General features: G+C 44.8%; 3 protein-coding genes and 1 long non-coding RNA gene across 24 annotated transcripts; 2 read left to right on the top strand and 2 right to left on the bottom strand.

The window, feature by feature from the left end:
• Positions 1-27,155: 27,155 nt before the first annotated feature.
• On the bottom strand, positions 27,156-43,914 carry RIOK1 (RIO kinase 1). 2 transcript variants are annotated; one of them, XM_030041868.2, is made up of 17 exons: positions 43,740-43,914; positions 42,484-42,694; positions 41,248-41,338; positions 40,055-40,124; positions 39,298-39,340; positions 38,500-38,592; positions 37,387-37,499; positions 37,192-37,272; positions 36,547-36,633; positions 35,860-35,997; positions 35,167-35,270; positions 33,548-33,654; positions 32,336-32,401; positions 30,465-30,584; positions 30,109-30,162; positions 28,906-29,049; positions 27,156-27,373 (listed from the first exon to the last, which is right to left on the bottom strand). In XM_030041868.2, exons 1-17 carry the CDS (start codon positions 43,808-43,810, stop codon positions 27,263-27,265), a joined length of 1,704 nt encoding a protein of 567 aa, XP_029897728.1. In that variant the 5' UTR covers positions 43,811-43,914; the 3' UTR covers positions 27,156-27,262. The 2 variants fall into 2 exon arrangements, with proteins under 2 accessions (XP_029897728.1, XP_029897730.1); XM_030041870.2 differs by lacking the exons at positions 40,055-40,124; positions 41,248-41,338 and having other exon boundaries at positions 43,740-43,872.
• Positions 43,915-59,717: 15,803 nt separating this feature from the next.
• On the top strand, positions 59,718-85,289 carry SSR1 (signal sequence receptor subunit 1). 6 transcript variants are annotated; one of them, XR_003927362.2, is made up of 11 exons: positions 59,718-59,931; positions 61,992-62,110; positions 63,563-63,650; positions 63,786-64,048; positions 64,845-64,921; positions 66,654-66,732; positions 67,735-67,828; positions 68,995-69,009; positions 71,042-71,105; positions 77,229-77,396; positions 83,826-85,289. XR_003927362.2 is itself a non-coding variant. In XM_030041871.2 (10 exons), exons 1-10 carry the CDS (start codon positions 59,847-59,849, stop codon positions 83,848-83,850), a joined length of 909 nt encoding a protein of 302 aa, XP_029897731.1. In that variant the 5' UTR covers positions 59,719-59,846; the 3' UTR covers positions 83,851-85,289. The 6 variants fall into 6 exon arrangements, 4 of the variants coding, with proteins under 4 accessions (XP_029897731.1, XP_029897732.1, XP_029897733.1 ...); XR_003927363.2 differs by lacking the exon at positions 68,995-69,009 and having other exon boundaries at positions 59,719-59,931; XM_030041871.2 differs by lacking the exon at positions 77,229-77,396 and having other exon boundaries at positions 59,719-59,931.
• A 2,238-nt stretch (positions 85,290-87,527) lies between these two features.
• RREB1 (ras responsive element binding protein 1) lies at positions 87,528-211,816 on the bottom strand. 9 transcript variants are annotated; one of them, XM_030041860.2, is made up of 12 exons: positions 211,545-211,628; positions 158,957-159,082; positions 154,231-154,350; positions 152,675-152,877; positions 147,980-148,069; positions 146,508-146,671; positions 127,197-127,341; positions 125,876-126,015; positions 111,478-111,667; positions 106,970-109,712; positions 91,451-92,197; positions 87,528-88,314 (listed from the first exon to the last, which is right to left on the bottom strand). In XM_030041860.2, the coding sequence occupies exons 4-12, from the start codon at positions 152,786-152,788 to the stop codon at positions 87,794-87,796; spliced, it is 4,854 nt and encodes a 1,617-aa protein (XP_029897720.1). In that variant the 5' UTR covers positions 152,789-152,877; positions 154,231-154,350; positions 158,957-159,082; positions 211,545-211,628; the 3' UTR covers positions 87,528-87,793. The 9 variants fall into 9 exon arrangements, with proteins under 9 accessions (XP_029897720.1, XP_029897718.1, XP_029897722.1 ...); XM_030041858.2 differs by lacking the exon at positions 211,545-211,628 and adding an exon at positions 210,769-211,513; XM_030041862.2 differs by lacking the exon at positions 211,545-211,628 and adding an exon at positions 177,272-177,289.
• Positions 211,817-240,556: 28,740 nt separating this feature from the next.
• On the top strand, positions 240,557-266,500 carry LOC115353176. 7 transcript variants are annotated; one of them, XR_005930826.1, is made up of 8 exons: positions 240,557-241,811; positions 242,199-242,313; positions 242,632-249,035; positions 260,323-260,437; positions 261,030-261,174; positions 261,248-261,439; positions 263,461-263,741; positions 264,416-266,500. It is a non-coding gene; the product is annotated as an uncharacterized LOC115353176 (long non-coding RNA). The 7 variants fall into 7 exon arrangements; XR_003927474.2 differs by having other exon boundaries at positions 240,557-241,866; XR_005930825.1 differs by having other exon boundaries at positions 240,557-242,313; positions 242,632-244,486; positions 246,623-249,035.
• Positions 266,501-288,358: the final 21,858 nt, after the last annotated feature.

Genomic DNA, 288,358 nt, shown 5'->3' with positions numbered 1-288,358 from the left:
TCTCCTTTCTAGTTTCACACATCCTCAAGAAGATCAGGTTTTGCCTGTCAAATTGGCTGATGGATGTGTTCTATATACACTACTACCTATTTCATGCATAATAAGAATAAAAACATCCTGCTCCAGAAGGGCAACTGAATTAATGAATTCATTCTTTGGTCTGCATTTCCTTCCCCTTTATCCCTTCTTTCTGCAGACTTTGACAAGTTTCCACAGCTAAAAAATCTGTACCCAATTTACACCAACAGACTGAAAAATCCACTGCTGTGTGCCCTTGTTTTTAATGGGAATAGCCCATCAGGGTGCTTGTTCTAACATGCGTGGTATGAATTTTGCACCAGCAAACAAATTTTTATCTGGCACGCAGAACTTATTCAAAAGGTATTACTTCTGCTGGGACTAGAGGCAGGAATGAGTCACATCTCTTTAATACTCATGAAGTGCCCTGCCCCAAGGAGTGCCTCTGTTTTCCTCCCCTCCCTGTCTCGCACGCTCTCTCTCAAGCCTTAATTGTCTTGAGTTATAAAGCTTTTGAGAAATCACTCTTAAAATTATGACTCCTGTTAAATTTAATTAGACGTGAACTCCAGCCAGGAGAGCAGGGGTAGTTTCATGCTTGTTATTCTGGCTGAAAACAGCAGGATTCCCTGACCACAGGAAGTTCAAAGGACCAGCAGCAAAAGGAGGAGAGAACCTTCGTTCCCAGGCAACACCGGCTTCACTCGGGATGCCAGCAGATTTATGACATGAGCTTTGCTCTACTTACCGTTTGGGGTGGGGCCTCTCACATTGATAAACAATCAGGTTTCTACAGGGCTGAAGTTTGCAACAGCACCACATATTTAGGCACAGGCATATGGCAACACGCATTCAGCGTATTTCAGAGTCCGTTGTCTCTGAAGCTGAATATTGCTCCTAAAAGAGGAGGTGTTGCCCCATGTCACCCATTTGGAAAAAAAATAAGCTTCAGTGAGGTCGCATTATTTTAACAAGAAAAATGTAGTAATATAGTAATATTTACAAATTTACAAACCCAGAAGTCATTCGGATCTGCAACACTTCAAAAAGCAAAGGAACTTTATTTAGGCAATATTTGATCTATATGAAAACAAAGACAAAGCAAACTAACAACCTAAACCTACAACAGGACAACCATAATTGTAAGACTGTACTCAATAACACCCTGTGGCAGAATTCCCATTGACTTTATTGACCAAATTCTCACCCCACAGATTTTTCTCAAGCTGGTTCCTTACCTAAAAGTAATTTCAAAGTCATTTCAAAGATGAATAATGGTCTTTTATTTATTGGGCATCAACAAGGTATTTAGCGATGTATAAACATGCACAGCAGAGCCTTTGCCCAAAGGTCACCACAGTCTAGTCAAAATACAGCTAGACCAGATTCAGAAGAGCATAATAGGTCGCTAATATAAACATTGATCATATAAGCAGACAGATACAAATATGGAGACTGATGGAGAAACATTTCAGATGCTGCTGTTTAAAGGGTTCATGCATATACAGAAGGTTTTGGAAAAAAGCGAGGAAGGTCATATGACTCACTGTCAGGATGAAAGCCAGTTTGTTAGAAGGCACCAAGCTGGGATCTGTAAACATGTATGGTCTGTGGTCAGGAGGGAATCTGGAGCAGCGTGAGAGCAAGATAAGGAAGGAATGTGTGAGCAGATACAGAGAGAGGGGGTCACGCAGGGCATCGCTTCTGAAGGCAAGAGGCTCCAAACTCAGTGCGGAGAGACAGGAAAACCTGGAGAGAGGGAGTGTGAGGGGGGTGGTGTGGCAGGAAGGGAGGCCGGCTTCAGCAATAGGTGCACTTGGGGTAACCCGTGATGGGAAGCAAGGACTTAGGAAGATACAATTTTTATTTTTCCTACAAGTTTTAAATAAGGATGATTTCTGTTAAAAGAATACGTTTTGTCCTTTTTTTAAAGGATTCAAGAAAAAATTTCCATGCGTGAATTACAGAACTTCCCTCCCCTGACCTATTGATGTTGTCTCTTTAATACCTGCGAGAAGAGGGCTGATCGCTGCTCGCAGAAAGGAGCAACACAACATATTTCTGCATGCAATGTTCATGCTTTTCTATGATTGTAACATTCATTTAGCAGAGGGCGCTTTGACCCTGTACTAAGGATTTAAACTTCAGTGGAGCTGAGGTACAGCGTGATCCTTGGCAGCAAAAACCAGTGCCTTGGAAGGCAACTCAGAAATTCAGGAGCGATGTAGGCATGGGTGGACGCAGGGCTGAAAGCAGACTTGATTGCTGCATGAAAGACAGCAGGTTAACAGAGAGCCAGGATTCCATGGTGGCTCCCACAGCCTGCAAACAGGCAGTTCGTGCCCCCAGTGCAAGGGAGCAGGGAGACCCATCCAGCTGGGGACTGCCAGCCCTGCAACCGCAGGAATCCCAGTTGGCACCAGGTAAAGAATATTTTTTTCCACGCCTTCCTCTCATCCGTGAAAGCCCTCAGACGCTGTCAGGAGGTCAGCAAACCACTGCCTTGCAGAAAAACAGCAAGCACAATGAACAGCTGGTTATGCCAGCACGAGTTGGCTGTAAGAGATGTAACAGAGAGCATTTTCTAAGTCATGCCCTATCCTACATACAGCCATAGCTGAAAAACAGCTGGCTACTTTTCACAGAGATGAACATTTTAAAGCCAGAAGGAACTGTTTTGTTAATGTAATTGGTCCCTGGCACAGGACAGACTATGTAATCTCACCTCGTAAATCTAATCTTGAATCAAACTTGTATTTTGTGGCTGAGTTAAAGTGTTAACTTTTGGAAACATAGGCAATCCCTATTTTACTTCAGATGACTCTATGACAGGGGTGCTTAAGAGCTTCAGGAGGAAAAGATCAACTTCAAAGGATCATTTTGGATCACAGATCTAAGCCGACAGTTTAACTTCCCGCTATCCCTCGATTAGCAAGCTGTATGAGACCATCTCAGTCCTGTCCAGCTATCAGAGAAGTGGGAGCTTATATGGGACCAGCTGGGAAAGCTTAGGTGGGAAAAAAAGAGACATGATAAAGGGATACTGAGGTGGAAAGCTTGTCTATCTTTCTGGCTGTATTACATGATCTGACTTTTAGTCTCTTAACAAACCTTGTTTCTCTTTTATCCTTAAATCATCCCAGCTACCACAGTTCTACCTCTGCATCTTGCATCTCACCTTGGAAAACAGTATACACAAAAAAATGTCTTTCAACAAAAGAGAAAGCCACAGCAAAACGCCAAAGCATATTACACCCCCACTGTGTGGCTCGCAGCCAGGTAGGACGGTCTCAAGATCTGTTAGGAAGCATTGCTTAAGTAACGAACAACTGATCTTATAGACATAAAATAATGCATTCAAACAGATAATGCATTCATATGCATGCTGTCCATCTCCTGACTCGCACGTGTAATGCTGGAATGTATTACTTTCATAAAATATGTCTTTTATCTTGCTGCAGCTAATAACAGATCTGTGGTTAAGAATTTTTCATGCATGCTCCATTCAAGTGGTGCTGCCTCAACAGAGAGCTGCTGTGCCTTTCCCCTCCCCTCACAACCCTGGCCAGCCGGCATGTCCTGAGGGAGGCCTGGCACACTGGAAAACTGGCTCTTGCCAAAATTACCTTCTGAAAAGAGGAGGGGTAAGATGGGGCACGGCCACAAACCAGAAATCCTCATGGTGCTCCTCCTGCAGCATGGTCCCTCTGCCTTTGGGATAAAAGAGCTCTGACCGAAACAAGCAGGATTTTTCTATTGCATTCGTCATCCCATCAGTGGGAAGCAAACTCCTGTCTCTCCTGAGCTCTGAAATGAGCTGGAAATAGCTCATTGCTGGTGCACAGTCAGCCTCTGGTGGGTCAAGGGTGGTGTGGAGAATGAACTATTTGACCTGGTGTCCTCTGCTTAGTACGAGAAAAGGAAATTATTTTCATCTTTCGTAGCCTGTGAAGTAGCACTCTGTGCTTATCGTACCTTGGAAGACATCAGAAGGTTAGGTACTGTCCGGCACCAGCTATGTATTCTTATATCTAAATCTCAACTTGGACTAACAAATGTAAATGTACATCTACTTTGCAGGCATAATTTTCAGTGCTTCCACTTCTGCACAGTTGCACCAAGGGCTCCTGAGATGCAAAAGGACTGGAGACTAATTTCGGTGACTGGCACATAAGCTCACTTTGTACAAACATGCGGACTGGAAAAACGTTTGATCTGTGGTGAAATAGGTTTGTTGCTTACACAGAAGAATTTGGCACAGAAATCCCTTTTTGGATTATAAGATTGCTATGTTTCTAAGCTGCAGTCTGCTCAAGACAATTTACCTTCTTTTTTGCAGCATGATCCATTTGTGGTCCCTTGCATTGTACATGCCATCCTCACACATGTATTGAAGAACTGGGAAATACAGGCAGGCCCCCAACCCCCAACATATGAAATGAAATGACCCCAGTCCTTAATAAGCTCATTTGAATTCTAGCTAATTAAAAGGCCTGAGAAGGGGGTAAGGATCTGGCCCTCTGCCCCCTCCCACATCACCTGGGAGAGCTGAGGTCCCTGCCCTACTCCCCAGGCACCCGCAGCCTGCTTGGGAGGTCCAAGGAGGATGGTGTCCGTCCGCAACCTGAATCCTGGATGCTAAAAGCCACAAGAGCAGATTAGATGAACTTTCAACTCCACCTGCTGAGCCAAACACATCTTGCATTTAAATCTGTTGATATCAGTGGCTGTGCACAAGGCATGGATTCGCTGCATTGCAGCTACCCACTGGATATCAGAGGTTGCTGTTTGCAAATATTGTGTGGTTTTATCTGCTTTATGTGTATATGTCTTCGCTATGCTGGCGTCAGCCCACCTCCCTTTTTTATGTGATTCCTGGAGCAACACTATTTAACATCAACCCCCTGTGAAACAGCGGGGCTAGGAAGGTACGTGAGTGTGGAAAGTAGAAAGCTGATGTGAGCAAATTCAATGTGGGAAGGAGCATAGAGACTCCAGAGTCGGCCCAGACTTGCTGTTCATCTAGCCTGAGCACTGTCCCTCCAGCAGTGATCTTCAGAAAGAAATGTTCCCCACAAAAAAAAAAGTTTGGATAATTCCCTGATGAATATGGTTGTAACGGTGCTAAGAATTGTGTGTGTTTCAAGAGAAGAGAAGGAATCATTTTCCTTTTCTCCTCTATACCAATGAGAAGTGATCTGAAACAAACAGTTAACGGCCTAGAATTCTATCTTTTGGTGGGAATCTTCCCGAGCCCCTGGTAGGTGACGTTTGAGGACCCACAGAGTAAACTTGCAAAGAAGAAACGAAAAGAAGGTGGCACATACAAGTTTCAATGTATTCCAAGACTTTACCTTGAAGCAGAGGCTGCCCACAGGTATTTCCTTCACACATTTAGGTGTGAGGGACTTTCAAGCCGACCCACCAGCAGTTTTTGTTCTGAGACCATAACCACCTTCGCAAGAAACCACATCAACATGCAAGCCAAACCCCCCCAGGACAAGCTATTTCCCATTTACTCTTTCCAAAGCTGCACTGGATCTGAGCTTTCCAAAGGGCATGCCCTTGTCCTGGGCTACGAGGGAAGAGTTTGCCTCTCACACCCCTGATGCAGCTCCCAGTTCCCACAGGGCTGTCCCAGCACGGAGCAATGGGTGTGGAAGGCAGGCGGCTTCCACCCTCCCATCCCCTTGCTATCAGTAAAACATAAATCATTCACGCTCGGTCACAGGTAGGAACATGCCATCTGGATGGCTGCCTGGGTTTGTTCTGCCACCGATGGCTGCAAGTAATTAGCAGTTAGCCCTGCAGAGAGCACGAGGTACTATTTTTATGGGTCTAGCAAGCTGCGATTATATAGAGACCACAATAAAGGCGGAAAATAACCCACACGGCCAATTGCCAATGGAGAGGGAGTGCTCTGCAGCGTGGATCCAGCCCGCTTTCCACTTTCTAAACTCGAGGAAATGCCTGCTTCCCTCGGCAGCTACGGGTCCGCCCCGCTGCGGCGTTGCACCAGAGAGCAAAAGCGCTTGACACTCTCTGTTTGCACACCCTCCAGCTCCTCCCCACTGTTCACTTGCCTTCCAGACCGAAAATGACTGCCCGGCTTGGCAATCGCATTGCCAACAACAAAAAGGAGAAAGAGAGAGAGGGCGGGGGGGGGGGGGGGGGGGAGAAAAAAAAAAAAAAGAAGAAAAAAAGGCTTGTGGTTGTATAAAACAGACCCCTGCAGCAATGGGGCTGGGTAGGAGCAATGCCTGCACTGCCAGCCAGTGTGGTGCTGGGAGCGGGTGGGATGGCGTGCAGTCGTCCGTGGGACTTGTGGAGATTGAGAAGATGTAACTTTTACGGGGGGATATAAAAAAGCACACGCACTGGGCAATCAGAAACTCTGAACCCTGTGCGCTGTGCGTATTGTAGGCATTACATTGGCTCCAGCAAACACAGGGCGGGCAAAGAGGAAAGCCGAGGAAAGCCGAGGGTAGGTGGGAACCATCAGCGGTGCCAGGGAGGAGAGGGTACGCTCCGGCCAAAGAGGTGCGGGAGGGTCGGACTGGGGAGCCGCTGGCCCTGGCTGCTGCAACCTGCTGCCTGTGTGGGCATTGGCAGGAGACCCAGCAGGCAGCAAGGCAAAGCGGCTCTGATTTTAGAGGCACTGAACGTGCCCCTGCCCACAGCAGAGGCTGAGAACGCCCAAAGAGTCAGAAACTTGGATGGTGCAGCACCTGGGGGTCTAATGAGGGCAGTATCTCTGAGGAGAGAACGACTGAAATAAATAATTTGGGGTTTTGCTATCTTTTACCCCACTTTCCCCCATTCTTGTACAATTGTCATTGAGATAAATGAATAATCTGTCACCTTAGTTCCTCCATCTTGTTATCAGTTTAAGAAGAGGCTTTTCAAAGATGCCTTAGTGAGCCGCATTTGTTTTCACTGGGATTTATAGTTACTCAGGCAGCTACTTTAGAAAACCTCTGCCTGGCACCAAGGGATATGGATCCAGCTGGGAGCCCAAAGAGCTTTTGTGAAAGACACCTGCTGAAGCCCAGTGGATAAAGTGCTGAACTTCCTTCCACTGGGATAAATTGTTCACTGAGGGTATCTTACCTCTCCCTTCTTTAAAGAACACCAAGGGGAGAAAACTCCCCTTATTTACATGACCCTGACACACATGTGTTTAAGCATAGACAGTCAAAGGCTTCTGTAAGTTTGACCCATGATTTCACCCAGGCCATACCAAACTGATTGCTTCTCCCTAACATGTTAGTATATGCAATGCGATAAGGCATGAGCATTATCAGACCATATTTCCTTTACAGAAACAGCCACTCAGCCAGTTGCCCAGGGATGCTCCAATTACGTCACTACTATACAAAATAATTTAACTTAATCAGAAATTACATAGATTGTTCCTGCTGAGGTTAGGCTGTGTTTAATGCAAGATAATTAAAAATTTTTCCGCATCCTGCATACCTATTAAAGTGCTCTAATTGTATCTGCTAGGAGAGCGCCTTTGCAGAGAGCTCATTCGGTATCAGCAAAGTTGTGAGACACCGAGGCCCTTTTCTGGCCGTCAGTGGGAGTAGCTGCAGTCCCAGTGATTAATGCAGCTATTAAGTTACAAGGAAAACTCTGCATTTGACTGTCCTCTGACTCAGCCATAAACAAACTTGCTTTATCTCTCATTCTCCAGCCTGGGCCCCCTCCCTCGCTCCTTTTCCACATCAACAAAGGAAAACATGGGACAAGATGAAAGAGCTGGGCTAGGGCTTTCATTAGCATACCATGCCAAGGAAAAATGGTAAGAAGCTCAGGGAAGGGCTCACTGCCCCATTCATACCTCTAACCAATGCTAAGGTGTGCAACCTGAAACAACACAATTGGCATGTAGCATTTAATGACATTAAGTGTTGATGCCTCCTGCCGATACCAAGTGTCATCCTCAAGCGTTGTTCTCGGACCCGCTCTGGTTTTAATCCTGCCTTATTTCTGACCATGCTCTCGCCCTCAAAAGGCGCATGATCGGTGCAGGAAGAGAGCGAAGCTCCCTGCTGCCTAGTTCAAGCGCTGCCTGTATAAACAAAACCTGTCTTTCACGGTAATGCCCTTTCCCGATGCTCTCCAGGACCTTGCCGCAGCAGCCCGAGCTGGCAGACATGGCTCTCGTCAATGGTTCAGCCCCAAATGGGCTGAGTGGTGGCTGCAGCCCCACAGCCGAGCAGCCCGGTTTGGAGACCCGCTCTGTAGGCTGCCCCGGGGACCTCTGGGGAAGAAGCCTGCAAGGGGTCATCATGTTCTTGCTGGGTTTTGTAGCACGGAGCTCATAAACCCATCCTGCTGAATACCTCTGTCGAAAGCTTTTTATTTCAAACCACTTTGTCAAATAGCCTGTCACTTGGTCTTAACTTTATTAATGTCTCTTCCTAAACCTGCTTAAACAGATCTTTTACTATGCCATGTAATAAGGCAGTACTTTATCAGGAGGTTTCAGTGCATACAGAATAATTTATAGCAGCTGAGGAGCAGGCCAAAATACATTTATAGTTCCACTATTTATTACTTTTCATTACTGTGTGTTTTTTAATGCACTATGTATTCAACCTGAAAAAACAATATAATCCAAGCAAACAATACTGATAATGAGCACCGAATAACAACTTTTATATCGCAGAAAGGTCAAAAACCAAGCTAGATGTCATCCCTTGCCTGTAGAGATTACAAGTGACAAAGCAGGTGAAAGGAGGGAAAACCCATGCCATCACTGCAATGCCCAGTAAGATTTTGCTTGTTAAGCCGCCCAGCTAAGTTTCTGTTACAAATTTTTTTTCACTAGTACATTAAATTTTTGTATGGATGAACATATCCTTTTATAACTAGTCCCAACCTGTTACACTCTTGGCTGGCGCAATAAAAGCAGCACTATCTTCCATCTCAGGAATGGACAGGGAAGGACGGCGTCTCCGGGTGACGTCAGGAGAGTCCAACCCTTTCTGCTACGAGGCCCAAGACTGCGACCCACTCCCACGGTTGTGTGTAAAACCAATCCTTCAGGATACCGCTTCCACGAGCCCGGTCCTACCTCGCCTCTTGCCTCCTTTTTCCCACTGAAGCAAAAAGGCAAGGAGCAGATGTTCGCGCCTGCTGAATTTCATTATTTATTTCATCCATTTTCTTATTTGAAAGCCTTCTTATCTGGGTGGGCAAGATGCTGAGCCATTCCTCCACAAGGCACCCTTTGCGCCCAGCTCCCACTCAGCCCCAGATGAACCACAATGCGATCTTGCATAGCAGCATGGGGTAATGATAATATTTCTTCCTTGTCCCCACCTTTTGCTACTAAGCTGCCACACTCTTCTGGGGAAAGGCTGCCTCTCATTAAGCTACTTTACAGCCAAAAGGGACCCCGAACTTGTTCAAAGTCCTTAAAGCTCACCACAACGCAAGAAACAGTACTACTATAATATTTATGAATGGAGGAGCAAGCCCTGCAATGCCTTGCTCTTCCTATCTGCTATGTTCTTATCATCAATATGGAGCAAGACAGGCTGCTGTGGTTACACAGAGCCTCGTGAAAGAGCACAGGCGGGAGTGAGCTACAGGAACGTGCTCCCCTCTCTCCTTACTGTCACCGGTGCCAGCGGTAGCCTCCCCCAGACGTCTACCTGCCCGGAGCCGGCACAGGATCCTCTCCAGTTGCGTGCTCCCCACCACACTGATGCACTCTTCAGAGAAAAAAGCTTAATAAAGTGAGAAGTTATAGATGCTTTTTTAACAACTCTTCTTTTCAAATCGTGTTCCCCACGCTGTCTGCTTCTGCCACAGACTGGTGTGACAGCGTCAAATGGATGACTTGTGTGGGCAGTGGCACATGACCCTACTATGCTCGGCACCCTCCAAAAACGAGAAATGATCCCATTGAGCTTTACAAAAGCAAGTCCTCTGCCATGTAAGTAAAAGGTGCCTACACTGTTTTTCCCATGTCCGTGTCTGCAAATAAGTTACATTACGGAGTTTGCAACCTAAACCATGTGGTCAAGAAGAATCACTGCAGGCAATGACCAAATTGCCTGTGGCAAAGCAGAAGGAATGGTGCTACACGGGGGCAGCTGCAAAGCACTAACGATGCTGTCAAAATGCTCATTAGCACCTGGACCATCCAATACCATATTGGTAAACCAGAAACCATCACAAATAAGGGGTACAGCACATTTTGTTCAGATCTCCTGAGGCTCCAAAGGCCATGGACAAACACAGCCTACGGTACAGTCCAAGCTGTGGGCATCAGTACTAACTGCTATGGAAGGGGATGCTTTAAGAGATTAGTTTTATATAATCTACTTCTCAGGTTGATCCCTTTCCTTATACCCTAGGCAGATGCAGTGCCATGAACAGAGAAGCTAAGCAACAGATGCTGTGAACAGGAACAAGCTTATCTAATGAGAAACACAAGGTTGGTCCATCAACCTCAGCATCCAGGCTCCATGGGGTAGTCAAGGGCACATACCTATAGAGCTGCATATGTGCAAGGCAAGTGCAAAGCAATACTTCCCCAGGTCTCAGGCATCCGCTGAGCCTTGAGTTAGATGCTGCACCAGAGGAGCGACTGTTTTAACTCAGATGCAGTAGATTCTCTTGCATGAATTTATTCAGTCCTTTTCCATGTAAACCTTAAGTATCTGATGCACCCTAGGCCATTGAAGAAATTCTCACAGAGTGGCTATTCTGTACTTCTCTTTATCCCAGACACATTTCTCTGTACTTTTTCCAGTTTTACAAATTTGTTTTTGAGACAAACCGGAGCCATAGATGTACACCGTGATGTGCTGTGGCTTCACTTCCGTTCACCACCTCCTTCCTAAAAATTATTTGACTTTCGTTTTAAATGAGGATCATGCAGATTTTCACAGCTCAGTTATAACCCCAGACCTCATCCTTGTGTGGCAACCACCAGCCTGGTACCCATTGCAATATACATAAGGTTGGGATTGTTTCCCCCCTCTTCATCGGGTGCACCACCTTGCACTTAACTGTACTGTATTTTATCTGCTATTTCCTCATCCAGTCAGTGTCACAAAGCCCTTCTGCAGCCCTTCATGATCAGCCCTCAACCTCCTCACCCTGATAGCTCAGAATCACCCACAGATATTCTCACCTCACTGCTCACCCACTCCCTGATCCTTTACAGAGATGTTGAACAGCACAGACTCAGGAGAAACACCGCTGATGACTTCCCTCCGCGGCCATGCTTCTGCATTCACTTTTCCTTCCCCGAGGGATGACATCTCTCTCAGCAATTGGTGAAGGCTTCTTGTTTTTCAGTAATTCTTTAATTACCATAGCACTAATCTTCCCTTTAACTGACTTTGCTCTTTCAGTAATTACACCATGCGGGTATTTATGGCTGCAATGGACATATGGAACAACAGATCCACCAGAGTACCTATAAAAATTGGGATTGACACTCCACCCAAACGCTGACTTCGGCGATAAACAGCAAACCTACATTCCCACGTGCACATCATCTCCCAGTTCAGTGCGGCTTTCCGCAGAAGTCCACACGCTGCTCCTGGGGGACTCATTCTCCCACCGGACCAGTGGTTTGAACGCCCAACACGTTTGCTGGTGCTGCATTTGCCAGCGGTGAGCACTTCTTCCCTGTCGCTGAAGTCTGGTCCAATCATTCATTGTCATTATTAACTGATTTCTGTAATTACAGCACCAGATCCCATCCCTTCCCCAGAGAGCAACCAACCAGCCAGCCGAGCAGAGGGGTAGCAGGCACGCTGCAGCAGGGTCTGTCTCTCCCAGGAGAGACCTGGCCTTTCTCAGTCCTGAAGGCATTCAACCTTCAGGCCAACTGGCTGTTCAACCCCTAACAGCGGCTGCAAAGGGGGAGCAGACACAGAACCGCAGATGAAATACGTTTCCACGCTTGCTTGAGGAACGCCTTTCTTCTCCAAGGATTAGGGCACTCGGCAGCGGCACAGTGTCTGCATGCGGGAGACGGGCTCTTCTGGCATGGAGAGTTCATCAGATCTAGGACAGGTCAGATACACAGTCATGCCCAAGAAACATGCAAGAGACATGCTGGTTCCACACAGCCCCCTCCCCGCTACTCAGAGTTCGCAGACACGCATCTCAGCATTAAGTGCATGCCTACACACAGTCATTAGCAGGTCAGAAATCTTATGGTGGGATAGCTTTTCATGCATTAACTTAGAACAGAAATAATTAAGAAAGATATCTATTATTTTCTTTCAAAAATGTTAAAACTCTCTACACTAAGTGCTACACATTTGCGTGCGTTTTTCTCTTTTAGGATACTTCTGTATTTGTGCCAAGGCTGTTGAATTTTGTAAATATGTTAATATTATTTGTATTATCTTCACTTTTCAGCCAGAGAAAATATCAAAAGTTACTTTTTTTTAATTGTCTAAATATTCATAGCTAGATATGCCCTACATACTAGACTCATGAGGTCTACATAAATAAATTGTGGTTGGAAGGAAAAGGACATTTATGGCACATTTTTACACAGAACCATTTTCACTGGAAGAGATGAAAAATAGCGGGGGTTTTTCTTACAGTGACTCAAGAGTTGGAAAAATACCATCTGTCTTCATTAAAATTAAGAAACATGATATTTTCTGACCTCGTTCTGCATTGACTTTTTTTCTGACGAACCTCTTTGATGGTAATTGTTTTTATACTTCATTGCAGAGCAGTGCAGACAAGGTCACTGCATCTCTCTGTAAAGAAAATATGTATTAATCCCTGCATTAATACCTACACTCATACATGACTGCCCATACCTTTCTGTGACACTGTGATACTTACTGTATCAAATAAGTATTGCTATCCAAGTACTAGTTAAGTAAGGCTTTTAGGTATCTTGGTAATATTCATGCCAAATGTTGTTTTCACATGTACCTACACAACACGCGCTCCACTACCGACAAATATGACAATGCATTAAACCTTTCTGATAGGTAGTCAGTGTATTTCAGGTAACTATGAGAAAGTAAGGGGAAAAGGAGATGTGATTCCTGCTGTTATATCACCGTTTCTCAGCTTGTCCCTGTGGCATTTCACCCATATGCAAGACCTTGAAGGACTGCTGCCTTCAAATAATTAAGATCAAATGCATCCTAATGATTTTCCCCTGTTAATCCAGGCCTGAGTGCTCACAAGAATGCTGTTTTGTATTTGTATTTTGAAATCCCTTGCGCAGGCTTTAGAAGAGGCAGCCCTCTGCCAGTCTTCATGTCATCTCCCAATAACTTACTACCAAAAGGAAACCACCAGGAAAGACTGGAGTTCAGATGTTCTGGAGAGTTAGTTTTCCATCTTTTATAAAAGAATTCATGGAAAAAACTACCAAGAAGGACCATAAAAAATAATCCCTTTTTTCAACTGGCTTTAATCTCTCCCTCACTTTCAGCGAGGACGGCTCCCAGTGGTGGTCCCAGATCAGATGCAGTACATGAAGCAGCTGCATTTCAGAGCACAGTAAATCACTTGCAGACATCCAAATTGGCCACAGATGCAGAGCCAGCTCATCCAACAACGTACAGGACAGTAACGCTCAAGAAGCAACTTTAGTTTCATCAACTAAGGTAGCTTGGGTGACGCCTTTGCCTGGAGCACCGCGCTGGCTTCTGCTGCAGCCAAAAAAAAGCTGCTGAGTGTGGACAAATCACGGAACAGATTAAGAAGTAGCTGAGCTGACGCATGTGCTTTGTATATCGTCTTCTTTCAATGTACGACTTGATCCAAACTCCTCAAGGCATCAAATGGTGGACTGGGGACATGATTTGTTTTCTCCTCCATTATAAAAAAGAAAAATCCACAATATATTTTTTGAAAGGATCAACTTGAAGTGATGCACGCACACCCATAAATACAGAAAGCACCACGTTCCAAATTGCATAAACATTCAAGATAATATTTTTTTTAAAGAAGTGTGCTTTCTGATATTGCTTCACAAATCACATATGCAGACAATGGCTTCATGTTATCTTACAACAGACAACCAAAGTTTTGCCAATACACCTGCACAGAGCTAATGGGAAATGTGCTTGGCTTTCCCCAATATCAAAGTATCCTGTGCGCCACTACTCTTATATTCCCCCGAACCTGGTAAGAGCATGTGTGCAGCACTTCAAAAATTAAAAGGTTTCTTTAATATCAAACTGCAGGGAATGGAGAATGGCATTTCACATCTTTCAAGAGTGTCTGCTCTGGCTGATCACAGTCATGCTACAACCTCCAAACCAGCAAGAAGACACAGTAATGATTTGCAAGGAGCCTGAAGTCTGTAACTAGTTTTTAAACTATTTAAATCCAGGGGGGAAATCAGACAGTTGTTTTTACTTACGGTGTTTTGCAAACACACCGAACACTTGCAAATCCCACCATAGTTCAGGGGCAGGGGAGCTGCTGGAAAGACCGGCAGTACCTTTCTGAACGGTCTGTGGCATCTGCCAGGGCACAGTAAGGAGATTTATGTTAAGAGGGGCTTTCAGTGTGCAACGAGTACAGGATTCAGTCTAACACCTCCCCGGAGCCTCCTGCAAACTGTGGGAGAAGCCCCTTCACTTCCACAGCTGATGGGTCTGTACCACAGAAAACCAAACCAAACCAACACGCAGAGAAGAAAGGAAACGGTAAAAGCATGCGGCTAAGAGCTGGAGTGCTCTCCCAGGGGTTGGAGCATCCAGCTTCTGGAGGAACAGCCACTGCTGGTACCAAGTGACAAGAGCCAGGGTGAGGCGAGGCACTTGCGACTCAGAGAGATGACTGTGCCAGAGGCAGAAATGGAAGCCAAGTAAAGCCTCCGCTCTCCCGACCTGAGCACGACAGCAGAGGAAGGAGTTGACACCAAGTAGGTTTCGCTTTACTAAAAAGATTTTTTGTTTTGTTTTGTTTTTAAATCGACTTGCCTGCACCTGTCAGGGAGAAACCATCAACTCAGTATAATCACAGAGATCTAGAGGGCAGCTCCTCCAGGATCATCCATCACACCCTGGTCCGGAGGAGTTGAAAAAGTTGTAATAAACACAATGCAAGCAAGCAAAGGCTAGAAGGCAAGATCAAAAGGTTTACCCGGCATGCCTAGCTATGGGAATGGGGAGTGCAGCTGCGTACATGAAAGGGTTACACCCAAAAAATGAATACGATTGCCAAGCAGGGTGGAAAGAAATTCTGTTTACAGTTGCAAACCCTCATTCTTCCATCATCAGGTGTTACAGAACAGGAATCATTCCCTGCAAAATTTTCCAATTACCTTCCTTGACTTTTTCTGTGCGTAATTTCCTTTCTTGTTATTTGTTTGGAAAGTTCTTTTCTCGAGTACTGTTCCCATGCAAACCAAGAATTAAAAAAACAAAACCCCAAACCCCAAAAACTCTGATATCATAGGATGAGCTGTATGCCAGTTCAGACAGGATCATAATGGAAAAAAAAACACCAAAACCCTCAACTATTTGCTCTGATTCAGGTTCAACTTTTCAGCTTTACCTATAACAAAAATAGTGATAACTTCCTGTGTCTTTATAGATGGTCCAATTCATGGAGTCATTTGAAGTTTTATTACCAAAAAAAAAAAGCATTTAAAAAGTAAAGCAAGCTGCCATTGCTTTCCTTTTTCCCAGAGCAAATGCAAGTTCTGAATACACCTTTATGCTTTTAAAGAGGTGGTCAACTTGAAAATAAAATTTAAAAAAGGAAAGAAAGAGGAACACAGAAGTACTTTGAAAAACAACCACCAGGACAACTGCTGACTTAGCAATGGCTGATATTTTGAGGTCTGAGAAGCTTAAGATCAAGGTCTTCCAGAAGAAAGCATTCAATACTGCAAAGAAGAGTTAAAAAGGAGAAAAAGAAAGGAACCAACACGAAGCCCTTTGAGGCCAGTACATCACTGAAGACAAGACAAGGACTTTGCTGATCCTGGAGGCCATTTGCTAGGAGGGAACTCAAACTCCTCCTGTTACAAGATAAGGTTAAGAAAATCATCAGCAAACATCTGCATTGAAATACTACCTACTAATAATACAGTACTCTGCTTTCCTGGGATGGTTTGAAAGCTTGCCGTATTTTTATTGGACTTTCCAATGATGTCAGTTTGAGGCAGGGCTTAGGCGAGTAATTGCTAAAGGGCGAGTCTAAAAAGGGTATAATTACTGCAGGGAGTGTCTGATGTGGGAAAGTGGCATTCCAGCTGAAGAGATAGACAGGCCGTCTCTCCTGGGTCCCAATGAACTTACCGCATGAGTGTTCCCGGCCCCGTGCAGTTAGTTACAACTGTGCAACGCCACTGACCTCAGTTATTCTTCAGCAATTACTCAGGCAAAAGCAATTTCATGTCCGGCATTATTCACTGTCAGTGCTGGGAATGCAAGCACATCTTAAACCTTTAAGATATGTAGCCCTCAAGTTATTGCATCAGGCGATGGTTGCAAAACAGACAATTGCTGACTTCAGTAAGGTTGCATGGGTGTAACTGAGAACAAAATTTGGCCTGTAGCATTTGGAAGGGTTTCACTGTAACTTGCGAGAGGGATGTGGAAGAATCCTCATTTTGAAATAGCAGAGGAAGCACTACCTCGCCTGCTGTCCAACTCCTGCCCGCAAAAGCCGCCCAGCCTCCTCTTACGAATGAGAGGAATTCCAGGTGTCATTCAAAAAAATCCATCCTCCTTTAAACTTCTTTAAATTCACCTCTCCCACAAACGCTGACGGCTACCAAACCGGGCCTGTAAGTAGTCTGTACGAAAACTCCCTCGCAGCCCTGAACCACGTAGCTGCTCCTACACGCACGCCCATCGAGCCATTTGCTTCGCTCAGCTTTCGGGTCTTGCCATTGACAAAGGCTGGAAGAGCTCTGCAGCTTTTTCTTTCAGACACGCCTGTATAGCATCGCGGCCCCTGACCAAACTGCCCAACTGCCAAAAATTGCATGAACGCGAGATGGCTGGGCAGCACAGCCTCATCCAGAGCACAAGCAGTTCAACCCCCTTGTCCTGTGCAGCCTTACGAACGCTGCCAGATGCAATAGCCTGGGCGCCACGCAGCGATGCGAGGCTACAGCTACCCTGGGAGTAAAACCGTTCTTAACAAGCTACGGTTTTGACATGCCTGCTGTTAAAGTCCTTCCCACACAAATCTTTGCATCTTTTGCCTGTACTGCCCCTTGCGTCCAAAGCAAACTCCCAGAAGGGATCACCCACTGGTGGCTTCTGCAAGAGCCGCTGCGTTGGTCTGGGAGCTTACATCTCTTCACGGTCCTGGCTAACGTAACTATGAGATAGCAAAAAGCATCAGCAAAGAGCTGGCTCAAGTCTGAAGGTGCTCTTATCGTGCACTGACACCCTAAAGGCACGCATGGCTGACAGCATAGCACACACTGACGGCTCTTTGCAATCCACGCCTTGTGTTGAAGGATTTCAGTTGCGTCACCTTATTTTTCTCCCTCACTTGTTCCCTTTCCTTTCGGTACAAAACTCATAGTTTCTCCTGGCTGCACTACCAACAACAGGCGCTTTCAAGACTTGATTAAAATGCACTTCATTTTCATTTAAGCCTTGCCACCAAACTAATTTCATTACTCTCAGCTCCCATTTCTAACACTTTCAGCATCCCAGTCAGTACAAAGCAAGAGAACATCGCACCACCCAGCCTCACCAGTTGTCAGGAAAAAGTACTCATTAAACATCTTTCAAAGCTATACACAGGGCAATGCAAACAGCACAGGTATTGTTAATCCCATACAAACGGTAATCCTTTAATTCAGCACAGTGCAACCCATAGGCAGCCACAGGGTACTTAGTGTAATTGATGGACTCCCCAGAAAAGGGCCTGGCTGGTCACAGAAAGCTGACATCTCATTTCTATTTAAGTGGAAATCATTTAGCAGTAGCGTCTGTGGGCATCGCTACTGGTTTCCCCAAATGAAAAAAGACACGAGAGAGTTCCTGGTTCATCTGTGGGAGGGGAAATAGTCCATAAAACATGTTTGACAGGGACTTGCCAGTATCTTGGGAAAGTTTTATGTTTGTTTAAGTACTTGGAAAGCAAACGCTGAAAGTAAGTTAAAATTGTTTTGTGACTCCTTTGAGCAATAACAAATTTTGAGTGAGTTTGGTTGTTTTTGGTTTTTTGTTTGTTTTTTTTTTTAAACAAACACTTCCATTGCAGGCTGGAGCTTGTTCAACTCTGAGGAAAGATCAGGACTGGCTTTTCTCTCCACTATCTATCATGTGTATAATGTTGAAGTACATCTTAACGCAAGCACTTTGAATGACTGAAAAAGGCCATTAAAAATATGGTATTTTCTTCTTTTGCAGTATTTTTCAGTGCTATAAGCAGTAATCATCAGAAGCTCAGGAAAAAGAAAAAACACGTGTAACTGACTCTTCTGAACTGTTCTTTTAAATCATTTAAAAACAACTTTGAAGGAACCACTTACTTTCTCCTGCTGCACCAATCCTAATGTGCCAGAACACCAAAAACGTGACACATTGAAGAAACGGTGCGCCTGCCTCCCCTACTCAGCTGCAAACCCTTCAGACCTGTTTTAAGCCAGCCTTAAAGCTCAACTGCCATCGGTTGCACCGGGAGTTGAGCCTTTAGCAGGACTGAGCCCTTGGTCTGGTCCCTACCCATCCGCAACAATGAATCGCACCCTGTGCTGCACTGATGCTCCTGATGGCAGGGAGGCAAGTCACTGCAAATCTGCCACCTCAGCCACATGCCCCTGCAGGGAGTGGCTTTTCAAACAAGTCAAAACTGCCCTGAAAAGAGTCGCCAGCTCTCCCTCCTGTTTCTTTGTTTTGCCCCATGTGTAGCTGGTGTGTAGTCTATGGTGAAGGTGAGGAGCTGAGGTCAGGTTGGACCAACAAGGGAGGGGAACTAGCAAGCGGTCAGAGCACGGCGGATAGATCGGTGTCAGCATCTAGAAGGAGCAATGGTGCAAAAGGGGTTGGAGAACCACAAAGCGACAACCCCTTCTCCTCCTCCTCAACTGCTCTTTCCCATCTAGCTTTGTCTATCCAGACCGTTGCTCCATCACTTGAGCTATCATCACCTCCAAAGAACAACCGTTTCCCACATTCACTACTATTAGAGCAAAGCAAGTTGTATAAACACCGTGTTTCACGCAGTGTGGTGTTACCTCCTTACGTTTCCTCGAGGGCCCAAATATTTGTCAGACCTGAGGTCTACCACGCATAGTGGTAGCTCTCAAGTCCGCAGAAAGGCCTGTTTGTAGCCCAAAGAGACACAACGCTCTGCAACACAGGCACACTTACGCTCCACAAGTTCATGCCTGTCCGAGGACCGCAGAACGAGAAACCTGACGAGGACAGAGGACAAGCAGTTCCTCAAGTTTCTTTTCTAACCAGAAGTATAAAAGCATGAAAAGCAACACCTTATCTCAAGCAAACAAATTAGAATCTTTCTTTTAAACAGCAACAACCAGCAAACCCTCCGCTCCCCATTTCTAGTCAGCATCAGCCTTCATCTAGTCCTGCCGACTCACAGGTCTCCAGGCTCTGTGCATCCCAAACGCAAACCCTTGTATGCAGACCAAAACTGGTCCTCTTACCACCTCAGAGCAAACCTTACCCCAAACAACTCTACGCACCTGACCCCACCTCAACACTCAATCCTTACTATATCTGGTGAGAAGGCTGCTTACCCAGCCCCACCTCTCCAAACCTTGTCTCCAACCTGCTTTGGCTATTTATAGGCTAACAGCAACATTACCAATATGACGACTTCAACTTATATACCTTACAAATACTAATCTGCACAGTGAAGAAGCCAGAAAGAAATTACACCTTTTCAGACTTGCTGTCCAGATCCCTAACCAAAGTGTTGGTAACGGACCTGCAACATCTCCTTGCTCAGAATTCAGCATCATTTCTGATGGTACGAACATTCACTCAGACTTTGCAGAGCTGCCCATGCTGAGTCCCATCCGTCTTTCAGGCAACACACAGCAGGGCTAAGGATAGAGGGGGATGAACAGGTAATTTCCTTTCTGGATCCTGTAAGTACCATGAAACTAGGCTGATTCTGGACAGTACCAGCTTGGCAAGCTGCTGGCTGTACCTGATCATAGGTTTAGACTAGGGAGCGAAGGGGCTGAAGAACCAGCTTCGTTTCTTGCTCATTTAGGTGCCAGAGGATCGGGATGACAGGTGCTGCTGATCATACAGTCCAGGATGATGCCTGGGGAATACAGGACTTTCCTGTTTCAGGGTAAGGCTAGAGTTGGAACTGGGGTTAGTGCTCAGGGCTGGAGGCACTGAAAAGCTAGATCTGCCCCGATGAGGTAGTGGCAGGGTTGCAGCCAGCTACAGAGAACCAGCCCTGGCTGAGTCTGGGAGGGGGGTTCATGCTAGGCTTCAAGGGTTAGGGCTCGGATTAGGTAAAGGAATGAAAAGCAAAGCTTAAGAGCAGGAATGCCAAGTAAATGCTCTGGATCCAGCATTTCTGTCCTCAGAACCAAGCTTTCTGTCCTCATACCCCCATCACTGGCCTTTCATATGCCAGCCCTTCGTCCCGCGCTAACGCCCGGAGGAGGGTCGCTGCCCAGCTTTCATCCTGCTCTGCAGCAACCCAGTATAGCCTGCTGTGAAAAGGGAAAGGGGAATAAAGGGAGGGGAATAAAGGCGGGGAGAAAGGACACACAAAAAACCCCCAAGCAATACCTGCCAACTGCAAGTCCTGCCCAACAATCCCAGCCCCATGGCCTTTGCAAACTCCAAAGCAGACATGAATCTCTGGGCTAGATTAGAGACAGAGTCTTAAATCTAGTGCTGTAGGCTAGGTCTAGCATTCACGTTGCTGCTTAGGAGAGCTTACAGTTCCACACAGGCTGCAGAGGTTGGAGGCAGGTTGTTGCACGTCAGGAAGAAGGGCCAAGTTTGTTCTTATGTCAAGCCTTTGAAAATAAACAACTGGGGGTGGGGGGAGCAGCTGTCAACGACGCAAACTGTGTTTAGGCTAGTGATTGTGGCAAAACAATTGCTAACTATGGCATTACACAAAAGATTGACATTTATGCCCATGAATTTGGCGAGTTGCACAACAGCATCCTTACCATTTTTTAGATTCTCACCGTAAGTCTTCATACATACGGGGGAAAATAAAGTCTCCTTGGGGTTTGTCATGTGCCATCTAGAACCTCATCCTAAACCCAGCAGTAATACCATAGCTGCAGCCCCTGCCTGGGCCAGAACAAATTCTGCTGCTATCACCTCTAAAAGTATAAAACTTTGCCCAAGAACTACAAATTCAGGAGAAGAAAAAAAAAAAAATCTAGGTGCCATGTACAAATCCACTGAAATTTATAGAAAGTTATGTAGAGAATTGAAACATCATTAGCATTTTTCATGTATTAAGGGAGCCTTAACGCTTTCCAACATAGTCTGAGCAAGAACTTACTTCTCCCTCTAGAGGATATGAAAATTAGCACAAGGAACATAAGATTGTGTCAAGACCAGGAAAGTAACAAGATGCTAAGGCAGAGGGTCAGCGTTTTTGCTTTGAAAATCTAGTAGCATTTTAGAAGGACCAAAATTACAACTGGAAAAACAGTGAGTTATAGTTATGTATTTATTTTTACAGCAATGTCCTAGAAAGTTCAAAGTAAATTCTCAGTTAGCTTCTTGCATTTAAGCAATCTGTAAAGCTGTTTACCATGGACTATTTTTAAAGTTCATTGAGAGCGACAAAACAGTTTCTTTAGGTCCTGCTTCACTCACTGAGTGTCCAAATCCTTTTGTTTCCTCAGCAGGGAGAGGTGAGGACAGGCAGGTCCCCATAACCAGACAGGAGACCCACACACACTTTCCCACCCCAGTGGTTCCCTATCATTCTGCAAGCGCACCCCAGGGGAGAAGCCCAGGGCGAAGGGCACACAGAGGCAAAGCACCTGCCATGTTCTGCACCTCTGCATCGTATTTACAGTATCATATTCAAACTGGCTGTACAATTTTGCAGGTACAAAAATATTTTGCATTGTACAAAATAGCAGGTAAAGTTTCAGCTGGAGAACCAGGTAAGCAATCCGGTATTCTGGAATCCATCTCTCACCTTTGCACCCCTTCATCATTAGCTTCTCCACCAGCTGTGACCAAAACCTGCAGGACACATCAGTCCTCAGAAAATGTTGGCCTCACTTCTTTTATATCTCAAAGGAGCACAGGTGTGACTCTTGCCTGAGCACACATGCCAAAAGCAAGCATGCAGCCTGCCACGGTTAGTTTTGCATTGTTTAATCAAAATATTTCAGCACGGAAATGAAAACCCTCTAAGGAGACATATCCTTACATGCAAAGCTAGCTTTACTGGCTTCATCACAGGGAAACCAAATCCACAAAACTCCACCTTCCAGTGCTTCTCTCGCTACATACAGTAAAATATATAGTGTGGGAGAAGCAACAAATTAATACCAGCCTGGCACAGATCTCGGAACCGAGACAAAGCCTGATGCCAACTGCTCAGAGTGCAAACCAGCCACATGGCACTGTAGGACTTCAGGGAGATGGGGGGGGAGTGAACCCCCCCAAAACTCCAACACCTCACTGATGAACTTTTTTAGAACTTAGCATATCTTAGCTAGGAATATCTCCCTCCCAGTCCTCACCCCTGTACCTCTCCCACTGAGTCACAGTGAATGACTGGGAAGATGGGACTACTTGGGAATGCCCAGGAAGATAGGATTAATCGCTTTTGTACATTTTTATCTTTGATAGCAGAGTTGTAAATATTCCCACTCTACATACTTAAGCATTCAAGTGTCACTAAATCTTTTGGCTGCAAATTCCCAGAAGTGCATTTTTCCAAGCAAGTGAATTTGATGTCTTTCATATGCTTAGCCTGTTCTAAAAAACAGTAATAATAATTAAAAAAAAACCAAAATCCCAGCATCTCAGATTAGACGGCTAATTTTCAGCCTGTGCTTACCTGCACTGGTGCAAACACCACAAGCAGCACTCTGCTGCAACACACCAACAGCCTGCCCTCTGTGTAAAGTGCCTTCTCCTGCCTGTTTTAAACCAATCCTCCACTAGTATAAGCTAGTTCCCCTTAGCTCCACTATTTGCAGGGTTTGGTGAAGAGCGCTTCTGCATTCACTTTCTCCGCCGTTTTCACCATTTCTTAAACCTCTCTCATCTCACTGCTTTGCTTTCTCCTCTCCAAATGGAGGAGTCTCACTCAGCCTTTTCAGTCTCTCCCTCCAGCCCCTCAGCCACGCTCTTCCCTGTGCCAACTCGGTGATGCAGAGACTGGAGCTGCAGGCAGCACATTAAGTTTTAAGATTTGGTCAAACCCGTTTTGTCTTCAGCTTGAAACCTATATGTTCCTTAAATTAAAATGTAACATCATTTTCCAATTGAAAATTTTACCTATAGGGGCTTTGATTTCACAACTGGTATTTTAGAAGCTTAGTGTTTCTAGTTTAGCCAGAAAGGAGTATTAAAGCAGTTGACAGTTAACTATGCTTTTGCAGCTGTAAAAATTCCTACTGATTGCCTGACCGAACTGTACTCCAATCCATTTTCAGAGAAGACATATAACAAAACATTTGTGCTGTGAAAAACATGTCAGACAATATAAAAAGCCTTGCTTGCAGAAACATTCTCAAAGCCACAGTGACAAAGCAATCGAGTTTATGCCATGACCTCAGTACAGATGTTCTCATTCAAAAGAGGGGAAAAAAAATAGGAATAATCTGGATGCTCCACTTTGACACTGGAACACCCAGTGAGCAGTGGAGCAGAGAAGGAACAAGTTTGCAGTTGACAGAAGGGAATTCTCAGTCTTAGGGGTAGGGATCACACCCCCACAATTCAGCCTCACCACTGCAGTAACCTCTCAGGGTCATCTCCAGGAGCCACAGCCCACCAGTTATCCCACAGCCCCCCTTCCAGGGCTGTGTGCCATCAGGGGAGCTCCACAACGGAGACACTTGCAATAGCCCACAAGAGACCCCAGAGCCCTACCAGTAAGTGCAGTCTTGGGGAGGGGAGGGAGGGAGGGGAAGAGTGGAAGACAAAGGGGAAGCATTATCTCAGGCTGTTTGTGTCCCAGTTCTTCTTATACAAGGTACTGGTATTCCTGCCCCAGCAATACTACCCTGTCTGCACAGATGCCAGCAGCAGGGCCCACGGTAAACATGCTGATACGGCCAAGTGAGTGGGCCTTTTCAGATCCTAATCTCTGGGGGGGGAAAAACCCCTATCTCATCAAACATTGATCTCAATAGAGCATAACTGAGTATCTGTGCTACTTTGAACTTTGCAGCTTTTTCTTTAGCACAGGATACAAAGTAATGCCATCCCACCCCCATCCTCTCCACCCCTTATCAGACCAGTGCCTTTCTGTAGTTATGTCTAACATTCCTTAACGGCCATTCTCTTGGTTCAGGGATCACCAGTAAGATGGCTTATCTCATGGTCCTGGCCCAAAGAGCTCCCGGTCCACCCTGTTCCCGTGGACTGCCTCACTTCTACACATCTCAAGTCTGCAACGGCCAGGACACGTGAACTGCGCTCACAGCCCACCCGACAAGCGCGTACCCAGCTGCAACAGCTATCCCCAGGCCATCTGCACTTGCACAACGTGGGCTTTTCTGGCATGCTCCACCGCAGGCGCTCTGCAAACACCCTGACTATGTAAACATGCCCTAGAGAAAACACCTGAGGTAGATCGCTCATGCTTTGCACAGCCTGCACACACATCCTGCTGCACATCACTGCGAGCAAGGCTCCAATCCCAAATGACTGATTGAGGACCACCTTCATGCTGCAGGGTGGCTAGAGCTAGGCAGACTTGATCAGGCTGCGGTGCACGGCCTGGAGGGAAGACAAGGTTATGTGGGCTGGGACATTTCCTCTTCCCTCAAGCACAGGAGATAGCAGCCTCCTTTCTCTGAAGCGTCTCCTCAGGTAAAGGAGGTAAACGCTCCCCAGCGGGACACACACTCTGGCTCTGGGGCTTCCAGGCTCTTTGCCAAGAACTAGCACTTATCCTTGTCGTCAGAGCACCCAGTCCCAATGGAAAGAAGGTTGTCTCTGGTGCCTGACAACCCCCAACTCACACCGATATGCCACGGACCAGTTTTCTGGTGGAGTCATCCACTGCGGAGCTACATGAAGTTAAAGCACACACAGCTTCTTAGAGATTCACTTACGCTTAGCCCGCTTCACCAAAAATGCTGAGGTCTGCCTAATGCACAACCTGTTGCTGGAAGAAGGCAACAGCTCAGACACAATCCCCCCCTGGTGCACACACCTTCGTGAGCCACAACTGCTATCGCAGATGCACACACCATAGCCTTGTCAGTCAGCAGGAAGAATCCCCCGATAAAATCGGATTTCAAGGGCAAAGCGCACCAAGCTGTTACTGTTTCAGTCACCTTTAGCACTGCACCTTTGAACACCTCTGGTTCAGGGCAGCCATCACCAAGACCACCTCTGCCTGATTATGTCAGAACACAAGCTCCCACAACAGCAAGGAAAAGCAGGAAATAATGTGTCCGTACATCTGCCAGCATCTCAGCCCTTGGTGTTAAGACAAATGTCCATCAACAGTAGTCACTCACCTCTGGACGTAGGTCTTGCACCTCCTCCTTCCTTCACTACCAGGTTAGAGGCTGCCCCCTTTCTTACACCTGATGTAATGCCATTTTCCAAAATGCAGGTATTTCATCTCAGTCTCCCAACAAACATCCCCACTTGCTGAGGAAATACCAGTCTTGCTTCCCAACATGCTCCAGCAATACTGTCTACACTTAAATGCATACTGTACATGAGAGTGCTGTCAATCCCTGTATGGGTAGGGAGAACGGGAGAACAGAGACAGAGATCTGGAAGCATTGACCAGTTCCTCTCTTACCAGATTTCTAGTCAAAGGCACCAAAGAGTTTGTGAAGGTCAAACTGAGGAGTGCAACCACATGTGCAATTGGCCAACATCATCTCGCTTTTGGGTGTGGGAGGTGAGGAGCAGAGAACGAAGCTTCACCCTGCCCCTGGCCAACCCACCATTGCTGGATATCCATTGATGGATAAAAGCTGTCCTCTGTCATCAGACGATGTATGTCCTGTAAGCATAAATCCCCAGGGCATCAACTTCATCCCTAGTGTAGAAGAATATATCAAAGACATTTACTGGAATCAGAACCTTTCTCTGTGCTGGCACAGGGAGTTCTGAAATGGCAGGCAGTGGGAAGAGACAGCTGATGTGCTGCAGCAGGAGGCGGACACCTCTCCCAAGACTTGTCAGCCTCAGTGGCCAAAGCAGCTGCCAAGAGAGAGGTTGGTCTGTCTTCAGTACGGTGCCTTTGCCCCAGCCCAAGTGGGTCACTTGTGAGCAGAGGTCTGTCAACTTCTCCCTAATAAAGAGCTGGGGCACCTTGGCACAACATAGATTGGTAATGCTGAGCCATACCACAGAGACATCCTGCCACAAGCCTTTACACAGTCTCGAATTCAAACACACATGATTAATCTTGATGGCAAATACTCATTCGACCAGCTTACAAAATCGCTGGTTCATAATACTCTTAAGACCAACACTGCCCTGTGTTGGGATCCAAGCAAAAATAAAAATTACAAAAAAAAAATCAGGCTTTGGTCTGTTTGGGTATGCCTGCCCGATTGCTTCAGAAGGGCACTGGGCAATAAGGACAGCTGCTTCCCAAATAAAAAACTCAGCTTTCAGTAAGAAAATATTAAAGGTGATGCAAGCACAGAAAGGCAGCAAAGGCACAATGCCTGCAGCGTTTTCCATGGGTAGACTGTGACAGTTTGCAGAGGACAGCTAGCTCAATTTGCTTCCATACTGTGAAGAAGGCATGGGCCTTTGAATCACCATTTCCCCTCCTCCAAGAATCTGTCTGAATCAAATCACTGCTCTGGAACAAACCAAACTAGCTTGTATGCAGTGTGAGGCAGGGGAGTAAGACCCCAGGAACAAATTAATGCAAATTTAACAACAGGTTAAACCTGCACAGGTAAAGGATTTTAACATGCACATTCTTTCCTATTGAGAAACCCATGGCATATACTCTGTTCAATTACACTATGTTATTAACAAAACCACCCGCACAGTTAATGGTGTATGTATATAAATAAAGGATTTTAATTTAAAAAAAAAAAAAGAAAAAAAGATGGTGACTAAATAACCCACAACAAACCATCCCTTTCCCCAAGCCAAAGCTGATTCTATTTGCCTTTCTTCATTTTTGCAGTCTTTTCTTTCCGCTTCTTCACATGCTTCGGGATTTTGGTTTTTCTCTTCTCTCTCTGGGCTTCTTTAACCATCTTTTTCCTTTCCTATAAAGAACCAAACACCATTCATTTAAAGCCAGAAGGAATGAGAGATTTTGAGCAGGTCAATCAATTGTTCCATTAACAAGTCAATTAATGCACCACATAAAAATAAAGTTATCAAGAGGAAGAAATAAAACAGAAAAAAAAACCATCAATAGGAATGGTGAGGGGAAAGGAAAAAGAAGTATAGGTTGGGGGTGGAGCTAAGAGCTGCACACTGGTAATGACAAGGCAAAATTCAGACTAGTTAAAACCTGAGTTTCATGCAACCTTTGAAGAAAGGGAACAAGAGGCACTCTTAACTCATGCTATTTACACCTAAGATTACAACAGGATACCTGATCTAGGTTTTCTGCTACCCTTGGGGCTACTATAGTATGCGTTTCTATATGTCATGCAAAAATACTGACCCAGTAACTGCTGGTAACTCAGAGCAAGCTGATCATCACCAGGATTGGCAAGAAAGGGTGCTATGCAATTGCAACACACTATAATTTGTGCCAGACAGTGAAAAGACTACATTCAAATGGAAAATGCAAAGTCAGCATAATGGGGTGGGGGGTGGAAGTAATTGCTGCTAATCAGTTATTCAACCTACAGCTGAACACATAGGTTACCAAAAATCTCATCTTATTCACACAAAAAGAAGTCCAAATGAAAACCTATCCATAAGGATGAGAAGTGACCAAGACTTCCCTGCTTCACACCTGAAAGGCAGCAGCTCTAGATCAGCAGGAAGTATCTAGTAGAGCACTACATTTTTATTTGACAGATAGGGAATGTATTATCTTACCTTTTCTAGGAAGAAAAGCCTAACAAGCAAACCCCCAAATCTTGAACTTCTTAAGCCCAGCAAGTTTCATCCTTCTTTTGCACAGCACCTAAAAGGCTGCCAAAAGGCTCTCGCCCATGGCTGATACTTTGCAGAAGAGCCTCACTAAAACAGAGCATACTTGTTCTGCAGTTTGGAAAATGAAACCTTAAAAAAAAAAAAACCAACAAACCAAACCCAAACCATAATCCCTTTGCATGACTGTGTTACATCTCTTGCCCACAGCAAAGCTAGCCAGTCTGTACTAATGGTACTGCAAAAGCCACTGTGGTACAAACATTGTCACCAAGTCTCCAGTTCTATAGATCAAGTGGTCTCAGTTCCCTGGGCACAAGGAGGTTAATCAGGGACCATGACCACAAACCTGAACACCAAAGCCTAGAAGAGTAGCCAGAGGCACTGAAGAGTTGCCCAGGCTTCACTGAATTCCTGCTTTGCATAGCCTTAGAATTCCCTGCAGAGATCCCTCTTCTAGCTTTGTCTAGGCTACAGAGAGCTATGTCACATGTTCCTCTACATAAAAACACAAGTCATAAAGCATCCATAATGAAATTCACTTTCTCTGCTCTCACTCTCCACAACAGGAAAAGTCCATAGCTTGTTTCAGACAAGAAGTAGCAAGAACCACTCAGAACTAAGTTCGGATTTTTTTCCTGTCACATAGGCAGAGGTGGGAAAAATAAACAATTCCTGGCCAGCTGACCTTTTTGTCCATGCTAACTTCAGCAGGTTTATCTTTGGGATGTACAGATTCTTTACAGCCCAAATCGGAGTCCCCTGAGCTGCCATCATCATCATCAGAGTCCGTTTCTGACTCATCTGCCTTCTTTTCAAGAAGTGCAGGAATCTGCAAGATATATCGAGAGAATTATATCAAACCAAAACAAAGAAGCCTAATGACAATACACACACACACACATATATATATAAAACAAAACAGAATCTATTGCGAAGAAAACCTTGAGCGAGCTTCTGCCATCTCCTTTACTACAGCCATCACTGAGTCTCAAGAAAAAGAATGAAAAGTAGGTTAATCCAAACTAAGAATGAGGAATCTAGAATGTACACCACAGAATCTTTTAGGTCAGGGCTCACAGCACAGCTGTATTGGCACTCCCAAACTAATTTCTGTAAGTTAAGCAGCAATTTGCTAATTTACGCGGAAGCCAATTTTTAATTATATTTGGATCGTACCTAACTCTACCTTGGGGGCACTGTATGTAGGCTTTATTGCAAATACAAATATCTACACTGGGAAACTCACTTATTCTTAAGCCTGAAGACTGTGCCACAGCCTGATCCCATCCATATTTATATTTACATTTTAAAACAGAGTCTACACCACTGCTAGATAACATTTACAAAGGAAGGAGGGGAAATCCACATAAGGCTTCCGCCTTGAATTGTATTGCTACAGACTGATCTGTATTCAACTTCTTATCCAACACCAACATACTTTACAGAAGTGTCACTGTCAAGTACTTCAAATATAGTAAGACATAATATCTTATGCTTTATACTGCAGTGTTGTTCTTTAAACAATAATTACAGCAAAGCTACTCTGAACATAACAAAACTTGTAGTCACGCTACAATTTAAATCAATTACATTTTCCATAATTGGAAAACATCTTCCCTCCTCTCCACCTAAATTTTAGAGATCATGGCCATAGCAAGGATCATCATTTCATTCTCAAGCAATCCAGCATCAGCCACCACGCAGGGAAGCAATTCATGTGGTGTGCAGACACACTGTCATGCCAGACCCATCCCAGACATAAATGGCCACTCTGCAGACAGGAAGCTTCTTTCATGGTGTCAGCGGCAAGACAAGGCATTTTCTGTACTCCTTACAAGAGCTTTTCTGAAAATGACTAAATTGAAGGATTTCAAAGAGACCCTCTCACCTTCTGAACACCAGACAAATCCTTCTTCAGTCCTGTCACAGTCTGGTAGAGAATCTACACCCAGGGAAAGAGAAAGAAAATTACATTATCAAAATATGAGTCTTAAATCTTCATGCCAGAAGAAAATTATTATCTTTAAAAAAAAAAAAAAAACAAACCAACAAAAACCCCCAACAAACAGGAAAAAACCCGCAACATTAGCATTAGTACTAACCAGACGATTTTAAAGTATGACGCTAGATTCAGTACTCCACGCCTTGGTAACAAGGCTTCTGGTTTTGTTTGTTGCTATCAGTTTCTAGCAAGAATTCATATTCCCTCCCTCTTTTTTGCAGTGCCTCAGCATGCCTACTCACATTATCTTGCTGAACATTCAATGCCATATCCTCCTCTTTCAATTTCATCATTATATCCACATCTCTCTCATAGTTTTTAACTTCAGTCAAAGTTCGAGGTATGTAAGCCTTCTTAAACACCTAGCAGAGTGAAAGGAAACAAAGATTTACTAATTTACATATAGTTTCATTATGTTCTTCCTTCCTAATTATGCATCCTTAAGAGAATAATCATAAAGGATTTCATGGCTCAGAGAAACTAAAAATGAACACAGCAGTCATCTGCTACCATTTGAACTGCAGCATATCCTTTTTTTTTGCAGGAGCAGAATTAACATGCAACCTACACATTATTGATAGATCATGACTAACAATGCTCCATCCTTAGCATGACTACCACCAGGCCACTTGTAAACTTCTCCAATCCTTCCAACTTCTTCTTGACCTATTTGAGTCCTAAGGTTTTATAATCTAAGGATTTTCTCTGATGTTTTTATTGTGATGTTTACAATGCCTTCAGGAGGCAACTCCGTTAAAATGTGCTGTTAGAACTTAATCTCTTTATATAATAATACCTGTTTCAACCTACAGTCCAACTCAAAAAAGGTTCCTGCAGCAGTATAGTACAGTAAACCTAACTGCAGTATCAACAACAACATACCTAAAATTTGTCATGCAGTCTTTTTGAAACAGTTCTCCAGCACACTTAAGTCACTACTAGATCAAAAAGAAGTATTCTGCTTCTCTTTTTCATGCTATCGGTTCAATCCCAGTACAAATTCAGTACACTTTATGATCATAACTGCTAGACTAAGTGCTGTGCAAAGAGCAGAGGCTCCCACCTCCACGGAGCTTGCCCTTAATCAGCACTACTCTTTTGTGAAGGAAGTGACACAAACTAGCTGTGGTCACATGAGAAGCCTAAGAGAAATAAACTGAACTTAGATGCTACTAAACCATCTCACTTACAGGTCAGTACCTTTATATAAGCAAAGGAATAATTGGTTTGCAAAAGATGGGCTTGCAAAGAAACACCAGCATCTGACGCTATAGTTCAGAAGTTGTATGCTGAGGATATCTTAGGTAACACCCCCCCCCCCCCAACCCCCCAAAAACATCTTTCCTTGGGCAAGCTTGAGCCAGAAGCAGTCAGTAAAACCTGCAGAGCTCCAAGAGAAAAAGAAAAGTCTTTAATAAATCAAGTAGTATTGACTCCAAAGATAAACACCATGTGAACCAGTACAAATAGGTTCTCACTGATACAAATTCTGCTCAACACAGAGTTGGTGTTTTGGTTTCGGGTTTTTTTCAGTTTTTGTTTGGTTTTCTTTTTTAAACTCTTCTGGAACCGATAGATAAGACTAAGATAGAAATTGTTTCATCTTTACATCAAGCCTTTCCAGAATGTTAGCAGTTTTCTGTAATGGACTTGAGATGGCTTCACTTAATGTAAAAGCAAGGGAGAGAAACAGTACATGGAAGAACTGAATTAGACTAGGACTGGAGCTAGACAGGCAATTTGGTTAATGCATGTATCCAAATATCCTACTTCTGTATCACTGGTTCAAAAACGCTGGCATAATCAGATCTCTCCACTCAGTTTTTTTGTTAACTGAACCTGAACTGGAAGATACATCAAGGGACCTAGCTACAAGCAAACATATTGGTTTAGGAAGTAGAATATTTGCCTTCTAACACCTTATCACTGTCAGCTTTTACACATGGTACCCCTTAATACTTCACATCTCAACTCGTTGAAGACATCTCATTATCACAAACAATGTTTTGCTTATCAACTGTACATTTTGCCAAATAAACCAGAACATTTTTCATTGTTTAGAAGAGGCAAGGTTAATATTAATTTCATAGCAGAAACAAAAATTCTCGCTTACTTCCTCATCCACTTTATCTTGACTGGATCTTTCCTCCTCTGTTCGTTTCGATGCTATTTCCATTGCCTAAAGAAATATAAAACAATACAAAGTTATCACTCTTCAGAATCATATCACTTAATCCAACTAACGATTCCCATCTGTGTTTCTCCCTGTACTCCACACTGTCACTCAAATACTCCTGCTTTCCCTATGGCAACGCCTTGAGCGACACCTAATGGTAACCAACATTTCTGCAAAGCATACTTACAACTGCAGATCTGCTTTATTAATAGAGGGAAAACATGCTTGCTGCTCCTCCCAGACCAAATTATGGCAGGCCCAGCATGAGTACAGGACATAACAGTGCAAGAAGAATACAGTGAGCAGTGCTCAGTCCTGGAACTTGGCTGTTCTCACGCACGTTGAGCAAGTCAGAGGAGCACAATTAAGGGGAAACATGTAGCAGCAGCTCTTGTCTCATTCAACCTCCAATATGACAGAAAGTACACAACATTTGGAAATCCCCATGCTGTACTTGTATTTGGACCACACTCACGTGGTCTTGACCAGGAATGACACATCAGATCTCCACTCTGGAGATCATGGCATATGCGGCCCCATTTCTCTTGCGTTAACTTAAAAAGCTTTTTTTTTCCTCCCCCTCCCTTTTCAAAGAAACATCTAACTAGGAGCAGAGGACTGGCAGCTAGAGATGAAATACACGGGTGCTGCTAGCAGCACTGAGTAAGTTTACCTCCTCCTAGAATCAATGTGTTCTGCCAGCCGCTATATTTGGCTAGCAAGACCACGTACCTTGGAGTAACACTGCCCTGAGTCATTCCCTTCCTCCCTTAGCCTACCCTGCCCAAATCTGCATGCTTAACCCCATTCTCTATATAAGCATGGTTATATTTCTGCAGAGCTTCTCCTTGCCAAAAAACACAGAACTATTTTAAAGGATCCTGCTTTTAGTAGCACCTGAAACAGACATTTGAGTTTTCATGATTAGACTTTTTAAGAAAAAATAGAACAAAAGTGTTGTCATCCTATAATGGTATAAATGGAAAAGACCTGTATGCACTTTTGAAGCACAACATAGCATAACATAATGTCAGGTACCAGCTTCCTTCAAAAGCAGGATGTAGAGTAAATGAGATGAAGGAGCTTGAACTAGATCTGATTTTATTGTTCAAGTCTTCCTACATAAGCAATAAGACCATGAGGTCTTACCTTAGACAGATAGTCATCAATGTTCTCACTTGTGATAGAAGGATCAGTAATAAACTCAAACAGCTCCCTCACAGTCATCACTGCAACATTGTGCTTCTGGAAAAAGTCTACCAGGAAACAAGGACAGAGACAAAAACCATAAGTAATTATGTCTAATATATGCAGCTGTGATGTTAAAGTGACAGTTACAGCAAGCCAATGGCCCTGATGACTTGGGAAAGTTTCAGCAGCACGTACTGCATCATATTGGGTTTAGTTATCAGATGACTCTTGGCCATCTGAAATAAAACTGCTCATATTCCAGATGCAACAGGTACTGAAAGGAGAATAAGTGGTTAAATATAAAAGCCAAATCAATTTCAGCAGGAGCCAGACTTAATGGAGTAGAGGCTAAGAACTACTAAGTACTACACTCAGAATTGGTTTCTTGAATCAAGTGTAACCAAATTCGGAGGCTACACTTCTGTACTGAAAAACAGCAGCAAAAGACATTGAGGACCGCTTAATAAGCGTTTCCTACTAAAGTTCTCAGAAGATCTCTCACCGTGAGAAATTAATCCTAGAAAGAACAAAAAGATTTCATTTGGAGGCAGCTCTCTGTGCCTGTGGAACCCCAAGCCTTGCAATGCTCACAGCTAGGGCTGTCTCTGTGGGAGGACTACACAGAGAAAGTTGCAGTGACAGGAAACAAACAAACAAAACACAACAAAACCACTGCAGCTCACTGAGGCACTAAAATATCTAGGGAGAGCAAGCCAAAAGACATGCAAAAAGAGCAAAGGTGCAAGTATCAGAGCTGGAAGGGAGTTATTAGAAAACCATGAATGGAAAAGGAATAAAGAAAAACTAGCATACTGGGCATCAACAAACACATAGCATCTAAATGCACACAGTTCTTCCACAGACTTTCAAGAGTCTCTGTAAAATTAGAAAAAAGCCAACCTGAAAAGAAAGGGGTGAGAAAAGCAGCCTGCAGTGACAGATTTCTTGTCCACAGAAACACAGCCTACCAGGAGGTGTGTGTCCGTTACACAACATGCATACTCACACACGAGGATGAAATTTTCAGAAGAAAAATACCATAAAGGTACCTTGTTTATCAAAGCACTACAACAAGTGATAACACCTCTAATAAATTACTCTATGCCTCAATCCTCTCAGCTGACCTGGACAAGTAAGTGCAGGGAACTTCATAACACATGGTAACTTCTTGCCAGCTGAGGAATTCCAGATGTGGATTCCACTTACAGAAGGAAACAGATCAGTATGCCCGCACAGTCCTTTAAGTAAGGGAAGTTAAGACTGCAGTGGGTGCTGCTGCAGACTGGGACTGCTCTTTAATCAAGCTGGGACTGATCTCAGATCTATCATAAATCTGAGATTCAGCCAGGTGACTCATTTCGACCAGATGATTTCTAGCAAAATACAGTACACTTTTCTGAACTCAGCACAGTACACTGCTCCCCAAGGAAGCCATCAGAACCCAGGAGAAGGAGCATTTTAACTGAAGTTTGACAGCTTCTACAGACAGTTATACCTGAAAGAACATAGGTTAACACAGTTCACCTTCCTAAATAAACCAGCTATCAGAACAAGAGTTGTAAGTGCAGCCCACTCACCATTAACGTTGGCACAATCCTTTCGCAGGAACTCCAGCGCATGTGGGTGGTCATGTTCCACTGCCTGAGACACATCAATGATGTATACATCCCCGCTGTGGTATCTGCAAAACCACCATACAGAGCTGCACTAACTCCACCACTGTTATATGGGAGATATTGAGGGGCAGGCAACAAAGCGTGCTTCAAACTTAAGAATCAGCAAACAATCTTAACATATTTCTGTACTGTACACCTCGCATATTAGGGCCAGAGTGGCTTTTCTGGGTCAATCCTTTCCCTCCTCTACACAAGCTGTATTATTAAACTTTAAAGAAATAGCCTTCTTGTGAACACAAAAAGCAGTGTTATGGGTGGGAGGAGAAAAAGAAAAAAAAATATACCTTACTAATTTTTTCTCTAGTTGAGGGGGTTTTTTTGTTTGTTCGTGAGGGGTTTTTGTTTGGGGTTTTATCGTGTTGTTTTTGTTTGTTTGGTTTTTACTTTGTTTGGTTTTGTTTTGTGGTTTTTTTTCTTTAAAACAGAGAAAGCTCAGATCTGGGTTAAAAGCTACATAATTAATTACATAAGTTACAAAACCCAGTCACGAAAAGGACCTCACCCTCCCTTAAAGGTACATTAGTACTCTCACACAGAGGTTGCCAATGCATACATTTTAGATGTCACAATTCAGAGCAAAGTTTAACAACATACAGCATATTAAATTCACTGAGATCTGCGTGAACAAGCCTGGCATCTTGATACATTCTTCTCATGTACTGGATGATTTGCAGGTACAGCTCCCGGACTTTGGAGTCAGATAACTGAGCATTCTTCAGCAAAGGAGCAGGCCTTGAAATCACAACACAAAAACCAGAAAGTGAATATTTTTGCCTTCTTCATACCAGCTGCAAATGTTTTAATCGCTGTACCTGATCCTTCTGCTCACTAAGTCTGTCAAGCAAGTCAGCATGAGCAGCTAAGTGCACAGAGCCAGCATGAAGGGCAGCAGAGCTTGGTATATGGTTGCCAAAGATACTGGAGCTTTGTTTCCAACGTGAGCTAACTTGGACCATGCTACATTAATGGTTGTACTACAAAACGATGAGCTATCTTCATGTATTATTAGCAAGCTTTTCCAGCCTTAATCTCTGGTTAAGCCACTTCACAAATTCATTTTGCACACAACTGAGGCTTCAGAATCATGCAGATTGTCTTCAGTAGTAGCTGGCAAGTGTCTGGGTATTCTACAGGTCACACACACATGTAAGAGTAACATATTAATTTTACAGGCCTAAAGCAATAGAAAGTAAATTCAGAGGGTTGGATTGTTTCTTTTAATAAACCTTTGTGGAAAGCTACTAATAAAAAAAAAATATTTGATTTTCTAAGGATACTTACCTATCACCTTTACCAATAAAGCCCATGACAAGCACATGACTTCTTAGCATAATTGGCTCTGGGCAAGGTATCTGGGCTGTATTCAACCTGTAACATAGCAACAAAGCCACAAAAAAATAAAACCAAACTCTACTATTTGCATTGCACTAGTGCCTATAGGAGCTCTGTTGCTTTAAACATAATACACAACAAGAGCTCCTCTATTCAGGAAACTCTCACTTGTGAAGAACAACTAGGAAATGAATACAAAAAGCCACAACCATTCTGGCTCTGACCCTTCTGTAAGCATTCCTGTGTCAGACAAAGAATCTTTACACAGTTCAGGTTAATCCTAGATTAACCTGTATAACACAGTGTGCTGTTACTCAGCAGCAGCTATTTCTAGCTTTTCCTCACTTTTCAGTCATGTCAGACAGAGAGTTCAGGCATCGAAGAGCTTAGAGCATGAGCAGCAAGACAAAAGAATATCTTTATTCCTCCCTCCCCTTTCTTTTTCCTCCCACAGGGAAGCTTAAGACACTGTCCTGAATTTTCCAGAGACCCTAAAAGGTAGTGATAGCCAGAGTCTAGCAATAGGAGAATACCTCCTATAAACTTAAAGTTTCAGTTACCTTTGCATGCTGAAATAAAAACTGGAAGAATCACCTTATTAAATTCCTCATTTCTTTTTCAGCCCATGTCTTCACCATTTTTCTTGGGTTGCCTTTGCAATATCCATGACGAAATCTTTAAATAAAGAAAGGGACTCTTAGCCAACCAATACAGTATTAGCACTGGTGATTTTACCACCTTTCAAACAACACCTCCTCCCCAGTAAAACCAGACAGAAGTCAAACTCACCTGAATTCACCACTCACATACTTATCCCGATCTTTAAACATCAGAATAGAGGTTTTGTAAATCTTTATTGCTCTGTTCTCTCCATTCGCAGTACTGGCATGATATACATTAGCCTATCGGATTATGAAGGGAAGAAATAATATTAAAGAAAAACTCTTTAAACCAACATAACCTTCTCTCTTCTTCACTTTCTGACATCCTGGAAAAGATCTGATAAGCTTTCTCACCCCAGCCCCTATGCGGTACCCAGCTGAGTGAGACTGCACACAAGGGCAATCTCTTTTTCTACCAGAGGCAGCTTACAGGAAGTACCTAAGACTGGGTAGGGGTGTGACAATGCATGTAGGACAAAAACAACAATGCACAAGAGAACTCTGCCTTATCCACATTTTGGAGACGAAAACAAGCCCTTGTGTGAAGGATTAATATGAGCCTGTGCACTATTTAGGCCTTAAAGCATGGCCCAAATACCTCACATTGACACCTCTACACAGGGCAGAAGTATGCCTTTAATCAGCATCCAAGGACTTGGAAGAAAAACAGATCAGCCAAGGGATTAGGCATTCTAAAACTGATTTATTAATTCATTCGGAAATCTGTGGTCTGGTTTTAATTATCTGCAATATTACTTGATAATAACAGCACACAAAGATGCTAGTTTTGTAAAAATAATGAAGGTTTAATAGTATTTTAAACAGAATTTTGTTACACCATTTAGATACTCCCATGTCTGCTGTCATGTAGAGCCAGTCTGATCTGCACGCAAGAGAGTCTTGCATGAAGAAAGAATTACCTGGGTTTGTATGTTTTTTCAGGCACTGTTTAATATTGTGTGTACACATACCCTTTCCAAAAATTTCAGTTGTAACATACAATTAACAAGATCCACAAATTTAAGGTAACATTTAAATATTCTGAGAAATCTTTCAAACTTGGGCAAACTTGTTTCCTTTAACATAAATTGCATTTTAAGATAACTTCCTACCAATCAAGCAACACACACACAAAAAAGTAGTACTAAAACCAGGTATTCCAATACATCTTCTGAGCACCATAAGCTTCCACCTAGGTTGCTGAGAAAAAGACTATTATGTCACTTGTAATAAAACTTACTTCTTTCCCTGTGCTGATGCAGCCATTGATTTCTGATATGACACCTCTAGTTAGCATCTTGAACAAAATCATTCGGGTCCTTGGATCCAACACCTCAAATTTAATACAGAAAAGTCACTAGAATTGCTGTCTCTGAAGAGGACAAAACCTAGTAATACAGTCCAGTCTTAGGACTGTATTAAGGGACCCACAGCATCAGACAATTCTTAAGGATCAAACAATAATCCAAACAGCAACCACTCAGAATTTTGCCATGATTCTAAAACAATATTTCACTTTTTCTTTCAACATGATTACTTTTTTTTTTTAAGCTAAGCATATGTCCTTGAGCTAGCTCTAGAAGAGACAAAAGAGAATGATTTCCCGCCCACTGTTGCATTAAATGTGTTAAAATAAGGTTTCTCTTGAGATACAGCTGTCATAACTGACATAGAGCAGCTATGTGGCATTGGGCCAGTAACAGTTCAGTCTTGCTAAAGAAAAAAAGTAAAAAGCAAACCCAGCACATTTTTGTTGTTTTTTGGAATTTCATAAAAACTTAAGATGGAATTCTGCATTGCATATATGATCAAACCACAATGCTAAGCACAAAAATAAGCTTCAGAATGTTTGTGGAAGCAAGTACAACCTTCATAACAGGAAAGAAACATAAAGAAACAACAGGTCTCTTCAGGATAACAAGGGAAACAGAATTCCAAGGCAAAACTCTGTTCCTACAGTATCCATTTTATCACTGATTCCAAAATTCTACATTATTTGTTCTGGTCAAAAGAGAAATTTGATGAATTAAGGACTTACCTGTTCTACTGTTGCTCTGTCTGACTTGTCTTTGACTCGGTACCTAGCAGAAGTGAAAATAAAATTATACAATCCCACATATGGACTCAGTACTTTGACAGAGTAAAACACGACATTCTGTATCAAATATAAGATGACAGCCTCAAGAAGTATGACTTTCAGTTCATACAAAAGCAAAGGTTTCCCCTGTAGGCAGGGTTAAAAAAAAAAGAAAAAAAGAAACCCATAAACATCAGCACCCTTCACTTTTATAGGTATCTTCTTGCCTCCACTGAATTATGCTTATGCAGGAGAAAACAGTATATGTCTTAACAACTTAAGGCTATAAGCTGCAGGCTTTAAAAAAATTTAATGAAGAAGTACTTTTCCCTCACCAAGTCATCAGGAGGAACCTTTAAAAGGCTTCCAATACCTTTTTAGCCCAACTGCTTAAGGACCTCTGTTTAGAAAAAAGAGTATCAGAGATAAAATAGTCTCTTCTAGTGGAATGACACCTATCACTTCTGTCTTACTACACCAATACAATCAGATGTGCTACCAGGAGCAGTGACAGAAGAATCAAAACTTTGGAATGATTTAGACAACTGATCTGGAAACCAAAAAGTTTAAGACCAAAAGGAAAATTGCATGCAGACTACCTACAAATTTTGGTTTTCTTAATAAATTTATTCAAAACTCAGGATCACACTAGAAAATAAGAACTACTCTTCTGGGTTCAAATTATTCAAATGAAAGTAGAACCACGAGTAATACTCACATGTCTGCTTCCTTCTGTCTAGACTTTTCTGTGACTCTGTTTATAACAGAGTCATCAAAATTTAACTTATCTGAAAAACACGTAAGAAGAAATAAAAAAAAACCAAAACTCCAAGAAGTTTCCTATGTTTGGAATTGCCCCTGCAATTCTGCCACCAGCCAATATGCCACAACACAATATTAAAACACAAGCGGAGCTCTCTGTAGCAAGCACAGAAGCTTAGCTACATACCAGAGTTAACCTAGCTCTCCCCTCTGTCTACTTTTCAAAGTGGTACTATAAGGTAAAAACACAGATGAGTGAGACAGTCCCACAGACTTGGAGATATAATGCCATCCAGAAGTAATGCCTTTTGGATAACATCTCACCATTAAATTTGTCCACCCTTCTCTTATCACAATCAAATGCCATTTTTCTGAACAGAATAAGCAACAGCCTCCAGGATTCTCTCCCCATGATGTATTTAAAATGGTGTTGATTAATTGCTAAATGTATAAAAGCTGCTGTATTTGGCTACATATACCAGCACCACTCTTTTAAACCTTCATTTTAGAACCACTTCATTATAAAGAAAAACACAACCTCTGTTTACTACTCTGTCAAAAGGCCCCAATCACAGCTACATCTAAGCCCTAACAGGCTGAGCTGAGCAGCCATTTCCATGACATGGTAAACATCAAAATACATCAGCGAGGACAGCAGCCTCTTTGCTTATCACAGAAACTCTACCCCTGTGAGATAACTGTTGCATGAGGTACCACCCTAATACTACAGGGGACTGCAATAGTCTAGAAAAATTAGCTGTGGTAGCAGCTTTGAGAATGACCAACATCATCACAACAGAGAGTTGATACCCTCCCTCCAGCCAAACAGCTTGCTCCTACAGATAAGCTAGGGAAGAAATACTTTAGCTTTATGTGGTCTGGAGAAGTCAAGGGGAAGGAAAAAAAACATAAACCAAAAAACCCAAACAAAACAGCCCTGTGGCTCTAAAGGGGGAGAGAAAGGGGTATGACAGTTGGTTAATGGAGACTAAAGGCAACTTCCAAGTACACAAATGCCATTTTTTAATCTGTCTGGAAATGGTTAACTGCCATTCCAGTGAGTTCTGGCTTAAAGTAAGCAGAATTAGTCCAAGAATGTCACAGAGTGGTATCTGTTTTCATAAAAGAAGACAATGCAATTATACTCACCTAAATTAATTTTATGTTCAAATTTCCTTAAAGCCTTGTCTGTAGGGGTAGACATTTTTGCTGAATAGCAACTAGGGGTCTGTCTATTTGCCTGAAACAAAGGATTTGTTAATATAAGTTGCCTTCTCTAAACAGCCCATTGGAAAAGTTAGCTCAAATGCCTATGCCTAGAACTATAAAAAGAAAACCAGAAAGGGTGAGGAAATGGATACGGATTAACATCAGATTTTACTTAATTCAATAAAAGAAAATACAGGTGACACATCAGTTAAAATTCCAAAAAGTGCCTCAATCCGGGGTTATTTTTAGTCTGGGAATTGAGCTGCAAGTCTCTGATATTAACACTTTTTCTATCTGTAAAAGAAAGGGACATAGCAGACAGAAACAAGGAGAAAAATGAGAAGGCTAATGAAAGGAGAAAACTTTCCAAGATGCTGTCTTTTCTTACAGGTAGTCTTCTCCAAACACATTTAGTATCTGAACATGATTTCACCAACACTGGACAGCATAAACCTCTAACTAAAGGCAAGAATAAATTACCCAGGACAAGTGCTGTGAGTCAGACATGATATGCCATGATCAGCACCACTCTAACCTCAACTATTCTGTTATGTTTGTATCAATAAGAAAAAGAGAAGTTTTGAACCTCCAGTGTACAAGCTGAAGGTAAGAAGGATGCTAGTTCTCACATCACATGTGCTTTTCATTCTGCACAATGCCAGTTTCTATGCCAACAGCATACACTCTAAATTAATCCATTTCTAGCACCTCCCTCCATCTCCTATGCTTGCTTTTGCCTCCTTCACCATTAGTCCAAAACATAACCTGTTTCACTCTGTGTGTGACAAGCAGGTATGGTCTTAAAATCAGATAGAAAGGATGGGGAAGATGCTCAAAAACACAGAGGACAAATACAAAAAAGTAAGCAACATCAGTAGAGATTGGGGTGGACAAAGAAAGAAAAGTTGAGAAAGGTAAGGAACAGAAAGAAAACTGCAGTGACAAAGAGAATCCAGTGATAAGGTTTGAGACAAGGAAATCAAGCAGAGCTGTGGCTACAACGTACATACACACATGGCATGGCAGAGGAACAGACTCAAAGGAAGGGGATTGTCTCAAGTAAAAATTTCCATTTGCATTTATGCTCAACATAATACTAATAAAGAACAAAGCCTTCAGGTTAGCCCCATTTGCTCTTGGACACTCTTGATGCCCACAAAATAGCCTTCAACATACCTGTGGATTGCATCCACCAGCAGCATTGTGGCGCTTCGTAAGTCTTCCCACCTCATCATCCCAGTCCCAGTCTTCATCTTCCCCTTCATCATCGTTGTCGTCATCATCATCATCATCTCCTTCCTCAGCGTTAACTTCTTCACACATGCATGACTGGCAGTTCTCAGTGACCTCGCCTTCTTTAGCTGTTTCTGTGTCTTCTGTAAATTCACTTCAAACAAATACAGATGTTTATATAACTACAAATGATTGTTGCAGTCATCAAAAACTTGATACGTTTATCTGAACAAATGATTTCACAAGGTTAGCTCTCCATGAGAGGTTTCGCACTTCACCTGTCTTTAAGCAAGCATATATGAGGGTGTCACTGCCTTTAAAGGATGGACTACATTTAAATTATCTTCTTCACCAGATCAGTGCTGCCTTCTAACTTGTTCTGCAGTTACACATCTTTGGATCCGTCTGACTCCACACCAGATAAACACACCATATCAGGCCAGCTGGCTCCTTCACCAGAGACGAACCACTCTGGTTGCTGCCACAGCAGATTTCCACCTGACAAGGTATCCCACAAAATCTCACTGAGGCAGACAGCCAACCTGCTGGTAACTCAGGGCACCAGCATGACCTATGTGAAAAAAGTCAGACCTAAGAAAGAGTTTGTAGAAGTGAATCCCCTTGACTTACTCATGTCTTACTGTCTGTAGTATCTGCCAGAACAAGTATGTCCCAAAGCAGATTGCCCGCCAGCATTTGACATTTAATTAAACGAATCACAAACTGGAAAGCGAATGGCCTGAACCCGTAACACAGGACCATTCCTTACTCTGTTGGCTTTCAGCCCAACAGAAAACGTGCTTTCATTCCAAAACGAATCAAAGCGATTCGCTGTCCCCAGCGGCTCACCGTGGTTTCTCCCGTTCGGACACGATCAGATGACGCCAAGGTGAAACTGCCTCCCCCACCCCGAGCCTGCAGGCGGGTCTGCCCTCCCCCGCAGTGTTCGGGGGGCACCCCCCAGCCGGGCCTGCTCCCCCGCTGCCGGGCGGTGCAGGACTGCTCCCCTCACCGCTCGCCGTTGTTTGCCGGCCGGCCCTGGCGACGGACGCACCCGAACCGCCGCTCGGCAACCGCCCCGGGCCCGGCCTCGCCTCACGCCGGCACAGGGCGCCGCGAGAGGCCTCGGCCCCGGCCCCGGCCCCGGCCCCGGCCCGGTCCGCCCCCCCCCCGGCCCCCGTCTCCTCGCCGCCTCCTACCCGTCGGAGCACTCCGCATCGTCAAACTGCCCGGGCACGGCCTGGCTCATCGCCACCGCCCGGTAATCCATGGCGGGGGCGGCGGGAGGCAGGGAGGCAGGCAGGCGGCCGGCCGGCACGCAGGGCCGCAGGCGCCGGCCTGCCCCCTACGGCGCCGGCAGAGGGACTAAAAGCATCGAGGGCGAGCGCGATCCGCCTTCGCCCCCGCCCGCTTCTCAGGTTCGGAGCGCGGGGATTGGCTGCCAAAGGCCTGACGTCAGTCCTCCCGCACCGGGCTTGGCCCAGCGGCGGGCGTGAGGGGCTGGAAATGGCGGGCGGGGGGAGGAGGGCCCGCCGAAGCCGGTGACACACCGCCCGGCGCTGACGGGCGCTGCGAGGGTAAGTCCGGCAGGCACGGCTTTCCCCTGGGGGCACTCACAGCAACCGCTGCGAAGTAAAGAAATGCTCATCGGTGCAACATCCGTGCGATACGGCATCATCCGGCCTTAAAAACGCTGCGTCTTCAAGCCCTCTTCTCTTTGCTGGAAATGACCGTTTATGCCTCAGATTCTCGGCTGCTTTCCCTAAAACATTAGTGATGATCTGTGTCATCTGTGATAGATGTTGATAGAGTTTTACTCAATATACTCTGAAATGCTGAATTCCAATCTTTATTAAAAAAAAGCTCCATCTGAAGCCAAATGAATTCCACATTTTCAAGCCTCGCTAGAAGCATCTGAGGTCACTGTAACACCCCTTACACTGAACAATGTGCTAATCTGTTTATATACCGATATCACGTAGGACTAAGTGAGTACTAGGCTTTTGCTATCCAGTACATAATGGTAAAATTTTAGAACGCAGTCTTTTCTGTAGACGTTTTCCCATTACCCAAGTGGTATGTGTAAAGGCCATCAAAAATCTGCAACTGTGCAGAAAACAGGGATGCTTGTACTGAGAAGCCTTTAAGAAAGAACGAATGGAATAGATGTTGTTCCCATTCGCAAGGCTTCTGTAAAGTCAACCCATTGAGAGTCTCTGAATGTGGAAAGCACCAAGCCAGCTTCTGACATTTCTTAAAGCTACAGCTTTACTTCAGACTGTCTTCAAGTTCTGCCACTGCAGCTTCTGACACTAGAGCAGCTGGAACCTAAATAACCCTTTCTCCTTCTTTTGTATAAAAGAGGGAATCTTCTGTCAAATATTCTCCCTCTGTAACAAAGTGCCAGCTGCTAAGGCAGAAAAGAATACAGTGTCAGTCTGAAGGAATAGTACAACAACTGCTTTCCAAAGATTCTTTACTGCAGACAAACCCACGAGGCCTAACTGCGTGAGAAGGTACTGCTGCTCCGCTTGGACACCGGTGGCTTCAGCCAGAGGAGAGAGGGCGCATTGCTGGAGAGCCCTCGTGCTGCTCAATTGCTACGACACCCAAGCCAATTCCCTGCCGTGTCATGGGGGAGGTCTGGAAAGGGAAAGGTCGATTCCATATGAAAATAAAACTGCCATTATTGCTTACTGTCTTGTATTACCTGGAAACTCCCATCATGCTTTGTTGTGCTACAGATTATACAAATGCTGAACAAAAATGGGAGCCTGTATGCTAAGGAACTCACTGCCAAGTGTCCTCTCTGAAAGTGGATGCAATGCTATGTATGGCATTCTTTATTTAGCTGTGAAATGAACGCAGCAACAGAAGTGCAGGGTTTGCTTGCAGATTGGGGACAGGCAGGACTTTAGCCAGTGGCCCTGTCACACACCAAGACATATAGTCATCTAGCTTAGTTCCAGTTGCTGCCCCACCAGCATGACTTGTCATCACCCAATCTGGGTAGCCGCCAGTTTTGGGAGGCAAGATCTGTCTTTGTGCAGGCATGCTCTGTGCTCTTTTTCCCAACATACAGCCGCCTGCAACAGGAACTGGATTAAGATCACCTGATTACCGATCTTTTTCCTAGAACCAGCTGTTGGAGGACTCTTAATCCATGTGGGTGAAGCTGCAGAGAGTGCGCTATCCTACAGGTTTATTTCACTGTCTAATAAATTATTCAGTGCTCTTAAGTAAAAATACCTGTTTATTGTAATGACAGGGAAGTGTTCAAAACATAACACTGCCAGAGGATTCCCACATTAATTTTTATTCCTTCTTTGCTCCAGGCTTCCACATAGATTCCGCTACAGCCATAGACTGCAGCATGCTTTGTTTTTTCCCAGGCTTTAAGCACTCATCTGGAAACAGGCACAAGCTGTTCTACAAATGATTCACCTTCAACGGGGTTAAGTCAAAGAGTTCACTAAGCAATGGTGATACTTTCAGAAGGAGAATCTCCTATGTTACGAAGAGCTAGGCTTGCTTTGAGCTCTTGGTCCAGCCTCTATCAAAGGCTGAACTGCAGTGTGGCCTTGGGTGAGTCCCTTCATACAAAGTCTCAGGGTTGCAGTTTCTCATTTCTGAAATGGAGATAGTAATATTTCTTGTGTTCACTCAACAAGACAGGAAGATAAAGGCATTAGTATTTAAAAGGCATTTAGAGAGGAGGGGAGGCTCATATAATTATGTAGATAGACTGCTTCAGACAAATACAATTAACTGATCGGAAGGATGGAGTCACGCAATCATAGCCCATAGTTATTCCACCTCAATTGGACACAAAGTAGGAGAATAGTGCCCTCCACCTTCAATCTCACAGAAGAGGTAATTATTTTTAGCATTCCCCTGCAGATTCACACTGAAGGAAAATAGGCACTTCAGGGTCTCCACTCCTTATGGACCACTGCGCAAGTTAGCAGGAGGGAAGGAGAGAAGCAGCATTACTGTTCCATGTGCCTTATGACAGGGCATGTGAGAAGAGGTGACAGAGGTTTACCAGTCAGCATCCCTAATCCCTGGGAGTATAGACCTCTATCAGCCTATGTACTCAGCTTGGAACACTGTAGCTCCATGTTCCTCCTCACAAAAGACTGTCCTTGGAAAATTGTTGCCTCTCTTACTCTGCCTGTCTACATTGTTATATTTCCTGAAAATTAAGAGTCACAGCGTTTGCTCATGCTTGGAGATGCACCAAGTCTGTATTTAATCCTGCATGTTATGTAAAACAGGGATATATTCTGGTTCACACTGAAGCTGGGAAACTGAGTACACAGACTGTACTCATAGGATCTCTGGCAGTCTTGCTTCTTCCTGGGAAAAGCAACTCGAGAGGACCACTAACAATTCCCTTTACATTTGCAGGACAAAATGTAGAACCCAAAAGGAAGAAAAGACACTGACTGCCAGCTTTGTGAAGGAACCTGTGTTTCTGAGCCTGTCTTGGAAAATTTGACATGCAGTATATTCCTGTTGGTAATGTTAAACGTGAGAGGGACTTCAACTGCCATGTGCTAGGGTGAGTTATAATGACATTTTTATCTGTCACACACCCCTCCCCTACCAAAATAGGCCAGGGCAGTACTTTGTAGTTCACAGACAGTGCTGTCTCACAGATCTTAAGCTAGTTCAAAGCCTGTTGAAATCAACAAACTTCATTAGATTTTTGAGGTCAGCTGCTTATACCTTACTGGCATGGCATGAGCGAAGGACAGAAACAATAGGAACTGTACAGAGCATGGAGAGACATAGGAGGGGGAAAGAGAAAGCATGTGGTCAAGGAACTGTTACAAGTTCCTTGATTCAGTCAACAAGTCAGATGATTCACATAAAAAGCTATCTGCAAATAGAAAACAGCATCTATGTCCTGAGCAGTGATCATACAGAGAAGAAATATAAGGTCAGCATTCAGTTCACTTACGTGTAGCTTTAGAAGTAAGGTGCTGCTGATACATTCCCCTTTTACTCGGCCAGTATAATGAAGAGTGAAGTACTTCCCTAGCAGCTGAGTTCTTCTACCTTCTTCCAAGCTGTGAGTCCCCCTTCCTTGCCCACGATCAGAGTAAGCTGTCACAATACAAAGAGCACAAATAGCTATGAAGAGCTACACGCACCCATCCACACAGATGGCCTTTTCTTGAGATATGGCCTCAGCTGGTTCAGCTGAACTCAGGCTCTCCAACTTCACTGCAAATACAATGACTTCTATCAAAGATTGATAGCAAGCAAGTTCATGTGACTGTCAGAAAAACCTGTTCATGCTGTCTTGGACATTAAGAGAAATCCTGCTTTGCTTTTTGCAGTCCCTTTACTTTGACTCTGTACAGCAGGAGGCCACGATCTCCTCTACCTCATGCAGTGTGCTTGATATTCCAATATTGCAGGTTATATTCTAATTTTATTTTGGTTAAATTATTACATTGGTTTAAATGGAAGAGGGACACATATATAGGAAAGAGAAATTGGGTAATATGGTACTTCAGTGCTGCTGTGAACATTCACGTAGTTGCATCGTGTTTTGGCTAGGTGGGTCCCGATCAAAAATTATACATGCTGAGGAAGCAAATGATTCATGTGTTGCATTAAGCAAACACAGGTGTTCCAAGCGAAGTAGCTCTTCTCCACAGCTATATTATTTCCACGAATGTTCTTTGAAACCGTTGTAAGAAACTTAATTCTTTTTTTGATTTTATATAAGTTTTCAAGATACCTCTCAGAAAACAATGGAGTCACTAAGTCATATAAAAGCTTGCCATAGAAGTGGCGCACCTTTCTGCATTGCCAACTGGAAGGAGTTTTCAGGTGTGGACACAACATTTTTCCCAGAGGAGGAATCCATAGTCAAAGAAGAACCAGCACATCAAAGGAGAATGCTGGGCTGGCAGGAAGAAAACATAGATGGAAAAGACACTATTAAAAAAGAATTGCAGGAATCTAGGAGATAAGAAAGAGGTTTCATTGCCGGAACAATTACCAGTTAAGCCCCTTGTAGTTCCTCACAAAGAGCCATTTGTAGAAATGGGGGAGTCACTAATGGATTGCATTATTAAAGAAACTCCCACAAAAGCTGTGTCTTTTCTCACTCAACCCCATGGCTCTCCATTCAAGATATATCCAGGTTTTGGTACTGAGAAACAGTTTTCTGGAGAAGATAATTTGAACTTGGCTAGCAAAACTCCCAGTCCAGAAGAAGTCGTGGTAAGATTTCATGCTGCTTGAATGGAGGCTTGAATGATGAAAATACCTTTCTCTGATAAAGCTAGTAGTAGTGCTTTAAATAACATGCATATTGCAATATTTTGTATGTGAGTGCTGGGCCTCCCAGATGTATAATATAAAAGAGAAGTGTTAAGAATATCAAATGCAGGTGCTGGAGTTGCGCCTTGAATTAACTGAGTAATCAATGTAGGGGGCAGTGCACTTTCACTGAAGTTCCCATTCAGATGACAAATGATTAAAATTTTAAATTTTAATTAATTTTTAATTCAATTATTTTCAATTGTAATTATTACAAATTACAAATGATTACAGGTTACAAATTACACTTTTTTGGTAGGCAGCCACTGGACAACAGATCGACCCTCCAAAAAACTGGAAAGAGAACAATAGCATATCATCTGATTCTTTGCAGAAGAACATAGCGTATATACCAGGTCTGATACAATCAAACAGAGAAGTGAAAAGAGGTATAAAGAACAGTGTAATACAGTACTACAAAAAGGGAAGTACTGAGAGAGAGTTTCCACCAGAATCTGTAAGATGCTTTTTCCTATTTATAGTTTTCTATCTTTCTCAGTTACAGAGAGTGTAAGAAAAAAAAAACCCAAGCTTTTAAAAATGGGGGATCAAACTCTGCTCCAGTTTATTATTATTTTTATTAGAGTATCTGGGAAATTCAGTAAGATGGTATGGCCTATTACATAAGGTATTGTAGGATATTCTGACTGTCGCACTCGTTAAACAGACTAATTCAGTAGCATTTCAAGCATATATTTTTGCCTTCTACCTCTGTTTTCAGTGAGTAGAGTCTCCCTTTTATCAGTCTTCTCAAAATTTAGTAAATAGAGCACTGCATGGAGCATTGGAAAACTTTTATTTCTTACTGCTTTAATGTAAACATTTCTTTTTCTCCATTTTCTACAATCAAGTTGTTTGGCCAAGTTTAATTTAGATTTCTTGTTTTTTTTAAATTCTTGCTTTAAGATCAAAGATTACTGTAAATTAGGCCCAAATCTGACAATGACATTCTTCAGACTTTTCACTCCACTGGAGCTTGATGCAGGTGCAAGGACTGTAGGCATTGTAGAAGGGTGGGCTCCTTCAGTTTCATCATTTCATAATGCTGGCCCACATTGACTTATCTTCACAGATGGAAAATTTCCACTGAAGTCAGTGAAAAAGTAGTTTGCATAAATTGAACAGAGGGTGTCACCTCTTGTTTTGCAATAGAAAAATGTACTATAGTACTGTAACAGCATGGGTGAAGTTTACTCAAATTTATCCTCAGTTGCCTTTCCACCTTCTCTGAATAGATTACTGTCAAGCCATGTGACCCCTCATTTTTCTAATTAGTTGATGACAGAATCTGGTTGTCCTCCTAGGAAATGCTGAAAGCTGATAAGGACTTTTTACTCCAGCATTCTGAGATATCACTTGCTCCCAAGGAAGAATGTAAGCAAGGAGATAGAAGCAATAAAGGGATTCTCTCCACTTACGGAACAGGGAGCCCCTGTCCACATCCCTATGAAGCATCCTCAGATATGTGTGGAACAAAATATTACAACTACCATTTGGAAAAAATTATCATTTTGGGAGATGGTTATGAACTTTAGAGGGGTCATCAAGGAGCTAGACCAGGCTCAGCAAGAACAAACCCAAATCACGGATTTTCAGTGTGATGATACGGTTTTGGAGAAGGTTAAAGATAGGGGAAAACTACTGCTTAACAAAGGGAATTTAGGTCTAGATGATGTGACTAGGAGGATGAAGTGGAATCAGAAGAAACAGCCAACACAGATTATTGATTCTTATTATGAAACCATTTCTCTGAAGACCAATTTTAAAGAGTCAAAACCAAAAACCATCCAGCAACAGCATTTGGGATGAAACTGTAAACAAGTTAAAGAAGGATACTGAAGATCAAAGTGAAACAAAAGGCAAATTCACAAAGGAGAAAAATGACACTAGCAGTTGACTGATATTCATGCAGTAAACTTTACTTAGTGCTATCAAATGTCTTGAGGATGCCAAGACTAAAAAAAAAGCCCTTCTGAAGCATGTGGAAGAACTTAAAGCGGTATATTATCTCCTTCAAATAAAGCATGAGGCAGAAGTGAAGACCAGGTTTAAGGAGACAGTGCTTGGAGATGGATCATACCACACGGAAGAAAAACAAAAAGATATGGGAACTGCAGCATCTCAGAAAAAGCAGAAACATGAGGCCAAGACTGTAACTTCAGCCCTGTATGTGCTAAGGAAGGAAAAGGAGAATACACAGAAATGGCTCCTATCCTTGCAAACAAAATTCCAGGGAGAAAAGGATGGGTGGCTGGCAGAAAGTCAACAGTTGCAATCCAAATATAACAAGCTGGCTGCTCAGCTTTGAATCCTGCAAGCAGAATTTGAAAATGAACAAGCTGAGATGAAGAGAATGCAACAGCAGATTTGTGAGTTCAGAAGAGAGAACCAAAACCTGCAGCAACAGATGGTGAAATACCAAGAACAAAACCGCATCCTGCAGCTTGAAACTGCCAGATGGAAAAAAAGATATGGTAAATCAGAGAATCACAGACAGGGAAGGTATAATTCAGACTGATACAAGTATCTGTAACGGACAGAGTTCCTAGTTGCCATATGCAGCAAGCAGTTCCTCTTCCCTGCTCAGGACAAACTTCCACTGACTCAAGCTGAGGGGTCTGACCAAGAAGTTGAAAACCAGGAAAGATATAAATTTGTGTTTCTCTTCAAGAACATTAAAGTTAAGATAGCACTCCTTAAGTCCTTTACTGGGCTTGAGTCCCAGTGTGGAATTCTGTCTTACACAGATATTTATGCAATCATCTAATTTCAAGTAGTGATCAAACACAATTTATTATTTGAAATAAATGAGGGAATAAAAAGTTATGATAATGGCCTTTTTTCACTTCTTCAAGGGGAAAAGGAATGGAAAGATCGCAATGTGAATGTTCTAAAGTTTGACACCTTATGTCTGTCTTCACATTTGCAGAAACTTTAGATACAGTTTTCACAGAATCACAGAATGGTTTGGGCTGGAAGGGACCTTTAAAGATCAACTAGTTTGGTCTGTATCTTCCTTGAGCTGGGGAGGCTCAAGACTGGACACAGTATTCTAGATGCACTCTTAACACCGATTAGACAGATAACAGTCACCCACCTTGATCTGCTGGCTGTGCTCCTCTCGATATAGCCCAGGGTACTCTTGGCCTTTCTTACTGCCAGGGTACACTGCTGGCTCATGGCAGCTTAGCGTCTACAAAGGCCCACCCAGGTCCTTCTCAGCAGGAGCTTCTCCCCGGCAGTCAGTCCCCAGCCTGTTCCGTTGATGGGGCTGTTCCTTGCCTGGTGCAGGACTCGAGTCTCTTTCGAGCTTTGAGGAACCTCAGGCTCCTGTGGCTCATTCCTGCAGCTTGCCTAGGTCCCTCTGGGTGGCAGCCCTGCACTCAAGCGTATCTGCTAGGCCCCTACCACCACCTGATTCGGCACCATCTGCAAACCTTGTAAGTGCTTTTGCCCCCTCCAAATCATTGATAAAATTACTAAACTGGACAGGTCCTGTGACAGACCGCTGCAGTATTCCCCTTGTTACTGGCATCCAGGTAGAACATGACGGTCCTGAGAGCCAGCAGATTACTGCTGAGCTGATAATGACTGTTGGCTAGACAATAGAGGTTAGCCACAGCTGATTAATAAATCCCCATACGCTAACCCATTCCCCACTAAAGAGTTTAGGGACCTGGGGGCAGGGGTCACTTAGGATGCAGAAGCCTGTAAGGCTGTGATCTGCTTTTGTAGCCTGGCTGCAGTCTTCAGTGAGGAACTGGAGATTTACCAGGAACTAGCAAGGAACCCTGGGGGCAAGGTCCTATGGTACTCGCTTCAGGGGTCAAGAAAGACCAAGCTAACTGTCAGGGAGCATGCAGCAGGAACAGGGCCGATCCACAAGGGAAAATGGGCCAGAAGCAGATGGTGACCCCAGCACAGACAGTGTCCTGCCAACCATGGCACAGAACCACAGTACCTGGGTGAGGTGGTGACAGGAACAGGTTCTGCCAGCAGTCCCAGTGACTCTGAAAGATCTCAGCCTCTGAAAAGTCAGCATCTCCTCCAGCTGATGATCCTTGTATCATTGTTTCATAATGTTTGATAACACTCCTGGTGCATCTGACAAAGGTTAGATACATTATTTTAACACTTCATTTATTAGATCTTTTATTGATTTGACATGCTAATTTTTTTATATAAATTGTGTGAAAAACAGAGCCATGACAAAATAAAAAGCAGCAGCATGGTTGGGCTTAGTTGCAAAACTGGATAGGTGTCCTGGTTTTGGCTGGGGTAGAGTTAATTTTCTTTCTAGTAGCTGGTGTAGTGTTATGTTTTGGGTTCAGTATGAGAAGAATGTTGATAACACACTGATGTTTTCAGTTGTTGCTAAGTAATGTTTAGACTAAGTCAAGGTTTTTTCAGCTTCTCATGCCCAGCCTGCAAGAAGGCTGGAGGGGCACAATAAGTTAGAGGGGACACAGCCAGGGCAGCTGACCCAAACTGGCCGAAGGGGTATTCCATACCATGTGATGTCATGCCCAGTATATAAACTGCGGGGAGTTGGCCTGGGGGGGATTGCTGTTCAGGAACTAACTGGGCATCGGTCAGCGAGTGGTGAGAAATTGCATTGTGCATCACTTGTTTTGTATATTCCAATTCTTTTATTATTACTATTGTAATTTTATTGTTATTATCATTATTAGTTTCTTCCTTTCTGTTCTATTAAACTGTTCTTACCTCAACCCACAAGTTTTACTTTTTTTTTTTTTTCACTTGATTCCCTCCCTCATCCCACTGGGTGGGGGGGGAAGTGAGTGAGCAGCTGCCTGGTGCTTAGTTGCTGGCTGGGGTTAAACCACAACAATAGGTAATAAAAAAAAGTGTTTGATTCTCATAGGTAAAAGAAACTTTCTTTCATTGTTGAAGAGCTTTGCTCCTTCTTCACTGAGCAGGGAAAGAAAACAGTATTCAGACCCAGAACATATGTTCAAATTTGAATGTACCAGTAATAGTACATAAAGCCATCCAACAAAGAAAACAGATCTGCTTTGTTCACTTCCCATAGCATAAAGTGTAATGTTTAGGAATTAATTGAATCTTCAGGTTTTTGGGGTTGGTTTTTTTTTTTTTCTTCTTTCTTTAACGTTGACAACTCTACCATAGCCTTGGATGTCTTTCTTATTTATTGATTACTCCATATGTAATTACATGTACATGTTCTCTTACTGGTTATACTTTATTCCCCTATTCTACAGAATTGAGGCTTAGAATACAATTTTGCTTTCATCATATATGACAAATGACACTGGCCTGTTCTTAGATTCTTTTCCCTTACTAACATTACTAAACACATCTTAATAGAGGTTTAGAGAGCCTCAAATACACACTATGTTAGGTTTCATAATATATTCTATATCTTAATACTCAAAAAGCAAATCTATGAAATAAATACAATCTTAATTACCTATCAGTAGCTTACGTGCTCAGGATCTTCCTCGTAATTCTCTTTGCCATTTGTTATAGCTGATCTTGATCAACACACCAGTTACCCTTCAGTTAACTCTAAGGAAGGTGTGCTAAATTTTGGTTCTCCATCTGTTCACACAGTTAGTTTTCCTCCACTGTTACACTCACTAGGACACAGATCATCCTTCTACCACGGAACATAACAGGAAGAATGAAAGTATTATTGAACTGCAAGAAAAAGTGAAGAACGTTACCCTTGAAAAGAAAACCTTGAAGAAAAAATTAGATCTTTTCTGAATGCTTGAGGAATGTACAAATGGATCTGTCCAGCTGGTTAAGAAAGTTTCTATAGTACAAGATAGAAATCTTAGTAATCTTTTTTACTGGACTGATTATGAAAGCTATTTGATTCACAGTGTTTTCATCACACTTTCCATGTGCCTCCCAGTAAAGGAAGTTTCCTCTTCAAATTATTACTTATTTGATTTTGATTATGTCCAGTATTACACATAATATCATATTAGTTTTCTATCATTATAATGCCTATTGAGATTTTATTATCAGATTTCTAGGTCACTTTGGAAATGACTCAGAAAAAAGCACCCTTCCCCTATGACACTAGGTGTTACGTTCTTCTATTAAATTGTCTCTCCTAAAACAAACCTGAAGGTTTCCATTACAGCATAAGCCAAAACCAGTCAAATTACTTGCACTATTTACTCAGTAACATACACTTAATTGGGAAGATCATCAAGAATGCAGTCAAGAAATGCATTCAGTGATTCTAATGAATGAGAAGCACACGCCTGAGGATGTACAGTACTCTATGTGCAGTGCCAGAGTGTATACCAATCCCTTAGGAGATACTTCCACCCGAAGAGGGAACAGAGAGTAATTATGTGAACTGAACCTACAGCTCCTTTACTCTGCAGGCTTTACCTTCTCCAGGCAAGCCCAGGAGCTGATGCTCCTTACCTCCCACAAAGGGAGGCAGCATCTAATAAAAAGGTTTAGTTGCTTTGTAACTTATTCTATAGGCTTGTCTCTCAGGCTAACTAGATAAAATTCAATGGAGAAAAGCCCAAGCCAGTTGAAGATAACAATGTACAGACTGAAGGGCACAATACAAAGATCTGAACAGCTGGTTATATTTGATAGCTGTGATTCTATAGCTAAAAGAATGTTTAAAAACACATACTAGAAAGAGGCTCTACCTAGAATGTATCAAGCACTATTTCCAGCTTGGGGTTTATCACTGACAGTCTGTTCTTAAAAATTGCTATTGCAATTGATATTTTCTAAAAGACAAGGTAAATATAAATTACAGTTGAATCTCCAACTTCAGTACCATGAACATTTAGTTACAAAGTACATGAAAAACATAGCAATCACAACACAGATAATTAGCAAAATGAAAACTTTCCAAGACCAAGTTACTGAGGCGAGTTCATTATTCACAATGATAAAAATCAGAAGTTGTCTGCATGTACTGAGCACTGCTAACAAATATTACTGTGGACTGCACCCCTTTCCCCTCTTGCTCCTTGTTATTCTGTGTTCATACGGAGTTTATACGGTAGAGTCTGGAAGCTGATTGGGGCCCTGCAGTGCATTAATGTCAAAGGAATAAATATATAATACAAGAGGTGCAGGCCTCCTCAGTTTGCTAGTTGAGTACTTGCTACTAGCTCCTGGCTAAACAGCTACTCGAGCTCCTTTGGGAAGGATGCACAAGTACACACAGTCAGCAAAATGTATGTATGTTGCCCTACACCTTATACAAACACAGCAGGAGGATAGGGTTGCACTGAAGTGCTACAGGACAGCTGAACACTGCTACCAGCACTTAGGATCTCATTAGCCTGGTAACTTCTCTAGTACAGAGATGTCTTCATTCCCTCTTCCTCATCCATTTCAAAGGCTTATGCCTCATCAACACCACACCTATTATTATTATTACTATTATATAGACCTTCTGGAGAAGACAAACTGTATAGACATGATGGTATTCAGAACTTGACTCATTTTCTTTGCAGCAACCAGACACCCCTGCTATCTTTCAGGATTGCAATGTAGTACAATCAAAAAAAGTAGAGTGTGCCTCAAAAAACTTGGAATGTTAGCAAAAAAAAAAAAAAAAAACCAGTGGACATTTGTCCCATTTTACTTCTGATGCAAGAAAAACATATGGGATCTCTTGCTGAACTGTGGGAAGGTGGTTTGCAGCCTTTCACCTCAGAGCTTGCCACTAGTGAACATCATCCATGTCTCTGCAAGCCCTGAGCCCCTCCAGAACAAATTGTCAGCAGTTCTGAACCACGCCAGTTAGCTATGCAGAACTACGCCATCAGATTCATTGCCACTCCTGAACTCTTCCACGCTACGAGTCCAAACTACATAAAAGGGAACGCTGGTACCTTAAGCCACTGTGCCACCTATGCTCTAATAGAACCAAACTCTCATACCTACCAATTTATTTGATTTGCATTCAGAAATGTGAATTTAATTTGCAATCTTGAAGTTGACCTCTCTGGCATTTCCAGCTAGGTTTCAACCAATATACAAGGATTAGTAGATAAACATAACTAAATGGACATGATGAATCTCTAGTGTTGTACCACCAAAACCACAAACTCACTTTGACCCTCAGGCTAAATTTTCTTGCAGAATTTAAAAATGTTGCACATACTATTTATTCTTTACATACAGTAATTTAACAGTTAACAGTTAATTAAACAGTTTATCTGTAACTCAAAAGATTTGATCTTTTACTTAAAGAAGGTAGAGACAGACTTAGGATAGTGTATTAGCTTCTCTCTTTACTAGTGTCTCACAACTAAAACACTTAGTACGCCATCCAAAACTGAGAAACAGGAAGCAGACAACAGGACTTATGTATGTACGACACTGCTCCTAACAGTGCTTTGCTGACTCCATCTCTCATACAAGCCACTGAGTAAATACTGAAGAGGCAGTCCAATAGATTCTTAAACACTTTGCCATGCCAAAAGCAAGTATTAATGCAGAAATAATAAGTCTCTCTATGTGCATAAACAATTATTTGCCTTTTGCCGATATGTTAGAAAAAGAAACACACATCTGAGAGAATCATTTAAGAAGTTTGAAATGGAAAACGGAAACATGAGGTAAACTTTATTTATCATTCACAGACTTTAAGAATGCTCACCCTTTTTGTAATACATGTTATGAAACTGAAGGCATTTTCCCTAATAACAGTTTGACCTGTAATTTCTAACTGAAAAGCTTTTTTAAATGCAAGGATACAATGCTTGCACATAACTGTGACCACATACAGAATCCTGTGGGCAACATGAACTCCTAGTGAATGCCAGTCTTCTCAGAATTAGCATCTGACATAAGAGAAGTCAAATCTAAAAGTTACAATAATGGCAGTTATTGTCAACACTTACTTTGTTATGTCTGTGAATACATGCACTGAGCAGTCTGTGCAAAAAAAAATAATCTCTGCAGCTTGCTTCAGTTATTCATAGTCTTTCAGATTATAAATTGTTTAATATGGGTACTCAGCACAGAAGAACTGCAGCCTAATAGGCTTTCAGGCACAGCTGTAATACTGCAGTCAGTCTGGGCTTCGTGTTTTGCTAAAGCTAGTCAAGGTATCTCAATTATTTTCACACTCACTTTTAATTAACACCTTTCTGTGCCCCCACCACATGCAAACTCAGTAAGAGCATCACACAGGTTAATGAATCAGCAACATCCGGATCCATTAACTCAGGTGGAAAAGATCCATATAAAGTACATAGTCACTGCTTAGAAGACACAGAATGTTTCAGATCCTACAGTGCTAAATAGAAAACCTCCCATAGCATGCTAGTATTTTCCTTTTTATTTCCCCCAAGGAAAAATATTTGGCCACTTTTCCAAAAAAAACCCAAACAACCAAACCATAACATGTTAAACATGTTTGGCCAAAGATTATTATGTTAAACAAGTTTAAAGACCTTTACAGAAAAAATAGTATTATACCATTGGGTGGACATTGCATGACTAGAAATACTTTTTTCAGTAGCAATGGATGTTCTTCAGTTTTCATAATAAAGCTTCATCTTCAGTCAATACTTAAGATTTCAGTAACATTTTCAGCATGTTAAAAATTATTAAGATAAAACTTGGCTAGAAAGGCAACTTTTGATAATTTTTTGTGTGTTTAATTTGCAGGTTCAAAATCAAATGAATGAACATAATACAGAAAGATGAAAGACTATTCACCACTGCCATGACAGCAAGCTGCATGTGCACAAATGACAAAGTTACCACAAAATATGGAATGTGACTTAACACTACTCGTATTTCATTGTACCCTGTATGCAAATTGAATTAACTGTGGCAGAAAAGAGAAAGCTTGGGGGCTGGTTTTGGCCTTAGTATATTCACTGAATGTTTTGACTGTGGGATTTGGGAAAGCTTTCAGTCTTAATATGTCTTATATTTCATTTAACAAAAGATCCACTCAGATAATGTATCACTTTCATATACATTGCCTATCACGCTCTGGGAAACTTTTATCAGTTAAACTATCAAATACGTGACTCAAACCCAGTGATCCTGAAGCAACACAGAATTGTGAGGTTTTGACAGCACCTCTGTTTCAGTAACACACTTTATCCTCGCTCCTTCCAGAGGTACGTTAGTCTACTCTGCAGGAAAAAAAAACAACAACCACCCACTAAACCAAAAACTCATCCGTTGGATTTTACTCCTCCCCTCACAGTACGTTAACAAACAGGACGGGCATTCCCTACGTTATAAGCAACCCAGGCTCAAGGCACAGCCTCTCACACCACCAGGTGCCGACGGGGCAGGCCGGCAGAGAACCGGCCCTGCCCTCCCACACCCACCCCGTCCACCTCTTGCGGCCACGACCGCCCCGACAGCCGCCCCACACTGACACAGGCAGCGCTTCCCCCAGGCAGACTGCAGCCGCCCGGACGCGTTCCTCACAGGCAGCGCGAGCCGCACCTCCGCTGCCCAGGGCGCTAAGGGAAACCACGCCATCCCTCCGGCGGGAACCCCCCCACCCCACCCCGACCTCCCGGGAGCCGAAGGACCGCTACCAGCCCTTCCCCGGCAGCCGCCGCGCCTCAGCCCGGGCCACTCGGCCGCGATTCACCTCAGGCAGGGCGCCCGCCCCCGCGGCGGGAAGAAGGAAGGCGGGAAGCCGCCGTGCACGCACGCGCCCCGCCTGGCGAAGTAGGCGGCTCCCTCCCCCGACCTGGGAAGGGAAGTGGCGGCGCATGCGCGCGGAGGGGGAGGGGCGTGTTGCGCTCACGTGACCGCCCTGGCCTCCTCCCCGGCGGAGCCACGTCCGCTGCGGCGGGGGAGGGCGGGGCGGCGGGGGGCGCGGCCGGGGCGGGAGCGGCCCCGGATGGAGGCCGCCGCCATTTAGACCAGCCCGCAGCGCCAGGCGCCGGGCCGGTGAGGTGCGTGTGTGCCGGGTGGTTGTTACCGCCGCCGTCGTCCTCATCATGAGGCGCCTGTCGCAGCTGCTGTTGGTGGCTCTGCTCGTCTTCCCCGCCGCCCTGCTGCTCGGGGGCGCCCGCGGAGGCCCAGGTGAGGCCGGTCGGTCGGTCGTCGCTGCCTGGGGGAGAGGGGAGCGGTAACGGCCGTTGGGGGAGCAGGCGGCGGGCTCCCGGGGAGAGGGGGAACCGTCCGCCGCCGGGCCTGGGGAGCCCTGCGCCGCCTTCGCCGTCCTGCCGTCGCGGGGAAGGAGGAGGCGGCGGGGGCGGGCGCCGCTCATTCATCGCCGCCGGGCGCGGGCCTCCCTGCGCACATGGGCCGCCGCCGGGGCTCCCCTCCTCGGCCCGGGACGGGGCCTCGGTGCCTGGTCCTGTTCCTGTGGAGTCCGGGCTGTGTCCCCGCCCCGAGGAGGCGGGAGGGGGGGTACCGGCGGCGGGAACCGCGCTTTGCGGTGCTGCTGCCCCGGGGGAGCCGTCTGGGGGGGCCCAGCGGTGAAACGGGCCACGGAAAGCCCCCCCGGGGGGGGCTGTCCCGCTCAAAACCCACTTGAGGCTGTGGCAACGGGTCTGGGTTTTCTTTTTTTTTTTTTTTCCTTTGCTCCCGCTCTCGGGCGGTGCTGGCTTCTGCCGTCAGTCGTTAGCAGAGGCGCTGGCTGCCCGCCCGCCTTCCCACCTCGCCTCCCTCCGACCCCCCACCCGAGCGTCCTTCAGACCGCTGATCTCTGTTTACACCGCGGCGTTATCTGATTCACCGGCTGAAAATTGCCCTCCCTGCTGCGAAGCCTGGGGAGAGGGAAGAAGGGCAGCCGTCTCGGCCAGCGCACGGGCTGGGCGGTAGCGGCTTCCCGCAGCCGGCAGCTCGCCGTTCCCGCTATTGCCACATCAGCAGCAGCCCTTCTGACATCCCTGGGAAAGACACTGAGTTTAGAGGTCTAGGAGAACGTGCTAGCGCAGTCGCTTCTGGAGAATGCCTGTAACCTACCCGTGGGCTGTTCAGATACAAAAGTTTTACTTCGAAAAAAAAAAATCTTTATTTGCAGACTTAAAGTTTAAAACTTAAACGAAATCACTGTTGTTAGTTTTAGGTTAAGTATTGCACGTGGCTGAGCGAAAGTCTTTGAGTGTACCCTCTAAAGGCACTGGGGGGAAGGTTGCATTTGCTTTTTCTAGCTATGACTGACAATCCTGAGGTCCTTGGATATACTTGTCCTGGTCAAGGATTCTTATTCCCTGTGAAAGGTTTTAAATATTTATTTTAAATGTGTACTAATGGCAATTAGATCTTTTTCAGGCTTGTGTAAATCAATCATTACTTCATTTCTGCTCCTTCATTTTTGGAAGACGTTAGGTTTTTTAAAAAAAAAAATCTGTAGTTCTGTGTACATGTTTTAAAAATTCTTAGCCTAGCCTGCATGTGCTCTAAGCTGCAAACAGACAGAACTTTGTCCTGTGGCCACTATTTGTATTAATCATATCTGCCCAGTGTTTGAATGTATGAGACTCGGCTCCATAAAAGCAAAGAGGCAAACTATCCGAGTGTTCTTGTCTTGGAGCCTTGCTCTGGAGCTGTGCTCTAGATCAGGTTTCTTTTCTGAATAGTGTTGTGGCTCTTTGAACATATGGGTGTAGTAGTATGTGATACTGAGGAGGTCATATTAAAAAAGACCTTTTTTTATATTTTAAAACTTGAATGAAAATAAGTGCAAAAATAGTAACTGTTTAACTACCTGTGAAAATGTAGTGTTCTGATACCAGCAGATGAAAAGGACATGCTAATCTTTTGTTAAACTTACTAGTCTTGGAAGAAACAGTACTCACTAAATTTATTTCCCGGCAATAGCAATGTCTTTTTATTTTCACATTTGTAATGACAAAACAAAATTAAAATATTTTAATATGATGACATGTTAAAAAAAAATAAACAATAGCTTTTAAGGCAAGTTGTTTGCTCTCTGTGAATTTAAGCATTGCTGTGTGAATGTTTGTTACCCAGCTGTAGACTTTTTGGTTTTGAACTTACTGGCACATAAATGAGTAGTTCAGAAAGTTAAAATTCTTCAAACATTAGTTTGAAAATTGTACTACAATGTCAGTTTTCTGTTGATTAACTAGACATTGAAAAGGCTTTCTTGTATTTGCGTTTTCTTTTGGTAGGTTCAGGTTTATTAGTTGCAGCTCAAGATGCTACAGAAGATGAGGAAGCTGTGGAAGATACTGTAGTTGAAGATGAAGATGATGAAGCTGAAGTTGAAGAAGATGAGCCAACAGACTTGGTAATTGTACACCAAATGAGAGAACCAGATTCTCATAGGAGCCCCTCGTTCTTTTCCAGCTTAAGCTGCGCCTTGGTAAACTGAGGAGGATACTGGGGTATAGGACTACTTCATGCTGGTTGCTTTGGTACCTATTTTCATGGGGCAACAGAATCTTAGTTAAGCTCAGTATTAATTCTGAAAACCTTGTTTTGCAGCCTGTTTTTGCTTACTAGTGGCTGTATTGCTGTTTGGGGGTCACTTGCTTCATCTTGACAAAGTGAAATACTTTATGTAGTTATGTGATCTGCTTGTAGCAGTAAAGTATTAGGCTTGCTAGATGCTTAGTGTACTTAAATTGGTACAAAGTTCTTGAATTTCTAGTGTAAAATAAGAAAGTTTGGGACACTATTAGGAGGAGAAGACATGCATAATAAAAATGGAGACCTGGTAAACTGTTCTTTGGTTCTGTTAGATTTTTATTGATGTTGGTACGTTTGTGAGCTTATGGTCAGCCAGCTTTGCTAAGTGGTAGAAGATATGCTAGGTATTCAGTATTGACAGAATATTATTAAATAACCTTTTGGATGTAATTTGCTTTTAATGAATAGTCTATGACTCAGGTACAAAACATTACAGTTTTTAGGCAGTTTCTTTTATTTATCACTGAAGTAGAAGATACAGTTTTGCACTAGGTGCTCAGCTCTGGTTCATGGCTTCCCTAGCTCATGGTGCATGTGCAACCAATCTAGTAGGCTACCACTGCTTCAAGTGGTTGTTTAAGCAGTGAAATCAAATGATCTAACTAACTCGCAAGCAGTTAGTTCAGACAGTTCAAAATGGGATCAGCCTTGTTTTTATTTGGTGGGGGAGGCGGTGATCCCATGATCCCCATGTGGAAAATAAGCCCTTAATGCCTTTGCCAAATTAAAAAGTGAATCATCAGAAAGGTGAGCTTGAACAAGTGAATCCACCAACCTATTTATTTCCAATAATCTAACGATTTCCAGGCATATGTAACACTTAACTAATGAACACTGAATAGAAAGCTTCTATAAATGCTCCCTCTGTAGTGAAAGTAACTCTCATTTGCCTTATGGTTGTCTGTAATTTTGGAAATGCTTGTTTTCTAAATAGAAATAGGTTAGATGTGAACACTTAATATTTAGATTTTATTATTGTCCTTTCAACCCCAGAGACCTTACTATTGCTTTCTGATAAGAAACCTTTCAATACAGCTAAATGCAATTGAGATTAGTCACTGTGTCAAATATGAGTAGAAGGATAAATGCTGAAAACTATGCTAGTCAAATCTAGAGGGAGAACAGACTAGGTGCTAATCCTGCAGCAGCAGGAATTGATACTATTGCATGCCATTGTTGCATGCTTTGACACATGGGATTCTCATGAAATGAGCATGGTCTTTGCTTTGCTGTTCGCTATAGGATTTTTCAAAAAAGTCTCTTGTCTTAGACAGAAGAAAAAGAGGAAGAAGACTTGTCAGGAGAACCTAAAGCCTCACCTAGTGCTGATACAACCATTTTATTTGTGAAAGGTGAAGGTAAGAGTCCTGTGCTAATCTACCATCTTCGTGATGCTCTAAAAAAACAGAACCTGTTCTAGACACTCTCTATTTAGAAATGGGCTAGGTGTGGTATATAAAGTTTCTAATGGTTGAATATTTTTTGTGTTTTAGACTTCCCAGCAAACAACATTGTAAAATTCCTGGTGGGTTTCACCAATAAGGGTACAGAGGATTTCATTGTCGAGTCTCTCGATGCTTCTTTCCGGTATCCTCAAGACTACCAGTTTTATATCCAGAACTTCACAGCTCTCCCTCTGAATACAGTAGTTCCACCACAGAGACAAGCCACATTCGAGTACTCTTTCATCCCTGCTGAGCCTATGGGTGGTCGTCCTTTTGGACTAGTTATCAATCTCAACTACAGAGATGTAAATGTAAGCCTGATGTTGTAATTCACTTTAATCTTTCTAGTTGATGTGGAAATGTAAGGAAGGAACTGCTTAGTCAATTTACTACCTCTTCAGAAAGTGAATGCCTTTGTGGTTTTTAAGCAAATCAGTAGATACATAAGCACAGTAAGAGACTGTCTACATGTTTCACAATAGCCCTCCATGTACACTTAGTTCTGTATATGTTAGGCTTAAAGTTATGTCATCAGTGTAAGCTAGAATGCCTTAGAACTGTAGTTATGGGCTGTAGTCATTTAAAAAAACAAACCCACAAAACCTAAAGCTTTCTTTAGGATAACTTAAATTTCATTGTGCCTTTCAGATTGGGCTTTGCTAACAAACCTAACTATCAACCTGAATCCCATCTGCAAACTTGACTTTGAGCAAATAAATGGCCAGTAGTTGCAATCTGGGGAGAGACTATCCAAAAGCATAAATGGGGATTAAAACAGGGGATTCTTTTCTCTTTTAGTGCAGGTCAAAGTTTAACAGGCTTCTTTCTGCACCTTTATGTTTTGATTGTTCTAATGAGAACCCTTCATATGTAATATCTCATTACAGGAAATAACATATTGAAGGCTAGATGTGACTGTTCTTTGTACTTGGACTAAAAAGTTTGCGCTTTTGTGTTGAGTCAAATTTGCACTGCTTATAAACTTCATCAGGTCTTGTGCAGGAGTTATTCCTTTCTAGAGTTTTTCCAAGAACGTGGAAAAAGATAAACACTTGTGTATGTGTTCAAGAAATGAGTTTAAAATGTTATGTGGAAACTTTGTTGTAGGGCAATGTGTTTCAAGATGCTGTCTTCAATCAAACTGTTACAATTATTGAAAAAGAAGATGGGCTGGATGGAGAAACGTAAGGAGGCTGGAGATTCAGGTTTATTTGGTACACTGGTAGAACAGGTTATTGATGGTGCCAGCGAGAATAGTTCTTGTATCTTCATTTTATTGAATGTTAGATCTGCTGTGTTTCGCTGATGGTATTGCAGGCATCTGACTTGTAAAATGTTGATAGACTGAAAATACGATCTTTTTTCCCCAAATTAAGATCTGTATTAATGCTAGGGATCTTCAGGATTGGTATTAAGTCAGTGAGCATTTTACACATCTGTTTTGGCTCAGAGGGCTTAAGCCTGGAATAGGACCTTACGTTATACAGCTACATAGCAGTTCAAAGCTGTTAAGCTTTTGTTATGCTACTGTGCTTTTTCCTGAGAGTTAAAGATGCAGAGGGTCCATAGTATTAGGCTGTGGGTCCTACTGTGGAGACTGAATAACTTGCTTCTGGAGCAGTCCTGTATAATCCAAGATTACATAAACTGAAAGATGTATTTGGAGTATGAGATAGAGGAACTAACACTCATTCTTTGTGGCACTAACCCCTTTCTGTAGCAGGTATCTTTTGGGAGTGTGTGTGGGGGTTTCTGTCTTCAAGACTAAGTACATCTGACACACCTTATATGTTGCAAATATATGCTGTGCTGATATGCTTTTAAATATTCTAACACTGGAGTGGAATTTTAAGAGAACCTGTGAGTTAAAAAAAACTTCAGAAATACTTGTAGATAATGCTGAATATTTGAATTCTCGTGCCACAGGTAGAAATTGCCTGCTAAGCAAGCTTCCTTTTAAAAAAGGACAACCAAAAGAAATAGCTGTTGCATTAATTCATATTTCTCAAATAGAGAATAGCATCAATGACAGAACAATTGGTTACTTGAAAATGTGTGATACTCTGATAAAGGAGCTCTCAAGAATTCAAATTATTAGAACCAATTTGAGTTAATGTCCTGTGAATAGATAATTACCCTAAATTGAACAGGGATGTTCAATTAAGTCTCTTCTGTAGTTTAATTCCATAATTTTCTTTGTCATAAATCTGAGTTAACATGTTCAACTTGGAATAGATTCTTTACCTGTAAACTCCTGCCTGCTCCCCAGATTAATTTTAGATATAACTTACGTTCACCTCTTGTTAAGTATCAACAGGCATTTCAGGTAGAATTCTTCAAAACAAATGAAAATGCACAGATTTAAAAAATGATTATTTGCATAAGTAGAATTCTAACTGTGGAACACAGAACAAGTTAAGTAATGCCTTTCAAAGCTTTGTTGCCAATAAATTAGTATCCTAGCAGTACTTGCTTTGCAGTCGCGTACTAAAAGCATACAAGAGATTTTTAAGGGTTTTGTAAGTGGTTAGAGCAGTCACAAATATAAATATTACCTGTGACCCAATGTCTTGAAACATAATACTGCAAAAGAGTTCTTGCAGTTACTCAATTTCAATAATTATTTATAACAGTTTCCCAGTTCATATGGCACTTTTTAAAAATGTTCTGTTGTTCAGAATGAAATTTAGGATTACAGTTTCTGAAATCAAAGTCAGAATAATTACTTAATATTTGTTAGCACTTCAGTTCAGATTCATAGTTGTTTTTTTTCCCCACCCACCCCTACAAAAGTTCTTGGGAAAGATCAAGTGGGCACATGGCCAAAGCTAGGCTTAGTTTCTATGCCTCTTTGTAAACTCTATTAAACACTTAAGATTTTTAGTTAATGGTTTCTTAAACTGTTTTTTTTTAAAGGATCTTCATGTACATGTTCCTTGCTGGACTTGGTCTGCTCGTCATTGTTGGCCTACATCAGCTACTAGAATCTAGGAAGGTGGGTAGTGTATTTTGTCTATGTACTTGTTAATACAAGACCTTACTGGTATGAAAAGAAAGCAATTCATTAATTGCTTCTGGCATATGATGGTACAGGTAGAACTTTAGAAGACTGACTTTTAGGACTAAGACCTTAAAGATTACTGGAAAAAAACAGTTTTTAAAAAATGTTCATTATTGGAGACATTTAGATTGCTTACCTAATGCTCTTTGGGTCTGCTCTTTGGCACCACACTGAAGTGGTTGAATTGGAAGCTTTGATACCTTCCAGTGGATGTGTGCAGCTACTGATTCAATACTTACTGGGTAGACTTTCCCCATGCTCTCTATTTATATCTATTAGTTTAATCTATTTCAAACTTTGGGGAAAACAGTTGTCTAGTCCTTTATTCTTATCAATGCTTTGCCATAATGTTGATTAGGGCCTCTGGATTCCATTTATAATGCTATAACAGCTAAGGGTTTGTCCATGTAAGTGGTCTGGCAAGTAAAAGCTGTTGAAAGCTTAAGTCTCATCTGTATGCAGTGCATAGGTTATGTCTTCATGCAGTCTGGCTTATGATATTTTTGAAGTAGCTTCCTTTGGGAAGAAGCACAGAATGATTATTGTCCTTTGAAATCTATTTTGCAAGGTGATATACGAGAATATTGCACTAACCTGAGAAAGTGTAACAAAACAGGTCATCACACAGTTTGATTATTAATCAGCTGTATTTTGTAACATGTATAATGAACTTGCCCAGGCATGCATGAAATCCTGGTATCTTTGTGTGGAATAAGTATTGTGAGGCATTAGAAGTGTTAATGCCAAGCTTCAGTGAATAAATTGCTAATGGTTAAGATAATTAAAGCTAAGCTACAAAGACGGCTTTGCACATTGACTAGCCTTAAGTTTGTGTCTTAGTGAAATAATTGCAATTCATTAAATATAACATTATTAGTTAATACTTGTGCTATAAAAACTTTGTGGAAAGAAATATTTTTTTTCTTGAATTTTCAGAGGAAAAGACCAGTACAGAAAGTAGAGATGGGAACATCAAATCAGAATGATGTTGATATGAGCTGGATTCCCCAAGAAACTTTAAATCAAATAAGTAAGTAGTCTGCCTTCCACAAACTAGAACATAACAAACTTAATCAATTAGTTGTAACTGAATAAGGAGCTGATCCAGTTTCTCAGAACAACATACATCTCTTCTAGGGAATAAAAAATTGGCTGAAGCACTGTGCTTAATGATTAGACTATTACATTAGCAGTCTATTCTTGTATAGAACAAACTTCACTGGTTGATACAATAATGACTATTGGTGACCTTTGCAATCTGTTCTGTAGACTCTTTTTCAACAGTATAAAATCTCTACCCAAAACCTGGATCACAAAGGAGGTTTAAATAGGAGAAAATATCTATCGTCTCAAAGTTTCTGTAAGTTGTTTGGAACTTTGCCTATAGACCAAAGCTTTTAAATAAGCATTATAAGTGTGTATTAACCAAAGTCACATTAAGACTTTGTACTGGTTTCAGCTGGGATAGAGTTAATTGTCTTCCTAGTAGCTGGTATAGTGCTATGTTTTTGAGTTTGGCATGAGAAGAATGTTGATAACACTGATGTTTTCAGTTGCTGCTAAGTAATATTTAGTCTAAAGTCAAGGATTTTTCAGCTTCTCATGCCCAGCCAGCAAGAAGGCTGGAGGGGCACAAGACATTAGGAGGGGACGCAACCAGGGCAGCTGACCCAAACTGGCCAAAGGGGTATTCCATACCATGTGATGTCATGCCCAGTATATAAACTGGGGGGAGTGGGGGCGGGGGGATCACTGCTCGGTGACTAACTGGGTGTCAGTCAGTGGGTGGTAAGCAGCTGCATTGTGCATCACTTGCATATTCCAATCTTTTTATTATTACTATTGTCATTTTATTAGTGTTACTATTATTGTTATTAGTTTCTTCTTTTCTGTTCTATTGTTGTTATCTCAACCCACAAATTTTACTTTTTTTTCCCTGATTCCCTCCCCCATCCCACTGCGGGGGGTGGGGGGGGAAGTGAGTGAGCAGCTGTGTGGTGCTTAGTTGCTGGCTGGGGTTAAACCATGACAGTCTTGATACCAATGTCCTTCACAAGCCCAAATGACTAAGTTCTACTTGATATCTGAAATGCCAGCAGTAAACCAAATATCTGATTTCTTTAGACCATTTGTGTATTTATAGATATTTCTAACTTCTCTTGCTGTTTCTTCTGTTTTGCTTTCCCATGGCTTCAGTGCAGAGTAGAAGAGGTGAGGCAAATTCTGGTGATCTAAAGAGTGGAATTGCTTAATGTGTTGTCCATGTGATAATTAGGCATGGATAGAAGTACAGCTTCCTGCATGCAGTGATTGGTGATGCAGCATGAGCATGCAATCACACAAACACATTTTATATAAATATAAATTTGTTTTCATATATTATAAATATGTATATGTATTATTTCTGGTTATATTGTAGTAATGTAGTTTCAGTAGAATATTGCTGAACTACTGTTGTCTCCTCTACCAGTTCCCAGAACCCTTTATCTAAAATGCAGATGTGTATCTTGCCTTGCCTGCTATCTTGCTGTAGTGTCAATCTGATGTTACATGAGGGAGGTGGAGGACTGATCATGACCAATGGCTGAGTGCATCTTGTTTCAGTGAGAAACAAACCTCAGCCTTGGGTATAACAGTTTAATAGTCAGGTTTATCTTCCTGGGTCTTCCTTATCCCAGGTGAACTCCTATCACTAGTAGCATTGGCTGGTGTGAAGTGAGATAGCCTCACTTAAAGTGCATTCTGGACAAGTGCTTTGAAAACCCTTTGCAGGAACTACCTTTACTTGAAAAAGACTCCTGTTTTGATGAAATAAGTATATTCTGAGCTTTATTCAGTATAGAAGGACTAGAGGCCTTAGCTCTGATATGAAGTTGTGCTAGGAGCTGGACTTCACTTTTTTGATTCCTTCACCCTTTTTAATTTTACCTATATTACATAGGTATAAGGACTGTTTTACTTCTGAAAATGTAAGCTTGCTTGTACACTGTCTTCTGTGAGACATAAGAATGATAGTATAAAATCTAGACACAGGAATTTGAAAAGCCTCAATCTAGCAAGAAAGACTGAAGTTCTAAATGCTATTTTTTTCTGAAGAGCAAGCTGTCTTTAAATGTGTTCAAATCCTGGCAATGTTTGGGTCCTGTCCCCCATCCCTTTAAGATAAATAAGAATTCATATCTTAATACCGGAAGTCTAGGAAAAACTGATGTTTATGTTCTTAATTGTGGTTTTCTTTAGCTCCAGGTTAGTTTTAATTAGAAATCTACACTAGAATCCTTTGAAATATGTGGCCTTCAAGTTCCTCAGAGGTTCTTGACTATTTTGTTGTTGAAGGACACTTCATCTGTATTTGATTGGCTTGTGAAGGTGTGATGGCTGCTCCTTGTGTTTGCACATACTCCAAACAGTGAAATTATTGGAGATGGTTCTGTTTAAGAAAACGGGCATTTTTAAGTCAACAGATACACTTAGCAACCACTTTAGCACTTCGTACAAAGTATTGTAGCTTCTCTGCAATATTGCAAGGATTGACATTGTATCTATGTAAGGACCATCCTTGTAAAGGACAATTACAGGTCTGTCATGAAGTCTTAAATGTAGGATGATGCTTCTGGCATTCAGTGATCATACAGCTAAAGCTGGGTGGCTTCCCCATATAGGATATCTGATTACAAAGTGACATCTTCATAGTCAGATGTGGATGCTTCCTGGAAAAGTGTGTTATTTCACAACCAAAACACTTGTCTTCTGCTGTTAATCTGTATGAATGTGGAAATATGTCATGCAAGACAAAGCTGTCTAAAGAAGGGTCAATCACATACTCTTCAGGCAGGTAAACTCAAACTAGTAATGATCAAAATAATTCATTAACTTTCTAAAAGTATAATTATTGAACATGAAACTTTTCTAAATGGCAGAGCATGCAGTCTTATCAGGAGATTGTGTGGGGTTTGGTTTTTTTGGGGTGGTTTTTTGCATTTTAGTAACTGGCAAATTGAACAACCCTCACCCTGGAGTTGCATATTACAGAATAGGAACATTCTTTTTTTGTTACCTTCTATTTAGGATGCTAATAATTAAAAAGTCATAAGTTGTTTGAACTGGCTTCTCTGTGGTGATGCATTGCACTAGAAGGGCAGTTTGGCTTGTGTTTGGGAGGGAGAAAAATACATGGTCACATAACATCTAATCTGAAGTAGCAGTAGCAATTGATGCAACTTTTCTTTTTTTTTTTATCTAGATAAAGCTTCACCAAGGAGGTTGCCCTACAAGAGGGCACAGAAGAGATCAGTGGGCTCTGATGAGTAAATGTTAACTAGTACAACAGTTGAACCTTTACTAATCCTGCCTGTTTGGTTTTTTTGGATTGGAGTAGTGCAGAGAATCCATATCACCATAAGGAAAATACTGCTAAACATTTGGACTGAACAGATTAACTGAATGGTGTTAATATTACTGAAAATGCACTTCTCTTTTTTTGTTAATTGTTGGGGGGTGGGAGGGAGGTAGCCATTAAGATTTGTGCCTGCGTGTGTAAGCAGTTGGTCTTAACAGAACCATCTTACCTGAAATGTGCCTTTAGAGTTCTTTGTAATGCTGGCTTGTCATCTGTACACTGTCTTTGAAGGATTTTTCTCCTCCCCATAATCTGAATGTCTAGTGACTTAATCTGTCTTGATTGTGTCATGTCTGTATTGGAATCTGTATGCATTTTTCTTTTTCAGTAAGTAACTTCATTCTCTACAGTGTGCACACACTGAAGTTTGTGTGCGTGGTCCTATTTCAGTGGCAAGGCACTGATCATCTAGATTTCTGCATAGTTTGCATTCTAAAGGCACAATTGGGTATAGCTGCTTGTAGTGGTAGATATTTTACTGCTGTTTTGATCTGGGCATGCAGTGACCTAAAAATCTGAATTTACCTGCATAGATGTTAGGAAGACTCTTACACAGCAGCAGAACTTGTGAAGCATGGAATTTGTGTGCTGAATTGGTATTACTACATAAATTTTTTTTATACCCAACTTGTTAAATGGTTAGTTATTGAGTTGTGCCAGCAGCTTAGGTATTCTGATTATAGTGGTAGCTCTGCAATGTTTACTCAAGAAATTATTGAATAACCCAGAACAACTTTTCAGTAAGTTCTTGGTTCTCTCACAAAAACTAGAATGTCATATGTATCAAAATGTGGACTTTTCTTAAAGTGTTACATGGGGCAAGGACTTTACATTTACTGTACGCAGTTGAAACTGAATTTGAAAAACTGTTGGTTTCAAATAATCTTTCTAAATGGCAAACTATTTAATTCACCCTTTGCAGTTTTTAAATCTCAAACTTCTTTCCACTGTTCAGTACATTGGTCTGAGTTTCTTTTTTTTTTTTAAATTACTTTGTCTTTCCTACTAGTAACACAGATGCATATCCATTATTCACTGCATGTTAGTTTCAGTACTAAAGCAGAAAAGCTATATACAATCAAAATGTGATTTTTCTTTTGTGGCAGGCACAGCTTACATGATTACCAGGTACTTGAGACATTGATCCACATCCATTGCATTCAGGGATTTAACTGACAGTAAAAAGAGCAGATAATGCAGAGTGTCAGTTTGCTGCCATTCAGGCACTTGGACAAGGCTTGAATTGTTTGCATCTCAGCTGCATCTCCTCCTGTGTCTGAAGGTTATCTGGAAGCTTGTTGAGTTCAGGAAGAGGCATTGATTTGAGACCTCTGGTTTTGTTTCCTCCCCTCCTGATCCCCATGTGTCAAAGTGCTCTTTAGATCTAAACTTGCTCTGTGGGGACTGAGCTTCTGATCCAATGAATGCTGAGCAATACTTGCAAATGATGTCATAGCATGTTTGAAGCATCTAAGCTCTGAAACTACCTGTACTGGCACTATTCTACTATACACTTTGCCAGAATGAACTGTGAAGATGTTTGTGACTCATCTTGCTATAGAAAAGATAAGAATAGGAAAAGCAACCCCAAAGATGCTTTGTTCAACTTCCTGATAATATGATATATTTTTCTATATTATATATTCTGTATTTCCCAGGCAGAATAATTTTAATAGTTAAGATGGCTGAATCATCATACAGATCACTCAGCAAACCATTGAATGCTATGTTCATAAGAGGTATCTCCACTCAAATTGTGTGGAACAACATTGTTTGCCTTCAGTGATATAATCTGACTGGTTCTGTGGTAGGTTCATGGGCTTACATTCAAGCTTGCATTGATTCAACAAAGTGTTTATGTGTTAAATGCTTTGTATACTAAAGCCCTGTAGCTATTGCACAGCACCTGATGTACTGAACTTTTAAGTTCCCTCTCTTGGATTATGTCTCTCACCTGAAATCAAGAGATTTTTTATTTTTTTACCTTCTGGTAATAGGTAATCTTAAACTGTATACTCTAATTCTTTCCAAGGTAGAAAGGTACTCTTTTGAGGGGGTGATAAGAACTGCTCTGGATACAGTGGTACTCCAGGGAAAAAAGACAACGGATCAGAACAGAAGATAATAATTTGTAATATCCTAGTTTTATTTGTTCAGATAAATAGTTTAGTCCTTACTGGTTTGAGTTCTGGAGCAAGTTGGGCCTTTAGAAATCTTACACAGGCTAGGACTTAAGAGAAGTGAAGGACTGAAGCACTGTACAAATAAGGAATAAGTATTTGAAGGTTTCTGCTTTCTCCTCTGCACTCAGTGGTTAACATCCAAATGCTTAAGTTCTAAGCATGAAAAAAGAGAGGAGACAGTTTAGCAACTTGCATGGGAACTGGCAATGGGAAAGTCTGGTTGTACCAAGACTGTCTTTCTGATCCTACAACTTGGCATTCACTGTGGCTGGTTCATAGTAACTTTCTCAGCCAGAAGCAGTTCATAAGAATGGTGGCCAGCAGTCCACTGCTGCTCATGATAAATGAAGTAACAGTTCTGAATTTCGTGTTTGTTGTTAGTTTGCTGTAGTTGAAAGTCAGCAATGACATTCTAGTGTGTAGTGGTAATTGAACTTTGGCATCTCTTACATTATTTCTAGTGAATAAGCCAGTTAACTACAGATTTCTTCAAATGGGAGAACATAGTTTTTTGCTTTATCCTCTTGGTTAGCTTTTATTTTGGTACTTGAATTTTCCACTCAGTTTTTAAACACATACAGATAGCTTAGTGTCACAGGTACATAAACTGGATATCATTATTGTTATCATTTGAGTAGAGTGTAGCTTCATTGACTTGAAGATGGAACAAGTAGCCATTCTGCTGGTCTCTATGCCACCCCTTTCCATGTGGTAGCACAAGCATTTGTATCATCTAGCATTCTTACTAGCTTAGTTTTCAGCAAGCTTACTGTGCTACCACACAACTGCTCATGTGAGGTTGCGAGAAGCAAGGGCTGTGAAAGATGTGGACTAGGGTTTCTTCCTTGTTAGTAAGAGATGCTAAAATGGTTTTAGACTGCAAATAACCTATGGCTTTAGTGTGAGGACTACTGTTAATTCCTTTCTCACAGCTCCTTAAGTAATTTAAAAAATGGTGAAGTCTTAATGAGGCTCTACTTGGGGTAAGAAAAACTTTGGAATTCATGTTTACAGTGGTAGCAAAGCATTAATTTAGCTATACTTGAACTGCATTTGATAGTTGTAGCCCTCTCTATGCTGTCTGCTTTGTGACAGCAGTTCATTTTTTCCCTAGTATCAATCTGAGAAAGAAGAGTGGCTGCTGTCAGACTAAAGGGTGAAGCATCATCTTTATTCTTCATGTACAAAATAATTAAATTGTAGGCCATGGAGATGAATGGAGCAGACTAGTCATGGCAGTGCTTCTGCTTGTTTCAAAACAAGTTACGCTGAACATCTTCCTTACCTTGGAATGGATCTAATCAAAAGCATCATTTGCTGTTTATTCCTGGAATGCATTGTGCTAAACAAAATGTCGTGGTTGAAAGCTCTGAATTCAGGGAAGCAGCAGGAAAGTCAAATACCAATGTAGGCTTGTTTTTCAGTGTGCCTGATGTACTGAGCTGCAGTTAAGAGTCTGTTCTCTTTTCTTGTCCAAAGGAAGGACAGTACCTACCTCATAGGAGTGACACAAGGGCTGTTTCAGGAGTGTTTTGAAATTACTTGAGACTTGCACAATACACTTCCATGGAGACAGTGAGACATACCACTTGTGTAACTTGAGGACAACTACATAGATTCATCGTATACAAGTTTAATCCCCTCACTGAATTTAGCAGCTTTACACTAAGACTTTTCTCAAATACACAGAAGAATTGTAATTAACTTAGAGGAGAGTGAAGTCAGAAAGATCTTTATGTTTCTGCAAGAGTTTATAGGTGGGCTAAATAACATTCTTCTGACATTTTTCCATTTATCTCTAAATTTTCCCAGGGATTTTTTTTTAATCAAGTAATAATAGATGATTGATTGTATCTATACAATCAACAGTCAGTTTAAGAATGACTGATTGTTTTGGATGATTAAGTTCAGATGATGTACTGCAACCAAAATGTTAAATTGACATTTACTTTCTTACCTGCTGACTTTCATTTCTAAATGAGATCAGATCTCTTGAAAATGGCTGCAGGTTTTTTGTAAAGTAAACTTGATTTTTTTTTCTTAGTATTGTGTAGTTTGGTTTTTTGGGGGTTTTTGTTTGTGGTTTTTTTTTTTTTAAATAAAGCATGAATATGGCACCAAAAAGCCTGAGTGGTTTGCTGGTGCTCTTTTCCTTGATAAGCAACCTGCAGTAGCAAATAATGCAAAGAGTAAAAACATGCTATTCTTAAAAGGCTGCTTTTCTACAAGTGTATTTGGAATAGGAATAATAGTGAGGAAGTATTCTGTGATGTTTTGGACAATGGACTAGTATTAAGATTAAAATTCTTTATAAGAATAAGGGAGGGCCCTGGGAAAATGTTGAGTAAATTCTTGAATCCTGATCTGAGCCGTAGTCCCCTACATTTCCAGAAAGAATAACCTATTGTTAAACTGTAGGCAGCATGAAAAGGATCTGTTAAGATGCTTAAAGGCTGCTGAGACATGAGGTTGTAAGAAGGCCAAATACATATAGCTTTAAAGTGCATGCCATTGTCTGACCAAGCAAACAATATTCCAGGCAATAATACTGAAAGTAGGAGTTCAAGCAGGTATACTGCATCCAAACAGAAGAAGGTGGTAAGCCTTGCTGGGAAAAAAGCTAATGAAAGCAAACCAAAAATGGCTTAAAAATAAGGGATACTGAGATTCCTATATTTGTGAACTATGTCTGTGGATCAATAAGGGAAAACTTAAAAGCAGATGTGTTTAATATGTATTTTTAGCTCCCAGAGAACATAAAAATAACTCTTAAATTTGAAGTCTGCCTCATCTTTCCCTGAAAAGATAAAGATGGACTTTTGAGACTTCATAGTGGTCTCTATTATTTCTAAGCCAGTCATTGCAGTCTTAATTTCAGTAGGCTCTCTGTCCCCTCCTGTTAGTAGTCTTGATTACAAATTTATATTAACCAAGACTTAGCACTACAACATTCCACTCCTTTACCTGGTGAGGGAAAACTGAAACTTAACCTGTCTTTCCTCATCATTTTTGGTCTGTTCAGCTTACCTGGAAACCACAGCTTGTCCTGCCTTAACTGAACCCACTTAAATTCACATAATGAAACCATAACTTAAGAGCTGGCTCTTTCACATAGTGAAAAGAATACTTTCAGTTAATGCACATAGCCACACAAGTGTCTGAACAAGAAAAATTTTCAAGATAACCTCAGTATATATTCTAGTAAAAGATACAGTCCTGCCTTATGGGGCCTGGTTAGAGCTAGACAGTATAGCTTTCATTCAGCTGAAGCTGCATTGGTGGACCATGTGTGATTAAAACATTTACCCTGAAGACAAAATACAGTATTGGGTTCACTGGATGGAAAATATTATAGCCAGCAATACCAAAAGCTGCCAGCTGAGGGATCTCCAAAACCAGTGACAGCTGCTTCTCAACAGACAAGGACAAGAGCACTCTAGTCCCTTCTCAAAGAGCAGCGTCTAAATGGATGAGCTAGAGCAACTGTGTCTGGCTTTTCTTAATCATTCTTTGCTATGTCTTGGTCACTGAAGTAAGTCTGAGCACTGCATTTTTCTGTGCTTTTAAGAAAATAACTGACAATGTGAAACTAGAAGCTGTAAATAGTGTCTTGCATTTGCTTCCAGAAAAAGTCAGGGCTATAGCCATCTACAGGGTCAGCCTAAGGTATTGCAGAAGCAGTGATAATAGTGATGCTGCATATACACTGCCTCTTTGTCATCTGGTTTCCTGGTCCTAGGCTCCTCAGCAAGGTTTCCTGCTACTGAAGTTAGATTAAATTGGGCCTTTTAACTCCATGTGCACCTTGACCATGTTCAGACACAAATAGGTCCACATTCTGTCTTCAGCTGGAGTATTTTGTCTGTGAAAGCTGAATCAAAGAGTCCAGTCCACCCAGAACACTGAGGCGTACTTCCTTGCCTAAGCCTGGATCCACAGCAATACAGAAGCAAGCAGTGCACAGGACCTTACCGTGACAGCATGCTTGATCCCAACATCAGCTGGCAAGTCCACCAGTGAGTCTCTAAGAGAGACAGAAAGAACAAACTGTTTTCTTTAGCAGGAATCTACACAGAAAGGAGGAAAGTCTTAAAATACCCTATTGCAGTTTTCCATTGGAAAGGAAAAGCTAGAATTTAGATATCTGATGACTATCCCATACAGTATGGCAAGCATTATAACCTGTTATTTGCTGACAGTTGGAAGCAAGTGTAAATACCCTAACAAACTTGATTATGAAGCTTGTTATAGTTTCCTTAGAGCCAGTATTTAAGACTTTTAAGTTAATGCTTGGTTGTTTGTAATAGTGGTTCCATTCATAGAGAGTGGAATTATTTCTCACAGCTGGAAATGACATTTTGCCCAACTAATCCTAACTGGTTGCTGCTGTAAGCAAGCTGAAAACCAGGAAGCACATCTTGCTGTTAGGCACCACAGGAAAGGCAGCCTTTCAGAAAGAAAAAACAAATGAAACAGGATTTAGCTCGTATTTTAAAAGCCACACTACACAGGAACCATCTCCTTTCCAATGTATTGGTAGTCTGGCAGGTTGTGGTACTGCAGCATGCTGTTACCCCCACCCCCAACTACAAGGTATGACAGGGATGAACCATGAGGCATCAGTTGCAGTCAGGTAGCCAGAATGATCACTGACTTCACTCGGTGTTATTCCATGCTCTTACAGGGCAAGATGTTCCTTTGAGGTCCTGTTGAGACTGAACTCCCTCTGCTCCTGTTAAATGTACCTCACCAGGTGTCATTTACTGATCCTTTAGTTAGGTGCAGCACTCAGTGTGGTTACTCCAGTTTTCCTTTAGTGACAATCCCCAAGGGCCATCACCCCATCATTGCTATTTTGCTGAATTTGTAGAATTGCACCAAAACAGATGTCACTGATTGACTGCAGCAGTAATAAGCACAGGCCACCAAGGATCTGTTGACAAACTGCAAAACATCCCACAGCTGCGGTTCAGTAGAACACTGCCACAAGGAACCCTGGGAGGAGCTGCTATCACTTTTACTTAAGCATTGTTCAAATTAAGTACTTTCATTTTTAAGCAGGTGTTTTACAGCTGCTAAAGAGAATATTTTGGTTCAGAAAAAACTCCAAAACTGCTTATGAGAAGTGCATTCACCAAGAAGTAATAACCAAATGCATTAAAAGCAGCACCTGGCTCTGTATCCTGTGCCAAAGTGTGTTACCATGAGGTGCACATGTTGCTTGGTTCTCCAAATCCTTTCCTTTCCCTTACCTACAACCCTGGCAAGCTTTTCTAACCAGCTCAGCGCTGATTCCGGGTTTCAGGTAGCAGTGTTAGGCAGCCTCTGTGGTTTTAACTCCAAAAAGATACTGGCAGATAACAATCTAGACAGGACATCAGAAATCAAACTCACTGTGTTGTAGTGCAGACTTTTCACAGATTGCTGTGTATACACAGGCAGCTTGATACTTTGAGTTTCGGCAGCTGTGGAGTATAATGGACCTGATGTATGTAACCTTGAAGCCTGTAAAGCTTCAGTCCTATAAGCATCTTGAAGGCAACAGATGAAATGGTGTTAACTATCCTGCTACCAAAAAGGGATTTACTGGCAAAGTGAGCAAATGTACAAGTATTGTGTCCCACTCGGCAGCAGCACGTGAGATAGCATGTGTCCTCCCATGTTCTGCCTCCTCCCCAGCTGCTACCCTGGGAGCCCTGTGCATCAAGTAGGGCTACGCTTCAGTAGAAATAGAGGAAAATAACAATGGAAAAGGTTACGTTTTTTGTTTACAGCTACATTTTACCCAGTCACTTTTCCGTTCCCAAGCACAGGTCACATGGTAAAGCTTGACTTGCAAACACTTGGGAGAAGTATTTATTGATTAAAGCATGCCTACATCTCACAACTAGCACTGCCATCACCCTAAAATAAAATACAAGTATTTCTTTTGAATGCAGGTTCATTAAAAGTCAGGTGCTGCTCATTTAAAACATAAATCTAGTTGCCAAGTCTAACCTGTTGTCATTCTCTCTACAATCAGGTAACAGGAGATGGGAGGAAAGGTTAACACATCAATTCCGTTAGTTACCCAAGTGTAACTGATCTGGTTCCTGCACCCCGTTCCTTGTCTGAGGGCAGGGGCTGCTAGTCCTGAGTACACTCACAGAGTCACACACAGGACCATTTCTTCGCATACTTGCTGCAAAGAGGCACGTTTCACTGTTCCTCGTATCCCAGCTGCTTGGATCACGCACTGTGGTAGAGCCACCGACCCCGCTGGTTGACATTTTGTCCTAACCTTCACACGTTTTTACGAGTAGCACAGCCATGCTCCCTGTGTGGTTACAGGCTAAAAATCACTGATGGAAAGTCAGCCCACAGCAGAGCTGGCTTTCACCACATTAACCTCTGCCTCTGAGATTATGAAAATAGATCAGGCCTTTCATGATTAAAAGCCTTTTCTCCGGCAAACTTCTCTCTTATTTACAGCCTCCTATTAATTGATGTTTGCAAACTGCTTCACAACCCTTTACTGAAAGGCCCTAGAGAAGTTCAAACACTTTCACAACAGCATATTCCAAATGCCCATCATCCAGAGATTCCTCATATACTCCTGGCAGTTTTCCCTGCCAAATGAGAGACAAATCTGGCACGGGAGAAATAAACAACGAGCACAGCAAAGGAGAAAGCTGTTTTCAGTTCCTACTACTCAGAGGATTGCTACAAGGTTTTCTACCACATTATGTGGGGAGCTTCGGTGAGCCAGAGAAGTCTTCCCACTTACTAGTATTTAACATATGAAAAACTCCTGCTTCCTTTGAATGTGCTTTTTTTTAGGCTGAGAGGAGACCTGACAACTGAAGGAGGCAATACTAGAATTTTCAGAAAGCCTCAGCAATGCTCTAAACTCCATCTTTCCTTAGTTTCAGCTCTACAGGTGATTTCAGATGCATCCTGAAATGAAAGCATCTTGGCCCCTCGCTTAGGAATACTCTGAAGATTTTAATTTCCCTAGAGAATTCAATTAACTTTTTCCTCTGTCAGGCACACCATTAACACTGTGACACGCATGCAGATGACACATCATTTACCTGAGGTGACACACGCAGCCAGCAAGAGCAAGGTAGACGTTCCCGTATCTGCTAGGCATCCCATTCCGTCCAGTAACCTGCCATCAGCCTGTGTCTTCACTGATGTCTTTGGTCAGGCCAACTTCCCTCTGCCTCTCCACTGTCTTTCTCCCAGGTGTTAATCCACTGAATTTCCTTGAAGAAAAGAGATCTCACTGGAAAAAGGGTTTCATAAATATCTTTGTACAATACAGAACTACTGCTGCTGCTGCTGCTTCAGCAGCACACAAACACAACAATTCCCCCTCCCCACGCCTTGCTTTAACTAGGCCCCACTGCCCAGGTGAAGCCGCTGATGAGCCCTGCCAGCCCGCAGGGATGGATGCTCTTGCAGCCTTTGCACCTGGAAGCGGTGCAGCTGGTGAGAGACCCTGAAACACCAAATAATTCTGCCCCAAGAGCACTCTCCGTGCTCTGCCTCCCCAGCCCTCTAACAAGTCCCAAGCACGGGCACACCACAGGACAAACGATTCTAACGATAGGAGCAAGGGCAAGCACCACCAGTGTCTGACACCCGCTCAACGTGGTGGAGAAACACCTTGTGCTTATTTGGTATAAATCGTCCTTTCGGGACTGGTGAGAAGGGTTAAATCACCTAAAACTGCATTTGCAGTACCACAGTCCTCAGCTGAGGTGACTAGGACAGACACCAGCATGGCCGTGTTGAGAAAGGCCCAAGAGCTTCAAACTCGCTGAGTGCAAGTCCATGTGTCTGCAGGACACACTTTAGGCTCTGGCGGGGGCTGCACAAGCAAAACACTTCTGCTAATGTTCTTGCTTCAAAACCAGAGGAACAGACTGCGACCATATCCCCCCTCAGCAGAGCTGTTGGCTCAGGAACCCCAGCTGTGCTGAACCTCCTGTCATTTTAGGGATGTTTCCACTTTCTCTAATCCTGTGATCCAGCATGGCACTAATTGCCCGAGACTGGGGAAATCCTGTGATCTGCCAGCAAATCTGCAGGTACCAGCAGTCACCGGTTCCCAGACAGTGACAACAATATGCTCCTGGACATTTGTTTCCCTGTTGCCTGCGCATGAGGACACGGAGCAAGGAGCGCAGGTCCAGCGTGGGGCTGGAGGCCAAACCCAGGAGCTCCAGAGCACGCCCAGGGCCCAAAGTCCAAGGGTCACCACAGCGGCAGGGTGCTACCGACCTGCAGCACGCACACAGCCAGGCACCCGGTCATCCCCCAGGTCAGCCACCCCACAGACAGGCTAAGAGGGACCTGTCTAGTCAAATAACATCATCCCACTAGCAGGTTAGATACATACCTCCCCACCACCGCCTACCTTTCTTCCCCAAGCCTTGGACCGTTTTTTGTGAAACATTCAGGTCCTCTTTGACATGAAGATTCTCAAGATCCCCCAAGTCAAAATGTGGCTGTTCTGTTATTTAAACAGATTGGAGAGCAAAACCCAGCGTCTTCCTTATTGCCAGTTTTGCTGTTGCAGCACAGGTGCAGCGAGCCTCTCCCCTGCGCAGGTGATTACAATTTTTGCCAAGGAAAGGGACTACAGGGGGAAAGTACTTTACGCAGCTCCGAGGCTGGAGAGCTCAGGTGACCCACGTCACCAGAAGATACTGGTGTGTTGTACAGGTTTTACTTTCCTCCCTGATGTTGGGTGCTCGGGTACCCAAATTCTGGGAAATGCCAGTGTGGCCCATTTTTCCACAGTCCAGCAGGTAGAGATGTCCAGACTAAACAATCCGATGCATTTCTCCATCCTTTTCCTGCGTTATCCGAGTGGATGATAAAAGGTGGTGCCTCTTAGACTGTTTGACATACAGCAAGTGCCAGTTACGCCGTGCTGGGGTCTTGTGTCTCCCTTTTGCAGATAGTCCTAAGCCTCAGGGTTTCCAAAAGTGACACTTTCAATCCCATCATAACCCTACAGAAATGCCTAAAGAAAAAGGCACATGTGATTCCCCACACCGGAGGCTTGTGGACAAGGAAAGGTTTCAAGTAAACTTTTGCCCTTGCCAACTTTGCTAGTTGAATCATGACTAATTTTGTTTGAGAAAGACTTTTTTCAACAGAACAGGGCAAAACACTACGTTAACAGTATAAGCAGCAAATCATTTCTCATTGTACTCACTTTCTGAAGATCTAGGTATAGGTATACAGTCCTCCCATCCCTCAAATTCTGGGGACTTTGTGGCAGCTGGGTAATGGAAAACAGGTACTTTTATTCCTTTCTCTTTGCCAGTCTGCCTTTCAGTAGCAGTAAAAATGCAAAAGATGCTCCAACCGGGCTCTGCTTCCTGCTTTGGGACAGCCAGTTTCCACCCAAGCCTGCCATCTCAGACCAGCCCTCCTGCCCATCCCCAGGGTCCACAGCCCACCGATTCATTCTCCACGCTTGGAAAGAGGCACCCTCCCGGTGCCCCTCGCTGCCAAGGCATCCCCGTGGTGGCAGAGGACTTGGGTCTTCCCCAAACCTTACTGCTCCGGGGCGATCGCGTGGACTCCGCGCCCGAGGCGGATCCACAGCACGGGGGCCGTGCCGCTCTCCTGCAGCTTCACCTTTACAAAGGTGGGAAACAAGCTGCAGGGAACGCGGCAAGGAGGCAGCAGGTTGGCAGAGGCAGGTGGGGACACCGCCGCCACCTCCCCGTCCCTCCCGCAACCCGGTGTTTCAGGCCAGCTCCAGCTATCGCTGCCACAGGAGCCGGTGCCGGGAGGAGCGGAGGCAGGAGGAGGGAAACGCCAGTTCAGCTGGCCTGCGGGATGTTACCTGTCCGAGGCAAGAAGAGCAGGGAAATTCCCAACTCGGGAACGGTCACAGTCAAATTCAGGTAGAAGGAGAAAAGGGCTGGGCACACCAGTTGTACCCTTCCATGGCCAAGAACCAAGTGCCTTCTAAGTCATCTATTTTGTAATTAATTAGTCACGATCACTTTCTAGCCACATGGACTCGTCCCATTTGATTTTACACCTCATGACAGGTCCCCGCACCCTTTGGATGTGAGTTTCCCATCAGTCTCCTGAGAGGAGGGGAGATTTCTCAGGCCAGCGGGTGGGAAAGGGAAGAAAGTGATTTTCTGCAGGTTTCTTCCCTCAGAAATCTTGTTTCCACCCCTTCAGCTGACCCAGAGATAGTTCACAGAGCCCTGCTTCATCAGCTATCTTCGGTTTGGGGCAGAGCTGGCCGGCTGGTTTTCCTTTAACTTGTCACCATTTGGCAGGGAGGGACCAGGTCCTCACCAGAGTGCTGTGGGGAATTTTAACCTCTGTCACGGAGGTACAGGAGGCTAGAGGAAGGAAAGCAGCAGCAGTTTACCCCCTGGGTATGTCTCTCTGATTCTGAATCCGGTTCACTTCTCTACCAGAAAGAACCACCCCACCAGGACTTAGGAAGATGCGGATGCTTCAGCTTTGCTGCGATTCCCTGGCCTCCAGAGCTGGATATGCAACTCAGATGATTCTTTGGCTCACCGTCCTGTGAAATGCGTTTTATTTATAGGAAAGCATATCAAATGCATCTAAGGCAGCTCCAACAAGCTAAAACAAAGGATTTCTCTCTTTTTGACACATGCACGTGGCTTTTTAATACATCCTGAAGATTTCACAGCCATACACGTTTATGCAAGAAGAAAACTATGCTGGCAGAAACCTACTTAATTTATACAGAAAACGACTGATATACCGTTAATCACCACAACGTGCTAGAAGGACGCTCACTTACGTGATGATGGGGCTACAATTAATAAAAAAAAGGAAGGAGAACCCTGACCCAACGCCTGTGCAGGAACATCAGCACCGAAGTACTTTTCTGCCATCTTCGGTTGCTACGTTAAGAACTGCGCTGAGGAAAAGCACAGTTTCAAAGAGGCTTGACCACCAGAAAATGGTGGTCAAAATGAACGTGAATTTTCAAAGTAAGTGCTGCAATCATCTCCAATCTAAACTCAAGTCAGCTGAAGGAAAAGAAACGGTGATGCTGTTTGCACAGATAAGCTCCGGCTTGTACGTTGTCCTCTAGCAAAGTCGTCTGAAAGCGAGTTACAACAAACCCACAAGAAGAGCCACGTCCATTTTGTAACCTATAATTTTTAAATATAACATTTTATTGCTTAGATGGTTTGATACAGAACAACTTTTACTTTTTATTTTGAATTTGGAAGTACTGTACAACTGAATAAAAAGAGGAATAAAAGTACCAAAACAAATGTGTGATTCTCTGTTCATGTGGCATAAACCAGTCTTGTACACAATTCGTAGCAGCAGTTTAAGTTCCCTTTAGAAAAATATGAATTCTACACATTTATTACTGTTTCCTGCATGGGATGAAATCACTAGGATTAAACTTCCTTCGTGGAGAGAGAGAGAAGAGAGAGAGGAGACATACAGAGAGGAAAGAGAAGATGATGAATCATTCTGAAAATGGAATCAGACTGTCACATAGCCCCCAAGAGTTATTTCACAACAGCCTCAAACAAGGTTCTCTCTTTTTTTTTTCTTTTTCCTGTGTTTATTTTTTTTTTTTGCGCTTTCACAGTCAAGTGCTTAATGTAGTGATTGAATTATCTCAATGTTAAGTCCATTGCAACTCAGGCAAAAGAATTTCAGAAGATCCTTTTTTTTGTTTGTTTTTTGTTTTTTGTAAAAGCCCTGAGAGAGGAAAAAAAAAAATAAAAAGATTCAAACAAAAATCGTATAGAGACAAATTAGCTGAACATGCAAACTAAAGCCTAAGATTCACCCATAGTTTAAACACATTATAAATTTCACAGTTTAATATTGGGGGAGGAGGGGAAACAAAAAAAAAACCCAACAACAGCAACAGTTCTCAGTCAAACTCAACTAATAAAAATGTCAATAAAATGTGGCAAGACCTTATACTCTACTAGGATATAGATAAAGGCTAAATAAAGCTTTAAATCAATAGTGATTATTGCTAGCAGATGTCCCGGCAGGCTGCTGGGAATTAATTACTTGCTACATTGTTCTGCAGCATATAGTTTAGTAATGGCTTCTCCCCCACAGTATTGCGCAGTTTAGTGTGGAGAGTTGCAAAAAAAAAAAAAAAACCAAAAAACAAAAAAACCAAAAACAAAACAAAAAAAAGACAAAAACCAAAAATACCCCAAATAATAATAATAATTATTATTATAATTATAATAGCAATAACAATTTAAGGGATGCGTGAACTGGTTTTAATTAAGTAGAATGCACCTGGATAGAGCTTCAAATGAATCATTGGTTGTGACTGATTTATCTGTATCTGGCATTAGCTTTGTTTCTGAACTGGTTCAAACATCCCTATTTAAAAAAAAAAAACACGAAAAAAATAGAAATCACATATACCTCAACCATTTTTTTCTTATTCTATTCGCAAGAATATTACTCGAGAACGTTTCTCTTCCTTTGAATTCTGGACAGTGAGATTTCAGTCTCCAGAAATTTTCGGAGAATTTTTAATATAGATATAGATATATATAGATATATATATATTATATAATATAGACTGGGTCCGAGGCCCACTTCCTCCATGTCTGGTGAGAGCAGGAAAAGCGATTCTGCGGGGGGAAGAGGGAGGGTCACAGTGCGGGCTGGGCTGGGCTGGGGCTGCAGTGGTGGAATAGCACAGTGAGGCTCCGGCAACGCTTTTATGGCTCTGTCTGTCCCAGAGGTCATGACTGAAGGACAATTAACAAACAACAATAAGGACAACAACAACAAGGACAACAAAAACGCTGGGCACTCCTAAAAATGCGCAGCTACAGTAGGATACATTTCGCTTAACCCCTTCAATACTGGCGGCTGGAGTGTCGCCTGTTGCCGGCAACAGGAGCCATACGGAGAAATTCCAGCTGCCAGCATTAAAGGGGTTAAATTATTGATATGAAATTTAGACACACACCTCAAGTCTTCAAGCATCAACCCCAAAATCTCAGGAAGAATTTTTTTTTTTATTTATTTTATTTATTTTTAACATGTCTTATATCTGTAGTTTTATTACCAGTAGTATTTTCTTGCTCTAGAACATGACAGTAGCAAGATGACGGTAAGGCTCGCATTTCTCTCTTGCTTGCTTTCAACTGGAAGACGGAGTAACTTTGCTCTTTAAGTAACACGCTGTCACCGTTGTGATTGCAACGAGATTAATCTGGTACTCGCAGTGCCTTTCTTGTGCACATGGAGGGGCCTTATACAGCCCCCTCGTTCTCGCACACTTCTCCCCCCAACACACACGCACGCACACGCACCCACACGCACGCACTCGCACCCCACCACGAGTGAGATGTTCCCCTGTACAGGTGTGATGATACCTCGCTGGCCTCCATTTGACTCTCCGGTCAGAGGAAGGGTTTCATTTAAAGTACAGTAGAAGAGCTGCAACATAAGAAGAGGAGCTGGTGAAAGCGTTAAGTCAAAAACATTTTGAGAGGGGATCCAAGCTGCGTTATACATCTGCGTGGGCAAATATTGCCCATTGGTTTCTGCTGACTGCAGAGACAAGCGAACTGATGGATTTATAAAATAATAATAAAATAATAATAATAATAATAATAATAATATACTGAAGCAAATCAAACATATATAACAGCGGGTGCATAATTTCCATAGGTTACGTTGCTATGTAACTCTTCTCTGCATACACGCTCAGTCCATGACGGCCAGAAAAACCCCCTAGGATTTAGAAGACCATATCTAATGCTGAAAAGTGGAAACAAGCGTGAGGTTGAAATTCGTTGTGTTTCCTGCTTTTGGCTTGAACCACTTTGAACACCTTCAACTGCCACGTTGTTCAGGCCTAGAACAGGCTTAATGCTCCACCATGTGGCAAATGCAAGAACATCTACTGAGAAAAAACAATAAATCAACATCTCATCTGCATTTCCTCTGACTATTTCATACGAAATTCACATAATTTTTCTTCCAGTTATTGGCTGTGGTATCCAAGGGCCTCCCACCCCACTGCCCCCATTTCCAGCTCAGAGAACAAACACAGCGACTATCACAGATATACAAGAACAAGCTCACGCACACCAATACAAAAGGTAACATTAATGCTTAAATGAAAAAGGTCCTCTCCAAATAATTCATTAAAATATTAAAAAAAATCATTTTTGAAAAAAATCTATAATACCAAAAGATCTAATAAAGTAGTAAGGCACTCAAATCAGTATATACTGTAGTCTCTTGCATTATTATACTGAAAGGCATATGGCACCGCATCCAGTCTGCCATACTCTCCCCGCAGCTGTAGGTCGCTCTTCCAGAACAAGACTCCAGAAACCTCGCTCTGCTGGCTTCAGTTTGCATGCTGGGACGGGTCCGACCTCCTAGCAAGTCATTCAACCCCCAAGAGCTGAGGCGCACTGTCTGCAGAGGCAAGGATGTGATTCATGGGAGACTTTCTGTTGTGCATCTCCAGCAAGTCTTGAATGAAACCCGAGGGCCTCTCGTGCTCGGAGCTACCCCGAGGTTCCTGGTCTTTTGCGGTCTGTTTCTGTGCACTCTTGGTGGGCTCCGTGAGGCAGGTGCTGGCTCCTCGCCCGCTCGGCCTCTCCTCTCTGCAGGGGGAGTCCTTGACCGTGCTGGCCGGGGACTCTTTTCGGCTTCCCACGAGGGACGCGTGGCTACCGATGCCCCCCACGGAGTCACACTCGTTTTCTGAGATGGGGTTGGTGCCACTGTGGCTAGACTCATTTTCGCTGTCTTCTCCACACCTCGACTGGGTCTCCTCCTTGTCGCTCTCCTTCCCATGGTTTCGGGCATTTTTGACTTTCTGGTGTATGCGCTGGTGACGAACCAGGCTGTGTTTCAGAGTGAAGGTCCGTTCACAGGTTTGACACTTGTACGGTCTCTCACCTAGAAGAGAATTAATATACAAAGTCAGCCGTAAGGTCACAAACACGCCTCCCTCTTGTTTCAAGCAGCGTAAGAACACTTTGGAAATTCAGTACCTATATCAAACATGGATGTCGTGTTTATGCAGTTTTTTTGCTTCTGAACTAGCTGATGGCATGCAAGCAGGAATACAGATAAATCCCTTGGGGCACAAATGAAAAACCAAAACTAAGTGTCTTGAGATTTCTACAAGCTTGGTATGACCCTGCACTAAGGAGGGAGAAAGACCACAAGCCCCAGGTGCTTGTTAGCATCCCATCTAATTTAGCCAGCAACTTTTCTGGAAGAAGTTTGCAGTCGTCCTCTGGAGTTCAAAAGCCTTTGAGAAACCAGCCCACCACGGGGGCTCCCTGCTGCAGGTCAGCCCCTCATACATGCGGAGAGAGAGGACTTGAGATGGAAGGATGAGGATACTGCCCAGGCAACTGTGGTCAACAGCGCTTAAAACTGAACCAAACAGCATATGAGAAAACACCTCCCTCTCTCTTAGATGCTGACACGTGGGCAAGCATGAAATGCGCAAGTTAATCACCAAAGTCGAAGAGGGGATGTCAGGAATTACCCTTGCCAGAACAGCCCCCTCCTCTTTTTGTGACGCAAAAACAATATCACCATGTTTCAACACAGACACAGAGCAGCTAAAGGACCTAAACTTGTCAGGCGTTCATGGGACACGGGAGGTGTCTGTTAGAGGTGATCAAAAGTTACTGCCCCAGTGAAAAATGCTTGCCTCAGGATGTTATTTACAGAGCTGCTGGTGTTCCTCAGCCCAATGGTGCTTTAAGACAGGAGTGACATGTGAAAGCCCCTGAAAAAACTCTTCACACCCATTCCAGAAATGCTACTCGGAGGACAAAATTCTTCCTCTTATTTTGCAATCTTAAGCCACAGAGCAGCTGCAGGCATCCTCTGCTGTAATCACCAGGTAGTCTGCTCCAATCTCAGAGCTGCTTTTTGCACCCGAAATGCTTGAATACTTTCCTAAGCATGAACTCATCAGAAAACAAAGAAACCACAGCCTCACAGACAAAATTCCCCCAAAGTCCCAACCAAGCACAGTGCCCCAAGGTGCTGTCTGCCCTGAAGAACCAAAGGTCCCACCCTGACCACTGCATTCTCTGTTTCCGATTGCATCTATTAAAGATTTTTCAGTGCTGCAATTCCATCAAGACACCATCTTGTGTCAATGAGCATACAGAACAAGACACTTGCGGCTCCTTTCTCACTTGGGATCGTTAAAAGAAAACCGATTACAAACTTGAGGTGGCTGGCTGAAATGTGCAAGTAGGTCCTGCTGTCCGTGGGAAGCCTCACGCTTCTTACAAACGTTTCTCTCCAGCGCCCTGCTCTGGCATCTGCTATCAAGGGAGGGCACGGCTCCCCAGGAGTATTTTCAGGTGACAGCCTTTGCCCATCTGGCACTTGGCTGTGGCCGATGCAGCACCGTGGCTCACCCTGTGCTTGGGCATGCAGCACCAGAGCACTCCACAACTACTTGCTTGCAGGGAAGCAGCCTGCACAGGGAGAACGAAACATTTCCAGCCCAACTGCCATTCAGTAGGCAGGCAGAGGTTTCTTGCATACTTCAGTGTGTTCCAAACTTTCCTATTCTGAGCAAAGAAATACCAAAACCTTACAGTTATCTTTAAAAAAACCCACACATTAAAACAGAAGTACAAGCAACGTTACAACCTGACAGTATTTTGTCAATATAACTGAACAAGTGGGAAGGAGAGAAGGAGGAGGCGAGTCAGCCCACAGTATTGAGGCAAAATCCTCAGCTGAAAATGGGTTGAACTAACAGCAGGGATAGGTGGTATTTACATTTATTAAATTTGAAGAAAGCACTGTCCCAGGTTCCTATTCAACACCTATTCTACGTTAAAACATCTTTCAGTGTCAAGTAAGAAAGAGAAACAAATGGGAAAAAAACATACCGACAAGGCCCACATAGCTCAGCATGCAATGAAAACGATTCAAACATATGGTATGGGAATCACCACGGGCACACATCATTTGGGGGTAAAGCTCAGTACTTTAGATATTAGCATCTTCCCAAAGCTTCTGAGTTAGTATGAAAATAGGCACAAGAATGGGACCTGTCACCTGTTTCACTTGTGGCTCAATGCCAGAAGAAAACAGCTCAATTTTGCACTCAATAGGTCAATATTTATGATTTAGAAGGGTAAAAAGTCTGGCTAAGGCACTAGGCTTTGGTGTAGTTTACTAAACATCACTGTCAATTACAGCACAAATATTTCATTAATCACAAAGACCTTGTCTTCAGCAGAGAGCACCTTCAAAAGATACAAAATGTCAAACTGCACCAGTTTTCCCATGTCAGAGCAGCTCGCTAACAGGTAAAATGCATCATTAATAAGGACGCATTAATAAGGATGAATGATTAATTCACCTTTGAGCTGGCTCGTGGCTTCATCTCATTTGCAAGGCACTGCTACCAACTGTGTATTACATAAAGTAATCCCACGTATTTTAACTGCCGAGTCCAGTCATGGGACAAGCGTTTTACCGCCTGTGTTCCACCCTCCCTGCCCAAGCCTGAATGAAGAGCAGGGTGCCCACTGTAGCTTTGCCTTTCACTCAAGCAGCAGGTCACGCAGATCACCAGCGCATTACCCGTACCAGGCTTAGATCAGCAGACAAAACCAGGCTGTCTCTTTCTAAACTTTCACTCAGAGATGAAGTCGTATCATATACTGCCACGTTTCTCCATTGCTCGTCAAAATACTGGGAAAAGGTAGAGCCACGCGCACGTGACAAGAGAGTCGGAAGCTGGACTGAACAGCTGCCCAGGGATCTCCACGCTTGCTTTCACCTCTAAACTCTGCAAGCAAGCATGGGGAAAAACAGTTTGGGAATTGAAGATAAGGCAGTGGTGGCAATTCCTGCTCCCTCAACAGGCTTTATATGCAGCATGGTGGATTGGAGCAGAGGATACACCTTGCAGATACCTGCAGGACTAAAAGCAGTGTTGCCAACCTCAAGTGCTAGCAGCAATCGTGCACCTACAGAGCAGATGCCTCAGTCTGGTGGCAGACCTGCTCGTCACCTGTTCTGCCCTCAAGCCTCCTCTTACCTGTATGAGACCGCATATGTCGCGTCAGATCTTGCAGAGACCAGAAACGCTTGTTGCACACAGTACAGACTTTCTTTCTTTTGTCTGCTTTTGCAGTACTCTTAGCCCCATCAGTCTTTGGTTTTTTGTCATCACTGCTCTTCTCAGTGGACTTTCTCTCTGTGCCTTCCCCCTCAGAGATGCTTTCGCTCTCTTCATTCTCCTTTCCTGTTGCCTCACAGTCCACAGGAGACTCCACTACCTTCAAGTCCATCGGAGACTCTTCCCGCTCAAGACCACAGTCCTGCATCGAGGGAGCTCCTGCATCATCCTGAATGCTTTTGCTTTCATCCTCACTGCTCCTTTCATCCTTTCTGTCCTCACGAGTGTGGGCCTTTTTGTGACGGCTAAGAGTGCCAGCAAACTTGAAGGTTTTGCCACAAATGTCACAGGCATGTTTCCTTTCAGTCTGAGAACTGCTGCCTGCACTCTGGTCACTCTCTGCCAGCTTGAAGTCCATTAATTTGCTGGCAAAATTGAGGTCAAGACTTTTGTTACTTACAGAATCTTCCTCAGGGCCCTCTTCATATCCATCCGCTTTTTCTTCGGCATCCTCTTCTGCCGGAGGGGAGTCAGCCTTTTGCTCCTCCTTGGGGCCGCATTCACTCTCTGGTAGCTCTGTTATTTCCTCCGGCTGTTCCTTCTCACAGGAGGTCAGGTCCAAGACTTCGTTTCCTGTAGCTAGTGCCTCCGCATCAGACTGGCTGTCTGCAAGCAAACAGAGAGAAACTTTCACTGGGATGCTCTCTGCTAATTCACAACTACCAGTGGTAAGGCTGCACATGGACCCACAAGCATTGCTTCTGATCCAGCATCCCGACATCTCTTTCTCTTATCTGTGACCCAGGCCAGTAACTTACAGCTGAAAAGACATCAAAACACCACAGAACCCAATTAACAAGATGATTAAAAATCTGTAACAAAATGCTTTCTTTTCCAAAACACGCTCACATTCTCGGCAGTTTCTTGAAGTCATTTTTAATATTAGCTATTTTACCAGAGAGCACAAAATGCTGAGACACCAAAGAAGAGTTGAGGTCACTACTATTAAAAATACACCGTTCCAGAGACACGTGGATGTATTAAACTCATGTGTGAAAAATATGGACATAGATTCAAGTAATATACATCCACATATTAATCAAACTAATCTATAGGTAGCAGGAAATGCTTTTCAAAAGGAATGTAAAGGCCTCATGCAACCAACTGGTACAATTAAATGTTAAAGGTTAGTGCAGACAGTAACACAGAGATCAGTTTAAAAAGTTGGGTATACATCGTATAAGCAAAAGATGCAGAAGTTCGTCCACATGGGCGTCTTTGACACACACTCTTTGACACACCACCTGGAACCAAAACATAAAGCCAAGATGCAGTAACAGGCAGTACCCTTCGCTGTTCCACGATTACTCCAACAAGAAGGCAAAAACTGCCTAAGATGTTCACTTTAATGACCTCCTCTGCTTCCTTATCAGTTTGTAGCATTAATGTTGCTGAAGATGTAACATGTGTCCAAAAAATTAAAACAGATAAGGTGCTTAAGGAGAACAAAGGGCTGGAGCTGTACCCCTTCAGAGGTCTATACAAATAGTGTACCTGTAAATAGGAAATAAGCTGGACTAGATCTGGAGGCCAAAGCTGACGATGATGCACAGCATGTTAACTGCATCCCCAGTGCCACTTTCCAGCAACCGTTCCGGGACATGAACTTTGCAAACTGTGCTTTCTGAAAGTTGAAACTTTCCTTGCTTTAAATCTTACACCCCACCTCCTTCTTGTTGACAGCATGCAGCCAAGGGAGCACACAACCTACCAGGCATTTCAGCATTCATCTGCAAGCCCGATAGCTGCTGAGTAACTACAGGGATTTAGAAACTCTAGTAGAGCAGTTTAAGTTCTCCATTTGACATAGTACATGTGCTTGTCTCCAAATTGCTTAGATTTCCTAATACAGGCTTTTTTCATAAGCAAGGAGTAATGACAGAAGATAAGAATATAGTTCTCAGGCACTTAGTAGTCTGAATGTAGTCTTGCAACATGAGTTGCATTGACCCCATCTCCTCGCACAAGTGATAATAAATGGCCATTAGACAAATGTCAAAGCTTAGGAGCATTTCCAGTAATCGTGAACAATCACTTAATAGAGCATAATCCTCAATACACTTTTTCTTGGGGGGTGGAAGGGGGAGAAGTGACCTGTCAAAAAAAATAATCTCGCCTTTTAATCAAAACAGATCCGTTTACATAGACAGTGGATTACACAAAAGCTTTCCACAAAGTTCATTGCTCATGTAATTATCTGTCCATTAAAACCTGCAACCGAGCCATAATCTGTGTATAACGCTGGAGAATTTGAGGATGTGGGCATCTGAAAACAAAGGTCACCTACAAGTGCCCTATGAATCTGCATTTGAATTCTGCGTTTTGACTTATTGATTATCTCTTGGCTATATTAACGCAAAAAAAAAGAAAAAAATAAAGGAAAACTATTACAAACAAAAAGAGGTCACTTGTAAAAATCAAGCTGAAATGCCAATGCATAATAATTAAGGGGAAGCACTGCTCCACAATGCAGAGAAACAGGAGCCAGGCATGTATGAGACGCCGTGCCCGTGCATGGGGCTCCTGGTTACACACAGGTAGCCGGGTCTCGCAGCTGCCGGCACAGGCAAAGGGAGCGAGCCCAGAAGCCAAACCCAGGCCATACCTACACAGGGGAGATGTTTAAAAAGGAAGCATGGCTATGGGTTCCTGCCTGCCGCCTCCTTCCACACACCGCGTTTGGGGGCAGGACGAGCACATCTGGCTCTCACCGGCAGCGCCTCGCCTTGGCCTGAGAGCGGGGATGAAAGGAAGGATTAATGGCATCGATGTGACCCGTGCTGCTGCTGGAAGGGTCCTTGTCCTTCCTCGGCCACCCGCTCCTGCCCCAGCCTTTGCACAGCCCTAACATTCACACAGGGTCTTCTTCCCCAGAGCACAGGTTTATGTTGGGCTGAAGCAACCCTGTAGTCACCGCTCCCTTCAAGCCAAGGGCAGGCGGGAAGGGAAACAAGAGGGAAGAGGAGTTTCCTCCCCAGCCACCTTTGGTTCCTACCATCACAAAGACGTATCCGTGGACGATGGACAAAGAGACAAAAAACGGAGCGGCAAAGCGGCTCTGAGGCGCAAAGACCTTGAAGCGACACCAACAGAAGCACCTACAAGGGTTGCTGTACCCCTGCCCTCGGTGCTCGTCCTCAGAAAAGTGGGGGGCACCTCCTGGCAGGCGTGGGCCACCCTGCCCCATCCCCAGCGAGGTCAGGAAACGCTCCCCGAGGGGACGCGCGTTAGGGCAAAGAAAAACCGCAAGCACAGCACGGAGGGGGTTCATCAGAGAGCCGGGCAGGAAACCGTGTGAGCTCTGTTAGGATGGAGAGGAGTGAAGAGCACGAGGAGACCAAGATGGAGAGAGCTCCTCTTTTATTGTACCCAGAGACATGTTTTGTAACTCTTTGCTGACCAAACATAAGACAGCGGATGTAAAATAAGTTGGTTTTTCAACAGGAAATATCAGGAGCAAAGTGAACGAGGGCAATATGCACCGGTAGCACTCAAGTAAGAGCAAGCCAAAACCAGAATGTCTTAAAAATCTCAAATGCAGAAGTCCCAATTTTCCCCACGATTTTCCCTAACTTTTTCTTCTTTTGCTTCCAGTATTTCCAAAAATATACTTTTTTTCTTATAGTATATTCATCCTCCAATGAATCATACCTGAACTCCTATCTCCTTTTTTTCCTCTCCTCTGTACCCTGGGCCCCTTCCCACGTGTTATTCTGTTCTTGCGTGGCTGGCCTGCAATTACATTTTCCTGTGCATGAGAGAGACACTCCAAGGCATAGGTGGTCCACAGGTAAGTGGCGTTGCCTTACTAACACAGGCACACAGATGAGGTCGACACCAAGAAAAACAAACGCGAAGTTTAAACAACGTGCCTTCACAAAGCGCAAAGACCACTTCAGACCCCGGGAGCACAGATGTACACAGGCTTTCTCTTCCAAAGCTGGCCCGCCATCCCCGAATGAACACATTCAAAACTCAGGCAGGGATGTAGCCGTGAACATGCTGACACGCATACGTGCCTGGGTAAGCGCTCTTCCTTCTTACCTGCACAAACCAGACATGCCATTTTCTTTGTCGAGAAGGAGTTTCACAGGCCCCTTATGAAACTTCATGCATATCGTAAAGCAGCAGTTCCCGACTAGTCGAGCTGCTCTGTGGTTACCTCCAACCTGCGCGGTTGGTTTTGCAGCTGGTGAAAAAGCGAGCTGCTTTGCACAAACCCTGGCTGTTTGGGGATGGGTGAGAATCACCCCAGCTCTGCTGCAGCCAAACTGGAATAGCAGAAGGGGAGCTGCGAAGGTGTGTGGGAAACACGACGGTCGTGAAGACAGCCATGTCAGGTCTGGTGTGGGACTTTTCCCGCAGTGCGAGGGACGGCTCCAAGGGTAGTCTCACACTGGCAGCTGCTCCATCCACTCCAGCAGAGGTTAGTCTTGGCCTACGCTACTGGTTTTTCCCTGCTTACGTGCCTACATGCAGCAACAAAAACCTTGCCGGCCATACAACTCCAGCGGGCTTGTATCTTACACAAGGAGGAGGATTTTGACCAAGCCTTCAGATCTGGGCAAACATCCCTCCAACAAGGCCAAGCTCCTCTCACACAGGTAATCCGTGTTTCCAGAATTTTGCTGATTTGCAAGTGCAGAGCAGTTGCTTGCATCCAGGCAGTGAGGAAAGCAGGGTGCGCAGGAAAGGCCTGCAGTTTCTTTCACCCCTTTCCCATCTTTCACTTACTAAGGTTGTAAAATGCTTTCCGGTCCGTTTGTTATCTCACAGATATTTACGCTCAGCAAATCAAGAGGACAAGAGTGGAGAGGTCTGCTTGCCAAGGCTCCCACCCACCGCCACTTCTTCAGCAACCATGGGAGCAGAATACATTACCTTGTCATGCACAACCAGAGTTTGTGTCACTCCCCCAAAGTGAAGATAAGAAGGTGACAATATTTGATGATGTCAATTCTGACACCAGAGTCAAAGAACATGGGCAAGGTAAGGGAGAGAGAGAAGACGAGCAGGGAGGTAAGGACGTACAGAGGAAGGCAACACGCAACCACTGGTAGCTCAGCTGCTGCCTCATCAGCTCCTGGGAAAAAATGAACTTCTCAGGAGATATATTCATAAGCAAAACCTCAAGGACTCCATCTGAGAATCCAAAAACTTTTCCGCTTGCATGAAAGAAACCACTATATAGTTGCAGCCAAAATCATTTTTCCTTCGAACTGTGGAAAGAAAAGACTGTTTTGCTCTAGTCTATTTACAATTCAAGTTGCAGTTTTCAGTCAGCCCAGTCAAAAGACTCTGCTTAATCTTTTATAGGTGGCAAGAAAGAAAGAGAAAGAGGTGGCAAGAAAGAAAGAGAAACACAAACCGAATTACCAAGAGACACACCAAATGTGGAAAGTTTCAGATTAAAGAGCAGATACAGATCAAGGCAGGGAGGTTGCTGGTTTGATTCTGTTTTCCCGTGGTTTTCTTTTTTCCTGGAACTAAGGTGGAATAGAGAGTAGAGCCTGAGATGCTAGGGAGTTGTTAGATAAAACAGGATGTTGTAATGGAAACTATTTTGTGACTTTAAAGCAAGCGTTTATTGCCAAACATTCCTGACATCCTGAGAGAAGCGTTAGAAAACCCATCGCATAAATAATGCTCAAAATTGGAGCAGACAGAGCACTGGAAATGGATGTTTTACAAGCAGTTGGCATTATCAGTCAGATGAGCCGACGATTTAGTATTTTCCCCACATTAACTGAAATAACCCCAGCTAGTCTTACATTTTACAATAGACACAGCCACCACTAGGTGGCAGCAGTCTAGTAAATTTTGGGTTTTTTGGACCCACTCGCACAACGCTGCTTTTACTTCCATCCACAAACTGGAGAACATCTTTCCAACCTGAGGAGTCAACCTGCAAAATTTGGGGGGTTATCTTTGTCCATGTTTATTGTAAACACTCTAAACACTAAAATTTAGCCACCTTCATTACATCACGTGCACACACACAAGTTAAATATTTAGTTAGCCCACAGTTGAGGAAGCTTTGGTCATATCTGCATGCCTTTTGAAATGAAAACATTTGAGATACAAAAGGACTATTTACAGTAAATGGAACTGAATATATCTGGAGGAAAAGGAGAAAACCAATTCTGAAAAAAAACCCCACTTTTTGCCTTTGACACAAGGTACGATCCCCTAGTACCTTCAAGAGAGGAGCTGAAGTCACTGACACAAAGAAGAGTGTTCAGGTCTAGCTCTGACTGCACCTACCAAGTGGAAATCTACATTGAAGGGGCAAGGGGAAAAACCCCAGACTTTCAGCTTATGGTGAATTTCACCGTTTAGCGGAAAGGCAGTTTGATGTAGAGCTGGCAATGCAATCAGCAAGTTATACACCATCTCCTCAGCATCTTCCAAACAGCTCTAGCACTCAGGCCAAACCCCCAGTGGCAAGCAACTCTTGCTTTACCCTGAGCTGCAGCTCTGGAGTGGCTGTTAAACTTTTCCTGACACTGAAAATGCAGTTTCAAGCCCTTTGTCCTCTAGGAAATACCCACAAATGTAGTTCAGAGGTACAAACAGCTAAAACAGTTTGGAAAAACAACAAGTCCCCCGCTATACCCAGTGCTCACATGATTTCTGAAGGGATCACAGGGTGGCAGATATCTAGAGCAAAGATGAACTCTGCTGAATGCCAATCGGAAAATTCACTGTTGAGTATACTTACTTTGTCAATATTTGCCTAGTTAGCACAGAGCAGTTGTGTTCGACCCTCTCACATTAGGGGCAAGCCTCTTTAAGAAAGCGATCTTTCCTTAGCAAAGTCTCTTTCTGAATTAAGTAAGAGATAATCCCTTACCCCATTCCCACCCCACATCTCTCCTCCGTCAACTGTATTTTGTTGCAAGAAGGGAGCATTCAGAAAGCCCTAAGGAGACAAAGGCAGGGCTGCTTTAATGTGATGAAAGTGGGCGATTCATCAAGTTGTTCCACAATTTCATTGTACGCCTCTCCGCCAGTACACGTCTCCCCCGGTCTGACCGCTGTGAGCCAGGCGAGATGTCCTCAGTTTGCGTCAGGTGCTTCAGACCATTCCCCTCCTCTCCATGCAGCAAGGACATGTACAAGCCCCATCACTTACACAGCCTCCTCATCTCTGAATCCTATTCAAAACCACCATCCTGTTTTTGTTTTGGTGTAAAACAAGACTAAAAGAAACCCTCTATAAACTTGTTCCCAGTGACACTCTATTGAATTGCACTTCCTGTCTTACACCTCATCTTAAAGCTTCGCTTCATTTATGGCTGACCAAACACCATCCGACCATCTCCCTTCATTCCTTTTCCTTCTGGCATACAGTGCAATCTGGACGATTATTCACTTCCAAATAGAGCCCTCGCACGGGCTCTGCTTGTGAGCTCCAAGCATGCTACTCACCCACCTTTTAAAACCAGCACAAAAAGAGAAACAGCCCCATTTTAAACTAAGCCACAGTTTCAAATTGTCAATTTACTTCCACTGATTTTGAAATCCGTTTTTCTTGGACAATGGAGGGAGACCGCAAGTCCAAAGCTGTTGAATGATTTTGGACCATGATTAAACACCACTTGGCGAAGCCAGTTATAAACACTAAGCTGTGCTATAAAGCGCACGCACTAACTATGGCAGTATAGGATCTGGGCTCCTTCCTTGCTGTCTAAAGCTGCTGTTTGAAGACACAAAGCATTTGACAGCAAAGCCAATTTCAACAGCATCTACCCCCAGCGCCTCCCAGGAGATGCTGCCGACTCCACACCTCAGCTGCATCAATGTGCTCTTCTAGTGCCATACCGCCAGCCAGATCCGGGAACTGATCTCACGACTGCTGGTCCCTCCCCTTGCCCTTTTCATTTTTTTGGGCAGCTGGGTCAGCTACAGCTGTGGGGATGAACAGCTGGGAACAGGTTGAGCCAGTACAGCCCAGAAGTGCTTTGTGTTATCCAACCGTGGCCCAAGGCTCTGTCTGCCAGGGGCAGGTCGAACCACTCTGACCAGCCCAGTGGCAGCTGCTAAGAACAACATCTGCGTTCCACCAAAGTCCTACCCATCCTACGTGCTGCGCCAGTGCTCACCTGAGCGGCTTTAGAAGCGATTGCTTCCTCACCCCACTGACCAGCTGAGCTGTGTTAGGATCCCTCTGACTACAAAGAAAGTTTTCAACAGACCCAAGTAGGATGTTTTAGTTTCATTCTGCCGTGAAGATTGTCAGCGTTGAGCACTTTCAGAGCCCTTTCTGCAGACTTTTGTTCTGCGAGGGGATCATGTTATAACATGAGTCTTCCTCTCTCACACTGTAGCCATCTGTTGTCTGCATAGGCAGGATGAGCCCACGTGACACCCCAGATACCATGCTACAGCCCTGTGAAGTTACAGGCTGTTAACATGGTAACAAGCCAACTTAGTCTCTTCGTGATAGGCAAGATCAAATCACGTCGTAACATGTCCCCAGCATGGCAGATTTTAATGCCAGACTAGTACCGAGACCTGTATTACTACATTTGAATCACTGCAAGGCAACTCGCTGTATTAAAAGAAGAAAGGATGAGAGAGGCTGGGAAGACAGCAGACTTTCCCAAACAAACCAGAGCTTAGAAATGTAAGAGGAAAATCCTGTGCACTCTTTTGTGCAATCTGATCAGCAGCTACCCTGAGGTTGAGAGTAACAACTCATTTGTAATTTTAACTACCCTGACGCACAGAGCCAACTTCTTGCTGCTTTTAGGCTTGTCACTTCAACAACTCTCCCGTGAAACCGGCTCCAAGTGACACAAAGTGACCCTGTCTCTCCTGGAGGTGTGAACACCTTACAGGAATGGCTCCCCTGTGCAAACACTTTTCAGGCAAGGGACATGTACCACCATCTGCTGAGCTTCCTTCTTGCATCCATCCCATTTGGTCAGCACAGAAAAACCCTGAGTGACTGTGCTCACCCTTGGTTTCGTGTCAGTTTGTCCCTTCTGACTAAATGTCACTCACCTGCCTACAACAAAGCCTTGCGTGAGCTGACAATCTGCTTCGCTGTTACACTCTCAAAATAGAGAGGGCAATATGATGGCAGGTGAGCTTCAATGCAGACGAATATAAGGTGAAACACCTCTGGAGAAATAATCTAAAACATGCCTATGTGATGCTGAATGTGGTAGTGGCAGGAGGTCTCGGAGCCATCGCTGACAGCTCTCCAGGATCACTGGCTTGGCCTGCAGCAGCAGCCAAACTAAAGCCAAGAAACACTGGGTACCATGAGCAAGGGTATTGAGAGCAAGACTAAGGGTGTCCCTTCGCTGCTGCATAAAGCCCTGGTGTGCCCTTGTTTCAGGTGGTGTTGTGTCCTTCTGGTCTCTACGCCACAGGAAGGAGAGAGTCGTGTTGCAGATGGCACACACCAAACCTAATCCAAGCGATGGGGCAGCTGCCCTGTGAGGAGAGACCAGAAAAGTTCAGGCTTCTTGTTTTGAAGGAGAAGAGGGTGTTATGATTGAGGTTTATAAATCGTGAAGGCAGCTGAGAGGGCGCACACAGAACTGCAATTCACCAAATCCTGCAATACTGGAACTAAGGGGGGCTCTCTGAAACTAGCAGGGGATCAGCTGAAAGCAGATTAAAAAATAGTTCCTTACACAGCAGGTAGTGAACTTCTGGAGCTTGACACCAGATGAGGTTGGAGGCAGACAGCATCAGCGGGTTCAGAAAGCGATCGGGAGAGACTTGCAAACAGCAGGTCCGTAAACAGGTAGTAAAGGGAGGAGGCAGGGATGTGCCCTCTAACACGCAACCCTAACGCTGCAGTTGTGGATGCTGATAGAGCATTAAGAGGAACAGACTGCAGGAAGTGGCCAGGCCCATATGCTCACCCTAAATTGCACATCCTACCACTACCATCGGAGACACGAGTACTTGGCTGCACGTACCACTGCTCTAACGCGGCAGGGCACTTCTCACGTCCTTATGCTTCGCTGGTCTGCAGCGTTCAGTCCAACCAAACACAACTTGGGCTTGCTATTCTCAACAGCTGGGAAAAACTGCGTGTGCCACTGTGAGATCCAGCACCCTCTTCCTTAGACTGGGGGATAAGCACACTTCTTCTCAGGTAGCAGCCAGCAACTCCAGGTTTGTGTAAATTCTGTTAAATTTGGTAGAAAAGACAACTACACATTTGTGACAGGGGAATGGCTTTTGGCCTGACACAGAAAAAAAGTATGTCTTTCTGTCCTTCTAATGTGTAGTAAGAAACTTCTTTGTTTTTTTCCTTTTCCCCCTTTACTGCTTGGTGACCAGCTACAACATCCTGACTGCAAGCTCCTCAACAGCAGGCTCTCTCCTGACATGTCTATCACTGTGTGAATTTGACACAACTTCCATCAAAGTCATGGGGCATCTTTCCATTGACTTCAGTGGAATCAAGCCTGATATGTTGAATAAGCAATCCATTACTTCCCCACAGGAGAAAGTTTTTCATGCCTGTAATTCATTTAAATGACTAGAACAAGGGAAGGGACTGAGCGTAGGAAGAGTTGAAAGAAAAGCCAGGATAATGCAGTGCCATGAGGAAAGTGGACCTGCACGACATCTTCGTGATGAAGAAAGAGATTTTGAGGATAGTCACTTGTAAAAGGAGATCAGCTCTCGTCACACCTTCCGTCTCACACCCAAAACCTCTGAACAACCCCCCCCCCACGCCCCACCCCCAGCAGCCTCTTTGATACAACATTGTAGATATGTTTCTCACTTTTATCTTCCGCAAGTTGGTTCTGTTCTAATTAACATCTCAACCTGTATGAGGGATTCCCCGCATCTTATAGACATCTCAGGCACTGTTTCTTTCTCTTAATTTTCTTCCAGTGTCAACACAACTTTTTAGAAGCATCAAGGCACTGCTTTTTGCAGGCTTTCAAGTCACTCTTTCTTTTTAGATGCCTGCTAAGTCAACCATAAATTTCTGGTTACGAATACCACCACTTTCTGCACTTTTATTTGGCTTCATTCGCAATGCAAATACAAAACAGAACTTCAAAGTTGAGCAGAAATCCTTTTGCTTCATGATAGCCCAATTCCTTTCCACATTTCTTTTCAAGCATGCAATGACAGGATTAGCTGGGGATTAATTACTTGAAACTCAGCCTGCATCCCAGGTCACAATTTTCTCATATTTTCAGCCTTTAAAACTTCCCCATCAACCAAGTATTTGTCATACAGACCAATACTTACAACAGGTAAGATATTCTTCTTTCCACACAAATGTCCTAGTTGGAGGTCTCAAAACCCAAACAAAAATCCTGCTCTACTGTGCAAACCCCAATCCTCCCACCCGAAGTTATAGTCCTATTCCCAAGTGGAAACCAGACTGCTTTCTAAAAATGTCACCTTTGCAGGCACAAAAAAGATCATTCAAAAAAGCAATGTTCTCTGCTTCCTGTATTGTCCCTTAAAGACAACTGCTCTTCTGATAAAATATACTTACTCACTGGAAGGTAACCTAAACAGTCAGTTTAAGCGCAATGTGATTTCATTTTTTATTAACTTTTTCCGTAAGAATGGTCATGGCCTGGATTAAAATACATTTGTGCCTACATATTGACTCAGAACTGACTGTAAAATTTGGTTAGCAGCACTGCAGGACTTGTCTAGGCTGGACACTTCATGGAAGCCAGTCATTTGAAGGGTGTCTTTTTCAATATAAAGGGTCATCTAAATAATCATGGCATGTAAGAAGATCATTCCTTAATTAAGATATCTCCTGCCACTGTTGTCCTAGGGGAAACACATTATCACCATGGTAAGGACAAATGTTGCAAAGTAAAGATGTCTACAATTTCACTTTTACTTAAGTCATAAAAGCAAAGAATAAAAATGCCTCCAGTCCTTTTTTTTAATGACTTGTGTCCTCTGATTAACAGGAAACATTCAGGTGCATGGGCTAGGTATAACTGTATTCTATTTATTTATTACTTTATTTTGTTTATAGATCTCTTCTTGTCCAGTTCATTCCTATTGTAACACCAAAACAAAACAAAAACCTAACCCTCTTCTGCCACTAAATCTCACTTTCTGCAAAAAATAATCTTGGGCCAAATAAGGTCTGGCAGTATCACTGAAAATATCCTGAAGTGATTCTTTGCAAATGGATTTACGTTATCGAAAACAAACTAATGGCCAAAACAGACCATTATTTTAATTTCATATTGAACCTAGTCTGATGCACATGCCATAAAAGGAGCAAAATTAACTGCACCACCTGCAGGGCACATCTTACTTGCTGCTCTGAGAATAAGAAAAGTCAAGAGCAGGAGAGAAGAGCAAAAAAGAAAGGCAAATCGAGTTGAACATAGACAAGTAAATTAAACAATAAAGACATCAAGAGAAAGAAAGTATTAAAAGCAAGTGTTCAAGCATGTTCAAACAAAACACAGGTACTGTGTTAAATACTGTATAAAACCAAGCTATGCCAAATTCCCAGTGCCCCACTTGTGAGCTCTGCATTAAAATAAAAACCAGTGAGGAAGGTGTATGCTTCTTCATGGAAATGCTTTTGAACTAAAAAACACGCGGTGGTGTTGAGGCAAGAATAAGCAGGACGAAAGCTTTCACGAGAGAGACTTTTGGTTGTGCGAGGGATGTGGGTTACTGGTAGCATGTGCGTTTTTGCACTTTCACAAAATGTAAATATGATCTTGACACCACATGGAAGGAGTCCTCCATGTTGAAATTGTATTGAACATGAAAGGCACACTTGCAATAATCTTTTCACGTCTGTATAAACACAGTAGTTTAAAACTGGTAATATATAGATACTACTTAAATGCTCAAAATTATATACCCTTTCCTCAATCATGCTCACTCATTATTAGCTTAGACCACTTACATAAATTACTCCAACAACAACTTCCCTTCAAATGGACGGAGAAGAGCTAGTTGCCACTTTTTAGTTCAAATGACTGCCTTGGTTTTTTGATAGCAGCATACTACAGAAACCTAGGAGCATGGACCAGCCTGCCTGCAGTGATTCCCTATGGAGCAGATATGCAGCCTGCAGTTTGGAAGCAGATCAAGAGGACTCTCATCTATCCCATTCACATCAGCCTCTGTGCCCCTTCTCTCCCCAGGTCAGGGAGCAGTCATCAAGCCCAGACAATAACGTTCCCCTTTTCTCTTACAATAAGATTAGTGAATAGAATTTTTTCTTAACTCCTTTTAAAAAAACAGAACTATCTAACAAGTCACTGCCTGTGCAACAGGTGGGGACGAAAACAGCGCGTTGCACTATGACACTAGACGACTCCATCAGAGAACCAACTCGCCCACCCAGAACACAAACCCAACAAACTGCTGTTGTCTATCGCGCAGCTGCCAAACACCTCCCATGCCACCAGCACCTGACACTCACCACAAAAACACAGGGCTTGCTCCACCTGGATGCATCCTAGTGCCTGCTTTGGCACCACCTCCCTGGCCTAAATCTCCTCTACCTTCCTAGCTTATCCTTCCCTCTCCCCTCCAGTACGCCTCATCTACATTGCTGCCACAGGGGAGCTGCTGCCAACTCCCAGTTTAGAAACAGAATGCTAGTGTCACCTGAAAGGAGATGCCCCAAGGCCAGTCAAAGCTTGCTGTGGGATGGTCCTCCAGCAACAAGTCTCCTTCAACACTGCTCTGATGATATTAGAAAAGAGCTCAGTATTGTCATTGCCAGAGCACATCAACTAGAATCTGATTATTGCCACTGCTGTTGTATCACCAAAAATCTTGTATCCGCACTGAGGATCCTGCTACAGCCACAGTTGCTTGCCTTCCTTGTGGGGATTGCAGCACAGGCTTTCTGAAAGGACGGTGTCTCCTTCCAAGCCCGGTGGTGGCAGGGGCGACAAGTTTTACCAGTGTAACTCATGGCCGAGTGCATTTTCCTGTCTTCATTAAGGGTTTACACCAGTGCTGCTACCTTGGAAGTCTGCCATCAATAAGCAGGTCAAACCCCTTAGTCTGGGAAAAGCCTCTCTATTGTTTTCTGTCTCATGAACAGTTCTTCAGTAACTATATATTTTTTTTGGAGAGCAGGGTGTTAGAAAACAATTGATACAAATAAAGACCTCTCCTTCACCATGGAAAGTAAATTGTATGCTTAATAAGATGAAATAATTTGGTCTCTGTGGGCCAGAAAACAATAGCCTCACTGTTGCACTGATACCTTGCAAGTTATGTCCTCATGTCACCCAAAGCAAACTGTAACAGGGACTGCTCCACAGCTCCGATTCCCTTTAAACCTCTTAACTAACCTATTTTACCTCTTCATGACATGAATCAGTTGCTCCAGGAAACCTCAATTCCTTCCAAAAAATGAACTTATCTTTGATGAGGCTGTACTCAATTCCCCTATGTTTCTTAAAAATATCCCTAACTTTTACTCTTTACACCAGGAGCTGAGATTGCAATGAAGCAAATAATATCAGCAACTGTGACTGACTTAAAAGGGAGCAACAGCAAGTAGAGCTTTGTGTTCTCTCTCTCTCTGAGCAGGATGAGAATCTGCTAATTACCTTATTACAGTGTGGGTGGAAAAAGGAGTGAACTTCAAATCAGCACACTATTCAACGCAGTATTTCCTTTATAGCGAAGAATGAAAAATAACCCCAAATCTAAAATAAATCTCCCTTCCCAATTCCTCCTTTTGTTTACACCAGGTTTGAGGTTACTTACACAGTGGCACAATATTAAAGATTCCATACACATCTCCATGCCTTAGAGCATAAGCCCACCTTTAGTTGTCTAGCACCGAGAAGAAACATTTCCTAGAGGCAAGCTACTACGTAATGCTCAGGATGATGTTTCTTGCATCCTCCTTCTTTGATCTGTCAAATAAAAGCCACCGCAAGAAAAAAAATGCTAAACACTGTATTATTTTATTTTCCTGCCACAATTCTATACTCACTTGCTCTTATTTTTATGGATCTTTTTATCGTTACTGATGCAAACAAACAGCCACTGGAAGCAGCCAAACAAACCATGTAAGGCACAATGAAATATTCAACAGACACGTTCACCTTCAAGGTAAGACAATAATAACAGAACACCTGAAAGCAGAGCCTTTTCCCAGGTACACTAAGTTATGCCACTGAAGTCAAATGGGTTTTAGCAGTTCAATTTGCCCCCTTGATATGCAAAGGCACAGAGATCATTCCATTACTGAAAAATTTACCACCACCACTATACAACAGCAACAGCTAGGCACTTGCAAAATAATACCATTCAGACATCAGAGAGAGGTAAGAAAGGAAGATTCCTCCACGGGGAGGCCCCTCCATGAGGAACCATCCTCAGGGGCTACAATCCACCGTGAGCACAAGGCGCTCTTACCTGTGTGAGTGAGCATGTGCCGCTGCAGGGAATTTGCCCATGGAAAGACTCGAGGACAGTAAGGACAGGGGATATTTTGCAGGCAGTCTGAGTAAGCGTTCCTCTTCCCTCTCAGTAGCTTATCTTCGGCAGTTTCCTTCTCATCTTCACTTGTTCCATTTCTGCCGCTGTCTTCCTTGAAATTGTCAGTGGACTGCAGAAACGGGCTGAACTTATTAGTGTCTGTGGTAGCCAGCATCTTCTCTATGCTGGCAAACTCTCCACTTGACTCCAGATCCACACCACTGCTAAGCTTAGGCTTATTTTTCGTTCCTTTCTTTCTACCTCTTTTCTTAGTCAACCCAGCATCAGCAATGGGAGACTGCTCTGGATCACACGCCTGAGTCAGGTCACTGGGCAGGCTGGAGTCTCTCTGAACAGCGGTCACGATTGTCACTTTTGCTTTGGCATTCCCTGATTTGTCACACCCAGTGGAGCTGCTCACTGCCTTGGGACTGGCGTCTGCAGCCTCCGTTTTCAGCAAAGCGGGAGCAGAAGACACAGATGAAATGATCTGTGCGATGGAAGCCAACGGTGGCAGCTCTTTAGTCACTGGAGGCTTTGGCAAGAGAGGTGGCGGTGGTGGTTTAGGCCTCAAGGGTCTCAGCAAGGCAGAATTGCCAAGGAGAGCTGGGGAAATGATCGGGACAGTCAAATGCAATGAACTTTTCAGTGGCTGGGGATGTCCGACAGCCCTGTTTTGTTCTGAGTTCCCATTGGCACCAAAAACCAAAGGACACTGCAGACAGTTATAGGCTTTATCACTGTTCCCAGAAGCAGCCAACTCTTGATTCCTGGCTTCACACGGGACATCATCTTTATCCTTCTTCAGGGCTTTGGGGATGGACAGGTCGATAGGCTCCATGGAACAGTCATAGAGGGACAGGGGAGAAGAGCCAAACAGGTTCTCCTGCTTCACTTGCACAGCACTCAGGTTTTTGTTCTTCTGAGAGAAATCCAACGGCTCGTCAAAATCCATCGGGAAGTTGCCCGCAGGTTCAAGTTTGATGGGAACGTGAGATGACGTTCCAAGCAAGAAGCCGTTTTGCGGCTCCAGGAAAGGCGTCATGGGCTTGCGGTCCATGTAAGTGCTGTCCTCCAATAAAGGAGGGTCTGTCTGGCTTTCCTGGGCACTGCAGTCCACCGCTAAGATGTAATTCTCAATCTCCCTTTCTTGCACATGCAAGTGCTGCTTGAGGATATGGTGAATGCAATTTCTCTTGGCCGAAAAGGCTGTGCCACACTCCTTGCACTCAAACGGCTTCTTCTTCTGGCAGCCACTGTGTGTCCTCATGTGAATGCGGAGGGCCCGGTAATGCTTCAGGTCCTCACCACACAGCTTGCACACAGTGTCTGGGGAGCAGAAGGCATCCACCATTTCTGCGGCATTGCTGGTAACATATTCAATATTCTTCTCTATATCCTTCCTGGTCACTTTGAGGTGCTTCTTTCGCAGGTGCCTCTCACAATTGGCTTTCACTGTGAACGGGTAGTGGCAGATTTTACAGATGTAAGGCCTCTCCCCGCTGTGTGTCCGCAGGTGCCGGATCAGCGCTGCCTTGTCAGCTGCGATGTAGTCACAGATGTTGCACTGGTATGGGGAAATACCCAAGTGAGAACGAATGTGAGCTCTCAGGACACCAGAGAAAGCAAACACCTGGTCACAGAAACGGCAGGGGTACAAAACTTTCCTCATGGTTGGGGCTTTCTTGTTCGCTGCCCCTGCAATGATGGCTTTGAGGTCTCCTTCTGTGACCTCTTGCTTGATCTTGGCTTCCATACTCAGAGGCAGGAGAGCTTCGATGATGCTGTCCTGCTCCAGCTGTGTCTTCATCTCATGCTGAGTTAAAGGCTCTACTTTGGGTTGGAGGAGCAACTGTGAGGAAGGACTCGATTTGGCTCCTGGCTGGGGGAGGTGAGAATTGGAGGAGGACTCCACCGAGTTCTTGATCAACCTCAGAGGGGGAGGTGGGAGGCTTGGGCTGATGCAGCCAGGGGAGGCTTGCTGGGCACTGATCAGAGGAGGAGGTGTAGAGGTTGCGACGACTGTTCGGGGCGTTACCAAAGGCTTTGGCTTCAGCGGTGGCATATGCTTGAAAATGGACTGCACAGGGACAGAAGGTGCCTTAGAAAGTGGAGGAAGACTGATTTGAGGAGGAGCAGAAGAAGCCATCTTCAAGATCTGCTGAATGTCTGCCAGCTCAATGGCAGACTCATTGGAGATGGGTTTTACCACAATACTGCTGTCAGGCTGGATGATAAAACCCTTCTGGAAAGGCTGCAGCGAGAGGAGCTTTATGTTTTCTTTTGTAGGGGGAAGGACTGAAAATGACCCTCCCATAGAGGCAGCTTCCAGAGGAGAGAGGCTGAGCAGACTGGTGCTGCCGGGTTCCTGAGGTAGGTTACTCTTCAGTGCTCTGAGCCGCATTTCTTGGACTTCATCTTGTGTATTGTCCTCTTGCTTGACAGGCTTGATGTCTTTGGTGTACTGTAGGCCCAAGGATGCCATGAAGGCTTTCTGGTCTGGGTTCTCGCCGGGTGGGGTCACGGACTGTGGCTTGTGCTTGTCTTTTCCCTGATCCACCACGTGAGTTTCTGTGTGCAGTTTGAGCGCCGAAAGCATGGGGAATGCCTTGTTACACGTCTCGCAAATAAATCGATGGAAGTCGCTGATGCACCTTCGCAAATTAGTTTCACACCAGACCTGCAAGACATGCAAAAATATTTGGAGTGGACATCTCAAACTGGAAAGGCATCACATGCTGCTGCAAAACAAAACCAGTTCACTCTCTCTTCCACTGCCCAAGTTAAGGAGTTTAAAGCAGCCACCATCTACCTGGCATGGAGATATTCCTGCTCCACAGCCTTTAGTCACCTAAGTGCTGTATCTGAATTAGGGGCTTATTCTGCAAAAGTTCCCTTCTATAAAGGCAAACTCCTTCAGAAGGCTATTCAGTCTCTCAAATACTTTTCCATCCTGAACTTCCCTTCCAGAAACCTCTCTCACTTCACAGACAGGACAGGAGCCTCAGTAGACTATACAGCAAACTTCAGTAAGATGGGCAGTAAGACTACCTCCTTTAGCTTTATTACTCCAAAGAAACTAGGAGGAGAAAAAAAAAAAAAAAAAAGGCATCCAGGAAGGCAAAACAACATAAACCAACCAAAATAATATCCCCCAAAAGCAAATCAATGAAACGCAGAGCCCAAAGCAGAAAGGCTTTTGATTAGTGAACTCTGATTACATTTATTCTCCCAAGAAAAATACTAAGCTCACAAATGAATTTTATACCTGTCCCTGAAAACGATCATGAATCCAAATGCTGTATTTAAATGCTACCCAGACAGCTTACATGTTGCAAAGGTTCCACATCAAAGAAGAGGGCAAGCGATAAATTAAGTAGAGGGCTGGCAAGATCTTTATATACTCTACACACTCTGTTCAGATACTTCACAGGTCTTGCCTCACAGTGCAAGCAAAACTATTACAAAAGGAAAGTCCCAACATTTAATTCCCTTAATAACTTTAAATGCATGCCATAATTACAAAAGAAATAAAACCAAGTTGTTTAAAAAGTTCTCTCTTCTCCTCATTTTGTAACTTTTACACCAAAACTCTACTAGAGTTACAGAATGACCTACATGCTCCCCTGGACCAGCAGCAAATTTCAGGTCTACCACCTTACAGCCAGAAGAGCTGGAAATCAATGCTTTAATCCAAGTAGAATAAGAAAAAGTGGACATACTGAATAAGCATGGTCCTGGTGGATTGTACTTTTGATTTCTTTCTTTTTTTTTTTTTTTTTGTAAATAGATAAGCAGCTTCATCCAGACCCAAACTAACTAAGGCAGGCAAGGTTTGACAGAGGGAGGAATAATACCATCCAATAGAAAGCTTTATGGCTCTCAGAAAAATATTTACAGACTACCTCCCTGCCTTTCCCCAGCCACTGTCCCTCAAAGGTGCAAAACCTTCAGAACTCACGTGACGAACGTAGTGGAAAGGTGCCTGGGAGTAAGTAAGGTGACTTCCCAAAGGTTTTCGTGATAACATCTTTCACACCACAACTACCTCCTTATTACAGTAAACTAAATAATGTCTTGCTTACCATGTGTCCTCCCTATTGATTTCAAATGTGGGATGGTTTTGGGGAGAAGAGAACTAATGGGCAGGCTGGAAGGGGCAAGGATCTAGTATCAGTGAAATTTTCCTTTAAAATATTTTTATAGATCTTTACACCAATAGTTATCCACTGGAATGCTGAAATAAAACAACCCAAATATTCTTTAGATGAAAAAAGAAAAAGGCAAGGCAGAAAGTATTTGAAGCCTACACAGACAGTGGTAATGTGCTTTCCACAAAATATTCTACACCCAGTCTCTGCCTCATCAAGGACAAGTCTGTCAATGAATTCAGAAGACATGGACTGTATCAGCTGGTACCTTAAGCTATGAAGAACAGAGAGTACCTGAGAAATGCGGGGGAACTTCCTACAGGAGAAGTCCGTGAATCCCAAGTCGTGGAAGCCTGCCGGAATCGAAGGGTTGTTCTGAATGAAAGGCTTTCCCATGGGATCTCTGGGAAGCTGCTTGTGGATAACTGCATTATGGCGCAGTAAGCCTCGATGAGTACGAAAGGTAATACAACAGATGTCACACCTGGAAAGGAAAGGAATAAAATAGAAATGACTTACTCACTGCTGTAAGCTTAAGAACTAGCATTCTTCTTGCATTAGGACAGCCTCCTTCCTCTCACCCCATGATACTAAGAACGTGCTAAATGCAAAACAAAGCCACAGCACGTCAAAAACCTATCACCACAGAAAGGCCATTTCAATCACAGTCACTTTCTACCAGTTTCTGGCTGTTAAGTTCACTGGAAGTTTAAAGAACATAGCAAATGAGAACTGAGCGTCCCACATGGGCAGACGGCAAAGTGGCAGCTGAGACCACAGCCTTCTGACAACCTTCCCATTGTCCAACATAAAATATTTCAATGGCTTTACATGATTTCATTTTTATTAATAAGTACTATTAAAATAAAAGAAATTTAAAAAAAAAAAAAAAAACAGTGACAAGGAGAGGCTAAGTCAAACCTAAGTAGCAAGCAGCTGCAAATGTATAAATAGCACCTTTTTTAACTACTGCTTAAAACTTACTACTGCACACCACTCAAATACCCATGTATGAATTTCCTCCGTGCTGCCTTTCCATAAACTTTCACTGATTTTTCTCAAAGCTGTTATGAGAAATATACTGTTTTAAAAGGAAAACTAGTGCTCCTTGAAGGGGAGGAGGGTCAGAGCAGGGAGACCTGAAACAGGGTCAACATTCCTGACACTCATACACCCCCTTCACAGCCAGTGTGCCCCAAAGAAAAATGCAGAAACAACGTCTTTTCCTACCCACACTTTATTGCTATGATTTCTTGTTTTTCTTAAGTTCTCAAATCTCAAATTCAGCTAAACAAAAGTTTCTCACGTAAGGCAGACTTGCATTAAACAATCAAAGGTATTGGAAATGCAGCTACGCTGCAAGCAGTAAGGACTACGCAGCAACATTTGGCCAACATGTCAACAAACAAGCCCATTGCCTTTTAAATATCTGGTATTTGAGCTCTGAAGCATGACAGGTCACGTCCACTCTGCGTTCAGCAAGTGACATAGAGTTTCACTCAACATGGTTCCTTGTGGTTACAGCTCCAGCTCGCAACCAAAGCATGGGTTTCACAGAAGCAAACACCAGTGAACGTGAAGCAGTCAGATTTTGTCAGTGAGAATATTATATGCACTAGGAGTTTTACACATGTCTTCCCTTGCCTTAGTTCTCCCCATACTGTCTTCGCCCTCCGCATCAAGGAAAAGGACATGTGCCTACTCATTAAAAAAACATCCTGCAATTAGAAATGACTTCTGACAAAATCCTGAAACCACCCCCTCCCTGTCCTGTCCCTAACAAACTCCCATTGTTGTTCTTTTTACCACTACATAAACTTCCAAAGACCTTTTTTATTCCCTGAAAATGAAGAGATAACCAAGTCACCCACAAAGCAACTGGACTCACAGTCTATGAGTGGTGAAAGAAGCAAGTGTGAAGTATATGTAACATGGCCTTTGTTATCACGGTACCCAGAAGGCTGGGACATAAATATTATGCACTGGAGGTTTAATCTGTTTTATCTCCTCTGCCAATTCACTTGCATCCTACCTTTATAATTATAGCCAACATAGTCCCTGCATCCCATTAAATACCGAACCAATGCCATTTACAAAGCAAACGTTTACTTAAAGAGGTCTGCTAAATGTGACGACAATCTCTGGTGATGGTGGGGGAATGCCAACACGTAGCACTCCTCCAGCATCAGGATCTACGGCTCTCCTCCAGCTCACTTGGCAGCACCTATTCCGTGATGCAAAGCTTTCATCTTCAGCAAAAACAAAAACACACAACCACTAAAACCGCTGGGGGAAGGAGGGCATTAAAGAGTTAGAGCAGTCACCTGAAGAACTTGCAGACTACTGAAATAAATCCTTTTTTAGAGGTGATGAAAACGCTTCGCGTGAAAGCAAGCAGTGCTTCTGGCACACTCCTCCTGGTACGTCAGCATACAGACAACAAGGGCTTGCAAGCAATGCTCCTGCACCACCGGGAGCATCGCTGGCGGTCTGTGGGCCCAGCTGTTCTGCAGAGGGATGCAGACCCCCTCCTCAGGGCGTCTTCAGCCAGCTCCGGGGTCCCCAATGTGCCTGTCCTCCCCTGGACCAGCAACACAATGCAGCAGCCGTATCCCCTCATGAGCGACAGGGCAGGCACAGTTACCATTGATGGGACCACAGATCTACTGGAAGAGCCGGCGCCTGCCACGGTACCCTCAGGATTTGGGCTGAGCAGGAGCCAGCGCTCCTGGGCAAGCAGCCAGCCCCCACACACAGCGGGGAGGTGAGCTTCGTCCATCTTACACTCCCTCACCTCCACTGGCTGTGCGACACGCTGATTTTAAGCACTGGTTTATTTAGGGCTCCCATCAAAAGCTGCACTTGAGAGTAAATCTTTCAGAGCAGAGACCCGTGTGAAAGTCCTTCGCAGTACACCTGTATCAACTACTATGCCTCAGGACAGTAAAAATTTGCAATTTAAAAACGGTGTTTTCCATGCAAAGGGAACCGCCTCCCCTCCCCCAAAACAAAAGTAATATATCTTGGAAAAGGAATATGTACTTTCTCTCTTTTATAATGCATAGAATTAAACCCCCCTCTGTATTTTTCTCTTTCCTCCTTAGTCTTCTCTTTTATTTTCCTTGCTGCGAGTGAAGAAGCAGCGAGCAAAAAGAGAAGTCGGGAAAAGGATTAAGCTCTTTTTCCATTCGGTCAAAAAGAAGCTCCTGGCTGAAAAAAGAAACATCCAGATAAATCACGCCTGCACCTCAAGACGCAGGCACTTCAAGGCATACAAACGCACCGCGCCCTGGCTCAGCACCTTCCCCTGGTGTCACAGTTTACAGGATCGCACAGGAGCTGGAGCGCAGGAGGACCCGTGGATGCCCTCCCTTCCTCCGCGGCCCAGGCACACCTGCAGAGGCGGCCGCAGCGCGGAGAGCTGGAACAAAAACAGCCCGAGAAGAGCCCTCCCCGAGAGACGCGTGGAGCAGCCTCTCCAGGGCAGGCACCCCGGGCGAGCCCCAGCGCCCGCGCCGGCACCTTGCGCCCGCGCCGCTCGCCAAGCACGAGGGAGGTCGTTGTAAAGCCGCTCCTGATGCTGAGGGGTGCCGCCGGCCGCCGGCTTGGGAGGTCTCTCACGCTCCGCAGGCCTCACTTGGGCTTGTCAGTCTTCGCTACGGATGCAAGCTATTTAAAATACACGGCCCATTTGCCCAAGCGTACGCGCAACGTTTTTCTCGTGTGTGCGTGTTTTCGTTGAGTGCCCCCTCCCTCGCCTCAAGTAGGGAGTCCAGAGTTTCTCCCAAATGACATGCCTTGAGCTTTGAATACAATTAGCAATGCAGATGCAGATAGGGATGTGTACCACCTCCAAGAAAAACTAACAGGTACTAAGCTTCAAAACCTAACTAGTTAAGGCAAGCATCATGCTGCATTGACTAAGGCTTGTGTTAATTTAAAATGGAGTTAGCTGCCATGCCTAACAATGCATTAACTGGAAGCATTACTTTTTTTAAGGAAGCCTAACAATTAATTTCCCTGTTTTGTCATCAGTACTATTTTCCATCTTTAGGTAGTGTCAATGCTACAGCGTATTTTTAAATCCAAAACCACAGTCTAAGAAGGATAAGAGAAAGGAATCCTAGGTGATATGAACTTTTTTAAACCTTGGTTAAATTGCTTTAAAAAAAATAAAGTTAAATAATTGTGGAAAGTCTGAAAAGTCCAGCACACCAAATAAAGCATCTGAAACATATGGTAGTACTTTGCTCACGATGAACTTTAAAAAAAACAAAACAAAACACCAACCCCCCCCCCCCCCCCCCTTACAATTTCACAAGTCTGCTCATGTGTAGTGCCAAGTCAAACACGGATGGTATGGCTGCAGAGAACAGAGATGGGAACAGGTTCTGAGGTTGTTAGCAGAACAGGCAGAGCAATGGCTCAACACCTGAGTGAAGATAAAAGCACTCTACTTGCAAGGTAAGTTTCCAGATGTAGCAAATAAAAGCCGCTGTGTTATCATGTGATTGCTAGTCTTGGCCACAGTTTTCCATTTTTCTATAAATATGATTACAGAGCAGAGAGAAGAAAGCTGTTCAGTTCCAAGCACAGAGATTCAATTATAAGTAAAAAGGAAAAAGACTGCTTTTAGCAGCTAAGACCGCTTTAAAACAAGCTTCATTCTCAATTGCCTTTATGTTTTGGAGTCATTCATACCTGTACAATGCACACGTAATACTAGGGCTCTGGCTCACGGGCAGAGGTGTACAAAGCAAGCGGGTGAGAAAACAGAACTGCTAAAACCCAAGAGCAGAACTGAAATATAACCATGTGACAACAATGCAATGACCAGGCTGACCTTAGTGCTCAGGTCACATATCACACCAGGCGAGCCTGTTTAATTATTACTACACCAGTGCACCTTTTGCATTTTTTTTTAAAAGGCAGACAAGGTCTCTGTGTAAAAACACACCATTAGAAAGCTTTCTACTAAAATTAGTTAGTATTCTTGAAAACTGTAATGCTAATTAGGATATAAAAGCATTTTAACAGGCTTTAAGAAATAGTCAATGCTTTGTGCAGCTTGTTCAAGAAGCAAGCCAGGATTTGCTATACTTATGACAAGCAGCACCTATGCAAGAGAAGTTTACATAAGCGATGCCTGTTGCTTTGCACTACACTGAGCCAATTCCAATCTGTCAGCAATGGAAATAGCTTTTTTCTTTAAGAAAAGGAAAGACATTTTAGAAAGGAAATGCAGAGCCAAATTTTAAGCAAAATTAATCAGTCTTGATTTTGATTAAGGGTAATGCAGTCAAACATTCAATCCTTCTAAATTTTGTATTTCAGTAGTCAAGATGCAAATGCCAAATATTTATATCCATCATTCTGTTACCAAGAAATTAAATAAACACTATGCTCTGCATTACCTGAGACTGGTGGTGGGAAAGTGACACTTAGCATTCTTCTACTTACACTTCTGAAAGCACAAAAGAGTAGACCAAAACCTGAAGACTTCACCCATGCAGCTCACTAACACTATGTTGCCCATGTTGTGGATGTCAATAAATAAAACCAGTGTTAATTTCTAGGCCTTATCTAAAATAAAAAGGTTGGTACCATTTTGTTCCTTTCCTGTCTGTGCTCTTTAGCAACTGCCACAAACAGAAGCAAGGAAAACAAAACAAGAATTCAACATATCCTGAGACAGAAGTCATTAATACACAGTTATGTTATTAAGTCATCTAACTCCTCCCACTGAAATCCCTAATACAGCCAGTAGATAAATTTCTACCTTTGTCCTTCTTATTCTCCTTTCCGTCTCACAATATTTGCAGAATTAATGCGGCTCTCCTTAAGAGCAACGAAAATCCTATGCTGACCTAAAAATAATCTAACTGGGCAGAAGAGAAAGATGGGCGATTCCCTGCCGTTGACTCATGTCCACACCAGGGATGGGAGCAGGCTTCCAGCCTCCGCACTGGTAACGTGCGCTGTAGAGGAGGCCAACAAGGAGAGGGAGATAGGAGAAAGGATGGTTTTAAACATAAGGGCTTTCACCATCTATGAAAGAAAAACCAGCACGTTACAGACATACTCCCCTTCAGGAAAGGATTCCTTCGCTTCTCTCTCACTTCTTTTGGGGCAAGGCGAAGGGAGGGAAATGAGAGAGAGCAAATTGGTTTCTGCTCCTGTGCAACCCCACCCAGGTCCAGATACTCATCTCCTTTTGGATGAAAAACCCTTCCTGGCCTCCACACCCAGGGCCCTGGGAAATAACATCCACAGCTGCACTAATCTCTCCCACTTGCTACAGATGAGTGATGGAAAAGCAGCAGTGCTTTGAATGCTGCTCCTGCCTCCCTCCTGGGGATCTCTGTGGGTCCTCCCGCTGTCCTGAGATGATTGTTCCTGCCTCCCTCCCCCACAGCATCACCGTGTGTCTGACCCCGAAGCACCGGCTGCTCTCCCACCTCCACCTTGCCCAGTGCTATGGGTCAGTGCTGAAACTGCAAGCAGCACCGTGGCACTGGGAGCCAACTCCCTGCCAGGCACAACGGGCTGGAGAGACTTCCCTCCCCTTTCCCAGTGCGTACGGGGATGGACACAGCTCACCAGAAGTTCAATGCATGCTGCTTCACCTCCGCAGCAAAGGCGGGACTTTTCTTTTAGCTTTTCCTCCCCCCCACCTCCCCACTGGCTGTCCGACTTTGTTACCAATGTGTCCCGTCGCTCCTTTTAATCCTCTCCCTCAAAGAAGCCACCCTTGGGTGCAGCAAAGGCTGAAACCACTGCACCAGCCCTTCTATTAATAGAGGGACACACAATGCTATGTGCATTCCTACAGCCGCGCTGTGGTCCAGGCGAGAAAAGTATCATGTAGGAGCCAGGGCAGATCCGATATAAACTGGGGTGATGTTGTGCTTCAGAAACTTGTCGGCATGCCATGGAGCCAGTGTCCATACCGGCGTACCATGACTCCCACAGTCAGACCAACTCAAATGAAGTTAACTGCTATAAGGTTTAATAAAAAGGCATGAGCCATCCTGGGCCATCTTTTAACTTTCTTTGTGTGTGAGCAAAGAAAGATCAGGAAAAAAGATTTCACTTCTTCCCAACACTGTAATGAATTGCATGTACCAGCAACACTTCAACAGTGCCAGATATAAATACCTCTGCCCCAGTGGAACAGTAGCTTACTCTACCATTTACTTCAACAGAATTAACATGCAACTAAGAACAAATAAAGGGAAAATGGGAGATGGCCTGCAGACACTTGCACAAAGTAGTTCATTTTCTCATAATGACCTTTTTACTTAATAAAGGTCAAAGTTTTAAAAACCAGAAGTGTCAAGAAATTGGCTGGACAGAATCATGGAGCAAGAGCTGAACTGAAGATCAACATAAATAAAAATGAAGAGTTTAATAACTAGGGCAAGCATACCTGGTCAAAAAAAAAAGCATGACCAGTGCAGTCCTCTACAGCTACCAAAACTGGAAGCTGCACAGCATCCAGAATAAAAGTCATTATTTGTGCACATAAACTCAAGTGGACCTTCTGGTATTCTTTCGAGGTAAGAAAAGGAAAGCTATTCCTGCCTTCTAAGACATCTTTCAAATATGGATGCCAAGTACTTGTGTAGTTTTAAAATTAATGGCAAGAGTTAAAAAAAAAAAACCCTGTGTCTACCATGTTAAAAAAACCCACAATTTTTCACAAGTAACCTAAGAAGAAACATACCTACAGGCGCTTGTCTATCCTATAACCATCCACTGATGACAACAGGGCTCGCAAATAGGTGCAGCCGAATCTGGACTGAACACCCTGGCCCTTATCTACATTTGCAGGTAAGCTATGCTCAGCACGCAGACATGACTGCTAACACAATAAGCAGCAGCCAGCATGTTGAGAGAGCCTGCATATAAACAAACCCCGGTCATCAGGATCAGGCAGGCATGCTAATAACCTATTTTAGCTCAGCCCTCTTTCCCTCCTGTATTCCCTTTTACAAGAAGCCTTCCTCTACAGTCCGCTTTGCATTTTACCCACTTTCTATTCTTGCAACCGAGCTAAGATATTCAACACCATGTGACACACCACACAGTTTCACATGAGAGTGTCACTCCCTGTGTCCATTCACTATCTGATACTTTTACCCGGCTGCTCTGGATTCCCAGTCTCCTCGCACAATGAGCTCCCTGATGTGAGGTGACCACTTCTGGGCCAGCGTTGGACTCGCGCTGCTCCTCAGATGTTTCCCATCTCACTTTTCTGAACAGAAACTTCAGAAAGCACTTAAAACACAGTTCTGGTTTGCTTTTGCAAGCCAGCATACACAGACAGATGCTCAACCCACTGATTTTACTTCTCCATTTGCTCAGTAAAAGGATGCATTCACCAGCTTGCTTGCATATCCTCTGCCTTATCAACACTAAGAGTTGCATTGTACCACAGCGTATTTTTGGTCCTAGCATTTACCAGAGCTGCATTTCACCGTCACCAGCTGGCTCATGGAATTGCTCCTGTACTGAAAATGCTGCCAACAGAGACCAGGATTCAGTTCGTAGTTCCTATCAAGACACTGAGCGAGCAACTTGCAGAGCAGAGCTGAGCAGGAGAGTCTGCCGAATCAGCAACGCCACACAACTGACCCTTGTGCGCCTCCATCCTCGGCTATAACTAGTCTTGTAGCATCGACTCTCTTAGTACTCAGTAACTCTAGCAGCAGTTCCTACCTAAACTATCCTTGCTAGTACAATCTCAAACAATGACTAAGAAGGGAAGTAACAGGGCCAAAGTACAGTGTGCCAAAACCAAAGGTCAAGGAGGTCCATGAACATGTCTATGCTGGAGTGCTCTCCATCTCTCTCTCTGTACTCAATGATCGTGTAGGATACAACCACCTCAGAATTATCCAGCTGCATTAAAAAAGCACAACATTTCATATTTTGAAGTGCTAACAAGGAATGAGCTTATCTATGTGCACACCAACAGTTGTGACAGAGATGGAAAAGTAGTATGAAATTTCACAATGCTGCATGAAGACTACCCGTCATTCATGCTTCAAGTTGCTTCCAGTAACATTAGTGTCAACTACTAGGAGAAAACTTCCCACCACGAACCTGTAGTTTTGTCTCGCAAGTAATATAAATTGCAAACAACATTTAGTTTTCCAACACATTCATTCTTGTAAGTTTGCAATGTCCCTAACACGCTCTTCCCACAAAAGGCTGACCACGTGTAGAAAGCTACATGCTTCACAAAAACGAAGTCAGCAGGATTATTCCCTACTATATAAGGAGAGAAAAAATAGAAAGTGAATTCCTGAAGTTGCTTGAGTGGGCATTGGCAAAAACAGGAATGAAACTTAAGGGGCTTTTTCTGGTGTTTTTTTTTTCTTTTACATCCTGTACGAAGTACTTTTACTCAGTCACATTGCTGCTCTGTATGCAACTTAGTCTTGTACTAGTCTTTTCTCCTGGTGCTAATGATTGAAATAATCTCTGTACACTCTAAATTTGCATTAATTTATTTTCTTGGCTATTTTATCTCCCCAAAGCCGATGTACAGAACTGCCCTCAAGAACAGTAACTGGGCAATAATCATGTAATATTCTAGGTAGCTGGAATCATTTTGACTTAAAACCCACTTCCTTTTGTCTTGACTTGAACGGGGCTGCTCATGTGCATTGGCTAAAATGATTTAAGATTGGGACGTAGGTCCAGGTGCCTTGCAGCATCCCACTACCTGACACCATGCACTGAAGAACGGGCATGTGCTGGAAAAGGGGGAAACCGGGTGACCAGCCCGACTGACTCGCAAGCTGCACATGACACCTTGTGAAACAATTTACCCACAGAGTCCAGGAGACCATTCCTAGCGCATTTAAGTTGCCCACTCCTTCTGAGTGAAGCCAGGTAACACCAAGCCAGAACCGTAGCATTTTCCACCTGGGAGTGTTTTCAGAAACAAGAGCTTACAGTGGTTACCCTGGCAAAACTGGAGGCAGCTGACAACAGACACCAATGGTCGGGGTGTCCTGACACTTTCCATTCCAGGACCTGAGCTCTTCTGTTACTATGCTTGTTACCAATCGAACTGTTCAAAACAACTTTTGTTGGCTTTCCATGGTGGCGTTCAACCTCTAGCCAATTTGACTTTACAAGTTTCAGCAAAACTTGGGTAGGCTGTTTTGAAGAACAAGGTAGACTGTGAATGGCTTTTGGTTTTCTTTGTTTGGAAGTTCTACAGAAGCACATTACCCTGGGGCAAGAGAACTGCTTTTGCTGTCCTTGTGAAAATATGCCTGGGATTTGGCAAGTTTCAAAGCTTAATATATTATATCACTGTTTGGACATGCTCTGTAAAAGGTCAAAAAAGTTAATCTACCCTGAATCCATTCATGGCAACAGGCATCTACTGGTTCTGGTCACCAGGTCAGCTCAGTGACTGAGGCAGTCAGTGTCTTTCACACTCTGCTATGTCTATTTATTTCTTGTCTCCTATAAAAAAATCAGCAAACACAAATCCTGTAACTGAGGGAAATGCCACACTGAACCAAATGTGATCAGAAAGTTCCCATAACACTCATTAAGATCCAGGCCTTTACCATGTTCAGACTGCACAACTATCCTCGCTGAGAACTGATGTTGAAACATGTCTGTAAGAAAGGAGGTAACTGCAAAACCATCACCACCTCCCTCCTCCTCTCCTCAGGAAGACACACAGGCATGAGAGGCAGCATAAATATCTCCTTGCTGCTGTGAGGAAGGAAAAATTTAAAAACGTTTAGCTGTTGGTACAAAGTACTGTAAGAAGCCTCCTGGAGGAGAAGGAGAGGAAATATAAAGGGTATGCTCTGGTTACGATGAAAACCAACAGAGGAATGTGATAGTGCATGTACTTTTTTAAAAGCCACACATTTTACTTTAAGTCTGTTCCATCGTACTTGCCAAAGGAAAGAGGAGAAACCTCACATAGCGCCTCGAGAGGTTTCTCCCCAGGAAATCCTCATGCCTCCTTTGCTTGCACTGCTGATGTTGCTCAGAGCTGCCTGTCAGGCGACCTTTACAAGCACATTACCATGTTTGACAGCAACCCTCTGCCACAGAAGTTTCCAGAGAAGTTACCCCGCTCCATGAGGTTTCTCATTTTCCCTATTGGCTGCACAGCATTTCAGCGCTCTGCTAATTATATCAACACTCAGATACAAACTCACCAAAATAGACAGTGTCCTGAGGCCCCAGCTGCAGGGAAACAGACGTCGTCTTTAAATAATCCAGGTAGAGAGGCAAGGGAGGTCAGAGAGCACCCCTGGGCCACCTCCCACTGCTAACCGGGACTGCAGACAACCTTGCTGGGACCAGCTCATGTCACTAATTAGGGTGCAGGTCCCAGGGCTTCAAAGGGACAGAGACTGACCAGAGGGGGTAACGCCATGAAGGAGATGCAGTGCCACAGCCCATTGTCAGCGGGACAAAGGGCCCTATTATTGCTCCAAAGAGCAGGGCAGTTCTTACCGTAATTAGGAGACAAAGATGCACGATTTAGGATTTTACATAATCAAGAGATACTCTCCCAAGCAGGAGCCCCTCTCACACAATCAGTGGATTAAGTATTGTTTATTCTGCTGCAAGTAAACAATGAGGTGCCCCCCCCCCCCCCCCCCCACCGCTTGGGGCTTTACATGAAAAAGCAGTATTGGGCAAAACAATGCCGGGTGTCTTTTCATCTGACTTTGAACAGCTAACCCTGTGATTTAAAGTTGTTCATTTGACAGTATCTGGAAGGGTAACGGCCCACCCTGTAAATTAGCTGCTCACATACTGATCCGAGGGCTGCCAGACAGCCTTACCTTTGCTGCTGCTTAGCAGAGCCGGGCTAGAACGGACAGAGAGCTCTGGGGGCAAGAGGCTGTATTTACACAACAGCACTACAATGGCAGGATTAAAGGACCACAAGGAAGCCAGGCAGAAGCTCCTGCCCACCCCGGCACTTTGCTGCTGCTGGGGATGCACCCCTGAAGGGAGGCTGGTACCACCGTCAAGGCAATGCATGCTGCTGCACCGGTCCAGAGACAATGTCCGCAATCACAGAATCATTTGGGTTGGATCATTTTCACACTAACTACTGGGGGAACAAAAAGGAGTCGGATGTTTGCCCTGTGGTTTACAAAGAAAGGCACGGCTAGGCAGATTGAGCATCACTTATTTTTGGCCATGACAAAACAGTCTGTGCTGGGCTACCTAAAGCCGTAGGTCCAAACCGACTGCCAGACATAGAGCATCTGGCTCTGGGATGCACAAAATCTCATACCTGCATCACAGAAGTCCTGATGAAGTGACTCTACTTTTACAATATTGGCAATAAAAAGAGACTGAGGGTGTTCTGCTCCCTGCCCTTTGCTCATAACACAGCTGCTACGCTTTTTTGTTTGAACTTTAAGGAGCGTTCTTCCTCCTCGTCTTCTACAATAAGAAAACACCAGGACTTGATGAACACCTTCTAACATTTTGCAGTTTGCTCCCCTACCACAAGCACACCCATACACACGTGCCTCCTGCTCTGATACTCTAGCAAAATATTCTCTTTTCTTCATCTCTCTCACTCAGAAAAACACCCCTAAGCCTCACCAAGAGGAATCATTTCAGTCACATGAACTCAGGACTGAGAATGGCATGGCACATTCAGTGTATCTTGTTGAATCCTACAAACAGTCTTGCAGAACCCTGGGAAACCAGACGGTTACAACCCCTGCCTGGCAAGGATTTTAACCTGTTTCCTTTGGGATGAAAGCATCACCTTAACAGCAGCCCAGACTGCTCTGCTTACCAGAGGATTTTCTGTTAGGTTGGGCCAAGCAGACAGTGTCATTTGACTTGTCTAGACTAGGACAAAAGGTGTGTTTTAAACCAGATAGGCAGGGCAAGTTGTATTTGAATATGTTAGCTGACCAGGGAGAACCACAGCTTCCTTGTCCTGTCCTATCTCCACTGACGTGTCTTAAATTGCTAAAGCAAATATTTGACAACCCCCCCCCTTACCATCGTCCAGACAAGGCCATAAAGACCAGCATCTCAGCACCACCCTTAACTCATGCCCACAGAGCTTGACAATCATGGTTTTGATTTAAGGACACGTTTTAGTCTTTGTTGCTCAATACAATCAAGGGTAGCAAAATCCATTTCAGGAGAATATTATCCAAAAGCAAGCGTCCTAATACTAGAGAAAGAGTTGCATGAAGAGGAACAGCACATCTGCCCAGCCAGTGTGTCTTTCTTCCTCGCCGCAGCAGACTGCAGAGCTGTCAAGCTAGAAGGGTATTCTGTTATCTTTTATCCAGCACTCAAAGCAAGAGAATCCACCTCTCCACTCAGGTCCATGGCATATAACTTTGCAAAGAGGTCATATCTTCATAGAAGCTTCAAAATGAGGCTAATGCCAGGAGAAGTCTAATATGACAGCTGCTTTCTCTAAAGTGTAAACTGTATGGCAAAATTATCTCAGACTCCCTTTTGTGGGGGTTGCAGAGCTCTTACCAGAGAACAACTGTTTCAGTTTTGCTCTTTAATGAAAATTTACTTCATTTACTTCGGAAACAGCAAACTCCATTTAATTAACTACTATTTGTTGGACCAAGTTTAAGAAAGAGCTTTCCAAGTCCTTTCCCCAATAATTACAGCACTTAAATGCCTTTAAAAATGGTTTTACACATATTTACCAAGGTTTTCTAATTAAAAAAAAATGGAAAATTTAATACAATTAATTCCATTTAATAAAATGGCATGGAGCAGAGCCATCCCATTCTATTAAGAAACTATTCAGGAGAGGGTGTTGACACTTCAAGATGCTGAATTCTGCACCATTCCAAAAAGATCACTAGAGTCCAATGTCCCAAAATAAGCTTAAAACAATGACAATCTTCTGCAAATGGACAATCTCCATTTCTAAAATAGCAGCTTTCCTACCTGTTTAAACTAGACTTGGAATATCTCTTTTATATCTTCATGTACCTGTTTCTACATTTTTCTATGGTAAAAAACAGGAAATAAAAAAGTATCAGGAGTCCCAGGGGCAATTACCTGAACCAAAACACAACACCCAAGCACCTTCCCAAATAATTAATAACTAATTTTTCCTTGTTAAGAGAAGCTGATTTAAGCCAAAATCCAAATCATTCCCTAACCTCAACAGGCAGAAAAGCATAACACATTTTATTGAAAGTCTGGAACCAGAAATTCATCTGTCTTCACTCACTCCCACAACAGACAACAAAACCTTTATATTCAGCTGCCTTCTACTCCTCAAGTGGAATAATCTCATAGGTTGGTACCTGAATACTTCTATCAAGTTTTGCTTCATGTTTTAAGCATCTTTAGTCTAACTTGTTAAAATTTTGCTATGTTGGCATTTTACAGTTTTATGTAAAAACAGTGATGGGTTTGGAGGGGAGGAAGGGGTGCTTTAATTTCTTCTAAAAACATTCCCAGCTATTAACTGGCAAGGTTTCCTGTATTCGCAAAAAATAGTAAAATTAAGCCCTACAGCACCCTGGTGACACAAGATGAGGCAGAAACATTTAAAAACCTGTTCAAAATCACAAAGAGGGGCAGTTAACAGTGCAGGGGGCTGAATGGCTGTACCCCTCCCCAGCAGGCTCCCTCAGGCCATCTGGTGACCAGAAACACTCTTGGGACTATTTCTTACCTCAGCGAATTATCTGGATGTGTCTCCATGTGGGACTCCAGCCCATACTTGCAAAAAAAATCTTTGAAACACACTGGACAATGATAAACTTCCTCCTCAGCCTTCTTATCCCCTTCACCGGAGTGACCATCCTCGACAACCTTCAGAGAAAGGGGAAAAAACTTCACTAGACCAAATCTTAACCAACAAACTAAACATGCAATCCATTCAAATTCCTTCTCTTAAAAACAAAGTAGCGGGCTTCATCCGTAACATTGCTGCAGGCGACCAGAAATTACTCATTTCAGCAACAGAGAGGGTAAGTGACAGAGCCCCTGCGTGTGTGTGAGAAGGTGCATGACAGAAAAGGAGGCTCAGTAGGAGATAAAGTACGCAGCTAAGTCACGGATACATCAGTTCTAATGAGAAACTGCAATTTGAACAACTTATAAACCCGTATGTTTATATACCACTGAACTAGCATTCCTCCCCCTTCAGAAAGCCAGGCGAGCTGTCAGCCTAAATTATTTATGCCACTGAAGATACCGCCAACTGCTAACTCGAGTGGTCCAGGGAAAAGCAATAAACTTCTGCATGTTTTCTATAGCCCTCTTCTGATTACAGGAAGAAAAGCATGCGTATAACAAGGGATACTGAGCTAAATGAAACTGCTACTAGTTTGCCATTTAGAGATAGTAAGTGGAAAGGGTCGAGTTAAGTTTGGCAGCCACCGTACATTTTGTACAAATGACTGAAATGCACTAAAATATTTCACAAATAAAACCCTAATGGAAATGTCTAGCCTTCAAATACATATTTTCTGGTTGCTCTTGCAACTCCAATAATGCAGGATTATACTACTGTGAAAGGGAAATGTACTACAGTTTTGGTTTTTTTTTCTGGATCAAGACAAAAACAGACTTAAGCTGTTGCTGCTTCTGAAGTAAACACTGTTTTTTTTAAAAGTTCAAAACACTATCCTGCAAGACTACTATGAATTAAATGGGAGAAAACAAAACTAGGGGAAAAGCTGCAGTAGCAAAAGAATAGTTCATCCTCTTGTCATCCAACATCAATTACCTAATATAAATCATATGCAAATCCAAAAATTTAAACAATAAAGAATTAAACAAATTGAATTATTTCAATCTCTGAAATTAGAAACTCATTTTCAATCTCAGACAACAGTGTTGGCTGCACAGGAAAAGCATGGCATCTTAAGATATATACAGGTCTGTAACAAGCCCACATTTTAATATTTCTATGCTGACTGCATGAGCTCAACAGCTGACAGTTTAGGAGGTAGCCAGGAACATCTTTTGCTTCATGCGCCATAAAGAACCTTTTTTGCAGGTGTCCTCTCCTCTCTGTCCATCTCAGCATCGTGACTAAACTTCCGTTTCGAAGATAACCGCCTGCGCTTCAGCGGCGACGGGGGAGTTGTGCTCGCTGTGCTGTTCGGATCCTTCTCGTGAATCTTCATGTGCCTGAACAGGAGGGGGAAGAAGACACTGTCAGCAGGCAAATCGGAGAGGAAAGTCTGCGTAAATTTTAATGCCAACACCACTTCTAAAGTTCGCCTTTAAAGGATACCAGCAGAGATCCCATAAACAGGACTGAACTTCTAAAAAACAGCTGGGGCACGATCCAGCACGGCCGTTTGCAGCGCCCGTGACCCTGCGGGGCCACGGCCGGGAGCCCGGCAGCTCTCCCCCACGCCCCAACCCCACAGCTCGGCGCCTGCCCTGCTGCCATCTAGCCCCACGAGCACTGTGTCCGTCCCCACCATCCCAGAGGCCCTGCTTCTGCCTAATACTGCACAGCAATCTACACGCCCAGCCTCCCAGTCTTGTGGCGGTCTAGTAAGTAAAAGACTGCACCGTAGCATACATTTCTCTCAGTGCAAAAAAAGTGTCCCATCTTCAGCTAGCTCTCCTTTTGTAGTTTCAGATGGATCTGTATATGCCAATGTCAGAGCAACACTTCTTAAATACATTTGTTTCCTTCTCATCCTTAATGTGTTGGTGCACCCCAATATCGAATTTCAACTGCAACTTCGAAGTCAAGATATATCTGGTCACACTGTTCAGCTGCAGCAGGTATGGCTTGCAAAACTCTGTATTGCCGAAGCACGTTCACAAACCTGCTTCCCCAGGAAAACAACTATTTCTTGTCACAAAGACAGTGGAAAGGGGAGAGGGACAAAACGGCTCAGGAAACAATCTCATGAATATCTGTATACAGTTGACCCGCTTTGCCTTTTGGTTTTCTGTACTTGCAACCTGAGGAAGACAGTGTCATCTAGTTCCCTTCAGTTAGCTGAAAGGTATTGCTCCCGTGCTTCTTTTTCTGAGCACTCAAAGCTCAAATTGTAAATTTTCTTTTTATAAAAAATGTTGGGCCTTTAACCTCACTTCAAATTTGCAGTGCTTTTGAAAAAAATCAAACTTGCGCTCCTACATGCAATGAAAATTTTTGCTTCTAATAGCTAGAAATAGGAGTGCAGGAGAGAGTTGCCCTTTGTCCACTCGACTGACTTCAAAGCAGCACAAGGGAGACAATGTTAATGGCATTTGGGCACATCCTTCAGAAGTCACACCCACAACTCGGCTCAGGACTGTGCCATTTAACTTGACTGCACGCTATCATGTTCAAACATGAGAGAATGTTGTAACCTAGACGAGTCTCGTATGTCCTCATAACTGCTTGGGTGTTATGACATAAAATCCGTTTTAGTTTTGGATGCCAAGGGCATGATGCTTCAAGATAACACACTGGACCGAACTGACCCACGGGCAGACTCCACCGGAGCTGCTGGGAGGACTGTCTCCTTAACACAATGCTTTTTTTAACATTTCCTTTCGCCATCTCTGAACCTTAACAACAACAAAAAAAAAAGGCATCTAAATTACCGTCTCAAACTACAGCCAGGCTTCTGAGGGTGTCATGCGGGAACAGCCTCAAGCCAAAAGCACCACATGTACCAGAATCGATGCAAGATTAAAATGGCTGTTCAGCTACTGCCTGCTTTCAACACCCGGCAAGGCTGGGGCTGCTCAGAGGACCAGGTCCACATGAGGAAAATGTGGCTCCCCCGGCCTCCCAGTAACCCTCACTGGTCACACAAATGGTCGACGGACACTGGTGTCACCTGTCAGTCACACTGTTGGAGGTTCGAGGAGGAGAGAGCATCTGTGTGCAGACGTGCCCAGCAGGTTGGGCACAGCATCATGGAAGCGTTGCTGAATTTGTCTGACCTCTTTCCCTGCCGATTGCCTGACTGGGAGCAGAAGGAAGCTTGAAACTCAGAGGGTTTGGCTCTCTCCAGGTTCGACAGGACCCAGGGAGAAGGTGGAGCGCTGACACAGCCTCTGGAGTGCAGTGCACTCCCCTGCCTCAGCCCCCTGGTAGCCCTGCCACCACAGGCACCAAAGCTGACTGATTTATCTGCATGAATTCAGTGCTACCTGGTCTCACAAACTCTGCTGGGAAGGCATCTGCAGGTACCGTACTGCCTCATTTTCTTTAGTCTTTTTTTTCTTTCTCTATGGCACTGACCTAACTTCTCCTGCTAGCTAGAGCTTCCTATGGGTGGTAAATCAACAGCGAGAGGAGCAGTTGTCTGTATTCATGCAAGAATAAGGGAGAAGAAACCAGTTACTTGCTCAAAGGGTTTCTGTCCACAATGGTTGAAGATAAAATTCAAAAAGCATCTGGGAAAAACAAAACGTAGTATTCAATTGCACAGGTAAAGCAAAAGCTGGAAGGTGGTTTGTTGGGTCTTTTTTTTTTTTTTTTTTTCCCTCCTCCTCCTTTTTTTTTTTTTTTTTTTTTTTTCTTTTCGGTAAAGACTGCTTTCTAGTTTCAATGAGCTCTTGAAAGTGAGACAGAGGCTTTTGCATGTGCCTGTCTGTCCCCCGACCCCAGAAACACACATGGCCTGCATGCTTAACCTTGTGGCAGCTTGGCTGATGCATAGCTAATATTATTTGGCCAGTTACTTTTCAGATAGCTAGAGAGCAAAAGCAGTCAAGCTAAATCACGTTCACCCAGAAAACAAACAAACAAAAAAACCTGCTATGCATTAAGCATGGGACTTTTTGTTCCTATTTTCTTTTAACGTCTCTTTTCTGCTAGTAACAAGTATGCAGAACTCCTGTTTAGTAGCTACCTATGCAAAACAGCTTCCTTAGGGCTAAGTTCTCTCCTCTTGCTGTTTGTCCACCTGATGAACTCTGCCTTTTGATGGAGCTGTTCCTACTTGAGAGGGGTGCGATGGCACATCCACAGCATACCAAGAGGAGAAAGTGTTGAGACCCCCAGGTTCGTGCCAGTCCAACCTGGCACCTCTGCCTGGTATGACCTCACACATGCAAACACACTGGCTCCTGCTAGTCCCAAAAGCAGTCCAGCCTTGTCTGCAATATAACATATACTAATAAGGCACAGCTTGCTAACGTGGGTGCAGCACCACAGTGACAGGGCTTTGCTACATCTGGTGTCAAAGTCATCGACTGCCCCCAACTTGCAGTTCTCCTTCCTGCAACGTGCATGCTTTTGCCATGCCCTAAAAGCGAGAGCAGAATCCGTACCCACAGCAAGGAATGTGGTAATCCCTTCATGTTTTAGTTTTGCATATTTCAAAGGAAGCAGCTCAAGCTATTAAGCTATAAACAGGAAGACACCCTGACTGCACCTTTGACTTTTACTGTGTAGGTCAAATATCACAGCGGCTGTGATAGCTCTCTGCATGCAATCATTAAGGAGAAAAGAAAAATCCAAAACCTAAGCAGCCGGTTCCAGAGTTCTTAAGAAGAGTCGCAACCTGTCCACATTACAGCCAGCAAGTTTGTTCCTTTGGCAGGTTAAGCAAGTTTCACTACATCAAGTCAAGGGTGGAGAGGAAAAAGATTACTAGACCTACAGCCCAAGATAAGCGGGAAGATAAAGCCAAGCAGTACAAAGGATAGACACAATCTTCATCTCTCTTTTACTTTGCAACATGGATGTCATTCTGCCTCAAGAAAACATTTATCACACAACTTGGGTTGAACTGCAGCAGATGCCAAGTCACATCCACATCCACAATCTGTCTTTTAAAGTTAAACACTCCCTTCACCAAGGCTCCTTTTACTTAAAAAGTTTCCTAACTATAATTGGGGGGGGGAGTATTTGTGTTGCCTTATCCTCCCTTAGAAGAGTTTGCCTTGATTAGATCTTACATGTAATGCTGAAAATGCTCGACCTCACAGTTTAGCCTGCCAAGATACAAGGAGAACAGGAACAAAGCTGTGCTTAGAAGTTATTTTCCCATTGTGACTATAACAACATATTTTGGCCTGACAACACTGGCATACTTTGAATACGAAAGCCAGGCTCATAAGTCAGCCTGGCTTTCAGCATCTTACAATGATAAAGGAAAATGATATGACATTCATCAGTTCCACAAAATAAAGATAAACACTCAACACTTTAAGTGAGAATGTAGTTAAAAAAAAAAAAGCAAAATAAGGACATGCACAGAAATGCTCATATTCAGTCACAGATGCAGGTTACAGTAACATGTGCCAGCAGCTCTGAAGTTACCACTACTGCAGCTCAGAAGAGAGCCAGAGCTACAGAAGATGAAATTTGGCTTTTTTTTCTAATTTAAATCAATGAATTGTGCCTCTGAGCCATCCTACAGAGCAACTCAAGAATCGCAGACAAGCTTAGGAAGGTACAGAGCCCTGAAGCCTGCACTTCATATGGCGTCCAGCTCTGGACTTACTGCATCCAGCTCTGGAGTCCTCAGCACAGGACAGACATAGACCTGTTGGAGCGGGTCCAGAGGAGGGCCACAAAAATGGTCAGAGGGATGGAACACCTCTCCTGTGAGGAAAGGCTGAGAGAGTTGGGGTTGTTCACCTGGAGAAGAGAAGGCTCCGGGGAGTCTTATTGTGGCCTGTCAGTACTTAACTGGGGCTTATAAGAAAGATGGGGACAAACTTTTTAGCAGGCCCTGTTGCAGTAGGACAAGGGGTAATGGTTTTAAACTAAAAAGAGCATAGAATTAGACTAGATATAAGGAAGAAATTTTTTTATGATGAGGGTGGTGAAACACTGGAACAGGTTGCCCAGAGAGGCTGTAGATGCCCCATCCCTGGAAACATTCAAGGTCAGGTTGGACAGGGCTCTGGGCAACCTGATCTAGTTGAAGATGTCCCTGCTCATTGCAGGGGGGTTGGACTAGATGACCTTTAAAGGTCCCTTCCAACCCAAACTATTCTATGATTCTGTTGTTATTAGCCTCCCTAGCACCCATGTACACATACGCTTGGACAGCACTGAGGGTGGAACACTAAAGTGCAACCACGATACACAGAATGAAAGGAAGGAGATAAAAATTTGATCTTAATACTAGGGAGGACTCCCTTGCACTAAGTGCTAGCTAGCCTCATTTAACCTCACAGAGAAAGTGGTGGAACTCTATTTAAAACGAGACCAGATGGAGAGCCAGAAGAATTTGTAAAGAATAATCCTGAAATGGAAAAAGGAAATTAAGTCTTTTCCAAACAAGGTCTGATCCACCTCTGAACTAAACTAGCATTTAAGAACTGCTATGCAAAAAATGCAGATAGCTTGCTACACACTACGCTTTTTGCAGCACAGCTGTACAGGAAAAAGCTCTCCTTGTAATCTCTTCCCTCCCCCTCACACAAGGAATTTCCCAGGTGAGCCAAGAGGATCCAACTGTGTTAGGACTGTGTGCCAGTCAGCCCTCTTGACAAAATCACATTTTTCAAGTGCTTGACTGCCTTTCATTCCATCTTCCCTGTGAGAATCACCTTCCACTTCCCCTCTTCTGCCACAACTTTCCTCTCCCCTCTAATGGTCACGTGAACAGGATGACTAAGATGATACTGCACAAGAATTCCCCAAGCTTCTTTCTTTTTTCTTTTTTAAAACAAATGGGCAGAGAAAGTTTTCAGCCCCACACTGTAATGCAGAGCGTGATTTCAGAAGGGTGAATATTCCACCAGAACAGTATCAAGTGAATACTTTGCTAGTTTTCATTGAAGAAGAGACTTTTGTAATAATAAAAAAATGCAGAACTCAAGCACCTTACTCCTTTTTCTCCCCGCGGATGGTGCTGGATCAGTGCCTAAGGGAGGTGACTCATGGTGGGGGGGGAAGGGCATGTATCCTAATGAAGTGACATCCAGCTCCTGATGGTCACATCCCAGTCTTTACCGCATCTCCAAAAAGGGCTGCTGTATTTTTTTAATGCCGAGAGGATTTGCATGTTGATCATATAAGCTTTCCGGAGGTCTCGAAACAGGGCAGCCTACAGCTTCAATGCCAAAACCAGAACGTGGGCAGGTTTTGACTGGCTGGCTCAAGGCTAGAGCGAGGAGTCAAAGCATCCTGAAAGAGGCAACTGCAAGAAGCAGCTGCTCCCAGCTCTGGGTCCCACTGAATTATGAACAAAACCAGGAGCTCCTGCTTTGCATGCAGATAACCCGATCAGCACCACTTTGGCTCTTGGAGAGGAAGCATCCCTCACCTCTTAACTCTGGGGAGAAAAACCACGCCGTAGCTGCAGCCCGGGTTTCCACAGCTGCTGATGTGCTCCACATCCCTAAGAGAAAGGGCCTGCCTGGCTCAGAGGCCCAGGCAAAAGCAAGGTGTGGAACGAAAGGGTGTATCTGCAGCCTCTGAGCAGGGTCCAGAGTTAAGCCTCTCCCTTATAACTATGGCAGCACAAGCATTCCTGGCTTTCAGTCAAGAGAGGTTTATGCCAGGTAGGTCTGATTAGAAGGAGCAGCATGTCCAGAGGGGGAGCAGCAAGCAATTTCACTGAGGCCTGGTTGGGAAAGTCCCAGCATCTAAATCAAGATTAATTCTTGAGCACAGGATCCAGTGCATGTATAAACACCCTCCTCCTCCCTCACATCTCCACGCCTGTGGAAACGCAGTGGGGAGGCCAATGAATCCAGGCATTATCAGTCCAGAGAGATCATCTGACAGTATCAAGTTCAGGTTCTGGCTTCAAATCCCACATATTATTCTAAGTTTCTCCACTTTACCACTAGATGTACCCTATACTCTACTGTATTGCACATGGCTGTTCCTCATCTCCCTCGTGATTTCTGAGCAGTTTGATATCAAAATCAAGGCGATGATCCTCATACATCTGATGCTTATCTAAAGACAAGGGAACCACACATCCAACCACTCAGAGACTAAATAAAAAACAGTGCCTTCCATCATTCACCTTATTTAAAATACACTTTTTTTTTTTTCCTCCAGTGTAAAGAGTTCTTCAAGTTCACCAAGCTAGTCTGGGAAGCACTGAGCTGGTCAGATGCCCTAAATACAATCTAATTGATGCAACTGCTTTACCTCTTGCACTGTTTTCTTCCCTGAGATCTTCCACTTACATTGCTACCTTCAAATACCAGTAAATAATCTCCGAAGAACCAAAAAAACATGTTTTCAATAACCTACAGTAAAGAAAAAGCACGTCTATCATTCAGAACATGACCAAACATCTCTGTATTAAAAAAAAAAGTCTTCTTTGTCTAAGCTTCAACTTCGTGCCACTGTATCAGAACCAACAAGAGTGCAGGATGCTTCCGAGACAGGTTGAAATTAGAACTGTGATGTTCTTCAAGCCCCATGGAATGAAAAATGGCCCCCAGAGTAAGAGAAGGCAGCCTTCAAAATTACACTGGTAACGTCTCTTTTGAGAGATTTCTAGGTCACGTCACCTTTGCCACTGTTTTTGTTTCATTCTGCTTAACAAATGTTACTTCAGACCAAATTGTCTAGAAATGTAGGAAAACCCAGGGAACTCCTCTTCAAAACTTCTGCCATTTGACATGCATGGGAAGTAAATTCTAAACAAACAGAAAGTGAAGCAGCAGCATTTTTAGGAGCAATCACTTAATATACTGCTGCTAACCCTCTCCTCAAGAGTCTTGTGAATATGACTGGAACTTAAGTCAAAAGTGCAGTAACACTATACCCTTTGGTTAAAGAGTTTAGTCAGTTGTTTGTTTGTTAAAACATGTAGAGAATCTGTATTGACAATGTATTTCCAGTGCTAATTACCAACATCACCCACTTAAGAGAGCAATCCACTCAGCCCTTGCCAGTTGTAATCACAGGAACCACCAGAAAGATGCAGGTAATTTTGCAAATCAGACACGATCTGTACTTGGACAAGTTTCTGTTTGTCTTCTCTTCTTGGCTTGTTTGCTATTTGTATCCTCAAAAAAACCCCCAAATGACCCAAAAAGCCCTCAGACATGCATGCACACTTCACAGCAAGTCAAGAGACACTGGAATACCAAAAACCCAACCATCTGGGAAACACCCTCTTACAACTGCGGAGCAATCTCAAAACAAATTTCAAGTACCACCAAATATTCTAGTGGTAACCAGTGCTGAATGCTAGCATGGGATAAACAAAATGAAGCTGAACAGCAAGAAATCTCCATGGCTATGCTATTAAGAAAGCCATTGCAACGCATGCTGTGAAGAGCAGGGTGGGGCGAACAGGTCCCAGGAAGGATCAGATTGGAAGCACTGACTCATTTTAGCCACACGTCTGCAACCAGGCACAGCAGGAGATCCCCCAGCTAGTACTCCCCACAGCATCCACGCGCTGCAATCTCGCCGGTGCAGTGGCACGGCTCATTATCCTCATGGAGGCCCCAGCACTTATTAGCTCTGTCTATCAGGGCTAACACGGCCCCAGAGAGCCTCCCCACATAGCAGCGTGCAGCAGCATGTGGGTGTAGCAGCCCCCTTGGCGTCACCCCGGGAATTGCTGCAGCCCAAGGTGCCACGCAGACATGCCATAAGCATCCCCCCAAGTTCAGTGCGGGCTGCCGCGCTGTCTAACTCCCTGCACAATGAGGTTCTCCCAGCAAAGCAAAAATAGCCTTACAGCAGGGTGGCAGACGGCATCATTAGGATGACATGAGCATTATTATTTAGATCCACCAAGACTAGCTCGGTGCGCTAAGGCTGCAAAAGCCACCTGTGATTACATTCGAATGACAGATTAGAAGTCCCTTTTCAGTGCTACCAGGACAGTCTGCAAAGTTAACCAGTGCCATGCAGCTGCCAATACATGATACCTAAGGATATATGATACACATGCATGCACACAAAGCATTTTGTATTTTTATCCTAGAGTAAAAATTTGCTTCGCTGTGAATAAAGGCAAGTTGTAAGCATGAGTGAGAGGAAAGATACTGATCTACAAATCCAAGGGGGGGGTACCATTTCTGAATAATTATGCTGTATTCACATTTAAGCAACTACTTGCTACGCAGAATCAGCAAGTTCAAACAGGCTGAGATTGATATAACCGCATTCCCAGCTTGGCTCAAAGGTACTCCTCTTCCCTACCAGCAGCATTGTCAGAACACCTCAAAGGAAAAAAGGGAGACAAATATCTGCCTGATGATGTTGTGACAGGGAAGTGATTCAAACCATGCCTCCAAAGCAAAGCTTCCCAAAGCACAGCAAAAGAAAGCAATACATTTGCAGTTTGCATCAACCCTTGCACAAGGGAGGGCAAAAGAGGAGGGCAATGCAGTGTGAGCTTCCCAGTATCACTTCCACCAAACTGCCTGCCTGCAGTCTGCACTGAATTCAGAGCAGACCTAAGTTAACAATGCCAAATACTGCAAGGAGACTTCCAAGCCATAAGAAACTCTTTCATAAGGGACAGTATTAAACAAGATCCTTCTGAGGCCCCTGTAATTCCTTAAGCTTGGAGACAAAAGTTTATTAACAACAATAAAATTAAGCAGGAATAAGATTTTTTTAAAGTGTACCAAACACTTGGCCTGGGACATTCGGAACTGCTGTTTTCTTTCATCTTTTTGGAAATTTGTGGTTTTCAGGCACATCCTTTAGTTATCATGGTATATAACCTTAGCCAATTACTTCATTGCTGATTTTTCAGGAAACTTCAGGTTTAAAGAAAACAAGTGGTTTTAGATGGTAAGGACAATTAAAGCAGTTTCAAATTTTAGCATCAGGAAAAAAAGGCAGGGGGGGAGAGAAAGAGAGAGAAAATTAGAGAAAGGATGTCAGAAGGCGGAAAAGTTTTACCCTTACGAGCAAACACAGTTGAAGAAGTCCTACGTACGTCCTGCCTCTCCCCCCAAACCGCACCCCTTTACCAACCAAGCAAACATAAGCCCCAGCTACTTCCCAAAACCAGGCAAAGCCCTCACGCAGTTGCTTCCCTCTCACACTCCACTGTTGAGCAATCCTGATGGCACACAGCACAGAACAACTTGCTGCGTCACACAGCTCAAGGAGGAAAAAATAGACAGCCACAGCAATGCTGGGGACGCTGTGCAGATGGAGCAGAATACCTCCCCCCGGCACACACACACACACACACACACACACACACACGCACGCAAGGAAGCTGCTCTAGATAAGAGAAGCACATCTTCGTTAAAGCAGGGTCTTTGCATCACCCCGCTATCAGCAGTCACCAAGTAACTTGAGGGGCAAGGAAATAAGAGGTTATCACTGCACACACACAAGTTGTGCAAACTTTTCCCAGCGCTGAGGACGGCATCCTAGCAAAAGCTTTCACGTGCTCAGCCCATTTCCTCTCCTGTTCCTGAACATGTGGTCCTCCTTCCTCACCAGTGGTGATCTCACAGCATTCCCTGCCGAGCACAGAAGCACTAGAAAAAGGTTTTGCGTCTTGTTACATGTCTGTTTAGTCAAGTGTAGTAGCTAGAAACAGAAGTCCCCACATGACTTGTGCTACTTTATGGGAGTTTGGGAACTTTCACCCTCAAGTGAAATTAATTTTGGTGCAGTCCATAAGCAATATGGACTGCCTTACTCTCTTCACCCTCAGTTTGAAACTGTCAAGAAAGACAACACATCGAGGTGGCTTGATGTCAAAAATGAGCCATACAGAAGTTGTACACCTCCTCTGTTTTAAGACATCTTTCCACATAAAGCACTGGACAGCTGACTCTGAGGATTTACCAAAAAATCGCTGAGAGTGTTTAGAAAACTTCAGCTAAGAGAGCAGCCTGAAGAATTCAGCATATCTATAGAAAGATATAGAAGAAACAGAAAGCAGCATTCGCATATTGTGTGCCATTTACCAGTTGTATAATGGCACTGCTACTTTATAGATCGTGTCTTTGCCTAAGCTGTGTGCATCATGGCTCAGAAACCCAAGTGAAAGGCCCTGGTTAAGCCCAAATGCCAAGATTCCCCTCACTGGGTTTTTTTTACAGCTAAAGAAGTTTCCCCAAATGCTGTCAATGAACAGCCTATTTTAAAAAGAGGGGAGAAAAGAAAGAGGAAGAAACGTGCTGACCCTGAGAGGGGGTACATTCTGCAGTTTGCTGGTTCCAGCATGCTGAACTAGAACAGGTTGAGCAGGTTAGATACTGGGGGGAGAAAAGGTAAAGCTGGGAGACATACATTAAAGGTGGAACGACAGCAACCACAAATGCAGTTTGAGATAGACTTTTTCCTCATTCTCGTCAGTACTTGGCCCAGGGGTCTTTTCAGACAACAGGAGGAACAGTGAACACACATTCATTAGAGAAGTGATGCAAGCATTTCTGACGTGCACACACAACAGGCTGAGCAAAGATTACCTTAACATACAAACTCTCCCAGCAAATTTTCTCACCACCAGCATTTTCTACACAGAATCACTCAACTAAGTACAAGCTAGAAGACAAACCACCAACCAAAATGCCAAAAAACCAACACGTTACTTGTTAACCTTGAGAGCTAACATCTCTGCAACAATCGCGTTAATGTCAGGCTTATGGCGAAGGACTAAAAGCACCTAAACTCCCCACAAAGATCACCTGGGTTTTCTAGTACTTGCTAAGTCTTGTATTTATTTTGTAGCTCTTCAAGGTGAGAAGGGGAGGTAACATCCCTGAGAATACTACACCTTCAGAGGAGGTGATGTTCCTGAAAGGGTACTTTAGCCAGAAAGATCAAGGTCTTGTGCTGCCAGACTAGAGTCTCATCTGTCAAGTGGCTTGTGCTCATTTGAACTGTGACATGGGTAACAAAGCAGCACTAAGCCACACTCAATATGCTCTGTTATACGGAGATTTATGTTATTGCCCGTGAGGAGGGTGGTATTACTCAGTTACGTCAGACTATACCTTCCCCTCGGCACCAGTCGCATCAGAATCCTAAACTTATTAAAAGCAGCATGTACCCTTTTTTGCCTGCAGAAATCCAAAGCATAAAAATCCACAACCTTACAATGCACAAGATCAGACTTAGCTATTCCTCAGAGGCAAACACACACAAAATCTAGGACTGAAAAGCACACTGAAGTCTTTCTTATGTTGAAGTACTGAAGAGCTCTGGAGATGCAAGTATAATGTTCCTCATTGTGTACACTTCAGTTCTCAAGAACAATGGAGCTAATTAAGGTCTGCGTATAAATCTTAACTCTGCACTTCCTTGCTTCACTTGATTCTAATCAGATCTCAGCGTTCATGTTTTTGTGTTAACTTCCTTTGCTGTTCTTTAATGATAACTGAAGGGGGATACTGTCCAAGGCTACAAGCAGCATGTAACACATCTGAAATCATGGCATCTCCTTTCACCTCCAACTGCTCACAGGGGTACTGTGGCACAAGGGCTCCTTCAGAGCCTCTTACTGCTAAAGATATCTATGGAGGGTTTTTTTGGAGCACCCTATTTATGCGTCATGTGAATTAAATAGAAGTTTATATAAAGTCTTTACAAAAGATGACCAATCTACTCAGCAACAGTGAGACAGACAAAAGTTTCTGCCTGGGACCATTAAAAATACTGTCGTCTTCTACTTCTCATCAAAGCCAGAGAAACAGACTTGCTTACTGCTATACTGGTCTTGAAAAAGCCTGACCTTTTCTTTCTTTCTTTCTTTTTTAATCTTCTTCAAAACATAGGGATCCCAGCAGAATACCAAACATTTACTCTGGATATATCTGCTGACAGGACAGAGAACAAAAAACTTCCCTCTGCCTGCTTCCCCATCCTTATTTACAAAATGTATTAGCAAAAACGTAAGAAACATTTTTTAATTGCAAAGAAAACCAAAACAGCTATCACATCTCACCTGTCTCCTAAAACCTCAGTCATCAGTTAGTAGAAGCAGAAATTAGTCTTTTGTGTTTGCTATCCCTGCTCAAGAATTAGGGCACTTGCATTTGCTGAAGCTTATCTTTCACAAGGATGCTGACAGTGGTTAAATCATCCCCCACGTATAAGGAATGGATCTGAAATCCTGTAATACAGCCTGCTTCTTCATATTTAAGAGCACTGTCTACCAATTATTACGTTGAAATAAAAGCTCCTTAGGAGATGACCAAAGAGACATTTCTATTGTGCAAGACAATAAAAGAGGGCCTTTTCACACATGTGAAGTGTCAATCATTTTCAGCATCATGAGTTCCTTGGCTATTTGTTTTTAGCTTCAAGTTCTTGTATGTTCAGTTTTTCAAAGCCTCACAACGTTTAACACCAAATTTCCACTTGGCCATCTTTGCAAACCACCAGAAACCAAACCATGTTGTAATAAGGCATGTTTTCGTTCCTCTCGTCTTCTGGAAAAAAAAAAGCTGATCATCACATTTGGCTATGCTCTGCCTCTAAAAACTCCCATCTTAAACAAATGCCAGACTGCACGTGCTAGACTGCAGAGATCCTATTTGTACTTAGAGGCTGGGCATTGTTATTGCACTGCACCCTACAAAGCACACACAGCATACTGGAAGCAGGCCAATGCCATAAATAACACAGGAGCAAGTCACAGGTGGAATGCAGGGAAAGGATGGATTCAGGCAGATCTTGAGGACACTCTGCCTATTGGTTATTTGCAAAGTCAAAGGCAGCCTGTACGCGTGCCTGCCCATGAAGCACAGAGCCATGTTAAAGAGAGTGAGGAAATCATTAAAGCATATGCATCTCAACCCCTGTGCCTTTATCAGGATCTGACACTCATCTTCCAACCAGTACATTACAATCTTCACCAAGCAGACGCTCTGCATTTGCCAGTGAAGATGGCTGACTAAAACATCAAAATTCACAGGTTACCCTCCAGCACACACATTTTCTATCTTTCTCAAAAAACTCATTTAGCAACATATACACACACATAAAGTGTTGTTTAAAAAAGACTGAATATGAACATCAGAATAGTACCATACCCTGATAACAAAAACAGCTGTTTGTCTCTTCACAGCACATTAAAAAGAGAAGTTTGGGAAAATTATCTAGCACTGAAAATAAGATTGAGAATGAAAGTGCCTTCTTAATTAAAAGAAGAAATACCTTCTTTGATAGGACCCTTTGTAAGCATGCTTCAAAGCATAGCTTCTGCGATCCAGATCTTCCAATTTGAGTTTCAAAGACTTCTGCATGTGGTTGTTGCATGTGGTGTTTCGCGTGTGCCAAAAAAAAATAAATTCCCCAAACTTTGAGACCTGTTTCTGAGATGGTGCATAAACAGGCTACATCCTATGTAGGATGTAAATAAAAAGCCATTATGAAGAATTTTGCTCGGTATGGAGTAAGAAGCGCAAGGAGAGAAAGAAGGTAGATACCTGCGACCTTTTGTTTTCATATGAAACACTTCAGTAGGTTTGCATTACCACACTAATATGGACAGCCTGGTGAACATGAGCCATGGATACTGCAGCTTCGTTTACCAAACTGGGGAAGCTGTGGCTATAATACATATATTATCCCTTTAGCCTTTTCAGACTTGCCACAGAGACTTTAATAGCTACCCACTGGAAACTGGCAGGAAGGTCATTTCTCACCTCCCTTCTGGCATTTATATCCTCTTAACATTTTCAAGTTGCATGGAGAGCATGTCTTTGGCAGGGAGGAAAATGTGATTTTAAAGTGATAGGCAGAGAACGTCCTCAGTCACAGAAATGGAAAAGGAGCTGTTGGCAAAGTCTCCTACCCCTGAAGGAAACCCTTTTGGAGCAAGTGGAGGCATCGCCCTTCCCCCTGAAGCCTGATGTATGTTCTACTGGAATGCAACACAGTAAGTCAAGGAGTCTTTTCTCTACCTCAAGGTCCCTTGCTAAAGCTTACAAACCACCACCACCACTAAAACTCACAGCAGCAGCCTAACTCCTCTGTCTGCATTTTGGGGAGATGCAGTGGTGGAGATGGAATAAGAGGCTTGCAACCTCCTATTTGGTGGCAGAGCCTAGACCCAAAAGGGCTCCTCAGGGTTGGCACGATTCGTAGATAAACTCCCCAGGGAGCTACCGTGACAGTACAGATGGAAAGCCTTTGGAAAGCCTTTAGTAACTGCAATTTATTGATTGGAGACACTACTTTGGAAATACCCAGCTTTTTCAGAGCTACAGAAAACTCCTTATACACACACCCCCTCTCTTTCCATATAGTTTATGCTCCTGCTGGAGATCTGAGAATATTCAACTTTAATTTACTGTGTCCAAGAGAAAGCCACAGTGTCTGTGTCTCTAGCGTAGAAGTGTGAGGATCAGTATGTCCTAAATTGCAGATTTTCTTATGTACTGATCATCACAGTGCCATTCTAGTTACAGGAATTTTGAACTCAAAATTACCAGGATCTAACTCCTTCTTCCAAATTCCTAAAAAGCCCCAAGAAAACAACACACCAAACCCCCAGATCAGTCCCTGATGCTAGAAGGCTTGCTACTTCCAAGAAGACTTGCTCTTTCCAGTACTGGTCAAAAAGAAAACTCTGTAAAAAACTCAACATTGTCTCCAGCTCTCCTCCTCCAGAGCAATTCCTGTTGCTGACAGCAGACACTGATGGATCTCCCAGTTATCATACCAGATTGCAACAACCCCCCTCAAACAGCAGGAGCAACGCTGATATGGAGACAGTTAGCTTGACGGTACATTCAGAAGAAGGAGAAAATCAACTTTTCGCACTGGACATTGAGCACTCTCCAGAGACCTTTGCTCTCTCCAACAGCGACTGTCCCCACAGGAGGCTCATGCCACTCCTGAGCAGTGTGGCAGCTGTAGGAGAGTTTTCTGAGGTGCCCTGGGCTCATGGTTCCCTGTTGAAAATCCTGGCCAAGACTCGCCCTGGTCAGAAAAGGAAGCAGGTTTTAACCTCTTTCCCTGAATGTCGCTGCACAAGAAAACCTTCCCCCTCCACCCCTGTCTGCTGTGCCCATTCAGCTTCAGCTTGACTTGTTGTCAAGGAGCCAAGAAGAACAAAAAGAAACTGGACTTTATGTGAGAGGCTATGACTCATTTACAAATGAAGTGTTGCATGACAGAATTGCGGGAGTCAGGAAGGGCAGCATCAGTTTAACAGGTAAAGAGTACACACAACACCCCAATACAACTAGACTTGCCCAGAGAAGAGATGGGCAGAAAAGAGTGTTCCCACTCCACAAAATGTCTGGCTATTGCAAAAAAGTTTTGCCCACAGGCAAAAGAACAGCAAATAAGAGCTCTGGAGGGTCTTTTCCTCTCTTCACTTAATAAAGTGAGGGGCTTTCTACGGAGAAGACGGACACTTGAGAGTGTACCAACACTGATATTTCTAACCCAGAAAAGCAACCAAAACTCCTTCCCTCCTCTACTCAGCTGAATGTCTAATGACCTGGCTGCTACGAGGTGGAAAAATGGATCAGAAATTTAATCCTCTGCCGGAACACTAATAAGCACTCCCGTGGCACAGTATTTCCCTTGACAAAACCATTTTGTTGGACTTTTTCCCCTAAAAGGTCTTTTAAAAGTCTGGCTTAAAAAAATAGTATAGACAGTTAAGTAAGAGCCAGAACAAGGCAGAGGGAGAGAAAGAGAAGAGAGGATGTATGTGCCTATACATTTCTTCCCTCTGTTCAGATACTGGCAGATTAACCTCTCCCTCACTCCTCTCTCCTGCACCAAGCTTATTTGATGTAAATGCAGTAATACTTGGGGAGGCTCCTTTAGGACCTTCACAGGCTATGTTCACTCTTTAGCAGCACATTCACAACTTTCTGCTAAAGCCAACAACTTCTTTCTCTGATCCCACACTCTGTGCGATGCTCCAGGGATACCACCATGCTGGCTACCAGGGGCACATTAGAAATCTTATTCTTTGCTGGTTTGGGCATGTATCTGTCACTACTTCGATACCATGGCACAAAAATAGCAAACAATAAAGGAACTGTGCGCAAAAGCAGAGAAAGATGGACTTATATTATCATCCAGCTGGTGCGGAAGAACAGACACGGCACCACCACAAGCAAGGCCTGCAGGAGTTGCACACAAGGCAGGACCTGGCAAGCAGGTCCTTGTTCCGGGATCCTCAGACAGAAGCAGTTTTGATGCGATGTGAGAGTCATTCAGCCACAGCACTAGCAGACCGTTGGACCTGATGCTACAGCTTAGTTTGAGATGCCTGTGAAAGAATTTACTTCACACCATCTTAGACTAGAAATACCTGTTTTGGAAGGAGGTACCCAGTGGGCAAAATGAACATCTTCCTTGTGAGTGTGTCATAGCACCAGATAACAAATTTCATTTCATTTTGCATTTATCCTCATCTGCCTGCTTGCACATTCATGCTTTCCACTTCAGCAACAGGATTCACTATTACAGTCTGTTATAGCAACACGAAAAGGCTATTCACTGCAAAAAATGGGTGATGCAGTCCTGCCAAGCACAACCCTCCTTTAGCAAAACTAGCCTGTTTCAGTGTGCTCAGGATCTTGCCTGTCACAGGTCTGGTGTCACCTGTTGCAGTGCCACCAAGCTCAGTAACAGGTTTCTGCAATGTCCCACCAAGCTACTGCGGTGAGGGCCTACACAAGGAGCTTTACAGAGCAGACAGGAACCTATTAGATGGAAAGAACTTTTAATAGGAAAGATTTTTCCTTGCATGAACTTAGGTCCTTCTTAGTGCAGTCAGTAAATACACCACTCCATCCTGGTAACTTCAAGCAACATCTTGTTAAGAGAAAAACTTAAAACAATCTTCTCATCAGAAGGTTCTGATCTGTACTTACTTCTTTTGGGCAAGTCACCGAGCCTGGCAATTCTAGAAAATTTGTTACTAAAGCACGGTTAAGTGTTGCTATATGGGGAAACCCACATAAGCAAAGGTGACTACATCAATATCTGGTAGGCCTGGAGTCAAGTCTCGGGGGAAGCCTCCCTTTCCTGCTTGTGGGAGAGGACGAGGAGATACCTAGTGAGCAAAAAGCCAAACAAACCCCGCAGCAGTCCTTCAGCAAGCGGCCTGGGCTGAGGACCTGGACACAAGTGTCTGACCACCCCAGAGTCCCAGCACTGAAATTCACCCTTGGATGCTGACAGTGGCATCAGCTGCAACTCAGCAGCTGCCCTGCCTTCCTCACAGCAGACAGAGTAATGACCCGGTCTGGCAAACATGTGGCTCGCAACACCTCTGGTCAGATGAGTCAGACGTGTGATTTATTCAGTGCCCAAGGCCAGTATCTCCTCTGAATGTCTTTGTGTCTTTCCCTTCTCATTTTAAGTCTCTCTGTCCAACACTCCCCAAATCCAATCAAGTATAAGTTAAAGAAATATGGAATTACAAAACTGCATTTCTCCTCTGTTTTCACGTAACTCTTTAACCTGGACAATGCGACAGAGAAAAGGTAAAGCTGCAAGCAGCTATTGCGTCCTTTGTCCGGCATTATGTTATCTTTCCTCTTGTCACCAAAATCACCCCTTTCATTACACCTATAGCACACTGCTTGACTGGTAATAGTCAAGGAAACAAGATCTCTTCCCTCCCACACAGAACCAGTCTGTAACCATCACTCTTGTCATTTTGCTTATAAGCTATATTCCTTTCCCCCACCTGTCTTGCAGTTTCTTTGTAGGTTGTAAACTCTTTGATATGGGGACTAAAGCTATGTGGGAATTCATGAAGTCTTAATCAGCTCTGAGGTGTTCCACCCATGCAAATAAATGAATACTGAATCGAGGGATGAGAGAGGGGAAGAAATATCCATGTGCTTTAACATTTTGTTTCCCCAGTTGACAACTGTACATGTTGCTACATCCCTACGAAGGAAACTACATGAAATGTTTGGCAACTTGGGTTACAGAGAATTTCCTGGATCTATAGTGCAGTAAGTGGTCTACAGTACAAGCAAATACTGATGTATGTATTTAAAAACAAGATCAATTATTCTGAAGAGGCATCTTCACGATGGCACTTGGATACCTACTACATAACATACAACACCACCAAAGATGTTCCAATACAACTACTTGCATCCACGACTCTGAAGTTACAAAATTAGAAGCTTCTGTACAGCTTGGCTATATATTTTTGTCATCTGAGAAAAATTCATCCCATTTGTCAAAATAATAATACTAATAAAACCAAAAAAGCAATTCTTCTTTATATCTGTAACAACTCTTGATAACATGTGAACAGAGCTAGAAGACCTTTTTCAGTTCTGACTTCCTCCCAAAACCTAAGCATCCTAGTAGTTGTAGTGTGTATGTGTGTCATGCCATACTTGTAAATCACAGATAGTTCACATTTTCTGCCCAAGTGAGTGTCTTTAGTCAGCTTGCAAGTCCTTCCAAGGAAACAAAACAGCCCTCTATCCTGTAAAGCTTTCCAAACTCCTGGGTCATGATCAGCACTCACCTGTGCATGTTTCCATTGGTGGTGAAGGACTGTCCACATACTGAACATTTATAAGGCCTTTCACCTGAGTGCACCAGCATGTGGCGATCAAGGGAGCTCGCTGAGCTCAGAGACTTTCCACAGATGCTGCAGGAATGGTCTGTCCCTCCAGTGTCAGTGTTATGCTAGAGAAAGCAATGATTTTTTTTTCATTGAATGCCCCTTCTCAGGTGCCAGTAAAATATTAGCGAGAACTATAAACATCTTAAAAGCAGCTTTAAAGAGCCACTCGGCACGATACCTTATATTAAGGTGTGCCTTGTATATACCTCTCCTCCCCAGCCCTCCCCCCTCAACTCCACCCCCACCCTTCATTTTTAACTCCTTAATGCACCAGCACAAGTAGCTGTTTCATACAGCCTGCAATGCCTGCCACATGCAGCATTTCTGCTGGGTGTGCAGCAGAAGAGGATACAAAGGGAGTCAGCAACAACCCATCAGACAAACGGTACCTTGGGACATTTTAAGCTGTGCAGTGGTTTGGGGTTGGGTGAGTGGTAAGGGGGAAAACAGAAAGAGGATGTAATTACGAACTTCATGGCACAAGAAGGACACTTAAAACCAAATACTCTTTAAAGATACTAATTTCAAACTGATTGTGTAGTAAAAATGCCGAAGTAAACTGCTGAGTGCACATGCAGACTTCTATGGCTGTAAGAATGTATTACAGGGCCAAGATATGGCCATTAGCAACTGTGCTATATGTACCACTCTTTCTTAATTGCATTCAGTGACTTTAAGACTTCTTCACATACCAAAAAAAAAAAGCCATCAGGAGAGTAAGAAAAAAAAATTAAGTAACAGTTACAGTATAGGAGGGAAAACTGAAGTAATAAGTATCTAGTGGACTCACAGTGGTGAACCACAACCTTAGCATCCAAAGCAGAAGCTTCTGACACAGAGAAGGCCAAACCTCCTTATAAAGCATGCATATATTTCAAGAGGAGCAAGAAGAGGCTTGTAGCTGACAAAAAAGTGCATTGTCCATTAAAAAAGTGTCTTTTTAATTCTGCCTCCCAAAATTGCTATACTTCTGTCTTCCTGCTTCTTAATTTGCATGACCAGTAAAGAGATCTGTACTCAAACAGGATAACATGAGGACTTATGCCTCGTGATGGAAGTGGTTTTCCGGATCCTTGGGATACCTTAAGCTATGCAGAACAGAACATACATCCTTGTTTGAGCCACTGGTGGAGGGGAGTGTTGGGGAAGGACAGGAGGAAAATTACCCACCTCTGCGTTGGGTTTGTGGGGATTTTTTTAAAAGAAATTACAAGGGGAAGGCTAAAATAAAAACAAAACAATTAAATAAAGTTATAAAGGAAACATTTCTGGTTTGCACATGGAATTGTTTTTCACCACAGCAAAACGCACCCTGGCAAACCAGACACTCTTAATAAAAGTAAGAAATCAAGAGTTGGTACTCTGCGTACCTGACGAATGTGCATAGTTAGCTGATGCTGTGTAGTGCAAATCTTTTCACACAGAGGACAGGTATAGGAAGACTTCTCTTCTTTTGTTTCCTGTGAATAAAACAAAACAAAAAAATCAGAAGGAATATTGATCTAAAACAACTCAAAAGCTGTTACTGCTGGGGATGGAAAAAATATAATCCATCCCAAGTACAAAAGGCCACTGCTAACAGAACAACTTGCACATGTACATTTATCATCCTGATAGATCCCTCAGGGAAGTTTCAGAAACTTCTGAATTTATAAATAGGGGCCATTTCAACTACCACAGAAGTACAGCAGCTGTTTTAACAGCACACGGATACTCAGCAGTAGCAGTTTAGGACAGGAAGTGAAGGCAATTATTGCGACCAGCTCAAACTGCCAGGAGCAATTTAGGTGAGCAGAAAGTAATTCCTGGAACACCACCAGAGTATGTGGGCAAATGCCACTAATCTTCCCAAAAGATCTTTAATAAGCACAAGCCGTCGGACTTCAGGTTTTCCACCCCATCTTGATGGCAAGGCATTAGCTCAGTGCCCTTTTCTAGGGGCTGTATGTTCTGCTCCATGGCTGACTCAGAAGGAAGAGTGGCGTTTACTGAATCACCAGCACCATTTCCCTTAGCATCCTGTGTTTCTCCTGGAAGCATCCCATTCAGGCACACTGGCCAGGCCCAACCCTTCTCAAGCTTGCAAGATCTGATGAGATCATAGCGAAAAAGAGGTGACAATGCAGGAGTGTACGTGACTCAAAAAGAACACATTATGAACCCACTTATTCTCCACCCAGGTGAGAATCAGGAGTAACCATGGTCAAACCACGAGCACAAACAATGAAGCCGACCAGAGAGCTCAGCCTGATTTAAGTATGCCCTTGAGACACTGAGCAAAGCCGCCACTCTCAGCCAAAGATGAAATGGCACTCTTGCAGGAACCAAAGGCGTTTGCCTGAATTGTCCGCAAGGATGGCTACTGCATGACATAAAGGGTGTTTTCACCATCTCACTAAGAAGCCCAGGCACGGCTTCTGCACCAATGCCTGTATATTAAAAGGAAGGTGGTCTGACACCAAATATTACACCTCAGTTTTCTGTGGAATGATGCAAATCTTCACCAGCTAGATAGATCCACCGCCTGTTACCTACACTTCTGGTGACAACACAGTATAAAAACCATCTCTGCATGACCAATGGGAAAGCATAATATTTATGCCAAAAGGACATGTTCTACTGAACCTCTTTGCTGGCTATTTTAAGTATCATTAGTAAAACCATGAAAACAAGCAGAAAAGAAAACCCGCCCTCAGCAGCTCTTTAGTTGGAAGGGAGTTGATGGGTGTGAGTGTATCTGTGCATTTCCTCTCTCCCCACAACTCTTTTCCCCCCACCGCCATCCCAAAAGTCATCAACTCAGAAGCAACCATTTGCAGGTTGTCAGACACAAGCATTTGTGGAGAACACCGAGAATGACTAACCCAAGTCTCTGTGACAAATTCTCTGGCATGTTAGGAGGGAAGATGCTGACACAGGGTTAGAAAAAGGTTTTTTTAAGTCTCAATAAAGCAATATCCCCTCCTACATGATTTGGGGAACAATTCTAGAGAGTATCCTATTAAAATCTAACACTGTGTTTTCAAAAATAGGGCCATGATAGTTTTTTATTAACTTCAGTGACCTGTGGACATGGATGAAGAGCTATTTTCCCATTTTGCCTGAAGTAAACAAAACTTGTGACTTCACTTCTAAAAGGATCAGGACTGCAACAATTAGGTTCTCCCACTCCTCCCTACTGTTTCTCTTGTACATCTTTTTCTAACTGTATTTCAGGGCTCTCCATCCTAAGGGTAATCACTGTAGGTCACGCACACAGGCCAAGACCTAACACACTATTACTCGCAAAACATTAGAAAGCAAGCAAGAAAGGCTGCCATTACAAAGTCTGAACACTCCAAGAAAATAAAAATGCATTATCCAAGTGCCCCCCCATTGTTATATACGAACATATAATTCGCACAAGCTCATTCCACCCTACTTATACAACTTTAATTTTACTATATGCAATCTGTCTGTGGAGTAATGTTCAGCTCCAATTATACTGCAACCCTGTTAAAGTTGGCTCAGGACAGAGAACAAACACACTGTGCCGTGAGGAAAATCCCTGCAGCTGTGCTGACAGTTTAGACAGTGTTTAATCCCCAGGGTATTTCTGTGAAATTATCAACCTACTACTTTTTTTTTGCACCCCCCCCGCCCCAAGTGCTGCAGTTCTACATGATGCACTTGATTGTTTCAAAGCCTGCTTTCCAGACTGCCTGCTCTTCGAATCAGCAAATTAGCACAAGATAGAGTAATTACTGGTTCACCTTGAAGCAAAGATCAGAAACACACTATAGCTCAGCCAGAGCTGATTAGTATTGAATCTGGGGTTTATTATTAACTAAAACCCAAACTTTCTCCAGTGGTCACACAGGGTACATGCCACATACCGTAACACAGCTCAAGCAAATCCAGGGTAGCTAGAACAGGAATGCTGTTGACTGACCCAATCCAGACCAAAAAACTAGCATCCCTACTGTAAAAGCACCCCCACTCACAAATTTAAAACATAGCACTCAGCTACCTCACCAGAGCCAGGCTGGTGAAAACACACTTCCTGAACTGAAAGATAAAATTAGCAGCTAATTTGTTAGCTACTCTCCCTTTAGTAAGTCAATCTGGCACAACTGCTCTGCATTCAACTGATAGGAAATGCTTTTGGAGTTGTGCATTAGGTCTATTTGTTTTTCTCCAGCTCAAAAAAACACCTTTGTCACACTTTTTATTTTCTTCAAGAGCAAACCAAATGAGAAGTTAAAATGGATGCAGGTTGATGTGAGAACATGTTTATTAGACTATGGGTAGACTAGAGCCAAGATAAAGTCAGCTTTATAAAGAGAACCATAGACTTCGGGACAAAGGTTCAGGGCAAAATGTTGCACTGCCAACTCATGGGAAACAGCAATCAGACCCAGAAAACTAGCTAACTGTTATTATCCTTGAAATCATAATAAGGGGCACATTCCGACCAGAATCTGAGATCTGTGTGCTGCTCCGCACTGAAACAATTCAGTGCTTTCATTCTGCATGCTGAAAGTGGAAATTCACTGTATTACAAGTTGCTAACCAGACTGATACCCACTTAATATTTCACATCTCACTTCTATATTCCCAGTAATGTAGCCATTCGCCCCTCTGGCAATAACAATCTTTCAGGCTAAAAACAAACAGGCTATTTACTATGTTTTCAATGTATTTGTTTATTTTTATGCTGTAAGAATCCCTCTTAATCCTGTCACATTTACTCTCGAGCTTCCTTTGATTCGATGCCCATCGAAATATCAGGTGGAATAAAGGTCACTAACGCTAATAAACTTCCCTGAAGCCAAACCACATGGTGTACCAGCGGACAGTTGTGTAATAGCACTGCCACTGAGACCAGTCTGAACTCCAGTGCCTCACTTCACACAATGAAATCAAGGAACGAGGGAAGGCCCTAAGCAGGAAGACTGCAAAGAAACCTTAAAGCCAGGTGCTAGAGTATACAATCCTACAAACACAGTTGCCCATCTACTGCCCAGACTCTTCATTTAAGAATGTTCCTTTATAGCTAATGGCTTTTAACTCCTTTCAAGCAAAAAAATCCAAGACAAGTCATAAGTCTGTCAACTAGGCAGCTACTCGGCAAGCTATTAATAAACTACTATAGGAACATCACATGAGTCGTGTCTCTCAACCTTTCTGGTCCCTGTTACATCTTGATTCATCTACAAATTCTCTGTGCTTCACCACAAGCTCTAAAGTCAAATGGACACAGGGATCTGGGCTATTTCCTGATGTTCTGCAGCACCCTCATTGGTAGGACTTGGCCCAGCAGGAGAAAAACACAGATATAAAAAAGAACAGCTTTAACTGATAGACCTCTCTCATTTGTTTAGATCAATATTGCTATCAACTGGTGCCATCAACTGGTAAATGGAAAAAACCTTATAAAAGCTACATGTATTTGCTCTGCAAGATTTGTACAAAGCATTCTGCAATAGCTCTTCATAGTTTTATTAACAATGAAGTAAGGGCACCTTATACTACACACATGTGAACTGAGCATCCTGATGGATTCTAGCACCACCTTTAATCACTTGGATCTTCCCTGGGGAGAGCCACACACCTCATGAAGGGTCCCAGATGGTGGCCAAGCCAAGCCCCCTGCCACACCGCTCTGCTCCTCTCTGAGCTATTGCTTTTCTCCTAGTTTCATGAAATGAACTGGTCCCCCAACAGATTAGGTGAATGCAAGAGCCTGGAGAAAAGATGCAGCAGGGAAGAAGCGGCAATTCTTAGGTGGCTTTGCCACTGCTAGTGGCATCTGCTAGACCAGGTCACCACTGCATGACATCAGAGCTCGTGCTCAAATGTTTTATGTGTGAATCCAAGCAAGCGGACCCCTTCAGTTCCCAGTTTTCTAAAATTATGTTCTAGAGAGCCACCAGAAAACATACATGGAGGAGCAATGGCGGAGGTAAGAACCACCCACTGAGGGAAAAAAGGGCAAAACAATCGAAGAAACATAATTATGTCTTATCACTTCCCATGCAGCTACTTGTCTCCCCTTTGCCCTCCCTGCATTCGGGTTTACATACCTGGTTCCTCCTGCCAATCCGATTTGGTGCAGGAGACTTTGAGGGGGATTTGACATTTTGAGAGTTCCCGCCATTTTCAGCAATCTTCCCCACATTCATCACTGCTGACATCATGGCATCAATGGAGGACAAGTCTGCTCCGTCCAAACTGTTTGGTGAACTTGGTGATACCTTGTAGCTGTTTAAGCTTTCCAGCTGCTTCTCTGGAATGAAAAACAAAAACACACATAGAAGTTGCTAGGCCATCTAAAAAATAAAATACCACAGTATTTTCAGCTGCCTGTAACTCGCTTCACACTCTGCTGGATCATCATGGAGCAGAGGCAACAGCCCATAATAACCGAGTTCCTGTAACAGGAAAAGTTTCTCATATTGGAACACACAGGACAAAGTGTACATTTCTTCTCACAGGACATTCACGTTATCTTCATTTTCAACCTTAATTCAGTATTTGGCTTATAGAGTGATTTACCTTAAACTCTCTTGCTATAAAATGGTGTTATTCGTGGTACCTTGTGATCACCATGAACTAGTAGCACAGTACTGATGAATGCACGCTCTGGCAAGCACAATCATTCAAGCACGCATGTGTTTTGAGCAGAACTGCACAATTAAGGCATTAGTAACACACTGTAGGGTAGTGGGTTCTCTTTCTAGCATAGCTTAAGCCAGCTCTGTATATGGAGTAAGCTAAATTAGTAAAAATCCAACCAAAACAAAACCCCAAATCCCCCCAAATGCCTCTTTACTGCCACAGCTGGCATCTACATAGATTTCTTTTCTTTTTGGTCTACCAAGTTGTATTAGTCCATGAGCATATGTGTTACACCCACGACTAATGCCACAGCTAAAGCTGTTCAGATTCCGACTTCTCCATCACATTCTGTACGTAGCAGGGATGCTCCTGTCCCAGACACCAAATTCAAAACACACCTAAAATCTCATCTCTGGTTTCTCAACATACCATGTCAAACACACAGGTAAGGCCTTCCATGTTCCTTTTTACAAGTCTGGAAAGGAAAATGCTTTCAAACTAAACACTCCTTTCTCCCAAAATAAGTCTCCCAAACAGGAATACCCTGCAAGTCTATTGCTCTGTCACTTCTGGTGGAGAGCACTGAATCTTAATGTGTGTTGTGAGAAAGTCACTGTGACACAAGAGGATGTGAGGGTGAACAGGGAGGAACACGTTTGTCTGTGAACATTTGATCTCTGCATAATACTGTCTTTGGAAGATAAGTTTGAGCATTATAAACAGGTGTTTTTTTGAGGCTAAGTAATGTGGTGCCAAGTTACTGGGAGCCAAGAAAATCTTAGTTTGGAAGCCTGCAGTGGTAGTCAAGTATTTATGTGCCCGTGCTTCTGCTCAACCTATTTTATACTTGTCAGACAGATACAGATTAGGGATGGGGAAAGAAATGTATGCACCAGTGCTTCTGCTCAAGGTATCTTATAGTCTTCACACAGATAAGGGGTATGGATGTGTAAGAAATGTTTCTACAAGCCTATTAATGCCCTAATTTACAGAGTCACACAGAGCTAGTCAAACCAGTTACCTTCATTTTTATCCCCTGATTGACTGTGGCTCTCTTCTTGGTTGCTGGTCTCCTCACTTAGTGTAGTATGTATAGTAGCGTCTGGCTCTTCAGCCTCTTCTTCAGCAGCACCCTCTAGCACTACATTAGGGAGAAGGGAAAAAGAGAAAGGGAGTAAGTTTTTCTGGAAGTCATTTTAGCAAAATAAAGACTACAGTCCTTTAGTTTGAGGGCTCCCCTGACTGGTACATAGGTCTGATGACAGAAGCACGTGAACAGCGCCAGCTCAGTCAAGCGCCCACTCCCACGAGTGGCTGGGCCCTGGGCTGGGAGATGCTGCTGCCTCTGCCAGTGGTGAAACCTGGGCAAACAAAGAGAGGAAACCCTTACCAGCTTGGTCCCCAGTATTCAGCCAGTAAAAAACAAGCAGAGGGAGAGGAGAGAGCAAGTTAGCATATCACTGAGGTCATCACATTTGGTTAAGAAGCTGGAAGAATATTCTGCAGCTAGAGAATTTAAGTAATTCAATTTCATACACACACTCCTCCCCCCTTCTCTTCTTGGAGGATTAACATTTACTCCAATACATGAATTCATAGTGACCTTTTTCTTCCTTCTAGCAGTGGTGAAATGACTACTGAGGTTTCTGGGACCATTTGGCACATTCCTCACACTCACTGCCCAAGGTTTCCAGATGAGTTGAAGGCACAAGCAACCATCGTATGTGCCGACAGAATTTCACCACACCCCTTTCTGAAACCACAAACTTATCATGCTATCGCTGGGATTTCAGGAAAGATGCCTGTTCTGGCTGGAGAATGACAGGGCAGTTAAACATCATTTTTAGAGGTGACAGGGAACGATCGATGCATGAGAGGAGTTCTCTGCCCACAGCGCCCATGGGGATAGCCTCTGGAAAAGGTTATTTGTAATATGGAAAACTACTGATACATTTTTCATGGAGACATACACCTTTATAACCTTACAAGCAAAATACTTATTTCATTATGGAAACGAACACACTGTGGACATTTCATCTCATCTCAGATTTACCAATTGCATCCAGCAAACTTAATACAGGTTCTCCTTTTTTCAGAAAGCAGAGATCATCGGCCTCAGACTGTGCTTAACTCAACAGGGTTTCTTCCTTTTAAAAAAATACATTCTCAAGGATGACATGCAAATCAGTCACATAACACATGTTCAAATGCTGTTTGAACAGCATTTGCAAACAATAAATGACTACGTTATCCCAACTACTGATATTTTAGAGCGCACAAGAAAAGGCAAAGAGAAAGGGCCCAACCTGGGTCAAGCAGTTCCTCATTTCACACTATGCCAGCCAAAGCAGCAGATGCAACTGCTACATTTAACTGCTGACCCTCTTATGAGCAGCACACAAATAATTTGACATAGAGAGCCAGCGCAGTCTAGAGACAAAACCTAGGACCCGACTAAGCCCAGTGTCTAAGGCTCTGGATAACACCAACTTCTTAACAAACACTGTTTTCAATATGCATATTCAGAAACAGGCAAAAAGACTATGTTTATGCTATCCTGAACAATTCAAGGTAAATCTTCCCTAGTCACTTTTGTACTTTTCTGCTAAGAAAACACTAGTGGTCTCTGCAACGCAGGGATTTCTTGATCCAAGGTGAGGCCAAGCACCCATCCTTCTGTATTTTCTCCAGTAATTATGGGAGCTGTTTATTTGTTTGTCTTTATTTTGTTTGTCCTTAACTGTTTTAATTTTGCTGTTATTCTGTTTTTAAAAAAGGTCCATCTCATTCAAGAGCAACACAGTTTTTTTTTTTTTTTTCTCTTGATCTTTTTTTAACCACTTGTGTGGTACCTGACTTAATTTTGAATAGAATAAGCACAAGAGAGTTATTTTCGAGACTGACCTAAATCTTCTAAGTTGCTTGCTGTATCTGCTTAGTACCACCAAAAATAAGGACCAGTTTAAATTACTGGGACAGATTTCTGTTAAAACAATGCAAATAAGTGCTTTAGCCCTTAAAAGAAACCTAACCAAACAAAACAACTCTCCCTTCCAAAGTAGACCACTCCTCTTTCAGTCAATACCTAGGACATTAATGTCACCACCGATTCATCCTGGAAAAAGTCAATCTACTGTGTAACTGTGAAGCCTCCTGTATTGGCCAACTTTAAGATAGCTGAGGAGCTTCGCAGAGAACTAGAGTCAGAATTCCTAGTGCTGCTTTTGGCAGTGAAAATGGGAAATGTTCATCACAAAGAGAAGAGACAGGCATACATGCACACATTAACAAATCTACCTCCCGGTTTAGAAACACCTGCCAGCTTGCTCTCTGTTCTTCTTTCAGGAGGAAAACTATGTATTGTGCTATTACAGCCTTTTGTAATTTCTATGAACCAACAGTTACTTTATTTCTGAATCTAAGTATCTTCCTGCTAACACAAAGATGTATAGTCACAGACTTTGTTTTTTAAAACCATTTTCCGTACATTAAAAATTTCCTATTTTGGAAGCAGTCAAAAGATCACAACTTCATTTCTGCAAAAATAGGTATTATTGTTGCATGCTTTTGTTTACATACGCATTTTCCACTCTCTCGCATGAAGCAAAATGCACGAGTGAAACAAAGACAACTGCATGAGAAGCACACACCGATTTCAGAAGCATAACTTTCTATTTGCAATAGGATATAGAAACAATAAGAATACTGGGCCAAATCACTCCTTCCTGTGGGAAAACCCGTGGCAGAGCGCCTTTAGGCAGGAACATACTGAGAGATTTCTCTTGCAGCTTTTTTTTTTCTGCCCTTTTTTTTTTTTCTTTTTTTAAATAAATGCACCACTGAGGATGGGAAAGTGTGGTTTTGTTTGTTTTTTTTTCCACAGCACCTATGAAACTCAGGGAATCAGACAGGCAGCAACCAGCATGGATGCCCTGTGCCAGGCTGCCTTCATGACTGCAAGCCTTCTCAGCTCACACCAAATGCCCCTGCTTGGAGGTCATGCTGATGAAGCCTTCTTCCTCCCTCTCCCCAAAAGAAAACAAAGACCTCCAGGAAAGAGGACAAACAGGAAATAGGCTGGCAAACAGTGCAGCCTCAGGTTGCATTCAACATCGGACCAAAGCCTCTAGGAAACAGGGAAGTGGTCACAAGCATTCGAGTCATCTTTTACTTTGAAGAAACCCCCCAGTGCCACAGTCATCCTCTATGAAAAGGAGGAAAAGCAGAGAGCAAGCGACAGAGAGTGCTAACACATGTTGGGGGGCAGGGACCAAACAAAACAACACAGCAGCCCTCTTTGCATGGCCACACCAAGAGACCTGGCTCTTCTGTGGGAATGTGTCCCCTCCACTTGATGATGTTGCTGAAACCATGAAACTGGGGCAACTTCGATCCCACACAGAAACCCGAGGGGCCTTTAGCTCCTGCTTTTGACAGAAGCCCATGCCTGATGCCTCGCATAACCAGCTAATGGGAGAGTCCCTGAGAAAGCAGAGCTAAAAAAAAAAGAAAAAAAGCCTTGTTGCTTCCCATTCAGTCTGTACAGGAAGACACTTGCTAGACCTATTTCCTCCTTTGGGATAAAGTGTGACTCCACTCTATGTTAAAGCTGAGCCCATCAACAGTTACTTCCCCCCTTTGCTTATGTGTATTTGTTTGTATTTAATTTTGTTGTTTTAAGACCACTCTCAACAGTTAGAGCTGCTTCTCCTTCTGGTGAAGAGCATCACAGATGAAGCAAAAAGGAGAACACAGGCCACAGGGGAAGGAAGAAGAAAAGAGAAGAAATGATGAGTCTTCAGAGTCACAGTCACTTGACTTGCCGTTGAGAGGTGGCTACAGAAGCACGGAGCAGCACATCCTGGCCCCTGGGAGCTGGTACAAGTCTCTGCTCCAGATTGCTCCACTGTCTCTGCACATGAGCTCTCCCTTTGGAATAGATAGGAAGAAACACACAATACAGGCAAGGAGGGGGAAAACCTGGTGTGTAGCACAAAGCTGCTCATTGTTCTGCCTTCTGAAAAAAATCCACATTAACGTTAAAGTACAAGCCATGCACTAATTGGGCCAGGGAAAGATTAACACTCTCAGCCAAATACTTTTATTGGTTTCATTAAACATGCCGTAGTACGTAGTACAGAACACGGGGGGAGGAGAAACAGGGGAAACAAATGACAGTTTTAGGAATGTGCACCCCCACACACATGCATTTCAAACCACTTTTCCCCGTGAGGCCCAAACAAGAATCCTGAGCCTTCTTCATCATTTCCATCTTAGCAACGCTATTAGCTTATTCAAGGCTTTCCCACCACTTTTTTTCTAAGTGGTAGAAAAAAACCCAAGGATCATTTAAATGAAGGCCAGACCTTCTAGTATACAAATTTAGACGAGAACAGAGCTTCAAAGACGGATATCACATTTGAATAAACAAAAGTTTACCATTTACCCTTGAGATTACAATACCTAAGAATCGCTACGCTGCGCTCCAAACGGTCTCCTACTAAGCTTCTACACAGAGAAGCAGATTTTACTCCCAGAGCACATGGCAACGCTCCCAAGCACAATCACTCCCACCCCAAGAGATGCACACAATCACTCGCACTACATTTTGAACATGATTTTGCATCAAAGCTGGCAGGAAGGAAAGAGGGTGAAAAGGCATCGTGGGAAGAAAAAAGGGTTAACGCTATTCAAAGCACTGCCTCAAGGCAAAGGAAAACCAAACGAAAAAAGTTTTCCCAACTGACCTTTTTAATACCAACTCTGCCCTTGCTACTGAAGTGTTGGTGCTGACTCGGCACCCCAGCGGTAGAGAATTATACTGGCAGCGTCACCTCACTGTCACCACTGCTGGAGCACCAGTACAGAGCAGCCTATGGGGAAAGGAAGACAAGCATAAAAAGAAAGACAGTGGCATGGGAGTATATGGTGGTTGTTCTTTCACTTAGCATTTGGTAAAAACTAGGAATGTTATCCCAAAGGTTTTGAACTTGTACCTGTAACTAATGTTTTCCTCTAGGGAAAAACAAAACCAAACAAGAAAAAAACCTAAAAAGACAACAACTGAAAGGAGCAACATCTCTTGAAAGGTACTCTCTGAGCACTGAAAGACAGACTGCTCCTCTTGCTATGAACTCTCTGAGCTATTAGCGATACAATTGTTTTACCTGTGTTAGCGCACATGTAATACTTTGCTTCCTAAAACAACCCTACAAATCCACAACATCCATATGCCTTTTCTTACCTAACGTACATACACAGATACACCCAGGCACAGAATAAACAAGCACACACTCATGTCCGTGCCTTAAAACTGAGCTAGGGACCACCTTCTTTTTGGGGGCAGGGCAGGGGAAGAAGCACCAAACAAGAACAAGATGACTCCATATTTCCAGATTATTTTGTATACGGTTGCTACAACACCTAACAGTTAAGCTAAATTTTAAATATTCAAACATATTTACTCCTCCTGCTTTATTTCCTTGTGTGCATGATGGGATACGCATGTGCAATTAGTTTTTATGTAGGTTTTGAAAGTCACCTTCTGATGACTTATGGACCACTAATGGTCCTCAGGACTGTGGCTCAGATGACCAAAAGCATCTCTCCATAAAGCATACCAGAATTTGAACTTGGTTAATGCCTTAAGCAAATGACAACTCTGAATCACCGTGATACTCTGGTATTACATTGCTGTAATACACTGAAAACAAGGAAGCTATATTAATCTAACAGTGAGAAACCCAGGCAAAGCAGGGGTTTCCTGGATGAAATTCACCTGTATGATCCAATTGGTTTACAGCAATGCATGGAGACACCAGGCAGCCTCAATATAAAATGCAGTCGTACCTATCTTCTTGGCCCTGTGCCTAATTTGCTAACTGGAACAGGGTACCCACGTTTGCTCTTTTCACAAGTGCTGCGTGCTGTGGGAACAGCCCTCACGCAGGAGCCTGTGATCTTGCTAGGCTAGAAAGGAGAACCAAGGCACACGCTGCTCCAGCAGTGAGAGTGAAAGCAAAACCCAACAGCCCCCAGGCTCCCAACAGGAAAGCCCAGGTCTCCACCAGCACGCTCTGTAGGCACCTCAGAGGGTTTGATCTGAGCCTGCACCGAGCTCCCGACCAGCACTGCCATTCTCGGCAACAGCAGCACCACACAAAATGCACAGCACCGCAAGAGCTCAGCAACCTGTGGCCGCGTTTAGGCTCAACAGCTGCTGATTTTGAGATTTTTTCTAACGCCTCAGCTCGCCTACCCCCCAGCCAAAGAAGTATCTACGAGCTGTTCCTCGTCCTCACTGTTCGTATCAGCTTGTGGGTGAGCACCTGGCCCTCCAGGAAGCCTTTGTCACCAAATTGCAGTCAGCTTTGAGAGCTTGTTCAAGCAAAAAGGATACTGAGATTTGAAGACATCTTAACAAACCTGGGGCCACGAGCACCACTTTTAGACGCGCGAAAAAATAAAGTCAGGGCAACAGCAGAGTAAAACATGTGGCTGTAAGCAGACATCCCTCCACTCCTTCCCGCATCCACGACTGCAAACAGCCCTCCATCCTCATCCTCGCCTGCCCGCGCAGCCGTCAGGAGGCCGGCGGGGCCGGGGCCGGGGCCGGGGCCGGCTCCCCCCGGTCACCGGGAACCACGGAGGGGAACAGGGGACAAGACGGGCCGAGGGCCTTACCCGGCACATCCCCTCCCCTGCGCCCTCCCCGCCGGCTGAGGAGGGACACAAAAGCAATACTGTCTGTCCTTATAAGCTCTGCTTTGCATGTGTTCGGGGAGCGGGGACAGCTGTGCGGACGGCTCGCAGAGTTCCAGGAAGTCGATGTGTTTCTTGGCTTTGACTCCAGTTTATTTGCCTTAGATGAAGTGGCGACCCGAGAAAGTCCCTTCGCGTCCCCCCTGGGCTGGCACCGGCCGCAGCGGGGCGGCGCTCCTTGGGACGCGGCCCGGGGTCTCTCCCCACACCGATCGGCCTTCCCCCGTCCGGCTGCCGCGTCTCTCCCTCGGGCCAGCTCTGGCCCACGTCCCAGCGGGCCAGGGGACGGCCGTGGGAGAGGGTGGGAGCCCAGGGCAGAGCCAGGGATCGGAGGGAGCGGGCCCTGAAGGCTCTTCCCTCGGCAGGCGGGATGGAGGTGTCTCACGAAGGCGGGAACAGGTCAGGCGAGCGGCGTCACGCTGCCTGCCAAAACCGCCGCTGCCCACACCGCCCCGAAGGAGCCGGGGAGAAGGCAAGAGAGCGGAGGGGCAGGGGGAAGCCGAAGCGAGGGCCGGCCGGCACCCCCATCGCACGTGTCTCCCGGCCCAACGGCCGAGGAAGGGGAGGCACGCCTGCCCGAGGGCAGCCCCGGCCACCCCGGGAAGCACAGCCCCGGGACACAAAACCTCGTCTGCTGCTGCTGCTGCCGCCGCCTCAGACAAGCGAGAGGGGATGAGGGATGCAAAATGAGGAAACAATCTACAACGTAGCTCTGTGGGTTTGGGGTTTTTTTTTTTTTTTCCGTTTTTGCTTTGCCCTGCCAAACCCAGTTAACTTAAAACCGTGAGCGGGGGGGAAGCTATAGGTTGATGTCCCATCACCTACATGGCTAAGCAAGCACCGTGCTGAGGGAACGAGATACTTGTCCAAGAGCCCGAGGGGTGAGCTGGACGGACTCTGCGCTTGGGAGAGCCAGATGGAAAACATTTCTGAGTAACCGAGAAGAAAAGCAACCTCCCCTCCAAACAGTCCGAATTACAGCAACCCTCGGCTCCGACTGAGGAGCGGCTGCAGGGACGCGGGGCGGGCGAAGCGGGACGCTGGGCTCGGCCGGGTAGCTGTGACGGAGATGCTGACATCCCCGACAATATATGGCCAGTCTAAACCATGGGATATCTTGTCCTTTTAAGGTGGGCCAAGAGCAAGCATCTGTGCAGCAGCAGCACAGCCCCAGCCTGCCATCAATAGCCCCTGGTGTCACTGAAAAAACAGGGGCTCCTGTGCCATACCAACTGGCCCTGCAGATGCCCAGGCACCCACCCCAAGAGGAGACAATCCGTCTGGTTGTTCCTCCGCACAGCATCACGGAAACAAGATGGAACAGTAGTAACAAGAGGAAGAAAAGCCACAAAACCATGCAGCCGGGCTGCTTGCTGGCAATTGGCGCCTGCAGCTGTCGGGGAGGGAGGGAGGGAGGGCCTGTCCCCATCCCTGTCCCTCGCCCTGATGGCCAGCAGCTCCGCCAAGTGCAGATTTGGACCTGGGACTCGAGGCGAACGTTTAAAGTAAATCTCCGGAGGGAGAAAAGAGCAAAGGTGTCACCCCCTCACACTTGCTCTTCGCACGTAGCCAGAGCTGTGTGTGCCCAGCAGGACGGGTTCAGCAGGGATTAGAGAGGCAGGATGAATCACACCAAGGAAGATGCAGAAAAAAAATCTCCTGTGCTAGTGCCCTGCTTCTTGTGCAGCACCCTGGCTGCGATCCTCTTCCCCCAGGATGGATTTAAAGAGAGCTTCACAGAGGGCCTGAATGCACGAGCAACTTTACAAAAACCATTCTGGAAATAGAGTACGCTAAACCAGGAAAAGACTCTCTCCTTTCGGAATAGCTATGTCCCACATGGCATTTCACCACTGTAACTGCATCCACATGCTAGCAAATTTCTTTGCACAGGCAAGCCCAAGGGGGAGAGCATTGGTTTGCTTACTGCAGAGACCCCAACACATCCTTTGCAGCCCAACCGCGCTGTCTTTGCGGGAGACGCCAGCGCACTCACTGCTTGGAGCACTGTACCAGGTAGAATGCCAAAGCATTTTACACCTTGCAAGATAATGCAGTAAAATCATGCACATGAGAAAAGAAAGAGTAGAAATTACAGGGATTAAAACTCATTTCCTGGTGGTAGCATTGTCAACCATCATGATTTTATCATGAGCCCTGTAAAAATCTGATGGTGTTACATTCCTGCACAAAAATCTCAAACTTTTTTTTTTTTAAGTCAAAGTTCTAGTTTTGCGGGTTGTGGAGAAAGGACAGAAACATTACATGTTCAGCAAAACAGAACAAGCAAATTGAAGTGACTAGATTAATTTTAAAGCCTCAAGCTTTTAACTATAATCACGATCTCAGATGCTCAACTTGTAATTTCTTAACAGACAGGGATAGCAACACAGAGTGTCCCTTCTTTACACAACGCATTTTGTACCTTGGAACATATACCTTCCAGAAGTAAAAGGGCTTTTTTCTTTTTTAAAGAGGGAAAAGAATCGCAACATCTCAGCACGTTTCTAACGTTTTATTTAAAAGCCAACACAGCTGCACTTTAATGCTACTTAAAGATGAGAACCTCCACCAAATTACCAAACTCATTTTAAGCAGAAAGAGATTCAACATGCAAATATTTTGCAGAAAGAATGATTCAAGAGTTTGCAGCTCTTCTCGCTGCTCTTTTCCAGGGAGCATGACTTGCTGACAGGATTAACTACTGCCAGGCTCACGAAGCTGGGAGACAGCTGCCACATGGCAGCCATTTATTACAAAGCTCCACTCCTCTAAAGTTAGGAAAGAGGCAGACTATTTCATCTGTGTTATCAGCAGGGTTCCTCTGCTCCGCAGGCTTCAGTGACTAGGCTTTTTCTAAACAAACACCTCCTTTTCTCCCCCACCTTGTTAACATCATTATCTTCCTGTCTTCTGTTTCTGGTCAGCACAGGAACTATTCCCCCCATCACACTCTCCAAACAACAACAACAAAAATCTATAATCAATACAACTTAAAATGTTCTGAAACACACATACCCCCAAAATAGATTTTTTAATTAGAGAGTTTTAGCTTGAAATTTTAGGAGGAGAAACCACATGCCACAGGGAGGAAAGAGAGATGTGCTGAAGCAAAGGGATTCAGAAGTGTGCTGTACAACCCTCACTCTCCCATGCACCCTAGGAGGCATTTGTAATGCAGCCTCCAACTGCAGTATCCAAAGCGGCTACACAGCTTTTTCATGAGCAAGATCACCTGCAGCGCTCCTTCCTAGCTTGTACCTCCACACCAGGCAGACCCTCTGCAGACCCACAAGCCAAAGCCAACTGCTGCCCTGCACCGTATGAGGCACAAACAGGACTCAAGTCAACCACCTCCTACAGTCTGCTAAGGACCAGGAACAGATATACACCATCTGCATCATCTCCATGTGATATTAAGCATAGGTGACCATTGGCTGCCATTCTCCTGTTATTTTAAACCAGAGTTAAGAGATACAAGCTAGCTCTTTAATATTACCTGAGGTTATTCTAGATATGTATTTGCCATAGACGCCAGAGTACCACAAATCACTCAAACTGAGGTTTATTGCTTCCTCCAGGTGAAGGGAAAACCCAGCCTTGAGAAAAACGTCTCTCTCCTATCACTGATGAACAAGTTGCCACAGTCTTGTGAGCACACCCACTGGCTTATACCAGCTGGGCAGGTAGCCTTCCGGGTTGTTGTGGAGCTCTAAATTTTGAAATACAGAGTTGCTTTCTTGGTTTAGTTAGGTAAATTAATTACAGCAGTAGATGGTGCTGGCAAGCCTCTCCAAGTTGAGATCCTCACAGGAAAGCCAGTAGGAAAATTTTAAACAGCAGTGCTACTGCCAATGGTATTCTTCAGTACGAGTTTTCTTTCTATTTTGAAGTACACACAGTGAAACTAACCTGTGGGAGGTGCTTCCTGCACACTGACAAAATGAAACAGCATCTGTTAATTTTCATAGACTGCAACATGCATGCAAAAAAGGGCACAGGGATCCAGTTCAACAATTTCTTATGGAATTCAAAAGTTGCTCAGCTTTATCAGGTGAGTACAAGAAGCCTTCTCAGAAATGACGTATCTCTATCGGACTTGAAAAAAGATGTATTTTCAAAACAAGTACTGCATACACACACACGCACGCATGCACAAATCCCCCTTCATCCACAACCACATCCAGCTGCTGACCTTCCAAGTTCCTTGTAGTATAGCCTTTGCTCTGGGACTTTAAAAGCCTAGCAGGCATTTCTAAAGGATTTTAAAAAGTACACAGGCCCAGCCTTGTAAAAGCTCATGAGGAATCCATGGAGGTCATCGTGGAGCTTAGACAGTCTGCAAACAGCATAATCCACGTGCTGGTGAGGTAAGGAACAACCAAAGTCGGGTGGACAGGGCTGAAGACTTCTGCAGCGACTGGCTCCTCCAACAATGCTGTAAACCCTGGAGGAAATTCCTGCTGATCTTCAAAGCCCTTCAGTAGGAACAGCCTTAAGTTTCCTGAACATGAGCATTCTGGTTGCGAGGCCACAGTCCTCTTATGCACACAGAGAAAAACACAAAAACAAAGCAAACAAAAAAAAAAAAAAATCCATGAAGGTTAATAACTGCAAATAACCAGCAAGACTGATCCTCTACTCTGCAATGAGCTGTCGGATCCATCCAGTAAAGTTCTGATGTTCCTTGGCACAACGGCCACACTGATGATGCAGCAGCTTACAATCTCTGCAGCTTTCCTTTTTCTGTTCCAGGCAGTCCTCCACACGTGTAGACTCCTGGAACGCAATACTCAGTTGTTCGGACTAGGAGGGGATGCTACAGCCCGTAGCTGTACAAGGTGTCCACCATAACTATACCAAGACCATTACAATACGCCGCACTGCCAGCAGAACTTTGGGTACAGCCTTCAGTCGCCTGACGGGCTGCACAGGCGACCATGAGTAAAGGGGAGTCTGGACACCTGCACACTGCAAAGAATTGCAGGAAGTTTATTTCAGGAACGCTGGGGGGGGGGTGGGGGGGGGGGGTGGGAGTGGGGGTGGGGAGGGAAAACAGACAAAATTGTGAACAGGTTTCTTCAGTAAGTGAAGTTTCAAGTTGCTATTCCTCCAGCCAAAAACGTCTGCTGCTAGTCCAAAACCACCCTCCTCTTCCAAAAAAACAATTCCACCGCTAGTGCTTCACACATTGCCATCAAACAGATGATACAGACAATTCTTTCCACAATTCACGTATGAAAAGGGGAACTCATTTCCTTCTGCTGACTCCCATTGACATACAATATACCAAAACTTTAGCCTGAAACAAACTATTATGAATTATGCATAGGTTCAACCCAATTCTGGGTAAAGTAGTAGTTGCAAGTGTTCACCCCAGAGAATAACAAACAACAACAAGAAGTCGACCAAGTGGCCTGTGCACCCACTCACACCCACCCCAATTTCTGCAGTAGGACAGCAAGAGTTTGCCAGTGGAACCTTGACTAATCACTTTCATATATGCACACATAGTGAAGCAACAATGAAGTATCATAACCAGACCTATGATACTGAAATTCATACTTCTTTTGAGTGATGTTTCCACATGAACATTTTCTCAGTCATATATACATACACACCCACACAGCCGCTTTCTTTTAATTCTAAAAATGAAATCACCTTGCTTTACAGTTTTAAGGCAGTATATACTATAGCAATATATATATTTATATTAATCTTGCTGAGGTCACTTAGAACCTACTCTAAGACCAGAGGTGAATAAGACCTAAAGTGCTTTAAAAGAGCCACAAAAGAAAAAAAAATCTGATATTGTTCCTTGATTACATTACAACTCTTTAAAGGAACAAACTGTATTTCTACCCAACTGACAGATCCCAACCTCCAAACTTCATATAAAAATGATGTTCATTCAGAGCAAAAAAAAGGACAAACAAAACCTCAACACCAGAACTCATACTTTCACTCAGATACTAAATAGCAGGAGCTATTTTCCACTTCCATCTCAGACATTATTGGTTTGTAGTAAGTTTTATATGCCTTATGGAGCTCAACCGTTCAATATAAAGAGAGCAAGAGAAGAATTCAAGACATTGGCAGCTGTCTCACCTGTAGAGCAGACAAGTGTGCATTTGAGTTAAAACAAGAAACTAAAAGGAGAAAGCAAGCAAAACCACCAGCTAAATAAATTATTTTTCACTGTAAGGTGAAAAACTTTTCTTAATCTACCCACTCATTTCACACATGGTAATGTGCAACTATCATTCTACCAAAAATTAGAAGAGAGTCACCACCAGATTTGTTCCACCTGTTCCTTTATCTAAACTTCAAATGGGGTTTCTGAAGCTAGAAGATTTCACCATCCCTGCTTACTAACAGCTGAAGACAGAAACTGGCCCCTTCCTCATCTGTTAGGGTCTGGCATGCCACAGAGGCTATAGAGGTAGGTAGGCACTTTCATAAACTGAAGTGGCAGCAGCAACCCGTTCAGCATATTTCATACTGAACTTGAAACGTTATTCAATACTGATCTGACATAAAAAATATGAAAACTGACAAGTTCAAAGGTTCCTCAGCAAATACACTCTTTTAAGACTTCCTAAAATCTCTAACCATGGATAATTTCTGAAGTAACGAGGTCTTTAAAATAGCAGTAAGCAAGCTCCCAGAAGGGTGGGGTAATTGGGAGGGTTATCACACCTCTGGGGGAAGTCACAGGCTCTATCTTGGCAGTGTTTCATCCCTTCATATACCCAGGGGACTGATTAGTTCATGATAAGCAATTAGGCACCCTAGGGAGGACGGTTAACCGTCTTACCAAAACAAAAAGGCTGCACAAATGTAAGTCTCACTAGATTAAAGAAACACTATCTGAAGAACAGCAAATTTGCGTTTGTTCCCTTCTACTGGAACTAGCAAATATTACATTTTGCCTACATATGGCACACACAGATCTCAGAAATCCCAAATTTGAGCACGTACTTGCTGCTAAATTGGTAACAAATGCTCTGAAGCATTTTCTTTCCCAAGACACCAGTGCTGTGATGCAGGAAAAAAGGAGGAGGGACGGAGGGGAGGAATACAGTAAATAACGATTAGATGACTTGAACTACCCATCTCATTCATTTAAATTCTCTTCCTCATTGTTAAAATAGTCCCTAACCAAGGATCAGCTGCAGAAAGCGGGACCTGGAAAGGCTATATACGGCTGAATGCTGCTTGTATTTTAGAATGAAACCCCCAGTGAGCAGCAGCCCCACCATTACATGCCCTGCTCCTAAAAAATTCTGGGAAGCTCCTGCCCACTGTGAAGCTCGCAGTGAGGCACCTATGCGTATCACAATCATAACCATGTTAAACATTGATCTCCGCTGAAGCAGAGGGATGAATTCACCTTTTGCCTGCCAACTGATGTAAAAGTTCCAACACACACCAGAGCTGCCAATGGGGCTGTTTCTGACTTACATCAGGCCCAATGTATTTCAAAGTACTTCGACGGCTTAAAATATGAAGGAATGCTTTTCAGTAAGACGACCCCCTGTTCTTTTCTGTCCTTTTATCTTTTCTTAACAGTTTGCCATCCAGTGATAGGAGGGAACCCCAGCTGCATAGCCTGAGCTTTTATCTTCTGCTGACCATGCAACAACACAAAGCTCAGTGCTGGATTTCCTGCTGCTTGCCTAAAGGGGCTGTTCAGCTTGTTTAAATATTACTTGCCTTGGGAGCCTTGGAGTTGTGCCCAAGCACTGTACTGTATCTTCCCAGCATCCATTTCAGCATGTACTTTAAAGGTCTTTAGGTTCGATGTACTAAAGCTCTCCCTTGCTATGGGAGGAGCCTGATGCCTCCAGAAAAAAAAAAAGAAAACCCACGCGACTCCTCCCTCTCTCCCCGTTCCCCCCATTAATCTCTGTGCCTCATTCTGTTACACAGCTAACAGAAGTCTCTCTTCATCCTAAAAGCATGCAATCATATTTAGTCCAGTAAACCAAACCAATTGCAACCAAGGGAAAAGACATTCTGGTATAAAAGACTACAGCTACGAAGAAATCAGATGCCATGTATCACGTACAGCAAGCTATCAATGCTCATTGAGCAAACAACCGAGAAAGTACAGTAGCAAAAGAGGGCTTTTAAGCCGAGCTGTGGCACAATGGCCTCTTGCCATGCTAAATTTGGGAAGTCTCCACAGTGGATTTTAGAAGAAAAGAATCTTCAAACACGACCTTCTCCAAATTTGCAAACTTAACATCAAGACACTTTCTTTCCTCGTTCAGAGCAGTCATGAAAATAAAGCACGGCTTTTACAAAAACAGAAAGGATATTCCAGCCTTTAAGAATTCTTTCAGAAGCCTTCCTCTTCACAATTACCGTGCCACTGAGAGGCTGAGTTCTGGCTACAAGGTCAGCAGGGAGATAACCTTGGCCAATAGAAATGATGTGCATCACCCCAAAGGCAGCGCCAGGCGGCCACCCATTAAGCAGCTCGGCAGGCCTTCCCGCTAGCCTGTTTGCAGCTCGTAACAGCTGATACGGATGGAGAAGGAGGAGGTAAAAATCCAGATTCACAGTCTATTTGTGAAAGTTGTGGATAGAGCAGTTCGAATAAGGAAAACCTTAGTGAACACTGACTGCAAGAACTGTCCTGCAAAAAGATGTCTCTCATGTTCCACTGCAGCTGAGATGCAGAAATACATGTACCCCCACAAGCTGACACAGAATTGCAGTTGCGAGGAAACTCAAGGCTAGGAGTGAAAACCTGGTTTTAATCCATTCTGCTTCGCCTCAGCCTGCAGCGTACAGACTGATTTAACCTAATGTAAGCCATGGCTGTCATTCAGAAGGACAGACTGCCAGTCCTCACTTCACCCCGGAGCTCTGGCCACACGTTCTCCCTCCAGCCTCGTGCCAGTCCTAGCGTTTGAACAACCACACGGGGATCATGGAACTGATCTGGTTTGGGATTTGCATTTGTTTGGGGTTTTCTTCTGTTTTTCACTTAAAAATGTACACACATAGAGTTTCATCAACAGCCTTCACACAGGGGAGCTGAGACATCGTCAAATTACACCCTCTATTTGAGTGAGGGATGAGAGACCTGAGCAAGAATGTTGACGGTAACTCTACTCCCGCGGTGCTGCAGTACCAGGGGAAGATGAAAAGATGTAGTGGAACGAACCCACAGTCAGCTCCATCTCCAAACTCCCTCCTCCCGCTCCCCCTTGCTCCCTTCTCTCCAGCTCAGAGCTCGCTTGCAACCCTTCTGCCATAAAGAACACTCCTATCATTTAAAAGTCTACCTGAAGTTCAGTTTTCCAATTAACCCCAGTGAAAATAAGTTCACAATAAAATAAACTACCACGATTAAAATGCCTGCACCGCTCCTCTCCCATGGCATCCCTGGAAGAGGGGAGCAAGAGAGCAAGAGCAGTCCCAGGCAATGAGTTAGTAATTTTCTGCTTACCTATCCAGTTTTTCCTAGATCAAGGACTGGGTGTACCTTTTGCACAGGGCTAAGCACAAAACAAACACAAGTCCAAAATATCCCACTCCCTCCCCGCCTCCCTCAGTCTTTACAGGGCTGAATTAAGCATCAGTTTCAACTTTTTTGTTTGTTTGTAAACACTTGTAAATGACCCTTTCCCCATGCACAAAGACAAAATTTACCCCCTCCAATAGAATTCATGCTTCATTAAGTCACATCAATAACAACGCTGGAACAGTCTGCCACCATGTGCCACCACATGTACCAACCACAGCTCCAGAGTCCCCCATAAGTAGGGCAAGCAGCTCACCTGGAGTCATCAGGTACTTTAGAAACAATATTTACAAACCTTGGGCCCTTGACTTAACATACAGCACAGTGGGAACGGCACACATGCTCCCACACAGGCAGCTGACCCCCTCCAGAGAAGGGTATTTATTGTAAAATGCATCACCTTAAGGGGATGGGATGGGACAAAAGTGGAGAAAAGAAACCAAAGCTGCAGAGGGAAAGGACATGTTGCCTGGCTGCATGTCCTCAGGCGCTGCTAGCTCACGTTGCTTGCACCATCTGATCACTCAAAGCTAAACATGGAATGTAGGTAGCAAGTCATAATGCTGCGCAGGGCTGGAGACGTGACCCATCAGCTGTTTCTGCATTATAATTATTGCACTGGGGCACAGCAGGACCAAAATTTTGCCTGGGCAGATTTCTGCGAAGTTTTGGCTTGTTGAAAGCGACAAGAAAGGCCACATGCCGCTTCCAGATTTGCGATTACAGTCGCTTTTCCGCAGGCCCAGCATTCCCTATTTAAAAATCCTCAATCCACAAGAAAAGCAGAAGGCCCAGAACTATTTCACTTTATTCAAAACAGCATTAAGAAGTCAGATGTCACAGGGCTGTGATCTCTCTCTCCCCCCTCCACAAGACAGAAAGGAGTTTCACATGAAGACGCAGCAAAGCAGCACTCCTGAACCGCCATTCTCTGCATTTCTAAGCTGGTCTTGGTCATTTCCCCTTCAGGCCACTTCTGCTCCCAGGTTTTCTCTCACTCTCTCTTTATTTTTAAAGTTTCTGCTACCCATTAAAAAAAAAAAAAAAAGAAAACCTTATTGCAATACCATCATTTCCTTGTATTATCATATTCTCTAGTGAACTGATTAATTCTCAGAGTGATCCTGACCCTCAGCTCCCACTGGGCCTCAAGTGATGCAAACGGTTTCTTTCAGCTCTTCCTCAATTTTATTTTTGTCCTAACATGCACCAAGTACAAGTAGAGGACTATGTTTTGCAACTCTGGACTTAAAATGCAAGTATCTTCACTGGTATAGCTGGAAAGGAACACTTCACTTTTAGGCAATTTGATTGTTTCTGTAACATGCTCAGAACTGAGCAAAGCTCAAAGAGTACAAGTCAATAAGGAAATTATTTAAGCCAATATATATTCAACATGTCTTACTGTCCAGGCTTTGCCCCATAAGTAAAGCTTAAGTTATTAAGAGCACAGTTTGTCAAGCAGTGACATGAATTTTAGGGCAACAGGTCAATGGACAAACAACAACAAAAATTGTAGAAGGACAGAACAAAAACCTGCAGCAGTACACGGCCACAGCGTTTCTGGTAGACGAAACGTAGCAAGCAGTGGAAATCAGGATAGCACAGCCCCTTTCCAAATGACTGCCTTTAGGAGACCATGAGCATTTGTAGGCCAGAGGGATGCTTTCAGGAGGTCACTTAGAGCTACCTCAAGCTTCCTTATTTAACACCGTGCAGCCTCCCCCTGCCTTCCCAGCCATTCCTCAACCAAACAAAATAAAAATTTTAGCACTTTCAGCGTATTTCCAGACAAAGATGCACTCAAAGCAAAATCATTGTGAGGGCTGAATACAAAAGGGATATCCCCAAACTTCAAAGATGCCATTTTTTGCAAGAGCAGAGAGGTACAGGGATGCCAGGTGGTTAACGGGAAGGCAGGCGGAAGGGAAGAAGACATCAGTAAACTACGAATGGGCTGGTAGGTCAGAAAAGCACACTCGAGGCTAACAGACCAAAACTTCTGTTAGCACAAGAAGAGAACCCATCTCTAAGAAACCACTTCCTATCTTATTCTCCCCATCCCCTCCCCAATAGCCTTCTCCCTATTGTAATTCAGAACAGCCAGGCAACTGATCTCTAACCATCCATCAGAAGAATTGGCTAATACAATGTCACCCTGCCTACCACATGAACAAAAACCACCAACGAATCCAGCTAGTGGTTAACTGCAAATTTTTGCTTTACTGATGGTATTACACCAGCGAGAGTTTCCTTGCCTTTGCACATACACTGCCCTCTTAGAAACCTCCTCTGCTCAAACTCAGATTTACAAACACATGTACAGATATTCTACACATCTGCTTCCACCTGGTGGATTACCAGAGACGGAGACTGCAGCGTTTTTAAAATAAACGTGTAAACCCACCTCTAAATTTAGTTGCATGGTAATTCTGTGGGCAAGAGCAGAGGGGAAGAGTGGTTGGGCTCAGGAAGGTGGGGGGGAGTTTGCAAGAAATGGAATACAAATCACTAAACTGTTTAACCCATTTTGAAATTCTTTTTTTTCTCTCTTGGAAAACAAAAAAGGGTTTTTTCTTTCATTTTGAGGAGTTTCTTAAAACAGAGGAGGACAGAGCTATTCAATATTGCTCTACAGTGCTTAACATGAAAAAATTACTTCAATCAAGTGATCATCAAAGAACTTAAAAAATACTCTTTCCACCATCTCCCCTTCCATAACCAAGCAGAAAAGCAGTTTTTAAATGCACATTAAAATACATATTATACATACACACTGTATATAATCAAACCAAAACAAACTCCTAAGGTTATTTATTAATTGCTAGCCATAACTACAGAAACCAGGGGTTCTTTTAACACTTCAGCAAAGCAAATGAGAAATGTCAGGGAGTATCCTGAGATACTCGCTGTTTTAAAACCTTTCAGGTCTGGTTTCTAAAAATTTCCTTGCTATGATACCTGCAAATGCAGCTTTGCAGTAACTTCCAGTTCCGTTTTCATATGCATATTTTTAAAGACAGCAGCCACCTCTGCCCTGCGTATACAGCAACGGGGGTATTTCATTCTCTCTGGCCGAAGTTCCCAGAAAAGCCAACTCTGGAGAACCTAGGTGTGGCACGTTCCTTTTTGCTCTAGATACTCCTGACTGGAAGTGAAGGTAAATATTACTCCAGCCTCAAATCTGTTTCCCTCTTGCATCCACAGGAGCTTAGTAAGATACAGTCAGCAGGCTATTGCAAATTACACTTAAGGGCTCATTACAAATCAAGGCCTCAGTCTTGCTAATGAATTGATACTAACAGGCCCATTCTATGGAAGAGACCCATTAGCTTCAACTGAAGCTACAAAGGTCCCAGTTCAAGCTGTGGTCTGCAAGGGAGGGCTGGGTGGCCCCTGCATCAGGAAGTTTGTTTACCTCGGATGCATAGGTATTTACAAACTTCTGGGCCTTTGTTTTTATTTAGGAGACCTGTGGTGTTTGGCAAGGTGTGCAAATCTTGTCAGACAACTTTCAAGCTACCCTTACTCCACATGGAACAGAAGAGCCTATAAAGTAAAGCACATTCACGAGAACAATGTTTTCGTCTTACACCGACAAACCCCTCAATCAGAGATTCTATACCTATACCTGTACATCACAGTGCAAGAGAAATGGTCACACGTTCCCCATGTGTTTTTTGCATGTGAAAGAGAAGACAAATATATAAGTACACAAGGTCGCTAAATTGTTAACTAAAGATGTAGGACTAGGTTGCCAACTTCAGTATTTACAGAGCTGATCTGAATTCTCTGGTCTGGAGTAAGAGGGACACGAGGATGCTTGGCTTTCACTGGGTCATGCACAGTCCTCTACTATATGTATTGCAACAGACATTAAGAACAGAACGAACTGGAGAAATCACCATTGCTGATGATTATCAGCTATGATAATCAAAAGCTAGCTTATTCAATTGATAGCTATAGCTGCAATCTCCCACCCACTTCGCCTTCCCAAATCTCAATGCCCCTGCATTACAGCTTTGAGGACTAGAAGAACAGGTCAGATTTTCTGCCCCTTTTTTAGGGATTCTAGGTTTGTTGTGGTTTTTTTCTTCTTTCCAATAAGAAAAGAGAGGACATGAAAAAGAATTCAAAACCTGAAGTTACTGTTCCCTTAGCTGCATTCTTAGAAATGGCTGAAGAATATTTTTTTATTACTTATTTTTCTTTCAACCAAAACAAATGTGGCCTGAAGCTAAACACCTGACATGTAGTGTTTCAGCACAAATGGTTAAAGCTTGGTAGAACCGCATGCAAGAGAAGACAGGGCCCGTAATAAAGCTGCCTGGTGATCTCCAATTGAAAATCCTCCTGGCAGCCCAGCTTGTTTCACTCAGAGGAACTTACTGACGTTCTCTCTCCATTCCTGTCCCTGATGACTCTCTCAGTCTACCTGGAAATTAGGAAGCTGACTAAGCTCCCTAAAAACTGGTCTGGTCAGTCCCAGTCACCCCTGCTCCGAAATGGTGAAAGCGGACAGTTTGACATTTCAGCAGATGAAGTCTTAGACTACACTGGCAGAATTACCAGCAAACATTTTTTTCCTGGAGTTCAGTTGCTGTCACAGCCCCTCATCCCAAAAGTCAAGAGACATTTTCAATGCATTTTGGGGGTTGCTGACTTTAAACCCGTATGATAAACTCCACTTGTGGCTGTCAGGAGTCAGAAAATGTTTGCTTGGAAAAAGAAAGCAGAAAAAAACTGCAATTCTCTCACAATCGCTGGAGTCCAAGAGCCACAGCCTTAACACTGCCAGTTTCCCATCTCATTAAGTGTCTTGCAATACTTGTTTTTGTAATCGTTTTCCATGCTGTCTACACAAAAAGCTATCTCGGAAACCAGAACAACTACATTCCTTAAACATGGACCCTTTCCAGACTCACCCCAAACCTTTCTGTGCTTAAGGTCCTATACATACATGAACACACAGATCACTACAAGCCCAGAAGATAATTCATTTTCAAGTTGCCCTAATTTTGAAGCTAAACACTTCCTAAACTTCTCCATCCCTGATGTTCCCCTAGCTCTTTCAGGCAAGCCAGGCTGCCTTCCGCTTTCTCTCCATTCATGGTTGCTAAGACTCCACTGCAGCCTACCAAGTTGCTCTCCCATAAGCCACGTAAGTGTGCTACCATGCATGCAGAGTGCGATTCGCATTAACTACTACATACGCAGCATCTTTCCTTCCAAGAACTTTATAGTGAGTAGTTGCTTGTTTTCCAGTTTTTCCTTTTCAACTCTTTTTTAAGACACGGACACCTCCTCCCCCTCGTTCCTCACCCCTCCACTCAGTAAGACTGAAGCTCACTGATCCCATGGTAGATGGCAAGGCCTTTGAATCAGTGGCTGCTAGCTGGTCTTGAACCAGCCTCGGTAAGGTGCAGACAAGATACAGAGCACAAACACTCTTCCAGAAAATTTAAAATCCAAATTCAAATTCTCCGCCCGTCACCTTGAAATGTCAGGCAACAAAAATGCTAAGGAGAGAAGTCACAGTACAAGAGGTCACCGGCTAGCTGTCTGGGGTCTGATGACTGCCAACAAGTCCTTGGGAGAAAGGGATGGTGATCCAGCCACCATTGCTGGTTGCCTCCCTTAGCCTCTCCACCAGATCTCACCCTACTGACCGGGCCCCCTGCTCAGCTCACCCGAGTTCCTACGTCTCTCGGAGGTAACGAACAAGTAACGGCTGAACACCTCTAACGGCCACTTGAACTCAACAGCATCTACGTCCTCTCCTCGCCCTCCGGCCATGCCACAGGCATCCTGGGGCTCAACAACACCAACTCAGAGGTACAACGAAAGATAAACTGGTGGTCACTTCCTGAGGCTGGAGTGTACCTACAAATGTAGGCTCACAATGCAACGCACATTTATTTTCTTGGCATACTTTACATCATCTATGCCTAAGTCAAGACAAACCCCATTTTGGAAAGCTTTTTAAGAACAAAAAAGCCCAGTCCTTCCAATTTTTGTGCAAGGAGCAAATCCTCCAATACTCACTTTGTGTGCTTAAGGCCCTGAAAGTTGCCAGAAATAGTCAAAGGATGGAGGGAGAAGGAAGATTTCTGTGACGAATCCTACTTGTCAAAAGGTTTTAGAAATCACTGTACAACCAAACAGATACAATACATTGCTCAAATCAATATGTAAACTCAGAATGGAAACTATTTTAAAAATCAGTATGGCTTTAGGTTTTCTACTTCTGTTTATTTACAATTTTGACAGCAAAGGACAAGTGGTCTCCTGTAGAATAAAATTACTTTTCAACTTCAAGATATAATTAACACAGAAATTGGTATCTTTGCGTCTTTCCAATGCATTCATATCATAGACTCAAGGGTACAAACATGAGGATGCATACCTGCAAGGTTCATAACCACACCTTTGCATTAAAAAGATTACTGAGCAATCTAACAAAAGGGTGTTTTAGTGCATACAATTCTGTATCACTCAGCCGATTTGCAATCTGTAACACTGATATCATTTAACATTGGAGACAAAGGGACCCATGCTTCTCCACCGATCAGATGTAGTAAATCCACACAAGTCAAAACAAAACCAGTCAAGAGATGGCAGAATCAGGCCTTTGGGATGCTATGCTACTGTCTCCTGCGTGGTTAACTTTGATGAGCTTGTTAAAGCACAGCCTTTAGCCAAGTGCTTTTTCATACAAACTCATCCATAGCACAGAGACGATTAATCATCATTTATTACTCACCTTCTGGCAACACCCACTTTAAGCTAGGCACCATCCAGACACATCAAGAAAGACAGTCCCAGTCTGAAGGCTTTGTGGTAAAAGGGAGCCATTTCTGAGACCCGATCCTGATGGACAGACAACTATAGACACCCGTGGTACTCTGCACAGCTACTAGGATCTGCCAGAATAAAGCTGCTCACAGGATAACTTAAACACGAATGCAGTTCTTTCAAAAAGGGACGAGGTATGTATTAAATACACTGGCTATACCTACTTTTCAGTACCTGTCAACTGCTACTGGTGTTACGGTACAAGTAAGTCTTGTGAAAGGATTTTGCTGAAGAAATATGGTGAATCTTCACAGATTTATCAATCAGAGCACTTCACTTGGTTACAGTACATAGGAAAGTAGTTATTCTGTTCTTCTGCAGCATTAGTAACTTCTCAAACAAAGAAGCCTGATTGAGGCAGACAGTGAGGGGCTTATCAGCTTAGGAAATGGGAAGGATGGTCCAATTAACTGCCAAGCAGTCAGAGATAATTCACTCTGACGAGGCCAATGAGAGACAAGTCAGAGAAATGCATGTCCTGTCCATTTATGTAACACCCAAACATTACCCCCTGCAAAGTCTCCTCTTCTGGAAGCATTGTCTAAATAAGGAGCATGTCACTAGAGGAAAATCCACCTGCATGGATCTGCATCTAACCAGCACCCTCTCTGATTAAGCAACCATCTCAGTGGTACAGGAGGCACTGCCAGTCGCTAAACTGCTGGACCCAGCCATCACCAAGCAGACAGCCAGAAAGCTCTGTGCAAGGTTATCTGGGGTCCACACCACTGCGCTGTCTTTTCACACATCAAGGAACAGGGCAAGAAGTAGAAGGCATAAAAAGGCGAAAATACCCCACCCAGGTCTAGGTAGGCAGGCTTCATCTCCTTTTCCCGAACCACTTTTGCTAGCAAAGAAAGAGTCAGAATGTTGAAGTCATTTCACAATGTTAAAAAAAAAAGAAAGAACAAAAAAGAAAAAAGCTAAAGGCAAACCATATGCAACAGCTGATTAAGAAAGCTGTGAATACAGCCACAGCCCTGGTCTTCGTGCCCTCTGCCATGCTCAGTACCCTGCTAGCACAGGGTAAACAAAAAGAGGCACAGAGAATGAGGAAGGGGAGAAATTCTACGAAAGATGCTAGAATGAAAAGAGAAAGTTCTCAGTGAATCATAGCTCTAGCCTGGGACCCATCACCTAGAAGGCAAAAGGCATTTAAAGTGGAGAGAGGAGAAAAAAAAAAGTCCCCAAAACATTGATTCATAAATACAAGCTTCATCTGACGTTTACAGAAAGAGTGGAATCTTCATTCTGCAACAAAAATGCACACGTGGGACCTGGTCCATCCTTTGATAAGGCACCTTGATTTGTATAATCCGCTTTGTTTTTCAAAGTGCCAGACTTAAGACTGTCATGATCAGAAACACGTGCTTTATGCACTATGAGCAGGAGTGTAAAAAACACCAGTTGTATGGAGTATTTATGTTACATATGGCAACATCCTATTTGTCAGCTGGTTACCAGGAGCTAAGGAATCTGTGTGGTACTAGCAAAGTCGCCTTGCAGCAGGGTGTTATAGCAAGCACGAACCGGACTATATATGGTATGTTTACTGAACGATTAGGCATAAACATGTTACAGGAGAAATGATGTCCTGTATTAGACGCTGGGCTTGCGTCTTGCTCGGAAAGCAGTTTGTCACATATTCCTCATATGCTTCTGGCTGTGGGTGCCAGTGAAACCTCTAGAAAACTGGAACAGGTTATGCTGCAAGTAATGATTAACTATGTGGAGGATTAGCCCTCCAAGCTCCACCCGCCAGCATTCCCTGTCTCCTTGCTGCTCTTCCTCCCCCGCTACTTTTCAGCTGGGACTGTTTGCAAGGCAACCCGGCGGAGGGCACGAAGGCACAGACACAGGCGCATGCCATGCAGAGCGCTGCCTCTGCGATGGGATGACGGGCACGGACAAGTGCACCCTCTATTTCTTAAGAAACAGCTGGCAGCAGGCGAGCAAGCGCTGCAACCATCCGCCGGCCCCACGTTCAAACCCAGTCGGCACAGGATTATTTCATAACGGGGAGGAGGGGGGGAAATCCTGAAAGGGTAGAGGGAGGAGAGTGTACTGAAGATGCCTTAAAGCATGGGAGAAGGTTTGTATCTGGCTTCAGCATCCTGCCTAACCTGTTCTGTGGTATGTTCCGGTTAACTCTCCTTTTGGTCGAGGTTGTTGGGGTTTTTTTTTTGGCAACCAGACCCAAGCTGCAGCCCCTTCTCTCCTTTCACACTCCATCACACTCCAGCACAAACACAGGCACACGGAAAGGAGATGCCAGAAAACAAAATGATGAGTCATCACAGGCTGAAACTGGACGCACAATTTCTTTACTGTAGGGAACTGGATCTTCCTTATCAACTCACCAGGACCACCAGCCCTCAAGTGCCAGACTTCCCGCCTTCATCACTGCTTTTCTATGTTAGCAACTTCTGCAGCTCCTCAAAAAAACACCAAAACTATACAAAGTGGTAAGGGGGTGAGAAAACAAAGCAAAAAAACCCCCAAACCTACACACCCAGAAGACTGCATGCCACGCAAATCTAGCCAGAGCATGGTGCAGGGGCAGCAGCAGTGATCGCAGCATCAGGACATACCATCATCACCACAGCAGATTTATGTCTTCATTGTGTACAGTATTCACAGGGTTAATGGATAGCCTGAAGATCAGAAATATACCTCCTAAGCAACAAAAGCATCAACTCAAAGCTGTGCTGGGTGGTTTTTGACAGGGGTTAAGCAGTTGGTAACCAGTGGCAAGAACTTGGTCGTGGTTCAGTAGCCATTTTAAGCAGCAGACATATTAATCATGGGAGTGCAGTAACAAAAGAACCAGGGGCAAAAACATGCTAAAGAAACGAGGACCCCTAAAAACTCAGCAACACAAACACACCCCTCCATCGTGTGTAAAATAAACTCAGAGAAGCCAACGAAGAGGAAAGATTATTACATGACCTCCAGAGCACAGCAAATCCCTCAGAGCAATGAGTGCTAGGCATCAGAAACTTCCTGGTCTCCAGGCCGTTGTTTCACATGTTTTCTGGGGAGTTTTCATGCTGTGGGAAAGATTTCTAAGTACACTGAAAGTAAGCCTGTAACATCCCCTTCCACTCCCACAGCAAGTATGCAGTCCATAAAAGATTAAAGTGTTGGAAACATATGCTTTAGCAAAGACTCCTCTTTTTTTTAAATTGTATCAACAGTTTAGCACTTGATGTATTTTATCAAACTATTCTGCCATCCCTTTTTTAAGGCAGCAAGGCGGGGGGGGGGGAGCGAGCGAGCGAGAGCGCGTGAGACGCATGCAGTCTGTAACTTGAACACCGTTTTACAGATGTATTTACTATACTGCTTTTCTTCGGGGGCTTTTCAGGCCAGGGCAGCCTTTGTCTCTGCGTGCTATATGCTAGCCAGCTCATAACAAATGAGCAATCACAGAGAAAGCAGATCTGGCTCCTTCTCTGAATCTGCTGCGATGCCGAGGCATGAAGATGTGCCTGAAAAACTCCTGTCCAGTTACGAATACCATCAATCCCTTTGGTCACGCGAGTGCCTGAAGTCTGGTACAATTATTAACTGTGCTACAGTCACATGAAAGAGAACAAGCTTCCCCCTCCCACCCTCATCCCGCGGGTAACATTATGTGGGCAGTGAATATATGAAGGAACATGGGGGGGGGGGGGGGGGGGGGCCGCTGGAAACCTCCACAGAAAGGCTGCAAAGCTGTACTTTTTTTTTTTATTATTACTTTTTGGTGGGTGGATTATTACATATCGGGCATGCCTGCCCGACGCTTAGACTCGTTTGGGTACCCAAAGGAGGGTGAGGTGGGGAATCCTCATCTTCGCCACTCAGTACCGCCTTCTTTAAAGAGGGAAAATTAGAGGTGTTTCCAGTTTTCCCCATTTCTTAAACACAATGATGATGGAGCATGGAAAATATTTTTACTGAAGCACAAGTGGGCAATTTCTAAGCCAGCGGGGTTGCTTTGGAGGTGTTCTTATTTGCTGGGGGGGACTCAACACATATGAGAGAGGAGACATGGGGAGAAGAGCCCACTGCGCTTCCGAGGAGAAACTCCTGGCATTGAGACAAATGAAATAGGTACCATGGACTAAAAGCCTAAGCTGTGATTCAGCTGCTGGGACCAGAGCCTCATGCAACCGCCCTGCTTTACAGCCTGCGCTCGCGTAACTGAGAATGGGGACCAGAAGCTGCTTTTCAGGGCCAAGGGGGAAATAACAGTGAAACGGCGTGCAAACGGCGTGGTACCCACTAAGCCCCAACTGTGCCTCCACATCCGCCAGAAGGATGGTGTTGCATTATTTTAAGTGTAAACCGAGCATCGTAGATGTGTGCATGCCATAGAAACCTGTGCTGGGAAATACTAAAGACTGCGTCTCAACTAGGACAGGAGCCGCACTTGATAGCCACACAGCTCCTCCAGCCTCCCCCAACACGTCCTGACCCAGCGCAGCAGCCCGGAGCCATGTGCACTACATGTGCAATATTTAGACCCAAACCAGCGAATTGTGCTCACTTTAGAAGGGGGATAAGCAGGGCAGGCAGTGAGAAAGAGTGGCCAGGTTTCACATCAGATGACACTTCCTAGATGTATGTAAAAATGTAAAGCACAGAGCATCTTAAGTAGTTACATCTATACAGTCTCCAGCCCTGCGGGACTTAACAATGAAAGGTGGGGGGATACAGTGGGTTGATGACATACAATAAAACATAAACGAGCACATACACTTTCAAAGTGCTACGTGTATTTTCAGTTAAGTTATAATTGAGTACATCCCCAATAAAACAACTACATTTGTAATGTTATACCATGTATCCATTTTATAAAATATTTTAAAATGTGCTTTTGCCTCGGCCCGCCTACACAAAATAATGAAGACATATCACTCATCAGGAACTCCCTAAGAAAAATAAACCTTAAAATAGCACGGTACGCTCACTGAGTAACATGTATTTCTGCAAAACTGCTGTTCTTTATATATTTTGCATCTGAAAACTGCAAGTCTCACACGCGCACACACAAAAGACAGACGGCTGCTGTGGACAAAATGGTGCCATTTAATACAAAAATCTGGTTTATGCATAGCCTGGCTGTAGTGCATGCTGGTCCCAAGCAGAGTGGGATGCAGCCAGTTATATCGAACAGTTGTGCCCTCAGCAACAAATGGTGCATTCATAAAACTGGAAAAGCCTCTGTCTAGGGGCTCACAGCTCTGCAAATGAAACAATTGCTTGCTGACATTTTCTGAGGGAGGGTACGGCCAAAAGAGGTTGAGGGGGAGAAGTATGATCTACAGGAAAGTTATGTACAGAAGAAATACCAAAATATAAGGGAAAAACCCCCAAATCTGCCACTGAGTTACCTCTGCACTCTCCCTGCATTAGCTAGCCTCTAACAAAAGAGCAAGGCCACCTGAAAAAGACACGTGCTTGGAAAACCCTTGGTCAGTCAGAAGTATGGAAGAAAAAGAAGAAGAAGGAAAGAAAAAAGCTTTCTTCTAACACACTGGCCCATGAAGAAGCGACAGACATCACGCAGGCTGCAGTACACAAAGCCACATCTGACAGGCAGTTTCTCAGAAGTTTCTTACCCTTGCTTTATTAGCTATGCCACCTCCACACTGGTAACTAAAAGCCAACATCTGGTGCTAGCTAAATGTCAGCACAGACGATCCCTTTAATAAAAATTTAAAGAGTCTGGGTCCCAACGAGGAAGTCATTAGTGCTTTGAATGCAAGACCCTACATGAGAGCTGTAAGACTGAAACAATTCAGGCCTTTAAGCCAGGCAAAGCAGTGACTTCGGTGTGCACCAGGCCACCTCTCCAGGCCCCCTGCCACCTCGCGCCGGGGATGCTCGGCTCGTGGCCGCCGGCCCACGTGTAGCCCACCTGGACTGTTCATCTGGTCAGCACCCCACGGCGGGGAGCCCAGATGGGTCTATGGATGCCCAGGTCCTGCTGCAGGATGGGAGCGTGCCGTACAGTCTGCCCTTGGTCTTGGGAGCTCTGCCTCCTGAAGCTGGAACGCCGGGCACCGCTTCCTGCCCCAAACACACCTGGCATCCGCAGCGCCGAAGCCGAATCCTGCTGGCCCCTAAGATACGTGAGGCACCCACGCAAGTCAGCGCAAAAGCGCTCCTAAACGGCAGCTAAGCGGCATGGCTTATTAATGAATACCTGTCACCTGCTCCGTTCTGCCGAGCTCAGTAATTAAACAAAAAAAACCCAACTCACACACTGTAACTGAAGTTCAGTGGGAGAGCCAGTGAAAGTTTCCACAAGAGGAGAAATGAATTGAGGCCCACCTGCACAGATAGGAAATAAAAAACAAGCTTCCCCAACCACTCCCGGCTGCCCCAAGGCTGCGGTGGGGCATCCACCCTGTTTTCTCCTGGCACTCACATGGCAGAGAGGTCTCTCCCAACAAAATCTTCTACCAAGCCAAACCTGACCACAATAGTTTGGGAGTGAAGAGACTGCCTTCGCCAGCCAGGGATGGGGAGGAGCAGCTGAAGGACAGAGGACAGAAATTTTGTGTAATGGTTGACAGAATGAGTCCCTTCGCTATATTATCAAAAGACTTTGTGTATTAGAGATTTAAGAGAGTCCTCTTGCACTGGAGCCTTTGCAAGGGTATATCTACAAAGGGGACACATGTAATTCTTCCTGCCCACAGCGCACCTAACGGTACTCTGAGAACCTTTTAGGAAACAATTTCAGAGGGGAACAGGACTGTGGTCTCGTAGACTGACAGTACAAGTGTTTTTCCACAGAGGGTTAAAAAAAAAAAAAAAAAAAAAAAAAAGGCAAAACAGGATGAGTCGTGGTTCTTCAAGAGAGAGAGCCCTTCCTCCACCTCAATGTTACAAGCAGACACAACCTGTGGGTCTGCTGGAGTCAAGGAATAAACACTGAGAGCACGCATGGCTGGCTACAGCAGCGAGAAATGAGCAGAAGCTATTGAGGCACTGGAGAATGAATGGTAATGTTTTTGTTTACCAGCTGTGCACTGTAAATGATTGCAACTGCAATAAAGTTTGTACTGTATTTGCATAAAAAATTTCAATAAAACTGTATGAAAAGCTACTTCATTGGTGCCAGTTATCAGTTGGAGACCTATAGCAAATACAAAACTGCAAATGCGTTTGCAGAGGCATCAAAGCAATCTAAAAATTGTCTTTCTGACTTTATTCCTTCGTCAGTTTCCAGGCAAGGCAAAAGTTTACACATACACGTAATGTTTTGTACATGCTCCCATTAAACTTGCCCTTAGTACTAAGTGAATGTGTTTTAGAATTCAAGTAGCACACATGATTTTGTTTCCCTCCATAGACTTTACAAAGGCTTCTAATACAACACACGATCGACTTGTTAGGAAAAGAAGTTTTGTTTGTTTTGTTTTAAATTTGGAGAAGGAGGCAAAACACCTGGGAAGCTGTGGGAGAACATCAACAGAGTTAAAAAGAAAATTACATCCCAGCGTCCTGAAAAACTTTAAAATTAAGCTCTTTGGGAAGTCTGTGAATAAGAGACGAACAAAGTTCTCAATTTGAGAAATGTCTTTCCTTTGAACACTGACTCACAGAATACAAGTCTCCACATCACCTTGCAAAAGGAAAATAAAAAAATAAATCCTGCCTGAAATGTGTCACTTTTCGCTGCTGTTTACTTTGTTTGTTTGTAGTGGTTTGGTAAAATCCCACAAATATTTAAGACCAAAACCACAGTCCGTATTTTATATTTAGATGAACGACGGCATCTTCCAAGAAGCTGCAATTGCAAGCCTGCATCTAAAGCTCCTCTCCCTCTGCCACCCCCAGGACCACGCAGCCACAGCAGGAGGAAGAACGCAGGCCACCACTGCAGCCCTGGTGGTGGCCCTCCTCCACGCACTGGCCCGGCCACCCCACAGCTCAGCTTCAGCAGGACTTGAGAGCTGAGCCCTTGCACCTCCCATGACAAGGGATGGTTTTGAGTTGGATGGCTAATGTCTGCAGTTAAACTTTAAAACCAACAACAAAGTCCCTTCCCATCTCTCTTTCACCTCCCAGCTGATCCAGGTGGAACGAACAGGATGGGATTTGCCTCTCACACTGATGCTTCCAGTATCAGCCCTGATTTAAATCAGTATAAAATGCAGTAAGGAAAGGAGCCCGAAGGTTTCTAACCGGGTATGTTAAACACCATGACCTCCTCACACCCCCGCCCCACAAATGCTTAACTGCTGAATGAGATTCCTCTCGTTTCCTGCACTGAATCATCTGTGTCACCACAAAGATGAGATTTTTAACTGTGCGCACACGTTTCTTATTTGAGGGGCATGCAGCGGAGAGTGTTTCTCAAACAATTGTCAGATCGGCTACAGACAGTTTGGATTTCTTCTGTGTTTGATGTATCATTTAAGTAAATCTGTGTTTTTCCAATGAGGTACAACCTTTCAATGATGCTGTTTTCTAGGAAACATGCAGGTGAATGCTGCTGCTTCTTTCTTTTGCAAAGTATTATTTGAATGGAGCTAGGAGGGACAGGATATGCTGATTTGCACAATTAAAAATAACTTACAGTTTGAACTCTGGCATCAGATGCTTTAACAAATTTCATTAGGGCAGGTCACATGCTCTTTTCAACATGCTTTTTTTCCACACCTCAGCTTAAAATAATTTCATTAATTTACCTGCAAATTACCTCATTTTCATTGCTAAGCTGATCAATTATTTTTTAATCACTACAGCAATTCATTTTGTAGAAAAATTAGCAGCACTGCACCCCTCAAAAGCAATAAAGAAACATGCAAGTCACCCAAGAGAAAGAAAGGTGAGGCAAACTGCTAAACCACAGTTCCTTAACCACCCTTCCTAACCAGGATGGCTTTGCACCATTGCTTCATGCAGGCAGGGAGGGGAGGAAATTGTGATCTCTTGCTGCCTGCGCTTGGCTGTGCACTGCCAAAGTCAGTGGGAGCTTTGTGGATGCTGGGTAGGAGCAGGCCCATATAAAGATGCGACAAGTGATATCAAAGATAATAGTCTGCTCTGGATTGATCTGAGTCATGAGGAGTTCATGCTGTCAGTCAGCAAGAGTGCGAGGAGGGCTGACGTGTTCTGGTCATTTCACGAGAGCAGAAGAAAAATTAAAGATGCACATCCTCCTTGCAGTACCTCATGTACTTGCACCTGGATGAAAGCTTAAGGACAAGAACCACATTTTTCACAGGAGCCTACTTTTTCCACAAAGTGTTGTCAACCTTCTCCACCCCTTATTTTAATAAAGAAAAACATACCATCCTTTTGACCTTGGACTTGTTCATTTTCTCTGTCTCTCTCAGTACATGCTCTTTGCTAACCACTCAGCATGCTGCAAGCCCTGATAAAAGTGGTTAATGTTTACTGAAACCTGCATATGAACTGTACTAAACCTGATGCAGGGGGAGGCAAAGTTCTGCTAGCAGCATCCATGACCAATTAAAACAAGTGTTGGTTTGTTTTTCTTTTTAAACTCACCCCCCACACACACTAAACAGCTGCATCAGTAGATGGGCAGGCAGCACAGGGAAAGGTCTGAAAAAAGGCTTCTAATCCATCCACCTAGACACCTCAAAATAACTCACAGTTCTGAGTACCATAGGCCTTCCAAGAATCCACAAAAGCAATGAAAGAACTAACTATTGGGGTTCTCTTTCTGGGGGATGCATACTCTATCCCCAAATAATTGTTTTCCAGAACAATCTGAAAACCTGCAAGTCTAGCAGAACTGCTGAGTGTTCCCTTCTAGCTTTCCTGGTAGGAAGTCCATACACCGTTGCTTGAGCAGTCTTCAAAACATCCTCTTAATTAAGTGAAAAAGCAACATATTACTAGTCTAAACTCAAACTACAACTAACAGTTGATCAGGATGATTGAAAGACCTTAAATTCACCATAATTTCTTCTCATCAGAGATACATCCTTAGAAATAATCACCTGTTTTAATAGCTGTACCTGTGCACTATTTAGGAAGAATGTTTTGTAGCGTAAACCAAATGTATGCATTGCCCCTTCTTAGCTTACCAGCATTTTCTCCGTCTGTATTCTAATATCCAGCCCAGAGAGCTCTAACAAACAGCTCTTGCCTCCCTCCCATCGTCTCTGGTGACAGTGGGATGCTCTCAGGTGTTTAAAGCCAATTTTTTTTTTTTTTGTACTAGAGGGCAGCAACAGCACCATAGTCACCTTGGAAACAACCATCACCCACTGTTTGCAGAACAAACAATGGTACCTTTTCAGCCAGTGCGAGGCAGGCAGGGCAAGGGGCAGCCAAGCAATTCTGGGACTTACAGGAGTGTTAACATATTGCATTCATTCAGTGCGTCAAAAAATAGTTCAGCATGAGAAGCAAGGCGCTCTCAAAGTGAGAGACTTTGGCTGGAAACCACAGACAAGTGCACGGGGCTCAGAAGGTCAAACAAGTCTCCCAAGTCAGCAGTGAGGTCTTTTCCTCTGATTTTTTTACTTGCCCTCCGGTTCCCCTCTCTCATACACACAGAAGGAATTAAAACGCACCTATTTAAACTGATCTTATCCACGAAAAGTCAAGTGTTCAGCTTCCAAGTAGCACTCACTGAAGTTTTCTCAGCGTGCCAAAATATTTTAAAGAACTGTTTACCCGCACTTGTAGTGCTTTGTACCCAATGCATCAAGGGCCGTTTCCAGAAGCGTTCCTTGTGAAGTTAGCAAGAATTGCGGTTATTCAGCATTTCAGGCCCTATGTCTAAGCACTCGAGCAGTCACACACCGCTCTTCTTTCAAATTAATTCTGCTTTCATAGAGCCATGGATAATCTGACTGCTTTAAAAAATATACAATATACATCTGGCTTAACAGTAACTTCTGAGTGGCCTCCTATCTCCTGAAGACTTTTTCCCCTGTTCAACCCCCCCCCCCCCCGACTAAACAAGCCTTTTTACCTACCACAAGCAGGAAAAAAAGCTAGATGTTTAAGGATTCAGGTTTTATCTATTTTAACACCCTCTCAACAAGGTGCTCACTCTTGTGGCCAGCTGCGTTTAAAGCAGAACGGAGACTGAGGCATTACTCAGATACTTTAGTGCTTTATAACCTTCCCACACTGGCTAGCAGACACGTACATCGTTGAGAACAAACTGACAGAAGTCCAGCTGCCCAGCTCATCTGTAAGGCCACTCAGCAAAGGAGTGCAAGGCCCTACGAAATCACACTCCTGTTTGACTCGTGCATAAAAGAGCATCCAAGTGTGCTGTGAAGGAGTGCCAGGCACGACACACCCAGCTGAGCACTGCGCTGAGGTGATGAGAGCTGCACAAAGGTACAACAAACCGACTCCTGGGCGAGATCTGTAGATTTCCACATCACAATATAAACATTTTTCTACAGCCTTCACTCATCTTCCATACTGCACTCAGCTTTGGGGAAGAAAACAAAAAAAAAAAAAAGAAAAAGCAAATCATCTTAATTAGACCATTAGAAACACTGACTGGTGCTGTCCTGCTAACTAAAGCCTCCAGCAAGCTTGTCCACGTGGGCCAGACAGGTTCACTCACGACTACAACCATGGTAGCTCAGTTGAGTCAGATTAACATTACTAAAAATCTATCTTAATGTTCATTAAGATGCAGGTTAACACATTAACTGGTCTCGCACAGCCACAAACATGGCTTCGGACACAGCAGGCTGTACCTTAAGGAGCATCGAGAGAGCTTGCCTTTTTTTTTTTTTTTTTTTAATTGTGTTCAGCTAACTCAGTTGACCTCAAACAATTGAGACACACACCCTTTTTGCCTGTCAGGACAGGGTCCTTCTCTGTCTTTCACTGCTGGGACAGGAGAAGTGAAATAGGTATAGAGGTGATTCACATGCAACCCCATCCTTCACGTACTCCTAATGGGGGGCGAAGGGGAGGGAAGCACACGGGTGAAAAGCCACAGCTGTTCCAAGGCTGTTCCAACTTTACAGCACACGATTTATGGAAAACAAAACAAGAAGAACAGAAAAATAGGATTTGAACATTACCGACCTGAAAGAATCATTATAAATACCTCCTGCTCTGCGTAAGGGCTACCCTGGGCTCCATCTGCCTTCAAGGCCAAGAAAGGAAACGTTAAACTTGAACAGCAGCCAGAGTTCACCGTCTACTTTCTAACAGCGCCAGGCCGCGCTTCGACGGGGAAGTCTCTACCTGCGGCAGACCAGCCGGCAGCACGTTGGCCGAGCCTTGCCGCCGCCTCTGCTCTTCGCGCCGTCACGGCGAGCTCCGGCCAGAGCCCGGCGGGGGGACAAGACGCGCCGCTCCGTCCCGCAGGCCTGCCCTCTCCCCGAGCACCTGCGAGCAGCACCAAGTTCAGACGGACGCGCGCTCCTCGCGCCCCGGCGAGAGGCTCCGGCGATGCCGGCAGAGAGAGGCGTGTGCTCCGGAGGGCCCTGACTCAGCGGGCGAGGGAGGCACGGGTACCGCCAGTCGGACGGGAAACAGCCTTCCAGCGGGCCGGGCTCGCCCTTCGAGGCCCCGCGCCGACGTTTAAACAAACGCGGACGGCAGACGCACGCGCGTCCCCTTCGCTCGGGCATCCCCGGGAGAACTTCGCGGGGTCGCCCCGCGGCCGGAGGCGAGAGCAGCAGTCGCTGCGGCGGGGCCGGCCCTCTCCCTCCCTTCCCCCCGCGCAGCCACCCCCACCCTCCAGGAGCTCTATCACAAATCCCCAGGCCGCCCCGACCGCCAGCTGACATAACTGTTTAGTCAGCAACCGGGGAGAGGAGCGGCCGCCCCCCTCCATCCTTCCCCGGCTCCTTCCCATGGTCCCTTCCCCGCCGCCGGCAGCGGCCGGGGAAACGGCCTCCGCTCCCCAACCCCTCCCGGCCTCCCCGAAATACTCGGTCTAATGACAAGTTTGTCGAGCCATTGCACGTAGATGAGAGATGAGGGTTGGTTTTTTTTTTTTTTGTTTTTTTTTTCCTTCCCTTCCCCACCTCGGTGCTTTGTGTAACCCTCTTTCACCACCCTGCCCCATCCCCCCGGCGAGAGGAGATCCAGGAGCGCTGCTTCTGCTAGAGCAACTTCCTCCATTTGCTGTGAGAACATCACTCCGGCCGCCCCGCGCCGCCCCGCAGAGGAAGCTCAACATAATAGCCAGGCCCCAGGTGCCAAGGTTAGCTTGTCCTTTTCCTCTCCCCGGGATGACTTCCACTCCTTAGAATACCAGCCTCCCGAGGAGCAAGGGCGCTCAAAAGCCGTGCAGAAGTTACGAACCAAAGAAAGGAAAAAAAAAGCTGAAACCTGCTGAAGCTCCACACGGCCTCTGCACGCTAAAACACACACGTGTTTCGGAAAGGTTTAACCTTCTCCGTGGAGCGAAAAGTCAGGTTTCATCCACGCGCACAAAAGCTGAACGACTTTAACCGTACCTTTTTCAGTCAGAGAAGCCCAGCCCCTCACCAGCAAGGCAGCAGCACTACCGGTGTACGAAACCGCCCGTGCCGGCTTTCTCTGCCTGCCTAGTGCAGATGCAACAGCTACAGCAGAACAAGTATCTCAGCTGAAAGGAAAACCGCATCCCAGGCCAGGCTGGAATAACGAAAAGCCTGGGCAAAAGGCAAGGGTTTACTCTGCAAGGGAGATGGAGGTCATCGCCCGAATCCCGTTCCTTGGAAGGCCGAGGATGCCGTTTCCACCCTCTATTCTGACAACACCTGCGTAACTGAATGCACAACGTATTTTTTAAAAAAATAGGTTTTAATAGGAAGCTTCGCAATGTGTTATTACACCTTTCCCTTGTCAGTTTGCTTGCCTGGCACAAAAGTGTTCATCTACTTACTCGGAAATGCAAATACTCATAGTGTCAAGTTGTTGGAGGAAAGCTGCTACCCTGGCTGATTTCGCAAAATCCTCTGCCCTTCCAGGTGTAACAAGGGGAGATTAAAAGGTGTAACTATGCCCTAGGTGTTATGATGCTATCCATAGTTTATGCAGAAACAACATGTACTGTGCTGACATCCCTAAGCAAAACATTTATGTGGCCTATACAAAAGTCTATTTCACAGTGAAAAACTGAAATCTCCCCTTTCCTCCTCCCTCCCCATAAAAAAATAACACACACGCTCTTCTTTGTATTTCCTCCCAGCTGGGTATCCATGCAACTGACTCCATTTGATTACTAAACTGTAGAATAACTGAGAAAATTGAAGAGTTAGCGACCTGTCTCAGTTTATCATATTGTGAATATAAGGAGCTACCGAAAGAAACAAAACAACCCTACAAATAGTCTCCAAATAACTAAGCAATGGTGAGGACTAAAATTCCCTAGAAAAGAAGAATGTTTTAAGTTTAGAACTCCTTAATTCACTCTTCCACGCTTCAGTGCTAAAACCTCACATTCTACACAGGCTGCCTGCTGCCAAGAGATAGACAGCTGCAACACGTAGACACAAAAAGGAGGTGTCTTTTGGCTGGAGTTTTAGATTTCTACATGCTGCCCTGTTTTACACGCTACTCCCCCAAACAGTTATAAAAAATAACTTCAGAAATCTAAAAACAAATGGACTATTGTAACTGATGATAACTACCAATAGAGGCTGTACTAAGTGTGCAGATGCCATAAAGCCCATTCACAGTCCACGTTCCTTTGCAACAAGACAATTTTCTTGGAAATGTGCTGTTGCAGTTACTGTACTTATTTCGCCTTTAGCATATGTTTAGTTCCATATTATAACAGAAGTCTGGGTGTTCCAATAAAACCTACATCAGTCTTCACTATTCTTTTCTTTAAGCTGGTATCTCTGCACAATGATTGATACCCTGCTCCTGGCTACTCAAACTGACTTCTTCCACAAAAGACGCTGCACCGACACTGGCAAAGTTGCACCAGATTTCTACCAGTTCAGCCACAACAAAACCTGGACCACAATCTTACATGACGAAACATGATCTCCTTACAGACTATCAAGCATAATTAAGAAAGATACTCTCCTAAGATGGAAATTAATTTGGGAGGAGAAAGAACAGAACAGCTAAAGGATTTACAGAAGCAACAGAATTTTTTGCACGGCTAATGCAATAAAGAGATTTGCATCAAGAGAGCGAACAGAGAATGTGTGATGTGTGGTAAGATGCGGTAAGATGGGAAGACGAGACTATCTCACAGCTGAAACTCTCAAGCCTCTTGACGCAAACAGCATGTAGCTTTGTGCTGCTTGCACTGCAGTTCAACACCTCTCCAGAAGCTCTTCCCCTTCCTTTGGCTGCTCATTCCCATGCCAGGAAAAGCCTACGGTTTGCTGCCTCTTTAGTGACCAAAACAAAAGTTGGTGAGGTGTGACTGTTGAAAGACAGAAAAAATGAAAGAGGACTGGCAAGGATCCAGATCATTTTAGAGATAAGGCTTACAGAGAAACCCCACGAACCCCTGTATCAGCACCTCTGAAGAGGAGGTGAATTACAGTACAACAACAGGAATGAACTACTAGAGGTGAGGGGGTAAACAAATTATGAAAAACAAAAACAAACCCCCCTCCTTAAGCTGTTTTTGCTGCTTCTTCATCCTATGATGTCAAACACACATTTAAGTTGCCAAGGAAACCATTCTGAAGTCACCAATTCAACATCATTATGAATGTTTTTTTAGTTATCCAGGCAAAGACACACCAGAAAGGGGAAAGCTGGGAGGAAATACCTAAATATCAAAAGACTCTTAAGAAAAAGGCAGCTTCAAAGAGATAACAAACATCGCACACAGATCTCCATTGAGATTTTTCCCTTTCCATTGTTTGTAGTCACATACCTGGAAGAATACTTGCCTTGAAGTGGTGGGGGGAAAAAGAGTTAAAATACAAGCGGTGTTAAATACAACCTTTGAAGGCAAACACCGAAATGTACCTGAAAGACAGGGGCAAGTGGGAAAAGCAAAAGGGGGGAGGGCAGGGGAAAGTGACTGTATAAACATAAGCCTGCCACTCTTAAGAGTTACTGGCATCACAGTACCGAGATACCCATGAACTGACAGTAGCCACGGAGTGGACGCTCACGCTTACCTTCAGCGAAGCTGGAAGCCAGAATGCAGATGAGAATATACAAGTTAAAAATGAAGCATCTTCAAAAAAAAAACCAAACGGTTGTGGTGGTTTTTCAACATCGCAACTCCAAGCTGGCAAAGATCCTAAGCCCAACAACACAGCAGATGCAGTTCCTATAACCAAGGACAGATACAACAGACATTGCTAATGACCCCTCACCCATGGAGCAGAGCTTGGCTTAGGCTCTGTGTGCAGGAATTCATCAACCCAGCAACACTGCTGCATGGATTCCAGGATCCATCCTAGCAAGCAATGCCTCCTGTTTCATCCAAGGTTGATTCGAGGCCCCTGCAAAGATAAACTGGCGAACAGGCATCCCACTTGGTTCTTCCACTTTTCCTCCTGGCCCCTGCTTCACTACAAAGACATGATGGTTTTGATGGTTTGAGCACTGGTCTGTTTAATGATAGTTGCATGAACTTTTAAAATCTGTTCTATCTGCATTGCAATCACAAGTCCCGTCCTCCTCTGCTATGTCTTCTCCACTGTCTCCTTGTGCCAGCACAACTAAATCAGCTGCATAGCAAGTCAGATTAGAGAACTGATCCAGCCAAAACTAACCTTTCGGAACACAGAGGTACAAATACAGAAAGTCCTTATCAGCTTCTTGGCCTAGCACTTTAGGGTGTACCTTTAAGATATTTAAAATCTTTAATATTTAGGATATGTACCCTAAGAAAAAAGGCAGTTAAGAAAACACTTCCAATTAAAGAAACATAAACATGCCCTCCTGCTTACACATACACAATGACTTTATTTTAGCTTTTAGGTTTTCCAGATCTAACACCCAAGAGCAGAGACACCTGCAAAGCATGTGCCACGCTACAGCTCCATTCCTTGGTCCTCACACAGCCTTCAGGATGCTAAATTTAAATTTAAGATACTAAATGCATAGAGCAGCAGCAGAGCAATACAAGACAAGCTCTGAATTCAACAATCAGAATTACAACCACAACTTGATAGTTTAAAAGGACAGCCCCTGCCTCCTTTCTCCAAACAGATATGCTTGCTACTTCCAAACACTACGTAATTCACAGAGCCCAGCGCTAAGTGCTGAACAGCTTATTAGAACGGTTTTATACACAGCAACATTGAAAGATTATCATTATAAATCAGTACTACGCGATGAACAGGGCTTGTTTCTCCTAATACCACTATATTTCATCAATCCTGAGAGGCTTAATAAAGGGAATAAGTAACCTAGATAAAGCTCCATTCTCTTTGTGAAAGGCTTTCTTTACCAAAAGGTTGGAAATCGCTAGCATCACCCTTGCAAGTAAGTTCCCAGTTCTAGTAAGTTGGCATAAAGTTTTTCATCAGCTAAACACAAATCAAGTAGCATGCATCATTTGGTAGGCAGGTTAAGGTAGGGCTTTAAAGACCAAGGTTCCTTTTTAGGTTATGTCAGTACTGAAGAATGCACAGCACTTAACACAGAGAAAGAAAGGGGTTAGCGTGACCTGATCTAAACCTCTCCCTTCTCACTCTCCACTTCAGAAGTGGCTGCATTTCAGTAGCATTGCAGGCACTGATTTGTAAAGCACCCTGGGCACGATCTAACGTAAGTAAATACTAGCGGTATGGTTAGTACTGAAGCAAAATTCTTTCAGCTGCAAAAAGTAAAATCTCCAAGTCCACCAACATGGAGCAGTCCTACAGGTGGACAAGCGGGTGGGCAGACTACCAAAAAAAAGGAATGGGAACACAGTAGAGTTATACCAATAAACATTTTACTTCAGAGAGCTCAAAACAATTCCTCTGATACCCGCCAAGACCAAACAGATGGGTGAATCCTAGTCACCATCCCAAATAAGTAGGCTAGCATTGGAAAGCAGGCCAACTTTTTTGTGGGTAGTATCACTTGGTTTGAGTGGAGCTCAAAGAAATACCCCCAGAGCCAACAAGGACAAATGTCCCTTGTCTCTGGGTAAGTTGCATTCACTAAGGTTTTAGATACGCAGGGCATGCTTCAGGCTGCCATCTGTGGGGGGGGGGGGGGATATTAAGTGGAGGGATACAGGGACACTGCCCTTCGAAACCAGTAGTGTATTTGGGAAGGAAAGCAGCAAGCAAAGCACCATTGAAACAAGCAGTTCTCAAGTAATCAGGATGGAAGTAAGTGGGCCCTCACCAATCAGCATCTTCTGCCTGTAACCTGCCAACACTCAGAAAGTTTCCTAAAAAAGCTGCTGAAGAGGAGAATCCTGGCAGCACCTGGAAATATTTAAGCCTGTCCAAGTATATGTCTTACAGCAATAAATATGTAGGCAAATAAAAGTACTTTTGGCATGTGCCCGTGAAAGATGTTAACAAGGCAAACTGAAGCTTTAACAAGTGTTGGTGAACAACGTAATCAAAAGCACGAAACAACTTTTGCATAATAACCAATATTCAGATCACGACTCCAACCTGGGAGGAAGGCCACGAAGGTGATACAGCAGAGGTCCACAAAATCCTGAAAGGCATGGAGAAGGTTGGTAGTGAATGATTACTCGCTATTTCCCACAGTACAAGTCCTAAATGGTATCAAGTGGAAGCATCAAATGGCAGTCTTAGAAAGTTGTTTTTTCACCTCCTCTGCAACAGAGCATGTAGTTAAACTGCCACACCACCATAACATGCCACGTGTCAGTATGAGTTCAAAAAGCCACAGGACAAGCTCAGAAAAAAGGATTCTTGAACCTAATTACTGAACCTATATAAAAACCCTTTGGCTCAAGAGATTCCAGAAGCTGCACATTGCTGGTAGACTATCCTAGGAAAGCATCATTAATAGGTGCCCTTTTGCCATACTCCGTTTTGATAAATCCACATCGATCAGCATCCTGGGCTAGATGGGCTTTTGGTCTGACTTGGTATTAGACACAAGTAGGACTCCCTCTAGTCTTCAGTTCTGCAGGCAAAAAAATGCAGCATAACTTACTCCACAAGACTAAAAAACCTTCTGCCACAGATCCAGATGCATTTCTGTCAGCTTTAAGAAGCATTCCCCGCTCTGAACCCAAGTTTCACTGGAGAAGCAGGTACCAGGAACTGCTCATTCCAGGACAGGGCAGTCCTGAGGAAACATTGCTGGAGCCGCAGCTTCAGCATGATTCAGGTCAGGGTGATTTCAGAGGTTACCGTACCACGGCCGTCTTCCCTGTCTGACGGCCACAGGTTACCACACTTGCAGCAGAGACGTGTCCAACTCCAGAGCTGCCCATAATTGAAGTTTTAACTACCACTCAATTCAATTGAATCACAGCAACTCTGTAGTGCACTGCTTGGGAGGAAAGAAACACATCCACGCTTCTGCCTTCTCTGCAACACTGACCCAGGGTCAGAGCAGAGCAGCAGGATGAGAAACCTCTGGAAAACACCGAAGTAACTTCTGCAGCAAACATTTGCCCGAGCCCCTCACCTAGGCAGTGAGTACAGGCACACTTACTTAGAGGCCTTTGGGCAGGGATGGTGGTTAGAGGCACGTTTGCGGACCACCTCCAGCAGAAGAGTCCAGCACAGAGCCAGGCCTCTTGTTGGTACTGCCACAGGCCGTATTAACTTGTCGCCTTCAATATGCATCCAACAGAGTTCAGGTCATGGATTTGTTGGAAGTTCATCACTTATTCAGGCTTTTGTGCGAGAGGTCATTGCTGTCAAACTGTCTGCTTTCACAAGCACAAAAGCTCATGTTAAAATGTAAATACTTACAGGTGTTCCACCAGGCACTCAAGATGAAAGTCAGAGCAAATATATTAGCCCTAGCCATATTTTACAATTCTGGTAGTACTTGAATGTCACCTGTTTGTGAACCAAGGTTTTTATGTGGGTTCATCTGCCTAGACAGGAAGCATGATCTAATGGCGAAGACACAGGACTGGATTTAGAGTATTTGGGTTCTTTCCTGCCTCTGTTACTGTCTCCCTCTGTGACCTTCAGTAAATAAATTTTTCATGCCACGGTCCCAGTTGAAAAGAATGTGAATAGATGCTTACTCGGTCCCATACAACTGCTGTGACCCTGAGCCATTTTTGCTAATTACTACAAGAATTCTGGAATAATATAGGAAATGTTGATCTGACTCGTAAAGTTAACCTGAGTGAACAAAAGCAAGAGCCTTATAAAAGAGCGCAACACCCTCCTCCCCAAACGCCTATGTTACGCTGTTTGTTTTTCAAGACGAAATCTGTGCAACTTATTATTACACTGGCCTTGATGGAGACAGCATTTTGCAAATTCAGCTTTGCAACAAGCGCGGATAGGCTGGCTTACCCCTGTCGCCTAGATTTGTGCACTGCATACCACTTGCAAGCAATTCAAGCACAACTTCTGTGTTGGGGTAACACCACAAGACTAGCAGCAGGACTATGCTGGCACAGGCCTACTGGGAAAATCAACTCCCCAGCTGTGGGAAGAAGCAAAGCCGGCGGAGGCTGCAATCACCACGTCACCCTGGAATCCAGTTTCATGTCCAGTCCAACCTCGTTCTGTGATTGAGCTGCACAGTTCTGGAAAAGCTGGTATCCTCTTCCCTCAGCACTTCCAGCTACACGTCAGATTCTCTTGCGACTTTCAGAAACTACTGAATTAGCTATTACATTGGAAGAAGACACATCAGGCCCGAGAGGAACTTGCATTCATTCAGTTCAGCACCTATCACAGGAGTAATTTTGCACTGTGCATCCCATGTCACAGAGGTCAGACAGATAACCCCACCGCCCTTAACCACGCAGAGGCTCTCACCACCAGGGACCCTTGGTATCAACATATGAGGAAAAGCAGTTTCGGTAAACCTCGGGTAATGCAAAGTGCCATCTCTCTGGAACAACACAAGGGAGTGGAAGGGAGCTGCGAACAACTGTGTTCTTCTGATGCGCATTCCCTTCCTCTGCTCAAGCAAGTGCAGGAGGCCAAGCGAGCACACATGACATGCCCCCTGCAGGATGCCACATCCTGCCGTATTTCATACCGCATCCCAAGGCAAGCCAGATACTTTTCAAACACAGTATGATGTTTGACAGTGTGATCTGTCACAGTGTGACAGGTTCTCAGAGACAACATAGGGGAGAGAGAAGGGAACGGCACTGACAGATTTATCCAACAGTGCCGAACTGTTCCTAGCCACACTTCTCTTAAAAGGAAAAAAAATCAAGCAAACAGACACACCGCAGACAGACACAAATTTTACAACACGTATTCTTTCTGCTCCTTGCTTTCGGTAACTTGTTCTACTTTGACGAATTTCTCATAACACTCACTCATCCAAAACCTTCCCATTCCTACAGAAAGCAGAGGTCTGTTTTGAAGGGGTAGGGGAATAATCCCAGAGGCTGTTTTACGTACTGCTTACCCCCCTAAACCTGCTCCCAGCCCTGCTCCCCCTCGCCCCCCACACACGGTGCCGCATTTTAAGGAGCGCTGGTTACGCTGACATCAGTGAGGCTCCGGGGGCCATCTAGGCAGCTGTTCCTGCTCCTGTGCGTGGCCAAGAGCCAAGTCGCTCTGCCTTTTTGGTGATGTTCCCTCCTGCCGGCTACCCCCACTCCCGCCCACGTGTCTGCAGGGTGGGGTGAGGTGGCCACTGGCAGCCTTTCCAAGGAAACCTAAGCGAAAAAAAAAAAAAAAAAAAAAAAAAAAAAAAAAAAAGGCAGCTTTCATTTCCAGCCTCTGCTCAGAAACGCTCAGCAATTTTTGACAGGGTGCTGTGGGCTGAAGGCACTGCAGTTTTTCTTCCCGGACAGCCAAGGCCCAAGTTGCCCTTAGGACTTTGTCACCTAGAGGAGAAAAACACGTGCTCCGTCCTCCCTCTCCCCACAGGCAGGGACAGCCCGCCAGCATCAGAGACGGCCCGTGGGGGCCCCACTCCGTACAGCTGTTCCCCTGTTTTCAAGCAGACCCATCCTCGGAGGCAGCTGTTCTCCAGCCAAATGAAGATAGCAGAGCAGCAGAAAGCTCACCCAGACCAACTCGAGAGCGCAAGGCGGGTGCAAGACATCTTCCAGGCGCAGGAAAGGGGCCGCCGCAGCACTTTTTCTTCCCTCTGCTGCTCCCCGCGAGGGCAGGAAGCAGCGCGAGGGCAGGCGAGGCGCGCCAGGGCGACTTTCGGCCCCGCCAGCCCCACGGGGGCAGGTTTTAGGCAGCTGGCTATCTGCAGCCGGTAATCCCAGCGGTGGGGAGCGTTCCCGTGCTGAGCCGCGGCCAGATCCGGGGAGTGAAAAGGTGACAGCCGAGCCAACTTCACGTACGCCCTCGGAGCCTGCAGCTCAGACCCCATGTCAAGATTAGGAAAGTATGCACACAGAGAGAGCACATGAGCTGCTGGAGCGCTTTCGTTTAACTCTTGCAGACACCGTATATCGAAGGAGTTTGGGTTCACGGCCACGTTTCTTGCTGTCTGTCTTCAAAGCGAACTCCTCTCAGGCCACAAGACGTGCGACACTTCCTCGGGCTGAGCAATACCTCCTCAAGTAGGTCAGAAACAGAAGTCAGTGAGACGAGTTTGGAGCTGCAGCTCACACGGGTTAAAGATTCTGGCTTGTGTCAAGAATACTTTTTCTGAAAGTTAAACGCAGGCCCCAGTCCTGAAACACTTCCCCTAACTTTGCCCATGCCAGTATTTTGACTTAAATGGAACAACCTACTTAAGTAGAATTATATTTGTGTTTAAAGTGTCTGCAGGATCAGTGCTTGGCGTGATCATAGGCAAGTCTATGCCTCTGACATACACACGCCACCAAATTTAAAAAATACCTTGAGAGCCATCAGGCTAAGCTGTGTTAAGACAAAAAGAAAAGGATAAAGACAGTAACCCCCGCCACAGCACATTTAAAATTTACATCTGCGTATGTTGTAGGATGATTCACCGGGGCAGGAGAAACAGGGATGCCTGAAGGGTACAACTGGAAGCCAGAGAAGGGTCCCTAATACTCGGTTTATCTGGGCAAAGGGGAGTCTCAAAACCAAGCAGATCCGTACACTATCAGCACCAGAAACACTGACGATTCTGGAAGTCAAGATTTTTTTAATTTTACCTCTTCTAAGGAATAAGAATTTAAGTAGAGTGATGTTAGCACTCCTAAACTGCAAAGAAACCCCCTTTCAGCCAAGAAACAAACTCGACTCCTTCCTTCTCTGTACTGAGCACAAAAGCAGCAGATACAAACACGAGTTTCCCTGGAACAAACCAGTCAAATTCATTCAAATCTTCCCGAAGCGCAACAGGGCAGAACCCATTCCTGTTCCCAGAGCTTATTACAGTAACATGACTAAACATGCTCAGCAGTCCAATGTGATAGGATGCATCCATTTGCTGATGCCAGAGGAAGATGCATGTCTCTTCTACATGGCACTGCTCTCACAGGCTGCTTTTCAAAAGATGTTTTGAAAAGTGACCTGCTGCGTACATTCTTAACAAGTCATAGTATCACTGGCTGTACAAGTGTTTGACCTCCACTTGCTATGCACTGTGGACAAAAATCTGACATGAGTTTATTCCAACCTTAGTAACACCAAACTGCTCCTACAAAGCTGGCTGGAACAGACTACAACAACGCACCGATAAACTCCCAGACAGACCCCTGGAGTGCTGAAAATGCAACTAGTTTAGCACATGAGCCCACATGTTTTAAATTTGGGTTGGTTTAATCCAAGTAACCTGATTAAAATGGGAGTCTTCTCTGGAGGTCTAATTTCTAGATGTTTCCATTGCTCCATATAATTTCATGTTGTATAAACATAACAAATGATACATACATCACTGTTGGGATGATTTAAGAATTCATTTTAAAGCTACAACGCAAGTCACTCAAGGCAAGAGAATTAGATTACTTTGTGAATGGCAAGAGCCAGCAACTGCACTTCGTTTCAGTCTTGGGAAGGTGACGTATTGAGGGGGTGACATCTTTCTATTCCCAGCTGCTTCTTCTAATTTCTCAATTTCAGAACCTTGACATTTGTCATTTTTACATACAGACCTAAAGCAAAAGGGAGAGAGAAGGACATGGTCTAACTGTGATGCTTTAAAACATGTATTAAAGCTAGGAGTGTATTTGCTTCAAAACCAAACAACCAGACACAGACCCCTGAACACGTCTATATACTTGCACCTATGCTGCCTAGGGGAAAAAAACATTAAAAAAAAAAGAATCTTTGTCCCTTGTGTGCAAACTAGGCATTTATGAGAGCTGCCCAAATTCTGCCTTGCAACCAAAGCTCTCTGTTTATACGTAGACACCTCAGCAGCAGCAGTGCAGGTTCCCGGCATGCCTCAACCTTGATATCTGGAAAGGCTCCACTGTGGGGTAAGAAGATAGTTATAATTAAACATTTATACTGAGGTAATGCCGAGCAGGTCAGTTCCACAATGTGTTAGGTGGCTTTTCAAAACTTGGTAATTGAATGCTGATCCCTGCCCCGAAGAGTTTACAGTGTAGGAAATCAAAGCATAACATTTGGCATCTGTGTACTAGGAATTAAACAAAGACCACCACCAGCAGCTCATTTCTTGGGTCTTTGGACTAGGGAGCTCTTATAAACATCCATTACCAGAAATAGTGGAAATTTTTAAATCAGCAGTCTGGACTTTCCTAATCCACATCTGTGCTACTGGGTTGTGCAGCTCCGTTTGAGTCACTAGCAGGGACAGTAACTACAGAGTGCAATTTGCACATGCTGCTGGCATCTTCTTGTCCAGTGTAAATTATTTTTGGCCCAAATAGTTTTTAGCAATCATTTTGAAAAGACAGTGAGCACACAAATGGAAACATTTATTGCAAGTCAGATGATTCAGGCAGTGCAGGCACAAGAGAGGCTGCCAATGCATGAAGTCGAAAGTCAGGCAACAGCAGATCCTTCTGCACTGGATCACCCAATACTCCAGGATGACCCCAGGCAGGCATCACTACATCTACTATGCAATACTAGCACACATCGGCTATCAGGCAGCCCATGGCCACATGCAAGTCTGCGGCGTTGCAAATCTACTAACCCACATCTTTTCCTATGGAGATTAAGAGTTACGCAACGGTGTAAATAAAAACTCTGGCCCCAAACATGCAGGGGACATCTCTGCCCCAGATCCATCCTCAGGGAGAATTCTCTACATTCCCGTTTTCCTGCAGGGAAGGGCAGGCCTGGGAAGGACAAGTCCTCCTCCCACTCACCAGAGCAAGTATACTCAAGACAGTCAAAGCACAGCCTCTAGGATTTAGAAAAGGGATGCAGCAATGGCCACACTGTTTCAGTGATGCCCAAAACCAGGATGGAAGAGACTTTAGTCAAAACAGGCTATTATATCGCAAATTCAGTTTGCTGTTTATCAAACAAAAGTCCTAAAACAGATGCACTGACTTTGTAACTACACCTGTAGGAATTTCAGGCACCAGAAAAATACGAAGACACTATTAGTGTTTCAGTTTTTGAAAGTTTCCTGGCGTCTTTCATGTTATGAATGCTCAAAAGCTTTCAGCACTATATACATAAAATCTTAGTCCAGTGAAGCCTGAAAGAATTTTGCTGTTGATCCGAATGAAGCCATGTTTTCCACTTCTACATACTGTTTACACATCTATTGATTTATTAAACACCTAACAGCAACCATAACGGGGCACAATCTGTGTTCAGCTTGGCCCACTTAACTGTTCTGTGAACACCGTAACTTTCATTTGCTGACTTTTGAGCATCTAAAATGAGTAACCTTACCATTTATTTCTATCTTTTTTTCTTTCTCGAGGGAAAAGGGAACCATGGAAAATCCTCAGTCACTAGTTTTAAAGAGCTTACAAGTTCCAAAAGCTTTGCAAGTAGAGATTGGGAACTGCTTGAACTGCAGTTAGCAGGGCTGCAGAGTTTACAGAATCCGCCAGTTCCTTCCTCCAGAGTTTATCACCTGCATGGCTTCCTCCCAAGGTAACTGGCATCCTCTCTGAGGTACTGATCATTTCACCCACCTGTAGAAATTCACCCTCTGGTTAGGTTGAACAAGGTGGCCACTTCACACTCAGCAAAAAGACTCTGCCATTTGCCAAAAAGGAGGAATGGAGACAGAGGATGGAGAAGACTTCTCCCACAAAGTGTAGGTAGCCCTGATATGAAAATAAATTCTTCACTATTTAAAGAAAAGCACAGCTTCCAACAATAAACCCAGTTTACACCAGGGAGATAGGGGCACTATGATACAGCTCTCTTTTACCCTTTTGCTACATGGACAGTCATGCTACTGGCAGTTCAAAGACTGCCAGGAGATCTTACCAAGCAGAAAAGCCACCTATCTGCTGCAAAGGCTGGAAGTTGCTCCAAAACTTGTTTCAGAAGCTGCCAAGGACCACAGTTTTGAACCTTACTTGGAAATGTAGTAAGATGTACTAAGCGACACCTGGCTGGACCATCTGATAAGCAGGAAGAACAAATGATACCTGCAGCTGTTAGAAAAACAGACCAAAAGAAATATGCCCTTCAAATCAACTAAATACAAGGCCTAAGTTACATCTCTGTAGAGAAACACTTGTCACTGCACTCATACTTCTTCCCCTGGAAAATACAGTCAAACCTCACAAATGGAAGCCCTTAGTAACCCAACTACATCTCTTCCACAACCAGCTTCTATGGCACGCGCTTCCACTTCCTGGACCTTCAGCATCTCACTTAAAAAACACGCCTCCTCCTCCAGCCCTCCTTCCTTCCATCCAAAAGCATCAGGATGTATAGACAGCAAAATATGTGAGTTGTGCGGCAAGTTATCCAGGTGAACACCAATTCAGGATACCTTAACATTTTTGGGGAGGCAAGTTATCCAGGTGAACACCAATTCAGGATACCTTAATGTTTTTGGGGAGAAGTAGGGGACGAAGCAGGCAAGCACACGCAAAAGATGCCACAGCCACCTGTTGTCCTCGATGCACAGGCAACTGCATCAACATCAGAAAAAAAATGCACACACGAATGAAGAACAGCACACAGGTATTCATGTCCTGGCTGCTTCTCATGTTCTCAAAACACTAAGACATAATGAACTTAATTTAATGAAGAAAATGCATTTTGTGTAACAAAAAGCAGAACTTAAACTAGGGTCTTTCCCCTACCCAAAGCTAAGAGTAGTCCAAATTAAGTGATGTTGCTCCCTAAAGGAAATACTGCTGCTTATCGGCACAAAACCCAAAGCCGTTCCCCCTTGTCCAAGCTGTAACGTTAGCAGAGTGAAGGAGTGCGGCCTGAACACGGGAATGGAATTTATTGCTGTGATGCAAGCGCCCTGAGCAAAGCACTCCCAGGTACTCATACACCTGAACACTGACATCACCTGCCGTACGAAACGGGACTAACAAGGGCTCGAGTTAAAGCCAGCTTATCACACAATAAAAGCAAAGGCCAGCTACACTTCAATGTGAACATTTTGCTTCTCTCATCTTCAGAGAGGAAGCACATACCTAAATTAACTAAAAAAAGGTTCGTCAACGGCTGATCATCCTCTGTTTTCAAAGCACGGATGATGCAGGCCACCCATTCCTAAAACACCTACGAGTACGTTTATGCCGTTTCAAGAAAGAACTTGCTAACACCTGTTAAAATATCCACCAGGAGATGACAAGTGGAGAATTCTTACATGTATCAGAGGCTTGCACTTCCACTATTAACCAAAAAACGTATTTATGTTTTAGAACCAAATTAGCAAGTCACTCAGGCACATCAGCATAGAAAATTTTTAAGATGCTTAACATACTTTTTACCCAGAGTGACTTAGAAGTCAAAATTCAATTTTTCAAAGCTGACAGAAATTACACTGGGAAGTCACTTGGTCACTGTGTGCAAGCAGCTCTCCCACACTTTTTGAGAGCTCTACACAAATAACGTCCCTTGTGGAAATGGATCTTCAAAGCAACTTCAGGCACCAGGATGAGGGGATGTCTTCCTCAAAAGGAAAAGGATCTCTCGAAATCCTGAGTTTAAATAAGTAAATAATTAAATAAGATTAAATACAAGCCATTGTTGCTCAGGAAGGTTAGGTGCAGCAAAACAGTGAAATTTGAAAGTTGCATTCCACATGCTTCTATGGGAAGATTGGTAAAGGAGAGGGGAGAGGTAATCAAGGCCTGAAAGGCCTCCCTCTCTAATGGTCCTTGGAATACCTATTTTAGTTCAGGAGCCTAACAACGCCCGTGGGGGATTTTGACAGCTTTTCTTTTCCCTTGCTGTAGCACCTCTGCGGATGGCTGCAACTCTGCAGGTGAATCCTGTTGTTAAAACAGCTGCCTTTCTCTACATCTTTAAAGAGGTATTCAGATTCTCTTAGCCTTACTTAGCTGAATCACTCTGAATAAACAGTCTCCACCCATCAACTACTTCTTTTGTGTGAAGCACCTATTCAAAGGCAACCACCTTTATTGATTGCTAGGCTGGCCAACCTGAAAGCTGAAATACCCCTATTAAAAAAAAAAAAAAAAAAAAAAAAAGGCAGGATACACCAGAAGGCCTGTGTTGTTTCTAAAGGAAGCACAGGTCCAGGCGCTGCTCAGTTACATCAGGACAATTCCTTTCTGACTGCAGGAGGCTGCTCTAACAGGTTTAACAACGGCACAGCCACGAGCCAAGTATCCCACTGACTCTTCTCCCTTTTGTCCAGGCCCTTTTCCTTGTTCTGACCCTTCTCCAGCACAACACGAACAAGCCATCCAACGGGAGTCCACAGCATATGCCCCAGCTGGCAATTATTCGTACTTTTAACATTTCATAATAAAGCATTAGCACAAGCTCGAAATAAGTTTTGTCACCCTGCTCTGAGTAAAATGCTGAGGGAAGGGGGGTGAAATGCTCCGGTACTGCTGCCTCGGAAGCCCACACTCAGTTCTAAGTCACTGGCCCTCAAGTGTTGCTATTCAAAACAGAGGGGCAGGGTGGGGCAGAGGGAACACCTTCAGGTGGGAAAAACATCATGACTGGCAGACATCAAAGATAAGCCATCATCAGATTTCTTGCACCAAAGAAGAACAAAGAGCCAATGCTCCTGAAATTCCTGTTCAGAAGTACCCCAGAACAGAGCCAGCACTTCCCACCTCAGCCAACCTCACCTATTTTCATTTGTAATCAAACGCTGATAACCAAACCTGGCCTGGCAAAGCTCTGCACGTTTCAAGCCCTTCCTGGCTCCACACAAATAGCTAACTTTTCAGCGTATCACCAGAGAGTAGCATTTCCAAAGATACTCGAGTCCTGCCTTTGAAATCACTGCGTATAAAGATGCTTCTAAATGGGGGGCTGTGGGGGGAGCCACAGCTCCCGTAGGTGCTGGTTTATGTAGGATATTAAAAACAAAACAAAACAAAACCCCCCAACACACAGAGAGAAAGGATTCCTCATACACCTCCCCAAAGAAAATCTGCTTTAACTGCTGAACAACAACTCGGCAAGTCAGATCTCCCACCCCAAAATAAGAACCGAGCTGTTGCACAGTCTCAGAAGGCAACTCCTCCTCACCCCCAAAGTTTACATCTAATCCTTGAGACACTTCCCAGCAAAGCTGTAGGGTACCTGAACACTCCATCCACGATGAAGCTGCACTCAAAAGAACGTGAAGCAGCTCCTGGCCCTTTTCCAAGCTGCAGAATACTCTTGAAAAAGCGTACTTTAAAGCTGTAATCCCATGATTGACCGTCTTGCTTGAATCCGGAAAGGAGGTAAAAGAAAAAGACACAGAGCAACAGGCATTCTCACTACCTTCGGGAGAACCAAAAGCAGCACTACCGTCCTCCTCTACAGACAACTATCTCCCAAGAAAGAAGCTACTACATCATCAAGGCAGCCGTCTCAAACTGGTCCAGTAACATGGTCCAATAACACACTCATTTTAAAACAACCTTTATTGTGCTGAAAGAAGAAGACATGATTTCACATGTTTTAAGAGTGTACACCTAAAACACAGATTTCCAAACTTAGGCATCATTCATCAAAAAGTTAAAAGGGGCTTTTTCTGCACATGCATAGATTTCAGACTAACAGGATTTACTTGTTTTCTGCCTGTTCCTGGGGAACCTTTGCAGTTTCTTTTTTCCCAAGACTGTCCCTACAGGCTGCTATCCAACATACATCAGATGTTCTTGGAGCAACAGATAACTCTGGAAGGACATTTGCAAAGGGCACAAATCGAGGGCCCAATGCTGGTAAAATTTAGGCGTACTGGGGGAAGGTGGAATTACTCCTGTATGTAGATAACTTGAACACTCAACATAGTCCCCTGGAAAGCTTTATTCATGCATCTAAGTATTTTTTTCAGATGTTTTACTATCAAAAAATGTATTTTAAGTCAATAAAAAAATCATTGCAACTTAAAAAGTGAATCCCTTACAAAAACACTCAGGTTAATTTTAGCATCCTTCTGTTTAGCTGCTTAGCAACACTTATCCTATGACCTTCTAAGCACCACCTACTTTTACAAGGGATAATGAATATAACCAAAGGGATTTATCTATATGTTTTTAATCTACACAATGTTAAGTAAGTACATCAACAGTTTTTATTTAAATGAGAAATCCAACTGAGAGCAATCCAAACTATTTCTGCTTAGGAAGAAACTTTCGCCGGCTAAAGTCAAGCTACTGTTGTGATTACGGTGTGACTTCAATGTAGGCAAAGTGATAAAATCCTTAAGGATTGAGAAAAGCACTACAGAAGTCAATGTTTGTATGCCTTAGGAAACACTGTACTTGCCTTTGGTACCAAAGGGGATTATAAATATTACTAACAGATAATGAAGACATTCAGCTTTCCCAGTTTTGAAACTTCCAAGAATCTCCTGACCCTCAGAATCAAAAAGAAAAGCCATTTGGTCAGAAGGTCACCACATATTGGAAAGAGTTAAGAATGGGCACACAACCTGGGGGAGCTGAGTCAGAATAAGATGTTTCACTACACTGAAATCTGCAAGCAAATAAAGCTTCAAACACCCAAGTCCAGTTGAAAAAAACAAACAAACGAACAAACAAAAAAACCCAGAAATACAGTCAGCAAACACCCTGTTATATTCCATCTTAATACCAATATTCTTTCAGGTTATTAGTTATTAAAAGAAACGTGTAAGAGTGGCTGCATAAATAGTCACTACTGATGGACAAACAACAGTTTGACAACTAGAAGCTGCCTGCGAAATTAAAGCAGAAGAGAAGTTTACTCGATTGTACTTAAAGGATGGTGTTTTTCCAAGTACAGGATACAAATTCCGTTCCAAATACGGCTGCCAGGAGGAGGAAGGTGAGGGAGCAAAAGAGGCCACACCGGGCCGAGCACAGCTGCCCTGTAGCAAGAGAGGAGGCTGGATGTGTCCCTGCCGGCAGGTGAGGGAGAGCCCTGGTACTCTGATTGATTGGATGATGGATTCATGCTGTTTCTGGGTTTCTAACAAACAAAAGGGCCTATTCTTCCCTGGATGTACCCAGCTCCCGTTAAGGCTAATCGGCATTATGCAGGCACACCAAGAAAAGACTATATACCCTTAAGTCTTCAAAGAGAAAATTAAAACCTAAAACAAATATGGCTGGCCTGACCCTGAGTCACTGCATCCCTTTCACGCACGCTGACCCCGTGGAAAACAGGAACTGCGGTAACAAAACTCGGTGCTTGTGTCAAAACTACAGACCTCAACGAAAAAACTTCAGCCATCATAACAGCTGTCTACTGTGCACTGCAGGGGTGACAAGACGGCGTTATTTAGCAACTGCTCCTGTTGTTAATAACCAAATTTTTTTCCCAAGGCACGGGGCTGGATGTTGGAATGGTAAGAAACATGAACTGCATTTGTTGTCTCTCCTAGACCACTGCCCTCAAATCACACTGAACTGAACGTTTAGCTGTTTCTCAAATACGTAACCACACTTGATCTTAACTACAACAGAAGACAGGCGAAAGAGGGAGCCGGGATTAAAACTGGATGGTTGGCGTGCGTGTCCCCCCTTCCCTCCAGGAATCAGTTCAGTGGCTCCTGGGCAGGATGCTGGCTCCTCAGCGGGCAGGACCAGAGCATCAGGTCCGGGCCGGACACCCTGGCGCGGCGGCCATGGGAAGGTGGCGGGGCACGGAGGCGCCCGGGCTTTCACGGGGTGCGCAGTGGAGTGGAGCAGGCCGGGCAGGGCAGGGAAATGTGCTGAGCTAGGAGAAGCGCTCTCCTCCTCCTGCGTAACCCGGCGAGGATGCCGAGCAGGCGAAGATATTGCAGCCGAGAGGTGAAACGGGGCGGGGGGGGGGGGGGAGAAAAAAAAAGGGGGAGCAGGAAAAAAAAAACAGAAAAAAGCAAGCGTGCGTGCAGAGGGGAGGCGGGGGAGAAGTGCAGGGAGAAGAAGCCAGAGGAAACTTATCTGCGACATGACAAAGTTCAATCCACCGCCCTCCCTCCTCTGCTGAAAAAAAAAAAGTTGCAGCATCTCGGCGCGCCGCGCTGCCCGCGGCCCGGCCCGGCCCGGCTCTGCCCAACAACAGCCGCGCCCGGCCCGGCCCGCGCCCCCCTGCACCGCCGCCGGATTGGGGGTGGCGGGGGGGGGGGGGGGGCAGAAGACACCCCCCCCCCCGGCCCCGTGCATTATGAACTGGGCGGGAGGATCTGCCTCGCATCCTCACCGCGGCCCCCGCGGAGCCGCCGGGGGGAGGCGGCGCGGGGGTCCCGGCCCGTAGCAACGGCGATGGGGAGGGCAGTCGCCTGAGAGACGGGTCGCGGCTGGCTCCCATCCGCGCCGGGCACCGCGGCGCTGGCGGCGGGGGGGGGCGGCAGCCGCGCGGCCCGAAACTTTGTTTTCACCCGAAACATCGCTGCGGCGGCGGGGGGGGGGGGGGGGGGTCTCCACCGCCCCCACCTCCCCTCCGCCGACACGGGGGGTGAAGGGGGCGAGGGTGGCCCCGGGCCGGACACCCCCCCCCCCCCCCCCCCGCCTCGGATGCTGCCCGGCTCCTTCCTGTAGTGGTGACGCCGCCCGGCCGTCCCTGCCCGCCGCTGGCCCCGCCGCGCAGGGATGTGTCCCTGGCACCGCACAAAGACAGCGGGACGGGGGGGACCCGCGGGGGGCAGCGGCCCCCCGCCACCCCCGGGCCTGGCTCTCCCCTGCCGCCGCGCAGGCCGGGAGGGGAAAGGACACGCACGTCCCTCCCGGGGGGGTGGGGTGGAGAAAGAGGAGGAAAGAGGAAAAAAAAAAAAACCCAAAATAAAATAAAGAAGAGGGGGAGAGAGGAGAGGGGAGAGGTACCGGGGTGCCGAGGAAAAGAAGGCACGGCCGGCCTCGCCGGGGGGGGGGGGGGGGGGAGGTGAGGGGGGGAGCGGAAAGTCAGCGGAGAGATGCGCGGCGCAAGCCGGCTCTACCTGCGGAGAAGGGGCGCCTTCATCCCAACTTCCCAGCTCCGGCGCGGCCCTCCCGTCCGGGAAAAGCGGGCAGGGGCCGCCGCGGGACCCGCCGCCACCGCCGGCAGGAAAATAAGCCCGAAGGAAAAGTTAAAAGGCAAGCGGCTGCGGGCTCGGGAGGCGGGGGCGAGCCGGGCTAGAAGATGTTGCTTCCTCGCAGCCCCATCCAAATTGTGGCGGTGGCTGGTTAAAAATAAACTTTGCAGCAGGAGGGGGGGGATGATCTGGCCGGATTCCTGAGCTCAGACGGTTTAATATGGATGAGCATCAGGTCCTGAAGGCAAAACGCCGCGGCTGGTGCCGCTGGTTGGTAGAAAGTCTGCAACAGGGAAGGGGAAAAAAAAAAAAAAAAAAAACAGGAGCCGCGGAGGGAGGAGAGGAGAGGGAGGAGCGGGGGAAGGGAAGAGGGAGGCTGCACGAACTCATCATCATCTCCACCGCTGCCAGCCAAACTTTTTTTCCTCCTCTTTTTTTTTTAAAGGAAACTTTTTTTCGCCCCCTAACAAGCATTTCATTTTTTTTTAAAAAGTAGCACGACCAGCCGACACGCTGCAACGTCCTCACCCCCGCGCCTGCCCCCTCCCAGAAGTTTATTTTTCCTCCTCCTTCCTTCTCCCCCCCCCAAGAAAAAGAAAAGAAGAAGGAAAAAAAAAAAAAAAAGAGGTCCCTCCGGAGTTAAGGCACGCTCCTGCCCTTTGTGAGGGAGCGCGGCGGCCGGGCAGCCCCGCGGTACTTACGCCGGACTTTGCTGGGGCTGGGCTGCTTGCGCCGCGACATGCCGGGAGGATGGGCCGCCGGGGGGGCGCGGGGGCGCGCCGGGGGGGGAGCGCGCACGGGAGGGAGCCGCAAACTTGTTCCGGAAAAAGGAATCAAAATGGCGTTTCTGTGGATGTGCAAAGTTCATCAACTCCGCGCTAACTTCCCGTCCTCCGCGCCTCCCTGGAGGGGAGAGATGGGCACGGTTAGGGACCCCGCCGCGCCGCGCCGCGCTCCGCGGGCGCCCCCGCCCCCTGCCCGCCCCCGCGCTGCCCCGCGCACCCTGATAAGGAGACACATCACGTGTCGCTCCGGCTCCTCTCCCGGGGACGCGCTACCGCGGCGGCAGCCTGTTGCAAATAGCATCTCTAGCTCGCCCTCGTCGCGGGGAGGGGCGCCTCTAAGGAGAGGAGCGAGCACAACTTTCCCCCCCCGTCCCTCCCTCCTTCTCTCCTTCTCTCCCTCCCTCTCTCCCTCCTCCGCCCGGCCCGCCGTGCACCGGCCCCCGCCGCCGGCAGCGCAGCAGCGGGATGCCCCGAGCCGGGAGGAGGAAGGGAGCGAGAAGGAGGAGGAGGAGGAGGAGGAGGGGGGGGGGGGGGGGGCCAGGTGCCACGCGGCGCCCCGCGTCCTCCCGCCGGCCGCGGGGCTCTCCCGGGCGGGCCTGGCTGGCCGGCGGCCCCGCTCCCAGCCGGGCGGGCGTGTGCCCCGGCAGCCGGCGGCTTCTCCCCGGCCGCGGCGTGCGCTCGGGGCTGGAGCGCATCCGGAGCCCGCGGCGGCGGTGCCGCGCAGCCGGCTGCTGGCTTTAGGTATTCATCTGGGCTCTCCGCTGGGCCGTGGAAATGTCTCTGCATCCTCCTCCTCCTCCTCCTCCTCCTTCCAGCCCGGCGCCTCACCAGGTACAGCGGCCGCAGGCAGGAATCCGCTGCTCCGTGTGCCGAAGTCAGCTTCTGGTTTTGTTTGTCGGTGTCCTCAGAAAACTTTCCTCCTCGGGCGTTTTGGGTCCCTGCTGGGGTCAGTCATCCATCCGGCTGACGAAACCTAAAGGACGTGAAATTTAACAAGACCCAGAACATCAGCGTAGGAACAGCAGGTCCAAATACCGTGTCTAATCAAAGGCAAGATTCGGACGCTTGCAAGTACAGGTAGTTGCAAACTGCACGGCGAGCTGTATGTGGCACTGCACCTATGGTCCTCTCCGTCGTTTTCACTGCAGTGGAAGTTCAAAGATGTAGAAGACTCAACAAGTGATGGAGAGGTGTTCAGAGTCATGGGGATTTCACTTTAAAGCCAGTACCGGTTTAGAGTTGTGTGACAAATAGTAATAGCACGTAAAAATAAAATATCTGGAAATACTGCATCCTGAAAGCTCGTTGGAAAAAAAAAAAAGTAAAGCAAAAGTGCTTGGGAGGAGCGCCATAATGAGTATAGGAGGAACCAATTTACACTTTAAGGAAATGGTTATTTGCAGTATTTCTAAAGCTACTAAAACTAGGCCTTTTAAAGCTGTTATTGGTGAGATGGAACCTGAAGTCACAGGCTGGTTTTTAAGGAAATCAAGTCCTGGCCTGTAGGCAAAAGGCTCGTACCAGCTTACCTGGTATCCTGTCTCCTGATTGAAAAGGGATTCGTGTGGAAAGGAAGGCCAAATTCCAGGTATGTGGCAGTAAGCCCTCAACCAATTCTTTTCGCAAAGAGTCTTTTGCCTGTAAGGTATCCTTATTAACTTCCTTTGCACCGTTCTTTGCAAAGATTGGATAAAGGCATACAAGTCAGGAATACACAGGACCTGTCTCAAAGACATGAGCTGTGCTTCATGTCAGGAATAACCCTCTTCTCTCCCGGACTCCCAAGTAAAACACCTGCAGGTCTGGTGATCTGGAACCTGGAAATGCCAAAATTGCAAAACTGAAAGGCACACGCATGTATTATGAACACGAAACTGCAAGCTTTAACTTACGTGCGCTTGTTGTGGTGGTTTCTGCAGGCTGAATTTTTGTTAGAGGAATTTTTTGCAGTATTACACATGAGCTTTGTGTATATATTTCAATACCATTAAGCTCTGTTAAAGTGGAGTTGCTGACGGACTGAACAGCTATATAATAGTTTACCCCACAATATAGCAGCAAACATTTCAAAGTGCATTCTGCTACAAGGCTCTTATTTTACCAAAAAACAATCAAGGGAAGTAATTAAAAATACATTCATTGTAAAGTGTCTTTAACCTTTTCATCTCTGTCCCCATTATACCTGCCAACCTGCAGGGGCAGAACCATTGGTAAATTCAATAGCTTTATAGCCAGCTTACATCGTCACTTCAGTATCTCTTGCGGTCAGGCATCCAATTAAACAAAAACCTGAGCAGTTGTCTGTCTCAAGCTCAGCCTTTAAAACATGTTATTCACACTGGAAGACTGCTGTGATTTAAGCCTGCATGGCACATACATATAAACTACGTGGAGATAAGGCCTACGAGTTTACAACCTAAGGCCTTGTTTGCACAGACATTTACATAAATTTCTGTAATTGAAACTGGTGCAAATTCCTGTATGGATAATCATCTTTGGAGGCTGGCAACGAATGTCTCATTGACCTGTGGCTAATATCTCTAGAATAGTCTTGGAGGCATTTTGGACCACCTTTGCAGGAAGATTCCCATCCACCTTCACTGTATTTTCTAACTTCAGAGGTGCTTAAGCAGCCTTCCACGCAGGAAGTTTAGCAAGCGGATAGGCAGAATGGGAAAACAAGCACCGTTCAATTCAGCATCTGAAACCTGCTCTAGAAACATGGAAATGCAAATAATGTAGGTATTGTAAAGCTCTCGCTGGAAAAAAACCCCAGGATTTTAGTGCTTGGACAAAGTATGTAGATAATATTTTTTATCAGATTTATGTTTTTATGTTTTAAACATCCCTGTTCTTTCAGAAAGATGTAATGAAGGGTGAACCAGCACATTCTATGTTATGGTAATGCTGTAAATAAAAAAGGGGCAAAAAAGTTACATAATAAAAAAAATTAACTACCAGGGCTTATGAAATAGTAAAAAGTGATGTGTCTTTAACAGTTTAGGAATGAATTCTAATTCTGGGCTATCACAGGGCAAGAGAAATTAAAATAACTGCATGTTCAAACTTTCCATCATTCAGACTTTTATAACGCATCAGAGAGGTCAAAACTCACTGTGGTCTAAGACTGAACGTGAAATTTTGAGCAAATGGTTTCTTTTTTTTTTTTATTCCAGTGAAAGAAAAAGTAGAGATAATTTTTGTCTAATAAAAACCACTTTTATGAATAAAATTACTCTCCCAAAATGTTACTACATTGCTTACATGATACAGCTATCCTTTTCACTCTGCATTTTCTACCATCTGCATTGCTGTGTTTTATCCCATCTCCTCTGATCACTCTATGTGTGACAGTTGACGTATTAAGTCTTTTTTTCCTAAGAATGCACATGGTTTGTATACTTTCTGGATATCATGACATCAATTCTCAACAATGATGGTAAATGTGGTAAGGGCTAAGAAGACTTTAACTTCCATATAACCCTCACACATCTCTCTGATCCTACACAGGGATGTTAAGTGCAATGAACAATAGTACAAATACAAACAATAGTTTTGTGAAGGTATTTTGTGTATTATCAATTTCATTAAAACCACTGGGTGACATAGCCATGTTGGCAACATAAAAGCCACCTGCTGCGGTCCCAAGAAAAGGACAACTCTGCCCCCACCCACCATTCAAGTATCAGAGATGCTGATTAAAGGTATTAAGGAGAGAAGAAAAACAGGATGTGTCGCTTATGTGAAGGCCGCAACTTGAGGATACAACGATGTCTTAAAGCGCAGAGACTAAAGCCAACATTGGCATTAAAAGAGGAGGTAAAGGTTAGCAAGGAAATCGTACTTTCCCCCGTCTTACTAGACATTATCCATGCTCTTTGCTTTAGGTCATGGTATTTAGAAGTTACTTTAATTTCTTGCAGTGCTTACACATCCCTTTTAGCCAAAACATTCGGAGTAAGGCAGTTCTCTTACTAACCAGGAGTATTTTACATGCTGTCAGAGGCAGCATTGGGCCCAGACTTTCTGACACCTCACGACTGCTGGGTGAGGACAGCTGCCGGGAGCCAGCTCCCTCGCCCCGGCGTGTGGCTGTCCAGCCGCAGAGGATGTCAGAGGTGCTGGAGGCCCCGTCCACTGCCTGAGCTTATGCCGGCACAGCATCCGGAGTCCTCTCGCCGCCATCCTTTTCCTGATGTCCTCACTCGTGCCAAGAGGCAGAGCTCAGCTGACATACTAACGCAGGGAAAAGCCTGCTTGGAGGATCAGAGAATACAGCCCCGAGGGCTTTGAGAAATAAGTCTTTATAAAACCAAAAGAAATGCTCGAATTTCCTTTACATTTCAACCAGGTATTTCTTTAAATGAACAAACATGCCACTGCTGGGTCTTCTCGTGGGTTGGGGTTTTGTTTGGCTTTTGAGGTTTTTTTTTTCTTCAACTGAGACACAGGTTTCTTGGATCAAAACCTCCTTAAGAATAAACGCAGAACTGACAAGCGTGACCACCATGCAGGCAGGTTAATTATACAGAATAAAAGGGGGAAAGTTCAATCAAATATATTTCCTAAAAAATGCTTGGAAAACTAAACTTGATGAATTTGTGCGGTGGGAAACCACACAGGAAAGCACATCGCGTAATAGCAGCCGCAAACTCTCTCAGAGCATTTGTCAGATGACACAGCATCATATAGCATTCCCGTTTTCCCTGTGTGGGTAGATGTGATGCACCACCATGCTCAGCTACCTTGGCCTCTGGAAATCAGGCAGCTGGGGAGCGAGGGAGTAGAGTGGTGGAACTTGCTCCTGCAGCAACCCAACCCATTATCTCCAAGGGCAGCTTTGGATGATCAGAAAGTCAAGGCCGAAGCTTCAGTCCAAACTTATCTTAACATTTGCCTTTAGTGAGTGAAAGAAAAGCTGAGGTAACACAGCAAGCTTAAGCAATTTCCCTCACCTCTCAACAGGCTAGCAATGGCAAAGCTGTTAATAAAACCCATCTTTCCCCCAAAATCCCAGTGTAGTTCTTCAGGTACCAAGCCATCCACTCAGCTTTATGACCTGTTCCCAGCAGACAGTATTTTAGTGATAACACACGGCACAAATAAAAGATCGAGTGCTAAGTATTTGCTCCCTGTTTGCTCTCAGCTGTTTCAACAGTGCAAAATAGACCTTGAGCTGACTCACCTAGCCAGCTAAGACTACCTCTTGTCTAAGGACTCATCTGGAAATACAAAGACAGAATTTCTGAAATCCACACCACTTTTTTCCCCCATAGATCACAGCCCGCAGGGCGTATTGCAGGACTGCTTGAAGTGTCTGGCTGCAGTAATTGCTGGCCCCATCTCCTTCTCTCCTTTCACTGTGGGAGCCTCCAGCAGATAGATGCAATGCAGAGCAGCCCTGCTGCTGGGACTGGACCAGCTTGATGAACTAGTCCCTTCCCCAGCCCTGATTTTCAGGGTGTAAAAAGCAGCATAAACTATCCCCCTAAACTATTTTAGCAATGACCAATGTTTCTAAATCCTTTCTGGGGAAGATCAACAACTGAAACCTATTTTTTCAGGTATATAGGATATACCATTATATATCCTATATAAAAAGGTAACTGTAGAGAATGGCTGAAGTGATATGTAAGGAACTGACCTGTCTTTCAGCCTTGTAACCAAAACAAACAACTGGGCACAAGAGACTGTTATTACAATTTTATAATCAAAATTATTAAAAGAGGAAGATTTAAAAAAATAGTATGTTTTAAATGGATAAAACTAAGTAAGATCCCCCCTGCATACTTAATTACTTAGCAAATTTTGGAACAGCACAGCCTACTTACTCCTCAGACTCTTTAAAAAGATAGCATGAAAAAACTAGCAAGCAGATGTTTGACATTTACATTCTCAAACAGTTCTGTGATCACTAATGTACAGCCTCAGAAACAGGTTGTATAGCCCATGTGCAAACGTGTCTGTGTAGAGATGGAGCAGGAAAAAGAACAACGGTAAGCAAAACCACCCACTGCAATACTTTCACTTCTTTTAAAACTCTGCATTGTTGCCCAGAAGCTTTTGTTGCCAGGTAATGCAAAAAACACAGGTGTGCAAAAAGAAGTTAGTGTTTAATGCCCAGCTTGTGATTTAGTACTGAAAGTGACATGTTTCATTCTTACTGACCACCCAGCCTCTCACACCTAATTGATTGTTAGTTTAAATGTGATTATTTTCCCTCCTGAAGGCAAGTAGTAAGCCAGCTGTGTGTTTCCCCATGTCCCATTTGTTAGGGAGAGCTGATTCTGAAATCTCTCACAAACAAAATAAATGCTCACGCTAACAGCGACTTCTTCTTGTTCAGTTGTTCAAAGGGCTGCTGTAGCACCAGCGGAGACAGCAGCAGCTAAAGGCAGGCAGCAATATCCAGCTGAAGCATTACTTACTATCTTTTGGTACTATAGGCTAAAGGTGGAAAATACCTGCTATTCATTCCCCGAGGCTGCCACAGTATTCCTCTATGCAATACACTTTTCAGTACTGTCTTGGTTTAGTTTTAAATATCCTCAGTTATGGAGGATTCAACAGCTTCTGTTGAGAGCTTGGTCCGTACTCTTGCAGATTTTGCTGTTAGGACATTTCTTTTGACTTTTCCAGCCTATATTTTTATTTTCTTAACTTCATGCCACAGCTAATTATAGCTCCAAGAGTGCAAGTAGAAAAGGGGGTGGGGAAGAAACCCAACCATCCCAGGGAAAATAGGGTAGACAGTGCTTTGAGATGCACCCACAAAGCAGCAGAAAATAGGCAGAGAGGGCCAGCAAGCAGCAGAGAAGTGAAGAAATAGGAAGTGAGGCAGCAGTCATGAAGAAAGTATGCAAGGGAGCAGTTACCCTGCAGGGAAGGAAAAAGCAGGACAACTTTCAAGGGCAGAGATTAATGTAACTTGGGGGAGGCTGCAGTGACAGGATTTGGGGAAGAGAACAGAGAAACTGTACTACCAAGGAAAAATGGCCAGTGGATGCAGTAGACAAAGACTCAAGGGGGAAGCAGAAGAAAATGGCAGGGCTCAGGTAAATCGGCATGAGAAGAGCCGCTTGTGCTTTTGTACCTGCTTAAATTGTGCTTTGTGCCTCCTTAAACCAGAGGCAAAATTGCCTCGGGACAGGTCTATGCCATAAAGTTGTGCAGGCCTACTTACACTAGTTAGATGTACAAAGGGATATGATTTGCAGCTGAGGTTAAAACCAAGCTACCCTACCAAAAGCAGCAAATGTTCACAGTTATGCAGTCAGAACTACTTTCACCAGTGCAGCTTGTGTCATTCAGACAATGATAAGATAAGCCACGCTGGCAAAAGCACAGTTTTGCTGATGTAAATTGTATTGGGGGTAGATATACCTCTGCTGCAGCGTACAGGGGTGTAACTACACCAGTAAAGCTCTTTCCTTGTCAAAACAGCCATGCTGCATTAGCAGATCGTCCATAACGGAGACATGATTAAGACAGGTAAAACTAATTCTTCTACTGACATAATAAAATGACTTCCACAACAACAGCAAAAACTGTCAGCAGAGGGTTTCTGCTGGCAGAAAAAGATAGCTTTGTGGACCAGAGGAGCGTAAGATAGGTATGTGTTTTAGATAATTTCTGGAGCTTTCGTATAATAAAATACTTGCTTCTACAAAAAGAAAACTCAATACTTGCAAAGTGTCTGAATATTAGGAAGATGTGGATAAGAGCATTTAAGTCCTAATATCGGCACTTTTACCTTCATTTATCATTCAACATTCACTTATCTTCATTTTTAAATAAAGGATTCTTGGGAAGAAAGTATTGTCAACACATTTTTCTGCATTCCTGTCTTCAACTTGTATAATAGATAATATGCTCCATAATCTTGTTTCCTCCTGTGCAATACAAAGAAGGTGAAAACTCTCTTAATAAGCATCTAGAGAGGAAAGATTTGGTAGACAGGGTAGATGTGCTACTAAACTTGGGGTTTTTTTTCTTTTCAATTACTTTGGTGGTCAGATGGGACTGTTCTCTATCTAAAATGAAACTTGAAAAGGAAAAAAACCCCAAACCACTATTATTAAAATGAGCATAAGAGAGCTGTTACCTGAAATGATTCACTGAATGGAAATCTCGACTCTTGAAACAAATGTTTTCTAAGAACAGGGCACAGACATCAGCCTCTTCCTCAAAAGAACTCCGAGTAACTAGAAAGGGCAGAAAACATTTAAACTCCAAATTTTCAGCTTGCAATCAGTGGCCCATGTGTTTACAGCAAAGGATTAAATCATTTGGGATTAATGTCTATGAAAACATCCTGAAATCCTAACAGTCATGCAAAATTTTTTCTGCACCCTCTTGTGAACGGATAATAGACTGCTGTGGCTCCCTAAATGCACCAGTGGAATAATCTTCTCAGCTATAAATTTTGATTAAATGGCAACCGCAGGTAAGATTTTCTCTAATAATGTTTTGAACAATCTTACGTACTCACTTCACAAAGACCTTCTGAGTTTGTTTCATTAAGCTGTGTGTTTTACTCTATGTCCTTCCCTCTCAGAAGTGGCTGAAGGTAATTCTTAGAGTGCAAGTGAGCAGCCTGAATAGTTCAGCAAAATTATTTAAAAAATGGTCAAATGCAAAGAAACCAAAAAAACGAGAAAAGGCCTGAGGGTAGAGCCTAACATCACTAGAATAAGAATTATACAGAAGGCAAACCAAGAGAAGGCTGAGGAGAACACTGCTAAGGTGCCCACTAGCACAGTGGGTTGGAGCACTGAGTTTCTACCTCTAGAAATCTGGATGTAAAGCCTGATTTAAAATGCACTTAAAAATGATTGTGATGAATTGACCTTAGAGCCTTCTGAGCAGTGGTCCACCTGTAAAAGTACCATCTGTTGAAGGACACCAATGTCCTCTGCAATTACTTAGCCCCCTACACACACACATACACACGCAGTAAATAAGGCTAGGAAGTTGCATGAAAGGTCTCTCTGACTGAAAAGTAAGCTTGCTTTTGTTTCCTGTTCATTTTTACCTGGTATTTATAGGAGCCTTGCTATGGTTATATGCAATGAAGAACTGAATAGCGAATAGTCTCCTAAGTGACATGAAATTCTGAACTGTGGTTTCTGCTGTTAAGTGGGGATGATTCACCTCAGAAGATCTAGTCTGTCGTTCTCTGGGCACAGCCTTAATCAGTAAAAACCCTGCCTGATGTTTTTGTGTTAGCTGCTAAACCCCCGATCCACTAGCCAATGGACACAATTCACCACAGTCTGCACACTTTTCTTGGGATAATCTTAAAGACAGATCCACAGATGATGTTTCTGGTCTGGACTCCAGGTTACTGACACAGCAAAAGAGAGGAAATATTCCCTGTGCCTACTTGCATGTGGTGATTCAGTAGAGCTGGTATCATTAGTCCTGTCCTATGATGAACACCACATTACCCAACCACGCTGGAAAAGAATGAGCGGGCTCAGATTTCATATCTGGAAACTGACAGCTCTTGTAGAACTTGGTACTTGGGTAATATCGCATGTAAATAGGAACTACAGCAAAATCTTGTGGCAGCAAATTTGGGCTAGCCATAAAAACGGAGAGTTTTGGAGAGCTGGGACAACAGTGGAATGAAAAGAAAGTAAGATGAGAGTGGTGTATAATAGTTCAGTATACAAAAGTTTGGTAACACAGAAACTAATAGAGACAGTTCTGGCATGGTTTTTGGGCTAGTGCTGACTGCAGAGAACTGCTGTACAGCTGGAGTACTCGTGTGAAAATGTTAGCAGCAGATGTAATAAAAACCACTGAACTGGAATTATACAGAAATAAGTTATTATTGAAACACAGCTGCACTTTGAACAAAGCGTTGAGGAATTTAAAAGACAATGATTTGCCAAAGGGAACAGCATAAACTTACCTCAGTCAGGGAGCCACAACCAGTTCCTGTGGCTGCTCCCCACCACTGAGTGCAAGCCCCATTTGCCTGCAGTAATGAAATGGGGACCAAAGCTTTAATTACATTACATGCTCCACATCGATTTCTATAAATTGATGTCCTTTCTTCATATGAACTAAAACCACAAGTGTCTTGCAACTTTTTTCATCCTCTTCATCATCGCTATCACTCTTATCATAGGAAAGTTGATCACAAGGGAACTGTAATCATTCAGCTAGCAGTTAGTGGCGATAACATCAAAGCAAAAGTATGTTTATAGAGTTAATGCATGATTATTTTAGCATCCCAAAGGCTTTGGACTGCCATACCATCCAATTATTCCAGGGCTATGTGAGAAGAGGGAACTTCATATAATTAGGAGGGCCTAAACTAAGCTTTCAGGATCAGTGAAACACATCATGTCACAATTCACACTGCCAGCTGTTTCTCCCCGAATTTTACAGAACATAACATTACTTTTTTTAGAATTTAGAAAATGAAACAAGTATGTTGAAAATCAGACTGTAGAATTACTAACTACATTTTAGTTTTTAAATAGAAAAATCATGACATTTGGCAGACATCATACATGTACGTATCAGATTTACCACATCTGAATGAGCAAAATCCATTAAGTCATATGCTCTGCTTCTGCTAGGAAACAATACTTCATCCATATTCAATAAATTAAAAAAAAAAAAAAAAGGCTGGTTTTTTTTTTTTCCAGTTAGGATGCCTGTAGTTAGATATTTGATTCTGTATTTTCTAGGCACCTACATAGCCTGATTTTCAGAGATGTTGAGTACGTTCATTGCTTCTATGGCTGCTGAGCAACCCTGAAACTTAAGCACGTGAGTATGAACTAGATGCCGAACTACAGTAATTCCATTTTAAAAATTAATAGCATAATGCATATAGCTAGTTGTGTGATCTCTGATGAAAATTGGATGAAAATGAATGGAAACACTTTTCTGCATCTCAGGTAACTGCGCAAACTACTGGGATATTGAATGAGTCACCTTTGACTCAATAAACCTTCCCAAGAAGGGCTTAATCAACACTCAAACATTTACGTGAAAAATTTGGGATGTAAAATTGCATTTCAGAAATTTGTGGGAAAATTCCAGAGCAAATCTACTTACCAATAATCTGTTTCTGAATAATACCAGGAAGTTAGTTTAAAAGTGAAACTTGGTAAGAAATATTCATTTAAAATCCTCTACAGTTTGTAAAATATGCTGCAGCATGTTGAAACACTTGAAAAACTATTACTAAGAAAACAAGTTAAATTCCTCCCAACAAATTCTAAACAGTTGGGAAAAGTGGTGGAGGTCACTGTGATTAAAGGGAGATAGGAAGGTTGCTATGAACACAAAAGAAAAGGCTTTCAGGAATACAAATAATATAATGAAGAAATAGGTTGAACTTTAAAGAAGAGTGACATAAGTTAAGAGCTGTTTATATAGATAATTTGAAAGTGTATATGATTAGTAAAGTTTTCTTTGATTATCAGGCACCCATAATAAGGATTTGGAAACAGGATAACAAAATGATCTCCTAAAGAGATATTCTGCTATAGCCTTTATGCATGCAAAATGAGAGGATGGAGTCAGCCATCTATGAATGGAATACAGTTTCCTGGTACAGTGGGAAGGAGTTAGTGTGCAGATAACAGCAAAAAAAGCTGCCAAATATTGTGTATAAAAAATGCCAGGTAACAGACATCCACTTGTAAATGTGACCTGCAAACATCTTTGAACAATCCAGTAATATTAGAAGATGTTTGCCAAATGCTTCTGAATGTCACAAGGTTCTATGAATTATTAACTTTAACATTAAATAGCCATGCATTTTGTGACTCTACAGAATTCTGGTGATCTGCTCTTAGTAATGATCCTGCATGCTCTCTGCTGGTCATGTCTCATCCATAAACCCTTTCTGCAGACTTCAGAGGGCCCACAGTTAGAAAGATAAATGTTGTCTTATTACAATGCTTTCCATTCTTTGGGGCCTATTTTTTATTTCAGCATTTTATTTATCATTTGGCATTCACATCAACTCTCCAAAGCAAAATTCCTGATCCCATTACACAGACACACTGCTCCATTGTAGGAATATACAGAATTATAATATCACCCACACAGTGCTTTCTGGGGCATTCTTTGGAAAACGGGTGTCTGACCCAGTGCAAGGCTGTTACAGGACCCGGGGACAAAACGGTGTAAGGATGAAAAGGCTCAGCTTCAGATTAATAAAATGTACAACGTATACAACTATTGCACAGCTTATATAGCCTGTTGCTTTGGTGGAGAATTTTTTATTTTAGGGGATGAGTCGGAGGAGGGTGAAGATGCAATGCAATTACTTTCCTCCACCCTCCAGAACCAGCCTAACTCTAAATCTTCATGTGCATTTCAGTTACTTCAAAAACAAAATTTAAACTATCCATTAGTAAATTGAGATATCAGATTAAGGAACAATGCCTCTGGTATCAAAGTTGTGTACAAGATTCAGTGCAATGAATTATTTTTTTAAATTGGAGGGATTTTCATTCCAAGTTACTTCAAGTTTCTCATAAAATAAACTCAATGTCATGCTGGGCATATTAATCAGCAAGAAAATAAGGCAGTGTAACTTACAGATCTAATTGCTTATAAAACTGTTCCTGAATTATCCAATGTTTGCTACATCCTCCAAGACTAGTTTCTGAGGCCTGCTCTGAGAAAAGATGAAGTTATAGAAATGCTGATATACCCAACTATGAGGAATTCCAGAGCTGTGTAATTCACCTACTATCAGTTTTCTGTAAAATGTTGAGATATACAGTAGCACTTAGTAATAAAATAACACTTAAATGATTAGAAACCATCCTTATTTCAGAGGACAAAGGAAGAGATACTGTGCATACAACATTTACTACCTCCTTGTAAGTATAGACTGTCTCAAGGTTAATAACTGGTTAAAAGAGAATTGTTAGGTTTTTTCCCCCTTATTGCAAATAACTTCTGCCGGGATCCTGACAAGATCTTAAGAAGACCAAAGTAATGATATCACACTGCACAAACATTTTCTTATCTAAGATGCTGTTCTACCCTAGCCAGGCTGAAGAATAGAAGATGCTAACCTTGAAAAAAAGTTTTGCTGCTTTGTGTATACTGATAGGATGTTGGAGAAGTCCCCACACAGTGACAGTGGTATATAATACTTCTGCAACAGCTATTGCTGTCTAATTTCACGTCAAGTTCTTCACCAAGAATCTTAAATCACTTTATAATAAAAAAAAGACAGTTTTGTGAGCCCCATTTGCACAGCTGACAAAACTGAGGCGGTGAGAGGGGAACTAATCAGCAAGATGTAGAAAGGCCAGGAACAGGAGCCCCCTCTCCTAGCTCTGGGCCTGCTTATATCAACATTGCGCACTTCAGTGCATGAAATAGAATAGCCTCTCATTAAACAAGGAAGAGAGGTGTCAGCTGTATAACCATGTTTAAAGAAAAAGTTTTAGAAATTGCAGAAATCACATCACTGACTGATACAGTTCTACTTTTACAGCTTTTGAATGCAAACCAGCCTGTAGCTGGACTTCTGCTCTAAGCACACTGGTAATAAAAAAGAATCTGCTGGTCCTTGGCCACTCAGGAACAGACACAAAAATACAGAGAATGATGGACTGATGCTTTTAGGAAGGCAAGCTGTGAGTTGAAGAATACAGAGGAAAAAAGCAGAGTCATAACACAGAGTAGGAGGCAAGAGGAGGGAAGGTTTAGGAGAAGGATTTTGCCTTGTCCAGTGTTTTTTGTGAGGTCACTCCTGACCCTAACTTTTAGGATGAAAAGGCCTTGTGACACAGCAGAGCTGGTGTGCGTTTGTCACATGGAGAAATAATTTGAGGAGGGTGTACAGGTGTTTCCTGTGTTGCAAAAATCATCTCTACAGAGACTCTTGTTTGCTGTTACCCAAGACTTCAAAGAAAATACAAAGACGGATGTGTGAATGGTCCCGCCAATACCAGGATCCACCATCTATTCTATTCTCTGCTTACCAAAGCAGACACAGACACGGCTCCTGGGAGTGCATAGGAAGAAGCACCATCAGCAGCTCTCCAAAACAGCCTTAGATGTAAAGAAGATTCTTCCTTTACCATTCACTGCTGGGTAGCATCCCCAGTGACTTATGTACATTTCTAGAGTTGGGCCTTACATTTTTGTAACACAACATGTACATTTCTCTCACTGTCCTGATTTTTCTTAAATTCTTATGCTGCTGACCACCTGTACTGGAAGGCCCTTCCCCTTTAGCAAAATTTCTTTTTCGGCCTGAGCTGGTATGCTTCAAACCCAGTTCCCCTTGCTCTAACATGATGCTACTATTTGTTTGCATTGTCTTTTCTGTTAGGAAGCATATCCTGAAAAATCACATCTAAATCCTATTTTACGTTTTTGAGCCACTCAGTTCCAATTTTTCAGAGCAAGCTGTATACAATGAGACTGTGTTTTTCAGAGGTGCTGAATAACCTATTCTGACCTGAAATGCTTTGCTACACATCAAAAAAAGGGGTGCTGAGAAGTACTGAGAAATCTGCAGTTGGAAAGGGGGAACCAAATAGGAAGCTAGTGTGTTTTGCAAAGTCCTTATCCATGTCCTTTCTCCTCAGACCTCCAGTGCAGAGCAAGCACTGCTTGGTGGCTGCAGAGGAGCTGGTCTGTCAGGCACTCTGACTGTGCTCTGGGCTTGGGTGGGAGGACCCATGCACAGCCCTGTGACCTGAAGCACAGCCCTTTTGCAGGAGAGAAAAGAGTACAGCCTTGGGCAATGAAACCTAATTTCACTCCAATGAGTTCTAGTTAATGGGAACTCAGAGAAAGCAGGATTATACCACAGTGACCGTTTCAAATTAAGTACAAAGTGCCTGCATCTCCTATGGTCCAGTCACTGCATAGCCTCTCCCGTGGGTGTTGGCTGACTTACAGAGAATTAAGATAAGGGGAGGTGGGTGGGTAATTAAGACTTTTATATGCATGTTTTGAAACACGATCCAGTAAATTCACAGCTAAAATTTTGAAAAAATAGGGTAGGTTAAGCATTTTAAGTCCACCATGTTCTTACTTGCAAGATGCAAATCTTTTGAGCTCCTTCTGAAGCATCTCACTGGAAAAGGGGCTATAAATCATGAAATACCTGACTTTTGTTGTTTGGGACACTACAAAAACCAGGGAAATGTGTTTAATGAACATTCTTCTTGTTCAAAGCATTTCAGTAGTTCGGCTCTGATATTGTTTCAAAACTGTTTTCTCAAGGCCCTCCAGCACATGGTGTTACGAAAAAAGTTGTCAGACTGGTTTTAACACATCTTTTCAGTACTGATAAGCAAAAGTTCACTGAAATAATTCTCAATAAGATACATGTGGAATATACCTTTCTTAACGTTTTCTTGTTGAATTCAAACTTTGAGACCTGTTGCATTCTAAGCTTAAGCAGCCTCTTTCAAAGTTATTAGAAAAGTACAAGGATGTGTCACATACTGTGCTGAAGAGAGTCTATGTCACATCCTGTTAACCATGTCTGCTTTTAAACCTGTTTTGTAAGTACAGTGAGTGGCTGACAGTCTCCAGCTGCAAACAGCTTTGAAACTACATGCGTGAGTTTCAAAAGAATGCCAGACTACTGTATTTTGGTCGCTAAAGGTAAAACACCCAATAAATATCACGTTTTTCTCAATGAGCTAAACGCTTTAATCTTGAGACTATTTTGCTTAACAATGCCATCATTAAAATGGTAATGGGTTTTGAGGTCCCTATTCAGTATGGTATGGCATCATACCTTTGCTGCTATTGTTTCATCCTGTTTACAGGGAAGCTTCTGCAGTTCAGCCTGGTAAGAACAAGATATTAACTAAGGAAATAAATCTCCAAAATAGCATGTGGCTAAATCTTTAAACCTATCTTAATAGGGCCCAATCTATCCTTTCCCTGAAGCCAGTCAGCCACTTCAGTAGGATGCAAAATAGTTCCCCTGCAAGGTGGAAAAAAGAGGAGCTAATAACTTCTTTGAAATTATTATTATCTAGGTTGGAAATGATGGTTTTAAAAGCCAAAACATGCTAAAATTACTCAGAAAAGAAGTACTTTACTAAGCCATGCACATTAGCCTGCTAACGTGATTTGGTAAAACCTTATACATCTTTTTTTCTCTCTAATAACCAGGGTACTCGACTGAACACAGCTAGAAAAAGCCCTATTTAAATAGGGTTTTTTTTCCTCCTAATTTTCCAGTGTACAAGTTAAAGCAAAAACAAAGCAAAAATACTTTTGCAGGTGGACTCAGGTATAAGAGCTGGAACTCTTCCACGTTTCCTTTTCCGTACTTGTGCATTAACTAGCCTCTCACTGCAGCCTAGGCCCATGCCCAAAGCTTGGCAGTAAAGGCCTAGTCTGGGATGCCACCAGCAACTCCTGTTCAAAGCAGCCACAGGTTTTAGGTCTAATTCTCCTTTATACCTAAGCTGTGCTTCATGCCTTGTCATATTATCTGGTCCTTCTGGGGACCTCTAAGACATCGATACAGATTTAGAGCAGCGTCAAGGTCCCTGCCATTTACCCTTGAATTGGAAGACCTTTGCCAGAGCCAAGAATAACTAGAAAGCAGCAACTTTCTGGCCACACCTCCTTCCTCATATCATCCCTACAGTAAGGGGCGGGGGGAATGGATAGGAAACACCCTGCTCCTACAACGAGCACAGGAGGATTTTCTCCTGACTCTTTCCATAAGGCTTAACATGCCCTTTGCTTGTCCAGAAGGGCATAAAAAGGGCCCAGCCTAACAATGAAATCAGACCCTTGCTGCCAGTAAGTGAAGGAATGGTTGCTAACACAAATGCTTCTTCTCTGTAATGTTTAGTTTTCCCAGCTCACTGGATTGTCTCAACACACATGCAAATATGCTGATAATAGGTGCAACAATCAAGACTTTCTGTGCAGTCTTGGAAGAGGAAGCTTTCTAACCTGGCATTTTCACATGATAATGAGAGAGACCTGTGGGATCCCCCTGGACAGATCTGCAAGACTGCATGGCGGCAGAGGCCTGTGCAAGCAGATGGTATGAAAGACTGTGTCCACTGACTGTTCTGCATTGCCAGAAGAGTTGACAAAACCAAGTAATGTTGTTCCACAAAAAATAAGCATGACATACCTAAGCAATTATTGATCTTAAAACTGTGGATAAAGACTGTCTAAATATTTTCCATGACTGGAGGCAATGGGCTACATTCATCTATGAGGTATCACCCAGGTCCTCCGCTGAGTTCTTTTTAAGAAAAGCTTTGTGGCCCACTGCACTTAAACCGTTATTGGTTTCTACTTTTTTCTTAAAACAGGAGTAATGGGACAATAGATGACTTATATTTCACCACAATTTGCTTACGCCTATGTAACTTTTATTCTTAAATTTAGCTTTTAGTAGCAAATGATTTGGGAAATCAACTTGACAAATTCTCTCACATAAAAAGCAGAAACAGTAACATTCATTGTGCATCCCTGAATGTCCTTGAATTAAAGGGCATGGATGCTTTTAAACACTGAGTAGCTTTCAGAGATGAAAGAAGCTAAAGGGATGTTTATTTATAGCAATACCTCCTTGACAAATAATTCAAAGGAGTAAAAGGAATAGCTGCACAGTTTGCTCCACTGACTTTTGTTCCCTTAATTAAATGTACATGCATACCCTCATCTGTTGACTGTATGCATACCTATCTGCTGCATGGCCTGCACTGACACACTCGGTGTTGTCCCCTCACTCCTGATGCATCTGTGAGCCTGAGAGCTCAGTTCTCCCCTGTCAATACTCAGGCTGGGAGCAGAATCGATCCCATGTACAGTAATCCAGTTTTTCTTCAGAATACCAGTGCTTTAATAAAAGCATGACTCTGGAAGAAAACTAAAGAAGAAATTGATATATCATGGTATCTGTCTTTTGGGTTTTTTTCAGTTCTTCATTCTAACTCTGAAAATTGATTCCCCACCCCTGTGAATAAAGATGTATTTCTCTATAAGAGGAAGATGGAAATCAGACGATAAGAACTAGAGGGAATAGGGAGAAATGATGCATGACTGGGCCTCAAGGTGAATCTTTTTTGCTTGTTCTTTTAGTTTGTTTTCCACTTTGAAAGTATTTAGTTTGAGGATTTCCTGTAGGAGCAGGGTTGATGAGTTCTCTCTTTTAATCTAAGTAACAACATTGAAAATTGTTAATCATCTAAAGTAACAATGCTGAAAAGAAGACGGATGCAAACTTAAGGTTTTGAGTCAGCGTTCACCTTCTTTCACACCTCTTAACTTTCAAAAATTCAGGCCACCAAACAAAAATTACTGGCATGCAAAAGGGCTGCACAGGGCTACTGCAGATTTGTGGGTGAGCTCTGCAGCTCATGCTACATCAGTAAGGCAGTTTATTTCTATCTCTGTTTTCTTAGTAGTTTACAATACATAGGGGATAAATTCTGAGAGTTTTATTGCATCAGGAAATGTAGAAGTCATGTACTTAACTAATACAGTTTGCTGGGATGTTTTTTAAACGTTTCCTGACCTGACTGCAAGAGTTATCCAGCCTATACAGTTTCAGCTTCCTCCTCCTCCATTAGCAAGGCTCACCTATGGTATTTACTGCATCATTGCATCCAAGGCATACTTGGTTACTGCGGCAACTAAGTTTTTCTTCTCAAAGGGTCACAGGGAAACACATCCTTCAGGATCCCCTAGTAACCGTCAGCTGGTACGACTGGGGAACATCAACAGTGCAATGTCTGCTTTCCATCGCTAAGGCAGCGCCGCCTGTGCCTGCAACAAGGGGGGCAGAGTCTAGTTACATTCCTGACCCACTTTCACATCCCTCCCTCCTCCTCCTCCATCTCCTCCTCCCTCCCTGAGCACAGCAGCAACCAGCAGGGCAGCAGGAGCCTCCATTTAGCAAGCCTCACACACCCGCAGCCACCAAGCTGTGTGCTGTCTCCTAGCAAGCAGCAGAAGCGCAGGTTTCCCCAGCAGCGTGCGGGGAACGGGAGGGGGAACGGCAAACCTCCTGGAAAGGAGGTCTTCCCTCTTGCCACCCTCTATGCGCAGCGATGGTGCTTCTGTCTCTTGTCCAGCCCTTTCACGAACCCAGATCGAAGCATGCACCCGCACCAAACGCAGCGTAAGGCTGTCCCCCTTCCCTCCGCTCCTCAGCTGGCCAGCCACGCTTGGGCGAGCGTTTAGTTTCTTCTCCCAACACCCCTTCCGCCATCCCCTCGCCTCCGGATTAGCCTGGCTGCGCGCGTCTGCCTGTCCTGCTCCCCTTCTCGCCCACCTCCTTTATGTAACCCCGCCGTTCCTCTCCCACTCTCACGCTCCCGGGGCTCGTCCCTTTCCCCAGATAATTGCAAAACCTCCTGCCACCTCCCGCCGCGGTGGGCAGGTAGGTGAGTAAGACGAGGGAGCTCCTGACTGGTTTTGCATCCTGGCGGCCGCTCACAGCACCCATCTGTTACCCCGCAAGGGACGCTCCCTTCCCCTGCGGGCGGCTGAGAGGGATTTCACCCCGCGCTGGGGGCAGGCGTTATCCCCCACGCCCCACCTCACCTCGCCTCGCCACCGCGGCTGCCCACGTATCCCCGGCCTTGCGCCACGGGCTGCCGCGGGCCTCGCCAGGCCACGGGAGGCCCCTGCCGCTTGGGAGGGGGGCTGCAGACAAGCCTGGGGGGTCCTTGCTGCTTGGGGGGGGGGTGCGGACATGGCCTGGGGGTGCACCTGCCACCCTGCGGCTACCAACTTTTGGAGCGTGGCTGGGCCTCGCCAGGCCTAGGAGGGGGGCCGCCTCCTGGGGGGCGGACAAGGCCCGGCTCGGGGCCTCAGCCTTACCCGTCTCCCCTCAGGGCGCGGGGGGGCCGCCCCTGGGGCAAGGAGAGGGGATGGCAGCCCCCCAGCACCCCCCCGGGTCCCTGGGCAGGTGGCGGGTTTCAGAGCTCCCTCCTCACCCGGGCCTGGAGGGGGGCAGCTCCCCGAGGAGGCAGGTGTGCCGGGCCCCGAGGGGGAACTCCTCCACGGGCGAGCCGTGCCGCCGCGACACGCACCAGCCCACCGCAGCGGTCGCGAGAGATGCGAATGGAAGCCATTTTTGGTTTTTTTTTTTCGGTTCTGTTACTGCAAAATACCAGCTATGACGACAAAGCAGGCTGCTCTCCAGCCATGCCGCGGGGCCCACCCTGCGAAGGTGCCCTGGTTTGTGCCGAGGAATTGCTCCTGTCCCACAGTGTTAGACACCCACCGGCCCGGGGACACAGGCCGCTGCTGGCCTGGCAGTCCCTGGGGAAAAAAAAGGGGGGCAAAAGAAGTGGTTTCCTGCCCCTCCATGGTGGGAAGGAACCTCAGTTTTAAAATTACAACTTAGATTTCACGTGTTACTTTCTCAGCCTGCCGGCGGCTTTTTTTTGGGTGGTGGACATGGGAATAAAAATAGCTGTTTAATTTCTGAACGCAAAAAGCGGCTGCTTAAAAAATTGTTCACTGTTCTTTGTGCTTGTATAAGTTAAAACCACCTGTTTTCAAGTTTGGGCTTGATACATATTTCTGCTCCAGTCCTCTAAGCACTTCAGCACATGTTACACACATGCTTATGTCTGTGGAGTCAGGGGCCTGAATCTTCAATGTCACCCTAAATCTTTAGTGCTGTACCACATTTACAAAACTAGTTGAGTAATAGATTAATAATGACTCAAAATAACATGACACATAAGCAGTATATTATTTCCATCACCACGGAAATGGTGGTTTTCCAGATACTCTCTCTCTGTACATAAATGTTCATGTAGCAGAGTTCTAGGTACTGAGTATGTAGTACATCTGTATTTTTAATTATTAAATTTGAACTAAATGTTCATACTTCTCATTTAATCTAATGTTTTACACATAAAAGGGCCCTAAAACATATTTATTATTTACGTAAGCTTTAAGTTAGCATGCACTGTCCTGTGTGCTGCCAGTACTAAGCTGGTAGCAGGACCTCAAGCATCTTTCACCTTCCTCAGGTATTTCTGCACAACAGTGAGTTGACGCCTATAGCTAGCCATGCACTAGGGAAGAGTTACACACCTGCAGGGGTGTTTGTAAAGACATGAGATTGCGCACAGATTATTTTTCTCTCTGGTAATGTTTTGTAGGTCAAGTGAACACATTGGGCTTCCCTGCATCTGTTGTGACCACGACAGCAACCGCATGCCGTGGAGTGCACTTGTCACTGACAGAAGTTTAAGTGGAAATGAGCAAAGAAAAATTAGAGAAAACCTGGGAGAAACCACCAAGAAAATAATAAATGCAGAATGACAACAGTGATAGATGTAAAAACTACTAAACTAATTTCGAGGGCTGTATTTTTCACTGAGATAATCAAATCTTGTGGCTGAAATAAAACACACTTCTGAATAGGCAGCAGTAGCTGTGCTGCAAATGTATTTTTCACCTCTTCAGAGTTTTCAAGAAATTAAACAGTGACTATTTGCAGTACTGTTTGATAGCTTATTATTAAAATAGTAGCATCCCCATTCGTAACATCAGAAGACACCGTTGGAACAAACTGCTAGGCTGTTTAATGAATGATTGTTGATGAGCAGAATATGCCTTTTTCTGTAAAGGATTTTTACTTCTTACTAAGCTTGCAAATATCCTATCTGAGTCAGCAAATGCAAGATATTTCTAAGAAGAGCTGTAGAGAAGAATGTATTGTCTGGATTTATTGCATACAATATTGCTTTACAGTACTTTATCGTGAAGACTTATTAATTAAACAGCTTGTTTGGGGAGTTTTTTGTGCTAGTTCCTAACGTAGCCGAGAAAGGAAGGTGAAATTGTATGATGCAAGTTGGAACAGACACTGAGACTAGCTGCAGTTGCTCAAGTTTAAAGATGCTTTGCACAGGTGTATTTTCTGGATTGCAAGGCAAGTTTTAAGGTGAAATCTTTACCATATCTGCTGTAGTAAAGATGATAGTTGTAATACCCTCGTCAAGCACTCTCCTTTGGCGAGTTCATGATACGGATAAAGAGTGGTTTGCTACAGAACAGATACTGAAATAGCATTAGCAAAGTGATAAAGCAGATGCGTATGTAGGAGGTTTCAAAAGGTTTGGAGGACCGTGGCGGGGAGGCTGTCCTAGGCTGTCCTGGGATGCTGGGATGGCACAAGGGAGCGTGCCGAGGGCAGGAGTCGGCGAGCAGCCCGAGATAGTTACTTAAGATGGCCTTTATTCAGGCACCTACTGCAGCCATAAAAATAGGCGTGCGAAGAAATATCCTGAGAGAACCTTTCCCAAACAGCAAGGCGTGCCTCGAGGCGCGCCGCCATGAAGGGAGAGGTGCGGAGGGGCCCTGCTGCAATGAGAGGCGTGTGGAAGATCCCAAGGACAGGGATCAGGAGCAGGAGGAGCCAGGTTGCAGTGGGAACGGCTCTCCCTTTCTCTCCCCGCTTCCCTGTGGCATCCAGTCATGCTGCCAGCCGCAGGGCGAAGGCCTGGGGGTTAGGGGCAACGTGGGGGGCGTGGAAGAGACAGGGAGAACACGAGACAAATAACCCCAAACAAACCCCTTTTTATACCCTTTATTTCAAAACGGACATTAGGGCCTGTCTTTCCTGCTCTCAAGGATTTTTATTTTTTTTTTAAAACCTTGCTGTAACTGCTGCTGATGTGGTAAAGCAGGCGAGGCCAGCAGCACACCCCCATTTGGGGTTGACCTTGCCTGGTTTGCCTTGCAGTGAGGCTGAAGTTGCTTGACTTCGCTGCTTTTTTACCTTGGGACAGGTCAGAAACATTACCCCGAGGTAAAAAACTGCACCTCTTTGTGCGGCGAAGGTAAGGCTTCGCTCTGCCTCAGCCACGTCTCTCGGCAATTGGAATTTCAGCAAGTACCTGCCCCTAAGATGAATGTTGTGCGGCATTCCCAGGCACGCCCCACCTCAAACGCCGGCCTGATCTTCCTCCGGGCTCCAACACAGCATCGACAGCCTTCTCCCGCCTGGAGCAACGCACGCCGGCTTTGGAGCAAGGCTCCTCGCTCCGCGTGAGCTACTGATTCATGCTGCTCTCCCATCAACAAGCAGGGAGTCGTCCGCTCCATCTGGGGACCTGGGTACGAGTAGTTACCCAGGCAAAGTTCCTGCTTGGAAAGAAGGACTTTTTCTTTCTCCACTGGCCCCGTTCTTGAAGATTTATATGACCAATTTATAAACTCTTCCTAATTGTAGAGATAATGTATTTAAAACATATGTGCTTCCCATAGCGCTGTGCGCACTTTGAATGCTTGTCTGCCTCTTGCCCTGTCTACGTTCACAGAAGGTACTTGTGCATATGGAAACAATCAGGCTACTCAAAAGACAACACACTTGATACTGCTAATTACACGGAGTAAACGCCGCTGGGACTATAACCGGTCTCTAGATCTGAGTCAGTGTTTTGCTGCTGAGCTAAAGAAGAAAGTCCATTATGTGCACTCATATTATAGCCAGCTAAGTCCCTGCTGCACATATTGCTGATTTCTATACATGCTACATGGCAGAGAGCCAAGGAATTGTAGCACAAACAGGATTTTATAACCAGTGTTATTTAAGGATGGGCAAACTGTGAAGCTCCAAAAGTTAATGATTCTAGTGCACTTTCAATTAATTTTTATTGTAAAGCTGTATTTCAGGGTACTAAAGACCTCTTGCGATGACAAGAAGGAGTGTGTGGGAACAGACGGGAATACAGTATGCATTGTTATTCTTTCTGATTTATAGATCGGTGAATAACCTATCCGACTGACAAATTATTTTTTTCCTCTCATGTTAGATGGAATTCATCTCTGTGTTGAGCTCTCCCCAGAAAATGCATTTTAGCAATATAAATACAGTATCAGACATCATATTGCACAAATGGTACATTTGAGCCCCTGCACAGAAGTAAATATCACTCTTTTTGCACTAAGGATATCTGTAATACTGGTGGTGTTAAGACAATCTTACAGTAGCCTGATACAGAAATCACCAAATGGAGTTAAAGTATTAACTACATCTTAATGACTTACAAAAAGAACTTCTGACAGGATACTGTATTTTAAAACACAAGTACACACTGAATTCTACATGCCATAAGTTTCTAAGTCTGGGTTAAAGCAGGCTGTGCATGAGCAATCAAAGTGATAAAGCCTGGCCTCATATGATGAGCATTAGGTTCACCACCTCAGCTCCCTCCCTGTCCCTCTGAAACTATAGGCCTGTGTGTCGGCTAACTGGCAGCACTGGCTAGCAGCTGAGTTTTGCCTGCTTTTCTCCTTGCAGAGGACATGAGTTTGGGCTTCTACCCAGACACTGGCCGATTTAGAGGGACATGCTATGTTCAAGATTCTTTCAGATTTGACTGAGATTGAACAGCAGATTTGAGAGGGATTAGAGGAAGACTGAGGGACAGAGCAATTGCAAAAGCCTGACTTCCTTAGGAAACCTAAGGAAAAAAACCAAAACCCAACAATACAACCAAAACACACACTTTGCAAAGTATTGGTAGAGCTGGGCTGCAGTCAGGTGTCCTGCTCTAGCTTGCAGCTGAGCGAGGTGGCTGCTCCGGTCGGCTCCTTCTCCGCTGCCCCAGGTTACTGCTTTATTGGCTGTGCTGATTCAGCTGTTTGTCTAGCTGCCCTTTAAGCCAGTTCTGTGAAATGATCCACTTAAGAGAAAAGAGGTGCTTTTCAGGGAGGATGTATGGTGGGTTTTTTTTATAACCCAAAGGTCCTTAAAAAAATCTTTAGAGCTCAGCTACGCAAACACTTGACTCGGTGTCACGGGACAGCAGGTGTGTCTCTGTGGGTGCGTGAGGGGTGAGGGGGAGCTACTCCAAGGGGCTCTGCTTCAATCTGAACAGATGTATGTCCGTAACCTGTGGCAAAAAACTGTGTTACATCTGTTCTGGCGTTCCTACTCTTCTCAAGTCCGCCAAGACCATAAAGTGACGTTACACCTGCCTGTACATTGTACGCACCTACTGGGTGGTCACTCTGTGGTCAGCTGCCATCCTCACCACAGGGTTCCTTTGGACCCACCAGTTTTGGCAGACCTAGCCTACACCAATTTTTGCCAGTTAAACTGTATCATACCAATTTGAGAACTTAAATAATGGCAAAGATATACCTGCACCATTTAAAATGTTAGTCAAGCCTAATGCATTAGCACCAGGCTCATCTCCATGTGAAAGCTGGCATGCGACAAGCCAGAGTATGAACTTCTTGGACACTGTCACCCTGCACTTAGGCTTTAGACGTTCACGTAGGCTGTGGTAGAAGTTACCATCTCCAGCTCTTCCTTGGCAATGGAGGTGCCTGCTGCTTCAGATCCAGGGAGTAGGCTGCAGGGTGACCCATCTTGCATTGGGTGGAAGCTTATAATGTTGAAATACTAGACCTCTGCTAACCTACCTCATTCAGACTGAAAAAATGTGAGAAGCATTCAAGCACAGTTCAGCAAAGCAGACCCAAAAGGATGGTAACCACAGGCTGGAAGGATAGCCTTTTCTACCAGCACCTTAGCTTGGGAGGGTGTGCATCTGTAGCCCAGGCCCGTGCTTGGACGTTGCTAGATTAGAGAGTTTATTGCAGAGAAACCTGCTGCTTATTTCTAGCATGAAACCACACAGCTCCTCCTTTGGGCTGGCATTGTGCTCCAGCTAATGGGGGCAGCTATTCAGATCCTCTGTGTCTACTTAAAACGGGTAGACATAATCTTTGTGTATGCTAAGTGGGAGGTAGCTCACCCCTCTTTGAAATGCAGGTAAGCTATTCATCACTGATTGCAAAACAAGAGCATCTTCATGGGGAAGTTTTCTGCTGAAACCAAAGTGAAACTTTACCCTTTGCTTTCTTATTGCTACCTCCTGAGTCACCACATCCTTCTCTTGTCACCATCACCTTTCAGTTTAGAAAGGGGCAACAAGCTATGCTATTCAGCAGTGAGAAGTGGGTCTCTCTGTGTTTGTGGGGAAGGGATGAATTTATGTAGGGGTTAAAATTTACTCTTTGAAAGCAGTGAACACCGAAGGGTCCACCTGGGGAGAACGTTTCTGGTGTGCTGCAATTTTATGTTGTTTCCCTACGTTTCTTGTGGAGACAAGCCCCAAGGAATCTGAAGACTTGGCTTATTTTCCTGATCCTGCAACAGATTTCCTGTCTTGCCCAGCCATGGGCAAGTCCTTTAGGTTCACATTTTCAAACATGAGCTTTAATTTTAGCCCTGTAGCTTGGGATACCCAGAATCTGTCTTGCACATATATTAATCCCTTACAGCTCTAGCCAAAATTAACAGAAACTGCCTGTACACAGAAATGCACTGAAAATTAGATGCTACTTAGAAAAAACAGGGCCGGCTCTGTCTTACTCAGCTTGCTCATATGTTCAGTGGAGATGATAACACCTGTCCAGCTGGGGAGACATCAGGCTAAATTAATTAATGTTTGTAAAGCATGTGAAGCAATTAATTTCTTCTTTTTTTTTCTGTAGCATTATTTGCAAATGTAACGGAGAAGAGCTCTTGGAGCATTGTTTCTCTTGTTTTGGTCTTTTTATTGGATTCAAATAAGGATAAACATTACCTCCTTCAACAGCAAGCTTGCTGCCCATAAAGAATTTGGTTTTGCTTGGAAGGATTAGGGCATGAGATTCTGGTTCCCCTCGCTTGTTTATGAGCATGAATTTGCTACACATAAATCACTGCAGGTCAGAACATTGCTGTTCCCTTAGCACAAGGTAAGAGAGCACAGAATCACTCTTTAATGTTGTGCAATTGGACAGGATTTGGCTTGTCCTGATTTTGTGTTTGGAGAACTCAGGCTGCCCTTTGCGCTTGATGTTTTACCCCTTTTTCTCTTGAAGGTCCAGTGGAGAGATCTGACTAGGTGCATTTGCATCACTCACTCACTGCGTGCTCTTTGTCTGTGTTCAGTGTTTCGCTGAAATTAAAGTACAGCCTCCTTCTCTTTTGCTCTCTGTGGGATTTCCCAGTGCTTCACCAGGCTGCAGTTTGACGAACTCTGCAAGCTGGCACTGGTGCTGAAAGAAGCAGTTGTATTTTCTTTATACCTGGTCCAGAGTGCATGTGGCTGTAAGGTGGACCAGAGCAGGGAAGCAATCTGGCTCACAAAATAACCGTTTCTGGTTTTTAATCAGCTTAGTTTTGTGCAGTTCAGTTTCACGATAGAGCTGAGCAGCAGGGCAAGAGCAGGAGTTGCAGAGAGAGGGAGTCGAGGCCCGATCCTTCAGGTGGCCTTGCATGGTGGTGTTTGCAGAAACGCAGTCTTACTATTTGCCACCCTGTCTCTTCATCTCTCTTAGTGCCGCTATCTCTTGGTGGCGGGGGGTGGTGGCAATACGTTAATGTTACTCAGTAGCTAGCAAGCAATGGGGGTAAAGACCCACATTGTGCCTTTCTGATCCCAAGGCTATCCCCCTCCCCCTTTCCATTCTTTGGTTTACTCAGTAGAGCTACCCTGATTCACACAAGCTAACAATCTGCTTGAGAAGAAACAATTAGGCCCATAGAAGTTGTTGACATCTTATTTTCATTTTTTTCAATGGCATAACGGGTACTCTGGTCTAGCTTGTCCTTTTGTGTTCTCCATCCCAGGCATTCCTCCCAGACGCAAAGACCCCGTGAGGATGGGGACAGAACAGTGGCCCTCCCAAACATTTTGAACCAAGAGACTGCTAATGACACTTAGCATTTCTCACAGACCATGATGTGGCTGCTGAGCAGGCTATTAATTGAAAACACTGTGCATTTCACTGCTCAAACCAGGCAGGCTCCCCGGGCCAGCTGCAGGCTGCTTCCCGTGCCCTCTGAGCCCACAGTGCTGGCAATGACCGGGAAGAGCCGTGGAGCCTGGGCAGGACGGACTGCAGTTGCAGGAGGCCCTAAGAACAGCTTGGGTGTCTTTTCCAGGAAGTCGAGTGCACGCTCCCTGCTTCTTCTTTCTCTCTGGTCTTTCAGAGTTCAGCTTAAATCAGATCCTGAAAACAGCATCCTGCTGCACAAGAGCCAATGGTCCTAGAAACAGACTCCTACTAGAAAACATCCTACAGGAGCCAGATGCCCCTGACCCTGACAAAGATTGATCAAGCGGCTGGTTGTATCACCTTTCACTTTGCTTTGGCAAGGGGGGGAAGCACAGAATGATGGAAAGTTTTCAGGTGGAGTTGTATTTAAGTTTTTTTTTTTTTTGAGTGCTGCAGATGGGAAAGAGTCATTCTACAGAATGCAGTGCCAGCACAGAGACAGAAAGAAGGGAGGACTATAGGTCATGAGGAGCAGTCATTCCTGAATGCAGCGTGCTACAGATTTACGCTTTGCGAGAGGTCGGATTAGATGATTACCATGGAAAGGAAATCTATTAAACGTATCTGCTGGAGGTACGGGAGGCTCTGCGACAAGTCTCCAGGGGCGGGGTGAATCTCTGGCCAGAGAACCGCTTCGGAGATTGAAGAAGAGAGAGAGATGCTCGACTGTGCTGCCAGCCTTTGCAGAACCGCTACGCCCGGTCTTCCCGCGGGTCCTTCTGCGGCGAAGGACGGCTACTCCTTCATCGGCGGGCCTGATCGCCTCCGACCTGCCCGCTACGTCACGACGCTTCTTTAAACCGCCGCTTAGGGTCGTGACAGACGTAACTTGCTTCCGTTTCAAGGCCCGTTCTGGCCTGCTGCTGCCGCGGCAGGTGTTCCCGTCAGGCAGGATCCGGCCCAGGCTTCTGCGAGGCCGGACCGCGGCCGGGCGGGCGGACCCCGCCGCCGCCGCCGCCGCCTTCTTCCTGCGCGCCGCCAGGGGGTGCTGCGCCGTGCGCTGCGCCGGGAGGGGGCCGGGCCGCCCGCCCCGCCCCGCCCCGCCCCGCCGCGGGCTGGCACGGCCCGCTGCCCCCCCCGGCTGCTGCAGCCCCCCCCCCCCCCGGCCTCCCGGTTTGGCGGCTCTTGGCCAGCATGGCCGGCCGTCCTCTGTCGGATGCGGCCCGGCTACCCGTGAGGACGATGCTTGTGGCCGTATTGTTCCGCACGGGGGCGGGGGGAAAAACGTCGACGCGGCGGATGAGGCGGTTGCGGTGTCTCGGGGATGCGTGTGTGTCGCAAATAACGTCCGAGGGAGCCGATCTGGCTGTTCAACGGGATCGGTTTATTGACTTCGCGCTCCTCGGCGGAGTCACCAGACGTCACTTAACAGAAGAGGTTTAAGACAAAGCCAGAGAGCGCGTCAGTCTGGGAATCGCGTCCCTTTGCTTATCCCCCGTCCTCCACGGCGTTTGGCCGTTGCCCCTCGCCCCATCGGCTGCAGGCTGTGCGTACCGCCTGGCGTCCCACAGATCGGGGCTGTTGCGCAGAACGTTCCTTATAAAGGCACCTCTTGGCACAAAGGCCGTCTCTGGGAGCAGGGTCCTAGGTTGAAATGAAACCTTCTTGGAATAAGTAAATGCCAGGGGTTTATTTCCTATTAAGCTAGCAGATTGTTCATTTTGCCGCATTTTGTGGTGTCCGACCACATACGGGTGGATACTTCTTGTCTTCCTTCCTCTTTATATTTCCAGTCTGGGAAACAGCAAAAAAGTTAGTGAAAAGAGTAACATCTGTGTGAGAGAGAGAGAGAAAAGGATGAGGCGGGCTGGCCAGGCAACAAGCCTCAGGAGATGGTAACACAGAAGAGCTATTCATTCTGAAAGCCAGTTGCTCCTCGCCCTGCTAGATTATAAATTGGACACCTTATTAAGAGTTGATCCTCCAGCAGCCCCACCCAGGGCTGTGCTCATGCTCTAAACCAGTGGAACATAATCCCATTTCACTATTGATGCCTGTTACTGGATAAGCACATGTGCAAGCAGGGCAGAGGATACTAGGCAGAAAGGAGCAGCACCCTGGCTGTTTTCTGAATTGTCAGTTTAAGAAAAGAAGAGAGAGTTTTGGGAGAGAATGGGGACGAGGTTGGTTTGCACTAAAATTTAGGCACTTTTATGATGATGCTAGCTGCCTTACCAAATAATTAAACCAGCATAGATTTGTTTTTGCCTGTTTTTTTGCTTGTTTTCTCAGTTGTAACTTAAAAATGCTGACTCACTGGCATGGTGTGCCAACCCAAATGTTGCTGCTAGAATCAACCACTGGAAGAGCCTGAAGAGATACAACCCCACTATGGCGTAGGCTTCAAGTTGGCCTCTTCAGTGATTCCAGGTTTCTCTTCTGATGGTTTGCTCAGTCACTTACTTCTTGTCAGATTAGCCCAAAGGTCTGTACAAATTTAGGCAGATGTCAAGTTGAACAGTTGTTGTGGTGAAAATTTCATGTGAACGTAAGTTTAACAAATTCAGCAAAGTTTTATCACCCTTGGCAAGACTTCCAAGCTTTTCAACCTTCGCGCACCTTTTAGCCCTTTGAAAAGTTGTCCGACTGGCATTTGAAATGCACAAAGTTATTGCCAGTTGTTGTCGGCAATAAATACCTGACATGTATCCTTCAGGTCTTATTTTGGTGCTGAAGCAAACAGGATGGACTATTATAAACCTGTTTTAGTGTCTCTGAACAGTATCCCTGCTCATACACACATTTTTTTCCTTCCAGGCAAAACCAGCTGGGGGGTTCATGCAATGCTGGATGCATCGTGAGGATTCTGTATCATCAGAGCATTTATTCTGAATATTGTCTAGATACACAGCTGGTTGGTTCCCCTATTGAGGTACCTCTGTTCTACTTTCCTTGGCAAGCAATTTAAACATAGATATATTGCAACTGACCAGTGGTCAGGATATTCAAAAGTAACGTGGAAATGCAACCTTAAAACAAGGGCCCCTCCTTGTGTAGCAGTGAGTTATCAACATAGATTCAGGTGTAGTTCAGTGGCATCTTCTAGACTTTTGACTTGTTTTGCATCTCATATAATTGAAAAGCAGCTTTTGTGTTTGTGTTTGGTTTAGGAGGAAATAAATTTATTTCAGATCTGATTATCATTAATGACTCATTTGTCATTTGAAAATGTTTTTGTGATTCTCTCCAGGTTCTGAGTCCCTGACGGTCACTGGTGTCTTGGAAACCAATGACTCCTCAGATGTTTCTGGATACCTTTATGTATCTGCCTCCAATTACTTTATGAGCTCATGAAAATGAACACAAGGCATCTTTGACATTCCTCTCTCTCTTTTGCTCTCCTATTTTTTACATAGGGTACTTTTGCCAGTAACTGTTTCCTAGTAAAACAATGCCTCTGAATTTGTGCTCTGTGTGTATGTCTGTTTGTGTATGTGATTCCATGTGCCCTACCTCCCCACCTCCCCCAAAGCATGAGCCTGTTGTTCAGTTAATTTGGCAAAAGAATACAGATCTGAAAGTGAAATTCCTGTAAGGTTGAAAGAGAGAGGCAGATGGGTACACAAGAGAGCCTGTTTGTGCTAGAAGCATCAAGGTGCTGCCACTTCAGCTCACCTTTTATCAGGCACCAGAGAACCTCCACTGAAGTGTACCCTTGGAATTCAGACTTCATCCTGTCATGGACTACTTGTTTGTACTTGTGGTTTTTGTATGGTTAGAATAGAGACAGGAATGCTGAGTTGGAAAACTGGAGTTTCTCTTTTGTTCCGCACTTTTGAAATTTATGGTTGTCTCCCGCAGGTGATCAGGAGTTCCTAGGCAGTAGGCAATCTCTGTCCCTGGTGCACACACCCTTCAAATTGGGTATTTATTTTGTTACAGAGCAATGTAACTGTCAGATTTCAGTATAATACTACAAGTGTGGATGTCCTTAAACCAATTTTTGCTAAGGTCATGAAGGCTTTGAACATAAGGGCAAAGCCTTGAATTTAATCTGGGATTGAGTGGTCAGCAGAGCAAAGAACAAAGCTCAAGCTTGTTTGGTGGTCTTGTACTGCTGAATAAATGGACTGAAGCATTCTTGTATGGGGTATCATTTCTAAATTCACTAGGTTGTAGAAATTAAGCATAAGGGCCAAGTTCAATCTAGCAAGTAATCTGATCAGAAATAGTGCTGAAGGATTGAGGCTTTTGCAGCAACAGTTATTGGGGTTTCTAGGATGAATGAGTTCAGGTGAACATTAAATCTTCAATTAGTCTTAATGCCGGTGATTGGGAATGGATGACATTATGGAAATGTAAAATACTTTCCTATACCATCATCAGCCCAGGCTCTTGCGACGATTCAGCTTCGGCCAACTGCTCTTCATTCATTTGCTGATCTCAGCCAAGCCCTTGAAGAGCTGGGTAATGGTGTTATTTGCATGGGAGGTGAAGATGATGTAGAGATGGGTGTTATATATGTACTGCTGACAAGTCAGTCCGTGGTGCCACCGAATCTTCTCTAGAGGCTTTATATAGATGTTGAACACGCTGGGTGAGGGGAAAGAATCTTGTGTTATTCAGCAGGTGGAAAAGGTTTTGGAGGTTAAGGAAAGAGCAAGTGTTTATCATAAATCTCTTTGAGTGTACAAGACATTTATGCAAGGGATGTCTGAAGATGTACCAGCTCAGTTCCATAAGGCTGCAGACAGACATTTATTTTCAAACAGCTGAGCTGGCTGGAGATCTTACAGCCATTCCAGATGCTTGTTACGAATCCTCTACTGATGCCGCCTGTACTCCTTGCTCTGCTATTAGAAAAGGTGGTCCGAGGTCTTCTTAATCTGTCAGGTGAAGCCTCTCAGATAGTTTTAAGTGCTGACGAAGGTAGTGTTAACCCAGTTGACATTGCTTTACCTTTAAGAGAGAGCTGTTTACTAGCACAACCTTACCCTGGGTTTTAGAAAGGATGGAGAGGAGAGAAGGCGGCTGCAGCCTTTCTCACAGAACATGTCCACAGCCCCAGACAGTTCCAGCATTGCCTCCTACAGGTCTGAAGATAGGTAAGGCATGTGTGTGGGACTGGATACATCTACTGGAATAGACTATGCTACTCCTGTTTTGTGTGAATATGTGCTTGGATATTTTGTGCCAAGCACGTGTGTAAAATACGTGTGAAGTACTTGTTTGTTACGTGAGCAACTAAAATGGAGTATTTGGAGCTGTGTCGGCCTCCTGTGTAAGCAAGAGCTCTAGGATGGGTACACAGTGTGGTAGAAACCCAGGTAACTAAGAGATCATTATTATCCAAATTTACTAACAGAGCATTTACAAGAAATTGGTATTAATTACTATGTTAGTACCACTGTGGTTAAAGCTGAACCAGCAAGTTATAAAAAAATCTTTAAGAATATCCAGTTGGGGCAAAGAAGAAGGCTCCTGTGCTCAAGGGATCATTCAGAAATGGCAGGAAGCGGGAAGAAAATGTGCAGGTGGTTTTTAAGAGATCCTGGAGTTCCTACAGGGTTTCCAGATCCAAAAATACAGAATTGTTGAAGAATCCTTGATGCGTGCACAGGCAAAATGGAGCAAGCTGTAACACTGTGTGTGGCCTAGTGGTAAACATGTCTGTGTGTTGGTAGTGCTTCAACACAGAGAGCTGATAGTACCCACTACTATGATTTTCAGGTAGCGAAACGTGCTTTCCATTATTGAATGGTCCCCTCTGAGGACTCGGGAGTCTTCCCAGCATCCCAGAAACAACCTGCAGCCTTTCTGAAACATGGAAATGAGCACACAGTTTTAAAATTCTCCCTTCATCAAGAAAAACCCCTGCCCTTTCCTGTAAAGCTGCTGATTTACTGTTTATTATCATAACATGACACAAACATGTTAAAATGGGCCACCCTAATGTCTGAGTCTGGCTCTAAACAAGATTCCTAACTTACTGGTCATCCTGTTTCTGAACTGGGCCAGAATGGAGCATCCTACCTTAACAACAGCCTGAAACTCTAGTGGAATTTAGACTTGGATCCAAACTCAAGGCACAGGCTCTTCTCTAAATAAAAATAACTAGATCACAAGCTATTTTGGGGTGGTGACTTTTACACAAGAAACGTAGGGCTTACATAGGTTTTTACTCCTGTCAAATACATCTGGATGCTGTCCTCCTTCCAGCCGATATTCTGGAAGTACTTTCATCAGGTCACAGCCAAATAACTCCAACTGGAAGGTGGAAACTGAAGAACAACTGACATTATTCATGGTAAACACTGGTGGTTTTTTGATTTTTTTTTTTTTCTTTTCTTCCATGCAGAAAATTCTGCTACTCTGGTTGCTGCTGATGCTGATACAATTTCTGTGACGAATAGCATATGCAATGCTGGGTCAAGATAAGAGCCAACAGCATGTTGGAAAGCCTTCTCTAAATATGAATCCCAATGGTTCTGGCTTTCTTGACAGGGAGGTGTTTAATGAAATTGCCATGCCTGGTACCATTTACATAGCTGCCAAAGCTGCTGATCGCTATCACCTCCTCCCTTCCCCTAGCATCTGCTAGCAAATCTTCTGTTTTTTCCTGCTTACTTGGCTATACCTAGTATAACGATATGAATAGTTTCCATTCATGAAGAATGTGGTGGGATATAGCTAGTTATAACGGATAGGAAGCAAAGGAGGAAGCAGTGTGCTGGCACCTTATTGTCAATGGCACCAAGTAGCAAGCACTAAAGCATGTTTTATATCAGTGGGAGCTGGCTGTGTGTGGTACGCTACTGGGAGCGTTCCCACAGTGCCTAGTGGATGGACGGCAGGGTTTCATTGCTGTATTTTAAGGTAAAAGCACTTATCACCTCGGGAGCTCCAAGCACTCTATGAACTTCAGTTAATTTAAAGCTCTGGACTGTATAAATATTATCCTGTTGTATCGAGGAGCAAACTGGTTTGCTTAAGATGTCACAGGAAGTTTTCAGCTTTGCCAAGGGTATAAACTAGGTCTTCTGAGTCACAGGTCTGGGCTATAATCGAAGGAGTCTTCTTCCTCTTAACATAGCTGGCCTACCTTCTCTTTGATGTTATCCCATCTTCCCCTAATCACTGGGTGACATCTGATCTCTGTAACTTTTGTACGGCATCCAAGATCTATTGTATTTGGTCCAAGATCTCACCTTTCATTTCTGGCTCTTCTAATTCCGTTTCAGTCCCTGGCGATTCCAGGAGGCTCATCCTAAGCCCAGCTGCCAAGGCCTTGGAAAGCAGGGTGCGCGTTGGTGGTGTATCTTGCCATGGCATGGAGATTTCCCAGGACCAGCCACAGGAATGGTTGCAGTGTCCTCCACTAAAGTCTAGCGTGGCAAATGGCTATTGCCACCCCCACACTTCCTGCAATTTCTGCTTAAACACAGTGTTCTTTACTTGCTGCCTGCGGTTGGTATGTAAAGCTGCTTTCTGTAGGTTTAAAGCTGCTGCCCCCTCCAAAGTGGCTTTATTTTAGTGTTCAGTTCAGTGGTTTCAACAGAGTACCTACTAGCTGGTATCTAAGGTTTTATTTAGGGTCAAGTTAACATACAGCATTGCTTTTGTCAATATTATTATTTTTCTTTTGTCTCTAATCTCACTAATTGTTTTAGGTTTCTTTTATCTCTTTTTTCACCTCTCCTTTCAGGATTTGCAATTGTTCTTTTCAGCTATGGATGTCATGGACCAAATCCTGCCCTAATTTACACCTGTAAGACCAATGGAGCTGCATGCATGCACACGAGGAGAGAGTTAATAAGATGCTGAAGTTGTTTCCCTGTTTTGAAAAGTCATGTGGTCTAGAGGATTGATGCTGAGAAGTATCATTTAGGATTATATAATTCCTAAATCTGTAAATCCTGATGTACAGATAGCTTGTCCCATGGCTGTATAATTTTATTGGTGATAAAATATATACACTTTAAAAATTTTAGATGCTGTACTGGTAGAACCCCTTACTGGAGTTATAACACTTTTATAACAGCTTTTTACACAATACAGCGCTTTTCCCATCGTACCTAGTACTAAAGGCTTATCTACACCAGGAGATTTCACAGGTTGAGAATTGTATTAACATAATGTTTAACATTTGTACAAAGGGTGAAAATTGAGATTTAGTTTTGGTTTCGGAGAGGATTTTTACTTTTCAGAATTTGATTTGGCAAATTTTAAAACCTTCTGTTTTTTCACTCCCAACTTTTTTTTTGTTTTGTTTTGGATCAATTGGAAGTTTTGATTTTGAGTTTTGTAGCTTACCTAATGCAATAGAAACAGACACAAAATTAAAATGAAAGTAGTTTTGAAATTAAAAAAAAAAAAAACCAGCTATGTTGCATTTCAAACATGCTGAAAAATGTTCCAACACCACTGGAACTCTTTGTTTTCCTGATTTTCTTCTTAAGGGAAATCCTGGTGAAATCAGCTGGATTTTGTGATGTGTTTTGATTCCAGCAGAACAGCATTCCAGCAGAGATTTTTTCCTGGTGGATGAAGAAAAGCAGGACCAGCAGAGCTCCTCATGCAGAGGATGTTATTCCAGAAGAAGAGCACTCCCTCACCCGCGGAGAGGAGCGATCCAATACGCCTTCTGTCTGGGGGCAGGGGGGGGAAGGAGGGAGGAGAGGGGGGGATAAGGATGCTTCCTTCCCAGCACTCAGGGCTGCCGGCCAAGAATGTAAGTCTAAATTCAAGCCCGGCGAGTGCTGTGCCAGATCCAGAGAGTTTGGAGTCCCTTTGTCCAGAAGCTTTCAATACTTGAGGGAGTTGCCAAATGGGATGTGTGGCATCCATGTAATATATCTGATGCATGAAAACTGGTTCCTACTGAGCTTACCGTGGTGCCTGAGGCAAAAGTACTTCTGATTCCCCACATGATGCAGCGATCACCAGACTACTGCTGTTCTCCTTAAACCCGGCCACAATGGCAGTTCAGGACAACCTCCCGCCTCAGGTCAGGCTGAGGCAGGTGGCACGCACAGGGAGAGGAAAGGTAGTGCTGCCTTTGACCCTGCTTTCTCTCTCTGGGAAGGGAGGACCTGATGCTGTTTGCATTTCTCCCTAGGCTGAACCAGTAAGTCTGATGACAGAAATGAACCTTTCCCCCTGGACGCGGGCCAAAAGACTTTTTTTTTCCTTTCCCTTCCCCTCCTGATTCTTTCATAACCATCATTTTCACGTATCTCTGGAACATATCACGTACTACTGTCATGTGCTGTAGGTGTGCTCCCCTTTTTTTTTTCAGCTACGGCCTGCTTCCCATCTGCCAGATAAAAGTCTCTCCTTGTCTGGCTGATGCTTGCCACAGGTGACAGGGTGGACTGAAGCCATTGCTTCTGCCCCAAGGGAGAGCCTCCACATCTAGGAGAGAGGGAAATCTGCTCTGGAAACACCATCTAGCAGCCTCTGTGTCAACAGAGACGTAGCAATTCCTGTGGGATGAGAGTGCCTGTGTTCCTCTGCCTCGTTGGAAAGTTCAGCCAGTTGTGCTTGTGCAAACCCCTGGAGGAGTCTGAGGTTGAGCAGGTGTCAGTGAGGACATAGCCTGAGTTGCAGAACTCCTACGACAGGCTGTGCCGGACAGAGAGGAAACTTGTCTTGGTAGGAATTGTTTTTGTGTTTCATAGGCGTGCCAGTGTAGGACAATAGGCAGGGGGAGTCCCATGATGTTGCTTCCCAAGCCAGTAGTACCCAAGTGGGTTTCCCATTTCTGTACTAGTGGGGTTCACATCAAATGCCAAGAGTTGCTGAGGGCTGCCTGTGGAGCAACTCTGATACAGGACATGCCATTGCAGAGCCCTGCACGAGGGCATCGGCTCAGCCAGCGCCCAGGCAGAGGTGGAGCAGAAGCAATGTGGTTTGATGGGGCATGGTTCTTTTAGACTTGAATCCCACTAATCCAGGTCTGAGAGGGCCCACGGCGATGTGTGGCAATAGGTTTACAGCCCAGGTCCATACCTGGATCCAGGCCACTGTAGAGACTAAAGGAGATGCGATCTCCCCATCCCTCATCCTCCTGACGTCAGTCATGATCCTGGCACACATTCCTCCAGGTTTCTGGGGCTTCTTGTCGAAGCCATGCTGCTGCACTGAGAGAAGGAGCTCTGGACCAGAAAATGAGAGCTAAAGCTTTTTCCTGGGGCTATCCTAGCCTGGGCAACCACACTGTCTGCTGGGCTGCAGTCCGGCTGCTCCAGCTCCACAGGCAGCAGCCCTGCTTGTCCCCTGCAGCGTGTGCCAGGAGTGGAGTTTCAGCTGCGAAATGGAGCGTGGTCTCTCCTGCCCTCCCTGGGTCGGGGTCCAGAGAGCATGCCCTTTCCCCGGCATCTCACCCACGTGGGCGATGCCCTTTCCCTGGCATCACACCCGCTCCTTCATCTTCTCCTCCGTTCACATCGGGGCTGCTTTCTCCCCAAGCACAGGGAGCAATCCCCCGCCTTACTGTCCCGTGCTGGCCAGGAGTGAGGCTTTCTCTGTGAGCCTCCCAGGCAGTGTGACTTGTTTCCAACGCACTACAGCCAGGCCTCTATTCAGATGAATGTCCCTGTTAAATATGTATGAATCCGATTGACTTCGACTTCCTAGTTGTCCAGGTTTTATTCCTTTTTATTCATTCACGGATGCCTCCTGCTAAATAGAGAGTCGTGGCCATGTCTCAGTGAGTTTTGACTTGTTTGAGAGGCTGCCCTCAATCTGCTCGTCTTTAAAGCTTCCTCCCCTCCTCCTCCGCTCCATCTCCCTCTGGCTCATTTCCCCCCCCCGCTCCTCTCTCTCTGCAGCTGCTGGACAGCTTTGTGACCACCAATTAGGATGGCTGTTTGCCACTCTCCCATGATTGCTGCCATGTGCTGTTTTCCTTATGTCTGTTCCCTGTTTTCTTCTCTGGTCAAAGAGGAATTCTCCTCCACAGAGAGAGAAGCAGGCATGGTTGTCTCTGGGCTGAAGTGGGAGCTCGTGCTTAGCTCTTACTCCATGGAAAGCCTAGCATTTTTTTTTTATGACGACCACGTACACTTGGCAAGCAGCAGTGGCTTTCTCAACCCAGCTGTTCACCGCCTCTCTGCCGCAGGTTACCAGCCATCAGGCAAGCAAAATGCGTGCTCGCACCTCGGCTGCGGCCACACGAAGCCTGGCGGCTTCATGAGAGTGGCTGATGCCACCAAGTCTGCGGATGGTCGGTGGAGCAGCAGAAGGAACCTCTTTGGGATGGGCAGGCTTTTTGTCGGGCTTGCTCCTGGCAGGAGCGGGGGTGAGCGGCGAGGGGCAGCCTCGCAGCCCCGGGGGCTCGCTTAGCGAGCACTCACTCCTCGATGCTGCAAAGCACTGGTGGTGGAGCTGGAACAGGAGGCTGATGATTTATAAATAGACTTATTGTTGCAAATGGGGCAAAAGTCCTATTGACAGTGGTGCCTGTGTACAGGCAGGTGAGCTTGTATAACCTGCCTGTGCTGGGCCTGAGGACTTAGGGTGGGATTTTCAGTGGTGCCAAAGGAACCTCAGTACCTGACTGCTGCTGAGGTTTTGCCTTTTAAGCTTTTGGGAGGTTGTTGTTTCCTTTCCTCCCAGCCAGACAGGCAACGTTTGCAGTGATGTGAAATAACAGCAAGTTTTGGCAGAGAGATCTCCAAGCGCACGTGCTGGCCCACAAGCTAGAGTGCCACCCGCTGAAGCAGTGGCTGGTCAGAAATGCCACCTAAGCCCGGATGAAATCAAGGGCTTGTAGATTTTGCAGCCTGCCCCTGCTGCGCGTGTCCTACCAGGGCCTTTCGGGGAAGCCGGTGAGACAACTGATGCCTCAGACATCGCGGGCCCGGGAAAGAGGACATCTCCTGCGCCCCATTGTGTTCCCTGGGGATTTCATGCTGGGTAGCAGTCTCCTGCAGAGACCTGCACAGGCCACCTGGCCGGGCAGGGGATGTCAGGTGTCCTCCTCCTGCCTAATCCGGGAGGGCACGAACCGAACAAGGAAGCGCTTTTCCCTCCTCCGCCACAAAAATCCGTTCCTGCGTTTTCCTGGGAGCGCCCGCGGCGCCGGCTCTGCCGGGAAGTCTGCTGCGGCCTGCGAGCCGCCCCAGCCTTTGACTGGGGCACCGGGTTCCTGTTGACTCCCAGCCAGAGCCACCTGCGAAATGGCCGCCGTGAGTCAGGGCGGGATGGCACCCGGGAGGCCCCTCGGCCGCCCGCCTGGGCGAGGGGCAGCCTCCTCGGCCGCCGGGGGTGGTGGCCAGCTCCCCCGCTGTCCGAGCGGCGGGGGCCATCTGTTGGGTGGTCTTCCTCCAGGGATAAAGCCCCGTGACACCCACCCTCGTCCCTCCGTGACCGGGGACAGGACCGCGCCGCTGAGGCAGGAGAGCCAGTGAGAAAGCGGCTAGTTCTCCTTCCCCCTCCCCAGCACGTGTTATTTTACATTTAAAACGTATTTATTTTATTTCACTTCATCCTATTCCATTTTTTTTACATATTTATTTTTACTTCGCTCTCTTTATTTTTGCCTTGTTCTTTTTTATTTTACTTCGCCCAGCTCTGTCTTATTGAATTCCCCTCCCCGAGCGCTCTTCGGGCTGACAGTCTCTCCCACCCCGCTCTCTGCACCTCCCTCTCCCTCTGCTCGGCGGGAAGGTTGTTCCTCGGGCGCTGGAGCTCGTCCCTGCACGTAGTCGGTCATTTGGCCGAGGAGCCGCGGGAGGGCCGTCCCGCCGCCCCGGCCGGGCGGCAGTGCCCGTGCCAGGCCGGCCTTCGCCGCGTGTGACTCGGCTGTCCCATCGTCCCGCGGCCGCTTGCTCCCGCGTGCTCGCCGACATTTTCCTGCCAGGTCCACGATGGGGCCACGGGCCGCCTCTCCCGCACCCCCGTCCCTCTTTAAAGATACAACATGATTCCTTTATCTCCCGGCGCCAGGCGAGCCTGGGACGCTCCGAGGTGCAGATAACACTGCCGCTGCGTGTGCTGGGGGCCGGGCAGGCGAGCAGGGACCTCTCCTCTCCCCCAGCGCTCAGCGGATGACCGCCTGGTCATCTCCCTGCCCTTGCTTTTATTTCTGGCGGGCGCAGAGGGATCCAGCTGCCATTTCTGCCCCGTCAGCAAACTGCAGCGCGGCCCTTCCAGGTCCCAGTGGCAGGGTGGATGGGCAAAGCCCTCGGAGAAGGGGCAGCAGGCAGGAGCGAGCGGGCAGCGGCGGCCGGCTGCCGCCCTGCTGGGAGCTGCAGGGCTCGGCGGGGCCATGGTGGCCTGAAGGGGATGGATGGGTTCAGGCTGCGGTGCAAAAGCTGGCGGGGAAGCCAGGACGTGCGCAAAAAAAGTAGTTTATGGCCTGGCAAGGGAGTTAGGGAGGAACTTGATCCCTCCTTAAACCGCAAGTGGGTATTCGGGGTTCTTGTTTCTTCGGGTCTGCTTGTCCAGGGGCACAAGTATCTGGCTCCGTGGATGCTTGTGAATATCCAGTTACTTATGTGCTGAGGCATAAATTCAAAACTACTCTTGGTAAAATCACAGAAGAAAGAACAAAATTTTAGTCACTGTTAGCGCAGATTACTGGTGATGCTTCCATCCAATACCACAGTGCATTTTCCTATGATATTTTACAGTGAGAACATAAAGCCTGGCATCTTTTAATTTCATAATCGAAACATGTTTACAACAACAAAAATACATGGGAATTCAATATTGTTCAGGCTATTGGATTAAAAGCCTGTCTCTCAACTTATTTACCCCTCTGCCTACGGCTTTTACTGCACCTGTTTCCACAAGCATTGGAGCATTTGTGTTTTGTCTGTCTTTTCCATGGCAAGATGAAATCATCTTGGAGCATGGGTGCGGTGGTGAAAGACACACGTAGTGGATTTAAATCTCTGGGATAAAGGGAGAAGCTGAAGAAAGATTCCCCCGTGAGCTGGCTCTTACCGTCAGTGCAGAGGTCTTAGTCAGCACAAGCCCAGACTGCCAAAATTGTGCAGCCTGGTGCTGTCAGGGCTAGAGCCCCTGCAGCCTCCTGGTTCCCTGGATCAGCCAAGGACAAAGGCTCCGGGAGCTGGTGCTCCTCTGGCAGGGTCTGCTGAGCCCAGGTCAGGCGAGCGGCAGGCATCTGAAACATGGCATGTGACCCTGCTCCTCTGGAGCTTGGGAAAACACCCTCCCGTTTGCTTTGAACAAATCATCCCGAGGCCAGGTCCTGTAGCATGTTGAGCATCCGTGGATATTGGCTAGGGCTGGGTGAAACCTAACATTCCAGAGAATAATTTCCATGATACAGACGTGATACTCAAGTGTGATATTGTGTGTTTAAGTACTCGGGTTTCAGGCAGCAAGGATGTGCAGATACTCTGACTCACTAGAAGAAAAATTACTTCTAGTGACTCAAAGGCTTGGATGCAGTTGTTTCCTAGTTAATCACTCTACCATGGGTCCAAAATCCTCCTCTGAGGACCAGGGAAAGTTTGTGGCCTTGAGGATCCTTCCCGCTCTGGTGCAGCTCTCTGGGTGGAGAGATTAACCTCTTGCTGCCCATCAGTACCATCTGCAGACCTAATTCATTTCTGGGCTCTTACCACAAATGACCTTGTAGGCTCTGAAAACCTGACGGTGATAGTTTTGCCTAAAAGATGGACTCTGTGGGGGACACGTGGACTTCATTGGGGTTACCATGTGATTTGAGGAATCGCCACAAACGTATACTGCAGGTTTGGCAGCGATCTCGTGATCTGAGGACACGGGGGCTGCGTGGACACAGGGGTTGTCATTCCTGGGAAGAGATGGATCCAGCAGTGCACTAGAGGTGGGGAAGCCCAGGGAACCCCGCTACCCTGCCCTTCTTTTGCAAGAGCACAGTAAGAGATGCCACCCTTTACCTTGGTGCGGCCGGTTGACCAGGAAACTGTTCCCATTGAACAAAAGGTGAAATTTCTCTCTTTTGTAGCTTTGTGTTTGATTTTTGTGTCCTGTGGTTATTTTGTACCAAATGGTACAAAACCCGAGTATTATGCATTGAGATTCCAGATAGCTCATCTCCTCTGCCCTAAGACCAAAGCGTATGCTGCTGTCAGGACAGGGAAATAGTACATCCGCGGATGGGAGCAAAGAGTATTTCTTTTCAAAGTTTGTTGATAATTTTGCACTTAACTGGTATGTAAGAAACCTAGCAAATCATAATTAAAACCTGAGTTTTCCTTTTGCTAAAACTGGGTCTTGAAATGTAACTTGCCTTAAATATCTGAGACGAAAAGGCAAGCTTTTGAAAGAGATGAAGCATGCCCTCATGTGGCAATAGTTTTTCCTTATAATACCTGTTTGTTTTGTTTTTAATCCCCAAATAATCTATTACAGCAAGTTATGTCATTACAGCAGAACTGGCATATAGAGCGGGTGTTGTGATACAAAGCTGGCGTACACACAAAATGTTTGGGAATAATTACATGGGCTCAAACTCTCTTGTCACTTGAGTCCCTGCATGAGTGTTTTTATTCTAAAATAAGAATAGCTCCAGACAGGAATTCTCAAATAAACAAAGGTGTGAATTAAAATTTGTCCTGTCCTATGCTCTGTGGGAAAGTTGGTTTCCATGACTGAAAGCAAAGTTTAAAATTGTTACAAAGCCCTGGGTGGACAGCTTTGTTTGAAACCAGAACAATCGATCTTGAAGTCAATTTTAAGCTAAACCAAAATAAACTGAAAATGAAATACATGTTCACAGAGCTGGCCTGAATAACTCACTTTAAAATCATGTTATTTGTTGAGCTGATGGAACTTCCTCATGTCTACATAAGGCTTGCAACTGCGTGGATAAGCCTTTGGAAACCTGGCTGTGCTGTAAATTTTATATTTTTGACATGCAGAGGTTGGGTTTTAAAACCCCAGCTGACACTGCTCTGATAAATCGGGAAGTTCTAGTCTTGCCTGATACAGCATCATCTGCTTTTACTGTAGATTTTCTTTCAGTTTTCTTTTTTTCTTCCCTGAATTTAAACAGTGAATGTGATTTATAGAAATTACTGGGTCCTAGAAGCTTATCATGACTTTTTGTAGCATTATTTTGTGTGTGATTACAGATGGATTGGTATCTTTCATCCAGAGCACCGTAGGGAGAGTAAAGATAAAAATGGATGAGGGTCATGGGATGCCTGATTTGGAGTGTGATGGTTGCCATCAAGTTTTAAACTGCAGGGAAGCATTTGAAATTCCAGGGTTTCCAGTCTGCTGCCAGGTCACTGTTTCCATTGGCTCACTCTTTACTGGATTGCCAGGAAGATGGAGGCAAGGAAGATGTACTGCACCCCACCATGGAGCAACCCGCAGCTCGACCTCCCTCCAACGTGTGATTTCTCTTCTGAGGGACCTGCCAGGGGCAAGATTCACCCGCGTGGGGGACCTCTGACCCCTCTGTGGCAGATTGTCACCACTGTCACCAGGCAATCACCTGTGCCACAGGTTCCCCAAGGTTCATCTTCTTCCTTGTAAAGCTGCATGGGCTCATAGGGCGGTCGGGTGAGCTGAAGAGCAGTTGCTTTCTCCTCTCGTCTTCCTTTCCAGCCTACAGCTCCCTCCTGTGCTGAGGGTAGTTTCCACGAGGTCAGGAAATATGAGAAGCAGAGAAATGGGAAACTCAGGATCCACCGAGCTCCCCTTGACTCTGCTGGGGGGGCCTGAACATGTGTGTGAGAGCTGTGGGTGGTCTGAATTCTGGGTGCTTGATCTGGAGGCTTTGGATATCGGTGTAGATATCCAAGCTGCTTTGAGAAGACTTCAGGCTGAATGAGAAGTGAATTCCTTAAATCTCTCCCCTAGGGTCTCATTGACTTCAGTGGCAGCGAAATTCTTCCTCAGAGACAACTTGGCAATTTTCATTCATCGCATCCTTGGCAATGGTCTGGTATCAAGTTCCCTTTGAAAAGGTTTTTGTGCCGTAATCTGCTGACTGATTATTTAACTGGTGCTGCCTACAGACCTCTGCTAGTTGTTGCACATCTTGTAATTTTTAAGGGTTTATTTCAGCTCCTTTGCGAAGCATAAGGAAACGGATGATTAGCGAAATTCTTCCCAGTATTTTAGAAGCATTAGTAAATATTGAATAAAGGGCAATTGCACCGTTGTTTTCATGGGAACTGTGAAAGAAAGTAAGACTGCTAGATTAGACACAATCCTGCTCTTGAAGTCACAATTCTTACACACTGTTTTTTGCACTTGGGTGCAGAAACTCATATGTGAGAATGTGTGCTTGTAATGAGCCAAGTAATTCAGCACCATAAGAATCCCACCAACTTCATCTCCAAGCTGGTAATGAACACGGGCCTGGACACGTCCGACTGATTTGTTTGCCTGCAGAAACCATCTTGCACTATTTACAGTCAACGACAGCAGTGTCCTTCAAATGTTGGCTTAGATGCAGTAAACATAATTGCCACTTCTGCTTTGCTTCCTCTTCTTGCTGTGCCCTAGGCTGGTCGTAGCTGTGCTCCGCTTTCTGTTACCTGGCCAGAGACGCCCTGCATCTGGAAAAAGGCGAGTGGGGCAGCTCTGTTGGAGAACGGTTAGTCCATCCCTGTGCCTTGCTGCCCATTTGCATGGCCTCCGTACCTGACCCAGTGCGTTTCCAGCTGGCCGGGGTGCACCTGAGCAGCGCTGATGTCCCTGCAGCAACTGCACGGAGGACTGGAGTGGAGATGCTTGCCGACTAGATGAACTGGTCAACTGGTTAAATATTGGTGGCAAAGGAACTTGCAAAGCTGCTTTCAAGAAGTGGGTGGGTCTCAGCCATGTCCCCACTGGCTTTTGTGTTGCGCCCTCAAGCCTGATTTCCATTTTCTGGACACCCTTTGCTTTCTGCTCTTCTGCTTGTTTGGCAGGAGCTGGCCAGTGGGTTGTGGCAGGCCGTCAGAAGCTGACAGAGGCCTCCGTGGGATGAACAAAGCCTGCCCGTTCTCTGCCCAGCCCGAAAACCTCGCAGAAGGCATGAGATGCCTGGTCATGGTCCTGTCGCTCATCTTTCAATCTGCAGGAGACGAGTGACAGTGGCACCCCAGGACATACCACCCTGGAGGCATTGCCATGAGACTCACGGCAGTGTGAGCCAGGGCTCGGCTGGTGGTTTCAGGTGAAGAGCACTTAAGGCCACGGCTGTGAGCACTCTCTCTAAACCCCTTTTTCCTAGGCCCTTCAGCAGTTTTTAACGCTTTCTGTTCAGATACATCTGAAATAATAGGTATTATAGGGGTACAGGGCTCCTGCCGCTCCCCTCTAGCAAGGCTGGGGGTGCGGGGCAGGTAGCCCCCTCTTCCCTAAGGGCTTCACCCATGCGTGCTCCCTGTGTTGTGGGGGCCGTGCCATTTGCTGAGGTGGCGCGTTGACCATTTTTGCTTCTTGCCGTGCACCGGTGAACCCCAGCTGCTTTCCCACTGATGTAACTCACCACGCCAGTGGGATGTTGAGGTGGCAGGGGGACAGCAGCTGCTGGGGATGGGGGGGGGGAAGAGCCGTCTGCTGCCCCAGTCCCGCTGCACGGGGGAGATGCTGGCCAGAGAGGTGGAGGGCAGGAGGGGAGAAATGCCTCCAAGAAGGAGCTGGGCCACCACGCTCGCCTTCCTCTGAGCCCGTCTGCCCGTGCTTGTCAAAGGCGATGTCTGCAAGGCCGCCCAAGGCTTTGTCGCACGTAGGCAGACGCCAGTGAGGTTTAATCCAGCTGGCTTGGGTGCCGGTAGGCAGGGAATTGCTGCCCCAACCTTTAATCACCTGAGCGAGTACCACGTGAGCCTGAAAAGCTCAGGCTGGAAATGGCGGTGTTGCAGCAAAAGGCAGAGGTTTTGTCCTGCGCTGATCCTGGCTGGCAGCCAGGGACGTGTGAGGGATGGGCTGCACTGCGGATGGTCCTCCAGGCTGCTCAGGCCACCCCCTGGGTGGATTCAAGGTCCCCATCTCTGAGGAGCTCCATCCCTGGCTTGCAGGAAAAGGAGCACTTGGCTGGGCCAGGGGAAATCCCGAGGGCCCTGAAGCATGTGGCCAGGTTTGCTCCTCTTCCAGAAGGTCCTACAACAACAGGAGTATTGTACAAGAAGGTAACTTAGGCAGGACTGTGGGCTTTCACAGCACATGGGCCACCAGCCCCGACAGAAAATTTGCATAAATACCTTTCCAAGTAATGAGTTTTTTCTAAATGGGACCAAAATCATGTGAGAGGCAGGGAGGGGTGTTCACGGGAAGGGCAAATCTGCTACGCTGGGACCTCATGCGAGAAATTGGACTAGTACTGTCCACTAAAGTTAGACCATGAATTTGGAAGGGCCTAGTTGAGGAATCTCCTTAGCTGGATTGACCTTGATGTTTTTAACCTGACGAAGTCAATTCGTGCCAAGAAGTAGCTTCTGTGTCCGTGGCAGGGAGAAGAGACCATGAGGCCCCATGACACCTCTTCAGGACACCTCCGTGCGAGCCTGATGGACCAGAGCGATGTCCATATGGTATGAAGAAGGGTGCTGTTGAAAACTGTTACCCCCAAACCCAAGAGCCACCCTCTTTTTGAGGAGGAGTTTGATGAGGTGGGGAGGAGGCAGGGGAGAAGCGAGTTCATTTAGAGTTATCCACTTACAGTCTTCTCCCCTAGTAGCTCTCAGAGCATTTTCCAGGGGATGCTGTTATTCTTACCCTGGCTTAACCCATGGGGAAACTGAGGCACGCAGCAGTAAGGTGACTGATCCGTGGTCAGTGCAAAGCCCAGAGAAGGACCTTGCTGTCTTGGATTCCAGTCAGGTTCTCACTACCAGTTAAGTTATAAGTGGTATAAAAATAGCTGTTCTGCTCTCTTTATTTAGAAACCCCCATTTCCAGCGGGAAGCAGGTAGAGGGGGAATCGATAAGCCCTGCTGCTACTGCTTTTCCTTACTAGCCTGCCTGTCAGTTCCCGTTTACCATTTTGCATATGGTCACTTGATACCAGCAGCTGCTTTGGGACATCTCTATCTGTCACATCCTTCTTTTTATTTCAGTGTCCAAAAGCTTCAGTGCTCCACTAAAAAAAAAAAAAAAAGCATTAAAAAAAACACCCCTGGTAGCCGAGTTTCCTCCCAGGTTCAGTTCTAAACATGTCATTTTAATGATGTCTAAACTACACAGTGCTTGATGAGCAAAACATTAGTATCTTCTAGCCACATTTGTTTTCCCTGTCTCCCAGAGCATTATAGTCACCCAGGGAGAACTGCGTGTTCTACTTCGCTGCTGTAAAGCTATTATGGGTATGAAAAGTTCCCATTAATCTGCTCCACACATGGATGTTTCTGGATAAAGTTCAGTAGCCAGATCCCTCTTTCTTTGTGTGCATCAAACGAAGCAGAAAAACGCCTCCAATTTAAAGACACCAAATGAATAACCAAATAGATGAGATTAATTTTTGTTTAATCCACGTGGGCAGCGAAGCCAATGGCCAGTGTTTGTATGTGGACTTCTCCTGGGAGTTCATTACCAGCCAAGTCTGTAATAAGTTAATGCAGAGATTCCATGGAAATAGGGGGTTAATTATATGCAGAGGATGTTGGCCAATGTACAGCTTTGAACAACAAAAATAGCCCAAAGTCTTGTGTTTTGGATGTGGAATCAATTAACGAGGTCCACGACATGTACCAGAATTTGTTAAGATAGTTGTTGTACTATAAGGATGCTTTATTATTTTTTTTTTCTAAAAAGTTAAGAAAATAAGTGGATAATGGAAGGCGATGGACAGAAAGACATGAGACTGGTAATGAAACACTGGACTTTGGCCTGGGGCCAAGGCAAGCTTTTCAACGGGTCTGAAGTTTGGACGACAGCAGAGTTTGAACCGGTTTTCACTAACTGTCCAAAAGGTTATACTGTAATAGATGGAGAGAAGAGGTTGCTTTTAGTTTACCAACTCCCTTCTCTCTGCTGGCAGGAGCGTTATGCTGCTAATACGCCGTAGTCATCAGACTGACGGATATCAGCATGTGGCGTGGCGTGCTGCAGATTCAACTCCGAAGCTGAAACATAAAATATTCCTCTCGATGCTGGTTGGCACAAACCTAATTTTTTCCCCCTTTCCACATCTGGTCCTAATATAAAATGTGTCTTTCTGCCTTTTTTTTTTTTTTTCCCCTTGCCACATCTTTAGAAATGGCTTCTTTAAAAAAAATAGAGTGCCCCCCCCACCCTTCCCCTATATTTCTAGGTTTTAGAATTAATTGTATGTATGTGTGGTAGTTTAACAGTACAGCTTGGGTACTGAATAAAGCACAGCACTGTGCCTTTGCAAAGGGATGTCATTTCACAAAAAAAGCAGAGAAAGATGAGATTACTTTTACTTCCCTTCAGTGTTCAGAGCTGTGAAGCACAGTTTTGGCTGTTACAACTTTTCAAGGAGTCCCTTAAACAGGTAGAATACAAATTTAAAAAGAAAAGATCTGACCCATTTTCACCCTGTTTCATTTTAGCACAAGCTCTCTCTGGGCATGCTCCAGGCATTTCTTAAGTCCCTCAGCTCCCACTGCTTTTTTTTCTCACCCCCTTCCCCCAACTTGATCCCTAAAGCCATTAGTTTGTTCCTAGAAATTATCTTCTTGTTTGTTGTGTTGTGTTTTGGTTTGTTTTTTGTTTTGCACGCAGAAATCCACAGGCCAAAGCAAACAGTACTTCAGAAAAATGTTGCAAGACAACCCAGTTTCGAGCCAAGTGCTGCTGATAACTTCTCAGCACCTTTGCTGAAGTGGTGGAGGCTGGGACCACTGAGTCTCCATAGAAATCACAGCGGGTAAGGTTTGTTTAACTAATTAGCGGTAATCCTGAGCAACTCTGTGGGCTGTAATTTATGGTGTTTCCACCAGGTTCTGTGTTCAGCTCCTCACGGAGAGGGTGGGCCCCCAGACCTTTTAGCATGTGGACTCCTGGAGACTGGCACGATCTGGAGATCTCAGAGGAGCCACCCAGGGTGCAGGGGCATGGCTTGAGGTCGAGTGCCCCTGCAGTCCTCCGTGCCTGCTGGCGGGCCAGCCCCATCGCTGGCCATTGGCCTGAAGGTACTTAGGGGGGATCCGGGATGCAGGCTAGGACAAGGGCGGGATGGACGTTGGCTGGGTTTATAACAGTGACGGGAGGCTGGCTGTACGAGGGACCTTGGTGAGCCACTCTGGAGGAATGGACTCAGTCAGCAGAGGTGATGTAGGGACTGTCCTGACCTCTCGCCTGCCCGCCTGGCTGCTCAGAGTTAAAGTATTACCAGCAAAGGTGGCTGCAGCCTTTACACAGCAGATCTCGTGTGCCCGTCGCCTCCCAGGGACACCCGGGGACAAGGTCAGAGCAGCGGGAGGGGAAGGTTATTTCTGGGGCAGCTCTTTAGATAGACAGGGAAGAGGACGCAGGGGAGGTCAGGCATGAGGAGGATGCGATAGCTGAGCTGAGGTGGCCGGCCTCGGGCCACCAGGTCGATGAGGAGACGCAGAAGCTGTGGGGCTTGTTAGTCGGGGTCCCAGCCTGCAAAAGGAGCTGACAGTAACGAGTACAGTTTCTTAGACATTGCATGGGAACGGGCAATGCCTTTATTTTGCCTGTAATACCAGGGATGGCTTCAGGCACTGTGTTACAGGTGCACTAACAATGAACACTGGCATGCAACTCCCCCATGCCCTCCAGTACCCACCAGGTGTTAGAGCAGGAGCAGGCTACATCTGCTCTCTGGCTTGCCAAAATTTTGAAAGGAAAATGTATATCCCAAGTACCAGAGCACCACTCAGCTCCCTCCTTTACATCCTGCAACTGGTTCTATTCGCAACCAACTGAAATGGCAACATCCAGCCCCATTCATGCCATAAGCATAAGAAAACAGCAGATCTGGGGAGGGTCATAAGAGAGGGAGTCTTTACTGTCTCTGGATCTGTTGGTTTTAGTTCTTCCTTGTTTGGGAGTGCTTTAGGATGGGGCGACCTGCTGCTGACACAGCTGAGCAGTGGCATGTCCCATGCCTTCAACTCAGCTGAAACTCTCCACAGAGCAAGAATGGATGATGGCAGCCTAATTCCTCTGTAACTGATCTGAGCAAGGAAGTATAATTATGATAGTTATCACTGGGTGATGTTTTAAAGGGAATGCATGCTAGATACCCTGACTAAGCACTTAATTTTTTTCCATCAAATTACTTCTAGCCCAGCAGCTAGCTCTACGTACATAATAGCTCTGTTGGCTTCAATGAGGTCTGCCAGCTAAGGTCGGCTGAGTACCTGCCCCATGAGAGCAGGCCACAGAGCAGATGCGAGATGCCATGGTGTCATCTCATCCACTCCTTTCCTCTTCTGCTGCAGACCCTCACCCCGCTGGCTACTTGTCAGCATTTTGCCTTGTATAGTTTTAAATGAATCTCGCTCCGTCTGATTTTACTCTTAAACCACTCGATCATTCCCCTTTTAAAATTCAGATTTTTGTTCACACTCAAATAAAAATACATATCAATATTTTATAAATTCTGCAGTATATCCCCAGGCACAAATTATATTGTAATAATAAAATGGCTAGCTTGTTTTAATAGTTCCTGGCTTTTGGCTTTATGTAACACTGCAGGTGTGATTCTAGTAGCAATACTGTAGGTGTGAATTATTATGTTAGCGTAATAGGCTGTACTTTATTGTGCTTTATTGCTTAATTGGCTTCTTCCATAAGGATTCTGCAGTTGTTACTGGGAAATAATGCCAAGCTTTTCCGTGAAAAGAGTGATACTCCCTTTTTTTTGGTGTTTACTGAGGTCCGTCTGATTTCAGTGCATGACTGGGTTTGGGAAATGAAAGAAAGATGTCATTAAATGAATTAAGAAAGTGCTTACTAAGTCCTTAATAAAAAGCAGAGCAGGCTAAAAGATGCTCCTTGTTATGCGTAGATACTTGTAGCCCCAAAGAGCCCTTTGGGAAAACAGCTGGCTGAGCTTTCTGGCAAAGGAAGCCCTCTCCCATGTTTGGGGGATTCCCAGGTGGTGGGCAATACCTCTGGGTGCTTACACGCTCTGTGATCTCCTCTTCCCTCTCTGTCCTTCCCACCACCTCACTTCTTACAGAAGATGGAAGAAGATCAAAGTTGTCTTCACAGCAACACACAGGCCCTGATCCCCTTGCCAGCGTACCCCTACAAGAGCGTACCCCTGAGCCGCCCCGCGCGGGGGCACCTGCCTCCCCCCGGCCGTGCTGACCCGCCTGAAGCAGCCGGGACGCAGGCAGCCCTTCAGAGCATGTGCAGGTCCTGCCGCCGTGCCTGGGAATCGAAGGGGCAGGGAGAAGTCCCAGGGGTGCCCAGGTGCCCCACGGTCGCCTCTGCCACTTGGAATGTGAGACACCTCCGGTACGTACACCCACACCGTGGTGCGGGGACCAAGGGCATTTTTCGATGGTTGGAAATCACGGAAGCTGCTGCTCCTGGGAGTCACTCGAATTCCCACCACGTACTCTTGCTAAATCATTTCCACCTCTGCTCCCCTATGCTCCCCAGCAGTGTGCCTAGTCATGCTGCTGAAGTTCATTGCTGGCCTCTCTATTTCATTTAAGCCTTTTTATGTTTCTCTGGAACTGCAGGTTTAGCAGACGGATCTGTTTTTGCTTTCAGCTGGGTGAAATGTTTATGCTTGGCATATTGTTTGCCGGGACAGTGGGGTAGGTGATTTCCCAAGTGGGACCTTCGTCGTGTGGAATAGGAAACTTCTGATTTTCCCCTCTTCTTGTAATGGTGTTTTCCAAAACTATTAATGAAAAGCAGGGCTCGGCAAGAGCTACAAAATATGGATGCAGATCTAGATTTTGAAGGTGCAGGGTTTTGCCTGGTTCCCCCAAAATGGTGAGGCTGTATGTGTGCTGAATGCTATCTTGCCTTACCAGGGATCAAACTGAAAAGCTGCAGAGCTGAAAGCCCAATGGATGCACCATTAACGGCCCAGTGAATAGGAGTTAGCCATGCAACAGATTGTCCTTTTCTGTGGCTGCAGCACAAAAAGTGTAGTACTCGTGTCCTCCTTCTTCCAGGTCTCACTCACCAGGTCCAACCCAGGGAGGATGAGCATGTTTGAGCTGTGTTTGCGCTGTCTGCCCGGGAAAAGAGGACTCGTCTCAGCCACAAAGGTCTTGGTGGGGTTTGTGCTGAAGTGGGTTTCCACCATCTGGGATCTACCCAAGAGCTACATCATATTCTCTTAGAGATAGGAAAACTTCATAAAGAGAAGACTTTGAATTAGGAGTCTGCTGTGCATTGCAACATTTATCATCATGACTCACATACCTCCAGTATTACTGCAAATCCAGGCAGAGTGTGAAATGATTCTCTCTCTTATCTTTGAGGAAATGCAACATGCTCCAACCCTGCTGACTCTGAAAGCCAGCTCTGCCCTGTTTTGGTCCATGTAAATTGTCAGGATTATTGGAAAAGCTCAACAAATCTCAACAGCATAATCTACCCAATTAATTTTGAAGTACTTTGGGAAGCATTCGGTATTTTTTCTTTTCATCTTATGCAGCTCCATAGAAACCCTTGGAGTTCTGCAGGTACATACTGAGTTATGAAGGAGCTGGAGGCACTTAGAGAGCTGGAACATGATTAATAACTGCCAAATTACAGGGAACACTTAAAAATCCCTTAAATCCCTTAAATCTTTCCCCTCCCCGACTTTCTCCTAGGAACTAGGACATGAGCCTTTAGCTAGGCTGTCTTTCCCTGATGCAGTCCCTTCATTGTGATGGGAGAGGATCTGAAGGCACAGGCAAGGCATTCAGAAACTTTAGGACGAAGTCCTCATATGGAAAAAAAGAGAGAATGGGTGAGCTGCAGCACAGAGGATCACACGAGGGAGTAGCTGGTATGTGCATGCCAGTGCCAGAGTCCTCAGACTCTTTCATCATGGGAACCACAGCTTGACTGCCAGATAAACCACCTCCTTTTGTATTCACAATTGCAAAATATCTCTGCAGCAGCTCTAGCAATTGCTCAGAGAGAAAAGAAATTGAAGAACTTTTCTTGCATCCTTAGCATAACAGGTGTTTTTACAAAAAAAAAAAAAAAAAAAGGCATTTTCATTTGGCCCTTTGCTGTATCTCCACTCTGTGTCTGAAGTGTTTTCTTTGTCAAGGAGAAAAGCAGAGGCAGTCAACTCTTTGCAGACCCCTGACAGTGTTTTTGGGTTTATCAATTTTAAGGTTGTTTTCCTGTATACATTTCAGTATTGGTTTTTGTTTTAGATTGCATGGAGTAACAGTATTGATTTTGCTGCCATGCTGTCTTCTGCAGAAAAATTTAAGAATATTTCTCATTCCTGTTTGATCTCAGAGTAAATTACAGGAGAAACCCGGAATCAGTTAACTGAATGTTAAGCAAAATGAATGAGGCTTGTATAGTGCCCTGAAGGTCATTAGACTCAAGGTCTGAGTGGCTGCCAAGGGGAGTGAGCTCCAGGGTGGGAGCATTCATCTGAGAAAACCCCATTGCTGGATGTGGAGGGGTCAAACCTGGGAGCTGGCTGCAGGCTCCTCCCAGCTGAGCTCAGCTGCCATGGCTGGACGTGGCGTAGGACCTTGTCCCTTCTCCTACTCCTGGTCCAGAGAGCTCTGCAAGTGGATGAGAGGGCACGTCCCACCCCATGGGAGGGCATTAGGGACTTGCCTATCGCTCCAGCCAGCTCGCTGCTTCCTTTACTAGCTGTGGAGCCAGCAAGTAGCTCTAAAATCGTGAAGACAGATGGTTGCTGGGAGTTAGGGCTGATGAAAAGGCCCATGGATCGCTGCTAAAGTGAAAGTCTGGCAGTGGCACAGCGTCAAGGGGTGCAGCAGGCAACGCAGAGCCACCGGTGGTCGGCTATGTGTCCTTTGAGCTGCTCTCCATCCCACCCACAACTTTCTCTCCCCATCAGAGTCACTCTGCTGAGGGGCTGCTGGTTTATCTTCCGCTTCAGTCCTGTCTCTTTCCAACTTGGATGTGGAGGTGAAACCACAGGATGTGGATGCAAGATGGAAACAGAGAGGCAGACCGTTGTGATGTCCATTCAACTTCAAAGTGTCTTCCAGTGCCTCTTTCTACATTATAGAAGAATTTTAACTAAATAAAATCATTAAGTGAAAACTATTACGAGCCAGGATGAAGATGTATCCGGGTACCTGTGCACTGTTATTCATGAATGTTAAGCAGCATGGTAGGCCTTCCTGTAGATCAGTTTGTGTATCTGTGGGGCAGTTTTGATATTTTATTCCTCATTCGTGCCATAATTGCAGGAATCCTTTATGCCAGTGTAAACACTGATCTCACTGCATGTTGGAATTACAAAGTATATAAGATGAGGAGAGCTGGAAAAACAAGAATGTGTATTTTCCGAAAAAGTAGAAGGTTTCTGGAGGAGGAGTTTTCCCAACGGGAGCTAAGTTTACAGATCTAACTCATTCAGGCCTTTTTGCTTCTGAAGCTGACACACACATGCACAAACACACACAGTCCAGTATCTATTTCATGGGCGCATTCTTCCCATCTCAGTGTGTAAAGGTCTTGAAAGCAATAGCTACTGGCAGTACCCCAATTCAAAATATCTAATAGGTCCTTTCCAGTTACAAAATCACTAAGGACACATGCCCAAATGGAAGCGGGACTTAAACCACCTTGCTGTCAGAAGCAATGAAACAAGCGGCGTGTCCTTGTGGGCTTGATTTGTGGGTTCTTTGTTTTTTTAGTCTTGGTTTGCTGACTGCATCTCAAGAATTGTGTTGCTAGAGCGACTTCGCTAACGTAACTCCTGCAAGTAACTCCAACGGTCTGCAGGACTTTTCAAAATCTAATAATAAACTGCAGTGGGTTTTCATTGTTTTCCAAATTTTATGGATTAATAGGCTGCAGGTTGACGGAAAAAAGGGTAGATTTGATTCTTTGCAAACTACCTCTGACTCAGTGGATCTGCTCAGATTTAAGAGGGCATGCCCTGCCTATATACTTAAAGCAGATATTTTGGATCAGCATCAAATGGCCTAACTCTACTGACTTAAACATAGCATTTCTAATTTACTTCATCTCAGTGTTTGAACCTGATGTTACGTGTGCAGACATGTAATCAGAGGAGTGACACTGCCTCCCTTCAGCTCAACATTTGACCTCTGTGTTCGTGTGTTTGCGTGTTTGCATGCATTTGTGGGTCTAGAGATATGGAAGTACATACATGAACACAAAATATCTATGCTTTACCATGTTTTCCTGTCTGCTTAAGTGGGAAATCTTAGCTACAGTAACTGTCGTAGAAAACTTTTTGATTCAAACAACCATTGGAGGGAAAAAAATACCTTGAAAGTGGTCCTTGTGGTTTGCACCCGGTAAGGACATCCTGAATCTCCAAGCTAACAGGAACAGAGTTCCTTACAGGCTGACATGCATTTTCCAGGCCTAAATTTCTGTTAGGAGTTTGGTTGGGTTTTTTACATCGGCATCCCTCGTAGCAATTGTTGTGCTGCCTATTCATACTTCTCAGCCTAGAGGAACTCTGGCCAGGCTTTATCTTAATGGTCTGTATTTCTTTGGTCACGAAAACAGTTCAGGCTTATTCTTTTGAACAAAATTAATTATTGTTAGGTTATCTAGGAGTTTGACTCAGACACTGTATTTCACTAATAAGCATCATTTTGAAGAGCTTGTTTTTAAAAAGAATTGTTATCTAATGCTTACTGGCAGGTTTTGAATCTTACATCCCTGTTGAGATTGATTTCCTGTACATGCCTAATTACTGATGACACAGTAAGATATAAGCTAAAGAGCTATCTTGCAACTGCATAAAAAAAGCTTTAAGCCAAGTTCCCTTTGGCTTAAACAGAAGGAGGCTTCATTTTATTTCATTTAGTAAAGTCACTACAGAAGGATCCTCCTCCAAGAACTTGCAGCAATATAAGGAGTGTGTACAAAACAAGTCCAGACATCAAACAGGGCAACTCCCCAAATGTCTCTGCATTTGTAAACATGTTTCACATCTGCTCAGCTTTGCAGTAAGCATGAAACATAAAACTTGGGATATCTGTCTTATTCATTTGAATGGATGCTAATTCAGGCTGCGGCTTGATTAGATGGAGGCTGCAGCTGCAGCTGGTTGGAGAAAGTGTTTTAAGAAAAAAAACCCACCCTGAAAGTTAAAGATATGTTTATTAAAAAAAAAAAAAAAAAAGATCAGTTGCTTGATCTGATTTGCAGTGCAGCCCTATGAACAGTTGTTGGAGCAAGTGCCTAAGCACTGCAGTCACTGTTAGCCTGTTCCTGGGATCAAACAACAATCTTTGGTCTGAAGGATGTTCACTGACGATGAGAACATGGAGGGAGGGAGAAGAGCTTCTCCATCATTGAGATATGTGTCCTTTATTCCAGAGTATGTGTGAAAATGGCTAGGGAGCCTTTATTGGGATGTATATTGAAGTTTTGTGTAATGACCACAACTGCAGACTGGCCTGCTTCAGCAGGTGTACTTTTCGAAATACCTAGTAGAAAATCTTGCAGTGAGAATGGGAGCGTAGTAGTTCATATGGATGTAGAGTGGCATGGCTTATCCCCAAATTAGATAGATAATATACTTTGTCAGTAAAAAGCAGTTTTATACCAGCATAGGTACCTGCACAGCAGGGATAGTACTCTTAGAGACCACATTAAAAAAAAAAAAAAAAAAGAAGCAGCATTCAGCTATATTTGGTACATAATTATAATGTGTGGAGAGTGTATGGAGAACAGGTCTGAGACATGTGTGCTGTCAAGTGAGTGGCATGAGATGACCTTTGTTCGTGGCCAGGCACTAAATGAGACTCTTTGTTTTAAATGTTAGTGTAATATTGTAGGCACTACACTACTAATTAATAGATTTTCTGGACCCAGCTGCTGGAAGAATTTTTTGCCCACAGTTGCTTATTACTGTCCCTTCTCTGCAAGTTTAATCTCTAAGATTTACTGGCAGAGCTGCTGATCTGATTCGCCTCGTGCACTTCAGTCAAAATATCTACCTGTACCTCTGACTACGAAGAAGGGCGTCTGTCCATAGCCTGAGGCTTTTGGCTTGAGGCAAACCATATTGAGCACAACTTGATTGATCTGGACTTTCAACAGTCTGGAGATCTGAAATTGAAGGAACAGGGTCTTACAGTTTTAGAAGATTCTACACTATTTGAATCCATGAATACAAGCACCACTAATCACTCCATGGTTGGACTACTTTCACACACTGGTTAGTACAACTATTTTCTCTCTCTCCTCATTTCACTTTCTAGTCAGATATGCCAGCCAGGCACACTCATTTCCATGGGAAATGTGTTTTGTGTAAAGAATTTACACAATTTTTGATGTGGGGGCAGTAAATCTGTCACTAGTTAAACATGTAAAGCACAGTTTTAGGAGTGCTGCAACCTCCTGGAAAACCTTGGCCTTCACAACATAGCTAGTAAATACCATGTAGTGAGAACTCTGTGTGGATGTTGGTGGGGGAGAAAGGGGAAAGCAAGGCACATCCTAACATGTAAGGTGATGTCTGCTCCTTAAGGATGTAAAAATGGCTTGACCTTCTGTCTTTGGCAAAACTTCACTTTATACGTGCTCTGTGGCTTGTGTCACTTGGCCATGTCCCAACCTTAACTCCAGTGTGGCTACATTTCAGCAATGCGGGGTGTGTAAGTGTCGTGAATTATTATTTGTATGACAGCAGTACCTAGAGGCTTAAGTGAGGGCTGTAACCCATTGTGTTAGGCACAGAGCAAATACGCTGTGAGACGCAGTCTCACTCTGAACATCTCATGGTCGAAAAAGACTGGCAAAAGAGCAGGAAGGGAAAGAGAAAGAGAGCGCTAAAAAAATTCATCCAGGGTTGCACAGCGTGGAAACAAGGCAGCAGAGGTTCCTGCTGACGGGTGGTGGCTGGTTTTGGGCCTTCCCAGCAGCAAGCGTTGTGTCACTTAATGCTGCAGAAGGTAACTTTTGGGTCACATCTACGCACAGGGCTTTTGCAAGGCAGCTCTGGTGGCTTTTCCCGCTATGACAATTTAAGAGCATTTCTCATCCTGTATAACTGCCATGTCCTACAGCCAGAGTGACTGTCCTAACGCCTTAGTGAAAAAAGATACACGTCCCTATGTAGTGGTCTTTCTAGGGCAAAGTCCAGCCTTTGAGTTTCAAACTGCTTGTATACAGCAGATCATTGCTATTGCTGGGGGTGGGCCTTAAGTACCTGGACTCCTAATGCCCACTAGCCTCCACTGTATGCTTTGGGCTAAAAGGTGCTGTACAAAGGATACGTCGTGTTGTTAATACAGCCAGTTTTCCAAGGGAGCTGTGTGCAAGAGGTTATTTTTGTTCTTTGTTGTTTTCCTAACTCACAAAAATGTCCGATGTTCTCCAGAGTACAATAGACTTCATCCACGCTGCTAATGCTTATTTCTATTCATCTCCTTAATAGGAGTGAGGAAGCAGTGACTGGTCACCCCCTGCAATGTCACGATCCTTCCTGAACCTTTTGAGTGACTGGGCTGGTAGGAAATGATGGCAGAGTGCTGACGAGATTAGCACTTCTTGATCTTTGTAGTGTAAAAATACCCCAGGACTAACTCATTCTTTAAGCTCCTCAGTGACTAATAGGTGTTTTATCATCCTTTCAATTAGAAAGTATTTATCAGCAATCTTTGCTAGCTCACTGCATGAATTGACCTGTCATTCACAGTCTCAGCCCTTGGAACTGGTAATTGAATTTAGCAATCTGCCTCGGCAGCTCTGATTGAGATATGTGGTATATTTCCATGTGAGTAGGCAGATACTTTGGGTTTTCCTTCCCAAAAAGAAAGAGCTTTGAGAAAAGTGAATGAAGGGTCCCAGCAGATGCCTGCACATGTTGGGTACCTGCAACCATCAAAGCCTTGCAAGCAGAACGCAGTGAGTGGCACGGAGCAGCTCCACCACGGCTGGGGGTGTGCTGCAGAGGGGTGGCACTGGGGCCAACCTGACTACCTGTGGCCCCAGGACTGGAGCAGCTTTACTTTGAGTTGGCTGACATAAGCTGGGACCAACACACAGCGCTTTCTAGCCAAGTACCTGCTTCATCCCCAAACTTTCCAAGTTGCCTGCTTTTGGGGCTGTAAAGGAGATCTGCGCTTCATTCTTGACGTTCAGGTACGTCAGCCTTGAAGTTTAGGCACGGATATGAAGCCCTGAAGTCCGGGTACCTTTTTGTGTTGAGCAAGGGGTAAAGTAAAGCAATTGCAGTGAAGCGTGTTACGTTTGACGAAATCCGGAGATCAAGTACACTGACATAGGTCCGACGTCTTCTCTGGTACGGTTCTCCCCAATGACAGCAGAGGACATGTTTTATTGACAATGTAAACAACAGAAAAAAAGTAAGCTGGTCTCCTGCTGCAGGAAGTTATTTAAGGAGTTAGACCCTATGGAAAAGTGACTGAACTGCAATGTTACCCCATGATTTGCTGTGTTAACTTGAGGGTAATGCTAGCAATGTCACAGGTATTGCCAACATTGAGGCTGCATGTCTGTTGTTATCTCTTGGCCTGTCCAGGTATCATTTTCTTTTTAAGATGAGAGGAAATTTGTGGATCACTTACACTGAGACCATACTTCTAGTAAAGGAGCTTTTTCCCCTCCTTGTGTAAATCTTTGGTTGACACTAGATTTGGTTGATAGAGGCTGATTTTCAGTAGCTAGACCACTGTTTTTCCAAGCAAACTTTGCTCTGAAAAAACAGACATCTTAAATCCTGCCCCCCCCCCCCCCCCCTTCCTCACAACTGCCAAGGGGTACAGAAACGCCAGCGTCCCCACTAGTCCCTCCAAAATCAAGTTCTAGTTGCCTGGTTTGGGGTTTTGGAGGAAACGCACGATTTGCAGAGTTCACTGAACCTCACAGAAGATTTGGATTTGAATTTGTCTGGAGCTGCCCTGAAATATTTCTTACTGTTACTGAAATATTCCTTACTCTGTTTTACCACAGGAAACATCCTGAGGGGATTTTTCTGCTTCTTCTTTCCCCCCCCTTTTTACTATATCAGACTTGTCTCCCTGCTGTCTTAAGGAGACCACCTACAACTTAAAGAAATAAAGACCTCTGTGAAAAAATACAGGCAAACCTGATATTTAAGGGTCAGTTCCCCACAATATTTATCTAGTTGTCTGAGCTGGTCTAACCACAGAGGAGAAGGGGGAAAGCATTATCATGTGGTGGCTGGGAGGGTAACCTCTGTTAAAAAACAACAACAAAAACAAAACCCAGCAACCTAAAATTGATGGGAAAAGTGCCAAGTAGAGGAAAGGAAAAGGAGTCTGATATTTATGAGGTATAGCAAATAATAGCACTGGGAGGTAGCACTGCTTACAAAGTATGTGCTTGGTGAGGATAAAGAAGCCGACATACTTCTTTAATTTTGGAGCAGAGAGAAAGGGCCCTGCCTAATATAATTTATTTAAGAGGTTTCTCTGTGTTTCTAAGGGGAAAAAGTGGTCCTGGACATGAAAAAAAAAAAAAAAAAAAAAGGTGGAGCTTGGGCAACAAAATACGCTTTCTTCCCTGAAACCACCCAGAGGTTCCTTACAGCCTCCTGCTCCCTGAAGATCACGTGCGTTAACTTCAGACCCAAAGAAAAGAGAAGGAAAGAAACCCTTACAATTTGGAGCAAAGGCTGCCTTTCCTCACCGAGGCACTAAGCAGGGACATAAATTACAGGGTATCTGTTTCAGGCCCCTTTCAATATACGGCTCCTATAAGAGCTCCAGAGTAAGATAATCCTCTGGAGATCAGAGGCAGCATGTTATTAGCAGAAGCTCATAGGTTACATTTAGTGGTGTCTGGGGTACCTTTATGCTGAAGTGTTAGTATCAGCTAGAGAGCACATAATCTTTCTCCTGAGTCTAATTATATATTCATTGCGCAGGCAACAGAATATTCATATGTATTTAATTAGTCAAAAGATTATGCTTTAAACCCACAAAAGCAAGGCACTAAGAAGTAAGGATGAAAAGTCAAATAGCCCTTAAATTGGTCTTTTATCTAATTGCATCACTGACTGCCTCGGAGCCCCAAAGTCCCAGTGTGAAGGATACTGTAAAAGTATTTAAATATAAAGCCATAGTTGAATAAGCTACAGCCAGAGCAAAAACCTAGATCTCTGTTACACTTAATGACCAGTTAAATTCTTCCTGATTTACACCAGTTCATATGGAAATGTGTATGGTTTGTGTCTGCTCAGCCCCTCGCTGGATCGCCTATAACATTTGTGGTGTGGACGAAATACCTTCTGCTGTTTGTAAAAGCGGTTCGTTATCTGCTTTGGAAATTTCTCATTTACATTTTCCCGTTAGAGAATATTAGGTAAAGTTCTCAAGGATTTGCATTAAAGTTAGGTTAATAGCTTAAATAGGGGGTTATATTTAAATATAAACCGTAAAGGTTTCACCCTTGAAAATGCCATTGTTTTATCTTCTCATGTGAAGTATTTTTTTCTTTTATTTGGTGTGGTAAGTTAACCGGATTTTGCAGGTGCTTTCTGAAATCCAATGGTGGCATAATTGTTATATAAAGTTGCAGCAGTTAAGTTTTTACCAGAGAGCCTGTGGCTAAAGAAGAGATCTGGGAATGGGGAGATCGGAGCCAGCATTGGTGCTTCTGCCAGTTCACTCCCTGCCTAGCCCTGGGCGAGCTCTATCAGCTGACATTCTCAGGAGCGGACACTCGGTCCCGAAGCCCGTTGGCATGGCATTATTTTTTTTAACCCATTGCTGAGTATCAACAGCCCCCAAGGAGACCGTGCGTCTCTGGCCAGGCGACGTCCCCCCGCTCCGGCATCTCCAGGCTCCCAGGGGAACCTAGTGCCCCAGCCGTGCTCTGGGTCAGCCCAGCTTCGTGCAGCTTCGGCTCTGCTTCTCCCTGTTCAGCTAGTATAATGCTTTCATCTCAGAGACATTTCGGTTGGAAAGGACCTCTGGAGGGACACCTTCAAAGTAGGGGCATCTTCCAAGTTAGAGCAGCTTTTCCCCTGGCCGGGACAGGGACCTGCAGATACGGGTTTTCCCAAGGTATGGTCTGTGGTATGTGACTTAGTGCAAAGAGAGTGCAAGACTGAAAGGAAAAAAAACCCCATGAAGCGAGCTGAAAATCTAGCTCCTAGAATTAGAGGAGTTAAGGGGATTCGGTCCTGCCTTAACAGAGTTCAGACAATTAAAATAAGCCATTGCTATTGAGGATTAATCAGCTCACTTGGGATGGGTGATAACAAATGCCCTTCAGTGGGCTGTCACTGCACTGATGCTGCATCCATGGCCCATCTTTTGGGAGCCACAGACTTTCCCCAGAGAAGGGTGTCAGAATAAATCTGCTCGGTATCCCCAAACTGAAAATTTGTGAAGGCTTTATCCTGGAAAGATAGGACATCAGTGAAAGCAGAGTAGAAAATAGAGGGCCTCTTCATGCTAAGCCCTATCATACAATATAGCTATTGTTTTATTTCATACATCTAGGCTAGTAGCATCATGCCATATGCAGAGCATGAATCAGGGATACAGTGAATTTATTCCTTCAGCAGTTTTTAAAACCATCATATGTCTGTCTATGCAGCGTGTGGAATTTGTCATGTAAAGACTTCTGGTTTTTTTGAACACCCTTATAAAGGGTTTGAAAGGGATCTCAAAGAATGCAAGATATTGAGGGACTGATTGCAGATCTCTGTGTAGAGCATGGGGCCAGGAGACGTGGCTCCTGAACTGTGGTCACTTGCCCTTGCTACGGGCACTAACTGTGGGAAGCATAGATGGCCGTACCTCCATGGTCTCCTCCCAGCTCTGCAAGTAAATGTGAGGTAAGTTTTGACCAGCTGGGCAAACCCTGGTCTTCAGAAGTATTTGGATACCTAGCTTGTTCTTTGGTACTTTGGTGCAAGTAAATGTCCTCCTGCGCTGATTCTTTAATAGAGGAGATACGTTCAAGCCCAACTTTCCTCCTCCTTATCCCTCTGCAGCTCCCGTCATTCGGAGTTGTAGCTGGGGGCAGAGTTCATGCCAGTGTGTCTTTTGAGAAACAGCTTTGGTTGGTTTTGGTTTTTTTTTCCTGAGGGCGCAACGACCAGGCTGTGGAAAAGGTGTTCAGAGGGCTGGAGCCATTGTGGCACGGCTGGTCTCTTCCTACCTGGAGCTGGTGGGATATTGAGGAGGAGGGAGTAAGACTGCAGTTGTAATTGTAAGCACAACCTCTGGCCATAAATTTGATCAACTGGATGTTTTCTCACCCTAAAACACCATCTGCTTGCTACTGTTTATATTCCATGCCAACCCTTGCACATTCAGGCACGTCCGTGCTACTGGGGCACCCGTGGTCCGGTCAGTCTCGGGATCCAGGTGTGCACAAGGTGACTCCCAGGTACTGACAAACCGAAGCAGGCAGAGGTGGGGAAAAAACAGTGCGTTTTCAGTGGCCTGCCTGTTTCAGGCATGCTTTTGCAGCTTAGGGGCTCAGGCTTCAGGGTTTGCTTTCTCTCTTTTAAGAATGGGGGAAAAGAAGGGGTCTAAGCAGGCTCCGAGAGGGTTATGTAGGGCCCCGGGTGCACGGCCTGACTTTCAGGAGCCATGAGCACTCCTCACTGGAGCTGTCTGCAGCTTGGGAGGAAGGTGGCCTCCATTTTCACAGCACTTCAGGCTGAATTAACAGAAAACTGCCAGCGGTTCTGGGCACACTACTTCGAGGGTTTATGTCACTTATCTGGTACTTAAAGGTGGAGGTTTTGAAGACACTTTTTAAAATTTTTTTCTTTCAGCTGCTAATCTTAAAGTAGCAGGAGCCGGTGCTCATAGGAAAGTTGCACCAAGTTACCTCTAGGGGCTTTAAATTTTAGTTAGAGTGATGTGGGATGCCTTCTGCATCACACTAGCAAAGCTGAAGTTCAACCGGTGCATCTTTCTCATCAAGATAACACAGTGTTATCTTGATGAGAAAATAAAAAATAACACTTTATGGTAAAACAAAAAAAAAAAAGGAAAGCCCGTGAACCGGGAGGACAGTGTTACAAGCGAAGTGCGACCTTGCAGCTTCCCGTCATGCTCTTTCACTTCGCTTTTCCAGCCAGTCACGAGAGCTGAAGCAGAAGGCGGCCGACTCTCCCCGCCTCACGTGGCCCTCACAGGGCCGGTGCTGTGCCTCCCGCTGCGGGGAGCCGTCCCTGCCGTGAGTTTTGCTCCCCGGCAGGCGTGCGTGAGCGCTGGTGGGACTCCGGGCAGTGGATCTGCTGCTGGATGGGCTAGGTGGATGACTCACAAAAGTTGGGTTTGTGCCCCGCCAGCAGGCAGCAAGGCGAGCAGAGATGCTGCCGGTCCTCTGCAGGGTGACGTGAGCCTCCCCGAGGCAGCCCTTCATCCCTTGGTGGGAGGATGAGGAGGAGGTGTAAATCACGGCTGGGTTTCCACACGGTAACCTGCAGGCCTTTACCTCTGCACAGTGTTTCACAACCGGCACGGCGGGCCGAGAGATGACTTTTGTGCTCATGCTTGTTTTCCCACCCAGGCTGGCTCGGTCCTTCAGGAAAGTCAGTGGGCAGCTGGTTTCTTGGGTAACTGCTGCTTGGTGACAAAATGAGAGAAAAAACAAATTGGAAAAGATGGGCTGTTGGCTTTTGCCTTGCTCATCCTTAAGAGCTATGTTCAGGTACGAAGCACCAAAGATGAAATTCTCAGCTAATGCCATTAGCAATGGCTAATGCCATTGGCCTCAGCTTTCTCCCCCTTAATTTTTTATTTCCACCGTTAATGGACGGGATGGGTCCAGCCTGTGGGCACCTGTATCCCACCGCTCTTTCTCGCAGGATGCTTCCCAGAGTCTTTCTTTGTTGGGGTGAGGATGAGGGCTTCCTACGGGAACCAGGTGCGGCTCAGCCCATGGGACTTGTTACCACCTCTGGCATCGTTAGCGTGCTGAGGGATGAGCGAGGAGGCTCTTGCAGGAGGAGCACTCACAGCTTGCAACTGCAAAAATCCCAAAGCAAAACAGTGGAAAACTGGCTGGATAAACGCGGAAAGCACTTGGAAATAAACACCCCACAGAGGCGCAGCCAACCTTTTCGAAATCGGTTTAAAGCGATCGGGGACCGAGTCCTCCTCCGTGTGGGTTGAGCCTGGGGGGGGGGAGGCTGGCATCCCCTGCGAGGTGTGCCGGGGGCACAGCGGGTCCCTCTCCCGGCCGGGAGCCCCCCGGGGCTGTCACGTGGAGATGTGGCTTGGTACCGCCAGCCGGCTGTGCCGGAGGCCAAAAGCCTCCCTTCCCAGCGGCCGGAGCAAAGTTGAGGGTGTTGAGCAAGACGCGAGGCCGAGCCCGGTGTCCCCCGCCGACGGCAGGGGAGGGCGAGGGCACGGCGAGGTTCTGCGAGACGTTGTCCTGCGTGCATCTGCTTCGCAACGCTTTTAGAGTGCTAACATGTTTTACGACGCGGTGTGAGCGAAACAAAATAGTGGCTCCTGGCTCCTCGTAACTTGTGTAAATTCCAGATGTGACAATCCTTTTACTGGCAAAGGGAGCTGTTTATCCCCTCGCTCTCCTCGCGTTGAATTAGCTCCCGCTAGGAAGAGCTCGCTGAAAATGTGCCTGCCTTGCTACTAAACGGCTGCATAATTGTCCCTCTGCCCCTTCCCAGAGCTGCACATAAAAAGTGCAATCCAAATTCCTGGGCAAACCATGCAGGGCCCTGGAGAGCACTTCCCACCCCCCTTCAGGAATTGAACGTCATTCCTAAAGGATAATGCAGGATTAGGGCAAGGGGAAAATGAGTGGCTTAAACAGATCCGAACTGCAGCGAGGCTCAGCAAAACGCGTCCTTCTTCCCACCGCGGCCCTCTCTTCTTTTTTTTGTTAAATAAAATTTTTCTTTCTTACAAGAGGAAGGAGGAAAGGACCTCCGGATTGTGAAACGGGCAGAAGAGGAACAGCGTTAGTTCCCCGAAAGCCCCCAGCCCGGGCGGCAGGGCAGCCCTGCCCGCCGCCACATGGCAGCCCACATGGGAAACCCTTCCCGGGCCTTCCCCGCTCGTCCTCCCCCACCTCCTCCTCCTCCTCTCCGGGAACACACAGGCACTAGTGATTAGGGATTAGGTGGAACAGATGCATGTAAGATGCTTACGGCCTTTTCCAGACACAAGGCCACTTTCCAATCAGCTCAGAGGAAACAGGGTAATTAGGTGGAGTCACAGGCAGGGAGCAGGGGGGAATTAGCCCGTAACCCAACCAGAGACTGCAAGCCCACCTCTCCCCCCCCCCCATTCCTCTGCTCACTCTGTCATTTCAAAGCTTTTTATTTTTAATTTCCCTTTTCCAGGAGGCAGCTGATGCTGGCCGGCTGCTGCCAAACAGGTCAGGCCTCTGCAGCTGAAACTGCCCGTGATACTTAAGCAGGGCGATGAATCAGCTGTGTCCTTTAGAAAAGGCATCCTCTCTTGGACGCTGCTGGGATGTCGTGACCCCCCTGCCTCCCCTCCAGTGTGCTCAGAGCTGCTGGCTGATGACAGTGGGTGGGTTGATGAATTTGGATTAACTCTTCCCCCTCCCCCTCATAAACCAGCTTCACCTGCTGGTGAAGTTACTGCCCCTTAAGCTGACGATAGCAGTTATAGATGTCTCGGTGGAGGAGGAGTGCTGGGTTTTGAAGGGAAAGATGCCTTGCTTGTCATTTGCCTGCCTTTAAAAACATATTAAGGCAGCTCTGGCTTGAGTGCCCTGCAGGCAGAAATTCTGAACGGGGACAGGCTGGTTTTCACTGTGTCCCTTCCCGCTTCCAAAAAAAACCTTGGCAGTTCGGGTTGCTGGAGTGCAACCGCTGCAGACTTGGGGCTGCCGTGCCGGGGCTGCCTCATGCTTGATGGCTCTTTGATGGTGCAGGAGATTTTTCTTTTCCAGGTTCTTAAAAAGTTACGTGGGTGTGCTTACACTTCAGTGCATGTTCATCCCCGGAGAAATTTTGCTGGGTAAAGTCCTCCAAGCGTGGAGACCTGTCCCGTCACCACTAGGCACAGGGCAGCTGTGACAAGGTAATGGTTATCAGGCACTAGGGGCGGTGATTAAGAAGCTGGCTATTGTATTTATTACCAACTCCTCCCACAAGCTCCTGCCTGGCTTGTTTAGCTTCTGAGGCCTGTCTGTACTGCTGTTTACTGGGAGAGCAATGCTCTTCTCCAAGATGTTTGGTTTTAAAACCATCAGAATGTCTCCAGGGTGTTTGAAAAGGGATGTGCTGTGTCACGAAAGGCAGTGTTCCCCATGGAAGGATTTTTTTCCAAGTGACAGGTCAGTTGGGCAGTAAACACGTGAAAGAGGATTGCCGTTACAGATGTAAGCAAGCAGAGAAGAGCTGACCCCAGTTTTGAGGCAAAGAAACTAGCTAGTGTCTGAACTTCTCCAAATGAAGGTGCTGCTCCTCGCTGGTGGTACCCTTTTGCACATCCTGTAGATAATTTTCTGAGACTGACATTAACCTCTTCTCACAAGCATGCACAAGCACCGAGTGTTGAAATCCACTTGAGAGCTGGACGGAAAATTTCTGACAATGGTTTGCTGTCAGGAAATGCTGGTTCAGCAAGAGGAAAAGATGTCAACTTCAACAGTAAAAAAAGGATCAGAAAGAAGCAGAAAAAAAAAATGATACCATTGAAGATACTCTCCTGGGGGCTTTTTGAAGCTCTGGGTTTTATTTTTCAGTGCTCTGTTTTTATTGTTCATTGTCATGTGGGATGGACACAGCCAGTGCAGAGGCTGCACCATCTTTTCCTCTGTGGTTTTGCTCAGTGTGTGGCAGGTAATAGCTTCTGTGTACCCAACACATCCTTCTCAGTGTGTGCAATAACAGAGAGGCGTTAATGGTGTGGATGGAGGGGGAGGAACGATGTTCCGTCTTCCTTAAGGGAGAGTAAAGTGCTTCTGTGGAGCACAAAACTCCCACAGACGTGTGCTGGGGTCTGTCTTGGACCTGGCTTATCTCCTTCACTGACACCCTGCACTCCTGGCTGCGTGGGTTAGCTGATGACCTAGTAAAGCCATCGGCTTCCTTCAGGTCTCAGCATACTGCTCATTTATGTACCTCCAGCTACTTAGGTCCAGTAATTCTAAACCCGGCATCCTTCCTGAGCATCCAAGTCCTCACAGGAGTAGAAAAATAAATACGCAGGACAGGAACAAGACGTGAGTGCCCTGGAAGAATAATCCCGTGTCACATGGTAAGTGTGTGTAGTGTTGGTTACTGCTCTGCATTTTTTATTGTCTGCCAAATACGTGAGATTGAAAAGTAAACAGACAAAAATATATACGTTGAAGCAAAAACCTAAGCAAAACAGTATTCTAGTGCGGTTCTGGAAACAGCCAACCAAAAAAATCCCCCCAAATAGATAATTTGTTACCTAGGTTGGCTGTTTGGTTCAGGACTGCCCCAATTAGCATTATAAACAGACCATAGTGCTATGCGCATTTTAGAGTAAATTGCATAAATAGGTTGTTAATGTTGGATGGCGATTAAAATGGTTGACTGGTCTAATCTATGTCCTGGTGTAGTGCCAGATATCAGAGTTCTGGTTTATTCCCTTCCCCCTCTTCCCCATGCTGTTTCTGAAATGGGACAGCGTTTAGATGGGGTTGTGGGGAAGCCTGGCAGCGCATGGGACAGGGCTTTTCTTGCCAGCATCAGGCCACTGGTGCCCTGAATTCCCCTCTGGGAAGTGGGATGGCAAGAGGAGAAGGGGCCCAGCTCTTCCCATCCCTGCCGGTGAATGGGGCCAGGCTGGCGCTGGGCTGCAGGTGAATGCGCCAGAGCAGATGCTCATGCCTAGCCCCATGCCTGCTTGTTCCTGCGAAGGAAAGCTAGAAGATTTCTGAGGTTTTCTTTGGTGTTTTGTGTGAAATGGTGACGTTCCTGTCTCAGAAGTGATGCTTGTATTTTATTCTCCTTTTTCAGCGCTGCCCCCTAAGGTGGAGGATACAGGAGGGGAGCATCACTTTTATCATAACAAGGATGCATCCTTCGAGATCGTGACTCCCCTCGGCTGGCATACGGAATGGTGTGACCGGCCTGCCGTGTTTTTCGTCTTCCTCTGGGACAGCTGAAGTGACTACCACAGTGCTAACATGTGACAGATAGCTTCGTGATGGACGTACTGGCAGGACTGACGTGTTTTACAGAGGTTAATAAGAGTTTTGTAGCTGTTATTTATTACCAGGACAGGGACCGCCTACATGTGTCCCTATCTCTTATTGCAGTAGCGACGCTTGTCTTGAAAACCTGCTCATCTGCTTTTCCCCAGGCACTCCTCTGCTTTCCCCCTCTTTACAGTTTCTCCAGGCCATGCTGCCCATTTAGCATTTCCCTGAGCTACAGGGGACAGACTGAGCGTCTGGGAATGTGTGCACACATCAGATGACCCGAAACAGCCTGCCTTTTTTTTTTTTTCCTGTTACTGGATCACTCAGGTGCTCTTGCTTTGAATCTCCCTCTTTGTTACCTACGGGGGGCATTTGCAGCTAGAAGCATGTCAGGACAGGGACAGTTTGACACAAGCGTGTACAGCACGGAGGAGCAGTCTGACCTGCTTACAGGCTCCACGTGCTACTGCTCCAACAACGACGGTGATTTTTCATGCATGTTATTGGAAGAAGGAAGTAACTGTTTGCAGTTAGCTACGTACTAATTGGGAGCTGGATTATTGGGGACCTTTTGCCTGTTTGTTTTCCTCTCTGAGTGACTTGCCTCTAAGCGGGACACTTTGCAGCCTCGAGCCTTTGTCAGCCCTGCCGGGGTCTGGCATTTGTCAGTCACTTGGAAGACGGGAGCTCAAGCGAGAGGTTTTCCCAGTTGCCAAACGTCGTCCGTATTTAGGAAGGCTTTTGGTCCCAACCTCAGAGGAGCTGTCGGCGTTCTGGCTGCTGGGCGATGCTCCTGCCAGCCTGGCGGTGAAAGAGGAGAGGCAGGGTTGTCCAAGTCTCTCGGCTAGATAACGCCTGGATTTCACCTCCGGCACGTGATGCAGCTGTTTTGCAGCTTGTGCATGCAAACGCTGTTGAAAACCGAAGGGGCATGGGAGAAGAGGAAGAAACATTTCGTTTCTCCTCTCCCCTTCTCTGCCTGTTCTTGTCATGCTGCCGTTCTCCTCCTCCTGCCCTGCTCCTCAGCTATTTGGCAGAATCCCTGCCATTGCAAATGTACGTGACTAATCTGTTACTTGAGGAACGGGGAGGCAGATTCACAGGCACGAATGACCCAGGCTGTCAGGAAGCTGATGGGATTCTCTGCTGGGAAAAGTTTTTTTTTTTTCTCTCAGAGGGCTGTTCCTCTTGTTAAATGATGGGAGAGAGATACTCATCTGAGTATTAGATGTGATGGATATGGTCTCTGCTAAAGAGGTGGCCATCTTCTTCCCAGCCCTGGAGGCAGATGTTCTGCACCAGGACGGCACGTCCCCCTGCTTCCCCCCCAGACATGTGGATGCCATTCCCTTGCTGTGGCACGGTGCCATTAGCCGCGGCGTGCTCGCTTGAGTGCAGAGGCTCTGGAAGGTCTGGGTGTGAGATCAGGGCAGATCCTTACTCGTTCATCTCCTAACTGGCTCAGGCAGAGGCCCGAGGCTGTGGGACCTGAATGCTCTGACCTGAAAACAGCCAGGTCCCTGCGGTGCAAGCCCAGTCCTCGCCTCCCTCCACCACTTTGCCTTGCTCTGTTTCAGTTGTGCATCCTTAAGCGATTCAGGGGCTCGGGGCCAAAGGGCTCTCTGCCTCGCCGAGCTGATCCTGAAGAGAAGGGGTGATGTGCCAGGAGGTCTGGGAGGCGAATGGCATTTCATCACTGTTCTCCTGGGAGAGGTAGAGGGATCCAGCATGGGAACAACGGGGGTGGGGGGCAGGGGTTAATGAGGAGAAATGGGATAAATTAAAGCAGGGAAAATGTAGGCCAAGTATTGGGGAAAAACATATGTTTAAATGCTCTCAAGCCAAGAATTATTTGCTCAAAAAAAATAAAATAAGTAAATTCCAGAGAATGACTAAATTATTGGACACAGCTCCTAACTAGGTACCTAGAAAATGTGTTGAATCAGGCTGTCAGTGTGAGTTACTAGCCCAGCTCTGGAAAATATACCCTAGGGAGCACCAGCTTTCCTGGTTTTCCACTGATCATAATGCCAAAGCGAAATCTCCTGAGGCGAAGGGCTTGCACATTAACTAAGTTACAGTGCCATCTAGCCCCATCTAAGACATAAGACGTTTATGAGTGGTTGCTAATTTTGTTCCTGTAACTGGGAGGCTGAGTCACTTTAGCTCGAACCCACCTCCTAGGTCATGTGCTTGTGGATGTAAGTATATCTGGGAGTACATCCGTACGTGCACCAGAATGTATTTTTAAAGACTCGTCCACGAGTCACAAATGTAAATGCCTGACAGGGAGCCATCCCAGCTGGACAAATCCTACAGTGTTTTCATGGCCACTTGGTGTGAGGAGGGCAGCTCAGTGTTGCTTAGGCCTGTCTGACACTTCCCATTGATAAGACACTACTTTGCAAGGCTTAGAGATTTGCCAGCCTGCAACCGCTTGGGCTGGGAACGTTGGGTGCTGGGTGCTTGCTGCGGGCTATTGTCGGAAGCTTCCCCCAGAGCAGTGTTTGTACAGTTCCTGAGGGTGAGCTACGGACCGATGCGTGGGTTCGCTCAATCTGGAAAGGAAAAAAAAAAAAAAAAAAAGGCAAATACAAAAGCGATAGCACTGCTGCTACCATTCATCTTGCGAAACACGGTGGGGGCAGAGGGCGGTGGCTCCGGCTCCCGCTGCCCGCGGTGTGCTGTGGCTGCATCCCTGCGCCTTTCGCCGCCCCCGCCGCAGATGCATCCTCCCCTGAGAGACGGGGCCATGGGGCCAGCTCCGGTCACCGCCAAAGGCCGCGGAGCGAAGAAAGATGCGGTGGGCTCCCCCGCGCAAGGGTTCCCCCGAGGTCTGGGAGAGTGCTAAAGCTGCTGTGTCGGCTCTTTGGGCATCTGCTTTTTGCCCGTGTGGGCTCTAGGGGACTTCAGGGCGTGCTGCCAGGGGCCACGGATTTGGTGCAATGTTGTGTTTTTGAGTCTGCTAAGATGGTGTCAGGCTTCCTTTTCTGCCTTGCAAAAGACTAATGCAGGGAAGCTGGCCGGACTGCCAAAGGTAGCGAAGTAACCTTTTCCTATAGAGGAAAACACCCGTTATCCTAACTGGGCTTGGATTACGAGAGTGTTGTTTTGCACTTTCTCCTTTATGTTTCTTTTTTTTTCCTTGTGTGCTCGCAGTAATGTCCGTAGCCAGACATATGCTCACGGCCTGGAATGAAGTCGACTGCAATTACATCCTAAGGGAGTCACTCAACGGGGGTTTTGTGAAGGCAGGACGCAGGCTTTGGTGGAGCCTGTCGCTGCTGCACATGTGCTGTTAGACCTCCAAGTGCACTCACCCTGCCTTCAGCTTTGTGGGAACGAGGAGCAGAAGGCTCAGAAATACAGCCAGTCTGGTGCGCATCTGGAGGCAGTAACGTGAGGCAAAGTATACACCTCCTGTACTCGAACGAGGTGTTCTCTTGCACCAGCGATTTCAGCGCATCAGCACTGAAATGCTGCCTTTTAAACGCACTCGCGCCGCATCCCCGTGCTCCGTGCCGGTCCGAACCTTCTCCAAGAGCAAAGGTGCTTGGAGCTGGGTTGCAGGGTCAGGCCTCTCTCTGCGGTACTTTCGCCTTACTTCCTTTATCTCCAAAAGCAGCAAGAAGCACATGCTGCGGCAACGTAATCATTTAATCCAGTCTGGTGAAACCTGTTCTCCAGATGAACAACTGACAGATCATTTGCTCCGTAGCCCTGCATATGAATGCAATGTTTGTTGGGGCGGCTGGATGTGGTGCCAGCTTTCCACTCTTGTTTCCAGCAAAGCCAAGCAGCAGCCTGACCGTGGATCTGCTTCCAGCTCCTTCCTCCGCTCCCTGCAACACGCTCGCTGCAGCCGCGTTAGTCCCGGGGCTCTCCCCCTCCTCGGCTGCTCGCCGCCGCTGCGGATGCGGTAGGCGCGCAGATACCTGCCCGGCGAAAGCGGTCCTCGGAGGAGCGCAGCAGCCTTGTGGTGCTCGGGGTAGGAACGTGTTTGCCCGAGGAGGCAGGTGATACCTGAAAGGGTGCAGCCAAAACTAACAAAGGTGTGTTCAGAGATAGATACAGTTTGATCTTTAGCCCCTGATGCAAACCTTGCTTTGGCTGGGGAGGCTGCTCTGCCAAGCCCGTTTGTAAGGGTGTATCAGCCTGGCAGATGGCTGGGGATGGATGTGCCAGCGGTGGGTTGGAGGGGGGACGTTTGCTGTTGTCTCCCTTGCAACTGCCGTGAGTTAGCAGGGCCGGGAGAGAGGTGCATCCCCTGTTTTAGGCCTCTGAATTCCTCGCGTCTGACTGCCAGACTCGGGGGGACGGTGCCTGTGTCCAGAGCTAGAGGTTCGTTGCGCATCGTGCAAATGCATGTGCTCACGTAGGTTTTCTGAGTGCCCAGCACTGAAAATCTGTCCTCTCCCAAGTGCTGGAGGTACTCCCGGTGGGCAGCCTGTCCTGCTCTGCTGCGGGAGGCTGCTATCCCTTGTTTGCAGCTTCTCTGGTTTCAGCTTCCATCTCTCTTCCAGATTTTGTAATGCGAGTCGCCTGGGCTGCTAAGTAACAGCTGACAATCTCACAGCCCAGCCGATGGCTCGGTGGCAGCACACTACCAGGGAGAGGACTCTGGTGAGCTCCTGGTGGCAGCCACTGCTCCAATAAACAGCATTAGAAACTTTCCAGGTCAATATGCAATGGTTTTGCAGCCGCCTTCTTTCTTTTTGGCTTAAGGAGCAAGCCCAGACATTGGGCTGAGGTTCTACCAGCACCAGTTTATGCCCCTTGAATTGCTTGATCTGCTTGTGTTGCCTCTGAGGATGGAGAGCTAAAAGGAGCTGCTTGCATTCAGATTGCAACCCAGATTTCTTTAAAATGCCTTTTTTAAGACGGGCACGTGTGAAATATTTTTGGGGCCAGCACTATGAGGTTGGCTCAGCCTCCAGAAACACCTTCCAAAGCTTGTTGTCCAGAATAGTGTGCTCTAAAAATGCATTGCATCCCCCTGCACTAGCTGGTCCAACCTCCTACCGTGGCCATACAATAGGGTTTTTCTTTCAGCTCAGATGACAGCGGTCTCATGCAGCTGGTTGCAGAAGACCCCCTTGCAAGAGCAGCTCTCCTTCCAAGCTCGGTTAGCTTGGCATCAACTGAACTGCGTGAGGCAAGTTTTGAGGCCTCTCGCTCCAACTTCATGGTAGCCCCGTTTGCCTGCTGTTTTGGTCTGTCTCCCGTCAATAGCTCTAGCTGGTATAGGCGGTTTTTAATGGACACATTTTATTGCTCACAGATGATGTCATATTCAAGCTTGGACATGTGAAGTAACCTGGTCACCAAGCAACTGGCAGCGGGTGGGAGAACAAGCACCCTTCTCCCACCCACCCCCATGGCTTTGCCAGCGTGGCTGTCCGGGAGCAATCACCTCTGTGGATGAGTTCAGCTGATGATCAGGTCAGGGTTTGACCCATCAGCTGGGACTGTAAAATCTATTCCTACTGCTGTGATACTACTGGTTTTACTGTTTTCAGCCAAAGCCTAGTAAAGGCATTGGAAGCCCTCACTGATTGATTTGAATGGGCTTAGGGTCCATGTTGTTTCAGGATCCTAACATCCATATTAGGATCTGTATTTGTTGCACATTGCAACAGCTTCTTTTTCTTTCTTGCTCCCTCTTACGCACCTCTAGTGCCTAGCTCCGTGCTAGACGAAAGCCCGTGGGGCATTCAGGGAGTGCAGGTCTGGGCCGTGCATCGCCCTGTCGCCAGGACTGAGCTGGGAGAGGTCAGTACATGTGCACAGCTCAGAGCAATGCGTGCTTGCGGGGGATGGGAAGTTTAAAAGGATCACTGGTATTTTATCTTCAGTTTAGCATGGCTCAGGTTTGTCAGCAAGTCACCACAGTCCTGAAATTTCAAGCCTGAGGTGGAGCTGGGAAGAACATCCTAGAGCTCCTGGGTCGCTGTCTAGGGCTTTGAACACAGCTTCAGTCAAAGACTCCTCCTTCCTAAAAGCAGAGAGATGTCAAAGTGTGATGTTTGCATTTGTTATGTGAAGTCCACTCAGACCTATTCACCTCCCCCCCCCGCCTCTGCATCATTTTTTTGGGCAAGCATTAACTAAGAAGGAAGGGAGTAAATCTTGCTTGAAGTTTTTTTTCTTGCTGCCCCCACATCCCACCTCCAAGCTCCCCATGGCAGGTGCTAAAGAGGCGAAAGTCAGCGCTCTGCAGAGTGAGATTAGCAGCGCACAAAACGATCTCTCTCCTCCTTGTGCACCTCAGAGTCTGGAAACTCCCCCATCTCGCCAGTCTTGGAGCCCAGCTGTCCCAAACCCCAGACAGCAGGGATGGATAGCAGCAGGCTGCTCGTTGTGCTGCAGCCCGAGCGATGGAGAAGATAATGGGAAGGTTTTCTTGGTACAAGTACGAGCATGAATCCTCTGAAGAAATATTAAGTCTCGTTGTGGTGGGGAAAAAAAAAAAAAAAGAAAAACAAAGCAATCACACGCACATACACACACACACACACACACACACACACACACACACACGACCTTGGCCTCATGTAACATTGGAGGGTTTGGTTGTGTCTGAATTTTTTCTCAGCTGCTGGTCCTCGGACTCCTCCTGACACGGCTGCACCGCTGGAGCAACAGCTGGAGCGCTGAGGTGCACCGCGGTGCTGCCAGCTCTCCTCGCTGCAGAGCGAGCCTTGCACTGTGATACTCGGGGATTTCCTTGAAGCCCTTATGACTCTCTGCCAGAGTGCTGAGATCGCATGAGAGTCTTGGCTTTTGACGGAAGAAAAAGAGGGGAGGGGGGAAAAACTAATTAAGAAAAAAAA

The sequence above is a fragment of the Aquila chrysaetos genome, chromosome 18, assembly GCF_900496995.4.
Source record: "Aquila chrysaetos chrysaetos chromosome 18, bAquChr1.4, whole genome shotgun sequence".
Taxonomy (NCBI): domain Eukaryota; kingdom Metazoa; phylum Chordata; class Aves; order Accipitriformes; family Accipitridae; genus Aquila; species Aquila chrysaetos.
This window is presented reverse-complemented; position numbering and strand designations above follow the sequence as displayed.

What these genes read in the sequence shown, in the direction of transcription:
- RIOK1 (XM_030041868.2), bottom strand. Translation starts at nt 43,810, where the DNA reads ATGGATTACCGGGCGGTGGCGATGAGCCAGGCCGTGCCCGGGCAGTTT. An exon ending in CTGGTGGATGCAATCCACAG is followed by an intron (nt 41,339 to 42,483) that starts GTATGTTGAAGG and finishes CCTTTGTTTCAG; the next exon opens with GCAAATAGACAGACCCCTAG. An exon ending in TGAACATAAAATTAATTTAG is followed by an intron (nt 40,125 to 41,247) that starts GTGAGTATAATT and finishes CGTGTTTTTCAG; the next exon opens with ATAAGTTAAATTTTGATGAC.
- SSR1 (XM_030041871.2), top strand. Translation starts at nt 59,847, where the DNA reads ATGAGGCGCCTGTCGCAGCTGCTGTTGGTGGCTCTGCTCGTCTTCCCC. An exon ending in GGGCGCCCGCGGAGGCCCAG is followed by an intron (nt 59,932 to 61,991) that starts GTGAGGCCGGTC and finishes TTCTTTTGGTAG; the next exon opens with GTTCAGGTTTATTAGTTGCA. An exon ending in AGATCAGTGGGCTCTGATGA is followed by an intron (nt 71,106 to 83,825) that starts GTAAATGTTAAC and finishes CTTCTCTACCAG; the next exon opens with AAAGAACCACCCCACCAGGA.
- RREB1 (XM_041118327.1), bottom strand. Translation starts at nt 211,584, where the DNA reads ATGTCGCGGCGCAAGCAGCCCAGCCCCAGCAAAGTCCGGC. An exon ending in TAACTATGCACATTCGTCAG is followed by an intron (nt 146,672 to 147,979) that starts GTACGCAGAGTA and finishes TGCTTTCTCTAG; the next exon opens with CATAACACTGACACTGGAGG. An exon ending in CATCCAGATAATTCGCTGAG is followed by an intron (nt 111,668 to 125,875) that starts GTAAGAAATAGT and finishes TTTCCTTTCCAG; the next exon opens with GTGTGACATCTGTTGTATTA.